The sequence below is a fragment of the Canis lupus genome, chromosome 17 (genome assembly GCF_003254725.2).
Source record: "Canis lupus dingo isolate Sandy chromosome 17, ASM325472v2, whole genome shotgun sequence".
Classification (NCBI taxonomy): domain Eukaryota; kingdom Metazoa; phylum Chordata; class Mammalia; order Carnivora; family Canidae; genus Canis; species Canis lupus.
Window position 1 is genome coordinate 48,531,982 of NC_064259.1, and position 244,417 is coordinate 48,776,398.

Sequence of the window (244,417 nt, forward strand, 5' to 3'; positions counted from 1 at the left end):
GGATGTTTGGAAATTCTCCATTATGAAATGTTTTTTTTTTTTTTGAAGATGTTCTTATTTTAAAGAGAGAGAGAGGGGGAGGGTTAGAGGGAGACAGAAAAAGAGAATCTCCAGCAGACTCCTGCTGAGTAAAGAGCCAGATATGGGGCTTGATTCTATTACCCTGAGATCATTACCAGAGCCAAAATCAAGAGTCAGATGCTGAACTGACTGAGCCCAAAATGCCTTTAAAAAAAAGAGGATTCATCTATGCAACATCCAAAAAGTCATTAAAAATAAATTTATATTTTTGCCTCAATTTCTCCAATAAATAACATAAGAAATCACATTCTTTGAAAGGTGGCAATCATCAGCATACCTCTATGTCTTCTTCAGCTCTCACCAACTCAAGCTATGCCCTCTCTCTCATTCACAAGTTCTCTGCCATACCCAGGCTCTTCTGCCTTCTTCACCATCTGTCATTCAGGCCCCTTCTTGTCCTCTTCCTCATCTTCCCTGATCCTTCACGCACATCACTCCAAGCCCTTTCCAATATCAAGCAACCAAGCCTTTCACATCCCATTCCAGTTCTCAGCACCACCTTTAACTCTGTTCAGCTTGACAAAAGCGGGAATGCCTGGCAGAAAACATAAGAAAACATCCCAGAATATGTTAACATTTTGTTCATTGCCAAATCCTTAAATATTCTTAGAAAGCCTGGTTTTTAATGTCTGCAGAATATTCCACCATATACACATATCAAAATATGCATATCTCATTCTCTAGTGTTAGATCTAGTGACCCCTAGTTGCCAAAGTAATTCAGTCCTCTTCTTCTGTGACTTTCCACGGTGCTTGATGCTGACCATCCTTCTGCCTTGAAAAGTCTCCGCATTGGCTTTCGTAATGTCCTTTCAGTCTCCCTTCTCACTGACCAGTCCCTCTTTTGCCTTGTGTGACTTGTCTTTCTCCAGTTCCTCCCTACGCTTGTCTAGGCTCCCCACCCCCCTTGGCCCTCTCTCTCCCATCCTTGCCTCCCACCCCCCTTGGGCTCTCTCTCTCCTGTCTTCACTATGAAGGATTCCCAAAGCTATACCCTCAGCCCTAACCTCACTCCAGTGTTCCAGACTGGCATCTCCCCCAACCCCCCGTCTGTTGCACATGACCTCCAAAATATAGTCCAGTGTAGTTCCACCAACACCACTGACCAAGCAAAAGGAGCCATCTTTCTTGAACCAGCTCTGCCTACCTCCCGGCACCCATCCATGTTGCTGCCATTTCCTCGGGGTTCAGCTTGATGCTTTAGAGTCACTGTCCAAGTAACTGTCCACTTCCCTTCACCTGACACTTCACCAAGTTACCAAGCCCTATAGAATCTTTTTCTTTTTTTTACTAATTAAATACTTTACTGAATAAATACAATACCGGGGCATCTGGGTGGCTCAGTGGTTGAGTATCTGCCCTTGGCTCAGGCCACTCAGGTAGTGATCCCGAGATTCTGGGATCGAGTCCTGCATCAGGCTCCTCACAGGGAGCCTGCTTTTCCCTCTCCCTCTCCCTCTGCCTATGTCTCTGCCTCTCTCTGTGTGTCTCTCATGAAAAGATAAATAAAATCTTAAAAAAAAAAAAAAAGAAGAAATACAATACCAAACAAAACTCATTCAAATGCTTTCTTTAAAAAATCAATTTTAAAGGCCTTTCTATTTAGGCTAATGACAAATACAATAAAGGCAGATATGCTAACCGAACATATTGGCTGATTTTATATAGTAATTTTATCTTTTAGTCCACAAATATATTATTAAATGATAGAAAACATCTAATACAACCACTTCTACAGAAGGAAATAAATTTCTTAGAAAGATTTTACAGACCCTATCTTTTTTTTTTTAAAGATTTTATTTATTTATTCATGATAGTCACAGAGAGAGAGAGAGAGAGAGAGAGAGAGGCAGAGACACAGGCAGAGGGAGAAGCAGGCTCCACGCACCGGGAGCCCGATGTGGGATTCGATCCCCGGTCTCCAGGATCGCGCCCTGGGCCAAAGGCAGGCGCCAAACCGCTGCGCCACCCAGGGATCCCCCAGACCCTATCTTTTATACCCAGCCCCAACAGTCCACCTCTAAAGAGGATAAAGCCTTTCCTCAAAAGATCTCACAACTAACATTGCTGTGCTATCAAAATCTATATTTCTGATCTGTTATGAGCATTGAGATAAGATTCAAATATTCCCAAATAAAGAAGCACAATGCACATTGTGGTTACCTATTCAGCAACAGTAAGCACTGCATTCAAAACTATCTCATCCTGGGATCCCTGGGTGGCGCAGCAGTTTAGTGCCTGCCTTTGGCCCAGGGCGCGATCCTGGAGACCCGGGATCGAATCCCACATCGGGCTCTCGGTGCATGGAGCCTGCTTCTCCCTCTGCCTGTGTCTCTGCCTCTCTCTCTCTGTGACTATCATAAATAAATAAAAATTTAAAAAATGTTAAAAAAAAAAAACTATCTCATCCTTGGAATTCAATAAGGTCCGCCACATTCACTGGCATTTCCTCCACTGTAGTATATAGAAAGTCTCAATGTCACAAAGAATCCTCTTGTCTTCTTCAGTAACAAAGTTTATAGCCACACCTTTCCTCCCAAAATCACCCCCCTCTGCCAATTCTGTGAATATAGTTTTCACAATTAGTAGGTAGATATAGTATATAACCAATGACACTTGTTGCACATCAATCCCATGAGCTAACAAGCAGAAGTGATCAAAACAGGGCTTGACTCTGATCAGAATTCCCTCATGACACCTCTCATTCCTTCTGGTCCATGTCACCTTGCAGGACATAAACTGTGAAATCCCTGGCATGCATTTTCTCAGTCCATCTTGTGCCTTGTATTGAGAAAAATAACAGCCTAAGTAATCATCAGTGTTTCATAGAAATACAAAGTGTATCCAACTTCCATTCCTCTCTTTCAACATTAATATAAAACTATTTGATTCCTTCAAGGATCAATTCTTTTTTCACCAGAATTCAAAGTGGATCTCTCATGAATTTTTGGGTCACCTTCAACATATCAGTCGGCATTGTGGCAGAAAGCAACACAACCTGAATACTTGTATTTAATTTTTGGAAAATCTCCTAGATTTGATCCTTAAACTCTCGGCTCAACATTTCATCTGCTTCATCCAAAACAAACATTTGATCCATTGTGGAGAAAGATATCTTCTGTTTAACATATCAGTTTCCCTGGCATACTAACAGCAATATGCAGAGCCTCAGCCTGCAGTTTTTGCATTTCATTCCGAACATCAGTTCCACCAATGCAGGCATGACAAGTTTCTCCCATATAGTCTCCAAATGCCAGAATTATCTTTTGGATCTTTAATACAAGGAATAATAGTTCTCTGTTAAATAGCTGAAGGATTCTCAAAAACATGAGCATAGATGCCCCGAAGAAAAGATTCCTTTAAATTCGTATTGTCGAAGTTATCGATAATCTCATGCCAGTTGCTCTCAATGATGTCCCCGGGGTCCATTCCCTCTGGGCCTCCATGTTCTCTCTTACAACCACGGAGCTACCAGACATGATCTGAAGAACAACTCAGCGCCTGACTGGAAAGCCAGAATCTACTTCTAAAACATCTCTACAACAATTGCTTGTGTTCCATCTCATTGCACCACTCACACCTTGAATTTTTATCCCCTGTCTGCATTCACCTCTTCCTTGGTCTTTCCTTCTCTGTTTCTGTCCCCTCTCATCCATCTTACCTCCAGCCCCCATATCAGTCTTCCTAAAGGCTGACTGTCACTGGGTGGCTTATCTGTACAATAATCAGCAGCAGTCCTCCACTACTTACCAAATTGAGTTCTAACATTCAAGGCACAATTTAAAATCATCTGCCAAACAATCTTCTCAATCTTGTTTCTCCCTTCCTTCCACATGCACGTTAGAGGTCAAATAGCGTGACTCCAGAGTCAGATCCCAACCTAGTAGTGCTAAGGCCTTGGGTAAATTACCTGCACCTCTGCTTCTCCATCCATAAAATGGGAGTATTAGCAGCACCTACTTCACGTATTATTGGGAGGATGAGATAAGATAAACTACACAAAGCATAATACCAGGCCTACACGAGTTTCTTAATAAATGTCAGATATTGTAACTTTTACCACATTCCTGCAATCAAACTGAGTTGCTTGGTTTCCCAAGTTTTAGTACTTATTTCCCATTCCCCTACTTTTGCTTATACCATTCCCTCTGCCTGCAGCTCTCACCCATCAATTTCACCTTCTGAAATCCTTCCTATACCCAAAGCCCTGCTCAGAAGCTATTTCTCTAAAATTTCCTCAACCACCAGCCACAAGAGCTCTCTCTATTGCCCCTCTGAACTTTAGGACTCTTGGTTTCTAACACTCCTGAGGCATTTACACTGCCTTATGGTGAGCTGTGTGAATGCATTATCCCTCCACAAATTAGAGTGGGGCTTTGTCTTCCTAATATTTGATATCCTTGACACAGCCCAGCGCAGCCTCTTGGCACAGAGCTGAAACTCGGACGTTCATCAAAAGATGAAGTGGATGAACTTTCCTGTTTCTCAACAATAAACTGTCATCTCGATACCTACCTATTGAACAAATATTTATTAAGCATACTTTTAATCTTATTAATATCTTATTAAACCCAGGATTAATGAATATGGTCCTTGTCCTCTTGGTACTCACAACCTAGTTCAGATTATACTTTCAGAAAGAAAACTGAGAACAAGTCAGGGCAGTATTTAACAATGTGTTTAATCAACTATAATCAAATTTCATAATGTATAATCTAGACTGTTTCCTGGGTGGTCAAGCTAGGGCAGAGTCTAGAGACTTTAGGTGAGTGGGGGAGGGGAAGAGACAGATATCTTCACCGGAAGGTGGAGCTCACTGAAAGATGATTTTAGGTAGGGAAAGTAGAGGGAGAAGTAATTTTTATACGAAAATAATTATACCTGCTTTCATAAGGTGGGGGGGGCACTGACAAACTAATAGGAGTGTGCCACCTACTAAATTAATGATTCTTTGTACTGGAGTACCAGGAGATGACAATGGGTGCCAGCTACGGTGTTCACATGTAATAATTATCATAATTACAAACACCAGGGATTAACATTTACTTGTCAGAAGTCCATGTGTGGAATGGGTGTCTCCCAAACCTGTTGCTGCATAAAGGCAACTGCAATTCCTAGAGAATCAACTTTGATTAAAGAAGTTTCTGAGTTTCATGCTTTTTCTATCTTGAGATTCTAAATTGCTGTTCACATTACTAAGGTCATATCTCCATGCTTCACCTAAGAGAAGGAGGTTTGCCAAAAAGTCAGACTTCCCTTTCAGCCACATATGTTTGGCCTGGCCTATGTAAGGCATGAGCCCACTGTGAATTAGGAGATGTAATTTAAGGAATCGTAGAAAGAACCTACTGCCCCCAAAGATCTCCCCCAACAGCCTGTGTGCATGTCTGAAAGGACACCATGACTTGTCATGCAGTTGTATCCAGTTCTTCCCCTACAGATGTAAGTCCTTCTGTGAAAGGCCACAGTCTCCAATCATTTGGTTTGCATGTCATGAGTATCTATTTGAGGGAAAGAGAAAAGGCATAGAAAGAGATGGCGAACAGGTCCTTGCACAGCAAAAGTGGGACAAAATGACCACCACTCTGTCTGGTCTAAAGGGAAAAACCTCCTGTCCCCAGACTGCAGAGCCAGGACCAATTCCTCTGCTTTCTGCCAGGGCCTGCGCTGAGCGGGAAGTCAGGGTGGTGGGGCCCACAGCAGCCCCCCCCTCCCCCGGACATGCACAGTGGCAGGCTTCTCCTGTCCCCCGGAGGGACAGCATGTGGGAGGCGGCTGACCATGCGCGGATCCTCTGTGGCAGTGGATGCAGGGATATAAGGTCTTGTGAAAGGTGAAGGGCCAGCCTCAGCGCTGCAGTGTGGCCGCCGAGGGACTGATAACCTCGCGGGGTATTGTTCTGGGCCCTGTCCTTTGGGCCCTCGCCAAGCCCCTGGCGCAGCCGGGGAGAGGATGCTGCACGTGCCCTCATCGCCTGCCCGGCACAGCAGCTCTTCTGGGCCCACGAGGCCTGAGCATGGGGAGTTTCAAGTTCAGCTAGCCTGGAGGGGTTGAAATGAATGACATGTTTTTTTCCGAAGTCGGAGTTCATGGGATCTTACTTCTTTATCCAACCCCATTATCTTCGGTCTCTAAGCTACTCTCTCTTGGACTCACAGCGATGACGCTGGTGCTGCCACCTGCAGGTGACAGGGGAAATTGAGCGAACTGCAGTGGGTGGCCCGAGTCTGGAAAGAGTCCCAACAGGCAGAGAGACTTGATCTGGCCTCCACGAATCCTCTGGAGCTTTCCCTCTGGTTTGTTTTGCCATTTTGCAAATTTGGGAGGAGATTGATGGTACATATTTACACAAATGTAATTCAACGTAGATGTTCATCACCAAAGCATGTAATGAATCAAAGTAGGTTGTTAGCACGTCTGTGTTACCAGCGCCCCCTCCATGGTGTCACTGTGATTTCCGTCACAGCTGGCTCCACTCTGCCTGTATTGGTCCGAGTGACCCCTGTGACATCCCCAGAGGTCATCGTCTGGGTCACTCACAGCCCAGTGAGTGCCCTATACTCTGCACCATAGCGACTCTTACTTCAAGCATCCTAATACCATGATTTTTTAAAGTGATTGATTATGAAAATAATTTGGGGGGCACCTGAGTGACTCAGTGGTTGAGTGCATGCCTTTGGCTCGGTTCATGATCCTGAAGAGTCCTGGGATCTCCCCACAGGGAGCCTGCTTCTCCTTTGCCTGTATCTCTGTCTCTGTGTGTGTCTTCATTAATAAATAAATAAAATCTTTTTAAAAATAACAATTTTTGAACAATCACATTAGAGTGATGGTTAAGATTACAGGCCCTGAGGGCTGCCAGAGTTTGAATCCTGAGTCCAACTTCTTAACTTTGTGACCTTGAGAAAGTCACTATTCTCTCAATGCCTTAGCTTCTTCACCGGCTCAGTGGAAATGATAACAGCCCTCTTAGGATTGCTGTGCATTTTAAAGGAGATCATGCACCTGAGCACCCACAGTATAGCCTGCTGAGAAAGAGGACCCAGGGGTGAGTTTAAATTTTGCTACTTGCAAGTTCAGGGGATATGGGATGAGTTACTTCACTTCTCCACGCCTTGGGTTTCTCATCTATAAAATGATAGTTAAGAGTATCTATTGCACCAATTATTTATGAGAACTAAGTGAACTGTGTCAACTATGCTTAGACACAGTAAGTTCTCAAATGTTAGTCTTTTACACTTAAACTGGTTTTTATTATTTTTGGCATTCTTGCTGTCTGGAAAATTCTGGTTTTTTAGACTGCCAGATAAACATAACCATATGTTTGTTTATCATTTCAGTTTGTCTTGAGTACAATTGTATGTAATCCTTCTCCCTGAGAGTTAGATGTCTTCATCCCATTTTACAGATGAAGAAACTCAGAGTGATGTAGTGACCTGATTAATGTCATACAGCATGTGGAACTGATGTCATATAGCATATACCTAGCTTTTCTTTCCCCAAGATCAGAGCTCTTTTTACTATATCACAGGTGTCTTTATAATTCCTCTAAATAGGAGGAGTACACATTTGATTTTACAACTCTTTGCCAGATATCTATGCCATGCATGAAATTTTTCAAGTTATAGCAATTCCCTAAAACCGGCTTAAATTTTCAGGGAAAAATAAAAGAAATACATTTAAAGCCTTTTCTTGGTAATAAACCTTTTCTCAGTGATTTATCAGTGGACTGGCCTGTTCGGTGTTACTTTGGGAAGGTAGGGTCAAGGGAGCAGCAGCTTGGGCCACTGGGGGAACAGCACCATCACCACTATGTATTTTTTTTAATAAAATAATTTTTATTGGTGTTCAATTTACCAACATACAGAATAACACCCAGTGCTCATCCCGTCAAGTGTCCCCCTCAGTGCCCGTCACCCACTCACCCCCACCCCCCGCCCTCCTCCCCTTCCACCACCCCTAGTTCGTTTCCCAGAGTTAGGAGTCTTTATGTTCTGTCTCCCTTTCTGATATTTCCCACACATTTCTTCTCCCTATGTATTAAGCCTGCCCCCTTTTGAACTCCTCCTCCTCGGCAGTTTGTGAAATTACTTATTCCCTCTTCTCTCTTCCCTGACAGACTGTGAGCTCTGTGAAGCTCAAGATGGTGCTAACCTGTCCATTCTCTACCTGCAGAAAGGAAATACAGAGAAGAAACACTTTTCACTGAAAGAAGTCAGGAAATGATGGCATTTCTTTAAATACTTAACAGATTCATCTCAATCTATAGAGAAAGAGGTAAGGGATAGGTTTGATTATTTTTGCCCAAACATCTCATTGATGATCTTCCTCTCCTGAATAGTAATAATAATAATAACAACGACAATAACTAATATTTATCAAATGGCAACCATGAGCACATGAGCTCATTCGAGTCCTGCAGTAACCCTGTGTGCCAGGTACTCTCTCTATCCTCATTTTACTGATAAAGAAGCAGGCTGAAAGAGAGCTTGGGCTTCCCCACAAAATACAACTAGGAAGTAAAGTAGCAGAACTGGGGCTTGAACCCAGGTGTAATGCTGAGAAGGCTCTAACCTCTGCTCAGCCTCTGCCTTCCAGGACTGGGGCTTGTTCAGAAAGATGCCTGATGGGAGTGATGGATGGGGTGAGTGAGTGCATGCTTTCTACCCTAACCACCTTGATTCCTTCTCTTTGATTTATTCTCCACCCTAAGCAGCTGGACTTTTTTTTTCAAATATTTTATTTTTATTTATTCATGATAGACATAAAGAGAAAGAGAGAGAGAGAGGCAGAGACACAGGCAGAGGGAGAAGCAGGCTCCATGCCGGGAGCCCGACGCGGGACTCCATCCTGGGACTCCAGGATCATGCCCTGGACCAAAGGCAGGTGCTAAACCGCTGAGCCACCCAGGCATCCCCGAAGCTGGACTTTATATCAGAGTCATCTTCTTTGGCTCCTTCCCTACCTGTGCCTGCCATCCCTGGCCTTTACTCAGGCCCAGAGTGCTCTCTCCCCTAATTCCTGGCACCAGGGCAAGGGGGAATATCCAGTGTCAAAGATCAGCAAAGCCCTCCACGTGACAGACAGGCACTTGCCTTCCCAGCTCTGCACCCATGCCTCTGAGTGGTTTCGATGACAGTCAGCTGGGCCAAGACCTTGTCTCTACCTCAACAGACCCCAAATGCCCAGTTCACGTGGAGCAGCTGCTCCTTGCATGCTCCTGGCCCTAAAGGCCAAACAATTCCACTGGGTTCATGCAGTGCTGAAGCCTCCTCATTCTCTTCCCATGTCCCTGTTTGTCCTTACCCATCAAGCCTTTCAGGACTAGATTGTTTTATGACTGGTGGCACAGCCAATTTGTTTCTGGAATCAGATTTCCAAATACTCAACACTCCAGAAATTTCAGCAATAACTGTACAGATCATCCCAGACCATTCATGGTTTTTGTTCCCAAGATATAAAAAGAGAGTTTCAGGGCATCTGGGTGGTTCAGTCACTTGAGTGGCTGCCTTTGGTTCAGGTCATGATCTCAGGGTCTGGGGATTGGGCCCACATCAGGCTCCCTGCTCAGTGGGGAGCCTGCTTCTCCTTCTCTCTCTGCTGTTCTCCCTGCCTGTACTCTCCCCCCACCACCCCCATCAAATAAATGAATAAAATATTTTTTAAAAAGGAATTTTTAAAAAGTTTCAAAGGTAGTTTAGAATTCCAAACTCATTTTCCTCTCATATCTGGTTCTAAATAATCATTGGGTATTGTGGCAGACCCTAGAAACCACCTATCCCATATGGACCATTTGCAGTGCAAGATCGAGTATCTCTATGCCAATGAGACATTTGAAGAGAGAAGATTACAACTAGAGAAAGAGGGGAAGAAGTTGGAGATTCAAGAAAGAGGTTCTGAGTAACCTCCGAGGCCACAGAACAAGAGCTTCATGACTTCCAGATGCAGAGGAAGCACCGAGGGAGCTTGTTAAAATGCAGATTCCAGGTTCTGATTCCTCAGGTCTGAAGTGGAGCCCAGAACTCTCAAGACCCACAGAATCTCTTCCAATGCAAGCAGTCCATGGATGACACTCAGAGGAAGGACACTTAAGGGACCAGGAACATCTAGGATCCTAGAATCAGGAGGTTGAGCCCAGCAGGGAGGGGTGCAAGGAAGAGAAGAGAGAAGATGGTTTCCTGAGGCAGGTGTTCAGAAGGGAGGGCAAACAGGAAGGAGGAAATGGGTGAAATGTACTACGAGTAAGAAAGAGGTTCAGAGACCACCAGAATCCCACATCCTGGAGGAACCTAGAGGTTAAGCTTTTTATACAACTCATAAGTCTCACATTTCCAGAGACCAGTCAGGCAACATGCACAGTATGGGAAATGCAAAAGCAGTTCATCCCATTTTAATTCTTCTCCTTAGAATTATTTTTACCTCTTAAATCAAAATCTATCTCCCTTTTTTTTCTAGCTTATCCCCACAGAATAAGAAAGCTTATAAAACTAATTAATGTATGACTGACTTATATCCCTTAATCTTCCTAGAGATTTTTTTTAAAAAAACTCTATTTTCCAATCCAAAATCATGAATTGCATACATTTTTCAAAGACACATTTTTAAATATAACCCAAGTGAATCTCTAGTTGGTCAAATGCCAGATGAGAGAGAGAGAGATGCCCACGTTGCCCTGCTAGACCTGGCCTGGGATTCTGTTCCTATAGTTCAGCCTCATCCCTAGTAGTTCAAGTTTTTTCCCAACCTATTCCTTTGCCCTCTGTTCCTCTCCTTTCCTTCTTCTCTGATGCTTCCAGTGTCTTGGAGGACTCCAGGTAGTAGAGAAGATGGAGTGGCACACCAGGGACCCTGCCAGTCACTGCCGCTGGGAGCCTCTGCTGGTCCCTACAGACAGGATGTCTTCCTCTTCACTTGGCTCTTCAATGAGTGTGAAATGGAAACACTCACAAGTATTCAATGGGGCACAAAGACTAATCAAAATGTAATGAAGAGGTTTCAAACAAATACACAAATCCAAGAGTGAAAATCAATGAGACAAAAGTGGTCCTGCCAGAAAATAAATGAAGTGCAAAGGGATCAGCCATGAAATATGAGTCAGCAAGCCTCATTCAGACAACCCCAGTCCAGTACTGCTTGTGTCAGAAGCCTCTCCATGTTGACTCCAAGACGTCTCATCTGTTCCCACCTGCCCTTCCTTGCCATTGCACCCCACATGCTTTGGCCTTCTGAGAGAGCCCTAACCGTATTTGCTGGCTACAGAAGTCTAACATTGAGTCCACGTCAGATCTCGCTCCCCCGCGGCAGTGGCCAGAGGCTGCATCTCCACATCTCCACAGACCTCTGTTGTACAGTTCCTATTCCACTGGCCGGGGACTGCCTGGGCCAGAAGTCTTTGGGTATGTGGGTGCTAAGCTCCCCTAGATTGCAAGCTCCTATGCTGTCATGGAAAAAATTCAAATCTATTTGAATAATGATAGGTGCTTTGGAATGAGACATGATTCAAAATCCCAATGGATGTATGACCTTGAGCCAGTTCCTAATCTTCTGTGAGCCTCAGTGTCCTTATCTGTAAACTGGGATCATAATATCTCATGCAATTATGGCGAAAGTTAAATGAAATAAGTTAATGCAAAGACCTCAGTCTAGTGTCTGGCACATTAGAAACTTTCAACAAATGTTTGTTCTCTTCCCCCTTATTCATTTGTGAACCCCCAAGCCTAAAATGTGTTGCTGGCAATTTTATGCAGATTATAATGGCTTACAATTACATGACTAATTCACAATCATCATAGAATAATCAGAAAATATGGAGAAGTAAAAAGAAGATAAAAAATCTTATGTAATTTTCAAATCCAAAGATACTAGTATATAAATTGGTATACATCTTTCAAAACTTTAAAAATACATAAATAGGGCAGCCCCAGTGGCTCAGTGGTTTGACTCCGCCTTCTGTCCGGGGTGTGATCCTGGAGACCCGGGATCGAGTCCCGCATCAGGCTCCCTGCATGGAGCCTGCTCCTCCCTATGCCTGCGTCTCTGCCTCTCTCTTTCTGTGTCTCTCATGAATAAATAAATAAAATCTTTTTAAAAATACATAAATATTCATTATAACACACTATACACAGTGCTTTTTTTTTTTTTAAAGATTTTATTTATTTTGGGAGAGAGCATGCATGAGGTTGGGGAGGAGGGAGGGAGAGAGAAAGGGGATGAATCTCAAGCAGACTCTGAGCTGAACATGGAACAAGATATGGAGCTTCATCTCACAACCCAGATAGAGATCATGACCAGAGCCCAAACCAAGAGCCAGACGCTCAACCTAACAAGCCACCCAGTCGCCCCTACACAGTGCTTTGTCACTGAGTTTCTATATGATAATATATGACCACCATCTCTCATGGTCCATAAAGGGATTTACATAACGTTAGCCATAATGGCTACAGAGTGATCTCGTACAGGGATGTGTCTTCACTTACTCAGCCAATCCCCTACTCTTGAACATGTAGGTCATTTGCAATTTTTTTCACTGATTCTAAGCAATTGCTGTGATGAACAAGTTGTAAATCTTCACCGTCATTCTCAAATTCTATGAGTTGAATTGCTAAGTTGAAGGGTATATGAAAATGTTAGGGTATGAACACTTTGATACACATTGCTGAACTGCTCTCTGCAAAGATTATATCAATTTATGTTCCTCACCTACTCAAGGTATATAGTCATCCTTGTCTTTGCCATAGAGAAAATGGTATCTAATTGTTACTTGAATTTCCTCTGTAAAAATACCACTTGTGTTTTGTAACTGTTGAACTGAATGAATGCATTTCTTTCATCCTGACCCTCAGATCACATCCATGTACACAGTTGCAAGCTTTGCTCATCTAGGATGAATGACCCCAAAGAGAAAATGGTCATAATTTGGATGAAGCTCATTGAAGGACAGAGGATAGGAGAGAAGGACATCTGCAATGTTACAAGGATCTGAAGAAGAGCAGGGCGAAACAGACACAGACATCTGTGGAGACACCAAGACACAGCTTCTGGCCACCGTAATCAGGGAGCGAGACCTCCATGTTGGATTTCAGGGAAGATAGGAATGAAGCTCAGGACTGTGGGACTGGGTTTGGAGGAAAGAGGATTGGAAGGGGCAAATCCAGGGACATTCTGAAGGCAATCAGGACCTGCCAATTGGGAGAATTGTTGGGGATGTTTGGTTACAAGGCAGTACAGCTTTTCCTCTATGTCAGCTTGTTGTACATTTGTCCCTTAATAATCATTTTTCCTGGGATCCCTGGGTGGCGCAGCGGTTTGGCGCCTGCCTTTGGCCCAGGGCGCGATCCTGGAGACCCGGGATCGAATCCCACGTCAGGCTCCCAGTGCATGGAGCCTGCTTCTCCCTCTGCCTATGTCTCTGCCTCTCTCTCTCTCTGTGACTATCATAAATAATAAATAAAAATTTATTTAAAAAAATCATTTTTCCTGGGGCACCCTGGTGGCTCAGTGGTTGAGCATCTGCTTTTGGCTCAGGTCTTAATCCCAGGGTCCTGGGATCAAATCCCACATCAGGCTCCCCGCAGGGAGCCTGCTTCTCCCTCTACTTGTGTCTCTGCCTCTCTCTGTGTCTCTCATGAATAGATAAATAAAATTTTTTAAAAATAATCATTCTCCCTCATTCCCAGTTGGCTAAATAACAGTAATAACTAGCACTTGTTGAGCACTTTCCACATGCCAGTTTCTGTGCTCTACTTGTATTTTCCCATTTGACCCCTACCATGACCTCGTGAAGTTTGCACTATCATCATACTCATTTTTCAGATGAGGACACAGGCCCAGAGAGATGGTAATGACTTGGTCAAGGCCACAGAGGTAGTAATGTAGGGAGCCAAGAAAAGAACCTGAGCTCATCTTTCTTCAAAGCCTAAACTTTTGGTTTTTGTTTGTTTGCTTATTTGTCTTAGGTTTTTTGTTTTGTTTGTTTACATTTTTTTATTTGAATTCAATTTTTCAACATATAGTATAACACCCAGTGCTCATCCCATCAATTGCCCTCCTCATTGCCCATCTGTCTTAAGTTTTTAACCACATTTTACAAGGGTCATTGTCTTTACTAAGAACACAAGACATACTAGATACTAGTTCAAGCTGAAGGCCAAACAGCCTTGGAGATAAGACTCCAATAGCCATTCCACATAGAAAATGAGAAGAGATCAAGAAGTCTACTTTCAAAAAAAAAAAAAAAGAAAAGAAAAAAAAGTCTACTTTCCTCCATCCTCAGAGTACTCTAAAGCCCAATTATCTAAGCATTTGCTTTTTCTCCTGTCTACTTTATTAGAGCAACTCAGTGCCTGCTTTACCAAGCAGGGATGAATTTAATGTATTTGATTCCTTAGAGATTTGATTCATTTAGGCCCAAAGAACCAATCTGTTTCCTGGTTCACACATCCTGAGCTCTTTCTCCCCTTGCAATCCAATCTAAAATGGGTACCAGGAACTCACACTTCTCAAGCCCCATTTTGCACCTAGCTACCACCCCCCAGGCTGTATCTGTACTCATTGGGGCTTTTCTAACACAGACGCATAGTGGGACTTAGCCACATCTATAGAGAACAGGTGAAAGCACAAAGACTTAGGAAAGATAAGAAGGACCCTCCTGCTGGCAGCTCCTGGTGGTTAAGCTAGGGTCACCTGTGGCCTGCTCACATTTTCATGCTACAAAGAGTTGGAATCACCCCGAGGTGGAAGTTGTTAGTGAGTCTCCAGGAGTTTGGTTCCTACCGAGTTCAAAATCTGGCCTTGACCTAAAAGCTGTGTGCTCCCTCCAGACCATTCTGATTGGTCACGTGGACTTCCACTGAAGCCACTGAGGCAGTTTTCTGTTCCTGTTATGGTGTCTTCTCATTACAGCATCTTCCTGGAAAATGCCAAGTTTCGTGTTTCTTTTCTACCCGTTGCAACACAAGCTGCTTCCCAGCAGTAAAAGGGAGGGGAACAAGAGCAAGAGAAAAACTTGTTTCACTGTTTTCCAGCTAAATTCCACTCCCTGTATGAAACTTTTTCAGACTATTCCTGTTAACGGGTCCTTGGGCTGCATTCCTCTCCTGCTTTCTAGCTTCTCTGACCTTCTAGAATATTGCTTGTCTCCGCCAGCCATTCACATAATGCCTTGTTTGTTTCATCACTTATTGACATGTGAATGCTGCCTTGTCTCCTTAACCTGATCAAGAATTTCTAGAGGGCTGGGACTGTATTTTAAGATATTTTTATAGCTTCCTCCAGGTTAGATACTTTTATATCTTCCTCCAAGTTAGAACATAGTATTATGTGCCTTCTCTGATCACCCTATTTAACACTCCAAATGAATCACTCTTACCCCCCATCTAAAATATAATTTATTTATTTAGTTTAATATTTGGCCCCCATAGAAGCTTAGTCTAGAAAACAAGGATTTTGCCTGCTTTGATTACTGGTTTTTCCCCCCAGCATTTAGAACAGTGCCCACCATACAGTAAGTATTCAGTAAATGTGTGTTGATTAATGGATTAATTAAGGAATGAATAATATGAAAAATTATGAACTGATACACCAATATTTATGGGAAGATTATCTTTTTCCATTTCAACTCTTCAATGAGTATTTTATGTATTGCTTTTTATGAATTTCAGAAGAATTTCTTTAGGCTCTCAAACCACTTTCATTTCTTCACTCTTAGCTCAGGAAATCCTAAGATAAAGAATAACCACCAGTACTTAATTGAGCTTTCACTATGCGCCAGCATCTATATATTCTCTCATTTAACACTCCTCTCCCTCATTGATACTGTTAAAACCATCATTTTACTGATGAGGATCTAAGTCCTCTAGAAGGTAAATAACTTACCTGGTTCTCACTAGTAAGTGGTGAAGCCAGGACTTGAACCTAGGCCACCCTGGTTGATGATGATCACTCTGTTTCCTGCCCTAACAGAATCCAGGCTTCTAGGATGATCCTTGAGCTTCCTCCCCTAAGATCTTCAGGTCTGGCCAGCCCCATTAAGCCCTCCAGGACTAGGGGCTGCCCAGGAGGGGTTGAAAGTCACGACTACTACCCTACCCAGAGAGCTAACGTAGGGTAAATCTATGGTAGGAAAAGCAACTGTAAAACAACAACAGTTCCTGATCACCCAGGTTCCTTCATTAGATGCTGATGGATAATTTTAGCTGAACCATGAACATTAACCCAAATGGAAATGACTACAGATAAAACAGGTTTCAGGCAGAGAGAGGAATTAAGTTCTGGTCCTCTTCAATTTGAAATATTTGTTCAATATTCAAAGATAGATGTTGTATAAACAGTAGGATACACAAGTTTGAAGTTCAAGCAAAAGGACTAGAGATAGAAATTTGTGAGTCAACAATATCATGGAACCTTGTCTAAAGCAAACACCAGGGCAGCCCCGGTGGTGCAGCGGTTTAGCAGCTGCCAACTGCAGCCTGGGCTTTGATCCTGGGGACCCTGGATCGAGTCCCACATCGGGCTCCCTGCATGGAGCCTGCTTCTCCCTCTGCCTGTGCCTCTGTCTCTCTCTCTGTGTGTGTCTCTATGAATAAATAAATAAAATTTAAAAAAAATAAAACAAACACCACAGGGCTACCAAATGAGCTTTTTAGCTGTCAGAGCCCCAGTCTGAAGATTGTGTCAAATATTTGATGATTGTCGTGTACAGTTTTCATTGTTCCCTGTGTTGCTGCAGCTACTACATTATGAAGCTCAAATTTGCCATATTTTCCTTCTCACTGGGGTCACAGTGGGATCCAATGAGTGTGTGTATGTGTGTGTGTGTGTGATCATTTGCAATTGTTCAGTGACTGAAATGGTTCATCTTAGAGATTGCCTCTAGGACTCCCTTTTCCTTGGACTTTCTTTTTTTTTTTTTTTTTTTTAGATTTTATTTATTTATTCTTGAGAGATACAGAGAGGCAGAGACACAGGCAGAGAGAAAGGCAGAGAGAGAGAGAGAAGCAGGCTCTATGCAGGGAGTCTAACGTGGGACTCGATCCCGGGTCTCCAGGATCACGCCCTGGGCCGAAGGCAGGCCCCAAGCCGCTGAGCCACCCAGGTGTCCCTTCCTTGGACTTTCATGGCTGACCAAGGCACTTGTAAATGGACACATTCTTTTTGGCTATGTTAAAACCATAATTCAGGTCTGGGATCCAACTCATCTCTTTCAGTGGCTTTGTAGATTTCTGATCTGAGGCACAGACACCAATATCATAATGTGGTTTAAGGATCCTCTGGTTTCCTTTCTTTTAATATTCTGGGCATAGCACACACCACCTTCACTAACTACCCATTCAATATGCATCCCATCCCTGCCCCGGCTGTACAGGCAGAAATGACAGAGAGGAAAGGAGAAGGGGGCTCAAGAAGTATGACCAGAGCACAGAGCTGTCAGCATGGGGTATCTGAAAAGTACTGACCAAGAGAGAAATAAAAAGATTTTTCAGCAACATTGAGAACCTGGCTGAGGTTGGAAATCATAAATTTGTTCTGGAACTAGCAGTCTGGCTGTGGGGTTTTTCTCTAGCTGAATTCCCACAGAGAAAATGAATAGTGGGCCACTTCTGGGGTTGGGAAATGGCCTAACAGGTGCATAGGGAGAGCAAGTGGTAGGCCACTGATGAGAATGTAGCCAGTGGGTCCCAGGCTACAGAAGCGAAGGAGGAAGGCAACAAAAAACTGACACCCAGAGTGTCCCAGCTCAGATAGGTGGTGGGTGAACCCTCAAAGATCTCAAGTGGACAGAGCATGGGGAAAACCTAGGGAAGGCAAGACTAGGACAAAGAAGACTAATGCAGCTGGATACTCCCATGACAGGTCTGACTCAGTAACCTCAACTGCCACATCCTCTTCCTCAAGCAAGACAGAGGGAATCCTACACAATCCCTCAGGGTCAATACCATATCCTGCCCCTCAGAGATCCCCAGATATCAGGGCTACATGAAACTTCAGTTTCCTGGAAACAACAGCCTGTCCGGGAGAATCTCTCCAGTTTCACCTTTTATTAAAATGACACTGGAGCACCTCAGAGCATCAAAGACATAGCTGAAGAATTAAGTCTCATGAAAGCAGGAATCACAAAAGTTTGGTCCTTAAGGACTAGAACCAGGGACTCGGACATCATCAGGACCCCCACTCTCTCTTTAGCTTCCTTCTCTTTTTTTGTTCTATATATTAACTTCTTTCTCTCTTAAAGAAACTTAAGAATTTAGACTCTAAAACCAGCTACCTGGCATTCTAATCCTAGCTCTGCTGTCCTGTTTACAGCTAACTGACCTGGAGCAAGTTATTTGTCCTCTCTGTGCCAAGGGAAAACTAGGCATCCTGCCCACTACTCTCTACCCACACTCTCTCCTGGCCCCTTCCCATTAGCTCTGGAATAAACTCAGGTCACTCCTAATCTAGAGACAAGTATATTCTCCTAGACTCTCCATTCCTTAGGTCCTCACTTCCCTTCCCAGCTCACTGACTCCATTTGCCCCCTCTCATTCTCAGCTTTCTGTTCTCTAGCTTCCATTCTCACTTCTCTCCAGCTGCCAAATGCCCAGGCCTCTGCTGCCTTAGACATCATTGTTATTCCCACTTTAAACTCTCTCCTTCCTGGGTTTCCATAGTAACACTCTCCTCAGTAATTCCCCAGCAGCTCCAACCTCTCCTTCTCCATGTCCTTTGAATGTTCCTCCCTCTTCATCCACCCTTCCTTGAACAATCCATCTCCCTCCCCTCCAGGTTCTACTCTCTCTTCACCTCGAAGCCTCCCTAGGTGGTCTTATCTACTGTTATAAGGTTTTGATCACCTCTACACAATCTAATGATTCTCAAATCTATATCCATTAGCTTAGTCTTCTCTTCTGAATGTGAGGTTATCCATCCATCCAACAGCCCATGCAGCATCTTCACTTGGAGCCTCTTGAAACATTGAAAACTCTGCTCTTAAGGAGACAGCTCTTAAGGAGAATAATGGAGAACAGCTGAAGACATTAGGGGGTGTCTGATCCACAGGAACAACTCAGATGGATTATGGTGGTAAACTGGGCCATAGTGGTCAACTGGGAAAGGAACTGGAGATATTCTGTATGGACCCCAAAGGCCAAATGCAGAATAATGATTAGAAGATTGGAGAAGGGGATGCCTGGGTGGTTCAGCAGTTGAGCATTTGTCTTTGGCTCAGGGTGTGATCCAGGAGTCCCAGGATCGAGTCCCACATTGGGGTCCCTGCATGGAGCCTGCTTCTCCCTCTGCCTGTGTCTCTGCCTCTCTCTGTGTGTGTCTCTCATGAATAAATGAATAAAATCTTAAAGAAGAAGAAGAAGATTGGAGAATACAGGTCTCAGCTGAACACTTTGGAAGTCAGAGTGATAGGTGGACTCAGTTGCCTTAGAAGGTTGTGAGACCTTAGTTACTTAGAGCATTCAAACACCAGATTTTAAATTTCTTCCGACTGCAGAATTCTATGAGAAAGCAAAACTGAGCTTATGAAGATTTAACCATGTTCAATAAAACCTGGTAACACTGGTACTCATGCCAACTGGGCGTTGGTTTACTGGCTAGAGTCCCTAATCACGTGAAATGGAAATAACAGCAAAGACAGTTTAGAATAACTGAAGGGACAGAAGAAATTGAATAAACTCTCAAGTGGGAAATGATTGATAGTCAAAGAAAACTCACTGCAATGTGACTTTCTTGGAGGTTTTTGTACTTAGTTATATTTTTATGCAACTAGTCAATAGATGTGGATTTTTGCATTACTCATACTGCATAGGGATATTTGCGTTAAAGTCCTGTTTCAACAAACCTAACCAGGTACTGTTTGAGGCAAGAACCCTGAATCTGGGTGGAACATAATGGCCCAATGACCAGTCTGGGGAGCATTTTTGTGCCTGAGTCTACAGATCTCTCTGTCTTTTGCATAAAGGAATTGAATTATTGTAGAAAAAATAATGGTTCCCACTTACAGGCAACTCCATGTACCTTCCCATGATAAGATAACCCAGCTCTAGGACATCTCCCTCCCGGTCCAACCCTGGGCCACCCCATCCCATGACATTTATTGTACTTGTGCTTTCTTGCTTACTGTGTTCCCACAACCTCTGTCTCCCTAGAGATGCAGGTGGGAGTCAGGTCAAGGAAGAGAAGGAGATGGCTGGAAGCTGGCATCTTCCATTTGCATGCACTCTTGCCCTGGATCCTGCAAATCCTCAAGGTGATAGATATGAAAGAGAAGGAGGTTCAGTCTCTGGCCCTAAGGAACTTCAGGAATGCAGAAAACCAGATTTTAAAGTAGGACTTTGAACTAAAGACTGTTTCTTTTTTCTCTTTTAAGCCTAGAGCCATCCTTCAATATGCTCCTCTACAGTCCCTCTGCATGACCTGCATCTCCCCAGCAGGAGGGAACAAAGTTCTGCTCCCTCAAAATTCTTCCCAGCTCAGCAAGACCTCAATCTTCCATCTGAGTCCCACCCTAAGAGAGGAGGGGGCAGTAAGAGAGTGCTATGTCCCTGCTCTGTGCCTTAGTTTCTATGTCTGTCAAGTGAAAATCATAATAATTACCTCTCCTGTCCCACAGAATCCCTGTGAAGATAAAATTAGAATTGACTACCTGATTGCTCAACATCCAAGGTTATTCTGAGCAATAGCTTCTCAAAGAGAAGTTCAGGGAAGAGCTAATTTGGGGTGAGAGTCACTGATACTCTGGACTATATATCATGCACTGGGTGTGCCAAGTTTTTAAGTCTAAGCTGATTCCCCATGTTACCAGCATGCCTCAGAACTAATGCCCCTCAGTTGATGCCAACTGGTATTTACTCAAAAGATAAAACATAATTTAATATTAGTCCAAGCAGAATATAATCCAGGAAGACAGATTTCCAATAAGGAGTAACTCTAACTATGGGAAAATTGGCACACTTCTAGTCTACTGGTGGGATTGAAAAATGAAAACAGCTCAGTAGAAGGCAATTTAGCAACATCTATCAAAATTCCATGGGCAGTTATCCCTTGACCTCACAAATGTACTTCTGTGAATTTATCCCACAGATACACCTAAATTCCTACAAATAACGTAAGTACAAGGTTAGTTATGGCAGCACAGGTTGTAAAAGTGAAAGACTAGAAATCATCCATAAATAGGCACTAGTTAAACATACCATGGGACATCCTCACATGCAATATCTTAGAATAGAACACAGACATTTTCCAAGCATTGATGTGAAGAGATTTCCTCTATAGACTATGTCAGAAAGGGTAGGAAATAAGAATGTGTTTTAATACTTTTAGATTTGCTTGTATTTTCACAAAGAGACTCTAGAAGGATCATGTAAGAAACTAATAAGGGAACTAGGAAGGAGGCTTTTCTATGTACAACTTTTTATATTGTTATTTGATCCTGGCTGGGCCCCTGGCGGCCCTGAATTTCCTCAGCTGAAAGACAAGAAGGGGTGGCCCTGTCTGCAGTCAGGCGTTCCAGCCCCACTCTTCTATAAACAAGAGCCTTTCCCAGATGATGCCCTGTTTTACATCACTGCTACCTTCTGTGCCCTTTCGCTTGTACGGACAACTGCAAGTTGGGCGTGTTTGGCACCACTTTCCAGAGAATTCCCAGACTCTTACAATCCATATTTACTAACTTCTCATTCTTGCATTATATTTGCCCTCTACCTCTATCTTAGGTTTTATTCAAAGGCTTTTATTTTTTTTAAGATTTTATTTATTCATGAGATACAGAGAGAGAGAGAGTGAGAAAGAGAGAGAGAGAGGCAGAGACACAGGCAGAGGGAGAAGCGGGCTCCATGCAGGGAGCCCAACGTGGGACTCGATCCTGGGACTCCAGGATCACGCCCTGGGCTAAAGGCGGCGCTAAACCACTGAGCCACCCAGGCTGCCCTATTCAAAGGCTTTTAAATTTACACTTTAACCTGGATGAATCCTTTTACAAAGCAATTTGGCCATATAAAAGGTAAATCATAAAAGTTTAATATAGCATCGTGTTTCTGGGTAATTACCTTCTATGTGACAAAGTCCAGTTCTTGTTCATTTATTTGGAGTTACTTCAGTTAAGCATTGTAGGAATGAGGGGGCGGGATAACAGAAGCCCACAGGCCTTGGATATGGAAGCTGAGATGAGCTGGGTTGCTCTGTTGCATCACAAGTCAGAGGACAAGAGGGGCCAGAGAAGGCAGTGGCCATGCCTGGGACTTTTCCATGCTACACTGGACCACTGGATCAAAGCCCTGCTGAGCATTGAGGGTTTTCCAGGGAGATAAACGCTCTGCATGAGAGGATGCAGAGAGGGATGGGCTGAAGGCTAAAAGGGGCTAGAGGAGCTCTATAAGTGTAAGGCACCAGCTAGAGGTTGGGTCTGAGCACAGCTACAGAGGTGGTGGCTCAACTGCCACCTCTGGCCCAGTGCCTGATGCTAGTGTAAAGAGTGTCGCTGACATGCCCAGAGAACCCTCACCCTCTCCCTTCCCCTCTGTCCCTCCTCCCACCGACCCCCATTTGCCCTCCTCTCTCTCTTTCTTTCTCTCAAATAAATACATAGATAGATAGATGATAGATAGATAGATAGATAGATAGATAGATAGATAGATAGATAGATGATAGATAATCTTCAGGAAAAAATTGTTGTCCAAAACCTAAACATTTATGAATTTTAAAAAATCCATACCATCATCCAAGCATGAATCTTTCCATTTCTCAAGTGTTTACTTGTAGGCTCTAATTGTAAGAACTTACTTTTCCAGAAGTGGACTAGTTGTATAGCCAAACTTCTGCAGTTTTTCATTTAACACTATTTTATAAGTCTGTGGTCTCAAAGTCTTCATTAATGGTTGGATAATACTCTATTGCAAAAACACACTGTGGTTTAGTTTTCCATTTCCCTATTATCATGGAGCTCCCTGTACATTTAGCTTCCCTATCCTTAAAATTTTTCCTTGTAATAAATTCTGAAGGGATCCCTGGGTGGTGCAGCGGTTTGGCGCCTGCCTTTGGCCCAGGGCGCGATCCTGGAGACCCGGGATCAAATCCCACGCCGGGCTCCCTGCGTGGAGCCTGCTTCTCCCTCTGCCTGTGTCTCTGCCTCTCTGTGTCTCTCTGTGTGAGTATCATGAATATATAAATAAAATCTTTAAAAAATAATAATAATAATAAATTCTGAACAGAGGTAAGTAGGTTAAAGGATATGAATGCATTGGATATCTTCATTACTTTCTTACTTTTCTTCCTCTCCTGACTTTATCCTGTCTCCTGCCATGGAGTTAACTAGTAGAATCAGGAAGATTATGTCATTGTGTCTGTCCGTGTCTCTTGGTCAGTATTTGGGGTGGAGGTATTGTTTTCTTACATATTTGAAGAAGCTTTTTTAAACTTGAGTTTAAGTTACCATGACTACTGTTTTTGTTTGAGAAGTAATGCTTGCTCATTGTAAAACTTAGAATGTCTTATAAATTTGTGTATAATCTATCACCCTGACACATTTAATCTTATTTTCTTATTTACTTAAATTCTTTTAAAATTTTTTCATTATTATCTATTAATCATTCTCTTTATCATTTTTTCTGTAGCTTCAATTCTTATAAAGTTATTCTCCATAATAGAACTGAATACTCTGCTCGTTTTTCCAGGACTTGATTTAGATGTTTAATACGCTGTTAGATCTGGAGTTTACTTTAGTGTGTGGTGTGAGGGCCCTGGGAAGGAGCAGAAACCAGTCTTGATTGACTGTATTTATTTTATAACTACTTTATAATGTACACAGTCCCATTTCTGGGAAGTCAGTTCAGCAAATTATCTGGTGGGAGTAGTTATTTTTAGATTAACCAATCAGCTTATACATTGCTTTCCAAGACTGGGCTTCGATTTGTCCAGGTTTGAGTTCTGATTTACCCTTCTATATTCCCTACAGCAATTAGCCTCATGCCTTCCATGTGGTAGATTTAATTCAACCTGATTTGACGTCAGAATGAAACTAGCAGCACAAAGTTGTCTAAAAGAATAATCCAGAAACTGAAGGGTACCATTTTAACCATCAGGACCTATCCCCACCAGTCAATCTTTCCCAGGTTATTATTGGGGTAGAATGGAAATGCCAGCAAAGATGGGCAGGGGTGTGGCTAATAGGGAAGGGTTGTGAAGCAGACACACACTCGACCTCGAATTCCGAATTCCACATCTACCACTTCCTAGCTGGGGTCCTTGAGCAAACTGAGGTCTGTACAAAAGAGCTCCTGCTGTGACTAAAATAAGGATTATTTTATTTTAATATTTTAATATTAATTATTTAATATTAATAATAGTAAATATATTATATTCATATAATATATTTATATATTATAAATAATAATAAAATAATATTAAATTTAAATATAAAATAATATTAATTAATTTATTATTATTTATTGTGTCTTATTAAAATAAGACACAGCAGAGGGCATGGTGCTTGGCCTGGGAAGGGGCTCAATTTGTGGAAGATAATCATCTTCCCTGCTTCCAATATGTTCTGGAAGACCTAAATGCAAAACCCTGGAGGCTGAAGGATGTGCCTGGCAATGAGAAAGCCTGGATAACAAGAAGGAAGCATGAAAGGATCCAACCACCACTCCACCCCCATCCCTGCCATGGATATACACAGACATGCAAGAGTCCCAAGCCCAACTAGTTTTGCTACGGATGTTTTACCAGACAGGGTAATAGATCATTGCCAAGTTATCAAAACTCTGGTTATCTGAGTCAGAGTTTATCTACCTAGTTATCTATCTCTAAAAGGCTTCCCAATTCATTCTCACACACACAGCAATCCTGTTTCTGAGAATTCTTTTAAAGCATAACCACATATCTATGAAATCACATAGTCATGAGGTTACACACTGCAGCAGAAGACTAGAAAACCTCCCCGTGGCAGTGATAGGGAACTGGTTGAATAAACTGTGGCTCAGGCGTACCACAGAACACTCCGTACCTATGAAAAACAATGAGGAAATGCCCTGAGAACTATAGGGGAAAATTCCCAGGATGTATTGTTCAGTAAAGGAACAGGTTGAGCACAGGGCATGAAGCATATACTACCTCTTCCACAAGATTTCCAAAAACCTCAATGTCCCCTTCCCAGTTTGCAAAATCACTGACACAGGCAGACCCAGCATTAGAACATTAGCAAGCTAAAGGAGAAAAAATATGCCATCATCTTAATGGATGCTAGAGAGGTATTTGACCAAATTCAATAGCCGTCCTGATTCTCTTAGAAGAAAAATATAAAACCCTGTTAGTGCATAAGATATAGAAGGAGACTCCATTAATACTATGAACAAACCAAGAGGAAGCATGAAAAACAACAGTGAAACCTAAAGACCCCGCTACTAAAAGTAGGTTCAAGTCAAGAATGAGCTGTATCTGGGCTTGTTCTGGAAGTTCTAGCCGATGTGCTGAAACAAGAAAAAGAGGGAAGAAACAAATGTATCACTATTCTCAGCTGATATGATGTTAAGCAACAGGAGACTAGATAAAATAAAAAATATCAGTCAAAAGAATCTTCTGTAGCTACCAAAGATGATAGCATAGAACCACATCTATTATTATGGAAGTTCCAAGATACAGTACCAAAGAGAATGAAGCAGGTTAGAAAACAGAATTAGACCATGATTCTATTTAAAAAATAAATATGCATAAGCCTATGTTGGATGTGTACACAGAAAAAAAGCCTGAAAGGAAATTCTCCAAAATACATTAGAGATTGTATCTCTGGCTTATAGAGTTTTAGGTGATTCTTGTATTTCTTATATAAATCACTTTTCAGTGTTTTCAGTATTTTCAGTATTTTCTGAATGTTTTATAATATTTATATGACAAAAAAAAAGCCAGGAATTTTTTTTCCCTACAAACACATGTACATGGGAGTGCATGCAAACTCATTTCAAGATGAGCTGTGTTTCTCCTAAAGTGGTCAGTGTTTGTGACTTAGGGCAATTCCCAACTCACCCTCATTTCTCGGAAAAAACAGACTGATCTGCCCTGCTGGTCCCTTCCTCTCTGAAGGGAAGCCCCAGATCTGTGGGTTTCAGAAAAGCCTGGAATGGCCTGATTCTCCAGATGACCATGGCTGACCTGGCATCACCACCTACAGCCAGTTCTAGTCCTATCTTAGCTGTTGGCAAAGATTCCCAGCCCCCTGCAGGCTACTCATCCTGCCCAAAGAGGGCTCTTCCTTGCAGTCATCCAGTAGAAACTTTTGCCTCCCTGGTGGGTGATTTAGAAATCATTCTGGCAGCCTCAAGCCTCCAAATGCCAGGCTTCTCTGCCCCACTACTGGGCTGAAGGTCATACACTGAGTATGTCAGATCCAGTAATCTCATCCCAGGTCTCCTGGAGACCTTAAATGTCTCTCACTTGTTCTCCTTCCCAGGGGCCCCCATCTTGTTCTTCACACAGCTGTTAGGTCCATTCTGCTACCTCGTTCCTGCTGGCCATAATTTTGTGTCTGAACCCTGCATCTACCATCACTCACCTCCTAGAAAATAAGGCGACACACTGCCTGGCATAGGTTGCTGCTATATGTGGTGCATCTGGTTCTCATATTGCTTCTCCACTCTGTACCCTGGAGGTTCTAAGAAGGCCCTGACTGGTAAGAGGACTAGGTTTACCACCTCCCTGTTTCAACTTGAGTCATAATCTAGCAGGCCCTCCCTGGAGCCTCTTCTGTCTCATACTCAACTCACACCCCACCAACTTCCCTCCTGGCCCAGAACCCATCGCACCTACAGAGGACAGTCAGGCCAGCTCCATAAGGCTGGACATTCTTGCCCTAGCCTGAAGCATTCTCTTCCAATTGCTACAGTATTGGAGTGAGTGACTAAGTCCCGAGGGGACTCAGTAGACTGGGATCAAGGCTGGCTTTAATTATATTGGGACTTTAAAAGAGATTGGCATAGTCCTTCCCCATCTCTCCAGAGCCAGCTCCCTATCAGTATCACCTTTCATAATCCAGGTACAAACCAGGAAGTAAATATACAAATACAAATGCCTTCAAATAGATTGGCTTTGAACTTGATCAGCTTTCCCTTATATTCATTTCTGCCTAACTTGGTTATTTGATTTCAACTCTACAACATATGAAGAAAAGCAGACTAGAAAAGGGAAAAGTGGCAGGAATCAGGAAGTGACAGCCTGAGAAAGATCACATGCTATGATTGGGAAAGTGTGAGACCTCAGAAGAAGCAGCACACGGCCCTATGCCCCTGACACCACCAGAGAGGACAATGGTGATATTTACAATGGTAACCCCAAGTCATGCCCAAGCCTGGTTTATATTCAGCATGCTCCCCAAGGATGCCTAGATGTTTGCAAAGAGCCCCCAGGCTTCTGCAGGCTGCCTGCCTTGCCCAAAGTTAAGAGAGCTCCCCTTTGTACAACCACACTGCACAAGCAGCATGGGTTGATTCTCATCATTTGAGTGGCAGTTCTTAGAAAGTGGATCCAAATGTATTTTTACGGTTGATACATTCATATACAAATATAAAGCACAAATAGTGTTGTCTTGTTACATATGGGCCAATTTCTAGAACTAGCCAATGAAGGGGAGAGAGAGCTGAACCAATGAACAGTTAATGACTTAATTTCCTGGTTAACTTCACTTTCCTCATCTGTAAAATGCAGTAATATAATAGCTGCCTGAGTATTTCAAATTACTGTGGAGATAGGCTGGCTACATGAAAGGAACAAGGAGTGTGCTTTATTGTAGTAATTCCTCTTATCTAGACTGAGTCATGGATTAAAATTACAAGAGGAAGAAAAATTACAGGTACATAGTACTCAAAGGGTAGAGATTAGGTATATCTCGCAGACATAATTGATCTAGAATTGGGTGCCAGTCAGAGAGGCCTTCCTGCCAACAGTAGCAAGGTGCCATTCTCTGGGAAAGAGCGACACCTACTGCACTCTAACTGTACTGCAACTGACCTGGACGACCAGGAGGCTTCCAAACTTCAGGACGTGCGAACAATTTTAGCCAGGCGTGAGACACCACCGCAAAAATAAAAATTAAACAGTCATACAGTATTGTCCCTTGAAAAAAAATCCCAATTTTCTTTCATTTAAAAATAACTTCTGGGAGGCGGGGCAAGATGGCAGAAGAGTAGGGTCCCCAGGTCACCTGTCTCCACCAACTTACCTAGATAACCTTCAAATCATCCTGAAAATCTACGAATTCGGCCTGAGATTTAAAGAGAGAACAGCTGGAATGTTACAGTGAGAAGAGTTCGCGCTTCTATCAAGGTAGGAAGACGGGGAAAAAGAAATAAAGAAACAAAAGGCCTCCAAGGGGGAGGGGCCCCGCGAGGAGCCGGGCTGAGGCCGGGGCGAGAGTCCCCAGGACAGGAGAGCCCCGTCCCGGAGGAGCAGGAGCTGCACCGACCTTCCCGGGCGGAAAGGGGCTCGCGGGGAGTTGGAGCAGGACCCAGGAGGGCAGGGATGCCCTCGGGCTCCCGGGGACACTAACAGACACCTGCGCCCCGGGACTGTGCGCCGAGCTCCCTAAGGGCTGCAGCGCGCACGGCGGGACCCGGAGCAGCTCGGAGGGGCTCGGGCGGAGGAAGAGGCTCCGCGGAGGGGGCTGCGGGGCGGGAGCAGCTCGGAGGGGCTCGGGCGGCGGCTCCGCAGAGGGTGTCTGCGCGGCCGGGAGCACGAATCCAACAGCGCAGGCCCCAGAGCACAGGGCGCCGGGACACAGCCCAGGATCCGGCCTCCCCCCGGGACAGGCAGAGGCCGGGAGGGCCCAGGACAGCAAGGACGCTCCTGCCCCAGCTGAGCAGATCAGCGGCCCCGCCCGGAGCCTCCAGGCCCTGCAGACGGAGAGCTCCCGAGCTACTGCGGGAGCTGACTCCAGGGCTCCAGAGCTGGCCCCGCCACTGCCGTTGTTCCTCCTGGGGCCTCACGGGGTAAACAACCCCCACTGAGCCCTGCACCAGGCAGGGGCACAGCAGCTCCCCCAAGTGCTAACACCTGAAAATCAGCACAACAGGCCCCTCCCCCAGAAGACCAGCAAGACGGACAAGTTCCAGGAGAAGTCAAGGGACTTAAAGTACACAGAATCAGAAGATACTCCCCGGTGGTTTTTTGTTTGTTTGTTTGTTTGTTTGTTTTGCTTCTTGATTTGTTTGCTTCCCCCACCCCCTTTTTTCCTTTCTTTTTCTTTCTCTTTCTCTTCTCTTTTTTTCTTTTTTCTTTTTCTCTTTTCTTTCCTTCTTTCTCTCCTCTCTTTTTCTCCTTTTCCCAATACAACTTGTTTTTGGCCACTCTGCACTGAGCAAAATGACTAGAAGGAAAACCTCACCTCAAAAGAAAGAATCAGAAACGGCCCTCTCTCCCACAGAGTTACAAAATCTGGATTACAATTCAGTGTCAGAAAGCCAATTCAGAAGCACTATTATACAGCTACTGGTGGCTCTAGAAAAAAAAGCATAAAGGACTCAAGAGACTTCATGACTGCAGAATTTAGATCCGATCAGGCAGAAATTAAAAATCAATTGAATGAGATGCAATCCAAACTAGAAGTCGTAACGACTAGGGTTAACGAGGTGGAAGAACAAGTGAGCGACATAGAAGACAAGTTGATGGCAAAGAGGGAAACTGAGGAAAAAAGAGACAAACAATTAAAAGACCATGAAGATAGATTAAGGGAAATAAACGACAGCCTGAGGGAAAAAAACCTACGTTTAATTGGGGTTCCCGAGGGCGCCGAAAGGGACAGAGGGCCAGAATATGTATTTGAACAAATCATAGCTGAAAACTTTCCTAATCTGGGAAGGGAAACAGCCATTCAGATCCAGGAAATAGAGAGATCCCCCCCTAAAATCAATAAAAACCGTTCAATACCTCGACATTTAATAGTTAAGCTTGCAAATTCCAAAGATAAAGAGAAGATCCTTAAAGCAGCAAGAGACAAGAAATCCCTGACTTTTATGGGGAGGAGTATTAGGGTAACAGCAGACCTCTCCACAGAGACCTGGCAGGCCAGAAAGGGCTGGCAGGATATATTCAGGGTCCTAAATGAGAAGAACATGCAACCAAGAATACTTTATCCAGCAAGGCTCTCATTCAGAATGGAAGGAGAGATAAAGAGCTTCCAAGACAGGCAGGAACTGAAAGAATATGTGACCTCCAAACCAGCTCTGCAAGAAATTTTAAGGGGGACTCTTAAAATTCCCCTTTAAGAAGAAGTTCAGTGGAACAATCCACAAAAACAAGGACTGAATAGATATCATGATGACACTAAACTCATACCTTTCAATAGTAACTCTGAACGTGAACGGGCTTAATGACCCCATCAAAAGGCGCAGGGTTTCAGACTGAATAAAAAAGCAAGACCCATCTATTTGCTGTCTACAAGAGACTCATTTTAGACATAAGGACACCTATAGCCTGAAAATAAAAGGTTGGAGAACCATTTACCATTCGAATGGTCCTCAAAAGAAAGCAGGGGTAGCCATCCTTGTATCAGATAAACTAAAATTTACCCCGAAGACTGTAGTGAGAGATGAAGAGGGACACTATCTCATACTTAAAGGATCTATCCAACAAGAGGACTTAACAATCCTCAATATATATGCCCCGAATGTGGGAGCTGCCAAATATATCAATCAATTAATAACCAAAGTGAAGAGATACTTAGATAATAATACACTTATACTTGGTGACTTCAATCTAGCTCTTTCTATACTAGATAGGTCTTCTAAGCACAACATCTCCAAAGAAATGAGAGCTTTAAATGATACACAGGACCAGATGGATTTCACAGATATCTACAGAACTTTACATCCAAACTCAACTGAATACACATTCTTCTCAAGTGCACATGGAACTTTCTCCAGAATAGACCACATACTGGGTCACCAATCGGGTCTGAACTGATACCAAAAGATTGGGATTGTCCCCTGCATATTCTCAGACCATAATGCCTTGAAATTAGAACTAAATCACAACAAGAAGTTTGGAAGGACCTCAAACACGTGGAGGTTAAGGACCATCCTGCTAAAGGATGAAAGGGTCAACCAGGAAATTAAGGAAGAATTAAAAAGATTCATGGAAACTAATGAGAATGAAGACACAACCATTCAAAATCTTTGGGATGCAGCAAAAGCAGTCCTAAGGGGGAAATACATCGCAATACAAGCATCCATTCAAAAACTGGAAAGAACTCAAATACAAAAGCTAACCTTACACATAAAGGAGCTAGAGAAAAAACAGCAAATAGATCCTACACCCAGCAGAAGAAGAGAGTTAATAAAGATTCGAGCAGAACTCAACGAAATCAAGACCAGAAGAACTGTGGAACAGATCAACAGAACCAGGAGTTGGTTCTTTGAAAGAATTAATAAAATAGATAAACCATTAGCCAGCCTTATTAAAAAGAAGAGAGAGAAGACTCAAATTAATAAAATCATGAATGAGAAAGGAGAGATCACTACCAACAACAAGGAAATACAAACGATTTTAAAAACATATTATGAACAGCTATACGCCAATAAATTAGGGAATCTAGAAGAAATGGATGCATTCCTGGAAAGCCACAAACTACCAAAACTGGAACAGGAAGAAATAAAAAACCTGAACAGGCCAATAACCAGGGAGGAAATTGAAGCAGTCATCAAAAACCACCCAAGACACAAAAGTCCAGGGCCAGATGGCTTCCCAGGGGAATTCTATCAAACGTTTAAAGAAGAAACCATACGTATTCTACTAAAGCTGTTTGGAAAGATAGAAAGAGATGGAGTACTTCCAAATTCGTTCTATGAGGCCAGCATCATCTTAATTCCAAAACCAGACAAAGACCTCACCAAAAAGGAGAATTACAGACCAATATCCCTGATGAACATGGATGCAAAAATTCTCAACAAGATACTGGCCAATAGGATCCAACAATACATTAAGAAAATTATTCACCATGACCAAGTAGGATCGATCCCCGGGACACAAGGCTGGTTCAACACCCATAAAACAATCAATGTGATTCATCATATCAGCAAGAGAAAAACCAAGAACCATATGATCCTCTCATTAGATGCAGAGAAAGCATTTGACAAAATACAGCATCCATTCCTGATCAAAACTCTTTAGAGTGTAGGGATAGAGGGAACATTCCTCGACATCTTAAAAGACATCTATGAAAAGCCCACAGCAAATATCATTCTCAATGGGGAAGCACTGGGAGCCTTTCCCCTAAGATCAGGAACAAGACAGGGATGTCCACTCTCACCACTGCTATTCAACATAGTACTGGAAGTCCTAGCCTCAGCAATCAGACAACAAAAAGACATTAAAGGCATTCAAATTGGCAAAGAAGAAGTCAAACTCTCCCTCTTCGCCGATGACATGATACTCTACATAGAAAACCCAAAAGCCTCCACCCCAAGATTGCTAGAACTCATACAGCAATTTGGTAGCGTGGCAGGATACAAAATCAATGCCCAGAAATCAGTGGCATTTCTATACACTAACAATGAGACTGAAGAAAGAGAAATTAAGGAGTCAATCCCATTTACAATTGCACTGAAAAGCATAAGATACCTAGGAATAAACCTAACTAAAGAGGTAAAGGATCTATACCCTAAAAAGTATAGAACACTTCTGAAAGAAATTGAGGAAGACACAAAGAGATGGAAAAATATTCCATGCTCATGGATTGACAGAATTAATATTGTGAAAATGTCAATGTTACCCAGGGCAATTTACACGTTTAATGCAATCCCTATCAAAATACCATGGACTTTCTTCAGAGAGTTAGAACAAATTATTTTAAGATTTGTGTGGAATGAGAAAAGACCCCGAATAGCCAGGGAATTTTAAAAAAGAAAACCATAGCTGGGGGCATCACAATGCCAGATTTCAGGTTGTACTACAAAGCTGTGGTCATCAAGACAGTGTGGTACTGGCACAAAAACAGACACATAGATCAATGGAACAGAAAAGAGAACCCAGAAGTGGACCCTGAACTTTATGGTCAATTAATATTCGATAAAGGAGGAAAGACTATCCACTGGAAGAAAGACGGTCTCTTCAATAAATGGTGCTGGGAAAATTGGACATCCACATGCAGAAGAATGAAACTAGACCACTCTCTTTCACCATACACAAAGATAAACTCAAAATGGATGAAAGATCTAAATGTGAGACAAGATTCCATCAAAATCCTAGAGGAGAACACAGGCAACACCCTTTTTGAACTCAGCCACAGTAACTTCTTGCAAGATACATCCACGAAGGCAAAAGAAACAAAAGCAAAAATGAACTATTGGGACTTCATCAAGATAAGAAGCTTTTGCACAGCAAAGGATACAGTCAACAAAACTAAAAGACAACCTACAGAATGGGAGAAGATATTTGCAAATGACATATCAGATAAAGGGCTAGTTTCCAAGATCTATAAAGAACTTCTTAAACTCAACACCAAAGAAACAAACAATCCAATCATGAAATGGGCAAAAGACATGAAGAGAAATCTCAGAGGAAGACATAGACATGGCCACACACACATGAGAAAATGCTCTGCATCACTTGCCATCAGGGAAATACAAATCAAAACCACAATGAGATACCACCTCACACCAGTGAGAATGGGGAAAATTAACAAGGCAGGAAACCACAAATGTTGGAGAGAATGCGGAGAAAAGGGAACCCTCTTACACTGCTGGTGGGAATGTGAACTGGTGCAGCCACTCTGGAAAACTGTGTGGAGGTTCCTCAAAGAGTTAGACCTGCCCTATGACCCAGCAATTGCACTGTTGGGGGTTTACCCCAAAGATACAGATGCAATGAAATGCCGGGACACCTGCACCCCGATGTTTATAGCAGCAATGTCCACAATAGCCAAACTGTGGAAGGAGCCTCGGTGTCCATCGAAAGATGAGTGGATAAAGAAGATGTGGTTTATGTATACAATGGAATATTACTCAGCCATTAGAAACGACAAATACCCACCATTTGCTTCAACATGGATGGAACTGGAGGGTATTATGCTGAGTGAAGTAAGTCAATCGGAGAAAGACAAACATTATATGTTCTCATTCATTTGGGGAATATAAATAATAGTGAAAGGGAATAGAAGGGAAGGGAGAAGAAATGTGTGGGAAATATCAGAAAGGGAGACAGAACATAAAGACTCCTAACTCTGGGAAACGAACTAGGGGTGGTGGAAGGGGAGGAGGGTGGGGGGTGGGTGTGAATGGGTGACGGGCACTGAGGGGGGCACTTGACAGGATGAGCACTGGGTGTTCTGTATGTTGGTAAATTGAACACCAATAAAAAAATTAATTTATTAAAAAATAAATAAAAAAAATAACTTCTATTTTTCATAGTCAAATATAATGCATATTCAGTGTAGAAAATGCAAAGAAAATGAAGATCCTCCAATAGCACCACTCTCAACACCTAATCAACACTTAGTTCAGAACCACTGCCACTGCAATCAATATTGTTTTCTCTTCAGTCTTCTCTTTTTTCTTCTTCCTGTTCTCTCTCCATCCATGCATATTGTAAAAATGAAAACGAAGAACAAAATCACCCCTCTCAGGGATAACCAGTTGCTAACAGTTTAGTGTGTATTATTGCATATATTTTTATGACAATGGAAATTATCTATTACAAACCACAGGGGCTATCCCGGTTGTCATTCCAACCAAAGACCACCAAGAACACACCTGCACTTGAGCTTCTCAGTCTGTAGTACAAGAGAACACACACCATGGGAACTATGGGTGTTTCAGTTCAGTAAGAGGCTGTTAGAATTTATAGGACTTCGGTTTGAGCTAGGTAATTTGCAGGAAGGTTTAAGGATGATGGGCTCTGCTCTGGATAGGATGTTGTCAGGAAGCAGGGTAATTCTATGATGGGCTACCTTAATAAATGTCACCCAGAAGAAGAGACAACCAGTGCGAGGCTAAACCTGGTGAAGAATTGATAAAGGAGCAGCAGTCCCTACTATGAACCAGCACAGGTGGATGCTTGGTTTGGACAATGTTCCTGTTTTGTCTGTGTGCAGACGTGATTACAGAGGGGCCTTGTTTTTATCTGCTCCAGCACATCACAAAATGGCCTTATCCACTGTTGCTGTGCTGTGACACAGAACTTTATAGCCTCATGGTGATGCCAGGCCAGCTCCCAGATGTCGGGGGCTGCTCTTCCCTCTCTTAGGGTTTCCTTTTTTCACCTAACAACATTGTAGACATTTCTTCCAAGTCAATATTGAGTCTTATTTAACCAAATTTCTCTCGTTAAATAGATTTTTCTAATATTCTAGGCTTACAATACTAAAATGAAATCCTTTAGAAATACATCCTTGAACACTTACACTATTATTTCCTTAAAATAAATTTCTAGATGTGTAATTACTGGGTCAAACAATATATACATTTTAAAGTTTTTAATAGATATCACTAGAACACCTTCCATAGAGCACGTACAACTTTCACTTCCAACAGTGGGCTAGGAGAATACCCAATCCCCTGCCCTCAAATCCTCATCAGTACAAAGCAACGAAGTATTATCATTTTTTTTTAATCTTGTCAGTTTCAAAGACGAAGAACATTTTGTTTTTAAAAGTTCTATTGTGTAAAATTGGATATATGACAAAGACCAAATGAGGCTTATGCGTCTCACTAGACTCTGCTACATCAGACTGTCAGTAGCTTCAGGGCAGTCCAGTTAGGGGGCACAAAAACCTTTTGTTGGTGTCTCGTCTGTTTCTCAAGCTGCCACTTAAGAGATATATACAGAAAGGAGTGTCCTTGGGTTCCTCCAGATTTGGGACACACTTTGACAGCCATGTTTTTCAAAGTGTGCTGCTCTCTGCTCGCTTGTCTGCCTTTCCACTGAATTAGGAGCTTTGAGAGGGCAGGGACTATGTAATCTTTGCTTTCTTTTCCAATTTTTTTATTGTCGTAAAATACACATAAAACTTACCATCTTAACCATCTTTAAATGATATAAAGTACGTTCATATTGTTGTGCAACCATTAGCATCATCCATCTCCAGAAATCTTTTCACCTTGTAAAACTGAAACTCTGTCCCCATTAAACAATCATGAACCCCCATCCTCCCCACCCCAAGCCCCCAGTCTACTCTAGGTAACTCATAAAACTACTCATGTAACTACTCTAGGTAACTCATAGAAGTGGAATCAAACAGTATTTGTCTTCTTATCACTGGCTTCTTTCACTTCTCATCATTTTCCTCAAAATCCATGCATGTTGTAGCATGTGTCAGAATTCCTTAAAGTACTATAAGAAATAAACATGCTGGTTTAAGTCTAAGAGTACCTGGTTGTTTGCTATTACATCATAACAAAGCCTGTCCTGACTAGTACAGCTGTAAATGCCCAAAAGAATAAGAACTTATCTAGCAAAGCTCCTAATGGCAGTTTGTCATAAACCTTTGTAGAAGTAGCATGTGGACATCCTGGTTTCTTAGGATGGAACCCCATAGGTTCATGTTCCCTTCTTTCGAGAACATTTACCCAGGAATTACAAGGTGATCACAATTTGTGATGAGGCTATAGTATTGCAACGAAACCACAAATTACCCAAATCCATTATATCTAAGAGGTGATGGGTTTTGAGTCTGATAAAAGATTAATTGGAAATCTTTAAAAAAAAAAAAAAAACACAACCAGGGATCCCTGGGTGGCGCAGCGGTTTGGCGCCTGCCTTTGGCCCCGGGCGCGATCCTGGAGACCCAGGATCGAATCCCACGTCAGGCTCCCTGCATGGAGCCTGCTTCTCCCTCTACCTGTGTCTCTGCCTCTCTGTCTCTCTCTGTGTGACTATCATGAATAAATAAATAAAATCTTTAAAAAAAAAAAAAGATTAATTGGGTGGCTATCTATGAGGAGAAGCTACAAGAGGGAGAATGGTTCCTGCAAACAGTTGGAGGAGGGTCCACCGTCTTCACTTCCAGGCCCCTAGAGCTCACTCTTTCCACCCCGTCCACAGGCCCTTCTGCTTTCTCATTCTATAGGCCAGTTCATAATGCCAGCTCTCTGCCCTCAGCCAATTTTAGAAATGCTATTAGTTAGAGTGGGCATGAATTCTTCTCCACAGACCTACAGGTACAAAAGAAAATTTTTTACTTTATTTCTATAAATCAAATTAACTGCTTCTTGGCTCCCAGTCACTTCTGGGGAGAAATATTCTATTTCAGCCATCTTGGGGTGGTGATCCTTCTCTCTAGAACTGAACATGAATTCAGGGAACTTAGTGTGGCTCCAAGCAAAGGGCAGTAGAGTCTCTGGTTCCCATGATCAGTGATGAGAAGTTCATCATTTGAGCTGACAGACATAAAAGGTAGGCAGCTCCATCCTTCTACACTAAACATGGGGACACTTCCCCATAACCTCAAGGTCATGACTGTCTCCAACATCCACACATTTGTTTCCAGAGCTTGTGGAGAAGCTGCATGGAAGCAGAGGGCAGATCTGTGTCACTAAAGGAATAAAACAGTCACCCCCATCCTCACCTCAGGGAAGGGCCATTCCTGCCTCCTCGCTTCTTCAGGGGGAAAGAATAGGAGCTTACCTTTCACACACAATGACATGTCTTAAAAGGAGAATGCTGAGAATGGGTGCCAAGTCTTGACATTCTTGGGCTTGCCGGGAAGAGAATTCCAGCAAATCCATCTGAGGCTGATTAGAACCCCTTAGCTGACAGCTATGAAGTATGCCTCCCAGGGCCTCAGGACTGGACTTTCCACAAAAGTTCTCTGCCTAAGCCTCTACCAGAGACGTCTAATCAGCCTCCTCAATTCTTAACTGTTGGAGTGTGCCTGGTGTGAACCCAGTCCCAGGAGGATTTTATTCCAAGCCTCCTCAACTCAAAGTCCTTGCTTGAACTTGACAGTGAGATGTGGGTCTTTGGGTCCAGTATCAGTTGCTGACTCCTCCTGCTCCAACCATGGCTCCAGTTGCAGGTAATGAAAACCCTTCGCTGGTGGTCGGCCAAGCCTGAGTTTACAAGAGGGATGCCAACTCTGACATAAATGAGGATTACCACACCCACCAGGGGGCAGGTCCAGGATTCACCTGTAGTTCTAAACCCCAGGCCCACTATGTCTAGGGAAAACCTTAGTCCCCTGGCTGGGAGTCCTTGAAAAAGAGGCAGAGAGTTCCTGGCTTACACTCATTTCTTCTCAGAGGCTAGAACAGCCCCCTGAAAACTGATCTCTTATCTGCACCCTTCCAAACATCCTTGGCCTCACTCGGGGAACTAGATCATTCTGTCATTTGCCCTTCCCTACCTCAGCCAGGACCTGGTGTTTTACATCAATCCAGCTGGGCCACTCTGGAACCGCTCGTGTTATCTACTGGCTACACAAATTGCCATGTCACAGAGAGGTCTGTCCCCAGACCCCACCAAGGGTCTACATTTTAAAATTGCAGAACTATTTTTTGTTATTCTTATTGCTAGCTTCTCCTTCAGTTGGTGAGGGTGATTTAAAAAAAAATTCCAGCCTTGCCTCTGCTACAGTTGAAAAGGCCACTCTTATCCCCAGACCCTTGAGACACGACCTGTGTGCAGTGAACCAAGAACCTTCAGTTGTCGCCATGACTGCCCTCCTCTGACAGGGACACAGTAGCCAGGAGGGTCGGGACCCAGCAGCAGATACTGAAAGAATCCCTTTCCTGCCATTGCTGAGCCATCAGTGAACTTGTGGGACTGCTGGAGAAAGGGAGGGTGCCTGAGAAAGGAAGTGAGTCAGCCTCCTGCTGGGTTAGGGCCAGTGGTACACTGGAGCTCCTTTGGCTTGTAAGAGTCAACAGTGAGCATCCCTCAGTAAGGCCATGTGGGTAGCCACAGAGCACTGGTTAGGGGCAAGCCGAGAGTCACAATTTATGGACCAGGGACCACAGCCAAAAGCAGAGGAGGATTTAAGAGTGAGGGCCAGAAAGCGTGCAGTCTTTGGAGCCAGAGGATAAACACAAACACAAGGTCCAAACCCTCCCCCTCCCCATGGCTGCTTTAATGTGTGAACCCAGGGAGATCTCTGGCCGCCAGAATCCTCACAATTCTTGCTGCATGGACCCTGCACCTTTCTTTAGCTCCCTTAGCCACAAACAGATCCTCTCCCTTCCCACATACCCCCACAGGTAAAAGATCATGCAATCAGTTATTCCCACCATTTCTTTGGGAGTTGGCTTCCCATTCCTGTACTATCACTCATTCTTGGGGCTTGAACATTACACTAACTAATGGGTGGATCTGTTATCTTTGTGGCTATCTCCCTCTTCATTTTTTTCCTACATATCTCATCTCATTTTCCTCCAACCAGAGTCACTGTCCAAGGACCAAATGCTGCAAAGCCACTGTGATCTGGTCCCTCTCCTCCTCAAAGAGACCCCAGGCCCTTCTGACATCTCCTTACCTCTCTTCCTCCCCCCAAATGGAACCCATAACCTCAAGAGAATAAAGTGAGGATAAACACAAGCACACAAAGACTTCCTCCATTCTCCTATAGAACTAGTATGATCACTAAGCTCAGGAACACTTGAGGATTGTAAAACCCACAGGTCCTGCCTCCTAAAACTGGACACTGGCAGCCAAGATCTGGCCAGAGATGACGCAGGACAGGATCTCTGTGTGAGGCAATGATCCTCCTCCCACAGAACGGGGCTTACACTGATTGCATGTGTCATGGTTACCATGGCTAAGCTATAGGATGATGGCCTCCTAGGTCAATTTTTACAATAACAACATCTACTGGTATAGATAGTGCTTTATTGTTTACATGTTTCCCCATTTCATCCTTGCAGCAACCCTGAGGTAGGTATTATTATCCCCCACTTTACAGATGAGTAAACCGATGTTCCTCCATTAGATTACTTGCTAAAAATCATAACACTCATTAATGGCAAAACCACTGATAATCCTAAACCCAAGGGGACTCTTTTGAATAGTTCACAGGTTGCTGCCAAGGAAAGTAGAGCTGAAAACTTCAACTGGGAAGGGCTGGATCATTCACTGGAGCTCAAGGGGGTCCCCCAGCAGGGATGAATGAGGCACATACTCGGGCCAAGACCAGAACAGAGCAGGAGAAGCCTAGAGCATCTGGGAGCTGTAAAGCAGGAAGAGGTCTCTATGTTTGGTAGAAGTCGACAATATCTTCAGATACACGCAGAGTCCAGCTTCCAGAGACCGGAGAAACAAGGGGGCTTCCAGCAGCTGCAAGTCCAGGGACTGACCCCAGGGAAGGGACAGCGGGGTTGGAAGAACTCCCACTGAGTGGCTCCCCCTCAGCTTAGCCACTGTGGTGACCTGGAGGCAGGGTCCTTCTACTTTGTTAAGGCCTTGAGAATCTGATGAAAGCCATACCCACCCACCCCCACACCCCATAAAAATAGATTCACGTGTACAGACAATATTTTGCATACGATTTCAGGGAGTCCATGGACCCCAGCTGGAGAACTTCTGACTTAGGGCAAGGGTGTCAACCTGAGTAAAGTCACTGATACAAACCTATTTTTATGCAATTTCTATTTCCTAGGACCGTTCCCTTTTTGTTGTCCCTTAATACTTAAGAATGTTACAAAGTTTTTTTAATGGGAGCCAAAGAAGGGAGTCCAGCCTTTAACTCCAGTCAGAGAAAGGAACAGCTGTGTGTGGCAGTGGTGGCAGCCAGGAGACAAAAACAAAGAGAATGATGGGATCACATGTATCGCTGTCCTTGCCACCCAAAAGGTCACTTTGAGAGTTATTCCTCTACTCAAGAGAAGGGTTGTGGAAGGTGATAGGGATGGGGTGGTGGTTTGTTTCCTTTTAGAAAGGAAAGGCATTCTTTCACTGGCTACAGGGTCTGAAATTCTGCAGGCAAGGCCTCCATTCCAACCTTCTCCCACCTGGTCCCACCTTGAGTACACCTGAGCAATGCCCCAGTGGTTCATGCACATGGCCAGGCCTCCTATGAACACCTGTGTATTTACACACACTTTCAAGGAAGAAGGAAAACTGGGGTCGGGGACATCTCAGGGCAGAGATTTTATGTTGCAACATGGGGATCATGCACTCCCCACAGAGAATCAGGTAAACTAAGAGAATGAATGAAAGGACTTAATGCACACTAGCCCCCCACCACCTTTAGCGCTCTTCCTTCCAGCCAGGCCCCACCAGAAGGCAAAGTCAGAGCTATGTCCTGTTCCCCAACCCCAAACTAATGGGCCCAAGATAGGGGGCCAAGGCTGAATGGGTCACACCGGTTCAGAGGGCAGAGGTGGGGAAAGTCCTGATTCACTGCAGCTAGCAGCTCTGATCTCTCATGGGAATCAGGCAATCAAGCACAGGCTTGGCCCCGAACCCAGCCAGGTCCAGAGAGGGCAGACTGAAGTGTAAGTGATTATGCAAAGACCAAAGAGAGCTCAGAGACCATGACCATCTTCCAGGCCCAGTACCCCCAGCACCTCAATGGTCATTCCCCTCCAGTAGTTACTAGCAGTCATTTGCCCTAGATGGATGTTTCATCACATGTGGCTAGAGGAGCCCCAGTAAGCCTAATGTGGGCTGGGCTCGGGCAAGGATCAAGTAGGAAGGGTGGAGGGAAGCCCCCAAAGCCACTGCCCCTCTTGGCCAGGGCCAGGGGCAGCCGCTCATCTTCAGGAGAAGGAGAGGGAGGGTCCTGGCTATAGCTCGTGGTCCCAGATGGTGGGGCCCCAAGGTCCAAGCCCACCTTATCTCTAGCCAGAAGTTCTCTCTGTCGCCGTCTCTGCTGACGCCGACCAATCAGAAGGAGAGTCAGGGATGCTGCAAGAACCCCCAGGACAAAGCCAGCCAGTCCAGCCCCCACTGTGTGGGCCTGACTTGCGGGGCCCCGCTGGCTGCCCCACACCAAGCTGTAAGCAGCCACCACACGGGCTGCCCCACCCTCCTGACATTCGCAGGCATAAGCACCCATGGCTCCTGGGGTCACCACCACCTCTAGCCCATCCCGCCGGGGGGTAAGTGCAGTCACTCCACCGGGCTGGTGCCACACACAGGATGCCCATGCTGAACTTGGGGAACATGGTAAGACCACATGTGCAGCTGTAGCCACAGGAACTTCAAACACTACTGGGTGTTCTGCAGAAAGAGAGCAGAGGCATGAAAAGTGGTAATGCTACCAGCTGGAATATAATGCAGTGAAATATGGCATGGTATCAGATACAAGAAGGGGCCATGGGGACAAAGAAAAAAGGGGATTCCCAAAGACAGTAAGACCATGGGTCACCCGCTGCCATATCTTCCAATTTTTAAAGTGGGTACAAAATGGACAACATTCTAGCCCCCTTTCACCCACTTCACCCACATTCCCCTAAACCATACAGACCTCCAGGCTCTCTGGGACACAAAGAAGAGACATCTGCTGATTCTATGTCTTGGACCAGCCTGTAGAGAAGAGAACACGTGGTAAATCCAGTGTCAACAGCCCCTTCTGCCTTCTTCAGTACCAATGAACACTCAGTACTGTAATGGAATTACATCTCCCACTGTCTCATAAATCATTCCTGAAACTATCAATCAACATTCTCTTTACCAATAAAATTTCCCCCAATATCCCTTTTACTCCTCATGACACTTGCCATGTCAAATTCTACACATATTTCCAGCAAACTACAGAGAATTAAATTTGCAGTAGGTCTGCTGGAAAGGTGGTTGGGGCGTACTTTTAAAAAAATGTATACAGGGATGCCTTGATGGCTCAGTCTGCCTTCAGGGCATGATCATGGGGTCCTGGGATGGAGTCCTGAGTCGGGCTCCCTGCAGGAAGCCTGCTTCTCCCTCTTCCTCTGCCTATGTGTCTGCCTCTCTCTGTGTGTCTCTCATGAATAAATAAATAAAAACTTTTAAAAAATAAAAAAAATAAAATTTAAAAATAAAATTTAAAAACGCATACACATGTTCCAAGAAATGCATCTGGGTATCCACAACCACAGGATTTATCTTGGGGGGGGGGAGGGAGGACACAAAAACTACAGTTAACCTTTTTTGCTGTTAAGAGGAAAAACTTCTTTTCTATAAAAGTTTATCAAAATTCTGTGAGGGTCAGGAGAGGACTTTTTGCTTCATAAAAGCTGCTCATCTCTACATAGGAACTTTCTCCAACAACAGTCAATGCCTATTAGCCTCTAACGGATCTGTTTCAAACACCACAATCCTGGTACTTCCAAGGATGTGCATGAACTATGTCTGACACAGGAACAGCAGGATGGAACCACTCACTCTAAACTCCCAGAGGGAGACCTCTACCGAGCTATGGATGGAAACCAAGTTCTATCTGCACACACAAAAGCCTCAATCAAAGACAGACTCCATTTGAGTGTGAACTCCTTCAGCATGAATTAAGGCTCCTAAAATGAGTTCCAAGATTGGTATGAATACATTACAGTCTTCTGGGTAAAACCAAGGTCGCTTAGTCTAGCTGAGAGTGGAGAACTTAGGAAGGCCATATGTGCAGACATAGCCACAGGAACTCCATAGTCTGTCTTTCTCACTTGTATGAGTCGAGATGTGGAGGAGAGAGTACAGAGAAGTAACAACTTGGTGGGGTACATGGGTGGCTCAATCAGTTGGGTATCTGACTCTTAATATTGGCTCCGGGCATGATCTCAGGGTCTTGGGATGGAGCCTCACCTCGCCTCAGGCTCTACACTCAGTGGGGAGTCTGCTTCTCTCCTTTTTCCTCTCCCTTTGCCCCTCCCCCTGCTTGCATGGGAGCACTCTTGCTCTCTCTCCTTCAAATTAATTAATTAATTTTAAAAAATACTAACTTGGTAATTTCTTGTATTACCAGGAAATATACTAGCATATACATATACCCCATACCCCGAGATACATATATATATATATATATATATATATATATATATATATATATATGGATCCTGAGGTTCAAGTACACAGTATACAATGAAATCCTTATTTTAATGGATATCAAAACAATAAAGCACTTGCTTAGTCCTAGACATCTAAAAGTTATACTTGTCTTGGACATCTAAAAGTTATACCCAAGAGAAACTACTAGATCAAAGTTCTTAATGAAAAGCTAATTCCCAAAACAAGTACTTTTACTTCTAAAATATTATGGTAGCCTTATGGTTCAGTAATATATACAAATATACTGTAAATTAACAGGGCTTCAACATAGGAAATCTCAAAGTCAGTTTGAAAAAAGTACTTTCCAAGCCATCAATTTAAAATGGTTCATTAAAGGGAATCTCACATAAAACTGAAAAGACTTAAAAAACACATCAATCAACTTCAATTGATGGACATTATTTGGAGCCTAACTTAAGCAACCACCTTATAGTATACTTAATTGAGAAAACTGGAACACTGACAGGATGTTTCAGGACATTAAGTTTATGGTAAGATAATGATACTATGGTTTTGTTTTATTTTTAATTCCTTCTGTGTTAAAAATATATACTGCCAGATTTATAGATAAAGTGATGTTTGAGATTTACTATAAAATAATTGGGAGTGAGAGAGGGTATTGGTGCAGCAAGATTGGCCAGGAGTTGATAGCTGGTGAAGGTGAGCAACAGATGACAGGAATTCATTGTATTATTCTACTTTTGAATGTTTGAAATTCCTTATAATAAACTGCTTTTTAAGAGAATCCTTATCTGGGGGGGGGCGGTGGGGGGCATCTGGGTGGCTCAGTCAGTTAAGTGTCTGCCTTTGGCTCAGTCTTGATCTCAGGGTCCTGGGATCGAGTCCTGTGGCAGGCTCTATGCTCTGTGGGGAGTCTGCTTGTCCTTCTGCCCCTCCCTCCTCTCATGCTCCCCCCTCTTAAATAAAAAATAAAATCTTTTTAAAAATTTAAGAAGAAAAAAAGTCCTTACCTGATAGAAATACATATCAAAATATTTCAGATGAGTATGATGTCAAGGATTTGCTTCAATGTGACATACAATTTTAAGCTAGCTGCTGAGGGGAAAAGAAATGGCAAGATCCCCCAATGGTCAAAAGGAAACCAATTAAGACATTGCCAGAGTAATCCAGGCAAGAAGTGACAATGGCGTGGACTAGGGTGACAGTGGCAGGGATGGGAAGAAGTGGCTATAGACTGGCATGGGACAAATGGACCTGGAGTCCGTACACATTGCAATATAGCACGGGCAATTCTCACTTGGATGGAGGGCCCATTTTTGTTTTTTTGTTGTTCTGTTTAAATTCAATTTGCCAACATATAGTATAATCCAAAGCTCATCTCATCATGTGAGGGCCCTTTTTTTGTGATGAGAAAAACCATAGGAAGAGCACATGAAGGAAAGAAGAAATGACAGTGCATGCTAAGACTGGCTAGAGCAGCTGGAGCTGCTTGTGAAGACTCCCAAGGGAATGTCAGGTGGGCGGTGAAATACAGAAGTCCACAGCTCAAAGACACATGGGTGGTGGTGACTGGCACTCAGCTGGTTCACTAAAGTAATGGGAACAAGATCTAGACAGTGCGTGGAAGTGTTAAGAGAGGGACTGAACCCTGAGGACTACCCACATTTAGAAGCAGGATGGGAAATGAATTCTAAAGGAGACAGACCGTGGGGGAGGCTGGAAATCCAGGAGGACACAGAGTCACAGACAGCAAGAGGCTAGAATACTGCAAAGAAGCTAAGAGGAAGCAGTCAACTGTGCAAATGCTTCCAAGAGCTCTTGTAAAATAAAAACCGAGAAGTGTATAGCAACCTAAAGGTGAGACATACGGTCAGAGCAGGTCCCACAGAGAGGCAAAGAGCATCAGTGAGGCAGCACCACATGGACAGACACATAAGTCAGTATGAACTGACAGATGGACACCGAAGTGACACAAGCAGAATACACACAAACACACACAGAGGCAGGGCATCGTTAACAGATGAGAAACATTTTTTTAAGTAGCTCCACACAGGGCCGCCTGGGTGGCTCTAAGCATCCGACTCTTGATTTGGGCTCAGGTCAGGATCTCAGGGTGGTGAGATGGAGCCCTGCATCAGCTCTGCTCTGAGTGTGGAGCCTGCTTGAGATTCTCTCTCTCCCTCTGCCCCTTCCTCCCACCCCACTTCCCACTCACATGCATGCTCTTTCAAAAAATAAGATAAGATAAAAAATATAAGATAAAAATAAAGTAGGCTCCATGTCCAACATGGGGCTTGAACTCATGACCCTGAGATCAAGGGCCTCATGCTCTATTGAATGGGCCAGCCAGGGACCTCAACAGATGACATACAGACACAAACATGTGGATGGGTCAATGCCCTGGAACAGCAGGCAAGAGACCAATGCAACACTTACCTGCCATGCTCCCCAGCATGGGCCACACATGCATCCAGCTGGAAGCTCCAGGCACAGACAGGGTCTTGGGCCAGAATGCACTCTGAGCAGCTCTGGAGACGGCCACAGTTGGTTGTGTTCACTTGTGTCACCTCTGTACGGGAGCCCACCAGGAGCCAGTTCTATAGAAAGAGTGAGGAAGAATGTGCTGCATCTCCCAGATCTCAGGGTAACAAACTGGCTCTGGACTCAGATGTACCCCCAGCAAACTCCCCCAAATCTATAACTCACTTGATACAATTTCATACTCTCAACTGGCTGTGGCTCTGGAAATAAGGCCAGATCCTCCAGGACGCTGAGCTGGGCTCCAATGCGCACTGCTCGGTGGAGGTGTCCATCCTCTAGGAAGCAGACAAGTGGCAAGACATAACAATTTAACTGTTCCTGGGACTTTGACACCTGTATATATGGGAGCCTCTCTGTGACAGGAGCATGCGTACACTGAATGGGCAACTTGCTTGACCATTAAACATACCTGTCCCCAGGTACAGCACATCATACTCTTTCCCTGAGAGGCTGGTCACCCTGTGGGCCACAACTCTGAGATAGGCTGTATCCGTAGTGACGAGCAGGGGATGGTCATCAGTTGGAAACACTGGCCTGTCCATGAGGGGGTGGTCCCGGATAAAGGTGAGCACACGATCGGGCAGGGAGAGCGATGAGCCAAACTGCTGGAGCTTCATGTTGTTGGTGATACACTAGAGGAAGCACAGGATGGGTGAGTTTCCCAGGGGCCAGCAAGTGTCCGTGATGCTTAGCTGGGCCCTTTCATTCATGCAGCAATTCAGGTGTGAAGTGAAGAGGTCCCTCACTCCCTCACCTCTCCAGGTCTGGGCTGGGGTACATCATTATCCATGACAGGCAGTCCCCTGTTGCAGTCATGTTTCAGCTCTCTGAAGGGACCATTCAGCACGGTCCGAATGTCTTGTGGTCGGAAGGCACAGACAGCAGAGATAGCTGCTCCCTCCCTGTAAGAGCCACAGGTTGGAGCCAGGTACTTGGGAGGGAACTATGGAGAAGCAACTCATCCCCATCAGATGAGATGACCCATGAGAAATACAAAGGGAGCCACATTGCCTGCTCCAGGAAGAGCCCACCCCTTCTGGAGCAGACAGCACATACACTGCATCCGTCCCCATGTATGCCCCACCCTGTAACTCCCCTCCACACCAGGGCCCCCTCACCACTGGGAGGAAAAGATGCCGTAAAAGATGGGGGTCTCCGATCTGTGCTCAGGCCGAAGAATGGCCACATCCTGCAGGATACTGGAGGCCCGGCCATGCTCAGGCCCTGGACATAGCAGGTCAGCCTTCAGAAATGTCGTCCATCTGTGCTGGAGGGTCTTCCGGCCCCCGAGGTCCCCCTGGGGTGACAAGCGCATGGCAAGTTCTCTTTAGAAGACCAACATTGTGGGAGGCATGTGGACACCAATATAGGTTTCCTCCTGTCTTCAGGGCAGACACAGACAGATGGGAAAACAGATGCACAGAAAGGCAAGGATGGAGATACAGAGCACTACAAGGGGTAATGAGAGACGGGGCTGGATGGGGTCACAGTAACAATGATGGGGACCAAGGTCATTGAGCACTTATAAAATATTCCCCTACGTGCTTCCCATAAGTCACCTCATTTAGTCCTCAAAACAACCCTTCTAGCTAGAGGTCATTTAATAACCTCATCTTACAGAGGAGGTTCAAAGATGCTAAAGAACCCACCCAGAGTCACAGAGGCAGAACAGGTGGAGCAGGGCTTGAACCCAGAACTAGCTCTCAACAGCTCTTGCCGTTAACCCCCACACTAGTCCACCTCCTGGGGACAGTGTGTTATAAGGGTATCTGTGGGAGTGCAAGGCCAGAGCCCTTCCCCCACACTCCCCAAGCTCCCAGAAAATAATCCAAGGCAGAGGGAAAAAGGAGACAGAGGAGATACAAAGACAGAGGCCCAGAGAGGAAAAGACAGGACAAGGGAGCAGAAGATGACAGGCAGACAGTTGGGACAGTGGTCTCACCGCACACACACGGGCCACCCGTGGGACCTTAATGCGTTCATATGAGTCAAATGCTCGGGAGGTCTCCGTAAAGAAGAAGTAGATCTCATCATCTCCGTCTTCGTCCCCCCACTCAGCTGGGCTCAAGGCCATGGCAGCAGCAAAGGCTGGGGCTGGGGAGACCAGTGGCCTCAGATACCCCAGACACAGTCTGGGGCCACCCGGTCACAGCAGGCTCTATCCCCCAGAGCACCCCTCTCCCTCTCCCCACCGTTAAGCCAGGACGGCAAGGTCTCTGTCCGAATCCAGTCCTCTGTGCGACCCACAGCCCGGGAGATAATCGGCTCCGTCCCCAGGTAGTTTTTCACAGTGGCAGCATAGAGGACCCCCCCTGCAGGGCGACAGGGAGAAGACGGGCTGTTAGAGATGGCTGAGAGAAGCAAAAGGGGCTGCAGGCAGAGCAGGGGATAAAGCAGGGGCAGGAACCCTCAGGAGCTGGGGGCCCACCACATGGCACCCAACAGGCAGGTGGCATCTCACTTAACATCAACATAGACGTAGAGTGCTCCAGAATAGAAAAGGCTACCGGTGTTAAGGGAAAACTGTCAGAATATTAACATGCAGGAAGGAAGGATAAGGTCGGCCCTTGTGAAAATTAGGGGGTTTTTTTGTTTTTGTTTTTTGTTTTGCCTGTTGGCTTGCTTGTTGTTGCTGTCATTGTTTTAGGGCCACCTCTCCCCTATCATGTACTAATTATACTGTGACTCCCTAGGAAGGGGGTTTGCTTTGCAGCAGGCCCCAATCTTAATTCTGCTCTCCCACTCTGGTATTCGTGTGAAGGAACCTGTGTTCTTTCTGATTAGGGGGCAGGCACTGCTCTGGAAGAAGTCACAGTTTAAGGCACACCAGCATCAGTTGGGGGAAATGATCAAAACACAAGATTCCTGGGCCTGGGGCCCAGTGATTCTCACTTAGTAGAGTTAGGGGATGGCCCAAGGATGAAGTTTCAAACCAGCAGTGAGAGTTACCCTTACGTGGGTGATTCTCGGGACCTCACTTTGAGGAACAATAGCCTGGGGAAGTAAAGAATGCTTCACACCAGCCAGAGGAAGCAATGAGGAGTCGGATCCTCCCTGTTGGGACAGTGCAAGGGACAGAGGTGCTCCAGGGATGGTAGGGACTGGAGAAGAGAGGATCACAGGCACGCAGAAGGGGAGAAATGTAAGACAACTAGAGCCACCCTGTGACACAGCCAAGGGGTCAGACACGACTAGGAGAAAATTACTCAGGGAGCAGTAAAAAGGTCCTGTGCACCCTGGAGGAGTTTTGAGTGTCATAGGAACCCTGGGGAGAACAGAGTGGCATTCCTTCACCACATACTAGGTCCAAGCCACTGTGCCATGTGCACATCATTGCCTCCAAGAGCTCCCACCTGAGTCTGGAAGACAAAAGTATATTCAGACACCAGGAGGCATGGATGAAGAGATGTGTAGGGGAGCACAGAGGAGAACCCAGCCACATCTAACCAGGGAACAGCATCCAAGAGGTAACATCTGAGCTGGATCTGAGGAATGAGCAATTTGCCAGATGGATGTACTTCAGGGAGGACGACAAGCAGGTGGGGAAGAGGGGAGCCGTGTTCAAAGATGTGGGGTGCTCCCCATGGCTGCAGCTCTCAGGGGGCAGCGGGGGTTGCTAGGCTAGTGAGCAGAGGTGAAGCTGGAGGTGAAGAGATGGGCACCCAGTCATGAAGGGTCTGCTCTGCCATGCCAGGGAATGTGGACTTTCTCTTACAGATATGAGTAAAACTGCAGATTTTCTTGAGGAAGAGAGTGACATCACCAGTTTTGAGTTTTCAGGAGCTAATGCTAGTTCAAAGGCCATTCACAGAATCCAGGAAAGATCAGAGGGGCTGGAACTAAGGTAGCAGCAGAGGAAATAAAAGGGAAAGGGAGAGAAGGAAGGAAGGAAGGAAGGAAGGAAGGAAGGAAGGAAGGAAGGAAGGGAGGGAGGGAGGGAGGGAGGGAGGGAGGAAGGAAGATTGGGGGGCTATTTCTGAGGCAGAATTGATTAACAAGATTTGAAAATCAACCGAACATGAGATGTGAAAGAATGGAATGAAAGAGTGTCTTTAAGGTCTCCAGTTTATAAGATCGATGACAGCAGAGGGTGATATTAGGATCAAAGTCAGGAAATGATAGGAGAAAGCCCCTAAAGGAGGTAATTGGGACTCTAGATGTGGAATGTGCTACAGCTGATGTCCCTTCAGGATATCTGGTTGGAGACCCTGGAAGGCAATCAGACAGAAGGGTCCAGGCAACAGGGCCAGTCCAGCAACCTGGGAGTCAGGCTTCAGCCATGCCATGAACATGAGAGCCAGGAAGAAAGAGGAAGTGAGAAAAGATCTCTGGGAATACCATCATTTAAGGGGAGAGGCTACTGAAGACAACTAGTTAAATCAAATCAGAGACACTAGAGGAGCAAGAGACTGGTGTGCTGGAAGCTGGTGCTTGGGAAGCCCAGCCAGAGCCACGGGGACTCACACCCCTTGAAGGAAGCATTGAGAAGTAAGGCCACTCTGGTGGGGAGTACAACCATCCTAGGGTCACAGATGCCTGAGTAAAAGTGCACGTCTCAGGTACTAGAAGAATAATCACTATTTTCATACAAAGCAAAAAAGGGTCAAAAAGCCTCTGAGGGCAGCAGCAGAGGGTTAGGATGGGGAGGGTAGACTCTTCTATCATTGGAAATTGTGAAAAGAATTCAAGTGTTCTGAAACTTGGAAGGCCTGGCTTTGGACCCTAAATACTTACAAGTAGTATGATCTTGGGCAAATTAGCTCCAGGTACCTCAAACAGAATGGAGATAATGCCACCCTCCACTCAGAGTGGTGTTAAGGGTTAAATGTGATACAAACATAGAGCCCACATAAGGCCTAGTGCATGGGTGGCACCCAGCGCATGTGAGTTCAGGCTCCTTATGAAACCTCACAGACCACAGGCTTGAGCTGTTGCCAGAGGTGGAGGAGAGATGGACCATAAAATGGCATCCTATTGCCTCCCAGAGTATTTCAGGAAGGAGAAAACCAGGTTTAGGGCATAGTCTGGCAGCACTTGGAGCAGCACATGCCAACCCCCTGTACTTCCAAGGTGGGGGGAAAAGTTGATACAGAAGCCAGAGTTACAATGAAAAATCTCCCTATAAGCATCATACACAAAACACTCTAAAACCCAAACTCTGGCAGACACTGTTTCTTGGACACCCTGAGAATGAAGAGAGATCTGTGGAGGAGACAGTTATGAATATGTAGGAGCATGATTGGGTGTATGGCGGGGGGGGGGGGGGGGCGGACAACAGACAAATATTTTGCAAGGACCCAGCAGTAGATGGATGTAGAAGGTCCCAGAAGTTTCTAAGGGATCAACAGGGGCAGTCAGCTACTCTGGAGCTTAGAATTGCTTAAGAGCACAGTTATTCAGAGGGAAAGAGCAGAAGGTCGCTGGCACTGAGTGACAGGAGGAGGGGTCAAACACTTTGGGAGGAAGTAGCAGGGTTCCAGTTTTTCCAGGAGTACCAAAGGGCTTGTAACACAGTCTCAGTCTTTCTCTCTCTCTCTCTCTCTCTCTCATACATACACACACACACACAAAGACACACCCCAAGGAGAAGGAACAGCAGCCACTATGCTCATGAGGACAGGAGGACACAGGATCACCACATGTCCTAGATTCTCCAGGACAGTCTCAATTGCAAATTGATGCTGCATTGCTCATATAATAAAATATCCCTGTATGTGAAATCATTGGCAAGGTGGATCCCATAACGGATCGATTCAGTAAACATTAAAACACACATTTGCTTTGACAAAAGATAATGGGCAAAAGAGAGTGAGGCCCACAGTGCTGAATTCAGTGAGCAAGGTGGTGAGAAAAAAAACACCCGGCATAATATAACCCCATTTTTAAAAAATATGTATATGTCTACAGACGTAAGACAGATTGGAAGGAGCTACTATTTTACAATGTTAATATTTATTTCTGATTAATAGAATTACAATGATTTTTATTTCCTCCTTTCTACTTTTTTGTACTCACTGAATGTTTGTTGTAGTTACCATCTTTTTACTTTTATCATCCCCCAAATTAAGATATTTTTCATTTTGGAAATACTGGGGAAGAAAAAAAAAAAGGACTGAAAGCCACAAAAGATGAAGCATCACAACCAAAGAAAAGTCACAATGATGTGTGGAAGTAGATCTCTCTTTGCTCAAGTGCAAGGCCTGTGACATAGGCCTCCCAGACGTGTCAGCAACCCAATACTGACAGCCTAGGACACTGCCATGGCTCTGAGTATATCACTACACCCTGGGGTTTCAATTTTTCACTCTGATACCAAAATGGCCACTTCTAAAGAAGATTTACAATAGGAATAATCATTCATTAGCTTAAAAGAAAAGGAATTTTAAACGTGCCCTGGCCTTCCTTTCTCCACTCCCTTTTCTTCAAAGTCAGAGCTTTGCAGGATAGATAGCTCCTAGCCCAATATTCTTCATCTCCTTATCTAAGGATTAGGCCAGCTGGATACTTGTTTTTTTTATACATAACAGCCTACTATGAAGATATAATTAGGTAGTTGGAGATGTAGTTTTTATTCTACCCTTCCCTCTGTTGGTCACATAGGATTACTAACTGTGTTGTTTCAGTGTGTGAATGCTAGTCTTGGGGCAAACACACTGAATTTAAGAGGTAGGCTTGACCCCAAAATGCTGGCAGCACCCTATCTGGAACATTTGCAGTGCTTCTTGGCAGATGCAGTAATCGCAAGATGCAATGAGATCAGAGATGATAAAACATAGTACAGATTCCCAAAGAGAAAAAGCAAATACTCCCTCCTTCTGCTCTTCTCCATAAAAGTCCTATTCATTATAGGATGTGATAAGCAGAGCCAAAGGATGACCGACTGCTGTCTCCAGCTGTGGTACTTGGGAGGGTAACAGTACTCAGAGGAGGGGACATAGGTGGTGGAACAGGTTTTGGGGGAGGTGAGTGAGGATGAATTCAATTTGGGACATGCTTATTTTGAGATCTCTTTGGGACATCTATGTGGAGATGTCTGGAAGGCAGTTGCATATGTGGTCTGTAGCTCCAGATAATGTCTGGGAGGTATCAGGATGCAGTGGAAACAGAATCAGGGAGGCTGGTTGAAATCACAACCACATAGGATGAGAAGAGAACAGGACCTTGAGAGGGGGCCCAGGGAACCCCAATGTTGAAAGGACGAGTAGAAGACTAAGACCTTCTGGGATCCCTGAGTGGCTCAGCGGTTTAGCGCCTTCCAGGGCGTGATCCTGGAGTCCCGGGATTGAGTCCCACATCGAGCTCCCTGTGTGGAGCCTGCTTCTCCCTCTGCCTGTGTCTCTGCCTCTCTCTCTCTGTGTCTCTCATGAATGAATAAATAAAATCTTAAAAAAAAAAAAAAAAGACAACTAAGACCTTCCAAAGGAGACAGACAGAACTGCCACTGTTCTTAGGCTATTGTGAACATTACTGTCAAAATATTTGCATTTTTCCAGGTTAGAATAGTATAAAAACAGACACTGAGAAAAATTTAATTTTATCTATGTGCAACATAAATAAATGTCATATTTGAAGACAAGATTTCTGAGGCTTTTTCCTAAATAAATGCAAGTACCAATAAACACATGGAAAGCTGTTTGACCTCATTAATTGAGATGCAAGCAAAAATATATAATATTGGGCTCTGGAGGTGGTCACTGTGTATTTATTAAGTATATTACTTGGGACTGACAAAGGGTGCAATGAAAGAGAGCCTCTGGTCAATACTGGCAAGACTAACTGGAGGGCAATTTGGCCAAATCCACCAAGTACCATAAAAACCTTAACACCCTTTGGCCCAGCGATTCTACTTTCTGGATTGACTCATACGCAATTAATTAGATTTGTGTAAAGGATTTGCATAAACATTTATGTGAAAGGATTTCCTCTGTGGCAATATTTATGAAAGCAATAATTTATTTTACATTTTGAATGTATAATTATATGGAAATAGGACTGTGCTACATTCAAGTGATGGAAGAGTATGGAATCACTAAAAATCATGTTTTGAATAATTAATTCTGAGAAAATTTCAGTATATAATATTAAGTAAAATATTCATGATAATTCCAATATGCATGATAATATCACACAGACACAGTAGAAGACAAGACTCAAAAATAAAAACACTGATTACTGAATTACAATAAACTTTTCACTTCCTTCATTATATATTTCTATATTTTCTCAATTATCCACAATGCACACTAATTTTTATAATTTAAAACTAGAAATGCTCCTGCTATTACATTCTAATATTATTTTCATTACTAAAAGTTCTTCTTTTTATTTCAACATACCTCTATTATCCTTACGGACATTTTTACAGATCCTAACTGGGAATTTAGGTCCTAGTTCTTACATAATGTTGTCACTCTTTTCTATGCTGCTATTTTCAAAACAAAGGGGCAGCAGAGTAATCAACATTGAAAATGCCAGTGAATACTGGCACTTATGTCAAGTGTAAAGAAATTTAAATTATAGCCCTTTAAAGTACGAACTTCAGAGGAAAACATGTAATATTGGTATTGACTATGATTTGGATCGAAGAAACATGGAGAAGCTAGCCATTCTAATCTGTTAGAAAGTGACTTATCATTTCCATCAATTATCAGCTGAAAGGCAACTTGAATTTTATTATCCGAAAAAAAAAGACTTGAAACCCTTTTTCCTTTTTGAAAATGTTCTTTGTTATACGATGATCTTATTTGTGAAATTTGTGTTCTTAAACCACATGCTAATGTGAATTCACTTGCTGACTGGACCACAGAGAGATTACATACAGAAGGTTGAATGTAAAGATTACTGCTTGAAACAAAGAAAGTGTGTTAATCAATTACCTTAGACTGATATAATTGAGAAGTCATTTTGTTGATAAAAAATTATATAGACTCAAGAGACAACTGCTAAAACTGATAAATCTTTCTTAATGACCCAACAACTGGCTCAGAGTTTTGCCAAAGACCTTTGATAAAAAGCCAAGAAAACTATTGACTAAACTGTTTTTATGCAAACATATATGACTATAAACAAGGTCTTGTCAATTTCAATTGCCGATGGATGATAAAAGGACAAATTATGTATTTACTAGATTTAGACTTATGTTCATTTTCAAAAACTTTTGTCATTTTATTACTTTTCAGAAAAGGGGTGTCATTCACTCTATGACTAAGAATGATTTAATTTGTATAGCTAGCTTTTAAGACATTTCCTATAAAGCCATGCATAAGAAAAAAAAAATTTCACTGTTAGAGCTTGTGTCCCAAATTCTGTTTTTCCTAAAATGTAGTCCAAAAGAATGGGTAAAAATTAATTTTATGATAAAGCTCACAACAAATATCAGTGAAGAAAGGGAAAGCAATACAATGAATGCTACTAAGTCAACTGATTAGTTAATTGGGAAAATTAATTTAGATCTCCATCTCATGCCATGCATCAAAGTAAGTTCCAAACAGATCAAAGAGTTAAACATTTGGGGGGAAATTTTATAAGAAGAAAAATTTTTATCTGCTTTATAACTAAAAAAGGATTTAGTTTAAAAACAAATGTAACCACAAAGGAAAAGATATAGATTGAAACACATAGCCTACCTGATAATTGGCCCAAGAATATGAGCAGAAGATTTACCAAAAAAGAAATAAAAATAAGTACTAAAAATATGAAGAATGTTTAATTCCACTAATATTCACAGAAATGCAAATTAGGGGTGCCTGGGTGGCTCGGTTGGTTAAGTGTCTGCCTTTGGCTCAGGTCATGATCCCAGGGTCCTGGGCTCCCTGCTCAGCGGGGAGTCTGCTTCTCCCTCTTCCTCTGCCCTTGCCCCCAGCTTGTTCTTTCTCTCTCTCTTGCTCTTAAATAAATAAATAAGATCTTTAAAAAAAAAAATACAAATACAAATTAAAACAAGGTGCCATTTTTTTTTTAATTTTTATTTATTTATAATAGTCACAGAGAGAGAGAGGCAGAGACACAGGCAGAGGGAGAAGCAGGCTCCATGCACCGGGAGCCCGACGTGGGACTCGATCCCGGGTCTCCAGGATCGCGCCCCGGGCCAAAGGCAGGCGCCAAACCGCTGCGCCACCCAGGGATCCCACAAGGTGCCATTTTTAGCCTCAAGTTAGCAAAGATCTTTCAAAATGACAATATCATTCTAGTAAAATTTATTTGAGAAGAAAACAAAACACTCTCATTCCAGCTGATTTAGAGTGTAAACTGGAACACTCTTTCTAAAAACTCAATTAGCGACAAATAATGAGCCATAAAATGTTCACACCCTTTGAAATAGTAATCTATTTCCAGGAATCTTGACACAATCTAAAATGAGAATAAAAATTAATGCACAAAAACATTCATTACAGTGTGATGGGGACTATCAAAAACTTTGAGGTAAATTAAATTTGGAAATCAAACTTATATCAGTGATTTGGGATTGCTTAATTAAATTATAGTATGCTCACAGGATGGGTAGCAACAGGTTGTTAAAATTTTTCTTCACAAAAAAATTTTAAATCATACAGAAAATGCCTATGATATAAAGTTACATGACAAAATTCAAAACTAAATCCATGTGGCATGACATTTAAAAGCCCACAATCTATGCACACATAAAATTTCTATTAACCTGTTTTTGTACACTATTGTAAGAAAATGGCTGGATTCTCACTGAATTTGAAGGGTGTGCATGAGGTGGTCTGACCTAGAATATAGGCTACATAGCATACAAACAATTCACTTTGTGGCCACTAAAGAATTACATAGTCATTCTCCAAAAAACGATGTAGGCATCAACAGTGACTGAACCCCTGCACACTTGAACTGTATACAGCTTGGTCAAAGGAAGTAACAGCAGGAATTTATTTAAGTCATTACTGATGATGGATTTCTCTGAGCAACAAAGAGCTGCCCAGCAAAATTTAAGTGCCCGAATATAAATGCAAATGCACACACACATATAATTAAAAAGCTAGAAAGAAATATCCTGCAATATTGGCAGTTGTCGTCTGATACTTTAGAGGTGTGGCAGACATCAGACACTAAAATTCCTCCCTTCAGTCAAACTAGTCACATTATTCAAGGGCTCAAGAGCCACATGCAGCTAGCAGCTATCGTTTTAGACAGCACAGACATAGCACATTTCTACTGTCCTGCAAAGTACTTTGGACAATGCTATTCTACAAGGCTTCTTAGGTTCTTCTTTATACTTCTCCTAAATCTATTACAATATGCACTGTAGTAGATTCCTCTTATAAACAGGGGTGGGGGGGAGCACCATGAGAAAAGAAAACAAGGTTAACAGAGCAAACACTCACATTCACAGTGCAGAGGATACGTACTCGAGAGAAAACCCAGGGGCAGAATCTGGGAAAAAGCAAGAGGACACAGGCACAGTGGGGAGAAAAGAAAAGGCTAGAAAGAGACATGGGAATGATAGACATTGCAAGGAAAGGAAAGAAAGGACACAGAAATTCTAACAGCAGTGGGGGGGAGGAGGCAATTACAGCAAGGAGCCAGAGGGCTGGGCTCTCCCCACTCACCAGCCATTACAGCTGCTGACCGCTGAGCTGGCTCAAAAGGACATTTCCCCCGGCCATTCTCAAGTCTTTCAACCTGCTGGAAACTGGACACATCCTATAGACCAGAAGGGGGCAATTGGTTTAGGGTCACAGAAAGGCTCATGGTGAGAATTACAAAGATGGTCAGATGAAGGAAAAGCCCAATTTCCATTCATCTCCCACTCACCCGCTACCAACCCGAGCTCCCAGTCTGCTATTCCTGATTCCCCCACCCATTCCAGCATTTACCCTCTCTGCCATCCCCCTTTACATCAGTTTATTCCTCCATTCCCCTGGTACCAATACCCACATGCCCTGGTGACAAAACACCGCAGATGGCCCTAGAAGACACTAAGAGGCCAAGAGGCAGATCCTTCCTCTGAAATGCTAGGGTTTGCAACTGACTGGGGACCATGTGACAGGACAAGGACAATGAAGGGAAGAAAGCAGGTCTGCTGAGGACTAGAGCTCTTAGGAAGGATAAAGAAGAGTGCAGGACGATATGAGACCATCTCAAGTCCTGGGGCTGAGAGAGAAGGGCCATCCTCCCCCTACTCCTACCCCAAGGACAAAAGACAGGACCAGAGTCAAGGATACATAGAAAGGAAGAAGGGAATCTGCAAAGTCAATGAAGACCTGAAACTCAAGACAGAATTCACTGATTTGGCAAGTAACTGCCTTCTTCATTCAGGGACTATAGCAGACCCAATCTGGACACGAGGCAAGAGATGTAGGAGTCCACCAGGGCCAGCCAGGAGTTATCTTACCTGAGCATCCAGCATGAAGACAGCCTTCAAGATAACATTTAAAAACGAAAACCAGGGATGACTTCAACCGGAAACTGGCAGGGAAGTTAAGTCTGGCTGGTCAGGAATCAAAGTTATGGCTTAGAAGAGCCAGACACAATACCTCTAGTTCACTAGGGAAGGTATGTAGTGTTGCTGGAGCCTGATTACATCAATGGTAGTTGGAATAGCAAAATAGTTCTATATCCCCTGAGTATAAAAATACTACAGGCCCATTCTGATGGCTCATCTATTGGCTATAGTTAGTAAGTAAGGTTTTGTTTTACCAAAAGAGCCTTGAATAAGTCCCATTAAAATTAGATGTGATCTGAGGTTCCCAAAAAGGGAACACTGGGTCAAGACAGTCTTCTGGAATGAAGGGCCCCACAAAGGCACAAGCATCTCATCTGTGTGGCAGTGGGAGCAATCTAGCTTGAGAAAAGAGATGGATGACAGCTCAGCAAGAGGGTGCCAAGATGTCTGGGCACTGTGGACAAAGGTTAATAATACATTCTACGGTGGCTCTTCTTACCTCTCATCTCAACTACAGCAGCAACCGCCTTCTCTCCATACTACCTAGCTTTGCTCCTAGTTTACTCTCATATCCACCGCAGATTAATATTCCTACAATATCAGTCACTGCCTTGATAAATTTTTAAGCAAGAGAATGACAAAATGACTCACCATTGCCTAGAATATAAACCCATTAGCCCAAATTACTTCCTAATACTGCTCAAAATGAATACTTTCCTCTGACCAAACCCAGATGGCCTATTATTTCCAAAAAACAAATCACACTTTCCCATCCCCGTGCCTAAGACTACTCCCTTACATTTCAGCTAGGACTCTTTTCTCAGTGCTCATCCTCCTAACCTTTATGCAGCATCTGATATTTTTTACTTACTCCCTCCTTCAAATATCCTGTCTTGATTCTCTTAGAAGTCTACCCTCCTCCCCCTAACAGTTGCTTCTCTATCTCCTTTGGTTGCTTCTATTTTCCTTTCTAGCCCCTAACTGTGTAAGGATCAATCCTTAGTCCTTGTCACATATACTTAAATGACCTCATTCATTCTTATACTTCCAGCTAGACTTTCTATGCAAATTATTCCCCAAATTCTCTGAAAGTCTGATGCCTTCCAATCTCTGGTCCATGTCTGCCCTTGGCTGCTGGGCTTCCTCACAGAGATGGCCTATCAGCCCCTTAAAACTCAGTATGTCAAAATGAGTCCTCATCTAGTTTCCTCAAACAGCACCATTGTATTATCTAGGTTTATAATATTTAAGCAAGTTAGGCATTAACTAGACAGGTTATGATTACTGTCTTGTCAAAGTGACATTTAATTAGGGTCTGAAGGGGGACAAGGCCACTCCACTACAGTCTCAGTCTGAATGTTGAGAGTCTTCATTGTATCATCAGTTGTAGCAAAGGCAAGTCCCTCCAGCTGAAAGACAGAGTTAGGCAGGAAGGTTCTCACTGAGTTGTAGGGGTGGAATCTCCACATCCTTTGGTTTTGGCCAAATAGGGTACAAGACAGATAAAGGACCACCTGGGGAAGGTCCTTTATCTGTCTTGTACTCTTCTTGGCCAAAGAGGGGGAAAAAAATAAAAGTAAAGATAGTTCCTGTTACATGAAACAGGACAAATGTCACAGGACATTGAAGCCACATAAGGTCTTTCTGTGGTGCATGCTGGACTAGAGGGACAGGGTAGTGGAGCAGAATCAGACATAGCTGGATTTAAATCTTGGCTCTGCCTCTGCCAGCTATCTAATATTAGACATGGTACCTAATTTTTTGGAGCTTCCATTTCCTTGCTTATAAAATGGATATAAATAATACTTAATATCACGGTATGGTGCTTAGAACTAAATTCAATCTTGAATGTCAAGTATTTAGTACCACACCTGGGACAGAGTATACCTTCAACTGGGAAGTCTTGTCATTGCTATTGTTAAGTCTAGCATTTTTCTCTGTTAACTGCTAGAATTCCCTCAACAAAGCAAACTAAAATATTCTCCTCCAATGTCCAATGAGCTATCACTGAATGGTAGCACTCCACATTGTCAGAGCTGGTAGGTCCAGTGCTTGAATTTTGTTTTGTAAAAACCTCCATTTCTCTGAGCAATCAACTCTGAGTGGGTTGTTGTGTCTGGATCAGCTAGTCAAAGCTCTTACATAATAGTTACACATGGTCTCAAAGTCAGCAGTCTGAGACATGAGAGGTTTGACACTAAAGCTAAAGCAAGAACTTGCTTAAGCATACAGGAGTTGCCAGGCAGCAGGATAAAACAGTAAAGGTAAAAGAGAGCATTCAGGAAGTCTAGAGGGGAGTCTTAATATAACGGCTTGAAGAGTTAACACAGCTAATTTTGGGGTAAGGGGGCTGTGCCCTATAGTCTCCTACAAACAAGCCTTGACCAAAGGACGGTTCTTTGCACAGAAGTAGACCCCTGGCTTCATTCTGGTTGCTGATTTCTCTCAGAAGTGGATGACGACCCAAGTCACACCAATCCTGACAGGATATACAGAATATTTTATGCCTAGATATTTAGAATCTAGCAGCCATTAGGGTCCCCTTAGATAGCCAAGGAAGAACAGAAGGCCCTAGGAGACTAACTTGAAGTGATCATGTTGTCTACAAGCCGTGGCACTGGAATTCACACCCATGGGTTCCCCATGGAACCATTTTCCCTATAGGAAAAAGACCTACAGGGCAATGGCAGTTCCACCACTACTTTCCAAGCTTTGTGAGAACTGTAAGGAAACTATACCCTCAATATCACTTGATAGGATATAGAGGTTTTCAATACCACCGCAAACTGGAAACCTTCCGAAGATGAGGAAGCTATCCACACCCTGGTGGAGAGTCTTCTATCCACATCGTGAAAAGGACTCGACTAAATCCCAACCAACCCCAGGGGCAGCTGGAGGGACTGACCAGGGCGATTAAGCATATACAATTATAGCATTCAAAACCAGATATATGAGGATGGTCTTCAACAAGGAGAACTTTGGACATAGACACACTGATGAGATCCAGGTGGCAAGGACTACTACAGTTTGCAGAAGGATCAAGTCAAAATCTACAGTTAAGGATCTGAGCCAGGACAGGGAGTCATTGCAGTCCTCCTATTGTTCCTTGGAGCAGAAAGGGAAGCCACTGAATACAAAGAACATGGGAGGCTTTTAACTCATCCTAGGTTTTTGTCACAAGCATGTGCTGGCAGAGGACCAGTGACTGGCTATTGGATTGCTGATGGGAAAAGCTGAGGGTTCAAAATCATTAAGACCTTCCTGAGATGCTACCAGCCCCATTAACTCTAGACACCATGACAAACCTAAACATAACTAGGAACATATATGTCCCAAGCCTGCCTGAGTGTGACGGTGGAGATGCCCAGGGCTCCAGCAGCAATGAACAGGACCTAGAAGAAAAGGTGACTGACAGAGTGCCCACTTCGAAGGCCAAATCCAGAGTATGGGGCTGGCAAGTACTATACTGGTGGGCAGTGACCTCAGAAGCCATGACAGCAGAACGTAGCAGCCCACACAGAATGAAGTTGGCAGGAGAGGTGGGAGAAGGGGGTAAGAGACAGTCACACACCATGGGAAGAAGAAGCAGGCATGGATTGTGCTGATTAAGAAATGGACCTCAGCTCCCTGGACAAAACATACACAGAGCAAAGGAAACATGAGTTACCTCTAAAGTCTCTCCTGGATTTATCCTCTCTTATCCCTAATTCCCTTCACCATCCCTCTTCTCTCTTTACTCCGTATACCTCACCTTCTACAGACAACCTCCCTCCCCTCCTCCCTTTCCTACCCCCCTTCCATGGCAGACAAAGGCTCCACCCTGTGAGGACATCCCTCACCCCCAATGTTTATCATGCACAAGTGTTGCCTTAAGCATGCCTCCCATCAGGGTCACTCACAGAAAACCCTTCCCATCCTCCCACCCCTGTCACTCACAATAACCCCGCACTTCGGATCAAAAGCGAAGGTGCCACAAGTGAGGAGGTGAGAGGCATTGGCAATGGCGAGAATCTGGACAAAATTGTGACATTCGTCCTGGGGGTCAGAGATGATTAGAGAGAATCAGAAGCAGCAGGTACGAGGAAAGGTAGGGTAGTGTCAGGACAGTTAGATGCAGCTCTGGATCAGAGATGACAGGTGATGCCATGGTGTTAGAGTCCCTGCCTGGGCCCACTGGGATGGAAGCACTGCAGGGGACAGACACAGACTTAGGGCTGGAACTAGGTTTCAACTGACACTCAGGACAGGGACAAGATTCACACCTACCTCCTTCTTGCCTTTCTTCCTACAGTTCTGTCTGTGGGCCTCAGGCACCATCCAGTCAATCTGAGAAAGGAGGAGTAACTGTTTCCCCCAGATTCTTCCCAAATTCCTTCCAAGTCAGGGTAGGTAAAACAGTCCCATAACCTCCATCAATTTGAGAACTTCAGAGCTCCTCCCACCCCCACCCGACCATCACCACCGATCAGAGCACTATTTTTTGAACAGAGCACTATTTTTCGAACCGGAGGTCTCCACCCATTAACCAGTAATGAAATAAATTGCTTTTATTTTTAATGAAATAGAATATATCAGAATATATCACATATAGGAGAACAGATACTGTTTCAAGAAAGGGTTCTTTCAATATATACTTCTACTAGGTCAAAATGTATATTTCTAACTAAGGGGTGGTCAAAAAAGTTTAAAAGCTACTGCCCTAAAGAAATGACCTCCTCCCCAACATGAGCCTCCCTCATGGCCTCCCCAGTCACCATGACCACCCCTTCAATCACCCTTAGGAAATATAATGAAGTTAATATTCTTCATCTGTTCATCTTCACCAACACTCCCCCTCCTACCACCACCACTGGTACATATTTGGTTATTATGAACACCCCCACCACCATCAATCCCATAAAACCATGTATCTAATCCCATGCTGTGGGGTCTGCGGTCCTCCCCACTTTCATCTCTCACCCTGCGAGGTCTCTCCCCTGAGAAGGGCAGGGATAAAGCGAAGACTGTGTCCCGAGTGCCGACATAGAGTGTATGGGAAGCAGGATCCACAAGGAGGACAGAGTAATTGTACGTCTGAGGGACGCTGAACCGGGTGAGATAGGAGTCAGCCTCTGGCAGGAAGAGAAGGTGAGAGAGGAGAGTGATACCAGCCATTGCTTCATAAGGGTTGGGTCCATAAGGGCAAAGCCAAAGGGCTCAATTTCTGTTTTCTCCCAAGTGCCATTTATTTAGCAGCCATGAGGGGGAAAAACAGAGCTTTGACAGGCCAACCACCTAACCTCCACAAAGTGAGAGAACTGATGAGGCCAGAATACTTAGCACACAGGGCAGTCAAATATGCTTTTTCTGTAAAAATAGAACACTTTATTAAAATATCAGCATAAATATTAAGTCTGTAATCTCTATTCATGGCAACATGATACATAACTTGAAAATACTGTAGAAGGTACAAGTACTTTCTAAATTTCCTTTTTTTAAATCCCTACTTACTAGTAACTTCTTTTCACTTAGAAGGGAAACGATTCACTCTTTTCACCAACACTTTAGGAGACTATCTCCTATCTCTCCCACTGCTCTTGTCCTTCCCAATCCCACCCTATTTCCACCCAGAGAGGTAAAGAGTAGGCAACAGTATGTGCTTTGTAAATGGATCAGCCCAAGCTCAAATGTGGCTCTTTCACTTACCAGCTGTATGATCTTGAATAAGTTACTTGCCCTGAGCATCACTTTCCTCATCTTGTAAACACCACCAACCAGGCTTGTTGACAGAATAAAATGCGGTAACATAGGAGGAAGCAACTGACATGGACTATGTGTTCCACAAACGGTTCCTTTCTTCCCTACTTAGACTTGTGCTTCATTTGGGCCAAATCTAAACCTCATAGCATCATTCAGAACTCTATTTAAAGATTATAACAAATAAGTTAGCATGTATTTACCTTCTTAGCTCACTCTGGGGCCCCTACCCCTGCACCAACACAGCTCTACTCTACCTACTTTATCTGCTCAGCTACCATCAAGTCAGACAGAATGGCTATGAGCCATTCATTCCTAGATGTGCTGATGTACAGAGCCCCTCCCACCCCATCCTCCCACACCCATGTTCATGTCTATGCTGTGCCTGCCTATTCTCTCATGCTCATCATAAGCCCTAAACACCCAACCTCTCTTTATATCCCCAACTCTGTTTCACCTTGCTATCTGGACTTCTCTGCATTTCTGGTTATCAACCCAGCCAGGCAACCTCAGTTCTCTTTTGTGGCTATTGCTTCAGCACAAACAAACCCCAGTCTCTGACCACAACTTTGTCTTCTTAATTCATAGCAACCCAATATGTCACTAGTCTGAAGTTTAGCCTCTACATTACTATTACCCACTTGTGAGGTTTTGCCAACAGGCTGTCCTCTCAGCTTCACTAGTTTTCTCTGCACAAGGCACTAACACTGTCCAGTAAGAAGAAAACAAGGTCTGTGGCCATGCCCGTGTCCACCTCAGCTGAGAGCCTATTAAGTGTGAATCACTCCAATAACCATTTTTAACCTTGTGGCATCCCCTGGCTTCTTCCACATCTTTTAAAAGGACCAAATCTCCTTTTTCCAACCCCCTCCCCCTTCGGAATACTTTAAAAATCATTTAAACAGAATTTTAAGTCAATTCACTGAACAGTTTCCCAACATCCAATGCAGGGAACGGGTAGAGAGAGCAGGGAATGCCAAGGGTTACGATGGATCATGGATCAAGAGAATGGGAGTTGCTGTCAGCTGTGAGAGGCCTGAGAAGTGTGTTAGAGACAGGAGGGCTGCCAGCAGGGCAAAAGGCTTGCAGGGAGGTATAAATGAGGATAAGGAGGGACCGGATTTGAGAAGTGGGCAGATGCAAATGCTGAGATGGAGAAGGATGGATGGCTGGACTAGAATGAAAGACCAATGAGTTTGGAAGAAGAATGGGCGTCAAGCTGGCATGAGGGACACAGGTGTATGTTCGGGAAGAGGGAACTCCGAAATGGACGACCTCAGAAAGCCCCTACCCCATCATAGGCCTCAGTGGCCGCGTCTGCACGGTGAGGGGCTTGACCCTTCCGCGGTCAAGGGGCAGCCGGAGCCGCCCGGGCGTGTCTCGGGAGCCGAAGCGCGACGCGGGGGAGCCGCACCGCGTAGGGGGTCCTGCCCCGGCCCGGCGGGGCGGAGGCGAGACTCGGTGCGCTGCGCCGAGGGGCCCCAGAGCGCCTGCCGGGGTCCGTAGGAAGGCAGCTGGGTACCGGCACCTGCAGGCGGGGCCTGGGAGCCGCGCGAAGGGCTGAGGGCGAGGGCGCCCACGCCTTACCGGAGATAGGAAGCGAGGTCCTGGGCACCGAGCGGGGGACGCGGCCGGATGCCGGGCCGCTCAGCACCGCAAGCAGCAGCAGCGGGAAGGGCGAGGCCGGAGGCAGCTGGGAGCCCGGGAGGGGCGGTGTGGCAGAAGCCAGCATCTTTGGCTCCGCCGGGCCGCTGGGTGGGGCGCGCCCTGCCACCTCCGCTCCGGGCCGTGGCGCTGCCCGCCTCGGTCCCACTCGGATCTCCTCGGCCCGGTTCGGCCTGCGTCGGCCAGACCAGAACGCAGCCCGGCTCCGCCCCTTCAAGAAGGGACTACTGGTCGGGCCGATTTCCTCCTCCAGCCAATCGGGGTTGGGTGGAGGCGGAGCTAAGGAGCGGGTAAGCCCAACCCAGGTACGGGCGGAGCTAGACCTAGGTGTAGGTGGGAGTTCCACTTCGGAACCGGGCTGACGGTGTGGCTCCAGGTCTTCCAGTGGCGGGTTCGGTCCCCTCCAAAAGCTCGAACGGCCGTACTAAGGGAAAATATGTCATGGATACACACACCAAATTTCTCAAAAGTATTATTTTAGCAAGCATCTAACAAACTGCAAATAGATAATTGCAATGCAAAGTGATTTATGTTTGCTTTCACAATAACGTGAAATAAATGCTCAGATTTAGGTTTTGCCTGAGCAAAACAGGAAGTTTTCAAAGAAGTGACGTGTGAACTGAATATCCAAGGATGAGTACGCCTTCCAGAGCGAGGGGCAAAGACTACCTATGGATATATCCTTTTGGAAATCCTACAGACAAGACGAACACAGGGCCTGAAAATAACTCACAATGTTCCCCCATCCCAATCCTTACCTGCTCCTTCTTCAAGTACTTCATACTCCAATTTATAGCCTTGCTGGTAGTCTTTGCATTCTCCTCTTTCATCCCCCATGTTTGGTTATCTAGGCTGCATAACAAATGTAGCAAATTAACATCAAAATTTAGTAGTTTTTAAAAAACAATAGACATTCATTATCTCACAGTTTCCTTGTGTCAGGAATTCTGCTTAGCTGAGTTGTCTAGTTCCCAGTGTCTCAGGAGCTTTTGGTCCTGATATTGAATAGGGCTGCCGTCATCTGAATGTTTGACGAGGGCCGGACAATCCATTTCCAGGACGGCTTAATTCCATGCCTGGCAAGTTGATAGTGGCTATTGGCAGTAAATCTCAGTTCCTTTCTACATGGACTTCTCCACGGGGTTGTTGGAATGTCCTCAGAATATAGAATTACTTCTTCAGAGCAAGTGATCCAAAAAAGCAAGGTGAAAGTCACAATACCTTTTATAATCTAGCCTCAGAAGTAAACTATAATAATTTCTGCCAATTTCTGTCCCTCTCACAGGCCAACCCTCATGCACTGTGGGTAGGGACTACACAAGAGTGGAATACAAAGATTACAGGGGGCCATCCTGGAGGCTGGCTATAACGTTCACATGTAAGCAGTCATCATGACCTGTTAATTCTGCCTCCTAAATAACTTAAATTTGTCCTTTTCTTTCCATAAAGTTCATGACTTTATTATTGTTCACTTAGACTATGCAATAGTCTCATTAAAAAAAAAAAAAACCTGCCTCTAACCTCTCCCTTTCCAGATTTCCATCAGAGTAATCCATCTAAAGTGCACACTGTGGTTTATTCATTCAACAGCTATTGAGGACCTACTATGTGGTAGGCATTTTTTTAAGTACCAGAGATAAGAAAATAATTTAATACATAGTTTCTGGGCTTTGGCAGCACATATACTAAAATAGTAACAATACAGAGAAGATTAGCATGGCCCCTGTGCAGAGACACACAAAACATGGTTCCTGAATTCAAATTGCTTAAGTCTAGAAGGGAAAATAGACATTTGAGATTGATACATCAAGTCTCTCTGAAACATTTTTCCTAACACACCAGCCTCAACACAATAGGTCCTCCTCTGAGCTAATTCCTCTGGCACCCATACATGCCTCTCCCTAACTGCTTGTCAGCAATCTAACTTAGACCTTAGTCCCTTCTCTGAACATAGTTTAGATATTGATTTTTTTGTCTCTTGATTTTTTTCAAAAATCTTTTTCAAATTTTTTGACAGCAGCATGCAAGTTCTTTTTTATATTGCCACCTAGTCATACTTAAATACATTTGTAATATATTAGTGAAGTAAACTTTCACAAAGTCATACACTATATTTCTTTAATTCAGGAGCTAAACCCCGATATTTTCTATGGCATTGCATTTTATTCTATTTCATTTTTAAAATGTTTGTTGCGACCACTAAATTGATTTTACTATTAATGGGTTGAGATCCCTACTTTGAAAAAAATCATTGCTCTAAGCTGTCTCACTCATACTAATTTAATTAATATCTATTTCTTAAATCTACATATCCAGTTCATATTTTTCTCTTCAGGTACTGACACATACATCTAACTGCCTATGGAACATCTCCACTCAGTATCCTACAGGCACTTTGCTTTCAACATGTCCAAAATCAAACTGTCATCCTTACTCCTACACTAGCCTGGGTAACTGGTAGAACCAACGTTTCTTATATCTGTATATAGCACCATTATCTTTCCAGCTATCCAAGCCAGAATATTTGTATTCATTCTTCAATAAATATTCATCGAATGCCTACTATGTTCTAGGCTCTGTTGTTCTGGCTTCCTCCTAATCAATCTAATTATTTACCAATACCTATTCATTTTAACTACTAAATGTCTCCATTACATCTCTGCAACCCCCTACTAACACCTAATTCAAGCCACCATCATCTCTTGCCTGGGCTACTTCTTACTCCAGTCTTGCTTCCATCACTAGCCACCACCACCCCAACTCCAATCCCTAATCCATTCCTCTCAGGGCAATAGACTGTTCTCTCCAGTACACAAATCAGATCACTTCTCTGCTTCAAATACTTCAGTCCAGCTCGCCACCATACCTTCATTATGGGATGAAATCCAAAATCCTTAATATAGTCCGCAAGACCTTACATATTCTGGCCCCTTATCTACCTCTTCCATGCACTATGCTCTGGACTAGCTGAGCTTCTTCATTTCCTCAGAATTCCCTCTGCATAGAATGTTCTCCATTTCCTTTGCTTGGCTAACTCCTATTCACTCTATTGATTAAGCTCAGAATGATAATCTCTTTCTCTAGGAAGCATGCCCATATATATATGCAGGTTGCTTTCTTGGCAGTTTGTGATCCTCAGAGTTTAGAAGGGTCTTGAGGAAATTATGTCATAGTTCCCCACATCTAGCCCAATCTTTGGCACATTATCCAATAAATGCTACTCCAGATGGATAAAACAATTTATAGAGGAAAAGAGAAACTTATTGTAGCTGGGAGCAATAGGGATGTGCAAATGGGATATAATTTGCAATTAGAGTGAGGATAGTGTTGGTGTTGAGCCTGCTAAGATAGTTATAGTTATAACAGACCTTGTAACCAAACCAAAACAAGAAAGAGAAACAAAAACAAAACAATGTGTAAGCAAAGAATGACATGATCAAATATATTTTTACAAGAATAATTCTAACATGAGTGTATGGGATAAACTGGAGATTAGAGGCAGGGAGACAAATTTGGAGTATGTAAGAAAGAAGATATGTTGAGAAGCTACACTTTATATTAAAATACAAGAAGTCTCTTGACCAGATTACACCCAGGAGCCTGGGCTACTTCTTCTTCTTCTTCTTTTTTTTAAGATTTATTTATTTATTTATTCATGAGAAACAGAGAGAGAGAGAGAGGCAGAGGAAGAAGCCGACTTCATACAGGAAGCCCGACGTGGGGACTCGATTCCGGGTCTCCAGGATCAATCCCTGGGCTGAAGGTGGCGCTAAACCGCTGAGCCACCCAGGCTGCTTCTGATTTTACTCTGAGGAGCAGTTGAAGGGAGCAAAATTGGTTTAGTAGGACTAAAACATCGGCAGGTGGCTCTTTTCCTATTGGTTCTAATTTGTCCTGAATCACTTACTGGTAAACTGATTTCCTCTCCCCCTACCTGCACAGCAGCCAATGAACTGGGTGGGGGATGGGGACAGATGACAATAATAAAGAGGGAGAGGGCAGCCCTGGTGGCTCGGCGGTTTAGCGCCGCCTTCCCCCCAGGGCCTGATCCTGGAGACCCTGGATCGAGTCCCACGTCGGGCTCCCTGTGTGGAGCCTGCTTCTCCCTCTGCCTGTGTCTCTGCCTCTCTCTCTCCGTGTCTCTCACGAATAAATCAAATAAATAAATAAATCAAATAAATAAATAAATAAATAGAGGGAGAGAGGAGAAAGTGCTTGTCCACTTCTGGTTTGGTATTAGCATTATCTTTTCCTCTCTTTTGGGCTAATTCAGATAATTCCCCTTCAGCCAGAGTTGGAGACCTGACCAGCCGACTGGTAAGGCCCAGGACATGCCTATGTCAACTGGATTTTGTCAAAGGGACTATAGGAATCAACAGCTAACAAGTGGGAATGAGCGTGAGTAGAGCGGGGCAAACCCTCTTGGAAGGTAGAGGTTGGAAAACTTGGGTTTCTTGAAAAGTCGACTAAACTCTAACTTCCATGAGGGCATGTGTGTCCACTGTACCCCAACCATAGCACAGTGCCTGGCACATAGTGTGCCCTCAACAAATATTTATTGAATAAAAGAGTGACCCGACTCAACAAGTGAATGAATGATGTGGAAGAGAAAGGTTAAAGCTAAGGACACAGTGGAGGTGCCACTGGAAAGTCGGGGGGAGGGGCGTTACAGGAATGTGTGACTGGGGACGGGAGTAGGCTAACGAGGAAGTGTCAAGGTTAGCCCAACAGCCTCCACAGAGATCCAAAACCCTACCTCGGGGCCAAAGTGGGGCCATTTTCCCCCGCGGCCTGGGGTCTCGGAGACTGCGGTGCTGAGGTAGACGCCGAGGCGGCCCCGGAGGCTGCGCGCGCAGTGAGCAGCCCTGCGCAGACGACCTCCGTCTGACCCGCGCTTTCCTCGGCGCAGGCGCACTCCGATAGCCAGGAGGCCCAGGTAATGGGGGCTTTGCCTTCCCGAGGAAGGAGTGACAACCTCACTTTTCCCTGCGTGGGGGCAGAAGGAGGGCTGATGGCCTTAGCGGGAGGACAGCCCGGAGCGGGTGGAGAGCGCCGCGAAGGGTGGGCTTGAGCCGAGCCGGGGCGGCCCTCAGGTAGGTGTTGGTGGTCCGGGCCGAGGCAGCGCCGACGCACACCAGTCCTCAGCCACCGCCGGCCGAGCGGCTTCTCCTTGCGAGTGTCTGAAGGGCCGCGACGCCGCGTCCCCTCAGTGGGCGCAACCAGGCCTCGCGGCTGGGCCGCCAACCTGCAGGCTCGGGAGGCGGAGGCGCCGTGCCTAGGCCCCTCGACCACGCTTTGGGGCCAAGTGGGCGGAAACCAAGACCATGTTCGAACTTCTTGTAAAGTCAAGAAAACAGTGACTCTTTAAGGGCAAAGAACATGTTTGTTTGTTTGTTTGTTTTAACTTAGAAAAGTGAACGTTTTACGGCCCACGAGAACCTATTAGTTAATTTTTATTATTATTATTATTTTTTAGTGAAGTGCCTCACGAAGGCAGAAGTGCTTAGGATCCAAGGAAAAAAAATTTAAGATTTTATTTATTTATTCATAAGAGAGACGCAGAGAGAGAGAGAGGCAGAGACACAGGCAGAGGGAGAAGCAGGCTCCATGCACGGGGCCCGATGTGGGACTCGATCCAGAGTCTCCAGGATCCCGCCCTGGGCCAAAGGTGGAGCTAAACCGCTGAGCCATCCAGGGATCCATCCCCAGGATCCAAGATATTTTTAGTGTGACCCTGCAAGAGGGAGAACCCATTGAATCGTTTATCACATACAGTATCCTAGGAGCTTTATATAAAGGCTATAGGAAAGCTTTTGTGAGGGCCTATAAAGGGCCCTAACCTATTAAGACCTAAAGTCTGAGACCTAAAGGACAAGTCCGGTTAAGAAGAGTAATGATGTAAAAGAACTTCCAGCAGCTGCAAGGAGCCACAGTGAGAGGCCCATGCGCTTATGGACCTGAAAGGTGCCTCAGGACCAGGATAGGGTGGAAGGGGGGCAGGGGATGGCATGGCATGAGGTTGGAGACTTGGGAAGGAGGTACATGCAGCACTTCGGTGCCAGAATAAGTATTTTGTTCTAAATGTAATTGGAAGCCATTGAAGGGCTTTTGGTAAGGGAGTAACTTGATGGCTTTTGGTGGGTCAAGGCATAGTTCCAGGTTTAACCAATTTGCAGGGAGACACCAATAAGTGGGTGCTTGAGTAAAAATGAAAAGTTATAGGTTGAAAAATAGCCAGATTCTGCTTAGTATTATGCCCAGATACATCAGCTGCATTAATTGATCATGTTTGAAAGTAGAGGGAAGAGAGCTGCCTCTTACCTCATTTGAGGTACGGTCTTGAAATTGGGCTCAAGTGTGGAATCTAAAAATGACTTGTGCAAGCTGAAACCGTTCAAAGTGATCTTAACCATCAATGGGGAAAAGTTACATTTGTCTCAGAACCTTTCAAAACTGTCAAAATGTTTAAATCTGTCATATTATCAGCTATAAGTGGGAAATAAAAAATAGTAAACTCGTACCTGTTGAGCATACTATAATGTAAAATGTTAGAAACATTGGATATCAGAATATTCTATTTCTTTGTAAAAAAATTATCAAAAATAGTTTGAACACTGCTTGTGCTTGTGTTCTTCTCATGGGATAACTTATGATGGAGCAAGCATCCTTTCTATGCCTTAACTGTCATACTGCTTTCTAATTTTGGATCAGCTTCCAACAGAAGCTGGAGAGGGGGACTAAAAGCACTTTCTACATTAAATAAGACCTCTGTCTGGGGGCCTGTCTGTGTGAATCCATGTGTTGATCTCAAATTCAGCATTACATTGATCTCATCCACTTAATTTAAAAGTAGAGTTAAAAGATATGATATGTGCTTTCTTGCTGAATACATTAGTCATTGATTTGGATTTCTAGTTCAAGAGTACTTTTAATAGGTTAGCATATTCATTTACTTATTTGTTCAGCTGTACCCAACACATAATTGGAACTCAATAAAATATTGTTGAATGAACAAATGCTGAGTTCCACTAACCAAAAAGGAAAGTTTGAAGGGAAATAACTTCACAGATTAATTTTGATGAACACATTTATCTGTGCACTCAGATCACTTTCCAAGATCCCAAATTCCAAAGGGTTTCTGAAAATTATCGTAAATAATATAATATTTCTCTTGGACTTGGGGAAATGAAATAAGTTTTTCTTTTCCCTGCATTATTTAGCTAACAGACAATTATATAGAGTTATTTTAGTTCCCAGAGATGATTTTTTAATCTAAAAAATATTTTCCTTGGGGTGGCTCATTTGGTTAAGTATCTGCCTTTGGCTCAGGTCATGATCCCAGGGTCCTGGGATAGAGCCTTGAATAGAGCTCCCTGCTCAGCAGGGAGTCTGCTTCTTCCTCTCCCTCTGCCCCTCTCTCCTCTCCCTCTGTCCCTCTCCCTGATTGTGCTTTCTGTCTCTCAAGTAAATAAAACCTTTAAAAGTAAATAAATAAAAAATATTTCCTTTTATGCTTATCCTAATGTTCTTTTTTAAAGTATTTTTATTATTAAATATAACATATATAGAGAACATTTCATAAAATATGAACATACAGCTTGATAATTATAAAGTGAGCACCCAGGTAACCACAATAAAGGTCAAGAAATAGAACATTGCCAATACCCAAAACCTCCTCTTCTGTCCCTTCTCATCATGATGCTCCCCTTCTTTTTAGAGAAAATCACTACCCTAATTTTATGATAGTCATTTTCTTGATTTTTAAAAATAGTTTAATCATTATGTACATAATATAACTATTTGTGCTTATTTTTAAAATCTTGTGTAGGTGAAATTGTACTATATGTATCCTTTGTGTCTTGCTTATGTTTCTTAGAATCATCCATGTTGTTGTATATAACTATTTCATTTTTATTGCTAAGTGTATAAATATACCAGAATTTATCTACTCTAATGTTGATTGACATTTGTGTTGTTTGCAATTTACAGTGATTGTGAACAAGATTGGTATGAATAGTCTTTTGCTGGTATGATCTGACTTTGTTCATGTATCCTGGTGTATGTCATTATTCACAGCTTATATGATTATGGACAAAAATTCCAAAAGGATTTACATATAAATTATTATAATTAGTAAGAGAGTACAGTAAGCTTGTTAAATACAAAATCAGTATACAAAAATCAGTTTTATTTCTATGTATTAGCAACAACTAAAAATGAAATTTAAAAAGATTTAATGTAAATTAACATTAAAAAATAAGATTTCTAAGTATAAAGTTTAACAAAAGATGAGACCTTTTGGGGAAAATTATAAAACTGTAAATTCTTTTAGATTTTCCATATATACAATCATATCATTTACAAACAATAACAGTTTTCTTTCTTCCACTGCAATGCATTATATTTATTTATCTTGCCTTAATGTTGCCTTCACCTCAGTGTTGAATAGAAGTGATGAGAACAGTCTTCTTGTCTTGGATGGAAAGTCTTGAACATCACTGTTAAGAATGATATTTGCTCTTAGGATGCCTGGGTGGCTCAGTCAGTTAAGCACATGACTCCTGACTTCTGCCCAGGTCACGATATCAGGGTTGTGAGATCAAGCCTTGACCTTGGACTCTGCACTGGGTGTGGAGCCTGCTTAAGATTCTCAGGACGCCCGGGTGGCTCAGCAGTTTAGAGCCTGCTTTCAGCCCAGGGTGTGATCCTGGACTCCCCGGATCAGGTCCCACATTGGGCTCCGTACATGGAGCCTGCTTCTTCCTCTGCCTATGTCCCTGCCTCTCTCTCTCTCTCTGTGTGTGTGTGTGTGTGTGTCTCATGAATAAATAAATTAAATCTTAAAAAAAAAATTATCTCTCCTTGTGCCCCTCCTCCCCTCTAAAAAAAAAGATATTTGTTCTAGATTTTTGTAAACATTTTTTATGAGATTATTTCTTTAAAATTTTTTTTAATTTACTTGAGAGAGAGCAAGAGCTAGAGAGAGTACAGAGGGAGATGGAAAAGCAGATTCCCCGCTGAGCCAAGAGCCTGATGCAAGGCTTGATCCCAGGACCCTGAGATTATGACCTGAGCCGAAAGCAGACACTTAATCACCTGAGCCACCCAGGTCCCCCAAGATTGTTTCTATTATCTATTCCTAGTTTAAGAGTCTATCATGCCTGAATGTTGAATTTTAGCAAAAGCTTCTGAATCTAATGAGATGATCATATCATTTTTCTCATTTAATCTTTTAATGCGATGAATTACAGTGACTGTCTAACTTTATATCACTGTTTTATTCTTGTGATAAACCCAACTTGGTCATGTTGTATTACTTGTTTCATATATTGCTCTTTCCTACTCATATTTTGTTCAGGATTTTTACATCTAGATTTGTGGGTGAGATTGCCCCATAATTTTCTCTTATAATAAATATTCTTATCTGATTTTGGTATCATAGGTTATGTTAACCTAGTAAAACTAATAGAGCAGTAATTCCTTTTCTATTTTCTGGAAGACTTTATTTAGGATTGAAATTCTTGGTCTTTGAGAATTTGATGGAACTCATCAGTGGAATCATCCAGCCTTGTAGTTTACTTTGTGGGAAGATATTTACTACTAATTAAATTTATTTAATAGCTACAGACTATTTTGGTTTTTTAATTTTCTTTTTTATCTAGTATTGGTTAGATATATTCTAGCGATTTGTCCACCTTATCAAATTTATTGGCATAAAGTTGTTAGTTATAGCCTTCCACAATCCTTCCCATGTTTGAGCACTTATAAGGATCTACAGATGTTCTCATTCCTAATATCGGTTCTGTGTACTCATTTTTCTCATTTCTGAATCTGAGCCCTGAAATAAGTGTGAATAGCCAGAAAGAAAGAAAATATGGTATTAAAGACAGAGAAAACAGTACAGCAAACACACTGAAGTGAATGGTATATTTGGTTTTATTTCAGTGAAAAACTTGAGGTGGAGAATAGCCTCCAATAAGACTGAAGATCAAGTCATAAAGGGTCTTGAATAGGTCTTGTGGGAGAAAACTTGGTCATATTTTTATTTTTAAGAATTACTGCGTACCAAATAAATACTGTGCTAAACACTCGTAGATAAAATTGACAAGACAAGTTCTCCAGCCTTGGGAAGCTCACAGTGTAGTGAGAGAGACAGTCATAGAAACAAATTATAAGGGATCCCTGGGTGGCGCAGCGGTTTGGCGCCTGCCATTGGCCCAGGGCACGATCCTGGAGACTCAGGATGGAATCCCATGTCGGGCTCCCGGTGCATGGAGCCTGCTTCTCCCTCTGCCTATGTCTCTGCCTCTCTCTCTGTGTGTGTGTGACTATCATAAATAAATAAAAATTTTAAAAAAAGAAATTATAAAATGTAGTAAAATAAATGCTGATAAATAAAGTTTATGAGGGCAGATAGCTTACTTTGAGACTGAAATTTGGCCTTTGTGTCTCTTTTTTAGTTCCACTCAGCATCTGTAAGCAGTCTCAGCCTTGCATTACAGATAAACATCTAGATTCCTTGGGAGCTGTTAAGATGGGATAGCCTAGGAATTTGAGTTAGTACCCAGTCTGACTCCTTTCTGGACTTAGTGCTCTAGTCCTGTGTTCATCATTTAAACCAAGCATAATTTCGTGTTTTTTTGTTTGTTTGTTTTGTTTTTAGTTTTATGAAACCCAGTGATTTCTCTTTCCTTCCCTGTAGGTATAGAGAATATCCAGGTAGTGGTTTCAGTTCCACTTCTGGTCTGTAACCATGTATCATGGACGAAGTAGTGGTAAAGGACCCTCTAATCCCGCGCAGCTTTACCAGCAACCTCCAAGGCTTCTCATTGTGCAAATTGCTCTACATTCCTGGGCTGACATACGCTCCAACCTCTGTGAGGCTCTGCAGAACTTTTTCTCTCTAGCCTGCAGCTTGATGGGCCCCAGCCGCATGTCCCTCTTCAGCTTATATGTGGTGCAAAATCAGCACGAGTGTATCCTTCCCTTTGTGGTGAGTGTATCTATATTTGATCATTTTATCCTGAAAGCAAATAATGAGGTTTCTGGAGCAGTGATCTCAATTATTATTAACTGTGTCCATTCCTACACCCAGTACTCCACAGGCAACACAAAGAAAGCCAGATGTCATCCTGCACGTGAGGGGTTTATGTAGAGGCCGCTTATAGGCAACAGGCTTGAGCAATGGAGGGTTGATGAGGGCAGAAGGGCCCACAGCCTCCCCCTGGCAGAATACTGACAGGCCCATCAGACAACCCACCTCAGAATATCCATAAGCCCTAACTGACCAATGCGCTACTTAGAACCAGGCACAGTTACCAAAAAGGAAAATTCCATACGTCCCAATAACTCCTCACCTTCCTGCACTAAGTACAGCTCCACTCACTGCCTCCTTGCAAATAGTCTCTCCTTTGCTGTCTTACCCACTGTTCCTTGCAGATGGATTCAGTAAACTTCTGTCTCCTTTGTTCTGCGTCACACCAGTTTCTCCTGGACCATTGCCCCACATTTGGGGTCCCCGATCCCATCAAGAGAGACACAACAGTTTATACTGCGGAAGAGGAACTCTCAAATTATTAATCTGAGAGTATAAATAGGTCACATCTTGCCCCACTCCACCCCTGAGCTGGAGAGAAACCTTGGCTTTTACAGTCCTTTGGAATGTAAGCAACTGACCCTTTTCATCCCTCTTTGAAATGCAAATACAGGGAAACAATCTAAATGCCTTTAGAGGTCTCTGGCTAGTAAATTACCCTTTAATTTCCAAGGTTAATGTCCTTTAAGGGAGGTTCCAGCTTTCTTTGCTCAGAAAGCCAAACTGTTAAGACAAATGAAAATATTTTCATTACAGTTCCCCATATGACTCAAGTGAAAGAACCCCTGAGATTTCAGAAGGCAAATACTGGGCCAGGGGCAGTGCTTCTATAAAGCCTTCTCACACATAGACAACTGTCTCTCCTCCTCCTCAAAGAAATGCAAATCTTCACTTTCTCCTCTATATAAAGTTCAGAATTACAGGGATGGGAAAGATTTCAGAGGTTCTAGTGTATTCCTTTCTTTCCAGAAATGGCCTAGTGGAAAATCAGGACTTTTATCCCTACCTGGTGGGAATAAGACCTTCCTCCTAGACTCTATGGGAACAACAGAGCCTGAACTCCCACCCACCTACCCAACATTAACAGGGTATCTCTGTCCCTCCCTACAGAGATGGTGTCTGAGGAGACAGAGTAGAGGCCATGTGGGAGCTACAGTGAGGTGTGTGTCTCTCTCAATCAGATGGGAGTCCCCAAATGTGGAGCAAACTGATGGGGTGGAAGTGGGCATGGGGGGCGGTGGTGGTGAAAGGTTTATCAGAGGCAGAACAAAGGAGATAGAAATTTATTGAATGCATCCATAAGAGAGGGCAGGGCAGGACAGCAAAGGAGAAACTGTCTGTAAGGAGGCAGTGAGTGGAACTGTATTTAAAGCAGGGAGGTGAGGTATGGGGATGGACCTATGAAATTTTCCCTAGGTATCTGTACCGAGTTGTAAGTAGCCTGTTGGCTAGTTAGGGCCTATAGATGTTTTGAGGTGGATCTCTTGATAGAGCTGTCTGTATTCAGCCAGGGGCTTGGGGTCACTCTGGGCCCTTTTGCCTTGCTGTACATTCCATTGTTCAAACCTGTTGCCCAAAAGTGACCTCTACCTGAGGTACCTTTTTACCTCCAAGGCAGGGTGACATCAGTGAAGGCCTAGTGGAAAGCCAGGACTTCTTTTTTTTTGTTGTTTTTTTAGTATTTATTTATTTATTTATTTATGATAGACAGAGAGAGAGAGAGAGAGAGAGAGGCAGAGACACGGGAGGAGGGAGAAGCAGGCTCCATGCTGGGAGCCCGACACGGGACTCGATCCCGGGACTCCAGGATCTTGCCCTGGGCCAAAGGCAGGTGCTAAACCGCTGAGCCACCCAGGGATCCCCAAAAGCCAGGACTTCTATGCCCGTCTGACAGTAATGAACCTTCCCTATCCTAGGGTGTCATGTAGAAAGCCTGAACTTCCACTCCCACTCAAAAGTAACAAGACACTCTCTCTTCTGGGCTAATCAGAAGCCAGAGTCACACCTAACCTGCCAATAATTACATGGAAACCTCACTTTCCCTATTAACACAGTACCAGGGGAAGCCTGCTAAGGCAGAAGATTTAAACAAGATCCAGAGTCTTATAATACCCAAAATGTCCAGAATACAATAAAAAGTCACTTGTTATATCAAGAACCAGGAAAATCTGAACTTGAATGAGAAGACAAGGGACACCAACACTGAGATGATACAGATAATCAAATTATCTGAAAAAGACTTTGAAGCAACCATTATAAAAATGCTTCAGCAAGCAATTATGAACATGCTTGGAACAAATGGAAAAACAGAAAGTCTCACCAAAGAAAAAGAACTGTAAAGAAGAACCAAATAGATGTTTTAGAACTAAAAAATACAATAACCGAAATTTTAAAAACAAAAATCTTCAAAGGATAGGCTCACCAGCAGAATGGAGAGAACAGAGAAAAGAATCAGTGAACATGAAGATACAATAGAAATTACCCAATCTGAGTAACAGAAAGAAAATAGACTTTAAAAAATGAACAAAGCCACAGGGACTTGTGAGACTATAACAGAAGATCTAACCTTTGTGTCATCAAAGTTCAAGAGAAAAGGGGAAGAAGGATAGGGCTGAAAAAAATATTCAAAGAAATAACCACTGAAAATTTCCCAATTTTGGCAAAAGTTATAAACTCAAAGATTCAAGTGGCTAGTGAGCCCCAAACAGGATAAATGCTAAGAAATCTGCTCTGTGATACATCATATTCAGACTTCTAAAAACTAAAGACAGACACGTGGGTGACTCAGTGATTGAGCTTCTGCCTTCGGCTCAGGGCCTGATCTTGGGCATTCTGGTTGGACTCCTGAGTACCACACTGGGCTCCCTGCAGGGAGCCTGCTTCTCCCTCTGCCTGTGTCTCTGCCTCTCCCTGTCTCTCATAAATAAATGAAATCTTTAAAAAAAAAAATCTACAGCCTTACTGATATTAAATAAAAACAAATGAAAAAACAAACAAATAAAAACAAATAAAAACAAATAAATAAAAACAAAACAAAACAAATAAAACAAATAAAAACAAATAAAACAAATAAAAACAAAACAAAAAAACTAAAGGCAAACTCTTGAAAGCAGAGTACTGCCATCTTATCTATAAGGAAAAAGCAATCAAGCAACAATAGCTTTTTTTCACCAGAAATCATGGAAGCCAGAGGAAGTGTCACATGTTTTGCATTCTTCAAATGCTATGAGAAGGGCAGCCTGGGTGGCTCAGCGGTTTAGTGCTGCCTTCAGCCCAGGGTGTGATCCTGGAGACGTGGGATTGAGTCCCACATCGGGCTCCTTACATGGAGCCTGCTTCTCCCTCTGCCTGTATCTGTGCCTCTCTCTCTGTATGTATCTCTCATGAATAAATAAATAAAATATTTTTTAAAAAAATACTAGGAGAAAAGAACTGTTAACCCAGATCTCTTATCTAGTGAAAATATCCTTTAGGAATGAATCAGAAATAAAGATATTGTTAGATAAAGAAAAAGTAAGAGAATTTGTCATCCGCAAACCTTAACAGAATAGCTAAAGGAAGTTCTTGAAACAGAAAGGAAATTATAAAAGAAAGAATCTTGGAATATCCAGAAGGAAGAAAGAACAATAGAAAGAATAAAATATAAATAAATATAATAGACTTTCTATTCAGAGCAAAACTTGTAACATTATCTGATGTGGCTGTTAATGTATATAGAGGAAATATTTAAAATAATTGCATTAAAAACAGGGAGGGCAGCCCGTGTGGCTCAGCGGTTTAGCACTGCCGTCGGCCCAGGGTGTGATCCTGGAGACCCAAGATGGAGTCCCACGTCAGGATCCCTGCAGGGAACCTGCTTCTCCCTCTGCCTGTGTCTCTGCCTCCCTCTCTCTCTCTCTCTCTCTCTCTCTGTGTGTGTGTTTCTCATGAACGAATAAATAAAATCTTTAAAAAAATAAATAAATACAGAGAAAAGTAAACATTCTACATAAAATATATATATAATGTAACACTTAAAGCAACCACTTAAAAATACCTCAACCACTATAGATAAAACATAATTCTAAAAAATTCTTCAAAAAATGTAAGTAACCGTCAGTAAGATAGGTAAAAGAAAACAGAAACAAAAACTGAGAGAGTAACAGAAAACAATAAGTAAATTGGGAGGCTAACATACCAATAATTAAATGAAAATTGTCTAAATACATCAGTTTAAAGAAATAGGATGGCAGGGTGAGGGAAAGCAACCCAGCTGTATCCTATGTATAAAAAAACTAACTTCAAACACAATAGAAGTAGGTTGGAAAGTATAAGAATGGAAAAAGATGTACCCTGATACATTAACCAAAACAAAGCGGAAGTGGCTGTATTAATATACCAGATAAAGTAGACTTCAGAGAAAAGAATATCAGATACAGAAAGGAATATTAAACAATGATAAAAGAGTCAAACCAAGAAGAAGACCTACCAATCTTACATGTGTACACACTAAACAAAAGAGCTACAAAGTATGTGAAGCAAAAACTGATAGAACTGAAAATAAAAATAGACAAATCCATAATTATAGTTGGAGACTTCACATGTCCTCTTGACAACTGGTAAAACAACCGGAAAAAAAATCTACAAGGGTATAGAAAAATATTAGCCAATAGGATCTAGTCAACATTTATAGTATGTTCCATTCAGCAAGAGCAAAACACACAGTCTTTTCAAGCACTCACAGAATACTTATCAAAATAAACCATATCCTGGGCCATAAAAGAAACTTTAACCAATTTGAAAGAATTGAAGTCATGCACAGTTTGTTCTCTGACCACAATAGATTCAAACTAGAAATCAGTAACAGAAATATAATCGTAAAATCTCCAAACATTTGGAAACTGAACAACACATTTCTAGATAACTTACGGATCAAAGAAGAAATGGCAAGAGAAATTTTCAAAATATATTTAATTACATGAACATTTAATACTTCACGTTCAAAATTTTTGGAATCCTGCTAAAGCAGTGCTGAGAGGGACATATTTCGCGGTAAATGCTTACATTAGAAATGGAAAAGTTTCAAATCAGTAATATAAGATCCCACCTCAGGAAACTAGAAAAGGAGGAACAAAATAAACCCAGAGCAAGCTGAAGGTAGGAAATAATAAAGAGCGTAAATGAATGAAACTGAAAACAAAAAAAGAAAATTGGTGAAACAAAAAGCTGATTCTTTAATATGATCAATAACATGGACAAACCGCTAGCAAGATGTGAATCTTCAGGTGTGATAATATGGTATGAAACTCAATGCAAACATTGTAGGAAGGTCAGCTTCTTGGTTTTAAAATTGTGCTATAATTATATAAGATGTAACCACTGGAAGAAACTGACTGAAGGGTATACAGGACCTCTCTGTACAATTTTGCAACTTTCTGTGGATCTATATTTATTTCAAAATAAAAAGCTAAAGAAAAACAAAAGTGATTTTACACACTCACTAGAATGGCTACAATGAAAAAGGCATTACTGACAGGCAGTACCAAGTGTTGGTGACAATGAGAAGAAACTATAACCCCTATTCATTGCTAACAGGAAGGTAAAATGATACAACCACTGTGGAAAATAGTTTTGTCAGATTCTTAAGAAGTTAAACACACACCTTCCATGTAACCCAACAATTCAACTCCCAGGAATATAACCAAAAGAAATGAAAACGCGTCCATACAAACACATTTACATGAATGTTCATGGGAGCATTATTCATAATAATTGCAAACTGGAAACAGTTAAAATTAACTGGTTTTGGTTTGTCTATTAACTGGTGAATAGATAAACAAAATGTTAATTCTCACTGTATATAATCCAGTGATTATATATACCCTACTAGTACACCGAGAACACAATGAAAATGATAGTGATGTTTACAGCCATGTGGCATGTATGTTCCTCTGTTGTGCCATTTTCCTTGTGAATGTCTGTCCCATAATCACATTTGGCTTTTTCTATCTTCTTTCAGGCAGTAGGGCTAGAGAAAAGTAGAGAATGATCTAGAAAGGCAAATGGAAGATATCTGGCATAGGAGGCTTTTTGAAAGATGAGCTCATGTACCAAAAGGTTAAATGATTTTTTTTTTCCTCTTTCTCATGTGACTGTGTTATATGCCTCAGGCACTCAGTACATTTAGTGCTAGGCAAATCCCATGATCCTTTAATCATTCCATTAGAGAAGGCAGACATTTCTAGACTAAAAACCACTAACTCAGGAAAATTTGCAAGCCAAAAATCCTTCCAAAAAAATAGTAAGTTCAACCTTGGTTAAAAGCTCAAGAAAATTACTTGGAACAATGTCATTACCTTATGTATAGAACAGCCTGATCATTGCCTAAAGAAAGTGTTATCTTAAATCCACTGCCTCTAACCTAAGTAAGTATTTAACATTTTCCATCTGCAAAGTTACCTCAAAATACAACGGTGAAAGATAGCAGGTGGGAAATCTTGCCCAAGATGAATACCTCAATATAGCTCTTCATATTTAATTTCTGAGTATTTAATTTCTGAGTGTAATCCTGAGCTTTTCATAAGGAATAATGACAGAGGAATCATAATTAAAATATTAGAATTCCTTTTATATCCATTGTGGCCTTAATATAAATAAAGCTGAGCAAAATGATTAATCTCCTCTCAAAGCAAAATTTCAGAAGAATTCCCGTACAGTGAATATCTTACCAATTATTTTTCCTTTTCATGAGAACAAAGAAATTATTTAAATCATATATGACCTACAATGGAATTTTAGGACTAATAATAGTCTAATTTGGCTATGACATTTACTTCCTCATCTTTAATAGCTGACATTCAAATGAAATTATTTAAAAGTGACAAATAATAGAGATATGTCACATTAAACAGTATAAAAGTAAACTCCAATAAAAATAATATAATAAACTATAATTGAGTGCTAAAGGAGAGGGAAGGGAAGAGTAAGAAAAGGAAATTTATAAATTTTGTCATTGTTTATAATGAAGATTTTTGTTATTCATTAAAGGGTAGTACTAAAGTAACTTAAGGTAATTATATAAACATGTAGTTATAAATACTAAAAAAAATACAAACTTTTCTGATTATGACAGTAAAAGGTTGTATAGCGCAAAAAGTTATGCAGTATAGTGATTTTTCAAAAGCTATGAAAATAGTTGTACCTTCTGCTCAGGCTGTGATTCTGGGTTCTGGGATGAGCCCCCTGTCAGGCTCCCTGCTCAGCAGGGAGTCTGCTTCTTCCTCTCCCTCTGCCCCTCCCCCTGCTCCTGTGCTCACTTGCTCCCTCTCTCAAGTAAATAAATAAAATCTTAAAAAAAAAAAAACAACAACTATGAGGGGCACCTGGATAGTTCAGTCGGTTAAGCATTTGCCTTCAGCTCAGGCATCATCCTGGGACCCTGGGATTGAGCCCTGCATCAGGTTCCCTGCTTGGCGGGGGGCCTCCTTCTCCCTCTCTCTCCTCCTGCCACTCCCCCTACTTGTACTCTATCAAATAAATAAAATATTTTTTTTTAAAGCATGAAAATAGGGCAGCCTGGGTGGCTTGGCGGTTTGGCGCTGCCTTCGGCCTGGGATCTGGAGACCCGGGATCGAGACCCATGTTGGGCTTCCTGCATGGAGCCTGCTTCTCCCTCCGCCTGTGTCTCTGCCTCTCTCTCTCTCCCTCTCTGTGTCTCTCATGAATAAGTAAATAAAATCTTAAAAAAAAAAACCATGATAATAGAATATATGTTAATATAAATATATATGTCATATCAATAAACATAAGTGTGCTAAATTCACCTATTAAAAACTCTGCTGTATTCAAAAGATACAGCTGCAAAAAAGTTATTCAGAAAGGTTGACAATAAAAGAAAGGGCAAAAGCATACTAGGCAAATGAACACTCCACCCAGAAGAGCATGATCTTAATATCAGATAAGTCTGAATTTGGAGCAAAAAGCACTAAATGTTACTAAGAATGTCACTTTAATGCTAGGCACAAAGCAGAGAAGAGTAGAGAATATGGACGCATATGGATGATATTCAGCACAGAAGGTTTACTGGAGGGGGAGCCTATAGAAAATATGTCACTTTTGAGTGCCTGTGTACCAAATAACATACATCAACATTTTTTTAAAGATTTTTATTTATTGATTCATGAGAGACACAGAGAGAGGCAGAGACATAGGCAATGGAAGGAGAAGCAGGCTCCATGCATGAGCTCGATGCGGGACTCAATCCCAGAACTCCAGGATCACATACTGAGCCGAAGTTAGATGCTCAACCACTGAGCCACCCAGGTGTCCCAGCATCAACATTTTTAAGACAAATGTGGTCGTATATGTATGTGTGAAATCTCTACCCTCCTTAAGTATTCATGGAATATTCACAAAAGTCAGCCATCTATTAAGCCACAGATAAACCCAAAACTTTAATGAATTCTAAAAGTAGAGGTAGTTTATTATGTATTTTCTGAACACACTGCAATAAAACTAGAAATAAATGACAAAACCAGAGAACAAAAAGTATCTACCTAATGGAAATTTTTAACTGTTAAATAAATTTGCAGTCCAAGAGGAAATCCAAGCTAAAATTGCAATATGTGTAGAAAATAATAATAAAATACTACATATCAGAACCTATGGGTTATAAAAAAGACAATGCTATTGCTTCTTGGTCTTTTGGCTAAGATCAAGTGTAAAAAAAGACAATACTAAAAGGAAAATTCATATCTTTATATTAATGTATTTTATATTAGTAAACAAGAAAAACTAAAAATAAATGAAGCATGCAACTTAAAAGACAAACCTAAGGTAAGCTGAAGGAAGGAAATAATAAAGATAAAAACAAAAAGTAATATGAAAATTAAAAATGGTGGAACAAATTAATAAATGCAAGTTTCTTCCTTGCAGGGAAAGTAGGAGATAAATAAACTGCTAGTAAACTTAGTTTGAGGAAAAGGGCAGAGGGAGAAAGTGCCTATACACAAATAAGAGAAGGGGAAAATAACCACAGATACACTTGGGTGAAATGCATAATTATTCATGAAAATTTAATTACCAAAATTAAATCCAGAAGTGATAGAAAAATCTAAACTCACCATTTCCCACAAAACAAAGTTGTCAAAGAGCTACCTTCCCCCCAAATAAATTACTGAGACCAAGTGATTTTACAGGAGAATAATACTAAATTTATAAAGAATAGATCATTACTATGTTTTTTAACAGTTTCATACCAAAGGAAAAAAAACTCCTTTTTATGAAGATAACACAATATTGATACTAAAACCCAGCAAATATTACACAAAAAAAGAAAAACTACAGCAACCTCACTTATGAATATCTATTCAAAATCCCAAATAAAATACTGGCAATACAATCCAGCTTATATATTTTTTTTAAAGATTATTTATTTGAGAGGGAGAGCAGGGGCAAGGAAGTGGATGGAGAAGAGAATCTCAAGCAGACTCGCTGCTGAGTGCAGAGCCCAACAGAAGGATCCATCCCACTACCCTGAGATCATGACCTTAGCTGAAATCAAGAGTCTTAAATCAGAGGCTTAACTGAGCCACCAAGGTGCCCCAAGCTTATATTTAAAAAGATCATATGCCAGGAATTTTTTAAATGGTGCAATAATAAAGTTTACTGTATTAATACATCTAAGAAAAATACATGATCATGTTTCATCTCCATAAATACTGAAAAAAAAAGCATTTAATAAAATGCAACATCTAGTCTTATTTTTAAAAAACAGTAAAATAGGTATGGGTAACTATGCCTAAACACAATATATGTTTATGACAGCTCAAGAATCAAAACATACTTCATGAAAAGACACTAAATATGTTCCTGTGTTATCACTATTATTTAAAAATATTCTGGAGATTTTCACTGCTGCATTTACACAAGGGAAATACATTAGAATATAAAACTAGGAAAGGAGGAGATAAAATGATTATTATCTGCAGCTTAATGATGTCCAAGAGAATAAAACTAGAAAATTATTTCAAACAGTGAAAGAACTCATTCTGGTACAAGAACTAATACAGATACTAATACCCTTCATATATCCCAAACAAGAAGTTAGAAGTTAAAGTGGCAGAAAAGATCACATACAATAACCAAAATTATCAGATAAATACTTAGGATTGAAATTAGTAATATATGTGTAAGAGTTACATGAATTAAAATCCTATTGAGAAACATTAAAGAAGATTTGCACAAATTAAAAGTCATTAGTTTTAGGGAAGATTCAGGCCAGAAAGATATCCATTATCTCTAAATTAATCTATAAATATAATGGGATTCCCAATAAAATTTCCAACAGGAAAACTGGATATCCAGATAACAAAGTTCAAATTAGAAGCAAAACCCAAAACAAAACAAGCAAAAAAATAGCTAGGAACTATTCTTCTCAAATACTAAACATATTCAAAGTGTGATACTGGAGATTGAAAAAATAGGGCAATAGAGGGCAGCCCGGGTAGCTTAGCGGTTCAGTGCCCCTTTCAGCCCAGGGTGTGATCTTGAAGACCTGGGATCAAGTCCCACGTCAGGCTCCCTGCATGGAGCTGCTTCTCCCTCTGCCTGTGCCTCTGCCCCTGTGTGTGTGTGTGTGTGTGTGTGTGTGTGTGTTTCTCATAAGTAAATAAATAAAATCTTTAAAAAATAAACAAGGAAAGTTTACACAGAGAGTTTTAACATATTTTAACATGTTAAACTATGATAATAAAGCAACTATAATATATGAGAGCTTTTTATGGTACCTTAGGGCTGAGGGAGTAATCTCAAGGAAAAACAAACTTGAAAAGTAGACTCCTTTCCCAAGGTTGGAGTTCAGGACCAGTTGGAGAAAGTATAGTTACAGCTCACTGGATGCAGAGAAGTTCACTGGTTTTCCCAAGCCAGAAATGGAAAGCAGGATGCACTCTTCCAGGTGAAAGTGAGCTATAATCAGTGACTGGTGCATAAATGTGTAGAGTAGAGATACCAATGTGGACAGGATGCTTGGAGCAGACAGGGTCCATGTGGAAAGAGCAGCATCATTGGGAGGGCCACAAGAGACAAACCTCTGAGGTGAGCAGAGGAAGTGAGGCATTAGTGCAGGAAGGAGGCCTGAAGTTTGCAGTGTCTGTGCCAAGATGATTGCTGAAAGGTGATCACCAAGTCAGGGCTCAGAGGTTGCTAGGGTCTTAGCTTAGACTGCTGTAATAAAATACTATAGACTAGATGGCTTAAACAGTACACATTTATCTTCTCAAAGTCTGGGAGACTATAAGTTCAAAATCAAGGTGTGAGCATGGCCAGGTTCTGGTGAGAGCCCTCTTCTGGCTTACAGACAGTAGATTCTTGCTATGTGCTGAGATGGCCTTTCTCGGTACAAGCATGTGAAAAGAGAGAGCAAGCTCTGGTGTCCTTCCTCTTCTTAGAAGGTCACTAATCCCATCATGGAGACTATCCTCATGACCTCATCTAAATCTAATTACCTCTCAAAGGCCTCACATAAATGCTACCACATTAGGAGATAGGGCTTAAGTATATGAATTTTAAGGGAACATAAACATTCAGTCTGTAACATCAAGGGCCTGCTAGTTTGGGGTACTCTCTGTTAGTGTGGAGCACTATCAGATGTTCTCACACCTCATTGCTTTCAGCAGAAAAGCACGTTCCTCCTGCAGTGTTCCTCCAGTGCTCTCTACTCAAATACTTAACATCATGGTCCATGTAAAGGAGAAATGTTTAAAGGGATTTTGTCCATTATTGCAGAGATATATTGAAGGGTGACTTGGATCTAAGAGGCAATAAATTGATAATTTGGTCACAGAACATGGGGGAAAATATCAGAGTAAGAAAGGCTTTTCTAACTATAATACAAGACCCAAAATTCAAAAAATAAAAGATTAATAAATTCAGTTGTATAAAAATAGAAAATATGTGCTTGGCAAAAGAAAAATACTATATAATCAATAAGGTAAAGACCAATAATCCAATAGGAAGTGAGAAATTATATACATAGATCTCAGAAAAAGTATAAATGAACCTTTAACATACCAAAATATGTTCAATTTCATTTATAAAAGAAATGAAAAAAAAAACTTAAAACTACATTGAGATGCTATTATTTTTCACCTGTATGATTGCCAAAGATTTTTTTTTTATGATAGTCACACAGAGAGAGAGGCAGAGACACAGGCAGAGGGAGAAGCAGGCTCCATGCACCGGCAGCCCGACGTGGGATTCGATCCCGGGTCTCCAGGATCGCGCCCTGGGCCAAAGGCAGGCGCCAAACCGCTGCGCCACCCAGGGATCCCCAAAGATTTTTTTTAAGTCTAATACAGTTCATGAGGTTTTAAAGAAACAGGCACACTTACATGCCATCTATGAGTATATAAATTAACATAATTTCTATTGGGTGACAGTATCACAATTATATACCCTTTGATCCAGCAAGTCTGCTTTTAGGAACTTATCCTACAGCTATATTTTCATTGTGGAAAGATGACTTATATATTATCATTTCAGCACTGTTTGCAGTAGAAAACATTGGAAGCAATCTAATGTCAATCAATAGGGAATTGGTAAATAAAATTATGTTCTGTCCATTAATGGAATACTCTGTCACTATAAAAATTAAGACACTTTTTATTTATTAAATGAAAGGATTGCCCAAGTACACTATGCAATAAAATCAACAGACAAAAGAGTATCATAGTATCTTTTATTTGGGTAAGATGAAAAAAATTATATTTTATATTTTTTTTCATGTAAAGAAAAAAATCTCTGGGAAGTTACCCAACAAGCTACCAATATTGATTGCTTCCAGGAAACCACTAGTTAGTTGCAGGATGAATGGAAATGTGATTTGTTTTCTTTTTCTTTTTTAAGACTTTATTTATTTATTCATTAGAGACACAGAGACAGGCAGAGACATAGGCAGAGGGAGAATCAGGATCCCTGCAGGGAGCCTGATGTGGGATTCGGTCCCAGGACACCAAGATCACAACTTGAGCCAAAGGTGGATGCTCAACCACTATGCCATCCAGGTGCCCCTGATTTTTTTTCCACATATAGTTTTATAACCTTTAAATTTTGAATCATGTGCATGTATTATATATTGAAAATAATAAAAATAAATACTGAAAAAAGTTTGTGGTGATAAAATGCGATCTGTATATGGAGATTCTATGTAGATTTTTAATTTTTGTTCTTACTGATAAAAATATTTTTGAAAAGCAGTGACCTAAACTATGTTCTAATTTTTTCATCTGGTTTCCAATAAGATATCAATCTGAGTTGTCCTACTAAACTGCCTAGAGCAAGGAGAACACACTGGTACTAGATCTAGGTAGAGAACATCCTCAAGGCGTATTTGTACTAGGAGTCTACACAAAAAGCTGAAAGAAATGCAGTGAGAGTCCATCAGTCCTTACTTATTCATCCAAACTTTCACCTCTCTGTGCAAAGTCCATCTAACTGAATCAGGGTCTCCACTCTACACCTTGAAACCCATCCCAAGATATCTAAGACAGAGAACTTGAGTTTGTGGTGTAATGGATAGGAACTCCAAACAATGTTGTAGGCAACTTCAGTATCTGATTCACTGGGCAGTATTTCAACTCAGCAACTTCGTAAAGCACATTTGAATCTTCCACATTGGAAATCCCAAACTTTCCATCCAGGGAAGGAGGAGGAAAAGTTACGACATTTGACTGCTCAGATTGCACATTACAGATAATGGCACAACTCCAGCTGAGAGACACCAAGCTTCATATTCCTACCACCCATTTTCTCCCTCTTTATCTAACAGCTACCTATAGGTTCCTGACCCCATCTTTTGGATTTGGAACTCAAGTCTGAACTACTTACACTATTACTGTATGAAATGTTGCCTAGGCAATTCATGAGGGAAAAAGCTAGGAATATAAGATTTTCTGTAGCATTCATCAGTCATCAACCTTTAATATATGGAAATTGTTTTCCGGCCAAGCTATATGAGCTCTTCACATTCTAGGCAATTAATGTTTCTGCAAAGTCTGCATTTTAACATCACTTCCAGAATCAAAGTGAATACCTGACAGATCAGATTCCATTTTCAAGGAATATAACACATAGTTCTGTTTTAGCGTACTTTCTGTTTAACTTGTTTCTGCATGATGTAATCTTGTAGTTCAATTGGGCACATGGCCTCTTGCTATAAGAGGTTATCAACCAGAAGTGTTCTCAAGCAATAAGTCACCTTATTATTTGATAAATGTAAGAAAGAACCAGCTTAATTTCTAATATTTCCAAAACTATTGAATTTGGCAGAATTTTCCAGTACTCAAATAGGCAGTATTTTCAAACTTTGTTAGATCATTTCCTAAAGGTTATTGTAACCTCCTGGCAGAGACATCAGCAGGTCATCCTTTTTTTTTTTTTATTTTAATTAGAGGAGATAAGCTTTTTGTTTCAGTTTTCATAATAGAAATGCATTTTCTGATTTTAAAAATTATGGTTTCATTTTAGAAAACTTAAATGCAGAATAGTCTTTTGGGGCACCTGGATGACTCAGTCAGTTAGGCATCTGCCTTTGCCTCTGGTCATGGTCTCAGGGTTCTGGGATTGAGCCCCATGTCTAGCTCACTGCTCAGCAGGAAGTCTGTTTCTCCTTTTCCCTCTGCCCCTCCCCCTGCTCGCTCTCTCGCGCTCTCTCTCTCTCTCAAATAAATAAAATCTTAAAAAAAAAAAAGAACAAAAAAGAAAGAAAAGTCTTTAGGTTATTGCAAAGTTGACTCTTGGAAACACACTTTTACTGTTGGTTCCTCCCAAAACAGTACCAAAAAGAAAGTTGAGGAATTTTTTTTAATAACATTGAATCAGTTAAGATTAGTTTCAGCTATGAGTAATAGAAACCCCAAAATAAAAGTAGCTTAAATAAGATATAAGTTTATTTCTCTCTCAAGTAATTTTAGGCAATCAAGGCCTAGTGTGACAACTCCATAATTAATAAGGAACCATGCTTCTCCTGGCTTGTTCTCTACCATCTTACTACCATCTGCAACACAGCTACTATCTTGTAGGCCAAGTTGACCATTCTTATACTTGTGTTCCAGGAAGCAAGAAAGAGGAAAAGGAAAGCAAAGGAAAGAGGAATAGTAAAGATTAGAGCAGAAATAAATGATATAGAAACTAGGAAAACAATAGAACAGATCCAGGAGCTAGTTCCCTGAGAAAATAAAATTGAGAAAACCCTAGCCAGACTTAATCAAAAGGAAAAGAAAAAGGAGGGATCCCTGGGTGGTGCAGCGGTTTGACTCCTGCCTTTGGCCCAGGGCACAATCCTGGAGACCTCGGATCGAATCCCACGTCGGGCTCCCAGTGCATGGAGCCTGCTTCTCCCTCTGCCTATGTCTCTGCCTCTCTGTGTGTGTGTGTGACTATCATAAATAAATAAAAATTTTTTAAAAATTAAAAGAAAAAGGACCCAAATAAAATCATAAATGAGAGAGGAAAAATAACCAATACCAAAGAAATATAAACAATTATAAGAGAATATTATGAAAAATTGTATGCCAGAAAATCGGATAACCTGGCAGAAATGGATAAATTCCCAGACACATATCAACTACCAAAACTGAAACAGGAAGAAATAGAAAACTTGAACAGATCAATAATCAGCAAATAAATGGAAACAGTAACCAAAAATCTCCAAACAAACAAAAGTCCAGGGCCAGATGGCTTCCCAGGGGAATTCTACCAAACATTTAAAGATGAGTTAATAACTATTCTTCTCAAACTATTCCAAAAAATAAAAATGGAAGGAAAACTTCCAAATTCATCCTATGAGGCCAGCATTATTCTGATACCAAAACCAGGCAAAGACTCAAAAATATAACTGCAGATCAATATATCTGATGAACATGGATGCAAAAATTTTTGATAAAATACTAGCAAATAGAATCCAACTATTCTTTGAAAGAATCATTCACCACAATCAAGTGAGATTTATTCCTGGCCTGCAGGGGTGGTTCAATATTCACAAATCAATCTGTGTGCCACACTATGTTGAAAAAGGAAAGGCTAAGAACCATATGATCCTTTCAGTAGATGCAGAAAAGGCATTTGACAAAGTACAACATCCATTCATGATTAAAAAAGAAAAAAGGGTTAGAGGGAACAAACCTCAATATAATAAAGGCCATATATGAAAAACCTACAGCTAGTATGTTCAATGGAGAAAAACAGATCTGTTCCCTTATGGTCAGGAACAAGACAGGGATGTTCACTCTTACTGCTGGTATTTAACATGGTACTGGAAGTCCTAGCCTCAGCAATCAGATAACAGAAAGAAAAGGCATCCAAATTGACAAGAAAGAAGTCAAGCTCTCATTATTTGCAGATAACAGGATACTCTTTGCAGAAAATCCAAGATTCCACCAAAAAACTGCTGGAACTGATACACAAATTCAGTAAAGTCTCAGGATACAAAATCAACATACAGATTGCATTTCTATACACCAATAATGGAACAACAAAAAGAGAAATCAAGGAATCGATCCCATTTACAATTGCACCAAAACCTGTAAGATACCTAAGAATAACCTAACCAAAGAGGTAAAAAATCTGTACTCTGAAAACTTTAGAACACTGAAGAAAGTAATTGAAGATGACACAAAGAAATGGAATGATATTCCATGCTCATGGATTGGAAGAACAAAAAAAAATTTTTTTAAGATTTTACTTATTAGAGAGAGCATAAGTGAAGTGAAGGGCAGAGGAAGAAGCAGACTTCGCTGAGCAGAGTCCAATGTGGGGCCCAATCCCAGAACTCCAGAATCATGACCTGAGCCAAAATCAGATGCTTAACAGACTGAACCACTCAGGCACCCTAAGAGAACAAATATTGTTAAAATTATATTGGGATGCCTGGGTGACTCAGTGATTGAGCGTCTGCCTTTGGTTCAGGGTGTGATCATGGGGTCCAGGATCGAGTCCCACATTGGGCTCCTTGCAGGGAGCCTAATTCTCCCTCTATGTCTCTCTCTCTCTCTCATGAATAAATAAAATATTTTTTAAAATAATAAAAATTTAAAAAATATCTATATTACCCAAAGCAATCTACACATTTAATGCAATCCCTTACCAAATACCACCAGCATTTTTCACAGAGCTAGAACAAACCATCTTAAAATTTGTATGGAACCACAAAAGACCCTAAATAGCCAAAGCAATCTTGAAAAGCAAATTTGGAGGTATCACAATTCTGGACTTCAAGTTATATTAGAAAGCTATAGTAATTAAGACAGTATGGTACTGGCACAGAAACAGACACATAGATCAATGGAACAGAATGGAAAACCCAGAAATGAACTCAGAAATATATGGGCAATTAATCTTCAACAAAGCAGGAAAGAATATCCAATGGAAAAAATCTCTTCAACAAATAGTTTTGGGAAAACTAGACAGCAACATGCAAAAGAATGAAACCGGACCACTTTCTTATACCATACACAATAATAAATTCAAAATGAATGAAAGACCTAAATGTGAGACAAGAATCCATCAAAATCCTAGAGGAGGTGGGATGCCTGGGTGGCTCAGTAGTTGAGCAACTGCCTTTGGCTCCGGGCGTGTGGTCCTGAGATTGAGTCCAGTGTCAGGCTCCCTACAGGGAGCCTGCTTCTCCTCTGCTTATATCTCTGCCTCTCTCTGTATGTGAATAAATAAATAAAATCCTTTTTTTAAAAAATGGGCAGGGGGATCCTTGGGTGGCTCAGCGGTTTAGCGCCTGCCTTTGGCCCAGGGCACGATCATGGAGTCCTAGGATCGAGTCCCGCGTCGGGCTCCTGGCATGGAGCCTGCTTCTCCCTCTGCCTCTCTCTCTGTCTCTCCCTCTCTCTCTCTCTCTCATGAATAAATAAATAAATCTTTAAAAAAATATTTAAAAATAAAATAAAATAAAAAATAAATTAAAAATGGGCAGAAGATATGAATAGACATTTTTCCAAAGAAGACATACAGATAATAACAGACACATGAACATCATTCATCATCAGAGAAATACAAATCAAAATTACAATGAGATATCACCTCACACCAGTCAGAATGGGTAAAATTAACACAAGAAATGACTGGTTTTGGGGATCCCTGGGTGGCGCAGCGGTTTAGCGCCTGCCTTTGGCCCAGGGCGCGATCCTGGAGACCTGGCATCGAGTCCCACGTCGGGCTGCCGGTGCATGGAGCCTGCTTCTCCCTCTGCCTGTGTCTCTGCCTCTCTCTCTCTCTCTCACTGTGTGCCTATCATAAATAAATTTTTAAAAATTAAAAAAAATAAAAATAAAATAAAATAAAAAAAGAAATGACAGGTTTTGGTGAGGACGTGGAGAAAGGTAAACCCTATTGCACTGTTAGTCAGAATGCAAACTTGTGTAGCCACTCTGGAAAACAGTATGGAGGTTCCTCAAAAAGTTAAAAATAAGTTAAAATAATTTTAAAAAGTTAAAATAATAAAAAAGTTAAAATAATAAGTAACCAAAGATCCAGCAATTGCACTACTAGGTATTTACCCAAAGGATACAAAAATACAGATTCAAAGGGATACATGTACCCTGATGTTTATTGCATCATTATCAATAGCCAAATTATGAAAAGAGCCCAAATGTCCATCAACTGATGAATGAATAAAGAAGATGTAGTATATATATCAATGGAATTAGTAGCCATAAAAAAAGAACAGAATCTTGCCACTTGCAACAATATGGATGGAGCTAGGGAGTTATGCTAAGCAAAATAAGTCAGAAAAAGAAGAATACCATATGATTTCACTCATGTGGAATTTAAGAAACAAAACATCTGAACATGGGGGAGGGGAGAAGCAAACCAAAAAACTGACTCTTAACTATAGGGAACAAACTGAGGGTTGCTGGAGGGTAGGTCAGTGGGGTGGAGGGTTGAAAGAGTGATGGGAATTAAGGAAGGCACTTGTGCTGAGCACTGGGTATTGTATATAAATGATAAATCACTAAATTCTAATCTTGAAACTAATATTACACTGTACATTAACTAACTGGAATTTAAGTAAAAACTTGAAATAAATGAGTAAATGAATGTATGAATGAATATATCATTCTTCAGATTCTTTTAGGGAGTACGTGAAAAGAAATTTTTGAAGGCCTTTGGTCTCATTTTTTCTCATTTCTTTTTTGAATAGGTTTCTTATCTTCCTATCTAAATTATAAATTCTCTTTGCATAAGAATTACATTCTATTTTTTGTGTTTTTTTCCAGAAACTCAGGGAGAGGAGCATGTTAGTAAAGTAAGCAGCTATAGAGTTGAGTGAGGCAGGGGTTGACTTAAGCAGTCTTTGTACCCTGGCAGTATTGTCACTCATGCTCATGAATTTTATGTGCATTTTGTAAATATTGCTCAGTTCTACTCTTTGTCATCCCAAATATAATTCTTCCCCACCCAACCCCCATCTGCTATTGATGCTTGGAATTCAAATAGTGTCACATATTTTCATTCCATAATTATTCAAAATGTATACATCCTCAGGAGAGGTAACATTGATCTAAGAATCAGGTTATATTAGATTACTTCCTGATAGCAACTTTTATAAAGGGAGGTGAGGTAGAACTAGGGGTTTATGTATTGGCTCCCTGAGCTGACTGCAGACTAAGTCAAGTACCTCTTCTTTACTGAAGTGATCCTGAGGAGCAGACTGGGTAAGACCTTAGTTCTGAAATGATCACCACATAAAAATCCTCATTTCTGGGAAGTAAAGAGGTTCCCAGTGCCTAGACTGACTACGAAATTAAAGACAATATTTAAGAGTGACCCTTCTAAGCCTCCAATTTGCAGACCACCCCATAGTAAAACTCAGCAATCACAACTGGACTTTCCTTTAGGTGAGTGATGAGCTCAAACACTTCTTTCCTATTTCTGGTAACTCCATATAATCAAAGTCCTTTGGCTGCGAATTTTCTTTCCTCTGGTATAGGGAAATTTTTAGTGCAGTGCCAAGAGCATAATAGATGTGAATCAAATAGATTTTTGGGAAGGGAAGGGACCCCTGAGGAGTAATTGATAATGAAGTTAGGCTGCCAATTAATATGGAACCTCGGTCACTAAAGATCTTTGGTTCATTTTTCTCTGCAGCAAGTGAAAGGGAATTTTGCAAGGCTGCAGGCCTGCATCTCAGAACTCCGCATGTTGCAGAGAGAAGGCTGTTTCAGACCACATGGCACTTCTCTGCAGCTGGCAGTACAGGATGGGCTCCAGCAGTTCAAACAGTACAGCAGACACGTGACCACAGGTACATCTCTGAGCTATACTTCCCTGGAGGTAAGAGATACTGGCCTTAGGACTCTAAGCCCATCTCAGCCCATCTAGATGCTTCATTATTTATCATCCTTATATTGTTCTTTATTTCATACACTTTGATGGTAATTTTCAAGGCTAGATTGCCATCTCCCTGCAGGCAAGATATATGTTCCCTTTTTTCTATAGCCTGTGCAATTCTTAATACAGAGCTAGACATTGAGAGGAATGCTAAAAATATGGGCTGAAATGAATTATAATGAAAAGCTGAAATCAAAATAAAATCTGAATATGCCATCTGCTTCTGGATTTTTGGAACTTGTAAAGCAGTTAAACAGCAGTTAAACTGCCTGGATTAGTGTCTATATTTATATTTCCTGGGCAACATTAAGAATTTACAGTTGTTCTTAATCAAATTGAGTAGCTCTTCTTGGACTTAGCAAATGTGCAAATTTAAAGATTGCTATCTGGTACAGACTAAGACAATCTTTAAAAATACAAGTAATCATGCCTGGGGGGTACCACAGGTGGCTCAACGGTTTAGCGCCACCTTCAGCGGGATCAAGACCCACATGGGGCTCCCTGCATGGAGCCTGCTTCTCCCTCTGCCTCTCTTTGTGTGTCTCTCGTGAATAAATAAATAAAATCTTTAGAAAAAAAAAGGTCATGCCTGGGTACTTCACTAGGTGCATGAGTGACTGTGAGTTAAAACACATTCAGTCTCTGGAAACCTCAGGCATCAAACAGATGCATTTTAAAAAATAATTGTGCTTTTATCTGTGTCCCTCTTTATTAATCAAAAATGTTCAAGGACAGGGGTGCTTGGGTGGCTCAGTGGGTTAAGCATGTGATTTTTTATTTCAGCTCGGGTCATGATCTCAGGATTATAAAATTGAGCCCTGGGTTGGGTGTCGCACTGGTGGTAGAGCCTGCTTAAGATTCTCTCTTTCTCCCTCTGTACCCGCCACCCCACCATAAAGACATGAACATGCACACATACACACACACTCTCTCTCTTTCTAAAAAAAAAAAAAAAAAAAAAAAAAACAAGCACCAAAAAGAAATGTCCAAGTACATAAGAGAATTGCATAAATTTAATATTTGCTTTCCAGATTTTCAAATTTGAGACAAAACTGTTAATAAAAACATATAATGTATTTATTCAGGTGAAATAAAATATTCAGATTATACACAAACACCTTAATATTCTTTTAGGTTAGGTATATTGGTCAAAGGGGAATACATTTTAGAGTTAAGAGAGCAAAAGAAACAGCTCACTTGTATACAGGTTGAATAAGGAGAGAAAGAAGCAAAGAGGCTCTTTGATATTTAGTACACACTTAGTGGAATTTAAAGATTTTATTTCCTTTGTCACCTTGTAAAATAAAAGCATTCTGAGCATGAGAGATGCTACCAGTGCTTCAAACAATCTTAAAAAACTAAAACACAGGGTCACTTTCTGGGGTAGGCCTCACCTGTTTGGTAGGGTCCTGTGATGATTTGTCCCATCAGACCTCTCCCACCAGAATCTGTCAAATGAAATTTGGTTGTAAGTTACCGTGACGTCTTCTTTTTTGCCTTAAAGACAGGAGTCACTGCCACAGACTTCTGCTATATCTATCCTCCAGATGTAGACTGTTATGTTTTTCACTCTGTACATTTCACACATTGATTCTTGGATTTATTTCCAGATTACTGTTCTGACTTCTCAGCCTGGAAAAAAGGTGGTGAGACAATTGGAGGAAGGACTGAAAGATACAGACCTAATCAGGGTCAGGAGACTTCAGGTGGTTGAGATCACAAAGGGAGTCCTAGAGTATATGGACTCAGGATCCCCTGTTGAAGAGCCTAGCAGCGACGGTAAGAATTAAAGGAAGTGATAAAAAGAATTCTCATGACTAGTCAGAAAGACTATTTTCCATGGTCTTTTTTTGTTCTTCAATCAAATGAAACCAACAGATTTCACAACAGTTCAGACAGGTGTTTCTAGGTGTATATATAGGCCTAACATATATTAAGTATATATTTACTATTTTAATGGTATCATGATATACATAATATTCTATAACCTTTGTGTGTTGGACAGCTGTGTTAATATCTATAGATCAGTCTTATTTTTGGCTACATGATTTTGTTTACTGTGTAGTTGAACCATAGTTTGTTTAATCATTTATTAATGAACAATTTGGTGTATTACACTTTGCTATTATAACCAATGCTGAATAAATAGACATATGTAGGGCTGGTTTCATGGACTTATGACAGTATAGTCACATGGGGCCCTGCATTCAGAAACACCCTATGCTTGGGATCTAATGCTCTTTGATTGTTCTCTTGAGATTCTTAATAATTTTATCTTTGAATTTATGTTTTATAAGTGAAGTGTGATGGAACGATAGAGTGTGTGCCAAGGGATTAGAGTCTCAACTCACACATGCCCTGCCTCTTGCATCCTTCCCACCTCCCCATAACGTTGCCAGCCTCCCAGCTATGGTGTCCCCAACCCTACCCCAACCCAGCAACCACTGGTACCCAGGTCCCTGCCAATAAATCCTACATAAATCACTAAAAATTCTAAATTTCCTAGAACAAAAAATAATAATAATAATAAAATAAAATAAAATAATAAATTTCCTAGAACAGAAAATATCCAAACTGAGTCTTAAGGGACATGTAGAAATTAGTCATCTAGAGGAAGAAGAAAAGGACACTCAAAAGGCATGAGAAAGCAAGATAATCAACTTTCAGGGAAGTGCCCATAGTTCCCTATGACTAGAGTCAGTCAGGCAGAAGCAGGGAGTAAGTCTGTAAGGGTAGGCAAAGATTAGATCAAGAAAGACCATGTATGCCATTCTAAGACATTTAGATTTCATTCTAAGGCAATGGAAATTTATGAAAAGATTTTGATCAGAAGTCAAGGAGAAATGCCCAAATTTTGGAGTTTAAGAAACTTTTAACCAGTTTTAATTTATCCAGCATTCAAGTGTTATTCACCCTTCAGCAGCCCTTTCCGGATGTATTGGCCTCCTCCAAGGTTGTGCACATGGGAAGAGCCACTCTTCTGATACCATTATCTCTTCCTGGTCACATTTGAATAACCCGCTAATTAGGTCAGAGAGTTGAAAGCTAAGGGTGTGTTTCCCCTCAAATCCTGACACATGTGGATCTTTCTAGCATCATGAGGCCACTGATATTGTTCTGGTCCAGGAGGGAGGGTAACCAGCCTTAGTTGTGTGTTTATGATCTCTCACCCACTTGGCACACTCTGCTTTTCTCAAGCCAGTCTCCTCACTGAATGTCTTTCTCTCTCCATCTTCACGTACGGAATTCACTGAATTCCCTCTTCTTTCCTCTGTGTTCCTTCCCTTATCCTCTTCCAGCCAAATCCTCCCCATCCCTTAACGTCTAATTCATGTTCATAATTACTGTTTTGATTTTCCTCTTCTTAGAACAATGATATCACCTGTGGTCTATACCAAATAATTTAGCACTTCATTACATGCCGTGGAAAATTGTTCACCATTGTTCTATTGTGTGACAATTTTGTCTTCTCATCTAATCTGTAAACTACTTGATATCTTTTCTCTCTGCATTAAATTCTACATGCCTTGGGATTAGGAATTTGTCTTACTCATTTCTGTGTCTCAGTATGTAGCATATCCTAGATTACAGGAGATATTTGTTGAATGAATTGATGACAGTGATAGCTGTGGAGGCAGTTCTTGGTCTTCCCAGCATCTCCTGAATCCCCATTCCCTAGTAACACCCCTATATTCCTGGTCACAGACTGGGCCATGACCCAGTGAGGCCATCATAGTTCCTCGGGCCTCCAGAGTCCTCCCAAGTAGGTTTTCAAACCAAATCTCTGAGAGAGAAGCTCTTTTTCTTTCTCTTTGACCATGGGTATATCAGGCATGGACTATGTCCTTTTCTCCCTTCAGTGACTATATCCACTAAGAACTTAATGTATCTCTAGTAGCACAGAGCTCAGAGTACTCTGAGGCCACCTGATGCCTTTATTTAGAATAGTTAGTGGCTAGAGCTGTATAGAAGAGCTTTTACATTCAGGAAGGCAGCTTTCTACCTTGTGTCACTGCTAATGATTCTTCCAGTAACTTCCTATTTCCTTATAAATAATACATCATCCCATATATTGCTTGTGATTCCTCTTTGTGGGTTAAGTAAATGTATGGCTCATAGCTTGAAATCTTCCCAGTTTGCTGGTACTTTCCTCATAATTATTTTATTCCATGATGTTTGCCTCATCTTGGTGTCTTTATGAAGAGATTAGTAAAAGCAACTTCTCTCATTCTCAAAAAGATGAGTGCTCCAGAATCAGGTTGTCTGAGTCTAAACCCCACTTCTATCACTTACTAGCCGTGCAACTTTGGGCAAGGTACTTATTCTGGTCTAAGCCTTAATTCCTGCCATGTGCAGTAGTTGTGGGGATTAAATGAGATTGTGTGTGTTAATTAGTACGTAATAAATGTTTAGTAAAAGTCAGCTAATCATGGGGAACCTGAGTGGCTCAATCAGTTACGTGTCTGCCTTTGGCTCAGGGTATGATCCTGGAGTCCTGGGATTGAGCCCCAGGTTGGGCGAGAGGAGAGTCTGCTTCTCCGTCTCCCTCTGCCTGTCTCCTGGCTTGTTTCTCTCTCTCTCCCCCCCCCCCCAAATAAATAAAATATTTTTTAAGTCAGCTAATCCTGTTAATATTTCTGAAAATTTTTGTATATGGGTGGTCTAATATTGATGAGATTTGTTTTTTAATGGCCAGGTCCCAAGTGGACTCTAAGTTACCTGAGGCTGTCTAATGAATCTTTGTATCACTCACATATATCATTCAGCATGACACATAGTAGATTTTCAATAAATATTTCTTGAAAAAATAACTGAATGTTTGGGAAAAACCAAATTATTTGGGAGAGGTAATGGTCACCTTGTCTTACATCAACTCAGATAGTTAGGTTCATATGTCAGACACTCATAGCTTCCCTTTGTAGCCCAAGAATACCATGAATTAATTCAAGCACTTCTTAGGCTATCTATAATTTTAACTCTGGTAACCATGATCATCAATTAAATAAAAAGAGTCTTTACTTCTAGGCCAGTTACAGGGAATGTTGATGCAGATTATTTTTTTTTAAGAGCAAAAACTCTTTATCTGCATCTTATTTTAAATAAAGTGCAGGAGTCAGTAGTGCTTATAAACAGTAGAGAGTTCTCTTCTATGGAATCAGAAAAATAGCAAAATAAGGCACAATCTGTTATTGTTACAGATTTGCGTTAGGCAGTAGTGTTCTTTCTGGAAGGCACAAACTGGAAATCTGATTACCTAAATTTAAGAATGTGGTTCTGAAGATGTCCTATGACAGGGATAGCTAACTTGGAACAAATTCCCTTAACTGGAATTAATGGCAATTAATGAGACAACATCACTTCTAGGTTAACAACACTCGGGAACTTAAGAGATCCTCATCACCAGCCACACAGCAGTCTCGGAAGGCACTGGGCTGGGTATGGGCTGGGCAGCTGCACTTCAAGTTTGGAGTGCTTACAAAAACAAAGGCACGTTTCCTAGAAATTGAACTTTACAGTAACAAACAGAAAATAATCAGTTTAGATAGAACAGTAGGCGAGCTCAAGAATATAGCAGGTTCTAAGTCAAATGTCTTGAAGAGATTTCTTGAACAGCAGGCTGGGGCCACACTGGTTGTTCACGGGGAAACATTCCACACGATGATGATGATGATGATGATGATGATGACCACAACGACAATCCCTATCACCCACTTCTTGCAATTCTTCCACCAATATTTTCTCTTCAACTTGGCAGCACTTGTTTCAAATTGGGATGCTCCTGCCTGTAGCGCATCTGCTCAATCATCTAACTCTGAGAGCTTCTGATCTCTTTCCAACACCTTATCCACATTGACTCTCATGATGTCCACCACCTCATCTACTTGATTTTGTGTCTGCTGAAGTCTTCGGTTGCTGCCAAAGGCAGCACTTGACCCTAGGGGTGCACCTGCAGACATTTTGGCGGCGGTGGGCGACAGTCAGCCAAGCAGCGCAGCGGGACCGAAGGCCGGGCGATGCAGATTATTTTTAAAAAGTAACTATGAGAGAATGTCCTTCAGTCAGTCTAAATTCTGCCTCCTTTAGTGCAGTCCTGTGCAGTGAGAAATAATTATAAAGATGATGGGAGACTGCAAGATCCAGAATCATAAAATAAAAACAAACTTAGAAATGAAGAAGGTAGACTTACATTTTAGGAAGTTTTTAAACAAAATCTAAAATGAAAAGATTATGAGTTCTAAGACTCCACCCCAAGATTCCTAGAACTCATACAGCAATTCAGCAGTGTGGCAGGATACAAAATCAATGCCCAGAAATCAGTGGCATTTCTATATACTAACAATGAGACTGAAGAAAGAGAAATTAAAGAGTCAATCCCATTTACAATTGCACCCAAAAGCATAAGATACCTAGGAATAAACCTAACCAAAGAGGTAAAGGATCTATACCCTAAAAACTACAGAACACTTCTGAAAGAAATTGAGGAAGACACAAAGAGATTGGAAAAGTATTCCATGCTCATGGATTGGAAGAATTAATATTGTGAAAATGTCCATGCTACCCAGGGCAATTTACACATTTAATGCAATCCCTATCAAAATACCATGGACTTTCTTCAGAGAGTTGGAACAAATCATCTTAAGATTTGTGTGGAATCAGGGGATCCCTGGGTGGCGCAGCGGTTTGGCGCCTGCCTTTGGCCCAGGGCGCGATCCTGGAGACCCGGGATCGAATCCCACGTCGGGCTCCCGGTGCATGGAGCCTGCTTCTCCCTCTGCCTGTGTCTCTGCCTCTCTCTCTCTCTCTCTCTCTCTCTCTGACTATCATAAATAAATAAAAATTAAAAAAAATAAAAAATAAGATTTGTGTGGAATCAGAAAAGACCCTGAATAGCCAGGGGAATATTAAAAAAGAAAACCATAGCTGGGGGCATCACAATGCCAGATTTCAGGTTGGAGTACAAAGCTGTGGTCATCAAGACAGTGTGGTACTGGCACAAAAACAGACACATAGATCCGTGGAACAGAATCAAGAATCCAGAAGTGGACCCTCAACTTTATGGTCAACTAATATTCAACAAAGCAGGAAAGACTATCCACTGGAAAAAAAACAGTCTCTTCAATAAATGGTGCTGGGAAAATTGGACATCCACATGCAGAAGAATGAAACTGGACCATTCTCTTACACCATACACAAAGATGAACTCAAAATGGATGAAAGATCTAAATGTGAGATCAGATTCCATCAAAATCCTAGAGGAGAACAAAGGCAACACTCTTTTTGAACTTGGCCACAGCAACTTCTTGCAAGATACATCCACCAAGGCAAGAGAAATAAAATGACAAATTAACTTTAAATCACATTCATATCAGTTAAGTTTTTCTATAAATATTCAGACTGTATTGCCTATTATATATTTTCTTTTCTTTCTAAAGATATTATTTATTTATTCATGAGAGACACAGAGAGAGAGAGAGGCAGAGGGAGAAGCAGGCTCCATGCAGGGAGCCCGATGCGGAACTTGATCCCAGGACTCGATCCCGGGACTCCAGGACCACTCCCCGAGCCAAACGCGGCACTAAACCACTGAGCCACCCAGGGATCCCCTGTATTTTCTTTCAACTGCATGAATGGTACTTCCTTTCATATGTTCCCGCTTGTTCTAACTGGTGCGTTTTTCTTTATTTTAAAATTTAGCTGAAAGATCCAGTCTAGCTCTCTTTGTAGTAGCTTTTGTCTGGTCATTTTAACATTTTTTTTTATTATAAGTTGTACAAATTGAAACATTGCAGAAGTATAATATAGACAGTTCAAAATGACCCAAAATTCTGCCCTCCAGAGATAACCACCATCAGCAGCTAGGGCACTTTCTGCTGAATCATTTTCCTTAACTATACATGGACGTGGACACACATGTAACATTATTATTGTTATCAGTACTTTCACAAAAGTGTAACTATAAAGTACTCACTGTTATGTCTACATTTTTATTTTTTTATTTAGCTAATTATCCTACTTAGCATATTCACACATAGAGATCTAATCTACTCCTTTTAACAGCTGTGAGGCATTTTACTGTATAAATTCATCACTATTTATTCAACCATCCAGTTGGATTTTTACATTTTACTGAAGAACTATGTGACCTTGAACAGCTTATTTAAACTTTTTATTCCATAATTTTTTCATTTACAAAATAGGAGTAATAAGAGGGTCATGGGGTTTTTATGAGAATTAAATACACCTTGCATGTAAAGCGCTTAGAACAGTGCCTAGCACGTGTGAGCAGTAAATAAATGTTACTTGTTGATAGTGATAGTAATAGAACCGTTTTATATATACCTTTTTACTGAGAACATTTCAAGTTCTAATAATTTTGTTATTGAAAAAGAAGATACGACCATAAAATAATTTTTTAATTTAAAACCATTCATAATCTTACCACCCAATTATACTGAGTTTTGCACATTGTTTCTCATTGTTTTGCACATTATGTTTAGGTTACATAGTTATAATTCATGTATGTGGTATTTTGTTTTCATGTAACATAATATTATAAAACTTTTCCCACAGTTTTTGTAGCCTTACTTTTCCATTATTTATCCATTTTGTTCCTCTTTTGCTCTTAAAAGAGGACTAGGGAGTTAGTCTATGAAATAGAGATATAAGGAGGTATAACTCCCACAGAGGAAGCTGGGAGCCTTCTTTACCTTTATATGCCCTCTTACATATATTATGCCAACTCTGCTCATTAGAGCAGATCACTAATGCTGAATCTTGATCATAAATTTAGGGTCTAGGCGAGCCTGCCAATTCTAGCAGCCAAAGTTAACCCCATAAAAGAGCCATTGATGGAGGGAATAATGCTAATAATGCTGTTGGCTTTACTCATTTGTAAGTAAGTTTTGAGCCTCAAGGAAAAGATATATGAAATAAAAGCCACAGTCTCTTAACCCACTCTAACTTTTGTTTATGGATCATAATAATAGCAACATTTATTAAACACTATCCAAATTCTTTCTTTCTGTTCTAGTTTCCACAGGGGCGCCTGGGTGGCTCAGTAGGTTAAGCATCTGACTCAATATCAATCAGCTCAGATCATGATCTCAGGTTTGTGAGATCAAGCCTGGGCTCAAGCACTGGACCTGGAGCCTGCTTGAGATTTTCTCTCTCCCTCCTGCCTCTCCCCCTTATCTAAAATAAACAAATAAATAAATAGATTTTTAAAAAGTAAGTGGTTTTCACATATTACCTTATTAATCTTCATGTATCTAGATGAAGAAACTAAGGCATAGTTCTTCATGCAAATTAACTTTCCCAAGGTTTCTCAGAGATAGAACAAGGATTCAAGTCTAAGCAGTTTGATTCCAGATTTCACATACTGAAATGCCCATTCTCTTTACTGCCTTTGTTGAAAAGGGCAATAGAAATAATCCACAATTCAAACATTGGTTCTTTGAAAAAACTGATAAATGGAGAATCCTCTGGTGAAACTACTGAAGGAAAAAGACACAAGAAACTATGTTAGGGTTGGGTAAAGGGATAACTGCAGACAGAACTATGAATTCAAACATTTAGAAAAAATGGACACATTCCTTAAAAGATACCAAATTTGACTCAAATAAAAAATCTAAATGTTTCCCATAATGTACCAATCTTAGGTGGCTTTTCAGCTGCGTTCTATCAAGCTTCCAAGGAAGAAATCAGTCCAATCTTATACAAACTCTTCCAGAAGTGGAAGGAGGGAGGGAGGGAGGGAGGGAGGGAGGGAGGGAAGGAAGGAAGGAAGGAAGGAAGGAAGGAAGGAAGGAAGGAAGGAAGGAAGGAAGGAAGGAAGGGAGGAAGGAAAAAACAAATGAATACTCCCCTCCAGAGTCTCAGAAGACACCATAGGAAAGTGATAAGACCAATCATAATTATATATCTAATTCAAATGACCAATAAAGAGCTGGTATCCAGAATAAACAAATTCTTTAAAAAATCCAATTTTGAAACGAGCAAAAGATCTGAATGGTTATTTCACAGAAGAGGAAATTTAGGGACAAATTAATATAAGAAAATTTATCACCCTCATTAGTAAGCAGGGAAATACAAATTGAAATAATGGTATACCATTTTATGCCCACTAGTTAGCAAAAAATTAAGACGTCTCACTGTAGTGTTGATAATAGCAGAGCATTAGAAACTCTTATACACTGATAGCATGTAAATTGATACACAACTTGTCATTTTGTTGTAAAGTAACATTCACAATATCCTATAATCCAGCAATTCCATTCCTAGGAGAATATCCCTGGAAAAACTTCTACAAATATGTACCTAGAAACACATTTTGAATGTGAATATTGACATTATTCAAAAAGCCAAAAAATTAGAAACCACTTAAATGTCCATTAAATGAAGCATGAATAAATAAGGTATATTCACAAAGTGGAATGTCATACAACTGTGAAAATGAATGAACCACAGCTACATACAATGTGGATGAATCTTCTCAATATTGAGAAAAAAGCAGATAACCAAAGATATAAAATATACCTCTTTATAAAGTTCAATCAAAATTAATAAGACATTTGTTTAAAATAATAAAACTACTTTTATGGGGCACCTGGGTGCGTGGTGGTTGAACGTCTGCCCTTGGCTTGGGTCATGGTCCTGGGGTCCTGGGATGAAGTTCCGTATCAGACTCCTGCTGTTAACCTGCTTCTCCCTCTCCCCATGTCTCTGCCTCTCTCTGTGTGTCTCTCATGAATAAATGAATAAAATCTTTAAAAAATAAAATAATAAAACTACTTTTAAAAGGAAAGGAATGATAAAAAAAATTCAATGTGGCAGGGTTTCCCTGGAGATTAGGAAAAAGCATACAAATATCTTAGTAGTATTGTTAATGTTCTACATCTTAAGTTGAATAAAAGATTCATAAGTGTTTCTTTTGCTGTTATGCTTGTAGCTTACATATATGTTTACATGTGTTTGCATATAATAAAACTTTTATAATAGCTGTCTAAAGAATGGCTAAGTAATAAATATGCCAAAATTAAAATAGCTGGTATGATCAATGCACTTTGGCATCCAGAGGGCATCTGTCCAGATTGACAGCAGTGCACTCCTTGAGTATATAAGTCTTTCAGCCAATTACAAATCAACCTAATGATGCTGTCAGCCAGCCTGCACTTCTCAACCTTGCACACAAGGATATCACGTTCCCTTTCTAAGTGCTCACAAACCATCTGCTTAGTATTTCCTCTAGACTTTCTAGGGATCAATGTCAGCTCTTTTGGAAAGGTATTTTATCTATATGTGTTCTCAGGAAACACCAAATGTTAACAACCCAAACATAGAAGGTACAGATTCATTGCTTCCTAAAGGAGTCCAGGAAAAAAGTAAAAACAAAAACAAAAAACCTGTCTAATGCTTCATGCTTTACTGCACTTGTCAAATTCCACATATTGATTGTTTTCTCTTTACAGTGTCTTGGAAAATAGACCAGAAAACACAGCTGTTCGTTGAGTTTATCTTTGATAACCACATTAAAGTCATTTCCCTGTGGTGTTAAGACTGAATTAGAACCACTGTTGTATTTATTACCTAAAGAGTTTCAACACAGAGAGACATCTGCTTATTTCATTAATAGAAGCCATGGTCTCAGAAAATGTTTGTTCTTCCTTATTCTAAACTGAATTAAAGAAATTTTTTAAGCTCTCAACAGAAAATCTAAAGTTATTTGAAAATTGAGATTTTAAAAAATTTCCTCACCAACATTACAAAGGAATAATTTACATGCTGTACATTGCACCCATTCAAAGTATAAATTCAATGAGTTTTGACAGTTGTATATGCCCACAAATCACCACCACAATCAAAATACAGAACATTTCTATTCATCTCTAAAAGATTTCCTTTGCCCCTTTACACTCCTTCCCTCCCTCATTCCCTAGCATATGCCACTGATGTGCCTTTTGATTAATTTACATTTTATATAAATGGAATCATACAGTACATACTTCTTTTGTGTCTGACTTGCTTCTTTTAGATTTTGAGATTAAACCATGTTGTTTACACCTGTAGTTTCTTATTATTGCTGATTGGTAATATATTGTATGAATATGCCACATTTTGTTTAACCATTCTCCTGTTAATGGATGTTTCCATTGTTTCCAGTTTTTGACTGTTGTGATGAAAACTGCTGCAAATATCCATAAACAAATTTTTGTATGACGTTTTTATTTTTCTTCGGTCTTACTGTGTTTATGGTTCATCTTTTTTCATCCGTTTGTTTCAAACTATTTGCGTCTTTATACTAAAGTGTATCTCTTATGACAGCATGTAATTGGGTCTTGCTTTTTATCCATTCTGCTAATCTCTGCCTTTTATTTGGAGTATATAGTCCATTAACATTTACCATAAGTATTGATATGGTTGGATTTAGGTATACCATTTTATTTTTTGTCTTCTCTGGTTTTTGTTTACCTTTTCCCTGCTTTCCCATGTTTTTAGATTATTGAATATTTTTAGCATTCTGTTTTAATTTATATTTTGTCATTTAGCTATATTTCCTTGCATTACTTTCTAGTGGCTTCTCTAGAGATTGTTACAGGTCCTTAATTTTTCACAGTCTACTCAGAGTCAGTATAGTACCACTTCATGTAAAACACAGAAGCCTCAAGATTACAAAATTTTAAGGCACCTAGCTGGCTTAATCAGTGGAACATAAGACTCTTGATCTTAGGATTGTGAGTTTGAGCCCTATGTTGGATGTAGAGGTCACTTAAAAAAATAAAATAAGGGCACCTGGGTGGTTCAGTAAGTTAAACATGTGCCTTTGGCTCGGGTCATGATCCCAGGGCCCTGAGATCGAGTCCTGCATTGGGCTCCCTGCCTAGCTAGGAATCAGCTTCTCCCTCTACCCTCCTCCCTGCTTGTGATCTCTCTCTCTCATGCCCATGCTCTCTCTCTCAAATAAATAAATAAAATCTTTTTTAAAAATTAAAATAAAACAAGATTATAATATTTTACATAAAATGTAGAAACCTTGTAGAGATTAAAAGATATTTTTAAACTTTTCTGCAACCTGATTAGAATATAGTACCATTTCATGTAAAATATAGAAACTTTGCAGCCATGTAGGTCCATTTATCCCCTTCATACACACACACACACACACACACACACACACACACACACACTGTCTTTTATGTTGAGTTTCCATGTGTATTACATCTACAGTATAAATTACACATGACAATATTATAAATTTTGCTTTAAACAATTAAGTGTATTTTAAAGAAACTAAGAGAAAAATAGTCTTTTCATTTCCAGTGCTCTTCATTCATTCCTGAAGATCCAAGTTTCCTTTGGATATTATGTCCTTCAGCTCAAAGAATTTTTGTATTTCTTGTAGCTAGTTCTGATGGTGACAAATTCTCTTAATTGTTATTTATCTGAAAATGCATATTTCACCTTCATTCTTGAAGAGTGTGTTTCTTATATATAAAATTTTAGGTTGACAGAATTTTCTTTTCTTTCAGCATGGTAAAAATGTTTTTCCACTATCTTTTGCACTTCCATGGTTTCTGGTTAAAAATCACAGTTCTTGAATCATTTTCTCCTATATATAAAGGGTCGTTTGGCAACTTTTATGAATTTTGCTTTTATGTTTGTTTTTCAGCAGCTTTACAATGATGTGACTAGGCACAGATTTCTTACTTAGGTTTCACTGAGCTTCTTGGATTTATAACCATTCTGTACCCAATTTCAATGTGTGGGGCATTTTCCCACAACAAGCAATTCTCCTACACCAGCTGGATGTCCTAAAACTTAACTCAATTCTGGCACTATCCAGAGATAGCATCAGATCCACAAATTAAGGGCTCAGTCCCACAGAAAAATCTCACACATGTTCACATGCACCCAAGAACACACCAGATACCAATCACAAGTCCCTATGTCAAATATGCTTCTGACTGATCAGCTATAGATCAGAAGTTCCAATGACCATCTCCTTGGATTTGATAAATTTGTTAGAGAGGCTTACAGAACTCAGAGAAACATTTTATTTACTAGGTTACCATTTTATTATAGAAGGATAGAATTCAGGAACAGCCCAATAAAAGAAATGAATAGGACACAGTGTGTGAACAGAGGATCAGAGCTTTCATGCCCTCTCCCAGCATGCCAATCTCCCCAAATCTTTATGTGTTCATCAACTCAGAAGCTCTCTGAACCACATCTTTTTAGGGGTTTTATGGGGAATTCATTACATAGGCTCAATTTATTAAATCATTGGCCATTAACTATTTTATTTTATTTAAATTCAATTAACATATAATGTATTATTGGTTTCAGGGGTGGAGGCCAGTGATTCATCAGTCGTATATAATAACGCAGTGCTCATTACATCACGTGCCTTCCTTAATGTCCATCACCCAGTTACCCCATCTCCCAACTCCTCCCCTCTAGTGACCCTCAGTTTGTTTCCCATGATTAAGAGTCTCTTATGGTTTGTCTCCCTCTCTGATTTCATCTTGTTTTATTTTTCCTTCCCTTCCCCTATGTTCATCTGTTTTGTTTCTTAAATTACACATATGAGTAAGATCGTATGATAATTCTTTCTCTAATTGATTTATTTCACTTATCATAATATCCTCTAGTTCCATCCACATTATTGCAAATGGCAAGATTTATTTTTTTTGATGGCTAAGTAGTATTCCATTGTACCACATCTTCTCTCATTTGTCATTCATTTGTCATTTGTCACTTCTCATATCTCATTCATTTGGCGATGTACATCTGGTCTCTTTCCATAGTTTGGCTATTGTGGACATTGCTTCTATAAACATTGGGGTACAGATGCCCCTTCAGATCACTACATTTGTATCTTTGGGGTAAATACCCAGTAGTGCAATTGCTGGGTCATAGAGTAACGTCATTTTCAATATTTTTTAGGAATCTCCACAGTTTTCCAGAGTGGCTACACCAGGTTACATTTCCACCAACAATGTAAGAGGGTTCCCCTTTCTCCACATCCCTGATGCCAACTGATATCAGGGGCATTTTTTCATGTGTCTGTTGGCCATTTGTATGTCTTCTTTAGAGAAATGTCTCTTCATGTCTTCTGCCCATTCTTGTTTGGATTATTTGTTCTTTGAGTGTTGAGTTGGTAAGTTCTTTATAGATTTTGGAAACTAGCCCTTTATCTGACAAGACATTTGCAAATATCTTCTCCCATTCTGCTGGTTGTCTTTTGCTTTTGTTGACTGTTTCCTTTGCTGTGCAAAAGCTTTTTACTTGATGAAGTCCTAATAGTTCATTTTTGCCTGTTTCCCTTGCTTTTGGAGATGTGTTTAGCAAGAAGTTGCTGGGGCCAAGGTAGAGGTTGCTGCCTGTGTTCTCTAGGATTTTGATAGATTCCTCCCGTCTCACGTTTAGGTCTTTCATCCATTTTGAGTATTTTTTGTGTGGTGTGAGGAAATGGTCCAGTTTCATTTCTGCATGTGGCTGTCCAATTGCCATTGGCAATTGATTCAACTTCTGGGTGGTTCCTTTCTCCTCCCCAGAGGCCACAGTGTAAACTGAAGGTTGATTGACTCCTCTGGCAACTGACTCTATCCTTAGGTACTTTCCAAAAGTTGCCTCATTAACATGACAAAAGATAACCTTTATTGCTCTTATCACTTAGGAAATTCCAAAGGTTTTATGAGCTCTGCCAGAAACAGGACAAAGACCAAATATTTATTTCTTCTTATAAGCCACAATATCACAATCTATAAATTTATATACTTGCTTCAATTTGGGAAATTTCCTGCCATCATCTCCTCCAATAATTTTTCCATCTCATTCTCTTCTGTCTCTTTTTCTGGGACTCCAAATTATCCTGCATGTTAAACCTTTTAAAATTGTTTTACAGTTTTCTAAGTTTCTGTGGTTGGTTTTATTTTGTTCAAACTTTTTTCTTTCTCTTTTGTAGATTAAATTATCCCCATTGACCTATTTTTAAGTTCATTGCCTCTCATCTCTCATCTCCATTCTATTAAGCCCATGCAGTGAATTTTCTTGTTCAGGTACTGTATTTCTCAGTTCTAAAATTTCCACATTATTCTTTTTTAATATTTTCTATTTCCCTGATATTTCTTTTCATTCATTATGAACCTATTTTCTACTCCTCATTGAGCATAATTATAGTTTATGTATATAATTATATAATTATGCTGCTTTAAAATCTTTGTCTGGTAAGTCTGATGCCTTTACCATCTTGGTGTTTGCATCTGTTGATTGTATTTTCTTTTGAGACTGGATCACATTTTCTGACTGTATGCCAAAAACACTTGGATTGTATTTTGTGAATGTTGTTACAGGGACTCTGGATTCTACTCTATTACCCTGAAAAGTGTTTTGGTAGACAGCTAACTTTTTAGATGCAAACTGCAACATGTCATGGCCTGCAGTAGTCAGGGACTCAGATCTCAGTTGCATTCTTTAAGCCTAAACTATGAGCTACTTTCAATTTGTCTCATACATGACTAGTGCAAGGGTCAGCAAGGTGCCTGCATTGAGTTTTAAACATATAATTTAGGTTTCTCAGTCTCCCTCCTTTCTTGAATTTCTTCCTCACTTTCTGGAGGCTGTCTTTGCCCCTGGCTCCTTCCCCTGGTAAGGCCAGTGAAAGATGAAAGCCTTTCTATTGAATCAAGTTCACACTGTTACAACTGAGGCCACCATCAGGGGAACTCATTCTTTACTGATCACTTACTCCCATGTTTCAGTTCCTCTCTGAAATCTACCTTTGTTCAGTCTCCACAGCCCTGAAGTAGCTGTTTTATTTTTTTTACATATATTATCTCAAGTTTATAGATATTATTTATAAGAAAATTAAAACCCAACCAGACTGGAAGGCCCCCTTCACTGTTGATCAGTTTGATTCTTTCTTTTTACTTCCTTTTCTATATTATATTCACTTCAGTAAGCTCAAGTGCCTTATCATTTCTGTCTTTACGAGACTATGACTTAAAATTCTTTGATTAAATCCCAACTCTTCTTTCTTCCTCCTTTCTCCTTTTCATCCCCTAACACTTACAGATACACATATCCCTGCTTTACTTGGCAAATGATCTGTGTTACTCCCACCAACCTTGGATAATCTGGGTACTTTCCCATCTGAAATCAACCCCATGATATACCTAACCACTGGAACACTAGTTAGCACAATACAGGGACTGATTTGGGACAGAAATAGACACAAGTACAGATATAAATTTAGGATAAAGGTAGCCTCTCAAATTACAAAGGCAAAGATGGACTTGTTCCAAAAGTGGTGCTGGGGCAACTGGTTACCATCTAGAAAGTATTCCAAGTGGACCAGGGACCTAAATGTAAAGAATAATATTTTAAAGAGTAGTAAAAGAAAATGTTGGTGAATTTCTTTATAGTCTTAGGATAGGGAAAGTTCTCTACCTGTGATTCAAAATCCACATGCAGTAATTTATTTAACTACATAAAATAAAAATATAGCAAAATAAAAATATGGCATGACAAAAGACACCATAAATAAAATCAAAAGACAACTAAAAAACTATGAGAAAGTATTTGCAATTTATATCTTAGAGGCAGTGGGGATGTGGAGAGGAAGGGCTAATATCTCTAATATAAAAAGGACACTTAAAAACTTCAGGGAAGGACACCTGGATGGCTCAGTCAGTTAAAGGTCTGCCTTCGGCTCAGGTCATGATCCCAGCGTCCTGGGATTGAGCCCTGCATCAGGCTCCCTGCTCAGTGGAGAGCCTTCTTCTTCCTCTCCTTCTGCCCCTTGCCCTCACACCCCCACCTCGTGCTCACTCTCTCTCTCTCTCCCTCTCTTGCTTTCTCAAGATATCTCAAATAAATAAATAAAATCTCTTAAATAAATAAATAATAATAAAAATTAAAAGGGGAGAAAGACCAAAAACCCTACAGAAAAAATGGACAAAAGACATGAATGGATAATTCAAAAGATATTTGTAATAGCCTTTAAACATATGAAAATAGGCTCAACCTCACTCATAATTAGAAAAATGAAAATTAAGACCACACCAACATACTATTTCTCACCTATTAGATTTGCAAAAGTTAAAAAGTATGAGAACACAATCTGTTGGTGAGGCTACTCATCCATCCATTGCTGGTAGAATGCACAGTGACACAACGCTTTTGGAGGGATATTTGGCAATATTTAACAAAATAACGTGTGCATTTATTTTTTGTTTTGTTTTTGTTGATTTACTTATTGAACATTTATTTTTCTATTTTAGTCTTTTTTTTTTTTTTTTTTAGTTTTTATTTAAATTCCAGGACAGTGGAATATTAGTTTCAGGTGTACAATTTAATGATTCATCACTTCCATACAACACCTGGTGCTCATCACAAGTGCCCTCCTCAATACCCATCACCTATTTAACTCATCCCTCCTCACTTCCCCTCTGTAACTATCAGTTTGTTCTCTATAGTTAAGAGTCTGTTTCTTGGTTTGCCCTCCTCTCTTTTTTTGCCCCATGCTCATTTATTTTGTTTCTTAAATTCCTCATGTGAGTGAAATCATATGGCATTTGTCTTTCTCTGATTTATTTCACTTAGCATAATACTCTCTAGCTCCATCCAATGGCAAATGGCAAGGTTTCATTCTTTTTTATAGCTGAGTGATATTCCATTATATATACATAATCTTCTTTATCCATTCATCAGTTGGACACTTGGGCTATTTCCATAGTTTGGCTATTGTGGACATTGCTGCTATAAATATTGGGGTGAGTGGATCCCTTTGAATTAGTATTTTTGTATTTTTTGGTAATATTTAGTAGTGCAGTTGCTGAATCATAAAGCAGTTCTTTTTGGTTTTTTAAGGAACCTCCATACTGTTTTCCAGAATGGCTGCACCAGTTTGCGTTCCTGCCAACAGTGCACAAGGATTCCCTTTCCCCACATTCTTGCCAATACCTGTTGTTTCCCATGTTGTTGATTTTAGCCATTCTGACAGGTGTGAGGTGATCTCTCATTGTAGTTTTGATTTGCATTTTCCTGATGATCACTGATGTTGAGAATCTTTTCATGTGTCTATTGACCATCTGTATGTCTTCTTTAGAAAAATGTTGATTCATAGCTTCTACTAACTTTTTAATTATTCAATTTGGGGGCTTATGTATTTTCTCACCACTCCCACTTCTAGAAATCCAATACCTTGAAGGTATACCTCCAACAATACAAAAATGCATACACATATACAGGATCACAAAGATGTCATATGGTCTGTCTAGACATATTTTAGGACTTTCTTGGGGTTTTTTTCCCTGGGTTTCCATGTCATTTTAATACTTTTCTTTTGGGAAGCCTGGGTGGTTCAGCGGTTTAGCACTGCCTTTGGCCTGGGGCGTGATCCCGGAGACCCAAGATTGAGTCCTGCATCGGGTTCCCTGCTTGGGGCCTGCTTCTCCCTCTGCCTGTATCTGCCTCTCTTTGTCTCTCTCTCTTTCATGAATAAATAAATAAAAATAAAATATTTTTAAAAATAAAAATAAAATTTTTCTTTCTTTTACCTAGCTCCCCAGATACTCTTTCTTGTTTCCTCCTACTTGCAGTGCCTATGAAAACACTCTATCCCAGTCAGCTTTTCAGATTTGCATTGCAATTTACATTACAAGCTTTTTTGTTTATAGAATATGTAAATATGTTTGTGCAGAAGAGGACTCTTTAAAAACTTCTAAGTCTAGTGTTTTCCAAGTCAAACTATGCTTTAGACTTTGGTATATCTCAATTAGTAGCGACCAACCTCTTTTGCATGTGAGTTGCATTTTTTTCCAGTAAAATTAAAATAGAGCTATTAAGGCCATAGATAAAATATGTTTTCTTACAAGTTGGGTCCTATACTTTCCTGAAGAAAAAAATGTCACACACACACACACACGAAAAATAAAAATAAATGGCACTGAATTTTCATAACTAAAACGTTTACATGTAGAGGCAGCTTTCTTTTTTTTTTTTAATTTATTTATGATAGTCACAGAGAGAGAGGGGCAGAGACACAGGCAGAGGGAGAAGCAGGCTCCATGCACCGGAAGCCCGATGTGGGATTCAATCCCGGGTCTCCAGGATCGCGCCCTGGGCCAAAGGCAGGCGCCAAACCGCTGCGCCACCCAGGGATCCCTAGAGGCAGCTTTCTAATCTTTCATCCCTTATAGTTGCATGATGCTTTAAAGGCTAAAGAGTGCTTTCAGGTGTCATCAATTTTATATTCAAATGAGCCCTATGCCTAGGTATTACTACCATTCCCACTTTATAGATGGGGAAATTGAACTTAGAGTGATGAAGAGATTAGTCTAATTCACAAAGTGAGCAGCAGGCTGGCCAGAATTCGTTTATTCGGTGCAGTGCAGCATTTACTGAGCTCCCGTTGTATGCCAGACACTGTGCTAGTGCTGGGTGTACAGAGCTGGATAAGGTGCTACATCTGGTGCCCTTAGGCATACACACACCCTTCATTAACCAAGACTCCTTTCCTGCATCTCTGGGATCCCTTCTCAGATAGGGCTGGGCAAAGCAGGACAAGTTATGCAACTCAAAACAGGATTGGGGGGCAGCCTGGGTGGCTCAGTGGTTTAGCACCACCTTCAACCCAGGGCCTGATCCTGGAGACCCAGGATCGAGTCCCACATCGGGCTTCCTGCATGGAGCCTACTTCTCCCTTTGGCTGTCTCTCTCTCTCTCTCTCTCTCTCTCTCTCTGTATGTGTGTCTCTATGAATAAATAATAAATAAAATCTTTAAAAAAAAAAAAAAAAACAGGATTGGCTAGCAGGGAATACTGTCAGCTCCTTGTCACTCAGGGTTGTTCCCATGGCTCCAGAAGTGTAGGGATGCATTGCAGCTTCTGCCCATGGAGCAGTCTCTACCAGTAATCACAGACTTCTGCTCCTTTAGAAATACATAGGCTTAAGAAAAAGAGATTCTAAAATCTCCCAAAGTAATTGCTTTGCAAACATTTTCTTTTAATTCATCTGCTTACTTTGAAATTAGGGTGGTATCTGTGTCAGAACTGGGGGAGGGAGCATAGTTCGTGAGTTTGTCACTAACAATGTAAAGCCTTCATTATAAATCATTTTACAGTGATTTTATTCTTTAGTTAACAGTTGAGCCTTTTTTTTTAGCCCACCTCAAGCTGTATCAGCTTGACCATCTACCATAGAACTCTCCGGTAGCCAGCTAGGGGTGGGAAAGAGGCATGTCTTCTCCATACTTCTCCATCCTTTCGTCTTCTTCTACCACCACTCACTACCACCACAGAACGGAAAACATGTGGGGGATGGCTGAGTAGAGACATGTGGGCATTCCATGCAAGCTAATAATTTTGTACCTTAAAATAAATATTTTTAAAATATTCATTTAACAATTGTTTAGGATCCAAAAGCTGCAAAGAGAAAGGAATGCTAGCACTGTTCTGCCCCAGCCTTTCTCACTTCCTAAGCAAAACCTATGCCTTGCAATAATGAAACCCATCCTTCTTAGAAGCAGCTGTAGTCACTACCTGTTGTTACCTGAGCATGCTCCTTTGGGGTTCTCATCCTTCACCCTGTCAGCCAGTCCTTACTTTCTCTCCTATTCTTTTTTACCCTTCTTATTATTCCTCTAGTAGCAGGGATAGCAAGACCCACTCCACTTTCATGATTTGCTCCTTCACTTATTTCTTTTTTAAAAATTTTTTTAAGATTTTATTTGTTTATTCATGAGAGGGGGAGGGGGAGAAGCAGGCTCCATGCAAGGAGCCCAATGTGGAACTCAATCCTGGTCTCCAAGGTCACCCCCTGAGCCAAAGACAGACAGATACCCAAATCCTGAGCTACCCAGGCATCCCACTCCTTCACTTATTTCAATTATCACCTTCTTAGAGAATACTTACCTGACCCCTAAACTAAAAATTCTCTCTTCCTCTCTCTCTGTGTCTCACATACACACACACCATACCCTTATCATGCTTTATTTTTCTTAATAGTCATATGTAATTTTTTTCTGTTTTGATTGTTTGTATATTGTGTGTTTATTGTTTGTTCTCACACTAGAATGTAAGCCACAAAGCAGAGAATTTGTCTTATTCATTGTTGACAAAATCAGTGCCTGGGTCATAGAAGGCACTAAATAAATAATTATTTGAATGACAAATAAAATGAATGAAAGGATGAATGAATGAATGAATGAATGAATGAATGACATCACTACTCTTCCTGAGAAGAGTTCTGGGAAATAAATTCTCTCTATTCTCATTAGAGTTCTAGTGATGTTTTGCCTCTCTTGAAGATTAGAACCCTAGGAAGATGGTCACGACTTGGTCAGTCTTGCACTCACTTCTCTAAGAGAGTCTGCACCACCATAATCATCACTGCCCTGCTACCTCCTTTCAAGGCTCTTCTCCTTTTTCCTAGGGTCCAAGCCTTAGTGAGGCACATGAGCTCAGAAAGACAAGCCAGGCTGCAGGCTGCCCCCAACATTGTGAGCTGTTGGGGATTATCCTCAAGTCATCACTGATTTGAAGACAGTAGTTAGATGACTCTGCACAGTTGTTCCTGAGCAAACTTTGTCCACTCTGATTACTTATCCTAGTTATTAATATCCTGTACTCCTGTATTCAGAAGCTGGACAACACTGATTGCAAACTGGCCCAGGGAGACTAAGATAATTAGCCTCCCTGGGCTAATTATAACTGTGATTCCATAGTTTTTGCAGTGGCTCTTGGCCTTTTTGGAATCACAGCATTCTAGAGATTCTGATAAAAGCTAAGGGCCAGTCCCCCCTCCTCTACTCTATTAGAAAATACACGTACAGATGGAATTGTATACAATTTCAAGAGGTTACCAGGACCCCTAGAGCCCATCTTGCTCGAGGACAGGCCATATGAGGGCCATTTGGAAAGGAACAGGCCTGGCCTATAGGTCAGGGCCTTTGTAGGACTGGGGAGGATCTACAGGACTGAGCTAGAGCATCATTTTCCTAGATCTCTAGTTTAGATAGTCTATGTCTGTGTGTTGAAGTGTTACATTCTCCTATATTAAACACATTTCCATTTTGTAACCTTGTTTTAGGGTTGAATTCTGAGAAGGACTGCTTTAGGCATTACTTTGTTTTCAATCTTTTGGCTCTCTTAGTTTTTCCTATTACTGTGGCTCATCCAGAAGAGCTCAGTAAAACATGTCTCTACTTGTGGCCACAGGAGGGCAGGGCAAGTCTAAACACTGAATGCAAATGCCTGCTTTAGCTTGGCTGCAGAGAACCAGTCCTTCCTTGCCCTCACCACCCAAACACTAAGAGCCACACTCACTCCGGTAACCTTCCTATTTCATATGGTCAGTGGCACCTATCTTATTCTGTGCCCAGTGCCCTGCTTGCCAGTCAAGGTAGGAGCTGCTCTTCAACATCTGAGAAGTGACAAATATCTTCCCCATTCCCCAAGTTTGGCATATTTTGTTATATTTGTGAGGAACTCAGTTCTATACCTTAGTGTTCTTACATATGTTTGTGGTAGGGAGAAAGCAGTTGCCAAGAGAAGTGATGAGGAGGAAATGTTAAGAAAAGGAAAGCACATTCTTATCCTATAAGAGTAAATCATTTTGTTGATGAGAGAAAAGGAAGAAAATGCCATTTGTTGGACCTACACATGCCATTCATAAATAATCATCTCACTTCTTATGCCTCACTACAACTATGAAATAGGTTGTACTATCCCCACTCTGTCCAGAGTCACATAACCAGTAACTTTCAAGTTGTGATTCAAACCCTGCTCTATTACATATCACTGCTTTTCATAAACTCACGGAAAGAGAAGAAAATCCTTCTGAAGAAACAGATTAGCAAGTGTAGTTAGTATTGCCCATATGAAGCCCACAGATACCCAAGAGGTGCTGATTAAACCCAAATAATGGAGGATATAATTAAGCATAACTTCCGGGACAGAGTCAGTTTGGAGTTGAGTTTGGGGGGAGGAGTAAGCCATGGATTGACAGAGTAATAAAAGCACTAAGGAAGGAAGGAAGGAAGTCATGTGGCAAGGAGACTAATTTAGTTGAAGCAGAAGAGTTACAGGAAAAAGTAATGAGAGCTGAGGAGGGGGAGCAATTGTTGAACTCAACAGGCATTTGCTAAGCTTCAACTCTAAGCTAGCTACTGAGCTAGGGGATTTGAATGGGCATATAGGATCTCAACAGGCAGGGTTGTGGAAGAACCGTATGAGCCATTACAGAAGGGAAGAGTGGGGTGTTTAAGGAATAATGACTAGAACCAACTGAACAGGATGATTGAGGGGAATAAAGAAAATGACCAAGGAAGGCAGTATGTGCTCTTTAGTAAAGGAACTGATGAAACCATGTTTTAAAAAAATTAACTGGTAATAGTACCTAAGAAGTACTAGAAGGGGGCGGCTGGGTGGCTCAGTGGTTGAGCATCTGCCTTTGGTTCAGGTCATGATCCTGAGGTCCTGGGATCAAGTCCCATATCAGGCTCCCCACAAGGAGCCTGCTTCTCCCTCTGCCTGTGTCTCTGCCTCTCTCTGTGTGTCTTTCATGAATAAATAAATAAAATCTTAAAAAAAAAAAAAAAGTACTAGAGGAGGAATGGAGTTGATAGGCCAGCATGATCCAAGCATAAGGAAAGGAATGCCTGAACCAGTGACAGAGAAAAATGAATTAAAAAGTTCTCTCTCTAGTGTGTTCTGGTTTCCACTTTAGTCTTCAGTTTGGACAATGTGACTGTCCCTGAGAAGCTGCTGACTTCCTTCTGAGCTTGCAAAACCGTGGACTCAAATCTGAAGCACTGAGTTTCTATGGAAATTACACGAAAATTTTTGCAAAGGAAAAAGCTCTGTGGCTCTCCCAAGAAACTGTAGGTTAAGAAGTTGGAAAAAATTTCAGGAACATTGATGGGGTTTCTACAGGGAAGGCTGGCATTTTCCTTCATAAAGGCATGTTTCAGGCATGGTTCTTCAGCTTTGCAGGATCAGAAAGTTTATTTTCTCAGTAGCATCTCAGAGATAGACTCACCCTACCAAGCTCAAGACCACAGTATAAGCTGGAATGTCTTAGACGAGAACCATAACTACCATAATACCAAGAACAGCAGAGACTTGACAAACACATCCTGCCTTCAGGACATGCCATTAAGCCAGCATGCCCTCCCCTCTGAGCTACACTTGGATGAGTGCAGCCTCCGCATTCTCCTGTTGCTCCCCTTATCTGTGCTCCATTTCTGGCCAACCCACTTCCCTGCTAATGGACACATTCATTTTTTGTATAAAGCCAGTCCCATCCATAGGCTATAGCCAAATCTTGCTCTGGTCAGTAAGCCATTCCCTTTTCTTAAGATAACTGTTTTTCAGTGACCTTACCACTCTGTGTTGATATTGTAGTTTAACTATCTGAGGAAAGTCCTATTTTTCTATTTCCAAGGTTTTGGTAGGAGATCACTTTGCTGTGATCGCCTTATACTGCCATGGTAGGAGTTTCTAATCTACCCTTTCCCTGGGGAAAAGAAAAGAAACACTTAGTTCTCTTCTGCAAAAGTCTGTTGTTTGAACTCTAAACCATATTATCCTCTCCACTTCCAGAGATCCTTCACTCAATTCCATTTCTTTTGTTCTGTATCTGCCTTCTTATGCTTTAAGGATGATTTTGCCTCACTGAAGTTCTCTGGATTCAGTTCTTTCCTTACTTGTTACTCAAACTGAAGTCCAGGCCTCAGTCTCAGAAAAATTAAATTACTTCTTCTTTTGCCTGTGACAAAACAAAATTCACATTATTAAAAAGATACTTTCTCTTTGCTCATGAAGACATTTCTTGGGCAGTGACTTTATATTTATCAGTACTTAAAGCATAATGTGGCAGATGACAGTTTGAGGAGGAATGATTGGGTCAATAGTGTAGCTTTATAAACTCCTTAAAGGAAAAGAATATCATATAATCTTTGTACCTTCTGCAATATTTCATTTTTTATATAGTACATAATAAAATTGCTGCTTGATGGAATGAATGAAATACTTTGCTAACGAATCCTCAGTATGTTCATGGAAGATGTCAGAGTTTTAATCATACTGGCCAAAGAGAAATGCGTTTAGAGCCTCTTTTCATCCACAGAATAAGTCATTAAATATGACATGAAGTCATCTGAGTCTCACCACACCTCTCCTGTGTGGGTACCAACACGCTGGACTGAAGCCCTTTGTTCCCTGTGGAGAGACTGCCACCTCTGCTGCCTTGTCCTCAGGAATGTCGTTCTAGAAATAAACCAGCCTTCTCCCTGGGGTCTATGAGTCATACACAGAAGTTAATTCATCAATTTTCTTAGGCTCTTTGTAAAAGTATTTCAGAGAGTCCCTCATGGTAAGGAAAAAAAAAAAAAATCAGGTTCCTCTTCGGTTTCTTTCCAGCCCTTGGCTCATTTCCTCTCTCTGGGCTTCCTCTACTACCTTATATTTGGCTTTTACTGATAACCTTTACCTGCAGACCCAGACCACAGTTCCTGAGCAAGTGTTGCCTAAAGTAGGAAGTAGACCAGCAAAACCTCATTCCCTCCACATACCCAGTTCCATTCACTCAGATTTGGAAACAAATCACAGACTATTCCTGTCTTCCTGGCTGCTAATCACACTTGTGAGTTATAGCATGCCAATGACAAATTTGTAGACTCTGTGTCCAAGGTAAAGCCCAGGGATGCACCATTTTTTTCTTTTACTTTTTTAAAAAATTTGTTTTTTATAGCAGAAGTAATAATTGAATACACTTTTACTGTGAAACAAGAACTGAAGAAGCAGCGCCTGGATGGCTCAGTCGGTTAAGCATTTGCCTTTGGCTTGGGTCACAGTCTTGGGGTCCTGGGATCAAGCCCGCATTGGGCTCCATGCTCAGCTTCTCCCTCTCCCTCTGCTGTTCCCCTTGCTTGTGCTCTCTCACTCTCTCAAATAAATGAATAAAGTCTTTAAAAATAAATAAGAGCTGAAGAAGCTAAAGCTCCCCCTTGTTAACAAAATATTTAACTTGCATTGCTGTATTATTTTTTGGCTACTTTTGTATTCCAGAGTGTTTTTTAAATACAATAAAATTCAAACAAAAGAAGTATGAATAATAAAAAAGAAACATATTTCAGAACTCTGTCCTGTGTCCACTCCTGCCCACCATTAACAGTTTGATGGTAGCCTTCCAGACCTTTGTAAAAGGCATTTACATACATATATATGTACTTAGTTAGGCCAAGGGTTTCATTTTTATATATTTTATTTTTATGTAAATGGTTCATAATATACATCTGTTCTACAGCTTTCTTTTTTTAAAAAAATATTTTATTTATTTATTCATGAGAGACACAGAGCGAGAGGTAGAGACACAGGCAGAGGGAGGAGAAGCAGGCTCCATGCAGGGAGCCCAATGCGGGACTCAATCCCAGGAATCCAGGATCAGGCCCTGAGCCAAAGGCAGACACTCAACCCCTGAGCCACCCAGGCTTCCCTACAATTTTCTTTATTCATTATTCATTTACTGTCTCTTAACTTTCCCTGCCAGTATGTTTTTTATTTTGTTTGTTAACAGCTTCGTAATTCTCCAAAGGTTGAGTGTGCTATAATTTATTTAAACATTCTCCTATTGATGGATATTTGAATTGCTTCCTGTTTGAGGTTTTGATTATTTGTTATTACAATAATGCTGTACTGAACATCTTTGCATATGTGTCCATGTGTACTATCTAAGAATGCCTCTAAGCGAGTTATCTAAGGATAGAATTGATAGGTCAAAAGATAGATGCATTTAAATGTTTACATTTTTCAAGATGTACAATTAAAGAATTAAAAATTTTACCAACTAATTCCTTTCTTCTGCAGAGAGTTCTATCCTGGGAACTGACATTGACCTTCAGACTATAGACAATGATGTTGTCAGCATGGAGATTTTCTTTAAAGCCTGGCTACATTACAGTGGAACGGACCAAGAACATATCCATCTTCTTCTTCCTTCACGGTGTTTCAGCAACATTTCCAGAGCCAAAGATGATTCAAGTACACACCCTCAAAAGACACATTATATAGGCTATGATTATCCTAGTCTGAGATTAAGACTCTAGATTTGTAAGTCATCAGAATACACTGTAGTTGAGGTTTAGGGACTGGAGGAGGCTGTGCAGTATAAGCACAAGGAGTAAGAAAAGAATTTCTAAAAAGTAACCACAGTAAGGAACTGAACCTAATTAAGCCCAGACTGCAAGGGCCAGTTAGTTTGGGAGCAAAGACTTAGATACCTCAATAATTGGGGAGCACCTAAACTAAAGAAGAGCACAGTGAATCATGTTTTACTCGTTTTTCATTTTGAATTGTAGTGGATATTGTTGACATAATAACTTGAGGAATGCTGGTATTTAAACAATATCAAGAGGGCCTGTGAGAAAGTAAAGAACCAAGATTAAATGAGGACTTCTGGATAGGAAGATACCAAATTGAGGTAAACTAAAGCAACTACAGAGGCAGGCCCCACAGAGGACAACTAGTAGCCCAGCTAGTAGAGGTGGGAGTTCAGTGAGAAAAATAGGGTACAGATTCCCACCCCCAAAGGGGAGGGAGGACACATGGTGGTCCTTTCTGCAGATAGCCATCAGATCCTTACCTTCTGACCCTTCTCCATACCCCTATTTCAACCTAAAGCCTGGGATGCCTTTAATGACTTACCTTGATTTCAACCTTTCACTGGTGTGTAAATCTTCCCTGGACCTTCTTTCCATTCCTTTTGTTCAAGGCTGATGGTGCTGATTCTTCCCTACCCATCTTCTGGAATCCACTCCATATCTATTTTTCCCCATGCAGTATGTTACCTCCTTTCCTGCATTATCCTATTTCATCTCCCCCCACCACCGTGAAACAGGTACTATTACCATATGTCATTGAATCTAAGATGCTATCAGTTATGAGATACACCATTACTTTATGTACCACTAAGGAAGAAAAAGACTACCAATTAAACATGACTCGGTGCTTTCTATCACTAAGAAATATTGTTTTATCCTTACTGAGAAGTTAAAGTGGTAATTGTTAGGAGTGTGTGCCTGGCCAATGACAATTGTAAGACATATGCAGAGATGTTAGTATGTGTGTGTGGCGGGGGGCGGGGGGGAATGTGTCTTAGAATCAATTAAACATATCTCCTTGTTTTACAGATGAGAAAACTGAGACTTAGAGAAATTAAACATTTTCCTAGGACTCCACAGAAAAATTAATAGCAGAATCTGAAGCTAGGCAACTCCAGAGCCCATTAATTCTTAAGATTAGAAATCCATATTTTGGACATTTGATTATAGTAAGCCCAGAAAATGTTCATCAAACCCAGGTCTATCTGCCTCCAGAACCTGGACCCTTACCTACTACACAACCTGCCTCATGCTGGGCATTTATAAACAAAGATGCTGCCTCATGCTGAGCACTTCTCTCATATGGAAGGCTGGGGTTCTCAAAGGCCAGGAACTCCTGCAACCAGCCTTTTTTCAGCTGTTACACAGCACTTGCTCATGGAGTAGTAGAGGACTTCTCTACCTTCCCCCCTTCCTCTTTCCATGGCACCAGGGTCAGCCCAGAATGTTTATCTCCATCTGCAGTTATTTTTTTGGAAATTTGCAGGTCTTCAGGGCTTATGGTGGAACTTAGATCCAGACTCATCAGCTCTTCTACTAGGGAGGCCTACACTGGAGTCCAGATGCTCGGGCGCAATTGGAGTGAGGTCTGGGGAAAGTAGCCCTCCTCCAGGGTGCATGTGACCCATCTGAGAGTTTATACAACACAATAAGGACCATACTGTAGTTGTCCATTGTTTAAAAAAAAAAAAAAACTGATGCATGACTACACTGTATTTCTGGAAATACGGCTCACTATAAAAAAGGAAACAAAACAATAGAGAACCCTGAGCTTTCCTACTCTAGAATCTTTTGAGGACTGCTCCTCAGATGTTCACTCTGACCCCTTACAAGGTTCTCTACCCACTCCACCTGCTTCTGTAACTGCCCAGGGCCCTTCAGCCTGCTCTTCAGTGCTTCCCTCAGAGGCCTCCTGACAGAGAGCACAGTCAGCTTCAGATGAGTGTCTTTTCTTGTTTCATGGGTTTGGAGTCTGCCACCTTGGCATCTGGGTTCAGGGTGGTGAGCTGCGCACCTGATTTTAGATTCTAGTCCTGCTAAGACAGCTTTAGCAGCCTTGGCACACTGTCGAGACTTCAGTTCCAGTAGTTCTCAGCCATGGCTACAGTAAGAATCACACAAGGAACTTTTAAAAAAACACCAGGATCTGGCTTCCATCTCCAGAGATCCCAATTTCACTAGTGTGCGGTAGGGCCCAAACATCAGTATCTTTTAAAATATAAAAAGATAAAATTTCCTTAATAAAGAGGTGATTCTTATTGCAATCAGCATGGAGAATCTCAGCCAGATGAACACAGCTTTCCAGCCCTAAAGCCCAGAGATCTAACAATGGAGAAGTCAGGCACCAAGGAAAGGAGGAGAGTTGAGTCCTAGGCCGAGTCACTCCTACTGACTTCCTGGGCTCTGAGACATGGCAGCTAAGACTGTCTCACCCAAAGTTAATGTCTATGTCTAGTTGCTGGGCCAGCTGGATCTGACATCTATTCTGCCATCATATTTATTCTATATTTTTTCTGCTTTCGTTTTTACTTCATGTTCGTTAACAGTATTCAAACCTGGTATACATTTTTATTGAAAAAAAAATTGTAGTATCAAGGCTTCAAAAGCCTAGTGCAATAGAACATTGCACACTGTGGCATGTGAATGTACCCACCTCCCAGAGCAGAATCTTAATACAGAAAAACATAATACCTTGATGAATAATTCATACCTAGGTGAAGCCCCCTCAGAATGGTTGTCTGTTGCCACAGTGATGCTCTAGAAGATTCTACATTCAGGTTTCTTTGGGGAATTAAAAAATAAACCATTTCAGGAACTTATTCCTCCCCCTCCCCTGAATGTCCCTACAAGAGCCCACAGAGAAACAATAGCTGTCAGCTGACTCCCTGACTTCTGCTTTCCTACTCTTCCTTCATCTGACCTATAGTCTTGCCAAAGCTTAGCCACAGGGAAGCAGCAGAGGCAAGATTTCCATCTGTGATTGCAAAGGGCTCTGCATATTGTAGTGTTAGTTGCCTCCTCCACAGAGGGCCCATATTCCTCTCAGACTGGATCACAAGCCAGATCTCTCACTAAGAGGCTACTGTTCAGCCAGCCCAGATATAAGACAAGTAAAAATCATATCAGACCCAGAAAACAAGTTAGATATAGTATTGAGCAACACTGTAGGTCCAGACCTGCTCTGTCTTTCCAGACCAGTCATACTTTCCCCTTTCCATTCCCTGCCTCCTCCCAAGCCTTACTTGCCTGGTGGATGTGGAATGGGTAGCAGATGTTGTCTCTTACTCACATAGCCTGAGGTAACTTGTGACAAACAATCCCTCCTCCAATGCCATTTTTATTGTAGTGTGCCTGAAATGTGATCTCCAAGAGCGACTCCTCAGCCCGTCCCTACTCCCTGGCACAGCTGATGGCTCCTTGAGAATGGATGACCCCAAAGGAGACTTCAGCACACTCTACCAGATGGCCTCCCAGTCATCAGCCTCTTGTTACAAGCTCCGGGTGATCAAGTATGGGACAAGGGAACTTCCCCAATCTGTGCAAATGCTTGTTCTTACTGGTTCCAGCTAGGAAGTCCAGAGGTAGAGGGCATCTCCAAGTACCAGGCAGTGGGAGTCAGTTCCAAAGCAGAAACTGCAGGTATGGGAATGAAAGAGCAATATTAGGCTACTCCACATGTGGAGACAAATGGGCATATGGTGGAAAATGTGCCTCAGTAGGACATTCTGAAACCTGGATGAAGATTGGAAATCCAGAAAGTCTCTGAACACAAAGAAAAACAAGATCAGCAGTGTTAATGCATTCCACAACTATGTACTGAATACCTTACCATGTTTGGGCATCAGGACAGAGATCTGACCTTCAAGGAACAAGGGGATAGATAGGATCTACTCCTGCCTTGCCATTTTTCTAAATACTAGAATTCTGCTTCCAGAGGGACCAGTTCTTGGATAGAATTAGCAGTGATGGCAAAGACCATCACTTTTACTGCTTCCTAGTTCCTATCACAGTACCTGTGCACAAGTATATGAGTAAGCTTGACTATGGATGCTACTGGGGAACTTTCTTAAATTTTTCCTGTTTTGTTTTTTTTTTTATTTCGGAGAGCAGAGTAAGCGGGTAGTGGGGGACACAGAGGGAGAGGGAGAGAATGGATCTTGAACAGGCTCCATGCCCAGTGTGGAGGGCAGGGCTCAATTTCATGACCGTGAGCTCATGACCAAGCCAAAATCAAGAGTCAGACACCTAACCGACCGAGCCACCCAGGCACCCAATTCACCCTCTTCTTAAATGCATCTCTCTCAGCACCTTGCCACAGGATAGCCAGGACTGGGATGCAGATGGTTAGCATACTGTCATGTTACATGGTTATTGTAGCAGGGGTATTCTGGAAGTGTCCTCAGAGAAGTCACTTAAAATGGAGTGAGCTCAGGAGAAGAAACATCCATCAGAGTCTAGATGGCTCTTCATGGTGATGCTTCATTCATTAACAGATTTTGAGAATCTGCTATGTGCCAGATACCTTGCTAGGTGCTGGCCATGCTAAGGTGAATAATTCAGTCTCTAACCCAAAGGATTTCACAGTAAACTGACATAAACTGAATTTAAGCTGATCTGGTGTCAGGGTTCTAGATATCACTGAGGAGATTTTTGCTGCATTGTCTCTTGCCAGGGCTCTAAATTCCAGTGGGATCTGCGAGTCATTGACATATGGACTGCCCTTCATCCTTAGACCCACAAGCTGTTGGCAGCTGGACTGGGATGAGCTGGAGACAAATCAGCAGCATTTCCATGCTTTGTGTCACAGCCTGCTGGTGAGTATCCATGTCCCCAGGTGAGGAAGAAAAGTGTTAAGGCCTTAACCACAGAAAAGTAGCTAGCTTCATCCTGCTCTGATCCCAAACCTGTCCCAATTCTCAAGAGGACAGAAAAAACTAGAAATATTCTGAAATGTGGATTAAATATGACTTGCCTTTGTTGGTTTCATGCCATAGAGAATACTTCCTGAACTCAGTTATATGACACTAAACTTGAAAATCCCTAATTTTGTACATTTAAACAGAAATAGGGTATTTTCCATAAGTGGCTATATATTAACACTTCTCTTTCTAACACTGGGCTGGGCATTATGGTTTACTTAAATGAAGGACACCTAGACTGTTCCAGACATCTTGCTAAACTGTAGTCAATGGTAACATGATAGATGTTATCCATGACCTCAAGAGACTTATACTATTATTAAAAGAGACAGAATTTTATATATATGTAATATATCATTTATAATTTTATATATATAGATATAAATTACATAATTATGAAATATAATTATATATATATCAATACTTATTGTGGGAAGTTTATGAAGAAGAGGCTGTTGCCAGAAAGCCTCTCTGTGAAAGTGACATTTAGAATGAGACCTGCCAGTTTATGGGAGTGGGAATTAGCCAGGTGAAGGGTGACAGAAAGATCATGCCTAGAAAAGGCATGTGCAAATACCCCAAACAAATCAGGAAAGAGCTGAGAGAAGAATCAAGAACAGAAAGGCCACTGTGACTAAAACAAAGAAAGCAAGGGAGGAGAGCCTAAAGGTGAGCTGGAGAAGTGAGCAGGGGTAAATCATGCGAAACTTTGTAGGCCAAATTAAGGACCTTAGACTTTAAGTACAAGAAATCATGAGAGAAGATTTGAATTTTTAGAAGATTACTTACACCAAACATTGGAAATAACTGGCAGAAGCAAGAATGAGAACAATAAAATGAGGTGGGAGGGTTATTGCTATAGTCTGAGCAAGAGATGTTGATGACTTGGACTAGAATGTTGGAAGTCAAGAAAAGTACACCAATTAAAGAAATATTTTAGGAGTGCCCAGGTGGCTCAGTCAGTTAAGCATCAGATTCTTGGTTTCAGCTCAGATTGTGGTCTCAGGGTCATGAATGGAGCCCCGAGTCGGGCTCCCCGCTCAGCAGGCAGTCTACTTGAGACTCTTTCCCTCTCTCTTCCTTCCTTCTCTGCTCCTTCCTCTGTTTGTATTCTCATTCTCTCTCTCTCTCTCTCTCTCTCTCTCTGTTCCTCTCTCTCAAATAAACAAATAAATAATATTTAATTTAAAAAAGACATACTTTTTTTTAAAGATTTTATTTATTTATTCATGAGAGACACAGAGAGAAAGGCAGAGACATAGGCAGAGAGAAAAGCAGGCTCCATGCAGAAGCCCAACGTGGGACTCGATCCCAGGTCTCCAGGATCAGGCCCTGGGCCCAAGGTAGGCGCTAAGCTGCTGAGCCACCCAGGGATCCCCCCAAAAAAGACATACTTTAAAGAGAGAGTCAGACTTGGTGAAGGATTGGATGTAGGGAGTGAGGAAGATGAAGGTATCAACTGCTTGGTTTCTGTTTCGAGTAACTAAGTGGATGCCCATTTCCTAAAGTGGAAAAAAATAAAAGAACTTAGAAACACTTAGAAAAGAGCAGGAAACACTTACAAAGCAAGATAAAACAACTGCAAATATAATCGAGGACAAGTCTGTGAGTGGAAATAGGAGAACAGTTTAACCTAGTAGCATATGGGTGATCAGACCAGCACAGCAATACATCTCTTTCACTATCAGAAGGCTTCTTTTTTCCTGTTTCAAAACCCACTCCCTTTTAGGCCCACCCACAGAGTTCCTGTTTCCTATCTGAAGAACACCCATCCCCTGTCTTTGCAGAGCAGAGACAACAGATACATCCCACAGCTCAGTTGACTGTTTACTCCACCTCATTCTTCAGGATCGCAGAAATGCTACATCACTCGGGAGGAATTTCCCTTGAGTGGCCTCCCTACATTCTTATAGTACGTGATACTTTAAACAGACATTTGCATCTTAATATGCTGCTAAAAGGAGTGTAAATTTTCTGGAAAGTGAAAGCTATTTCAAAACTTTATTTTGCTGGAAGTGTATGTAGCACAGGAACATAAGCAGCAAAGGGAACAAAAAAATATATATCAGCATGCTTATCTCGGTGTTATTTACAATAGTCAAAAATTCAAATAACCTAAATGTCCTAAATAGAGAAATGGCTAAATCAAATAAAGGAAAGGTTATGGGAACGATAATTCAGCCAAACAATGAAGTATTATGCAGCCATTAAAAATAAAAATGGGAAAGAGTATTCTATTCCCTTCTAGCTTACATATATAAATCAGACTCTTCCTCTGATTTGGTGTTTGAGCATCTAATATTTATTTAATTGTTTAACAAATATTTATTAAAATAGTGAAAGGGAATAAAGGGGGAAGGAGAGAAAATGGGAAATATCAGAGAGGGAGACAGAACATGAGAGACTCCTAACTCTGGGAAACAAATAAGGGGCGGTGAAAAGGGAGGTGGGGGGTGGGGGTGACTGGGTGATGGGCACTGATGGGATGAGCACTGGGTGTTATGCTATATGTTGGCAAATTGAACTCCAATAAAAAATAATAATAATAAAATATATTTATTGAGCACTACATGCCAGGTACCATTCTAAGGGCCAAAGAGGATCTTCTGTATCACTCCTCTATCATGGAAACGTACAAGTATGTGGTTGACCCATCACTAATAGATGCCCATGTTTTGGAGCACCTACTAAGTGCTACTCATTTAAGCAAGGGCTTTGCATACTTTACCTCATTTAATCCTTACAATAATTCTGTGAGATATGGACTGTTGTCACCATTTTTATACATGTAAAAGACTGAAGTCTAAAAAGATCATGTGACTTAGCAAAAGTCACACGACTACCAAAGTGGCCAAGACAGAATATGAACCTAGTTTACTGACTACAAAGCCTATGCTTTTAACTTCCTTGCTAAATTCCGTACTCTGGATTTAGCCAGATAAACATAGCCTGCACCCCTAGGGCTGTTTCTCCCCTTACTTAACACCCCAGCCTTCTGTACATGAATTCACTTAAAGTGAGGGGGTACTTGTAATAGCCTTTCAACCATCTTGTGTTACTGTTGTTCTACATCTCCGAGCAGCAAAAATCCTGAAAGGCAGTGTATTATAGAGGGGAGAATTCCCCACAATCCTCTTCTGATGCATTCAACAAATCTTTTTCCAATGCTCGCTATGTGACAAGAACCTTATTAAAGCTTGAACCTTTCTGATCCTATATTTACAAGTTTTCAACATTCTCTAACCCCTTGGTTTTCTAGTCTTTCTTGAATCTTTTTCATATGTTCTTTTAAAATCTGATGTCCTCAGCTCCCTGTGTATCTCTCATCTTCTGTTTCTTGCTGTGATGTTCCCCGACCCCACAGCTAACTTCTCATTCTGACTTCTGTCTTTCTGTTAATAGCAGCACCGCCACTCTCTGCTCGGTCAGGCTTGAAACCTCAGTGACCTCCAACCTTCTCGCCCTTCACACCCCCTTCATCACTAAGTCATATCAGTTTTCTCCTCATGAGTTGTAACTGTCCTTTCCTTCCTGTTCCTACTGTTTATTGTCCCCAAGACTTCTTCAGTACACTCCTAGCTGGTCTCCCTACCTCCAGTCTCTCCCTCTTCTAACTTACGCTGTTTGTTAGGCCAGATTAATCTTCATGAGGCACTCCCCTGACTGCCACATGTTTTTCGGTCATGCTAGTACCCAGCGACATAAGCTTTGCCTATGCTGTCCCCATAGCATCTGCTGCATGTTTTCTCCTCTCTCTTCTTACCCTCACTGTCCTCCTTCAGAGTCTGTTTCCCTCTTCCCTGTAGTGTTGTAGTCATCCCTTGTCTCCATGCCTTTAGTGCTGCCCTTCCCAGTCCATCTGATACTGCCACCAGATTTATCTTCTGGAAACACAGCACTGATCCTGCCACTCTTCAGCTTAAAGATGGCTTGTGGCTTGCTATTGATTATACTCTAAAGTCCATATTCCTTAGCCAAGTATTCAAACTCCAGTCTACCTCCCCTCATCACCTTTCATGCACCATCGAGTCCAACCAAATTAATATACAAACTTTAAGTTGCCACACCTTTGAGCCCTTGTTCTTATTGCCCCTTCTCCTCTCTCTGTATGTTCAAACCCTGCCCTGTCCTGAAAGACTCAGCTCAAATGGTGCTTCTGCAATGAGGTCTTTCTGGATCCCTTTATTTATCATAAGACCTTTGTGTGCTCTATTTTCTTTTTTAGGGAAAAGCATATTTCTTCTACCTTTTTAAATATATGGTCTTATGACTTGGATTAAAGTCTATAAGTCAAGTCTGACCACCCAGACTCCAGGATAACACAATTGCCTTTTCCTGGCATTTCTACCACTTTCCCATTTTACCAACTAATTTCTCAGCCTTAGTCAAATTTAGGTTCAGTGTAGAAATTCTCCCTTTGTTACCTCTCTTTCTGGGGAGTTAAAGCAAGGCAGCTTTCTATTGTGGTAAAATGTAGTTTGGTGGGTTTTTGTTTTGTTTTGTTATTAGAGATTTCATTTACTTGAGAGAGAATATGAACAGAGGGGAGAGGTAGAAGCAGGCTCCCTACTCAGCTCAGTCCTAGACCCTGGGATCATGATCTGAGCCAAAGGCAGATGCTTAACTGACTCAGCCACCCAGGCATCCCAAAATGTAGTTTGTATTGTCCATGAAGCATGGGCTTTGGAATCAGATGGCCCTAGGTTCCTGACAGCTTCATTATTTGCCAACTGTGTGAATTCATGTGAAATATTTAACCTCTCTATGCAATAGTATATTCATTTACTTGAAACCATAACAAACCTAGTAGCCCCATTTAGCTAATCTCTGCATAAGTGGTATACAAAGAAGCACTATCCAGAGGCCAAAAAGTGATTTTTAAAATTTATTTGTACTTTCAAAGAATACCAAAGAGGAAATAGTTCATTACCCACAACGACATTTCTCAAATATTCTTCCCCTACTCTTCAATTATATCTAACCAGAAGCTATTCCAAGAGCCTTTCACACATACGCACACTTTAAAAAAACTAAAACTCTGCCTACATCACCACCCCCTGTTCCTCTACCTTCTCCCTCCCTCTCTCAGCTAATACATATTCTGTAGATTGGCAGCCCCTACTCTGCCTCCCCCTGAGGTCCTGTCTCTCTCTCTCTTCCTATTTAAAATATCCAGGAATAGGGGCACTTGGGTGGATCAGTGGTTGAACACCTACCTTTGGCTCAGATTGTGATCCCGGGGTCCTGGGATCAAGTCCCACATTGGGCTCCTCACAGGGAGCCTACTTCTCTCTCTACCTGTGTCTCTGCCTCTCTCTGTGTCTCTCATGAATAAGTAAAATATTTTAATTAATTAATTAATTGATTAAATATCTAGGAATAGGGGCGCCTGGTGGCTCAGTCAGTAAAGTGTCTGCCTTCAGCTTGGGTCATGATCCTGGGGTCCTGGGATCCAGCCCTGAGTCAGGCTCCTCCCTGCTCAGCAAGAAATATACTTCTCCCTCTCCTTCTCCCTCTGAGTTCTTTCTCTCTTCCCACCCCCCACCCTGACACAATAAATAAATAAAATCTTTAAAATAAAATATCCAGGAATAGAATTCACAAGACTTGTCCTTTTGTGAGTAGAAATAGAGTGGGGGAGAATGAAAAAAGGGGAGAATGAGCATGACAGACACACATTAGTAACTCTTGTCCCTGTCACATGTTAAATAGACAACAAGATATAACTCATATAGTTTTTAAGATGATTAAATAATCTTGCATGTTTAAACACCCAGCATATGTCTGGCCTATGATTTGCATGTAGGTTAGTAGTTCTCTGATTTACATTTGTTTCTTTTTTTTAATAGACTCTAATTCTCTGAAGATATTCTCCATTTTTTCACCTATTTCCTTGAACATACTAATCATAGCTATTTTAAAGTTCTTGTATGCTGCTTCTAATACCTGCATCACCTGTGGCTTTGTTTTAGCTCTTTTTTTCTTCTGATTTTCAGATATGTGATCCTATCTTTTGGTGCACCTGGTACTATTCTAATGAGAGATGCTCAGTGTGTCTAAATAAATTGCAGAGGCTCCAGTTGGTATTTCTCTAGAGAGGGTCCATTCTGACCTGCACTGGGCAGACAGACTAGTGACAAATCATCCTATCTACTCAGGGGCTATATTAAGTCCAGGCTGGACTATAGTCCTGCTAAGGCTCAATCTACCCCTGGTTTGCTCCTGGCCTTCCAGGATTTTCCACTGAAACCTGGTATATTATGTGCATCCCCTTCCCTTGGACAAGCCCAATTCTAATCATTCTATCCCAAGTCTGTTAAAATACTCTGCTTCTAAAGGCTTTTTCCTTGGGTGTTTTTGCCTCCTGCTCTATGCAGCCCCAGTATTTGGTAAATGTGCTAGTGAAAAATTTGTTTGAGCACCCACCCCACCCCTGCCTGGTCTCCACCAAAAGATCTGCTGGTTTCTTAGTTCCCTTGCAAGTGCTTCAGCATGTGAAAATCCTAGATTGTCACCTCTGACCAGCTCTCCCTCCAACTCAGAATAAACATGTGCCCTCAGGGTAAAAGCAGTTGCAGTAATTTCCCCATCTGCCTTGATTCTCCCCTCTCCAGAAACAGCTACCACTCATTTTCATTGTCTCAGCACCTCCTCCCTGCCTTCAGACAAATGATTTCTGTGTAGTCCAGCTTTTCTAGTTGTTCTAGGCAGGAGAACAAGACTGCCTCTGGCCATTCCATCCCAGAAGGAGATGTTTATTGAATGTTCATTCATCCCTCACTTCACATGTCTTATTCAGCTAGACAGCCTGTATTACACTTTCTGGTTTACTCTTAGCCAGTTGACTGGCTCTACCAAATTCTCATATTTAGATTCCTGGGTTTCCTTATAACTATAAGCACAGCTCAGTTCATACAATGCTGTCTCTTCCTCTGCCTCTTCTTTTAGAGTAGTTTTTTTTTAACTTGTTTTATTTACAATGACAACTTTTAAAAGATCATTAAACTAAAGTTAACCAGACAGTAAACTAGGCAGAAATCACTTTCCAAAGAGAGGGAAAGCCCAAAATGCCACCTTCTACAGAGAACCCACAGTTCAGTTTATTGAGAGCAAAGAAAAAAGAAACTGATCATACTAGAAGAAACTCAGCCATAACTTTGGAATCTATACTCAAACTACACATGCAAGGAATACAATATTCTACTAAAACAACTGATTTGCTGCTGCATTTGTCTACTCTTTGTCTAATATTAACAATTATAAACAGAGCAGTGCAACTAGTATTTGGAACAATCCTTACAGTGTTACAGTGTCGGGCATAACATCTCACTTCTCTTCACACCACTGGTTCTCTTTGCAAACCTCAGCTTCCTCTTCTTCAGTAAAGTCATTTTTGATATTGAAGGTCTTATGGATCTCCTCAGGAGTTTTTCCCTTGATCATATTGGCAACAGTCTTGCATGTAACATCAAGCAAACCTTTGATGTCTAAGTAGTTCACAGCCAAAATAAGTTCAAAAAGTGTTCCTTGGTCAACTTTCAGGAATTCTTGGTCCCAAACAGGGATATCATCTGTACACTTTTCTTTGTTCTCATCATCCTCAGGAGGGGCATCATCCTTATGGTGGGTGCACCACTGAATGACCTTTCTTAATATTGCTGCATTAACATTTGGTAGAGGAACCGGGTCATCATCTCCTTCATAATCCATTCCCAAATCTTCCAACATGGTTTTGATAGTCACAGACTGTTTGGCAATTTCAACATCAACTTCAAATATCTCTCCATCAGAACTCTGCAACATAATTGAAGGCATGGTGCTCACTCTCAAGCAGACTGCGGGCAGGAGGCTGACAAGAGCAGAGCAGCCTCGCCGACCAGAAGAGAAAGGTGGAGAACAAGGCCACTACCTAGAGTAATTCTTTTGAACAAAGTCCATACTGCCATAAATAAATTCTAGTCATTAGTGCCAGGCCACCAGGTCTAATCAATTATAAATGTTGTGTAACTTTTCTAATTACACTCCATGCACACTCTAAACTTTAGTCAACTGCAACCTTAAGTATTGTTCCATCCCCCAATTTTCTTTTTTTTTCATCCCCCAATTTTCTTAAGAGTTGACTCACCATCCTCCTCATAGATTATTTTGTTCCATTTGAGTATTTTATTTCTTTTTCCTCAGAAGAATATCACTTCATCAGATAAGCAAGGTTCTTCATAAACCCATTCCCCAGCCCTTCCTGAAAGATATGTGCCATCCATTCATTCCCATAAATTTCACTCTTAGATCAATTCAGACCACAAGAGAGCAATCTGTCTGTATTTTCTGGAACTTTTATAGATCTATCTCTAAGAATTATAAATTATTTTTAATTTCACAAAATTTAATAAACATCTAGCAATTATTCAATATACTTTAACTTAAAAAAATTAAGACTTCATGGTGCCTATTGTGTGCAGAAGCAGTTCTAAACACTTCACAAATATTAATTTATATAATGTCCATAACTATCCTTTGAGGTAGGACTCACTGTATCTATTTTACAAATGAAGATATTGAGGCCCAGAGAGGTTAAGTAGTTTTCCAAGATCACATAGCTAGTAAATGGTAGAGCCAGGTTGGAATCCAGAAAAGCTAACTCCAAGACCCAAACTCTTAACTACTCTATAGCCATATGAAATTCATTATCATATTGATTGAAGGAGTCCTCTGAAATACATTCACTACTCAATAAGGATCCATAAGATAGTTTCTCAAACACTTTTATCAGGAAAAGCATGCTAGGCTCCCTCCTAGCAAAAGTGGGTGGTTTGCATTTCTCTGAGCTTACCTAATCTTGGCTCTGTTATTGCCCTACCCTTATTTTTCCTTTACCCGATCCCTTGGGTATTTTATCTTTTTTGTATTGTTGCATTTTTCTAAACTGGCATAACTGCTTTGTGGTATGTGGTAGGGAATAACTATATTTATAAATAAATAAAATTATTTTTCTAAGTATTTATGAATCTATCCATCACCAGGAAAACATAATTTCAATTACCAAATCCTACTGTGTAGTCCCAGTTATGTAGCTAATGACTCACTTTCCACATCCTCATTTCTCTTACAAAGTCATGTCTGTATGAACTAGAAAAAGAAACGGGAATACCACCTAGGTCTTTCAATTTCCTACTTAAAATGTCAGAGTCTCTGGAGATGCATTCCAGAGCTTTACAGGCCATGTCTGCCCTAATTGGCCACAGAAGTGACAGAATTCAAGCCAAAATATGTCCAGCAGGAGTCTAACTACACAGGCAATGATCTGGTTGGGCTGGAAATGGGTGGAGAAATGGAAAGTCCTTGGTTACATTAGGCGAAGAGTCAAGAACAAGAATCCAAGCTGAGAGTGGGGTGATAGCAGGTCAGGAGCCATTAAAAAAAAAAAAATCAGAATGAAGTTAGAGTGTTGAGCCTGCAAGGGAAACAGACAGATGCTGGAACAGACAGCAGGCCTAGCATGGGATCAGTGGGCTTCTTGGGACCCAGCTTTGTCTGTTTCTCTTGCTTAATCCTTTACCATGCCCCTTCCATCCTTCACACCAGCCACATTAATAAATTGCTAATTGTCCCCCAAATATGCCAAACTGTTCCACACCTCCATATTTTTTTTCATGCTGCTCCCTTCCTTTTGCCTCTATCTACCTAACAAATATCTACCCATTTTTTCCAGATTCTGCTTAAATACCTTCACTAGGAAGCTATTCTATTCCTGCCCCCACCACAGCCTGCTCCCACTCATCTTTTTTGCCCCTTACCCACCCATGTATCTGATTCTCACATCTATCTTTACTTTCACAGCAGTGATTAAGGGTATGAAGCTGTACCTTACCATTCTAATGTGAGAAATGTCATATTATTTTTTTTTCTAACTCAAATTCAGAAAATAGTAATCCCCAGGAACTAGGATGTTGACACACCCAGTATCTTTATGAGTGCCTCTCCCTGGCTCACACCCAGAATCCTAGGGCCCTAATAGTCCAGAAAATGTGGGAAATGGCCCTCTGGTCTTCAGTATACCTCCAGTACAATGTTGAATAGAAGTGGAAAGAGCAGACATCTTTGTCTTGTTCCTGACCTCAGGGGCAAAGCATCCAGTGTCTTATCACTACTTATGGAGCCTTTGTGAGGTTAAGTTCCACTCTGTTTCTAATTTGTTCATGGAAGGGTTTTGGATTTTATCAGATGCTTTTTCTGTATCCATTGAGATGATTATGTACTTTTTATCCTTTATTCTAGAAACAGGTGTATTACATTGGATTACTAAACCAACCTTGCATTCCTGGGATAAATCCCATGTGGTTGTGATATGTACAATTGGTCCTTGAACAATGTAGGGTGTTAGGGGTACCACCTTCCCATTGCAATAAAAAATCCACATATGACTTTTGACTTCCCGAAAACTTTAATTGCTGAATTTGGTCCTAGGACATCATATTGATGACAGACCAAAGAAGTACTGGTTTGGTGAGATTCAAGCTTTTACCTGCTATAATAAATTCCCATCTGCCCTTCTGGCAAAGCCTACACTAGTGCCATTAAACTTGTCCTTTCTAATTCTGTCTCCGCATTAGCTATATCCTTTTCCTTTCCTTTGCTACCTGTAAAGGATCCCTTTGGCTGCAACTAAGAGAAAACAAATCCAATTCTAACTTGAGTAATTAAAAGTTATTTTTCTGGGAATCCCTGGGTGGCTCAGCGGTTTAGCCCCTGCCTTCAGCCCAGGGCATGATCCTGGAGCCGCAGGATCAAGTCCCACATCGGGCTCCCTGCATGGAGCCTGCTTCTCCTTCTGCCTGTGTCTCTGCTTCTCTCTCTCTCTGTCTCTCTCTCTCTCATGAATAAATAAATAACATCTTTTTTTTAAAAAAGTTTATTTTTCTGATATAACAAGAAGTGTGGGGACAGGGACACCTAGGTGACTCAGTGGTTGAGTCTGCCTTCGGCTCAGGGTATGATCCTGAGGTAACGGGATCTAGTCCCACATCAGGCTCCCTGCATGGAGCCTGCTTCTCCCTCTGCCTGTGTCTCTGCTTCTCTCTCTCTCTCTCTCTCTCTCTCATGAATAAATAAAATCTTTTTTTTTAAAGAGTATGGGATCAGACAGTTCTGAGACTGATACAGTTCATCAGTGATACCATCAAAGACCGTGGATTTTTGCATTTTTCCACTGCAGCATCCATGGCAATGGGCTTCATCCTTATGCCTGTTCCTCATGTGGCTATTGTGCCTTAAGACTAAGTCTTGTCCTAGGGAGAAAGGAGTAAAGAGACAAAAAGCCTGCCAGCATATTACAAAACTTTTCCAGAAGTCTCACACAGCAACTTCTGCTTATGTCTCATTATTTAAATCTAGGTCACGTGTCACCCTAGACCAATCACTGAAAGACTGAAAATGTGTAGAGAGAAGGGAAAAGGGAGAGGGGTAAGAGAGTTGTGGGCAGTCACCCAATAGCAGTTACCACACCTACTTTCACAGCCTTAGAAATTAGAAGTTAGGGCAGAGATGAGGGAGAATGAGTTTGGAGTATGGCATGCCGTTCAGCTCTTGCCCCTGTCCGTATCTGTTCTAAACAGAATGAGTCCCCACCTCCTAAAATCTAAGCTCCCTAGCACCTTTATGGCAAACACAACAAACACAGACACATTTTCACCTGCTTTCTAATAAATTCAGCATCTAACTCATTCTCCTTTCTTTAGAATTAGCAAAGGGGCACCTGGCTGGCTCAGTCAGTAAAGTATGTGACTCTTCATCTCAGGGTTGTGAGTTTAAGCCCCATGCTAGATGTAGAGATTATATAAAAATTATATATAAATTATTTTTAAAATTCTTTTAAAAATAGAATTAGCAAAAGTATTATATTTTGTCATCTGCCATCCTTAAGCATTGTTCAATTTGAGGACCACAATAGCTTCTGGGACATCCCTGTCTTTTCTCAGCCTTGCATACCTGCCCTGGCAGTTAACCATTTCCATCACATGTACAACTGCCTATACCTACAAGTCAACCCATGACCTGGGTAATATGTCCAAGCTTGGGTCCTGGACACCAGGTCTCTAGTGCCATTAACCACTGTCTAGGAAGAGGTTAGAATTTCAGAGTCCAAAATAAGGGCCCTAAAGCTCAACTTCCCTATCTCTCGCTTTTCCCAAATGCTCCTGGGAATTACAGATAAATTAATATTTTTATCAAACTCTAATAAGTGCATTTGCCTGTCTTCCTTCCAGAGCCTTCTGCTAACCTCTCTGTAAATCAGCCCAGCGTTCTAAAGCATTACGTAAAATACTCTCAACTCCATCTCTTGTCAGTCCTCTGATAGTCCACACATCAGGAGTTACTTTTGAGGGGGCTCATTCAATCCTGCATACTATTTCTCTAATAGAATCTTAGCTATTGGCTCAAAATCTAAAGGCTCAAATTCTAGGGATCATAATTTTTCTTTGTGCAACATTCAGAGTTTCTTAGTAGCCCCACAATGTAGCAATCATAAACTTATTCCATAACACTGAGGTGTAAGAAATATGTTGCTTTAAAAAAAAGTCTATGAAATATCCATTGCCGTAGTTTTAACCCTCCAGTTACTTGCCACAGTGGCAAGATATTCTTTTCCCTGTGGAGTTGTAGAAGGGTAACCAACCACCCCCATTTGCCCAGGATTGGAGGGGTAGGACTTTCAGTGCTAAAAATGTGCAAACCAGAACAGTTGGTCATCCTAAATATTGAACTGACATTAATTTGCATACATTCCCTTTACTATATTATAAGCTCTCACAGGGCAAGGAACATGTCTAATGAATTTCTATATTCTCATGCCTAGTGCTTGGGACCTAACAGGCACTCAGAACATTCTTAATAAACTAATTTGCAAACAATACATAAACTAGCATAAAAAATAGAAGAGAAAATGATTGTAGTAATCCAAGCCTGATCCCATCAGAAGTTACTTGAGCCAGTTGAAATGGAATGCCTTACCACTGGCTCCTTATCCCTTCCAGGCTTAAAGAGGCTATGTCTTCAGAGGAGGGGCACCCACACACAAACACACAACATGATTTCTACATCATCTGTTTACAATTTAATGGATTTGAGAAGGGTCAGGTAGACTTTCCATTGCATTTTGGACCTGTTTTTCAAGAAGACAGCACATGACTAGATATAAGCAAAATGTTAAGAAAGCAGAAACCTCAGAAGGTACCTACCAGGTGCTGCCCAGCCAACCAGACCTCCTCAGAGGTCTGTGCTGCATAAAATGATGACACTGCTTGTAAGTGTCAGCACTTCCACACCACCTCCAGCCTAGCACATTCCCCCTGGGGTATTACAGCAAGGTTTTGTGTGCTTCACCATGTCACTTTCCACTTGTCTTCCACAAGACACTGATATTCCTCTATCCCCTAAGATCTTTTTTCCCCTGTTTGCCTTTCCTTTCATTATTTATTCCAAGTTTCCATATAAGTTAGGAGTGGGTAGAGCTAGTGTGCCTTCTTTCATCTTCTGTAGCGGGGAGGCTGTTATATTTATGCCAGGTGTTAAGTGGTGATCACCTCCAGCAACAGGGCACAATTACAGATCTTTGTAACAGTGCTGACTCTGTACTTCTTGGAGTTTTATGGTTTTCCTTGAAAAACCACCACAGCAAATTGCCTTATTCCTATGCCTGATTTAAAGGGCACACCTATGAGATCTGCTGATAGGTCTGCAGTATATCTTCTCCTTACCCATGGCACAATGCAGAGTCGCCCCTCTGTTCTGAGGTAGCTTTCACTCAGAGTAACTACCCCTAGAATCCCGTGACCAGCTGAGTTGATCTCAAGGGCTCTGTTTCCAATGCACCTCCATATACCTAAGATTTTTTTTCTCCCTGTTATCCCCTCCTCCCCTCGCTTGGCAGGTGACTTTAACCACCTTCTTAAACCCTTTCTGGTTAAATTCTCTAACCAGCCCAGTTGTGCAACACAATCAGATTTCTTCACCCTCAAAATAAGACCTGAATTTTCACAACACAAGTCTCTGTTTCAAAACTCTGTTTTTAAGAATTATAATTCATGGGACACCTGGGTGGCTCAGCGGTTTAGCGCCTGCCTTTGGGCGTGATCCTGGAATCCCAGGATCGAGTTGCATATGGGGCAGGTTCCCTGCATAGAGTCTCCTTCTCCCTTTGCCTGTGTCTGTCTCTGTCCCTCTCATGAATAAATAAATCTTTAAAAAAAAAGAATTATAATTCATAAAATTCTACATTTACCACCAAGTAATATGTTAGCCATCTCTGGGATGAACACCTACTCCAGGTTAAAGGGCATCTCATAACCTGTCTCTGCGTTGTTAATTCTTTTGTGTACAATTCCAACTTGGGAGGAAGGGCAGTACCCTGGGGCACTAGCAACTCAGGCAGGAAGTCCCTCTCAGGCCAGAGTGAAATGGTATGGGCCTTCCTGATACTCTTGGAGAAACTTGGGGAAGCTTTGATGGGGGTCGATCTTGAAAACATGCCAAAGACTGAAGGTGAACCACCATTTATATATGTCCTTGTTTCAGAAAAGAGAGTGGCTGCTATTGGCCAAAGGGGAGCCCCTGAGTGGAGGACATAGCCAGAGAGAGCCTACCAGCACCTTCTATGTGATTGTGCCATCGCGCTCACCCACCCTACTGGTGAAGGCAGTGGCCACACGGGAACTGCTACTGCCGAGCCCTTTCCCCCTGCTGCCTGAGGACCCACCGGATGACAGCCTTAAGATTGTGGAGGCAAGTGGAGCTCAGATCATATGGGACAGATAGAGGGAGAGAAGACTTGGGAGTTGGAGAAAGAGCTGAGGAAGAGGAACAGCAAGTCTGTGGAGGAGAGGACTGGGGAGCAGAAGTGGTCATGCCAAGAAGGTGGTAGAGAGTAATGTGATGTGTGTGTGACAGTGTGCAGTGTGTTTCCACGAGTCTCTGCATTGTGTGTGTGCAGATGTGTGTACTTATTTGTGTGCATCTTTTTTTTTTTTTTTTTTTTTAAGAATAGTTAGCTAGTGTCGGTGCCCAGGAAGGGAAGGGCTTCCAAATGACACTCCCAGGCAACAGCGGAACTGCGCTGCCCGGCCAATCCCCCACCCCCACCCCCACCCGGCTCCTCCCCACCCCACTCCCCTTCATCCTCCTCTCTTCCTCTGATCTGAATTCCGAGTTTCCTCTGCCAGCCTTCCCAGGCTGAGGGCAGGAGGAGGGACTCTGGGCAGGGAGAACTGGAACCACATCACTGCTGGATCACTGGGTTACGTGCAAAGAGGACAGAGCCTAGGATTGTGTTCTTGCCTTGGTGGCTGCTGGCATACAAAAAGAGGTGGGCACGAGTGGCCATGGCTCGCTCAGCGTCTCACTTCAGGGCCAGGGGTTCCTGGCACAGGATGTTGTGGCCGGAAAACCTGACTGCTCAGGAATGCTGTGCTTGTGTGTCCTCCGGCTATGCTCACCTCACAAGCCAGGCAGGGAACTCAGTGTACTTGAGGCAGACTGTGAGCACCCCCAGGCCTCAGACACCCCCTCCCTCACAGTTGTGCACACTGGATCTCTTGTAACCTCACGGCACTCCAGCCCCTCTCAGAATCCCATGACACACTTCTCTTGTCCAGATTATTCCTCTTCCTTAACCACTCCGGATTGTACCTACTTGCTGCACTCTGGGCTGGAACTGTATATCCTCACAAACACTCAGACCTGGGGGCCAGGACACCCAAGAGGACCCACAACTATTTCAGTTTTCAGTGAAGTGCTGGGTCTTCACACCTGCTCCAGCCTCTCACACCTCAACATCTCTGCCTGACATCTTGTGTTCTGTGACCTCAAGTTCCCTGGGTAAGGCTCCTCTTCTCTCTTCCTCAGAGCATGCTGGACAGCCTGGAGCTAGAGCCCACCTACAACCCCTTGCAAGCTCGGAGCCACCTGTACTCATACCTGAGCAGCACCTTTACCAAGCCTCAGGGCCGGCTCCACCCAAGCTGGGAGAGCCAGGCCCTGAGAAAGGTACAGCTCCCTCCCTTCTCCCCTCCCTCCCCATTATACGCAGAATCCAGGAGAGGGCCCTGCTCCCAGGCCCCCAACTCTCTCCTGCCCCCATCCACTCCCCCCACCAAGGACCAAGGGAGTAGCCCTCCTCCCTGGAACCATCCCCCACGATTCCCCCACCCCCACCCCTGGGGGGGAAACGAAGCCAACAGGGGAAGAAGAAAAAGAACAGCCATTTGCCCTAGACAAAGCAAATTACAACCCCTGCCAGGTAGGGAAGCTTTTCTGCCTGGGCAGTGGACATTTACATATGGTAATGTTTAGGTATCTTAACTGTAACACTCATGATAACTCATTAGTCATTTAGCCGACCACTGTCCCACTAAGCAAACTGATAGCACGAAGACCACAGCTTCTGTTCAAAGAAAAGGCTAAATGGAAGGTAGAAAAAGAAATGTCCAAAAGGAAGGCAATTAGCATTTACTGAACACCAGCCATTTGCCAGGTTTTGTGACAAGTGCTTTCATTGAATCTTTACAGCATCCCTTCAAGGTAAGTGTTACGCTTATTGTATAGATGAGGAAAGGGTGGCTGAACAAGGCTAGTCAACTGGAGTCAGGGCTTTAGCAACAAGGGTTAAAGAGAGAAAAGGAATTGAGAGTGGAGTTATTTTTATGAAATTCATATTCTGTAGTATTTCCCTTTGTCATTAATCTTTTCCTAATTTCTCAGTAACAGAGCCTCTAGAAACTCCTGCTTTGCCTTAGCTGCAGTTACAAGAGAAAAGATCTTTCCAAACTAATAGTCAACCTAGAGATGGGAGCAGAGCCTAGCTTAAGTTAGCTGGTAAGCAAGCTGACACTCAGCCAGGAGAGTCCAGGAAATCCACTGCCCTGGGCCTTGAGGCTGTCACTCAAGGGATGGGACATGTGAAGGAGTTAGGCCAGGAGGCCCACAGGGAACAGGACAGGAGACCAGGAACTGTGTCTGAGCTTCAGAGAAGTCTGCTCACTTTCTCTGCAGGCCGGGCAGTTGCAGACAAGCCGAGTTCGAGTCACAGTAGCCCCCTTGCCTATGATCCCAACTCCCAGCAGAGCCCCCAAGATGCCAGCAGCCAGCAAGCCTTCCTCAGAAGCCTTCTTCTGGCCTTCCAAGGAGGGAGTGGCAGAGGAGAAGGAGGAGGAGTACCTCTCCGGGCTCTAGGTCCCCAGCACCAGAGCCCCGCTGCCCTGCTCAACCATATCCATACTAAGGCTCACACAACGAATAGTTTTTTTGTGGTCAGACTGGCCTTCTGTCCACTTGAGCCTCTGTGACCTCCAGGTGACTGGGAAACAGAGCCTTCCCCTCCTGTCTTCTGTGCCACTACTGCCCCACTGCTCAGGCCTGGAAGAGACACACCTGAACTTTTTCCTTTTCCAGGCAGGAGCTCATTTTCATTTTCTTTTGGATCATTTGATACCACTAACACAGATGAAGATTAAATACCCAGTAAGTCTCTACCATTGTTAGGAGCATTCCTAACCCCAAATTTCTCCTTGTAGTTCCCTGTAAGCAGGTAGATGAGGTTAGGTCACCTTGGGAAAACCAGACCTCAGGAGACAAGGATCAGATTTTCAGAGCTCATGAAAAATAAGTATGACCAAAATCTAAGCCTCCAAAGCCTGTGCTCCTCCCAGTATACCCACCACATAGCAGTTCCCTTCAACCCTCAAACAGAAAGATGGTTGATGCTTAGTACCTACAGGTAAAGTGTGTGTGTGCTGGGGCAAGTGGTATCATATAGCTGAGAAAAAGACCTATTGCCTTCCTGTTCCCCTCTGTCCATGCCTGTCTACCTTTCTGTTGGCCCTCTCCATCCATGGAATAACTACCATGTATAAAATGCTTAATCTTGTGCTTCAGACTGCATTAAGTACTTGAGAAACTTAACTCCTTTCATACAAATAGCCCTGTGAAGTAGAGTCTGTTGTTGGGTTTTTCCTATTTTACAGAGGGGCACCGAGGGCAAATGAGAGTTGCAGATGTTTTAGAGCTCGCCCAGCATCACAGAGACAGTCTCAAGCCCAAGTGGGCCTCACTGGACCACCGAGGCTCTCAACAATCACACTGCTCAGCTCACCTCCCTGAGACTCCTTCCTCTTTATGTGGCCCCCAGTACATTCTCCTGACCCCTCCACACCAACCCAGCACACCCTGCCACCATGTCCCATCTGTGACTATTCACACACATAGACCTTTTAAACCCAAGCTGACTTTAATGAGAATAAACTTCTTAAAATCTGTCTCTGGCAAAGAACAAAACAGGGGTGACGATCCAGGCACAGTCCAGCATCACCCTGTAGCCTCCATTCAGCCCCCTCAAACTGTACCAACCCAGACAAAGCCCCCATTGTCATAGACCTGGTCCAGCAGCTGTCCATTCCTTTGGGGAGGATGACTTGGGGGTGCTGGTCTCTCTCAGGCCCCATCCTTCACCTCTGCCATCTGTCCCACTTCCAGGACTTCTTGAGATTGATCATCCTTCCCCTGACTCCCCTGATCCCTCTGGTCCCCTGGGCTGGCTTACAGGGGACCCTCCAGCCCTCTGGTTCCTGCAGGCTCTAATACGTTTCTTTGATCCCCAGTACCACCTCCCTGTGGGGGTCCTATCAGCAACCCCCGCCTCACCCTACCTCTCACGTGGAGCCTTCTGCCTGGACTCCAGTCCTGTTAGCCCCTGCTCTAGACAGCTCACAGTCCCAGCTTCCTGAGGCACTGCTCTTCTGGACCTGGCTGTACAAGGCAGTGTCTGCGCTGTGGCCCTTGCTGCCATTGCCCATTGCAGCTCCAGGTTCAGAGAGGGCTAAGCCCCGGGGCTTAGGACCTGGGAGAGGCTTTGTGCTCCGAGGAGGTGGCACCTCGTAGTCATCAGTGGCAGGGTTGTAGGGGAGCTCATAACCCTCCTCCTTCACCCGAGCCTGGCACCACCATGCATCCTTGGGCTCCTGAGGCAGATCATAAAGGCCCCGGAGAGCAGCTGGGGCCAAGCCCTCAGGTTCATCATAGATGGGGTCCTCTTTGGGGTCCGTCAGCTTGGCCTTCAGCAACTGCTGCTGCACGTGCTGGTACAAGTCCCAATAAAGAGGTTTCTTCAACTGTACTCCCTCCCCTGCCTGAGCAGCAGTACTGTCCAAGGGGTCTGAGTACAGGGAATCCTGGGAAGGGCCTGGAGGAATGCGCAGAGAGTCTAAGGGTTCAGCATACAGGGCAGGAGGGCTGCCCAGGAGCTCCTGAGGGCCAGGCGGGGATGCCAGCGTCCCCTCTGCCACTTCTCCTTCGTGGGAGTCGGCTTTCAGACTCTCCTGCCCTTGACCTTCCTTTCCCTGGACCTTCTGCCGATGAATAGCAGTCTCAACTGCCTGAAAGATGTCATTCCCCTGTGCTGTCTGGAAGGTAAAGGTTCCAGGGCCTGAAGGGCAGCGGCGACCAGCCTCAAAAGAGAACATGACCTGAAGAAGGTGTGGAGGAAAACACATTACCAGGAGCCAGGAGAGGAGATGAGTCACAGGGCTTGTCCTAGTTACAGAGGATCTACAAAGAAAAAACTATTTGCGGGGGGGGGGGGGGGGGGGGGGCGCACAGGCAGAGGTCACAGGCTAGGCAAGGAAGGGTTACCGGGAGGACAGAACTCGCCATCTTCTTGTCCTGCCCCACCCCACCCACCCATCCCACAGTTATCCCGACCTGGGATGCCCATTCTCCCCGACAGCCCCCTGCACCTTGTCCCGGCCATAGCGGCGCAACAGAGTGTAAGGCCAGAAAAGGAGTGGCTCCAGTATCTGAGTCTGCGCCCCGACGGTCAGGAGAGTCAGCTTCTCAGCCTCCACTCTCAGCACATAGGAGCCATGCAGGCCACAGCGCTCAGCGGCTTCTGTCCTCTGCACTGTTACCCAGAACTGGGATCCTGTAAAGAATACACAATTAGATGGGCACCCAACAGACTGCTGGGTGAGAGGGCTGGGGAGGTGGGGACGGGTTGTCCAAGCACTCACTTGGAAACCAGCTTCAGGGGCTTCCTATTCCCCATGGGTCCCTGACCCTTTAACCACTCTCTTCTCAAGGCACCCGTCCTTTCCACCCCATCCCTCCGCAGGCTTCTCAGGCATCTACCTTCCCAGGTGGGACTATACAGCGAGTTCTCCAGCATCTCCAGGGCAGAAAGCTTGGGTGGGTTTTCCGCAGGCGCCAGAGCCCAGCTGCCTTTCTGGGGTAAAGAGAGGGAGTATCGAGATCCCTGCAATTCCCTCACCGCTGTTCCCGGGGTCCGAGCCAGCCGCGGCCCTCGGCTCCTGTAACCGCCCCCACCCCCGTCGCCTCTTGGGTCCACGGCGTTTCGCCCCAGCCCCCTCACCGGAAAGGCGTTTCGGCACAGGGTCTGCACCCAGGCGGCGCTGGACGGCGCGTCGGCCGCCAGCAGGTGGGAGCGCTGCGCGGTGTCCAGGCGGAAAGCCGCGGCGCCAGGCTCGGGGGGGCTGTCCACGGCCACAGGGACCACGCTCACACACTCCGCCAGGCGGATCACCTTGCAGTCCAGGCGGCGCGAGCCCCCTCGGCCCCCTCCATTGTTCGACCCCTTGTGGTCAAAAAACTCGAGGCGCGCCACGCCGTGGGGACTGGCAGGATAGAGCACAGCCCAGGTCTTCCTCCACCTCTGGGAAGAGAGAGCGAGAGACGCTGGCGAGGGAGCGGGCGAGCACCGGCGGCCCGGCCCCGACGGGACAGGAGACCCGCGCAGGCCGACTGCAGGTCTGCAGCTTCCCCACCGGGGCGCAGTTTCCCGAGAAGGAAGCCGCTCCGTCCGCCCAGAACCGGGGGGTGGGGGGGTACCCCGAGGCCAGCGGACGCTTCTCCCGGGTGGGAAATCAACTCCGCGGGAACGTCACGGGGTCTACAGCTCCCGCCCCGCGCTCCAACCCGCTGCCGCCCCCGCGGGCTCCACAGCCCCCTCCTAGGTCTGCAGGCGCGCGGCGACCCCTGCCCCGGGCTACCTTGGTACCGAAACGCTGACTTTGCAAAAACAGCGGCCCTTCCATCACGGCCCCGTCCATGGCCCCCGGCGGTTCCTTCCGCGCTTCCTGGCCCCGCGGGCTAGAGGCGGGGCGGGGCGGGGCCGGGCCTCCCGGGGCGTTCCGCCCCTCCCCCGGCCTCCGCGGGCCGCGGAGCGGGAGCGAGCAGAGCAGCCTGAGGGAAGGCGCGGGGGTCCGTAGACGGGGTGGGCCGCGCGCCACCTTCAGACCCCGGCCCACGGCCCGAGGCCCGCACAAGTGCTCCGCCAAGGGAAGCCTCGAGGCTTCGGCCAGGGGGCTCTGGCGCCCGGGCTTACGGGCCGGGTAGGATGTCATATGCTCAACGTGACATCAGAGTGAAGGCCGTGACGTCACCCCGAAAATGCCAGTGGGCACCCTGGGGCACCGAAGGGCTGAGGCGGGCCTTCTTCGCCTCAGTTCGCCTGACCGGATCCGCCCCCAGCCCGGCTGGAGTCCGGCTGTTTACACTCCGCGGAGCCCGGGACGTGGGGGAAGGGCTGGGGACTGGGGACTGGAAGGCTTCCCGGAGCCCCGAGCTGAGCCGCGGCCTCCCGCCGCCCCAGGGGCCGCCGCCCGGGCCGGTCCGCGGCCCCGTGGCCTCTTGCGTGTCCAGCTCCGTGACCGCAGCCGCGCGGCCTCCAGCCCGCGGGAAAAGAAAGCTTCATTGAGCAGGCCGGGAGGAGGGGCGGGGGCGGGGGCGGGGGGAGGTGGGGCGGCCGCGGCCAGCTCCACGGGGGAGGGGAGGACCAAAAGGAGAAGAGGAGGGAACTGGCCGGGGAGGAATCGAGGAGGAAGGCGGAATGTGGGAGGGCTCAAGGAGACGTGGGAGGGACAAAAGGAGAGGGGGGAGGAAGGGGGGGTCCAGTCTCCCCTGGCCGAGCACTTTTTTTGGGAAGTCCTAGGACTGATCTCCAGGACCTGGACTCTTCTCCCAGCACCTAGGGCCCCGCTCAGCCAAAGGTAGGGCGAGTCACGCTGCTGCGGCAGAAAGGGGAGTTTCGGATGGCGAGGATGGTGAAGGGACCACGGAAAAGGGGTGATGCAGGATGGGGTCGAAGGGAAACCAACCAACAGAGGGCTTTTAGCATTGTTAGCGTGAGACACAGTAGAGTGGAGAGAGGAGGCAGATATTTGGCGGGTGGGGGGCTGCAGGGTGTTCCAAATAGGGCTGCTGCCAGGGCCCTAAGGCTAGAGGCTCCTCTGTGAGGACCTACCCCTGGGCCCCCAAGCCAGAATGTCCCCAGAACAAAGCTGTCCTGTTGTGTTGTTTGTTTGAGTTGGGGAAAGCATGTTCCAGGGGCCCCTTGCTGGAGAGGGGCTGTTCTCAGCCCCAGACAGAGGGAAGGCCTTGGCTGAGGAGCTCATTGGCACCCTGGCCTCCGGTTGCCCTGAGACAGCACTGTTGGCAGGAGGTCTGGACAACCCCACCCCGCTCTCCCTCCCAGCCTGAGGCCTGGCCCTCCTGGGCCCCTTGACCCTGCAGGGTATGTGAGAGCCTATGTGCTGGTAGGGTGTGCAGGGGGTTCTCCACGCATCCTGGTCTCTGCCCTCTGCGGTGGAATCTACCCACACAGGACTCTGAGCTTGACTTCCCATCAGGGAACCGAAGATCTGAGGGTCTCCTAAGCCCCCTCGCCTGCTTCTCTCCACAACCAGTAGCTATCTGCCCTCTGTCTGACTGGCTGAATGGGGTCGTCTGGGTCCCTCCCACAACCCCTCCTTGGCTCCAGCCAGTCCCTCTCCTCACCTGTTGCCCGAGTCTGACCATTGCTGTGTGCCGCTGGCCATCTCACGGTCACCTTCTGTCCATCTTCCACACTGTCGCTCTCTGCCATCTCTCTCTGTTCAGTCCTCTTTCGTTCCCACAGTAGTTTCCTTTCCTCTCACATCCTGTCTGGGTCTCCCTCTTGCCCAGTCTTTATCTCTTTCTCTCAACCATTCTCTGCCTCTTGGTCTCTAATCACTGTCTTGATTTCTGGGTCCCTTAGACTAGTGGGTGGGGTAAATGGAGGTGATGGGGAAGGGCCTTGTAAGACCGAACAACTGCTGGTGAGGGAGAGCTGCTCTGTCTCTGTGTCTGTGCCTCTCTCCTCCCTGCCCTGCTTTCCAGTCTGAGCTCTCGGACTCTGTGTTTCTGCTCTTATGTAGTTTGTATTTCTTTCTCACTTAGTTCCTGGGTCCCTGTCTTTCTCTCACACTGTCTCTGTCTCTGTCCTTTGGCGTCCCTCTTCCCCTCTTGATCTCTCTGTGGGACCCACGCCTGGCTTGATCTCGGTTTCTCTTACACACTCTCTCTCTGGGGCACCCAGGCCTTCCCTGCCATGCGACCTGTCAGTATCCGGCAGTGGAGCCCATGGGGGCTGCTACTGTGCCTGCTGTGCAGCTCCTGCCTGGGATCTCCATCCCCAACCACTGCCCCCGAGAAGATGGCTGGGAGCCAGGGGCTGCGGTTCCGGCTGGCCGGCTTCCCCAGGAAGCCCTTTGAGGGCCGCGTGGAGATCCAGCGAGCTGGCGAGTGGGGCACCATCTGTGATGATGACTTCACGCTTCAGGCTGCCCACGTCCTCTGCCGGGAGCTGGGCTTCACAGAGGCCACAGGCTGGACCCACAGTGCCAAGTATGGCCCTGGAACAGGTGAGCAACGTTCCATGCATCGCTTAGGTATGGCCTTAATGCAGGGAGGTACACCAGGATGGTACAGGCGCAGGGACCCAGGGCACCCAAAACAGCCAGTGTCAAGTAAACCCATGGTTGACAGACCAACAAACACCATCCCTTCTCAGACCTGCATGACCTTAGACTTCGGTGCCTTCTCTGAACTTCAGATGCCCTATATGCAAAATGACTAGATGACCTCTAAGTTCCTTTCTTTTGCAAATGTTATGTCTGTGGCAGCACAGACAGGGCGGGCCCATGGGAGAAATCGAGGCACGTAGCCACAAAGACACATGCAAGGACAGCCCTGATGCAGGGGAGCCCTGTACAAGCACAGTTGGCTTGATGTAAAGCTGGGAGCAGATAAATGAGGTCTAGATGTCCCAAAACAGAAGGGATCATGGACACCACAGCTGACAAAATCCGATTATAGGCAAGACCTGAAACAAACAAGCTGGAACTAAGAACAAGTATAAACTCTAAAGATGAGAATGAATGTGGGTAGTAGAGGCTTAGGAGGAATTCTGAGACCTGAAGGTGCCTACATTATATGGGCCCACAGTAGGGCCGATGGACAGAAGCTGGTGCAGTCTGCCGTCATTCCCCCCTTCTCACTGGCTGGACCACTTCTGGAATAGAATGTCACTTGTAGGTGCCACATTTAAAGAGAGACAGTAGAAAACGGAAATACTTTCAGAGGAGAGCTGCCCAGATGTGACAGGCTGGAAGCCAAGTTTCAAGAGGGAATAGCTGAAGAAACCAGGGACATTTGGTATGAAAGAAAAAGGCGTGGGATAGCATTTACCTGAAGGTTGTCTTCAAACATGAGGACAGTCATTTGACTGAGGGATTTTTCTGGATAGCATGAAAGGACAGAATCAGACCTGGTGGGGGATAGTCATAGTCACAAGGACTTTGTGATGATGGACTTTGTGATGGTTCCAGTGGCTTGGTGGGGCAGGGAGTAGGCATCCCAGCAGAAGCTGGGTAAGTCCTGTCAGGACATACATGATGGGTCCCTATAAGTGACTGGGACAGATGAGTTACATTGGATGGAATCCCAGGGCCATTGGATGGAACTGGGTCCATCCAACTCTGAGAAGTCAGTGATACTCATCTCAGTATGGTCCAGGCAGAGAGAAAAACCAAGGGGCAATGTGGTAGTGCAGACAGGCCGGGCCCATGGGAGAAATGGGGGCTGAGGTGAAAAGATCTTAGATTTTGAAGTCTCACAAGTGGCTGAAACCCCTAAGCCCCATGTATTGGCTGTGTGGTCTTAGGCAAGTTTCTTAACTTCTCTGAATGCCAATTTCTTTATGTAAAATAGTGGCAGCTCTAAGAATAATCATATATATATGAATATATGTATATTCATATATATATATACACACACACACATACACATTGCCTAACACACAGCAGGTACTTGATTAATTGTAGCTATCAATGACCAGATCAGGACTGATGAGAAATTCAGTGTTGACTCTTGATTTTTTATTCACTCTCCCCACTTGTTGAGGATCCTCCAGATCACCACTGACCCGCCATCAATCCTGTGCTCCATTTCCTCCCAGGGTGTTCCCTCTCTTTCACAGCCATTATCCTACCAGAAAAATGGAATCGTCGTGGCCAGGTGTGAGGTGTCTAGGCTCACTCTCCCAGCAGCCCCATCACTCGCCCCCCACCTCCGTTGTCCTGCCTCCTCAAGCCTCTCCACCCACCCACCCCCATCTCTCCCTCTACAGGCCGCATCTGGCTGGACAACCTGAGCTGCAGTGGGACGGAGCAGAGTGTGAGTGAATGTGCCTCCCGGGGCTGGGGGAACAGCGACTGTACCCACGATGAGGACGCAGGAGTCATCTGCAAGGACCAGCGCCTCCCTGGCTTCTCAGATTCTAACGTCATTGAGGTCTGCCGTTCACACACACACACACACACACACACACACCCAGGATGGCGAGAGAGGGCTGTAGGATGATTATATGTGGTTTGAGGGGATACTGGAAGGTAGGGCATGGCATATGCCCTGAAGGCTAAATTGGGGTGATGGGAGGCTTTGGGGGTGGGGGCAAACCATAGAGCTCCTGGACATATTAGAGCCCACGTTTGTCTTAGCATGAGCATTCAAGTTACTGAAGCTGGCATGAGTCTCCCCAGCTTCATCCCGGGTGTCCAGGGCATCCCTTGCTTCAGATGTCCCTGCTCCCCTGGAACATCTCCCTTCCCAATCTCTCCCACTGCTCCCAAGCCTCCTCCTCTGTGAACTGCTCCCGCAGGCTCGGGTGGGCCCCGGGTGCGCCTTCCCCAGCTTCCTCAGCACCCTGCACCGCCTGTCCGAGCGCTAGCCGCCCTTCCCCTGCCGGTGGTGAAGGCTCAGCTCCCCGCAGGAGCAGGCACGCCTCTCCGCCCCGCGGCAGCCCCTCCTCGCCGCGGGCTCTACAGCAAGCACACTAGCTGGGCTCCGTGGGGGCGGGAGGACAGGAAAAGGGCGCCCTGACACTCCTTCCTCCGCTTGTGGCCGCATCCCAGGTAGAACAGCACCTGCAGGTGGAAGAGGTGCGACTCCGACCCGCCGTGGGGCGGGGCAGGCGGCCGCTGCCCGTGACCGAGGGACTGGTGGAAGTAAGGCTTCCCGACGGCTGGTCGCAAGTGTGTGACAACGGCTGGAGCGCCCAGAACAGCCACGTGGTCTGCGGGATGCTGGGCTTCCCCGGCGAGAAGAGGGTCAACACGGCCTTCTACAGGTGAAGGGACGTGGGCGCTGCGTGGAGTGGACTGGCCTTGCGGGGTGGCGCCTCGACCTCCGGGGGGGTCCGGGGCTCTGCAATTGTGGGGAATACGGAGGCCCCTTCGAATCCGGAAAGTTGAGAAATCTAGCGGGACCACGGAGGGCTCCCCAGGGCGAGCCTCAACTGGGGCCCGCAAGGCTTCCTGCTCTGTCCCGGCCGCAGCCTGGGCGGGGCGAGCGGCGCCGGACGCGGGTCGGTGCCAGTGACGCCAGCGGTCGGCAGGCAGAGTCTCCGCGCCCCGGGGCGCGCGCCCAGGCCGGCGAGGCCACGCCCAGCGGCCGGCGCCCCGCGGGCGGTTAGGGTTGCGGCGCGGGCGCGGCCCCCGGGGCCCGCCGTCCGAACTCGGGGAGCGCGCGGCCGCGCCCTGCGGAGGCGGTGCCTGGCGCGCGTGTCCTAGCCAGGGGCGACTCCCCGAGGCCCTGCCCTGGACCGGTCCAGGCCGCCGTCGAGCGCGTCGGTGGGCTCGGGAGCCCTTGCCCTGGGCAAGTTTTCCAGAATATCCTTTGGCCCAGGCGCGCCCAGCCCTCCTGGGGGGCACACGGTGTGCGCGCGGCTTCCCGAGTGACCAGTCACGGAGCACACCGGTGAACGGCCCTGTGCTTACAGGGCCTCGCCACCCTGGAGCATCTAATGTGGTCCTTTGGAGGAGTATAGAAATCTTTACAGTCTCTCTGAAATCTATTTTGCAGGCTAAAATGCGTTTGTTTTTTTTGTTTGTTTTGTTTTTTTTTGTTTTTTCCAGCTCTTCCTTAGTTGAGTTTTGCACAGAGACCTCTCTTGACATCTAGGTGACCTTCCATTGGGCACACAACTTCAGATATGGTCTGATCAGGGCAGGGTACAGTAGAAATGCTCAGCTTTAGGTGGAACATGCCGAGACCTTGTATTGACTTTCTGTTGAGGAAACATCTCACTTTTCTTACTGAACTGGTAATCCTCTAAAACCAATTCAGATCTCCCCTTCTCCTTGATACTAACAGAAAAAGCCCATTTGAACCTAAATCTATGTTGACTTTACCCTATTAAATTAGTTTGATACATCATCTAAAAACCATTAAAAGCCACAATGCACCCATGGGATTATCTTGAATCCTAACATTATTTCCCATTTGTCATCGCTCCCAGCTTCTTCTGGAGGATATATACATGACAGCTATGCCTTCCAGCTTCATCATAGTGACTGTTAAAATTGTTGACATGTTCAAAACCAAAGTCTAACTCTTCCTTACTCATCATGTCTTCACTCATTAGTTGTGAAATGTTTTTTCCACTAACTGGGAACAAACTGAACACTACAATGATGTAGCCAACATTTCACTATTTTATCTATAGTAAAATCATGGAAGATTTTGTTAGTCTCCCTTAAAGCCCAGATATATTATATTCATGGCCATTCTCCAACCTTCCAATTAGGAATCTTATCAAAAAAAGAAATCATGGTGGTTTGAGCTAATTTTTTACTGAAATCCTTCCAGATCTCTAAGGAACTCCATATACTTTCCTTACTGTTCACAAACTTTCCATTTAATAACTTATTCTAGAATGTTATTCTTTAAAGAATCCTTTTTCTTTTTGAAAGTCAATACATTACCAACCTCTAGTCTTCTCCATACTTGCTCAAATTTTCCTTGCCTTGGCTCTCAGACACATCTGAAAGTTCTTTCAGCCCAAAGGAGTATACTTTATCTGGTCTAGAGGCTCAAACTGTTTTAAAACAGCTGTGTGCTGTGCTCCTTTACTATTATCTGTCTTGGAGCTGTATTTCTTTCTCTGTGCTATTCTTTACCTTCCCCAGCGCAAACATCAGGTTCTGAAAGACCAGCACAATTTAAAACACAGGGGTTTTAAGTGAAGAGGATAGCATGAACAAAGGTGAAGAGATCCATTCATTCAGCATTTATTTATTGAGTGTCTAGGGTGTGCCAGGGACTTTTGTTAACACTAAGGATTCAACAGTAGACAAAACAGACAAAAATCCCTGATTTCATGGACTAGGGAAGAATTGGAAAATAGTAAATTTTAAAATGCAGGGATGACAAAGAGTGTAATCAATACAAATAAAGCAGAGAAGAAGTTAGGAAGTCGAAGTGGGATTGCAGTTTTAAATAGAGCAGTCAGAGAAGGCCTCTATGAAAAAGCATCATTTCAGATAAGATTTAAAGGAGGTGAGGGCACAAACTGTGTAGAAATTTAGACAAGCATTTACAGGAAGAGGAATCATAAATGAAAAGATCCTATGGAGTGGGGGAGGGTCGGAGGCCACTGGGGCTACAGCTGAGCGAACAAGAGAGAGAGAGAGAGAACAACAGAAAGGTGATATAGGAGGAGTTTGGAAAGAATGGGGAGCCCAACCGCATAGGACCATTTGGGAGACTGGCTTGTTCTCTGTGTGAGATAAGGTTTTGAACAGAGATATGACATCTGACTTCCATTTTTAAAGTATTATTTTGGCTGCTTTAAGAATAGACTGTAAGGGATGCAGAGAAATTAGTTAGGAGGTTATGTCTCCTGAAAGCCAAGTAAAGAAAGTGAGAGGTGAGGGTGACCAATGAGAGTGGTGAAAAGGGATCAAATTCTGCGTATGGTTGAAGGTAGAGCAACAGGATTTGCAGGTGGATTTAATGTGTTAGAGGAGAGGAATTAAGGTTCATTCCAATGTTTTGAGCCTGAGCTAAGCATGGTGTTGGCCTTATCTGATAAGGAAGATAGTGGGGAGCTCATTCTGTGTGGGGACTCGGGGGAGAGGCATTGTATATTAAATTTTGGTTTTGGACCTGTTAATGTGAGATTCTCTAAGACATTGAAATGGTGAAGCTGAGTAGGTAGCTGGGTATGTGACTCTAGAGTTCAGATGAATTAAAAGTCCTGAAACTGGACAACGTCACCAAGGGAATCAGCATAGACAGGAAAAAAAGAGGTCCAAGGACTGAACAGAGAGCTTAAATGTTACGAGGTCAGGAAGATAAAGTGAAGGTACAAATAGTGAAGTGGGGCAGAAAGAAAACCAGCTGAGTGTGGTGGCCTGCAAGCCAAGTTAAGGGCTTCAGGGAGGAGAGGGAGGGAGCAAGTGATCACCTGACTCAGTGCTGCTGGTGGGTGTAAAAGCACAAGGACTGAGAAACGAATGCTAGTTTTAACAAAATGGGAGTCATTGCTGACCTGGACAGAGACAACAGTAACTAGGATATTTCTCAAAAGACAGTTGACTAGAGTAGAAGGTTTTGCTGAAAAATAATGGAAGGAAGATCTGAATACATAAAAGCCAGAAAACAGAATGCTTTTTGTGCCAGATTAGAGAGTTTGATCTTTATCTTATGGCAAAATTAAAAATAAAAGTAATTGTATGGGCCACTGATAAAATAAGGTCAGTGTTGTTAAAGTTTACCTAATAGTAGTGAACTGGAGGGAGGAGGTTCTAGATGCAGTAAGGCTAGTTAGAATTTTGTTATAAAAGTAAGGTTGATTCAGAGGGTGACAACCAAGAGGCAGGGGAATGAGAGCTGTAGGATGACTGGTAAAGGAAAATAAGAGAAGACTTTCAGGAAATGACCCTGAAGCTGCTGGAGAGGAAGATGGTGTGTGCCATCAGGTATCTCTGGGCGTTAAGTTCACATGAACTAGCCTTCCAAGTGAGCTGTCCTTGACAAGTTTGAGACCCAGCAATTTTCCCTAGGTATGTATGGTCTGAAATAATTTTGAAAGATCAGGAGTATTTGTGTAGATATTGGAATCTGCTACTGAGTCTGGGATATGAAGACTGGAGATGTATGAAGAAGAGAGACCATTCGTAGGGAGGAAAGGGGTTACAGGAGTCCTGGGACAATCTGTGTTGGGGATATGATCTAGATTTCCTTTCACAGGTCACATCAGACAGAGGGAGCGTTCTCACAGATAATGCCATCATAAAGGGTAAGCAAGGCCATTATGAAGAACACCTTCCTTAGAGAAAGAATATACATCTGCTAGCTTTTAAAGGCAGCTAGTAAGATTTAGGGAATGAGAAAATCGGAAAATCACGCATTTATCATTTTTCAACTTGGTTTTATAGTTCTGCCCTAGAACATGTGAAAGTGATAGCAGTTTAGAAGAGGAAAAGAATGTAAAGATAATTGAATCATTTACTGTCCTTCTGCAGGCAAAGAAATTGAGGTTCTAAGAGCTTAAGTGCTGAAAGCTATTTATTAAACTGCTATTTGCAAAGCACTGTGCAAAGTGCTGAGAACAAAGAGGTGATTAGAGATCACGGAAGACCTCACAGACTACATTAAGGATTTGGGTCTTTATAATAAAAGCACTGGGAAACAACTGAAGTGTTTTTTGAGAGGAGGGCTGTGAGAGGCCATGATGAGATTTCTGGCTCCAAAAGATCACTCTGACAGCATTTCAGTGAATGGTTTGGGAGAAGAACAAGAGTGAATGGACTAGACAGGTGGTTAGGAAGTACCATTGACATGACTTGGCTACGGACCGACCCTGAGAGCCGAGAAGTATCAAGGTGGACTCCTAGGGTTCTGGAGTGGGTTTTACTGAGTTACGGGTTGACTTTCTTGGACCTACATTACATTTTAGAAAACTTTGAGACATCTAAGTAGAAACATCAAGAAGGCAATGGAATGTACAAGGTTAGATATAAAAGAGAAGATATAAAGAGAGGATATGGAATGAGTAGAATGCCTCAGACTGGGCTCCAAAAATGTAAGTGACGAGCCAGAGGAGGAGCCTGTGAAGACCAAGAGAGAGCAACCAGAATTAGGAATCAAACCAGACTAGTAGTGTTAGGGCCCCCATGCAAGGAGAGCAGAAGAGAACAGCAAGGTCAGATGCTACCAAAAGGTAAATGAGATGAAGGCTGAAATTGTCCATTAGATTTATTATCACAGAGTGATGGGGAAAACCAGAAAAGAGCAGGCTAAGGAATGAATGGGAAGAGAGGAGAGGATGTAGAAGAGGAGTGTTTACAAGTCTTGACAGTGTTTTCTATGAAGTGGGGGTTTATGGGGTGGAAAGTGTGTGGGGAAGGGAGAGATCTGAACATATTTAACATGATTTGGTTGAGGAGAAATTGTATGCGACTTCTCAACTGAGGAGGAAAAAAGATCCTAAGGGATGGAATTCAGAAACATTGGGGGCAGTGGCCTTAGAGAATAGAGATGGCTGGAATGAAAAGAGGACATGCAGATATGGGGAGGTTTCTCTGTTTGATGGTTGAAGAAACAAATGACAGGGGGAAACAGGCACATTTGTGAGTGAAGGAATGTAAGTAAAGTATCAGCAGTGTAAAGCAAGGTATCAATACTGGTCCTAAATGAGTACCAGATCCTTAATATAATCTATATCACACTTTATAATATACATAACTATGTATGCTGTATGATATTTAATATTAAAACCTTATAAATATCTAAGAGAAGTACTTCTAAATCATCTAGAAATTTCTAAATTTAGGGACACCTGGGTGGCTCAGTGGTTGAGCATCTGCCTTTGGCTCAGGTTGCGATCCTGGGGTCCTAGGATCCAGTCCGAGTCCCACACTGGGCTCCCCGCAGGGAGCCTGCTTTTCCCTCTGCCTATATCTCTGCCTCTCTCTGTGTGTCTCTCATGAATAAACAAAATCTTTGGAAAAAAGAAATTTCTAAATTCCTAGATAATACATTTTTTCTGAGTACTAGTTGGAGGGCCAAGATAATCTCAAAAGAAAACACAAAATCTATTTCATTTTAGACAGGTCCATGAAAAAGACATTTGGAGAAAAAGTTTCACATTATTCTTGTATGATGAAAGGTTCTAAATTCTTAGTCCTATCTCAGGAAAAGAACCTGAGAGTTGGTATACACTCTTTCCTAGGAATGTTGGACATACTGGATATTTAGGCAAAAAAGACCAACTAAATACATCCTCAGGAAGAAGCCAGGGCAGGAAATACCAAGCAACTCAAAGCCCTGTTTCAAATCTATATATTAACATCCTAGTACATGTGTCCACAGTATACTGTGTCCAGATAGGACTCCGCAAGAGAAAACAGCAGAGTAAGAGCACGTTTAAGATGATAACAGGGAGTCCCATAAACTTGGAAGGACAGGAAAGACCTGCGTTCATCTGTACATAGTGGGACAGGACAGAGAGGGGGCAAAATTAAAGTCCTTGAAATCAAAGGGAGAATGAGAGGAGAAACAGACCTGGTTTCCAGACACTTGACCTAAGGCAACCTCTTGAAGAATAAAATAGATTAAATATTTAGGCCAATTAAAAAGAAAGTTTTAGTACTTAGTTGTCTGGGAGCTGAGCTCGCTTTGTGAATGACTAAAGCATATGGGATTTAATCAAAGTAGGAAGGATGCTGTCATCCTAACCCGCCTGGCCTCACGCTCCCCTGTCAAACCAAGTTAATGTCCTTGGACATCCAGCCTTGGTCCTTGTCCTGCTCCACAGGCCTCAGACCTGGAAATGCCGGAAGTCAGAGAGTATCTAAGAATAAAAGACAGCCTCCCTATAATCTGGCCAGTTCTCTCTCCTTGCCCTGTCAGTCTGCCAATCCTAACAATCCTAACACCCTCCTACTTATACCCTCCCCGTGGCCCTCCCCTGAGGTTTAGATCAACCCTGATATTGACCCTCATCCTCATTACCCATCTGTCCCAGCCTAATTTCTGTGGGAGCGGGTATAGGGACTCTATCAGCCTGAGTCCATGTGCTTCACTGCTGTTCATCAGCCTGGTCATGTGCATGGGAGGCCAAACAGCTGTGAAGGGTAGAACCTTGAAAGTGTCTCATGTTATAACATCCTGATGATTTTCCAACTTTGCTGTTGGAAAAGAAATTTACCCTTATCCCCAGCTGCCTAGCCTTTCCCTTGGTTCTAGGCTGATCTTGACTCTGCTGTTGTCTTATCCTCGCAGAAAGTTGAGGAAGAGAGCAGCCAAAGCCTCGGCCCGACGCCCCAAGCCCCTTGGAAGGTAATGGGGCAAGAGCCCCGGGACCTCCTGCCTGCCTCTGTGGCCCCAGGAGGTGGATGGATGGAAGGCAACCTATCCATGTCCATCCCAGAACCCAAACTGATGAATTAGGGATGCAACTGCAAAATGGCCATTCCGGGAGGGGAGGCAGGCATGGGGACATGCAAGCTTTGATCTTAGGTTGCACAGGGAGGAAATAATGTAGGAATGGCTGAGGAGAAGCCTCCTCATGCTTCTACTTCCCCCAAATAGCTTGGACTCCAGCCTTAGCCACCTGCATGCTTCCTACCCACCTTCCCTAATTCACCCACATTCCCATTCTTTCTCCTCCCTTTACCTCTTATCCCCTCTCCCCTCACCACTCCCCCACCCTGCCCCACCCCTGGACTGACTAGATTTCTCATCACTGGTTGAACCCAGAGAGCAACATGGGTTCCTAAAATGGAGTTCAGTGGTGTGCAGTAGTCAGTGTACATGGAATATCTGGCCCTCTTCTCTTTACTCCTTCCCACACTCTGCATAAGGGGTCCTTCCCGGAAATAGGAAAAACAAAACAAAACCCTCTACCTTTCCTGGGCCATGTACCTAACCACTACCTCCACTAACTTCTTTCTCCTTTTTTCAGACCAATCACCAAGCTTAAAGTCAAACCCAAACCCCGAGTGGGCAGGGGATCAATCAAGAGGTAAATGAAGCTCAGGCTGGGTGTGAGGAGAGGAAGAGCACAGTGATGACGAGTCAGGGCAGTAGGCTGTGCTCAGGGAGGGGTCAAGGAGGCCCCCACCAAGATGTAGCTCTTACAAACCACCTTCCAGATGATTCACTGAAGCATAAAGTGATGCTGGCCCTTACATTGGTTTCTGAGGAATTATGCTCATCACAGGATTTTTGCAAATCTTGATAGAAGTTCATCCATGTGTTTATTAATCTTCCCCTGGTGAATTCTAGCAGATACTCTGGTACTTTTGTCCTTCTGATGCCACACTTGCCCCTCCCTCAAGAAGTTAAGTTTGCCTAAGGGATCAATGTTCCCAGCTTACCTTTATTTGATTAGTTTTTAAAAAATAGGTGCTACCAGCTTAGAGGTAAGACCTGGGGTCCCCTCTGGAACTTTTGCCAGGGATTGGCTCAGATTATAGTCCCTACGTAACTGGCCCAGTTGACACAATTAGGCTCCCAGTTCCATAATTTTCTCGTGGGTTCTTTCGGAATTCAAGAGAGTATATATAAAGCTTCCAACCCCAGTGATTATCTCTCACTAGGCTTCCAAAGACCATTTGCACATGAGAAGTCTCCCTGATAACTTCTTCAGCAGTAACCGAAGCCACAAAGAATTCATCCCTTTCTTCCATCCCTCCCCACCCACCCCCCCATCTTCTGCACATTCTAAGATCACCCAGTGGTCCCTTACCCAGCTCCTCCTTCTGGTGGCTTCAAAGAAGCTTGGAATCTGGGGGTGTTCTTGTACTGCCTTCTAGCTAACGGTCATCTGTGCCCAACATGGCCATGTTCTGGCCTTCCCTGAACCCCAAATTCAAGTGCACACTGCTGTTTTTACTGTGTTCCTTGTGGGGAAAGGGGAGGCGGAAGTTTAGAAGAGCGCTATCTTTTTCTTGTGATGGCCTCTTTGACTTTTATTTTTAGCCAAACAGGACTTTGGGAGAGTACCTGATCTGTTTGAGCTTCAGAATCCACTCATCCTGAGCCTCCAAAGGTATTCTGTAAAGTCTCCAGGCTTCCTCTGTCTGTTGTGTTTATAAACTTTTCCTCCTCTCTGTGTCTTCTAGCCAATGACTTCAAATCGTCAGATCCCTTCTTTCCTCTGACATTAAGTGATGGGCACATTACTACAATAATTCTTTGCCACGCCAACCTCATAGGCCCACTCCACCAACACCAGCCCTCCTCTCTGGACACTGCTGTCATCATGTGCCTCACTGTCCTCCCTTATCCCACTAGCATCGATAAACAAGTCCCCTCGTTTTCACAAGGCATCTCTCCCAAGTGTCTCCTAGTGTTACCATCTCTAGTCCCATTTTCATGTTCAGATGGCTACAAAACATTCTTTCTGTTATGTTTCAGTCACAGAAGTACAGACTACTTATTAAAGCTCAGCTTGAGTCTGGAGAGCTCTCTACCATTCTACTGTGCCTATTCATTCTCCTTCTCTGGTCATGTGGTCTCTAACTTTTGTCTGTCTCGCATTTATACATCTTCGTTCCCACATGTGCCAGCCCCAGTCCTTTCCTGTGTCCAACCTTCTGGTATATTCTTCACATAACCACCCATCATATTCTGGCCTGGAAAACCCTCCAGCCTCTGAGAAGCCATTTAGACCCCAGACTTACTCACTCCTCTGCATCTTGACCCATTCAGTTATCTCAGCGACAGCACAGTAGAAGGCCGTGCTCACGCTGGCTCTCCAGTCTTTCCACTGGTGGCAGCCGCTCCCTCCTGCCTGTCTCTTCCAGCCGGGCAGTCCTGGCTTCCTGCTGTCTTTGCACAGCAGCCCCAACCTCAGCCTCCATTAGGGCCAGCAGCCTGAATCCATTTGGAGCAAGCTTTCTGTCAGGCAAGTCAAGGCTAGCTGTCCTAAAGCCAGAGGGGTCTTCAGCTGCAGGTCCCCAAGAACCATCCTGTTTGGATAATCTGGGCTTTTTCAGTCTGGAAACTTGCCATTCCCTTCGTCTTTATGGAGGGAAATGCAGCAGAGGGGAAGAAGGGATGAAATGGTCACAAAAGGTTGGGGGATGGCAGAGGCATGGAAGGGAGGAGGGTTGTGGGCAGAGAGGTAGGAGCATTGTTTTACCCTACTGCACCCCACTCCTGTCCCCCCAGGCTGCTGGCCCAGAGGCAGCAACACTCCTTTGGTCTGCATGGGGTGGCGTGTGTGGGCACCGAGGCCCACCTCTCCCTCTGCTCCCTGGAGTTCTATCGTGCCAATGACACCACCAGGTGCCCTGGGGGGGCCCCTGCGGTGGTGAGCTGTGTGCCAGGCCCTCTCTACGCAGTGTCCAGTGACCAGAAGAAGCAACAACAGTCAAAGCCTCAGGGGGAGGTGTGTGAGACAGCGACCATAACCTTCCCCACCCCCAGGTGGAGAACCCCATAGCCTAGTCACTCCCTGACTAAGCACAGCCCTGACCTATGAGGGCAGAGGAACCTCTCTCCAGGGGGTGGGCCACAGACCTGAGACCACCCCCTCCCTCCTTTGTCCCCTAGGTCTGCTTAGCCCTTTCTGTGTTGACATCTCCATTCACTGCTTTTGGGCACATCTCTCTCCTCTATAGACCCGAGTGCGTCTAAAGGGTGGGGCCCACCCTGGAGAGGGCCGGGTGGAAGTCCTGAAGGCCAGCACGTGGGGCACAGTCTGTGACCGCAAGTGGGACCTGCAGGCAGCCAGCGTGGTGTGTCGGGAGCTGGGCTTCGGGAGTGCTCGAGAGGCTCTGAGTGGTGCCCGCATGGGGCAGGGTGAGGGGGATGAAGATGGGAGGAAGAGGGAAGAAGCTATACACTCTCCTGGGGGGGTACATTCCTGGGGAAGGAGATCCCAAGGCAGACAATAAAGGTCCAGTTATAACCTCCTGATCTTTGGCCTCTGACCCTAGGCATGGGTGCCATCCACTTAAGTGAAGTTCAATGCTCTGGACAGGAACCCTCCCTCTGGAAGTGCCCCCACAAGAACATCACAGCCGAGGACTGCTCCCATAGCCAGGATGCTGGAGTCCGATGCAACCTGCCCTACACTGGGGTAGAGACCAAGGTCAGTTACCTTTCCGGTTTAGTTCAGGGATCTTTTTTTTTTTTTTAAGATTTTATTTATTTATTCATGAGTATACACAGAGAGGAGAGAGAGAGAGGCAGAGACACAGGCAGAGGGAGAAGCAGGCTTCACGCAGGGAGCCTGATGTGGGAATCGATCCAGGGTCTCCAGGATCACACCCCGGGCTGCAGGCGGCGCTAAACCGCTGAGCCACTGGGGCTGCCCTAGTTCAGGGATCTTACATCCTCTCCAGTCCTGGCCATGATCTGCAGTCTGACAGCTTCCCAGATCTACTGTCCCAGGCCCCTGCCATCCTGCAGTTCCCACCTGATGTACCTACTTGTCAGCCTCTGAATCATCGTTCAGCCACAAGCCTGCTACAGACTCCCACTGCTCCTTCCCAAAAGCCTACCCAGGACTTCCCTTCTGTGTCACTACAGATCCGACTCAGTGGGGGCCGCAGCCCACACGAGGGGCGAGTGGAGGTGCAAATAGGGGGACTCGGGCCTCTTCGTTGGGGCCTCATTTGTGGGGATGACTGGGGGACACTGGAGGCTATGGTGGTCTGCAGGCAACTTGGACTGGGCTATGCCAACCATGGCCTACAGGTGAGTGAGAGGGGAACCAAGGCCATTGCCTCCAATACCTGTGTTTGGGGCAGAGGACTGTGGAAATGAGTCCATTGGCCCAAAAGGCTAGTGGTGGGGCCTCACAGAAACATCAACATATGTTCCCAGGAGACCTGGTACTGGGACTCAGGGAATACCACAGAAGTGGTGATGAGTGGAGTGCGCTGCACAGGGTCTGAGCTGTCCCTGGACCAATGTGCTCATCATGGCACCCATGTTGCCTGCAAGAGAACAGGAACCCGCTTCACTGCTGGAGTCATCTGTTCTGAGAGTGAGTGAAGCCAGGGAAGGGAGGCTCTGGACCACCGCCTTGGAGGGAAAAAGAGAGCTGTAAGCTGGAGGGGTACTCCTTTCCTGTGACAACCAGCTTCTCCCCCTCTGCAGGGGGAGGAGGAGCACCCCCATCCAGCCCCACCCCTCAGCAGTGACTTTCCACACTCTGCTTCCTTCCTTGGGGCAGCTGCGTCAGACCTACTGCTGCACTCGGCCTTGGTACAGGAGACTGCCTACATCGAGGACCGGCCCCTGCACATGCTGTACTGTGCCGCAGAAGAAAACTGTCTGGCCCGCTCGGCCCGCTCAGCCAACTGGCCTTATGGCCACAGGCGTCTCCTCCGATTCTCCTCTCAGATCCACAACCTGGGACGAGCTGACTTCAGGCCCAAGGCTGGGCGCCACTCCTGGGTGTGGCATGAGTGTCACGGGTGAGAGGGTCAAGTAGAAGGGCAAGATCGCTGGAGATGGGGCAAAGCCTGCTGGGGGTAGGGAAGGAAACAGGGGTTCCCTTGTCCCCACAGGCATTACCACAGTATGGACATCTTCACTCACTATGATATCTTGACTCCCAATGGCACCAAGGTGGCTGAAGGCCACAAAGCTAGTTTCTGTCTGGAAGACACTGAATGTCAGGAGGGTGAGTTGGGCTTCAAAAGGACTCCGGTATCTCCGTCCCACCAGCCTTGCCTCACACTGACATGTGCCATTCCCTCTCAGATGTCTCCAAGAGGTATGAGTGTGCCAACTTTGGAGAGCAAGGCATTACCGTGGGTTGCTGGGACCTCTACCGCCATGACATCGACTGCCAGTGGATTGACATCACAGATGTGAAGCCAGGAAACTACATTCTGCAGGTGCTGGGAGACTGACATCCAGCTGGCAAATGGGAGGAAGGTTTGTTAAGGGCACCTCTGGATCTGAGGAGTACAACTGGTCACATTGCCTTTCTCCCACTCACAGGTGGTCATCAACCCCAATTTTGAAGTAGCAGAAAGTGACTTCACCAACAACGCAATGAAGTGTAACTGCAAATATGACGGGCACCGCATCTGGGTGCACAACTGCCACATCGGTGTGTGGGCGAGGGCAACCCAGAGAGACCAGGGTGGGAGGAAAAGGCCTTCATTCACTCACTCTCTTCCTCCTACATTGGTTCTGTGTCCTCCCACCTGCCTCTGCATCTCCCAGCCCCTCAGCTTCTCACCACCCTTCCCCACAATGGGTCTGCTCCCCCACCTAACCCGCCTATTCACCTCGCAGGTGACGCCTTCAGTGAAGAGGCCAACAGGAAGTTTGAGCGCTACCCTGGCCAGACCAGCAACCAGATCATCTGAGGCACTGCCACCCTCTTCTGCAAACCACCACTGGCCCCTGAGGGCAGGGGTCTGAGGCTGCCATTACCTCAGGAGCTTACCAAGGGACCCCTGACATCGGTGGGCTGGCTACTCATCCAGTGCACACTATGGATGTGGAACTGTCAGGCCGAGGTTATCGCCCTCCTTCTCAGGCCAGCTGCCAAGCATGGGGAATTTTTGCTCCCGGGCCCAGCACCGAGCCAAGCACACTGCAAAGAGCAGCACCCAATGAACTGCCAAGGACAGACAGCAGCAGCTGGTTTTCTTGAATAGGGAGGTCAGAATGGTCAGCTCCAGTATCTCCCCTCAGTTCAGGGGGGATACAGCTTTACCTCTAGCCTTTTTGTGGGGGAAAAGATTGGTACCCCCTCCCCCCTTATTTTTGATTATAACATGATGCTAGGTATAATTTTATTTTATATAAAAAGCATTTTTATGATTCCTCAGAGCCCAGGGATTGGTGCTGGTGGTTGGAGGGACCTGCCCCCCACTGGTTCATTTAATCCTCTGTCCAGGTACCCTCAGAGCCTAGGCCAGGAAAGCAAGGTGGAAATCAGAGCAAGAGCCTCATACTCCTGCTGACCCACTCATTCTGTGACTTCAGGGGTCACATATAAGGTCAATGTTTCTGGTCCTCGCCGGATGCGCACTGCCAGCTGCGATTGGGTCCGAACAGCTTCGTAAATATCTTCAGCGTTTTGTACCAGCTGCTCCCCAATAGCCAAGATCACATCACCTGGCCGTAGACCAGCCCTATGGTGAAAGACAGACAGAAAGAGAAAGGAGGGGATAGACAGCCCGGTTCAAGGGCACATGCATACGTCACCCATCCCCACCTCACAATGCAGTCTCTTCCTCACCGATGTGCAGGGGAGTCCAGGATGACCTTATGGATGAGTACACCATGCTGAACATCAGGAAAGCTTGGTTCTCGAAGCTGTAGTTCAGCAAGGATGCTAAAAGGACACAGATCACTCTGTTAACAGCACCAAGGCACTCTCCCCATCTTGGGTTCACCTCAAATCTCTCATCAACACACCGACAACTGCATGGACAAGGGCATGCACTAGATACTCCGGATACAAAGGCAATTCACTTTCTGCCTTTTCAAAGTTAGGAAGTGGGACATGTGTATAAAAGGTAACTCATTCCAAGTGATACATCATATTAAATCAATAGCACTAATGTCATTCTAGAATTCTAAGAGAAACTTTGAGAGAGTAGAACATAAGCTGAGCATAAAATGGTTCTGGTATTTAACTATATAAAAGAAGAGCAATATAAATAAAACCATAGGAGTAGGAAATCCAGGTCAGCTGGAACAGAATATATTCTTGTAAGAAGCCAGATCTAAAAGGTTAAATTGGAGACAAATGGAAAATGGCCTCTAAGCACCGGGCTAATGGATTGAAGTTTTTAAACCAAAGCAGTAACAGGATGAAATCAATCTGGTAGCAGGTGTACAAGAGGGATTGGAGTGAGAAAGTCAAGATCATGAGAATAGCTCTTCTGATAGCTCCTAGTGTGGGGCAACTTATCTTAGATAAAGATAAAACTGAGAACAAAGCCCAACAGAAGTGCCACTTGCCCACCACTGAATATACTGGTGGTCCTACAGGTCACTACCCCCAAAGCTCGTACCTGGGAGTCAGGGTCAGCATCATCACTCCAATGTAGCGGCGCTGGGACCCACTGATTCCAAACCAGGAATCTGTGATAGAGGGACAAATGAGCCCCACCCAGTTACATCCTTCCTTCCCCTCCCTTTCCTCCCAGTAGACAACCCCTCTCCAGTAAAGCACAATGAATGCCCTTCCCACCACTCAAAGTAATTTCTTCCCCCCTAAGCCAGGCTCACTCTTCTTTTCCCCACGATGCAGAAACTCTCGAAGGCGATCAGAAGGGATGGCAAAGGAGATTCCAGCTGTGACCTTCATGGTATTCACTCCAATCACCTCCCCATCCTGCAGGAACAGAGCCCACTAATCCCTAGCCCAGAAACATAGTAGGAGGAGGGGATACCTGAACAAGAGTAGCAGGGAGAATGAGGGAGCAGGCTGGGGAGACCTGGTTGGATTTTGGGAGATAGCCAACAGGAGGCTGCTTAGAAACTTGACCAAACATCGTTGAATTAGAGGAAGCACACCCATTCTCACACTGACCTGGGGCAGGGATTCTTGGAAAGAAGGATGTCCCACTCACCAGGTTAACCAGAGGACCTCCAGAGTTTCCAAACTGCAGGACAAGGAGAAAATATGGAAGAGATCCAGGAACTCTATGCCTGGAGGCATGACCAGGATGTAGGCACTTTTTCCAAATTCTCTCCTTTCCCAGCCCAACCTAAGTGGCCACATATTTGCAGCCCAACCTCTGTATACAGGCTCATCCGCCATCTATCAACAGTTGGTGCCTGTACCACACAGCCTTTCCCCCAACCCCCAACCTAGTTTGTCATTTCTCTTATATCAGAACGCACATCAATAGCTGCATCAGTCTGGATGTATTCCACATTGGTTTGGGGGAGGCCCAGGTCTCTGGCTGGACGCTGAGCAGAGCTGACAATGCCAGAAGTGATCGTGTTCTGCAGTGCAAAGGGACTTCCCATGGCAACAACAAACTCCCCTTGCCGGACATCAGCTGAGCGTCCCAGGGGTAGTGTGGGGAGAGGCTCCTGAGAGAGAATGGGTATAAGAGACCTGTCATCTGAAGATGTGAGCAAATTCACAGCCCCAACCAGACCCAGCCTGCTCAGCCCCCACCTTAGTCTGAATCCTTAGCGTCGCAATGTCTGCCACAGGATCCACAGCTGTGACCACGGCCTCATATGTGTCGCCGCTGAGCAGCCTCACACGGACCCGGCGCCGATCTGCCACCACATGAGCGTTGGTTACGATGAGCCCGTCGGCAGCCACCACGAATCCTGAGCCATTCGAGATAGGGACTTCGCGGCCGGAGAAAGGGTGCCTGGAGGGGTGGGGGTGAGAAGCAAGGATGCAGGGAGGCTCACACCCCGGCTCCTCCGCCCTCTAGCCCGCGGCTTGGTGCCTCCTGCCTTCCCCACCGTTACCGGCCCAAGATCTCGATATAAACCACGGCAGGTGCTGTCTTCTCCACCACGTCTGCGATGAAGTTGTACTGGCTCCGGGGAGAGCTGGGCGGCGAGCCAAGGACCGAGGCGAGGACCGCTGGGGGACCCCGACCCCCGCCCCACAGTAACAACAGCACTGCCCCCCCAGCGCCCAGCGCCACCGCCAGCCATATACGCGGACGGGTTCCAGGGGTCCCTGAGCCCTCCTGGGTCCTGGGATCTGGGGTCCCTACAGCCAGCCATGCTCGGGAATCCGAAGTCCTCGACGTCAGACACGTCCGTGGTTCAGGGACCCCCACAGACCACCGGGCCCGGAGGCTGGGGGTCCCATAAGTCACTCGGGCCCGGGGGTCAGGAATTCCTGACGTCAGCAAGGCCCGGAGGTCAGGGGTCAGCAGGGGTCCCTTCCCCGAGTGAACCCCCCCCAAAGCCCGCCATCCCCGGAGGTTCCAGGCTGCACCCCGCCCCGCCCTCAGTGCAGCCATCAGCTCCGCCTCGACTGCCTCCTCGCCCGCCCTACACAGAGGCGGCGCCCTGGACGCGAGGTGGCGGACGGAGGGACGCGGGGCACGCCGGGACCTGAAGTCCTCCAGAAGTGCACGCCGGGACCCAGGATTCCGGGAGGCCGACTCCGCCCCCGCCCCAGGAATGCCGGGAATTGTGGTCCCCGCGGGACGCGAGTTCCTAGGTGGCCCAAGGGCCGCGAGGCATGCTGGGACCGCTAGCCCTTCCGGGGCGCCTCAAGATTTCGGGTGCCCGCACCCTGGGCGGATGCCCGAAGACTCCGCCTTCCCAGGAGCCCCTGCGGCCGGGCGCGAAGATGGCGGCGGCGGCCGGAGAGCTCTAAAGCCCCCGCGATGGATCCTTCCCCGGCGCTGGGGCCGGAGCGGCTCTTCGACTCTCACCGGTAAGAGCCCTGGCGGGAAGAGGCCGGCTCCCGCGTGCACTCGGCCTCCGGCGCCCGATCACCCCGCCTTTCGCCCCCAGGCTCCCGGGTGACGGCTTCCTGCTCCTCGCGCTGCTGCTCTATGCTCCCGTCGGGTTCTGCCTCCTTGTCCTGCGCCTCTTTCTTGGGATCCACGTCTTCCTGGTCAGCTGCGCTCTACCGGACAGTGTCCTTCGCAGGTAACGGCCTGGGGGTCCCGGGGAGGGCTGGGCTGGGCCCGGCCGGAGGCCGTGGAGTCACCACTGCCCGCGTCCCCAGGTTCGTGGTGCGGACCATGTGTGCGGTGCTGGGGCTCGTGGCCCGGCAGGAGAACTCCGGACTCCGGGATCACCGCGTCAGGGTCCTCATTTCCAACCACGTGACACCTTTCGACCATAACATAGTCAACTTGCTCACCAGCTGTAGCACCGTGAGTGGGGGGCAAAGCCGAGAGCTCTACGGGGCGGTTCCCTGGGGCCCAGCTGGAGGCTCGCCTTAGCCCGCCCGGGTTTCCCTTGGGGACCACTGGGAAATACTGAGGCTTACCCCCAATCCCGCTTCTGTACCCTAGATGTCAGTTTTTCTCACTTCCCAATATTCTTTTCTTGCTTTCTCTCTTCTCTATTCCCAGCCTCTACTCAATAGTCCCCCAAGTTTTGTGTGCTGGTCTCGGGGCTTCATGGAGATGGATGGGCGGGGGGAGTTGGTGGAGTCACTCAAGAGATTCTGTGCTTCCACGAGGCTTCCCCCCACCCCTCTGCTGCTATTCCCTGAGGAAGAGGCCACCAATGGCCGGGAGGGGCTCCTGCGCTTCAGGTGGGTGAGCACAGGTATCGGTCTCCAGCTGGGTAGGTGGTCAGGCTTGGGGGCCCTTGATTTTTCACAATTTTCAGCCCTACCTTCTCCGTCCTAGTTGATATCTTTTCTGTTTGCTCTTAGTTCTTTCCCCTTATATCTCTTTATTCTTTATTTACCTACTCGTGCAGTTTAACAGTTTTCTGTTCTGAGTCAGGTGCTGACAGGCTGGCTAGAATCCCATCCTACTGTCTCTTCCGTCTTCCAGTTCCTGGCCATTTTCTATTCAGGATGTGGTACAACCTCTTACCCTGCGAGTCCAGAGACCCCTAGTCTCTGTGGTGAGTGTGTGTTGAACAGGGAATCTCTGGGGCTTGGAGGGTAAGTTTCTCACTGCTGGCCTAGGCTTAGACCTCACTTCATGCCCTCCCTCTAGACGGTGTCTGATGCCTCCTGGGTCTCAGAACTGCTGTGGTCACTCTTCGTCCCTTTCACGGTGTATCAAGTAAGGTATTAACTGCCTTTACTTTTTGGTGCCTGGGAGGAACTCACCTCAGGGTCAGGGAAGTTGCCTCTTCCCTGTTCATTTGTAGATCTTTTAGTATCACGGTTCTATCACAGAAGCAATACAAAGTGTTTACTATCTCTCCACTGTGATCACAACTGTTCCATGAATAAGTATCAAAGTGGGGGAGAGGGTGAAAGCCTCTAACCCAGGCACACTCAACATGGTCCTGGAATTTCTTTTTTTTCAGGTGGCTCCCGCCTGTTCATCGCCAGCTTGGAGAGGGGAATGAGGAGTTTGCTCTCCGTGTACAACAGGTGGTAGGGTACACAGGCAGGGTGAGGTGGGTTTTTTCCTTAAGGGTAGGAGGAGGAAGTCTTGAGACCTTGACAGTTCCAACCTTCTAATTCTCCCTAGCTGGTGGCCAAAGAATTAGGCCAGACAGGGACACGACTCACTCCAGCAGACAAAGCAGAGCACATGAAACGACAAAGACACCCCAGATTGCGCCCTCAGTCAGGTATGTGGTCTCTGTACACAAAGTTGTTTGGGTTTTCTCAGCCTGTTGTGATTCCCTTCCTATTCCTGTGCTAGTCAGCTTCTCCTTCCTCCCAGTTCTCCACTCACCATGTTTCGGATTTCTTTTTTGCAGCCCAGTCTTCTTTCCCTCCCTCCCCTGGCCCTTCTCCTGATGTGCAGCTGGCAGCTCTGGCTCAGAGAGTCAAGGAGGTTTTACCCCATGTGCCACTGGGCGTCATCCAGAGAGACCTGGGTATGGGAAAGGGTAGCCTCACACAGGAGACAGGCACAGAGAGGAAAAGTGGGTGGTGAGGGGAGAAGGTGAGCAGGGAAACAGACTCCGTTCTTCTCTCTTCCCTTTTCCCCAGCCAGAACTGGCTGTGTAGACTTGACCATCACTAATCTGCTTGAGGGAGCTGTAGCCTTCATGCCTGAAGATATCACTGAAGGGACCCAGTCCCTTCCCACAGCCTCCGCCCCCAAGGTGAGACAGAGGAAATGGTTAGGTCTAGGACTAGTGCTGGGATGGGCAGTCTGCATACTCCCTATTCTTGATGTCTCTTTTTTGATCCTGAGACCCTAGCACAGTGCCTCTCTTGCAAAGTAGGCATTCGATGCGTGTTTAATGATGATGACTTCGCAAGCCCTCTGACATTGTGATCACCTCAGTTCCCCAGCTCTGGCCCGGTGACCCCTCAGCCCACAGCCCTCACATTTGCCAAGTCCTCTTGGGCCCGGCAGGAGAGCCTACAGGAGCGAAAGCAGGCACTCTATGAATATGCAAGAAGGTGAGGGGCTTAGAGGACAGTGGGTAGGAAGGGGCAGGTTGGAGAAGAGAGCTAATTAAAGGGCTAATAGGGCAAAGCCCATACACTGTCTTCTTCCTATGTCTCGCAGGAGATTCAGAGAGAGACAGGCCCAGGAGGCTGACTGAGCACAGGATGGCACCCAGAGCCGCAGGACGGAGGCTGGGGGCAGCCCTCACCCCACTTACAACTGGCTGGAAGGGTGGGTGGTAAAAAGGGAGGGATGGGGCTCCCCCCAAAATCACATTAAATTCAGGGTTTTCACTCAAGGTCTCTGTTGCCTCTCTGGGTCTCAAAAACCCACTGAGCAGGTTCCTTTTCCCTTGGATGGGGGGAACAGGGTTGGGAGTCTCCTTGTGGGTTTGTGAGAAGTGGTTGAAATCATGCCTTCGTGTCAAGAGATAAGTGATATCATGGAAGTGTAACTGAACCGAAGACCAGCGGCACCAGTGTTCAGCCCAGCTTTGTTGAAGAAACAGCTGCAAAACTACAAGTCCCAAAATGCCTTTCACTAACAAGCGCTATGTACATTGTGTATAGAGTACACATGCTCCTTGGAATGTCTGGAACCTGTTTTCCATAGGCTTCTGGCCGATTAAATAAGGTGGAGCAAATGGCCCCACCCCCAAACCAGTCTTGAGAATTCCTGTTTCAGCCAAGGCCTGTGGTGGAGGGGTGGAGCCGGAATTTACCTTTGTACTTTTCTTGGGTCTGGGTGTGTCTGGGTCCGTGGTGACTGGCTGGATAGGTCTGGACCTGGCTGCCATCCTGACACGTCTCAGAGCTGCAAGCAGGTTTGACTCCAGAATCCTTGTGGCCCTGCTTTCAGGTTCCTCCTCCTTTCCTCTTAGTCTTTATCTCTTTATCAATTTCCCCTCGGGACCTTTCCATGGGTTACCGTAATTCCTGCTGCCCTAGACGCCCCCTGTGTTAGCCATAGGATTTTTACTACCTGACTACAGGTTAATAGTCCACTTTTGATAGTCCCTTACCTTCAGACTCATGTCTCCACTGTTTCCTGCAGCCAAGAAATGCTGGGAAGGATGGACCCCAGCGCATTACCACCTGAGGGTACAAGTTAGGGATTGAGGGTGGGAAGTTGGTGTCAGTCATTTAATACGAGGCCTTAATCACTGCCCTGCCTTCTGTAGGTACTGCCAGTCAGCTACCATGGCCTCTCAGCTTCTTGGGCTGGCAGAGGAGTCTGGCCCAAGCCCCGGGGAGTCTGAATTGGCTGTGAACCCCTTTGATGGGCTCCCCTTCTCTTCCCGCTACTACGAGCTGCTTGAACAGCGCCGAGCCTTACCCATCTGGGCTACTCGCTTTATCTTCTTGGAGCAATTGGAGAGTAGCCCCAGTGGAGTGGTGCTGGTGTCTGGAGAGCCTGGCTCTGGCAAGAGCACCCAGGTGGGGGAGATTCTGGGAGTAGACAAAGGGAGGGACCAGAGAACTGGTCCTTCCAAGGGCAAGGTGGGGATTGGGCTGCATGGGGTTATAGGGGAGTGGTCAAAGGGTGACCGGTTAGACTGATCCCAGGGTGGCTGGTGAAGGACCAGGGGACTCCCCACATGAGAATGGCCACAGCTCCCCCTGCCCTTCTGACTGAAGTCCTGCATCTCGCTGACTGTCCTTTCCTATTCCTATCCCAGATTCCTCAGTGGTGTGCAGAGTTTGCACTGGCCAGGGGGTTCAAGGAAGGCCGAGTAACTGTCACTCAGCCCTACCCTCTGGCAGCCCTGAGCCTGGCCGTGCGGGTTGCTGATGAGATGGACCTAACCCTGGGTCAAGAGGTTGGATATAGCATTCCCCAGGAGGACTGCACTGGGCCAGACACCCTGCTCAGGTGAGGCCTCTTGCAGGCCTGACCCAAGTCTAATTTCCCTTACCCAATAGAAAACAAGCCCAGTCCTCTGACATCTCACCAAACCCTCCCTCAGCCCAGCTTTAGATCACACATGACACAGGCTGAATTAAGCCCTTAAACCCAGCCAGGGACCTTAGATAGTCCACCTCACCCTCATCATGAGTCTCACTTTCCCAGCTGGAGTATAGCTTGTGAAAAAAAGTGTCATCATTAAGGTCGTGGGTCTCAATACGGGTTCACAGTCTTTTTCTGACCTGAAATCAGAAAAATCTAAAACCTAGGCCCTATGAGAAGATGTTCCCCTGGACTTCTAGAGATGTTCAGTGTCCACACTGACTCCTCTACCCACTGCCAATGTCAACAGGTTTTGCTGGGACAGGCTGCTTCTACAGGAGGTGGCCTCAACCCGGGGCACTGGAGCCTGGGGCGTGCTGGTGCTGGATGAGGCTCAAGAGCGGTCAGTGGCCTCAGATTTGCTCCAGGGGCTACTGCGAAATGCCAAGCTGGGAAATCTTCCAGGAGACTCCAGAGTGGTTGTGGTTACTGACCCTGCCCTTGAACCTAAGCTCCAAGCCTTCTGGGGCAATCCAACTATCGTGCATGTACCCAGAGGGCCTGGCGCATGTCCCACTCCTGTATACAGGGACATTGTCCCTACTGATCGAGTGGAAGCTGCCTGCCAAGCTGTGCTTGAATTGTGTGCGAAGGAGGCTCCAGGAGATGTGCTAGTATACCTGCCCAGTGAGGAGGTAAAAATGGGCTGCAGAAGGAGGTTCCCATGTATGCCACCTTCCTTTCCTGGGGGAGTTGGAGCAATGCTTGTTCGGAACATTGGAGTTGTAGTATTTACTATGCTGGAATCCTTAGGAAAAACTCAAAGATTTCAGGGTAAAGAGGTCTACCCTTTTTTGAATCCATCTAATGCAGAGACTGTGGCTCAGTCAATTCCTGAAATTATAATAACTTCATGGGAGTATGCATTTTTTCAGAGTGAAAAGCCCTAGCTCTCATCAGTTTTTCAAAGGGGTTTGTCACCAAAAAAAGGTGAGAATTGCCATAATGCCCCACCCCTCCCTTCAGGAAATTTTGCAGTGCTGTGAATCCTTGTCCAGAGAGGTGGAGCCCTTGGCTCTCAGAGGGCCTCCACCACGAGTGCTGCCCCTTCACCCAGGACATGGTCCAGCTGTTCAGGCTGCATACGAGGACATAGACTTGGGTGCCCGAAAGGTCGTGGTCACTCACTGGCTGGCTGACTTCTCCTTCTCCCTCCCTTCTATCCGACATGTCATTGACTCAGGACTGGAGCTTCGAAGTGTGAGTGAGAGAGATGGGGGGGATAAGTGGGCTAAAGATAGAAGTGGCCCACTCTGATCTGTCTTGGCCTTGGTTGGGGGGCGGTGACAGGTGTACAATCCTCAGATCCGAGCAGAATCCCAAGTGTTGAGACCAATCAGCAGGTGTCAGGCAGAGGCAAGAAGACTACGGGCAAGAGGAATCCCACCAGGTAAGAGCATTTGGCCTTACTGAGATCAAACAGGAAGAGTCACCACACGCAAACCCCAAGAAATCTACAGGATCTTTCCCAGCTCTTTCTCCCCTCAGGGTCCTGCATCTGCCTATATCCTGAGTCCTTCCTAGAACTAGAGGCGCCCCCACTGCCCCCACCCAGGGTATGTGAAGAGAATCTGAGCCCCATGGTGTTACTTTTAAAGAGGAGACAGATTGCAGAGCCAGGGGAGTGTCACTTCTTGGACCGGCCTGGTGAGCCCCTGTCCTGCCCAAGTCCTGCCTCCTGACGACCTCCAGGCTCTGAGACTTCCTGTCCTAGCAGCTATTTCCTCACCAGCTCCAGAAGCACTGATGCAGGCCCTGGAAGACTTAGACTATCTGGCAGCTCTGGATGATGATGGGAACCTGTCAGACCTGGGAGTCATCCTATCAGAGTTCCCCCTGCCCCCTGAGTTGGCCAAAGCCCTGCTGGCCTCCTGCGAATTTGACTGTGTGGATGAGATGCTCACCCTTGCCGCCATGCTCACTGGTATTAATCACTCCTCTCTCTGTATCTACATGTGGCTACTTCAGTCCTTCCCAGCCCTTTCAGGTGTTCTGGCGCTCCAAAGGCTAGCTCTTTCCCTAAAGAGACCTTACAGTTCCCCAAAAAACAGCTTTACACACTTACCCCTCTCCTGTCCTGATAGCCTTTTCCCAACGCCGGTTCTTGCCTCCAACATTCTCAAATCTGTCCTGTTATTACTAAAGCTCTACAGCCCTCTCCCTCCACCCCTCTACTCCCCTACAGCTCGACAGAATCACCTCTATCCCAGTCTGTCCAGTGTGTTCCCACCCACTCCTTACCAGCCTCGGGCCCGCAACAACACTGACAAATCTCCCAGCTCCGTAGTGACCTCCCCCCCACCATTATGCCCACCCTGACCGACTGACCTACCGGACCAACAGACCCAAGGCTGAACCTGCTGAACACTTCTGAGTCCTTATTCTTTATGACCTTCTGACACTTGAAAATGCCAACCACTCCCACCTTGAAACCATCCCCTCCCTAAACCTCTCTGACTCCCTCCTCCAGGTTTTCATTCCACTTCCCTGGCTGTTCTTCTGTTCTCTTCATCTCTCGCCTGGCACTGTGTCCTCCACTCATCCACTGTAAATCAGACCTCTGAGTTCCATCCTTGCCCCTTTTGTCTTCTCATTCCTTGAACTTTCTGAGCAAATTCATGCACACCCACCCATAGCCTCAAGTACCATCTTTACACTTAAAATTTCCAAGCCTTGTATCCCTTGCCAATATCATTCTTCTGAATCTTAGATTTATATATCTGATTCCTGATGGACATTATCAGAATTGTCTTCAGGACCCCAGTCCAGAACAGAACTCAACCACTTGCTTAAACTATTTCCTTACCACCATCACAAAATCATACAATCGTCTCTGCAGCTCCACTACCATCATTCTAGACTGATCTTTCTCCAGGTTCTTTCTTTAATCTCCTAAATGTTTTTTTAATTCATCTGTTTGTTCCATACTTGCTCTCCATGCCAACGTTAGACCCTCACCACCACTCAGCCTGGATTCCTTTAGCCTCCTAACTTGTCAAGTAAGCTTCTTTAAACATTTGGACTCTCTTCCTTCAAAACTCTCCTTCAACAGCTATCCTTTATCTTCTAGACAGAATGTGAACTCATTGGCACAACACATCCAGCCTTACTACATGCTTGCAGTTCTCCAAACAGGCCATGCTACTAATTTTTGTTCCTTGCCATGTCCACAGTTCAGATTCTCTCTGCCCCTTCTCTACTGAGAAGTAATTCCTAATCAAACTTCAAATATTGGCCCACACACCTGTTGTGCTGATCAAGTTTGCTTATGTCTCCCACCAGACTCTAAGCTACTTGAGGGCAGAGACTTTCATTTATTTATCTTCAAAGTCTAATAAAGTGCAAAGCACCTAGAAGTTATCCATGGCTTTTGAATAAATTTCCCAGAGTGACACTTCCTGCCTTTTCACCCTCTCTTCTGTACTGCTATCATTTCTCATTCCCCAAAATGACCTTCCTCTCTTCTGCTTCCAGCTGCTCCTGGATTTACCCATCCTCCACTCTCTGCAGAAGAAGCTGCCTTGCGTCGGGCCCTGGAACACGCGGATGGCGACCACAGTTCTCTGATCCAGGTGTATGAAGCCTTTATACAGAGTGAGTAGCCCACTCTGCATCTTCTTATAAAATCCCAGATTTTCAAAGAGGGGAAGTAGTGTGCAACCAGCTGGCAGATCTCTATGCCCAGGAGGAGTCCCTTTGGCTAAGGACTGAGTTCTCTTGGGGGTCTCTCTGTAGCTGCAGCTGTTCCCTTTCCTCTTTTAGGTGGAGCAGACGAGGCTTGGTGCCAGGCTCGGGGGTTAAACTGGGCAGCACTGTGCCAAGCCCAGAAACTTCGAGGCGAACTCCTAGAACTCATGCAACAAATTGAGCTTCCCTTGTCCCAGCCAGCCTTTGGCTCTGAGCAGAATCGCAGAGACCTTCAGAAAGCACTGGTGTCAGGATACTTCCTTAAGGTTAGGGGAAAGAGTTGGGGTGAAGGTCATAAAAGGAGCAGAAAGCAGAAGGATCAAAAATTGATATGCCACCTCTGAAATTATGGTCCAGGTGATCCTTCAAAGGATTTTTTTAGAACCAGAAGAAACTTTTCCTTTGAGGTGGTGTTGGGGTGCAGGCCAAATGATAGGGGTTCTAACCTAGAGATGATTCTTTACTTTTAATACTCACACCACCCTTCCTAATTCTTTCTCAGATCCCTTTTTCTCTTTTCTACTATCTTTCTCTTGTCCTTTACTTACTCTTTCACTATATTTTTCAATGAGGTGGCCCGAGACACAGATGGAACTGGAAATTACCTGCTCCTGACACATAAGCATGTAGCCCAGCTCTCCCCGTACTGCTGCTACCGAAGCCGCAGGTCTCCGGCCAGATCTCCGCCCTGGGTGCTTTACCACAGTTTCTCCATTTCCAAAGACAACTGCCTTTCCATTGTTTCTGAGATTCAACCACAGATGTGAGTTCCCTGACACCCCCTCTTAGACTGCCCATTCCTCCTCTTGGGGCTATAATTATAGATGGGGAGTTAGAGAGCCTTGAGGAGAAGAGGATTATCTTAGTGCTTTGTAGTGACAAGTGATTTGAGGGGACAGGTTTTGTGGAAGGGATGGGAAGAAGTTTAAAAATCTGCATTATAAGAGAGGATTCCAGAAATCATCTAACTGTGACTCTTTCTGTCAGGCTGGTAGAGTTGGCCCCTCCCTACTTCCTGAGTAACTTGCCTCCCAGTGAGAGCAGAGACCTCTTGAATGAGCTGAGAGAAGAAACGACAGATTCTTCAATAGAGAGTGAATCACCCTCCACCCAAGAGTTTGGAGATGCCTGTGTCCTGCAGTGACCTGCCTAAGGAATGGAACTGAGCTCATCTCAAAGCATTAGATCCTCCCTCAGGCTAGCACCAAGGCAGCCAGCCAGATTTAGAAGGCCAAAGGTTAGGATCCAATGTAAATCCTGGAACCTGACTGAGTCTCAAGAAATGGTGGACTGAAAATAGAGGAAATTGGATAAGCCACAGGATACATAAGGTTGAACCCTTTCCTTAGCCTTGTTCTATTTATTAGAGAATGACTGATATGCCCCCTAAACCCCCAGCTCATACCAAACCCGACTCTGTGTGCTTCGTTTTGATTTATAAAAGGTCTTTCCCTATGGTGCCAAATTTGAGTTTGGTTCTGCAGCAGCATATACAACATCCAGGAATTAGATATGACACAGTATCTACCAGCTCCTCCAGCAAAATGCTCTTGCCTGGTTCCCATCTGTGGTCGAGCCTTTGCGGTATGACTAACCTAGGTGACACTAACCCAGAAAAATGTGTAGTTTGACTATAGTTGGTCTCTGACCTTGCCCAAAGATCACTTCCCTCTATCTTACTCCCGCCAACGGAGGAGGAAGAATGAGAATGCTATAAGAAATCAGACAAAATCTTCCCTTTTTTCCCCCACATACAACTTAGATCCACTCCTGCAATACCTCAAGGCTATTGCAGCCATCCCCAAACTCTCAACTTTCCACCAACAAGCTTCCCAGCAGCCCCTGGCCCACCAGCATGCTGAAGCTTTTCTAATAACCTTGGGGACATCATGCTTTCCTTTCTTTCCAGCTGGGTACTCCTTTCCCTTTTCTTCATTTAAAATACTAATTTTGGGGGCACCTGGGTGGCTCAGCAGCTGAATGTCTGCCTTCAGGTCCTGTGGTGGAGTCCCACATCAGGCTGATCCTGAAGACCCAGGATCCAGTCCCCTACATGGAGCCTGCTTCTTCCTCTGCCTGTGTCTCTGCCCGTGTGTGTGTGTGTGTGTGTGTGTGTGTGTGTGTGTGTGTGTCTCATGAGTAAATAAATAAAATCTTAAAAGAAAAAAAAAAGAAATTGGTGAAAAGAAAGATTTAATCCTTAGAATGCTGCTTTCCTTCTCAGAGTTTCTTTCCTTGGAGAGTCTATCTGTTCTCATCATTCCATCTATCTCCACTTTTTTTTTTTTTTAAGATTTTATCTATTTATTCATAGAGACACAGAGAGAAAGAAAGGCAGAGACACAGGCAGAGGGAAAAGCAGGCTCCACGCCAGGAGCCCCATACGGGACCTGATACGGGACTCCAGGATCACACCCTGGACCAAAGGCAGGCACCAAACCGCTGAGCCACCCAGGGATGCCCTCTATCTCCACTTCTATGCAGATGTCAACCAACCTCCCCCGAAAGCACTTTTCCAGAATGTATTCCCTTTAGATCTAGCATTCAGTTTTGCCTGTAGTGATCTTGCCCCGATCTTTCAATTTTTCCTTCATTATCCACAACACCATTGATCTCCTGATCCTCTACATTTCCAACCTTGGAATTATCGTTGATTCTTCTTAAATATTCCCAGTTATTTGCCATATTCTGCTAGCCCTAACTCCGTTGGGCCCATTAATTTTATCCACTGTTTCCCCCTTTCCCCTCTCTGTCCCCAGGGGAGACCAGAGCCAGATTAGTGTTCCTAGATTTTCTCTTTCATCAGGCGTATAAATACCCGTCTTGCCTGCCGCCCAAGTGCGTTGTGCGGCTCAAGGAGTTAGCAGGTTGAACACACACTGACAACATGAGGTTGAAAGTCAGAAAGGTATCCTTAGCGATTATTTTACAATTGAAGAAAGAGATGCCCAGTGTGGATAACTCTCTGGTTCCTGTCACAGTCAGACTCTTGCCCTCCAGCACCTCTTCCATTATTCCGCCCTCACTGGTGTCTTCCTTCCGTCCCACGTTTGGTACAGACCCCGGCAGTGGGAGCTGCCGCCATCCCATCCCAGCACCACCTTTAGCCGGCTCTGTGGGTCCAGAACCCCGGCTCCAACCCACCCCCGAAGAATCCAGAGTCCTCAGGAGCGCAGCTCCCATTGGCCAGTGCGCCCCCTCCCCTCACCTCATTGGCTACCATACTGCTAGTCCCGCCTCCTCGACTCCGCAGGTTCCAGCCGCCGTGCGACCGCAGTTTAGTGGGAAATGGCGGGAAAGGCCACGTCTAAAGGCGCGGCGCAACCTCGCAACGCCAGCCCAGGGGCCCGCGGTGGCCGAGAAACCCTCGACGACAGCCTCAAAGCCAGCTCCTCCTCACAAGCTGCGCTACCACGGGACCGCGGCGTGGTCGGCCGCGCGCTCCGTGGTCCCGGGCCCGGCGCTCCGCGCGGCGCCTCGGTCCGTTAGAGAGCTCTCGGCCGGTCGGGCAGCAGTCGCTCACACCACCGAGGCGAGCCCGGACACGGAAGCCACCTTGTTGTCCTCGGCCCAGGGCTGCAGGTTCTGCAGCGCGAAGAGCGACGAGTTGTGCAGGCAGAGCGGGTCTGGGGGCAGCGGCGGCCGCAGAGGCCGCGGCAGGGCATCCTGCTGCAGGTGCAGGAGCAGCCGGCCCGCGCGGTGCCGCTCCGCCTCGCGCTCCTCTGCCGTCTGGCGCCTGGGCGAGCGGAGACTCGGGGTCAGCGAGGCCGGCCCTCGCCCGCCCCGCGCCTCGTCGTCCCCCCGCCCCCCCCCCCGCCCGCCGTTCCTCACCCGCCCCGCGCTGGGCCGCGCCGCCACTCGACGCCATCCGCGAACCCTCGCGCGCCCCGAGCCTCACCGCCACTTGGTGCGCCGGTTCTGGAACCAAGTCTTGACTTGAGCGTCGGTCATGCGCAGGGCCTTGGCCAGCGCTGCCCTCTCGGCGGAGGCCAAGTACTTCTGGCGCAGGAAGCGCCGCTCCAGCTCCAGCACCTGCGAGCGGGAGAAGGACGTGCGCGGCTTCTTCCGCTTCGGGGGGGTCCGGTTTTGGTAGGGGTGGCCGATGCGGCGTGTCCCGGAGAAGGGCGAGAGTGCGGCTAAAGGAAGAAAGAACAGGGCAGGGCTTTCAGGGCGGCGCTTTTAGGTGCCCCAAGCTCGGGCCCGGCCCCGGCCCCGCATCAGCAAAGGCCTCCAGACAAGAAAGGGCCTCGGAAGATATGGCCCTCCCCCTTGGGTGAGGAAGAGACGGCCCCCGGAACTTCACCCTGCCCTACCCGCAATGTGGACAGTAGACTGCAAAGGAGGGCGCGGACCTCGACGGCAGCTCTCTCCCCATTGCCTCTCTCAGCATCAGGACCAAGAGATACATGTTGGGGGAGCATCCCCTGGGATGATCCCGGCGGGGAGCGTACGGGGAACTTGAGTTGGAGCAGAAGGATCAAGATGAGGAAAAGGGGTCAATGTGGGGCAGGACGCTGGAGGGTCGGGCAACCTCACCCGTGAGTCGGTCCTTGGCAAAGCGGCGGCCGCTGTCCATCCAAGGGAAGGTGAGTCCCGCTAGGCCCCCGGCTCCGCCCAAGCCCGAGGGTCCAGGCACCGCAGGCGCGCCTCCCGCGGGCGGCGGCACCGGCATCGGGCGATGCGCCGGGACGCGGATCACGCCGCCGGGGCCCATGCCGGAGCTGCCAGGTAGCGGGGCCAGCGAACCCGCGGGACCGTAGCTTGAGGTTCCGTGAAATCCACCCGAGAACGCCGCACTCTCCCCATGGCCCTGGCCTGCGCGACCCGGGCCTAGGCCGCTCCCGGGGGGTTCCGGGCAGCTCAGGATCTGATCGATGCCAAAGCTGATTGGCTCGTGGTGCGGGAGGTTGTGCGAGGCCAGGACCGCCGGCTCCATGGGTCCGGGTCTAAGGAGGACCACTGGAGGTTTGGCGGTTGGGAAGGGCGCCCCAGGCAACTCTGGGAGCCCAGGAGCGGAGCGCTCGGGGCGGCGGCCTCAGGGGCCCGCGGGGCTGGGCGCTGCGGGTCGCCGGGGCCCCCGGGACAGCTTCATCCCTGTGCACGGGGAGTAGCCGCGCCCGTGCCGGCCTCTGCCGGGCGTCGGCGCAGGGACTCGCATCCCGGGGGAGCGCGACCGGCGGGGACCCCAGGAGCGCCCTTGCTGTCGCTGAGGCGCGGATGGACGCTGGGCTGCCGGGGCCTCTGCCCGAGTCCGAGGTGGAGAGGGTTGGCCGGCTGGGGATGGGGCAGTGACTGACAGATCAGCGCTGGGTGGGCAGTGGGGGTTGGGGGTAGGGCAGGGGCGGGGCCGGGCCCGTTAAAGGGAAAGAGACGCCTGTTTGCGCCAAACGCGGGGACGACTGGCGGGCGGGGACGGTGGGGGTAAGGGGGGAGGTGGCAAGGGTGTTGGAAACCGGGCTCCGCACGGGAGGGGCCAGAGCCTGGGCCGCGGCGCGCTGAGTCAGGCGAGATGCGCACAGCAACTCCATCCTCGCCGGCCTCCGCCTTTGGGCTTCCTCGGCCTCGCCGGCTTCCTCACAGGTGCCTCCTCCCAGAGCCCCCACTTTTCGCCTCGCGATGGGTCCTGCCTGCCGACTCCCAGATTCGTTGTGGCCCCTGCCTAAGTGTCCTCGAAGACCAAATCTCGTTGTGGCTTCCTGGCTGCGATGGGAAGCGGTTGGGAGCGGCGCCGGCGAGCTGGAGGCCCGGGAAGAGGACAGGTGTGGGAAGGCGGCAGCAGGGCGCGTCTGGTGGGCTAGGGCGGGGGACAAACGACTCTGGCCGAGTCTGGGCCCGCGGTCCCGGTGCGCCTCCCGGCCTCTCCCGGGGGTCCCTACCTCCTCCTTCCGGGAACGCCAGTACTTGTATTTCTTAGAATTTTGATTTTCTGAAATCGGTGTGAAGCGGAGCACTGGCTCAGCCCAGACTAAGACTAAGGCGGATGAGAGCTCGGGGCTGGCGTTGCGCTCCCCACGGGGGCCACCAGCGCGGGGCTCTGCGCCTCCACTCTACGCCTAGAAAGTCAGTTCTCACACATTTCCCCCCTCAACGGCGGGAGGACAAAATCGCCTCCGGCGACACGTGGGTCCTCAATGAAGCCTCCGGCGGTCTCAGCCGCCTCATTTTCCCGCAGACGCTTCTCCCCACCCAAACTCCAGAAACTGTGCCTGGAGTGTGTCAGGGATGGGAGGTGGGGCAAGACTGGAGGCGCTCAATGACCCTGTGACCTCCGGCCGGGGACCCTGGAGCTGGGAGTGTGTGAACTCCGCGTCCTTCCCGGGATGGGACCCGGACCCGGCGGGCCCCTGCGCCTTAGACCCGCCCCCGCCGCCGCCCGGCCCGGTGCAGGCCGCCATAATCGGGTTAGCTGGGTCGGAATTACATTACCTTCCCCGGCCCGCCCCGGCCCCGGGGGGGCCCTGGCGCCTCGGAGCCGGTGAGACTGGGCGCAGGGAGGGGGGGTTCCTACCATTCTGCGGCGGGTGGGCACGGATGAGCCGCTCAGCCTGTCTTGGACACGTGGTAGCCGAAGGACCCCGCCCTGCTGTGCCAGCCGTCCCCCTAGACCCCAGCCCACTCTGGTGCTCAGCTCCAGTCTGCCTGTTACCCGTGTAAACCGAAATGCCTTCTAAGTAGACGGGTAGACGGGTCTTCCTGGGAGCACCGGGTCTTCCAGTTGAATCTCCAGGATCTCCTGGGAAAGACTCTGCCTCTCCTTTCTCCCCAGCAGATGGGCGGCAGCCCTGCGCCTCGGGCAGGGTGAGGGGTCTTTTCTCTCCAGGGAACTAGGAACGATATTTGGGCATCTGGGCAGGAAGATAAAGAAAAGAAAGAAGGGAATGGACTCTCCCCACTAAAGGCACCAGGCCCTCCCTCAGTATTCTCAGAGGCCTCGATCTGAAGAGGGTGAACCATGGAGGCAGCTGGCATCAATGATATGTGACATCCCCCCCCCCCAATTTCATGTCCATTTTTCCACTATCCAATTTCTCCAGCCCTTTCCCCACCCTGCTGACAGTCCCTCTGAAAGGGGAGCAGGAGGCCTCCCGCCAATTTGGCAGCTGTGTTGTTATCTTTGGAGGGAAAGTCAGACATTATCACCTCCCCTAGCCCTTCCCAGAAGCCTAAGCACCCTTTCTCAGCAGAGAAAGGTGGGGATGCTGGGGACATGAAACTTCTGCCGTTCAGGGAAACCTCCAGAGTCAGTTTGGGCTGGACCCCTGAATGAGAACAGAGAGCCTAGGGAGAGGGCAAAGTAAATAAAGACTCTGAAGGGGACTGGCCTGTGGGTTAGGAATCTGTCGGTTCTTTTCCCCACTCTAGTGAGTGGGCCTCTGAGGAAAGGGTGGGCACCAGTGTGTCTCCAATTGGGCTGAATACGTCCTTCTTAAATGAATCAGTGAGGGAGGAAGAGGCAGCATCGTGCAGACCTATATACCTGCTGACTGTTCATCCTGCCTTTTGAGATCAGCATAGATGGCACTGCCACCCAGAGATTGCCCAGCTGACCCTTGGAGGAGAATGGTCACAAACCCAGTAATGTATACACATCTACTGGGGAATTAAAAAAAAAAAAATAGTGCCCTACTTCAAGAACAGAGGGTATGGAATTCCGTCAGCCACAGCCCTAGGAATTCCTCTGGTCTCTACCTCTCTGATGCCATACACGTTCCTTTGCATCTGTCTCACCATGTCCTGTGTGCATATGGTCCCCAACTCTTCAACATTTCAGACCTTCAAGCTTGCAGCTTCACAGAAAGAGGCATATTCCCAGCCTGTGCTCCTGTGCTGTCCCTTCCTTCCTGCTTTTTTGTGCAGTATCTTTCCCACAAGACAGTCCCCATTCCTCTCATTAGCTTAGTACTTCCTATCTCCAACTGTCTTAGGTCTCTTTTACCTGGATGAAAATCTTTGCCTGACTCTTCAAGAGAGATTATGCTTTTCCTTTCCCTGGTACTCTGCACAACCACTGCCTCTACTTCCTGAATATTTATTCTTTTAATTTTAAAGTAATATCTAGGGACCTCTGGGTGGCTCAGCGATTAAGCGGCTGCATTCAGCCCAGGGAGTAATCCTGGAGTCCCGGGATCAAGTCCCACATTGGGCTCCCTGCATGGATCCTGCTTTTCTCTCTGCCTATGTCTCTGCCTCTCTGTGTGTGTGTCTCTCATGAATAAATAAAATCTTTTTTTAAAAAAAAAAGTAATATCGGGGATCCCTGGGTGGCTCAGCAGTTTAGCGCCTGCCTTTAGCCCAGGGCGTGATTCTGGAGTCCCGGGATTGAGTCCCATGGTCGGGCTCCCTGCATGGAGCCTGCTTCTCCCTCTGCCTGTGTCTCTACCTCTCTCTGTGTCCCTCGTGAATAAATAAATAAAATATTTTTTTAAAGTAATATCTACACCCAGTGTGGGGCTCAAACTCACAACCCCAAGATTAAGAGTAGCAGGCTCTACCAACTGAGCCAGCCAGGCGTCCCTCATCATTTATTCTTTTAACCCACTACAACTTGGCTTCACTATACTCTTTTTCAAAGAGCTCCAGTGTCCATTATTGAAGACTTCTATGACATGTTTTGCTTTGTTAATCACCAACTATTTCTTGAACTATCCCTGTTGGTTTCTTTCATAGTCAATGGTTACATTTTTTCTCTACTGACTTTGCTTTTTCCACTGGAGACTGAGCATTCTCAGTGCCCTGACTTTAGCTTTCCCTCTCTGTTCAAGGTTTTAGCCGTTCTAATAGTCTATTATATCCACTCAGAAAACTCTGAGACCTCCATCCTTGGCTCTGACACTTGTGTTCCAGACTCTCTGTCCTAACCTTCTGGCCAGCTCCACCCACCTTTGCTGCAGTTACCTTAAAGTCCAACAGGTTGGAGGGCATGCTCCTCTCCCAAGCTCCCAAGCTCCTCGTTCATTCCCTCCTTCTTTGAAATGTTTCATATGCAGCCCTTTCTTTCCATTTCCACTGATAACACCCAATCTAGGCCAACACTACCACCTACATTCATTTGTTTGTTCATCCAGAAAATTTTGATTGAACATCTACCATGCACCAGGCACTGGAGATAGAGCTGCAGACACAATAGAAAAAAAAAAATCCTTGCTATAGAAAGCTTATATTCTAGTGGGGGAGACAGGTAAAACACAAGACAATATATATTAAATAATAATAAATGCTATGAAGGAAAAAAAAAAAAAAGGTGACCTCAGAAGGCCTCACAGAGTAAAGACCTGGAGGAAGAAAGGAGCCATTTGGATATCTGAGCATTTCAAGTTGGTGATAATGCAAGTACATCTTGGTGTTCTACCGTAACCAATGGTATGGGGTCCAGCATGGCTGGAAAGACTAAGTGATTTGGAGAACCACACAAAACCTTGAAATATTGTAAGGATTTGGGCTTTTATTCTGAAAAGGGAAGCTACTGGAAGGTTAAGGAAAAGATGCCTGATCTTAAAATTTTATGCTTCTTAGGGTAAAACATACAATAAACTGTACGTAATTGGAGTATATAAAAGTGTATGTGTACACGCATGAAGCCATCACAATCAAGATAATAAACACATCCATCAACTCAAAAAACTTTCCTTATATCCTTTTTTTATTCATATGGAAACGTGGAAGCAAGGAAAGCAGACAAGAAGCCACTGCAATCAATCATCCAGAGGACAGATGATGGTATCTTGGACCAGGATGGTAAGCAGTGGCTGTAGTGAGAAGGGGTTGATTAAAAAAATCACTAACCTCATAACTTCTTGCTGCTTATCCCCTCGACAACTCAAAGATAAATGAGCAAAAAATATTTCTTTCATAGGGTAACTTTCTCCCTTCAAAGAAGTCAGGTAGCTCCCGATTGCCCTCAGGCTAGAGTCCCAGCTCCATTAGGCCCTGCTTTTATCACTACTCTCAAATCCACACCTTGGCCCTTTTCCTGTTCCTCTGTCCGGTCATTCTCCTCCACTCCGCCTTTCTTTTTTCTTTAAGATTTTATTTATTTATTCATGATAGTCACACACACACACACACACACACACACACAGAGGCAGAGACACAGGCAGAGGGAGAAGCAGGCTCCACGCAGGGACCCCGACGTGGGATTCGATCCCGGGTCTCCAGAATCGCGCCCGGGGCCAAAGGCAGGCGCCAAACCACTGCACCACCCAGGGATCCCTGCCTTTCGTTTCTATGTCCACCACTCTTCTTATCCACCCATCCCACCTTCCATTCTCTAAATTGTGCCCACACAAAGTCCCACTTCGTCCAGAAAGCCTTTGGTGGTCTCCGTTGGGATCTGTCCTTCGAGTCTCCAACTGTACTTGATGTTAATACTTGACAGTAAATTTATCCTTGGTTTTTAATCGCACTGGAAGTACCTAGGGATAGCGGTGTACAAGGTCTAGAGCTCCTGAGACCTTCTCCCGTACGGGGAGGGCCTATGCTACTGCAGGCACTGGCTGCTTCGGCGTGGCTCTGTGCGGTAGTGTCTCAGTCCTCCTCCCCTCCTCCTTCGGCATCTGCTCTGCATTAGTCTGTCCCAGGCCTCCGCAGGCGCCGATGATTGAATCATCATCATTAACTAGGGTCTGCCCCCCCCCCCCAAGCCCCGGCGGCAGGGGAGGATGGGAGGGGGGGCCGAATAAGATCACTACCAAGTCCCTGGGGGTCCCTCCCTCCCCGCCACCCTCTCCGAGACTCCGCAAAGCCCCGAGAAACTCCCGCCGCGGAGCCGGGAGGCGGCCTGCCATCTGGATGACGCTCCGTATCGCGAACGCGTCAGCCGACGAGGGCGACATTGCGAGGAAAGGACCCGGGAGGGGCTTCTTCAGCGGGGTCGTGGTCACAGGAGATCGACGACCCAGAGTCGCAGCGGGCGGAGACCGCTGGGCCCTTCGGGGTAGAAGGGGGCCGTCTTTCGCAGGCGCCAAAAGTTAGTCCTGCGGTAGGGTAGGGTCTATTGTGATGATTACTACTAGACGTCAAGGAGATAGGACACTCTCTCCGCAACCCCCCCTCCCTAATTACGGATTGAGGAGGGGGAGGGGCCAGTGGGACTCAGGTGAGCACACGGGGAGAAAGGGACGTGGGCGGGGCCTGACAAAGGGTCAGCGAATCCGAAAAGACCTAAGCCCTCGTTACTGGGCGACAAGTCCCGCCCCGCAGGCGGCACCGGAAGTGGCAGGCCGGGATCAGCCTTTAAGATGGCGTCTCCTCAGGGGGGCCAGATTGCGATCGCGATGAGGCTTCGGAACCAGCTCCAGTCAGTGTACAAGATGGACCCACTACGGAACGAGGTGCAGGGGCGGCAGGGTTACTGCTGTGGTCGGCTAGCGGTGCGAACTGGGGCCGGAGAGAGGACGGGCGGTGGCTGGCCCGCCGCCCAGTGCGCCTGCGCAGAGACAGGGTGCCCAGCGCGCCTGCGCGATTGCGGTCGGGTTGCCAAACTCCGAGCTAGGACGCTTGCGCATTGTGCCGCCCACGTCGTGTAGTCTCCCCTGGGAAAGGAAGGTCTGGGTAGTCCATGAGAAGGGAGCCCCAGCTGTGTGCGGAGCCCCCTGCTGGGCGGAGGGGAAGTTCCAGCTCCCGGGAGCAGATCCCCTGTGGATCGCGCTGGGTGCGAGGCTTGGCCGTGGGGTGTGATGAAAGGCATCTCCCCAGCTGGGAAGGCGTATGATTTGGGATTGGAGGGGGTAATCGGTGACGGAGAGTGGGTCCGCAGGAGGAGGTCCGAGTAAAGATCAAAGACCTGAATGAGCACATCGTCTGCTGCCTGTGCGCTGGCTACTTCGTGGATGCTACCACCATCACAGAGTGTCTTCATACTTGTGAGTGCCCTGGACCCTGGCTGGTTCTTCCAGGCCCTAGTCCTCACCAACCTGGTTGCCAGACTGTTGGCTGCCTGCTCCAACCATCCAGGCACCCCACTCAGCCCATGAACCTGATTCCCAGAGGGCCTGAGAGTCTGCTTTTTTTTTTTTTTTTCCCTGCAGTCTGCAAGAGTTGTATTGTGAAGTACCTCCAAACCAGTAAGTACTGCCCCATGTGCAACATCAAGATCCACGAGACACAGCCACTGCTCAACCTCAAACTAGACCGGGTCATGCAGGATATCGTGTACAAGCTAGTGCCTGGCTTACAAGACAGTGAGTGACCAACCCAACTCTGAGGGGCCTCTAGAGGACTGATGCTGGGTGGCAACCTGAGGTGACAAGGGCTTTGGTGGGAATCGCGTAGGTAAAGAGGTTGACAGTCACCAGGGCCAAGTATGAGGGAGGGCTAATACTTCATTTCCCACTCCGTTCCCTTCTAGGTGAAGAGAAACGGATTCGAGAATTCTACCAGTCCCGAGGCTTGGACCGGGTCACCCAACCCAGTGGGGAAGGTATGTCCCTTGGCAGCAGGAGGGTAAGGTAAAGCCCCTCGAGCATTCCTTTTGCCCACTTTTGCTCTCTGGGGAGAAAGGAATATGGGATCTGTGCCACTTTTCCTCACTACTCTTTCTTAGAGCCAGCCCTGAGCAACCTCGGCCTCCCTTTCAGCAGCTTCGACCACTCTAAAGCCCACTACTACCGCTATGATGAGCAGCTGAGCCTGTGCCTGGAGCGGCTGAGGTAAGAGGCAGGTCATGAGCTGTCTGAAGTGACAGTGTCAGTGACTCAGAGCCAGGGTGGGGCTTGGTGAGAGAGTGAGCAGTGAGGGAGCATCTGTTCCCTTGAAGAGAGTATACCTTAGCTCCGGGTGGGGGATGGGAGAAGATCAGACTCGCTAACCTATGTCTGTTTCCCCCAGTTCTGGCAAAGACAAGAATAAAAGCATCCTGCAGGTGAGAGGGGCTGAGGGGAGGGCCTCTCTAAGGAGACTCACCTCCCTGTGGCCCTTCCATCACACACCCTTGTCCACTTCCCTTCCCTCCCTGTCCCCAGAACAAATATGTCCGATGTTCTGTTAGAGCCGAAGTTCGTCATCTCCGGAGGGTCCTATGTCACCGCTTAATGCTAAATCCCCAGCATGTGAGTATTCCCACGGGAGGTTTTTGGGGGACCAGGGGGGCTCAAAGGGAGGGACAGAGTTTGTAGCAGATCAGGGTAGCTCTTGACCCGCATGAAAGAGGAGTTCCTAAAGCCGTGCCTTCATCTCCCTCCTAGGTACAGCTCCTTTTTGACAATGAAGTTCTCCCAGATCACATGACCATGAAGCAGATATGGCTCTCCCGCTGGTTCGGCAAGGTAAGCCAGGGCCACGGTGGTCCCCAGGGCAGTGATGGGCTGAGGGGGCACCTGAGGTAAGAACACTTCCACTGACTGCTTCTTCTGCTTGTTCTCTCCTTAGCCATCCCCTTTGCTTTTACAATACAGTGTGAAAGAGAAGAGGAGGTAGGGGCCAAGCCCCCACCACATCCCTGTCCCCTTCCCTCCCCAGATATTTATGTGAAATTAACTGCGGCTTTATTTTTTGAAATAAAAACTCTAAAAAAGCATCTGTTTTCTTCCTGCCTGCCTGCCTTCCACATACTCATGCTTTGTTCTGTGTTCTGCTTCCCTCAGAAATCCTCTGAGTTTCATCATGAAGGAGGGCCTCTCTATGTCCGTGGTCCCTCAGTGAATTGCCAAAGGAGAGGGGTAGAGGACCCTACACATGTAAAACTCAGAAGGTGAGCTAAGTGGAACCAGGTTACCCATACCAACTCTTTTTTTTTTTTTTTTTTTTTTTGGTGAAGGGAAGGCTTTTTGCAGGGGAGCTCTCACTGTACTTGAGTGTTGTAGCATAGGACTACAGGCTTGAGTGGAGGTGTCCTAATTTAGGAGTGGTGAGGGTAGGCCTAGGGTTGGATAGTGGCCACTGAGGGACTGAAGGAAAGTGATATTTTAAAGAAAAATTCAAAGAATTGCACTATGGGAGGAATCTAAAACACAAAAACAATTGAGGGGTGGGACACAGGAAGCACAAGGGTGTTGAGTTGGAGACACTGGATTCAGTAGGCTTTCAGGTCCCTGGAAAAGGTGAAGCCAGGGTAAGAAGAGGGAACTAGTGTCCAGGAGAGTAAAAGTAGCTTCAAGTAGCAAGAGGGAAGCAGCAGGACTGTTAATTCCCTTGATTATTAATTCAGCAAACATTCCGTGTCTGTAGGAGCCCAGCCATGAGCCTTGGGCTCTGGAAATAAACTCGCCAGTCTCCCTATTGTATGGCTTCTCAGTAGGATAGTCAGAAGCTTGCCCAACTGGGACAGTGACAGATGGAGGAGGAAGCAGGGAGTTCCTGAAGGAAATTAAGGGGCTGTGGCTGAATCTGGGACAAGAGGGATGGAGAAGGCAGCATAAATGTTGCCAAAATTCAAGTTTGTGATTGATTGATTTATTTACATAAGATCTATTTTATTCACGAGAGAGAGACACAGAGAGAGAGAGAGGCAGAGACAGAGGCAGAGGGAGAAGCAGGCTCCATGCAGGCAGCCCGACGTGGGACTCGATCCCGCGACTCCAGGATCACGCCCTGGGCCAAAGGCAGACATTCAACTGCTGAGCCACCCAGGCGTCCCTACTAGAACTCAGGTTTAAAGCCTACGTCTTATACTATAAGTCTGACTCCATGAATTCCAAGGGGTCATTGTGCCTGGTGAGGGCTGAAAGCATGGAGCTTCCAGGGATACAGATGTGATGGCAGAAGACCTAGGGGAGGAGGACTGTGAAGATGGTGTGAGCTGCCTGAGAGCCTGAGACGGGGCCAGGGGTGTGTGTGTGTGGGGGGGGGTGGTTTGAGGGGCCTGATCATGGTAACCAGTGTGCCCTGGACCTGGCCTTCCCTCCACACAGATGAAGCTTGGAGACAATGAGAAAAGCACAATGTGGGGAGACTGCAGAGAGCAGGGAGCAACCCTCAGGTGTGATGGACAGGCAGTGAGGACCAGGGTGGGGACACTACAGAACAGTCAGCCTGGCCGAATCCAGGATTCCCAGTGTCCCATGTGTGGGCCTCAGAATGAAGTGGGCCTCTCCCCCACCCCGTATTCGGCTGTTCTCTCAAGGCCCAAGTGTCATTTCCTCCAGGAAACCCTCTCTCCAGGAAGCCAGAACCCAAGCTTTTCCCACCTCTTTGTGCCTGCCTCTACACCAGTATATATCTTGATGTTTGGGATTAACTTTATCTATTTTAGGGCTACCCCCCCGCCCCCCACCCCATCTCTTCTGGGACTCCACCACCCACTCAGGCTTGCCATGTGAGGCTGTTCTGAAGGGGTTAGTGCCTGAAAGGGCATTTTTAAGGAATGATGTGTGGGCTGAGGGGGAAGGAGAGTAGAAATGCTCCTGAGGGCCTTTAGGGTCCCCAAGGAGCTGCAGGAGTTAGGGAGTAGTCTGATTGCGGCTTGGGAGCAGCTTGGCATCAAGAGGGCCAAGTCAGAAGATAAGGCTGACCTGGGGACCAGGCCTCAGGATGAGGCTTTTAACGGTGCATGGCTTGAGGCCAAGGACCAGCAGAAGGTGCTCAGGCTTGGATCTGGGGTGTAGCGGTGGCCTCCCTTCACCCCCAGCTCAGCAGAATCTTTTTTTTGTCTGTCAGCAGTGGGGGCAGAGGCAGCTATGGTGCGTCTCCATCTCTGTTTCCTGAGGTGGCTGATGCAAGCCAGCTGCGCTGAGCTGAGCGCTGCTCTTCCTCTGTTTATGGGTTCATTGCCACTCTGCCTGGCCTGCACTGCACCAACCCTGTCCCCCACCGTCACTCAGGTTACGATCTGCTATCTGCACCACGGGGGAGAATCAAGCCCAGGGTTCTCTTTGAGCTGTGTGACTCAGAATGCGCAGGTCGCAGGTCGCATTCAAAGAGGCAGCCATGGGGCAGTCCCAGGGTGCAGCTGGGCTGGCCTTCCCCGGGGTGCCCTGGGGCGCCCTTGACTTCACAGCACTTCCGGGTAGAGGCATCAGTCCTCACCCACTGGGTGAGGCCCTTGCCCCTGCTGTCCTTTCTCATCTAGCCCTTTTCCGCACTCCACCCTCACCTGGGGGGAGGTAGCACTGATAAGATTTGCACTCGCCTTTGGCACAGGGGAGACCAGTTTCTCTCAGCCTTGCCAGTCTCTGCCAACGTCGGGGGTGGGCAAAAGGAAGGAAAAGGGACTTCACTGGCAGTGGGGCAGTAGTGGGTCTTGGTGTGTGTGTGTGTGTGTGTGTGTTTGTGACAAGGATGGGGGTCTGAGTATCCTGCTGCTCCCCCAGCATGGCACACACACAACTGCAGCAGGCGCACAGAGTTCTTTGTTGAGCCGGCAGGGGCTCACAGGGCGGCCCTAGAAGAAAGGAAACTAAAATGTTAAGTGTCTGAGTCGGTTCACTCCACAACAAAGTTTTATGAAAGAGAAAACAACCTCAGAAGTGGCCGAGACGGGCGGCCGCCCCGCCCCGCACCCTGCTGCCTGGAGTTTCCTCCCTAACTCCACTCCCCTCCCCCTGGCTAACGGACCTCCCTGATGGTGGGGAGGGCTGGCTGAGCACCTCTCTGTGACTCTCCACCTGAGGGGGTTCTTTGGAGGATCCCCGGTTGCCCCTCCACACTCACAGAATTCAAAGGAATGCACAGGGAGGGAAACTCGAAACTAAAGGTGGTTTATTGAGCATATCTCCATGCCAGCAGTCTGGTGGGCCTGGGTCAAGGAACCCACCAGATGGAAAGCTGAGGCAGTCAAGGTGGTGGAAAAGTGCGGTATCAGGGAATGACAGAGAAGGTGGGGGCCACAAGAAAGGGGAAATCTGAAAGGGTGAGGAGCAGAAGTGTGAGAAGGCATCCTTAAATTGGAATGGAGGCGGCTTCCTGGGGGAGTGAAAGTTGGAATGTGGGGAGCTCCACAACAGGGAGGAGCAGAAGACCCTGGATGTCTGAAAGGATTGTAAGGGGAATCGAGGAGGTGGGAGATGAGGATGGGTTGCTGGAGAATGCTGAGAGAGAAAAACGCTCACCCGCGGGGAGGGGGTGGAGAGGTGAGTATCTAGGAATCACTCTGTGATTCTCACTCACTCTGTATCTAGGAATCACTCTGTGAAATGCCCAGGACAAGAAGGGTTGGACCCTGGGGTGGGAGGTATGGGTGGGAGAGCCTACAAGGCAGCTGAGCACTGCAAACCACTCCCTCACCTCCCGCACCCCCCCCCCCAAGCCCAGATCCCAGATTTCATCTCTTAATCTCCCTCATTAATCATTCACCTTCCTCCTACCCCCATCGGTGGATCTGGTTTCTTCCCAGCTCAGGTTCCAGAGACTTTGCTGGGAGAAGTCCCCTCCTGTGGCCCCACCATTGTCTGGACACGTCCCTGGCTCCCTGGCCACTGGGCTGATCTTAGTGGGCTCTGCTGTGGCCTCCTCCCTTTACTAGTCTCTCCTTCCCTTTTGTCCCCCAAATGGGGGTCACCCAACCCTTTTGTCCAACCCCATTACCTGAGCCTGGTTACTGGGGGGAGAAGATAGGCGGGAGAGTGAGAAGGGCAGGAAGGCAAAGACCCCTCAGGAGAGAGGGCGCTCCCCACAAACACACTAGGAATCGAAAGCAGAGGAAGAGATGACCTAAAAGCTATTTAGAAGATGCATGAGTGAAGGTCGCCTGAGTAAAGGTCTGAGGTGTCTGACAAGCCTGGGACCTGAGTTCCGCAGTTCCTGCAGCCTTCTGGGACCCTCTTTAAATGGAGATTAAGTGAAATCACCAGGATGGTTCAGAGGACTGAGGCCTCCAGCAGAGAGGATCACTCTTGGCCCCCCTCCACCTCCTGCCATTAATAACCAATTTACAAGATCCTGAGGCAGCTCAGCTTTCTGCTGTGGTGTGGCTCTGCTCTCTGCCCCAGCGGTGGCCTACTGGGCTAGAGTGTGCTGTTCAGGCTGCCAGGAGGGTACTCTGCGAGTGTCTGGGTGTGTCAGGGGGAGGGTAGAGGGCTGACCAACAAGGAGTCCTTGTGTTTCTTCATCTTTGTTTGGTGGGCCAGGCCAGTGCTCAGGCCACATGAGGTTCCCTCACCCTCACTATCAAAGTGCCTTCTTCTCCTTGTTAAGGAGTCTTTGGCCCCGGTGCCTTCCGTCTCCCGGACTCTAGGGTGCCTCTATTGCAGGCTCCACTTGCCCCAGAGAACAGGCACAGAGGCTCACTACATGAATGGTGGGAGGTGCAGAGATCTACCGAGGTGAGTGACATAACACAGTCTAGGAGGGATGGCTTCTTGGCACTATTGGGAAAAAAAAAAAAAAATAGAAGAATCCTGTGGAGGTGAGTTCCTTAGGAATGGTGAGCTCAAGAGTGGTGGGACTTCACTGCCTCGGGGCTGTGAATCCCCTAGCTATTGGGGTGTTTGTGTGAACAGAACTCTTGCCTTGTTGGGCCTCCACTGATGAAGCAGCACTCCCAGAGCTGCCTTCTTCCTACAAAGGAGTGTTGCAGGGTGCTCACCCAGGTGTGAGCACTCAGGACTAGAGTAGGTGTAGAAGAAAAGTGAAAGGACACAGATAAAATAGGAACGACTATCCCAGACCCTACAGTTTGTCGCTGAGTTGGCAGGGGTTTCTGTCTCATGATCTGCCTGGGTCCATGAAGTCTGCGCTTCAAGTCACTTTTCTCTGGGGAGGACCAGTGGCCCTTCCCCTTGCTGCTCCTACATGGTGGTTTCTGGGCTTCTCAGGCTGGAGAACCCTTATTTGAACGACAGGAGCTTAACAAGGAGGCAAAGATGGACTGTGACTGTGGAGGCCGGTCTTCCCTGGCAAAGACGCAGCCCAGGCAGGAGCGCTAATTTGCTGTGTCCTCTCTCCTGAGGTCCAGGTGTCCTCCGTTTCTTCATGTGTTTTGACTTTTTCAGGGCCTCTGAGCCTTGTGGACCTGTCTGGGTCCAGAGAGCAGGAGGAGTCCACTCACCTGCCTTTGCTTCCACATCGCAACCTCATTACCCCGGGGTTGCAGACGCTCTGCCAGGCCAGGTCCTTCCAAGTCTCGAGTTCCCCCAGCCCCCTCGCGCCGCACTAATAACTTCCAGCCGCCGGGACCTCTTTAAGAGCGTTCCGCAGGGGTGGGGGGGGGACGCGGGGGCTAGGTCGGGAGACTGAGGTCCTTCCTAGGAGGGATCGGAGATCCTAGAACAGTCAGCTCCGATTCTCCCTCCTTGGGATTTTGCAAATCCCCATCCGCTGGGGCCAGGGGAAGCAATTTTATTGCCGGCTAGTTATGAGCCAGAGCAGCGGCTTGACGGGGAGTCGGTGGCACACAGAACCTCGGGGGCCGTCCAGGAAGAGTCCAGCCAGGATGTGCACCGGAGCAGGTCGGCAGCCCGCTACAGCAGGTTGTTTCGGGACTCTCCGAGCCTCCCCACCCTGCCCTGACATCTCCCGGCCCCACCGGCCCCGAGCTGGGGGTTGGGGGCTCAGGAGGAGGGGCACCCGGGGCTCGGGCCCAGCGCGGGGGGCGGGTCCGAGGCGGGGGGCCCAGATCGGGAGCCGCGCGCCGGGGCCCAGGCAGCTGCGGAGCCGAGCGCAGCCGGCGGCGGGACCGCCACAGCCCGTCCGGCCATGAGCTCGGGACCCGAGCCCCGGCCACCCCGGACACTCTTCAGCATCGCAGACATCCTGGGCCCGCGCATGGTCGCCCGAGGGCCTTCTGCGTCTCAGCTTCCAGAGTCGAACCCTGGTCCCCCGTCGCCTCTGTGTGCGCTGGAGGAGCTGACTAGTAAAGCGTTCCGCGGACTGGACGGGCACGCACCGGAGTCCTCTGAAGGTATAGCGCCGGCAGGGGCGCGCACTTTGACGTGGCCTTCTCCCCATCTCTCTCCTCCAGGTCCCGGTCTCGAACCTTCGTTCACCCCGGCTGCCACCCTAATCTGCCCCCTGCCCTCGACCCACGTGCTGGGACTTGCGTCTCCCGCTCCTCCCCTCCCCTCCATTAGTTCCCAGGTTCGCGGCCGCTCCTGGAGGCCGCCAGCGCCGAGGGGCAGGGCCGGTCTGTCGAAAGCTGAGGGACCCGGGCGTCCGTTCGCTGTAGGCGGGGCAATCACGGCCGAGGGAGACCTGTGAGAAGGGGACAAAAGGCCTGAGCCGGAGGCTGTAAACGAGTGAGCGGTGCAGAAAGGTCTGGGAGGCGAGGCCCGGGCCTCTCCGCGGGACCTCGCGCCGCTCCACGCCGCTCTCTTCTGGAGAGGGCACAGGGGCACAAGGTCCCTGGGCGGCAAGGGTCGGGGGACTTCAGGCTTCGCCCCTCCTTACCCTTTGATCCCCTATACCTCCGTTTGGGGCTCGAGGAGGAGGTGCCGGGTCATTAAAGAAGTGTAAACCGAGAGTGCCCATCACGACCCATGAGTCTTGAGAACGGTGTGGTCCGGGTCCTATTACACGCATCATGCCCCTCTTTTGACCACGGTCGGCCCCGCCTAGGGTGCCGGCCCCAGCCTACAGGCCCGCTTCGCTGGGGCTCCGGAAGGCCTCAAAGGCCCCGCGCCAGATGGCCTGACCCTGCGCCAGCTCTTCTCCGGCCTGTCTCGCTCTGCTCCCATTCCCCGGCCCCCGCAGGATGCCCTCAAGCCTGCTGCCTTCCATACCCAAGTGGCCCGTTCCACTTCATGTCCCCCGCTCCCACCTCCGCCTGAACCCCGGTTGGGTAAGGGACCAGGGCTCTGGGTCGTGTCCACCTTCTCCCCCCGCCCGGGCTTGAGCACCCCCCTCGGTTGTCCTCCCGGCCGAAGCCTGACTCCCGCCCTATCCCCGCAGGCCGCTCCGCCCCGGGTGCGCTGGGCCCTGGCCGGGCCGGCCGCAGACGGCGAAAGTCACGCACGGCGTTCACGGCGCAGCAGGTGCTGGAGCTGGAGCGACGCTTCCTCTTCCAGAAGTACCTGGCGCCTTCCGAGCGCGACGGGCTGGCGGCGAGGCTCGGTTTGGCCAACGCACAGGTTGTCACGTGGTTCCAGAACCGGCGCGCCAAGCTCAAGCGCGACGTGGAGGAGATGCGCGCAGACGTGGCCTCGCTGAGCGCGCTGTCCCCCGACGTCCAGGGCCGCCTCGCGCTGCCCCGGGGCGCCCCAGCCCCCGGCCGGCCGGACTCCGGGCCCCACCTGGCAGAAGAGGAGATTGAGGCGGACGCCTGAAGGCAGAGCCGCCGCCGGCCGCGGACGCTGGGGCCCCGCCTCCTCACCTCCCGCCCCGCGCCCTGTCCGGGTTCCGGGTGGAGGGAGGGTTGGAGCGTCCGGCCTCCTCTGGCTCACAGTCCAGACGCTCACTTTAACCAATTGTTGAGAATAAAATTGAGACTCAGTCGTCTGAGGCCTCAATCCCCGGTGCCCGGCGCCCGCAGCAGGAAGAGCAAAATCTGCGGAACATCTTGCAGATTCCGCGTTTGGCCGAGCGCTTTAACGCAAGGTCTCCTTTAACCCGCATAGCAACTCTATAAGGTAGGTGATGTGATTAAGCCCATTTCACAAAGGAAGAACCACTAGGTAGGGATTTGGATCTACGCTAGCCTTCAAAGCCGGTGCTTGTCAGCCTGGACAGTGCTCTGCAAACTTTGAGCTGAGGGGTAAGAGATGGGACTCTACTAGCTGTGGGTGATCCACCCCTACTCACTGCTGTAGGCAGCAGGACTCCACCAGGCCTTTGATCTCCCCTCACCTTGGGGACCTGGCTCCTAACCGCTTGGTAGCCCCAGAGTGACAATGATGTGCCTAATTCTACCCTTTCCCCACCCTTCCCGCCCTGATGAGGTTGCTTGTTAGTGAGGTCTCTACCCTCCTCCTGCCTCCTCTGAAAGAACCCTATACTGAGACACAGGCTGAGTGAAACCGGCAGGGAGAAAGGGCACAACCCTACTTCCAGGACCTCTGCCCTGCACTTGGGCAGGAAATGTCCCCACCAGGATGGTGGCCCTGACAGGATGGGGAGGCCCAGCCCAGCCAGCTGAGGTGAAGCTTAGTGCAGCAGAGGCAGTTTTGTAGTGGCATGGGGCCTGCCACCACTGGTGGACATTTCCGAGATTAATTTATTCCACAGGTAATTATTTACCGTTTGGCAGTCTGGTGGGGAGGGAAGAGGCCTACCACTGTGCAGGGCCATCCCTGCTGATCTTCAGAAGACCATGCTTAGGCTCTTTCCTGATTCCTCCCTCTCCGTGTCCGTCCTTCCTTGCTCCCTCAGACCTTTCCATGCTTCTGCCCAGATGCCACAATCTCATTCTCAAGAATGCTCTGAGAGTAGCACTTCCAGGATTCAAAGGGAGTCAGCTAGGGCCTCAGTTCCAGGTGGAGGTCCTAGGAGAGGATTTTTCAGGGAGAGTAAACAAGGCTGGAAGGCAGAAGGGGGAACCTGGCAGTTAGTAGCTACCACTTATTGAGCACAATTCAAGTGTTTTGCATGGATTAACCTTCACAGTTATCCCAGGAGATCATGAGGCTTTCTAAGTGTAAAGAGACTGAATCAGAAACTCAAGAAGACTTGGTCATGTTGTGAAGCTTGTAAATGGTGGGGCTGGCACTAACCTGCTTGCTTGCTTGCCTCAGGGGCTCATTCTTTTGGCCACTACGGTTCTGTCCCTGTAACTCTAACTGGGCTTGAGAGAAGAAAATGGTTTATAAAGAAAGGGGAGAAAGGGCCAAAGGTAGGAATTTAGGCATTGTACTGTACATTGACTGTGGTCCTTGGAGGTTTTAGAGGGCAGAGCCATGCCAGCAGCTTTAGAGCAGGCTAGTCTGGCTGCAAGTGTAAGGTGGACTGGGGACAGCAGGGACCTGAGAAAGGATTGTATCTCTGGGCGCTGCAGAAGGTCAGAGCTGAGAGAATCCAGGGCCAGACTTGGCAGGTGGGGGAGGCTATAACAAAAGAGGAATCTGTGTGATTATCCGGTGACTGAAAATTTCATCAATCAGTGACAACCTCACGAATCTGAGCAACCAGAAGAAAAAATGGCATCATGGACTGAAATAAGGACCACTGGCCTAGGGCTAAGACTTTGTCAGCCATCATACGAAAAGTATTCTTTGCACCTGTGTTGCCCTTTGTATACATGTAGACGGCACACACACACCCTGGTTCTGGTTTAGGGCCCCTTCTCATTTCCTTCATCCCCTTCCTAAGGCTGCCTCTCTGGAACCTTTAGAGTGACAGACTCATTCCTGCTGGCCAAGGACTTTCCCAGGTTCAGCACTGAAAATCTCACACTCCAGGAAATCCCTCAGTCCCAGGAAAACCGGGATGATTGGTCACTGTGCATTTCAACCCTAGGGACTCAGAACTCAGGCTGCTGGGTTGGAACCCTACCAGTCAGCAGTGTGTAGGGGGCAAAATGGGGACAAGATGTCAGGAGTCCTGTGGCTCTCAGAGAAGATTCAAGTCCAGGATAGGTCACAAGCTACTGGGGAGGGGACATTTCTCTGAGTGGCTGGAAGAGCAAGGAGCCAACTTAGTCTGAAAGCAAAGATACCACACAGTAGTGATGGGTGCCCATTCTTTGAGGAACCCTAGTGGAGTTCCCAAAGTAGGGAAGTACCTCCTTGCTGCTTAGAACAAGAAGGCCACATGAACAGGCCTCTAATGGAGTCACCATAATATAATCATCCCTCAAACAAACACAACCACCTCTCCCCAACTAGGCATGAACAAAGAACTCCCAGAGCAAAGAATTCTTGTTAGGAAGGTATATTGAGGCAAGTAAATTGGCTCTAGGCCATAATCCCCCTCTACTTGAGGCCTCCTAAATTCTAGCCCAGGGCTTCCACTTCTCAAAATCAAGCTGGAGGTGAACAAAACTCAAATCTCTCCCACCAAAATAGCCTCCAGATGGTATATCCTCTGTCAGATCCTAATACAAGTGGTTGGGCATTAGGATCACCTGGAGGTATTCACGAAACAAATTGCTGGGCCCCTGATTTAGAAGGTCTAGGGTAGGGCCTGACAATATACGTTTGCAACAATTTCCCAGGTTGCTGCAGATCCAATGCCTATGCTTGGAGAACTGCAGCCCCAGGGAGTCTGTATTTTGTGAAATAAGCAACAACTTAACTCATCTCTTCTCACTGTAGGAATCATAAATATGTAGGACCCTTGCAGACAAAATCCAGTTTATTTAGCATCCATAATGTACAAGGCACTTGGTAGGTATTTCCTCACACTCTTTCAGTAATCACAACAGCCCTGAGAAGTAGAACTGCCCCATTTTACAGTGGAGGGACCTGAGGCACAGATGTTAGGAGACCTGCTCAAGATGACCCAACCAGCAATGGCAGATTTCAGTCTGCTACACAGTATCTAAGGAGCCTGCTCCATAAACAAAAGGAATTTGGGAAAGCCCTATGTAAAGGAGGTGTTTCAACACCTCCTATACAGGTGTGAATGGTGTGGTCAAGACCTTAAGGCAGAAAGGATCATTTTATCCTGATGAACGGTTCCTCTAGGCGAAGCATTCTGGGAGACCTAAAAGTCCCCTGCAGATCCACATCTCAATGAGCTGGGAGAGTCCCAGGCAGGGGTAGAGAGGAAGCTGCCAGGATCTTAGAGAACCCAAAAGACCGTGATTATTACACAGGCAGTAGGGAATGACAGCCTTCTTTGGGGGGGCAGTGACCCTTGGTGGAAATGCTCATTACAATGCCCAGTGCTGGGGGTGGCCCAGGTGGCTCAGCGGTTTAGCACCTGCCTTTGGCCCAGGGTGTGACCCTGGAGACCCAGGATCAAGTCCCACGTCGGGCTCCCTGCATGGAGCCTGCTTCTCCCTCTGCCTGTGTCTCTGCCTCTCTTTCTCTGTGTCTCTTGTGGATAAATAAGTAAAATATTTAAAAAACAAAGCAAAAACAATGCCCAGTGCTGGAGTGAAGAAAGAGCATGGCCACAGTAGCAGCAGCCTGGGTGCCTGCTGAGGTCCCATCAGCAGAAGAGCCAGCAGTGGGGAGGTGGAGATTTGTGAACCCTGCCTATTCCAGGCAGGAGCTGGTAAGGGACTTCCCAAATGCAAACCCCAGTGAATCTTCTAATAGTTGGAGGAAGTGAGGCTACTGGACAAAGGAGAGGTCAGAATATGCACCAAATGACAGGAAATGAGGCATGCAGGGCTCGGGCTATAAGAAACCAGGTGAGAGCTGGGTTCAGGAAAGTGAAGGGGGTGGAGGGACTCAGGTGTCACTCATCCCCTAACCCCATTCCTGAGCACAGAGTTCTGGCTGGTGAATGAATCCCTCAGGGCCAAGACGCAGAGCAAACCCAGAGCAAACCCGTATGCTTCCTGCTGGGTCTGTTGGAGTCTGAAGACCTGAACTTTCGTGCAGTTCCCTCCTGAGCCTTGGTGGATTTTCTTTCTCCTTACTGCCCCCAGAGGAAGCCATCTGCTTCAGAATCAAAGAAAGGTTGTTTCAGTGGACATGGGGCTCCTTTCTTTCATCAGGTCTCCGTGGCAAGAGGAGTGACCACCGGGGGAGTCTTTAATTATGGTTTTAGACTACAAGGTCTCAAGATATGCAGGGAGCTATGGGATACACACATAGCCCTGTCCTATGAGGTACTGATCCTCCATCATCTGGCCTGAGGTAGATGCTGGGGCCACGGTCCTGATACCAGAGCCCTTTGAGGGGCCCTGGAGATGGAGAGTCTGGGGGATGGGCGAGTTGGAGTGGCTCAGGTGACAAGGGAGACGAGGCCAGGGTGCAGACAGGAGGACAGAGGCTCTTGGAGCAGCACTTGGAGGGCGGCTGACAGGGAGGAGGCTTGAGACACTGGGCCCAGCATGGCAGAATGGTTGCGGGAAGCCAGGTGGTTCCCGGATTCCTCCTCTTTGCGGATCCTGCTGTGGAGAGAGAGGGAGCCGCACTTATTTCTCCTTCTCGGCAGCACAGGCAGCACAGCTCACGCCCCTCATCCCACTTGTTCCTGCCCTCGCTACCGGCCTGAGGTGGAAGGGAGCAGAGCTCACTGTGGAAACTGCAGCCGGTTTTCCTGCTGCCCCCGTGGTCTGCCAATGGGCCCAGCTCCCTTACCAGAGCGAGGTGCAGAAGGCAAGAGTGGAGCTCCCGGGCTGCGTCAGGCTGGCAGCCGCCTCTCAGAGTCTCCTGGAACACAGCAGCTGCCTCCTCAAAACGCTTTTGTCCCAGAGGGATTGGAAAGAGGAAAGTGTAGGTATCAAGGGGATGAGGGAAATTAAAACTGCCCCCTCCTCAAACCCACATCAGCTCCTAGTGCTGCTAACACTGTGACACTGTGGTACTAGGAGCTTTACTACAAAATGGCAATATAGACCCAAACCCTATACCACACTACCCAAATTCTGCCCATGCTTCCAGTCTCAGACCCAATACCTGCAGTCCCATCAAGGCCTTGCCCAGGCGGAAGAGGCCCCGGGGCCAGCCAGGTCGCAGGGTAAGGGCCACCTGGGCATCGGCCAGGGCCCATGTTGGCTGACCCAGCCGCTCATGGCAGAAAGAACGGTTTCCAAACAACCTGATAAAGACAAAGTGGCCAAGAGTCTGGATCTTCAACACTTTGCCTTGCCCTGACCTCCCAGCACAGTGGCCAAGCCCCTACTCACCGATGATCCCGGGGGTTGAGCTTCAGAGCCTGGGTGAAGAGAACCACAGCCTTGTGGTAGAAACCATTTTGGGCAAAGCTGGTCCCCAACTCTAGGGAGAGAGAAGGTGGGGGGGCTCAGATGGGCCTATCCCAGGGAGAGTTGGGGGAGGAGGGAGGGTGAGGGAGGGAGGGCGGGGTGGGGGGTGTGTGGAGAGAGTCTCACTTGCCAGCTCCTGGCTCTGCTGTAAGGCAGCTGCCAGCAGTCCTGGACATGCCTAGGGATGGGGAGAAAAGTCAAACAGGACTCAGGCCTCAGCCTCCCCAAATCCTTCTCCTTTGTTCAAACAATGAATATTGCAGTCAGCCTCATCCAACTTATGTAATTCTTATGACAGTTCTGCAAGATGGTACCAGCCCTACCTTCCTGCAGAAGAAACTACCCAGGGTCAGGATGTCCGTGATGGAGCCTGACCCCAGATCTCTTAATCCTAGAGCAGCCAGAAAACTCCTTCTACTGGTCACCTCACCTCTGCCTTAGGACTCTGCCTGGGGCTCTCTTCTATCCGAGAGCTCCCTTCCTCCTGGCGCATCTTCTGATGGGGGCCCCGGGTTTTGCCTCGAGGCTCCGGGTTCAGTCCCTTCTCTCTGCGGGCACCAGGAGGCCAATCCTCCTTGCGCCCAACCTTGCGCAAAGCCAGAGACACGAAAGTGCTAGACAGATCCAGTGAGTCCTGCGAACAAAAAGTAAAGTCAGGAGGGGGTGGGGATAAAGTATGTTCTGCAGGAGGGGGAGGGAAGGTGGACAGAGACCAAGAAGTACAGGAAGCAGGGTGGGGCGCTCTCACCTCTTCCTCATCACACTGTCCCTGAGCAAGGTTCCTGGGGCTGGATGGAGGGCTCCCATCCCCATTTGGGGTGGCCTCAACCTGGAGGGAAGGCAGGTGGGGATCACCTTGAGCTGCCTGCCTTCTCAGCTCCCACCCTCCGGCACTTAGTGTTCTTCATATCTGCCTGTAGACACTCACCTTGGGCTCCCCGCCCTCCTGCTCCAAGCGCTCCTGTCGCTTGCGATCCTTTTGACGCTGCAATGATAACGGCAATGATGCTGATGACATATTTTGAACACCATATGTAAACATACACACAATTTGTATCTTGAAGCCAATTCTTTATGAGTACAATACAGACTATACATCGTGTACCACGTTAAGAGCTTTGCGTACACTATCTCATTTAATCCCTAAAACTCCATGAGGTAGATTTTGTTGTTATCCTTATGCTGCAAGTGAAAAAGCAGACAGGAGAGTTACCAGGGAGAGGTCTCACAGTAAGAAAGAGCCAGATTCCAACCCAGGCAGCATAGTGTGACTCCAGAACCACCATACCATATGGCTTCCACAAGACCCTCTCTGTCCAAGCTCTGAGCCCCTCGGCCCCCTCTGGCAAGAGGGTCCACAATGGGCCACCTTGAGTTCTCTCCTGTGCTCACAAAGCATCCCTCTCCTAGATACCTCTGGGTTCCCATCCTTCTGCCCTCCAGCTACCTTCTTTTTGAGTCGTTTCTTCTCTGCTTTCTGTTTCATGCGCTCCTCTTCAGCCACCAGCTCCTCAGCCAGATGGTTCGCTTCCTGGAGAAGGAAAACCAGATGACAGAGAGACAGAGAATAAGAAAGCCAAAGAGAGGCCAGAAGTATGGAAAGACCCTGAAAGGCTGGGCCCAGGTGAGGGGACAATACAGATGTATTACATGGAATATGGCAGTTGTAAGAGCACTGGGAGAGGTGGAAGCCCCTTGCTGGTAGTCTCACCTCTTCAGTCAGCAGGAGCTTCTGGGGCATGGCCACCTGCAGGAGGCTGTCTGAACTGGCAGAGGAAGAGGGGCTAGGAGCACAGGGCTCAGGCCCTTGGGGAGGATACAGAAAGGACTTCTGGAGACTACAGTAGGTCCCCAGTCCCTTGGCCCCCTTGGTCCTTTCACTCTGTCCAGGCATTTTCCCCTCATCACAGAAATGGTCTAGGAGGTAATCTGTCAGGAGGGATAAGGAGAAGGGAAAGAAAAAGGAACATGAGAGAAAGGAGCATCTGAGGGCTAGCCTTCCCCAGGGCCTGATCTCAGAGCCCAGCCTCAATCCTTGGGCCCAGGCCCCTGCACCCCCCACCATGGTGCCACAGCTGTAGCCGCCCGCTGCTCCTATCCACATGGATCTGGTGCAGGCGCTGGGGATCACTCTCCACAAGCCGTCGAAGAAAATCCACTGTGTCCTGGAAGGGGGAAGGGAAGGGAGGCTGATGTTGGGGGTAGTTCTAGGGGCTTGGCTGGGTTGATCCCTCCACCATGGCAACCACAAACCAGCCACCTAGCCTGGAGAATCTTACAGGTTGATTTCTCTCCACTCAGTGTCCTTAAGACACACTGCTTTGGCTTTCCTGGTATATTACCTCCTTCACTACTCTCCTGCTTCCCAAGGGTTGTGTGTGGCCTTCAGCCCAGCCTTTTCCATCATACAAGATCTTCCTTTGACCTGCCACCAAGTCAGCTACACTGATGTCCCTGAAAGAGCCCTCTTACCTGTTCTTCCAGCTATGTCCCCCACCATATCCTTGATTATGAGCAACCCCATATAACCCACGCTGGAACTACCTCATGCCTAAATGTATACAGCAGTTCCTGGTTGGCCTCTCCCCTGTACTCCATCTGTTTCCCCCCCAAACCAAGCTCTCAACAGATATATCCCTACTCAGGAAAGTCCAGTAATCCCCCACTGCCAGGGCCATAGGCAAAACTGAGTCTAGCTCCTCAGCCTGGGATTTGAAGTCTTCCAAAAAACCCCCTGGCTGACCTTCCCAATCTTCCTTTGTAATTCGCTCCTGCCTGGCTGCCATCATCCCTCTGTTATCAGGTTCCTTCCAGTGTTGGGATCTTCCCCCCAACTGTCCCCAAATCCCTCCTGGCTCCGAGCTTCTCCCCACACTTTGTCTCACCTTCAAAGTCCAATTCCACCTTCCCTCAAACCTCTTTATCTCCGATGATCTCTGCCCTCACTCACAAGCTGTACTCACATAGTCTGTGTCATATAATTTAGAACCTTATTATTCACTGCTTTTTATTGCTCTCTCAATTGGTGAGAAGCATAGAACTGGAAAGAACACTTTGCTATTCACATCTTAGTTCTGGCTTTGCCACTGCCTGGCTGTTTGACTTTGGACAAGTCATTTAACCTCTCTGAACCTTGGCTTCATCATTCACAAAATGAGATGAGACTCTTCAAATCTTTCCCTGTCATTCTGTGATTCTTATAAGAATCATTTCCTCAGTGTCAGCTTTGGAGGAGGACAGGAGTCATCTTGTCCCCGTGTGGCATCTTCCGGCCTGAAGAGGGCACCATACCTGACTAGGTGGTGGCCCACTGACTGAGAAACTTAGAAACTACATGAAATGGCAGAGTGCTAAACTAATACACAGGAAGGACTTCAGATCACTGAGGGATAGTCAACTTTCTAAACAGTTTCAGAGCCAGAATATCCTTCAGTAGACAGTCCTGACTCAACAGCATCTTCATTTACACTGCTGTGTGCTTCCATCAAGTCTTACTCTCAAATTCAATTTCCTGGTGGGTTTAATTCAACTTCCTAACTGGCCCAGTCTAGCCATTTCTAAAAATAAACAAAAAAGGGATTACCTTGACCTTCTACCTCTCCCCAGAGCACATTCTGTGCTATTCTCTTAATTCACCACATGGCCCAACACAATCTGGCTCCTCAATACTCTATGAATCATCTCCTACCCTCTGGTCCTATCTCTAACTACAGTGGTGAGTGGTCTCCTCTGAAGTTCCTACACACATCAAGTGTGCTCCCATCTCAAGGCTTTTGTCTGTGTTACTTCCTCTCCCTGGAATGCTCTTTCCCCCATGAATGACTCATCCCTTCAGATCTCTGCTTAAACCTTCTCCAAGAGGCCATTTCTGACTATTCCCTTTATTTTATTTTTTTATTTTTTATTTTATTTTATTTTTTAATTTATTTATGATAGTCACACACAGAGAGAGAGAGAGAGAGAGAGAGAGGCAGAGACACAGGCAGAGGGAGAAGCAGGCTCCATGCACCGGGAGCCCAACGTGGGATTCGATCCCGGGTCTCCAGGATCTCGCCCTGGGCCAAAGGCAGGCGCCAAACCGCTGCGCCACCCAGGGATCCCTTCCCTTTATTTTATTTTATTTTATTTTTTAAATGTTCTTATTTATTTATGATAGGCACACAGTGAGAGAGACAGGCAGAGACACAGGCAGAGAGAGAAGCAGGCTCCATGCACCGGGAGCCTGACGTGGGATTCGATCCCGGGTCTCCAGGATCGCGCCCTGGGCCAAAGGCAGGCGCTAAACCGCTGCACTACCCAGGGATCCCTCCCTTTATTTTTTATAAACATTTTATTTATTTGAGAGAGAGTGAGCGAGAGAACAAGTGGTGGGAGGGGCAGAGGGAGGTGCAGATTTCCTACTGAACAGGGAGCCGGATGTGGGGCTCTGGGATCATGACCTGAGCTGAAAGCAGATGCTTAACCAACTGAGCCACTGGGGCGCCCTATTCCCTTAAAAAAAAAGAAACTCAATTCCACTCAGCACTGCCCATCCTTGTTATACTTTCCCTTGTACTTTTCATATTTGGTATACTATATTGTTTACTTGCTGACTGGCTGCCTCCACTAGATGCTTCTAATTCATTGACTAAAAGGATTTTTGTGGGATGCCCGGGTGGCTCAGTGGTTTAATGTTTGCCTTTGGCTCAGGGCCTGATCCAGGATTCCTGGGATTGAGTCCCATGTCAGGCTCCTTGCACGGACCCTGCTTCTCCTCCCTCTGCCTGTGTCTCTGCCTCTCTTTCGGTGTCTCTTATGAATAAATAAATAAAAATCTTTAAAAAAATAAATAAAAGGATTTTTGTGTTGATTTACTGCTGTCTTCCAAGTGCCTAAAAACAGTGCCTGGTACATTGTTGGTGCTCAGTAAGAGTGTTGAATGAGCAAAAGCAGAGAGACTGGTGAGGATAGCATTCTATTAGAGATGCAGCTAGGAGCTGGGTCTGAAGAACCCTGTGTGATCCAATGAGTTTGGGCTTTGACTTGTCAGTGATGGGAGTGGGACTGATCTGGGGAGTGAAGCACTCAAGTGAAATAGCACTGGGGAAGGAGATGATTCTAGGGGTGGAGTGTTTAGTTAGCAAGCCACAGTGACTCTTCAGGCCAGAAAGAATGAATTCTTGAACTAAGCCAGTGGCAGCAGGGGCAGTAATAGAAATGACGGGCTTGAGTCAAGAGACATTTCTGAAGTGGATTTTAGTGACTGACTCAATGTGTGAGGTAAGGGAAAGGGAGGATCATATACAATGATTTTTAGATTTCTGCATTAAGCAACTGGATGTCCGTTTGTGTTATCAGCCAAAATTTAGATTAGAGAAAAACATCCAACTTGCAAAGATGATGAATTAACTTCTGGACTTGGTGGGTTTGAGGTTTTGGAGATACCCAGGAAGCAGCTGGAAATACACCTTCTCCGTGCTTCCAAATCTGATCGTCTTCCTCCTTCAATACACTATCGCCTAGTTGAGGACACCCAAGCCCTCGTGCCAGACGAAAAGCATTTCAAGCCACTTGCTGCCTTCTTTCCCACTTCATCCCCCGCCCCCACTTCATTTCTAACACTTCCAACCGAACCACTCAAATCTGACTTCAGTGTTCCCTACACCTTGCCTTGCCTTGGCCACTTTGCTCACACTGTTCCCTCTGTTCATAATGTCTCGCCCTCTGCAACTCCCGCCCACCCCGCAATCCTCGCCTCGGAGACCGCCGTCCGCCCGATCCTGCCCACGTCCACCACCCTCCATTACCAGGCGCCCCTCCGCGGAGCCCTGGGCGTCCAGTGTGGCGCCCAGCCGTGGCGGGGCTCAGCTCAGCTGACTGGAAAGAGGCGTGACCGACATAGACGGGGCTAGGGGGAGCGAGGAGCCCTTTTTACCTCGGCGCCATAGTCCTCAGGGCGGAATTCCTTGCAGAGTTTGGGGACAGCAGCGGCCCCCAGCGGGCAGCCAGGCAGCAGAGGACAGTCTAGAACAGTAAAGGAAGGCGGCGACGCGTCAAGGGACTCGGGAAGCAGGGGCCGGAGCCTTCCGCCCACCGCGTGAAGCACAAGACCCTACTGAAGACAGACCCGAGTGGGGCTGTCCCTACCCTCCTGGACCCCCTCCCGTCTTGCCACACCTGCTTACCTAGCTTTATCCGCCCCACTGTCTTCGGAACCGGCGCCATCGCCTATTAACAGTGACCCGAAAGTGAAAGACGGTCGGGTGCCCGACACCGCCGACGGGCGGCGCAGGACGGAGCAGGCCGCCATCTTTGTTAGGGGCAGAGCCTCCGATTACGGAGCGCGAGAGAGGCCACGTCGGTCCCGGCGGCCGCGGGCGTTGGGCGGGGCGGGCAAGTAGGAATCGTTAGGTCGGTTCGGGCGCCCCATGGCCCAGGCGTCTCGCTCCGGGGGCCTTCTGCCTCCGCTCGCTGCGGTGCCGCCGTCGAGGGCGCAACCCGGGGGCGCTGTGGAGGGGCGGGGGCAGGGAAGGCAGGCGGGGGCTCTTCGCGGGGACTCTCGTGGCTGGCGGGGGCTGCCAGGTGCCGGGAGCTTTCCCTGCCAGGACCCGCGGCCCGGCGGAGCTCCAGGAGGGCAGCCGTGCTGGGCGGCGCCGGCGGACGCGGGAGAGCACCACGAGGCGGGCGCCGCGGGCTGGTGGCGGGAGGCTGCAGACGGCCGCCCAAGCCCTCCCGCGCTGCAGCGTCTCCGGGCCGTGTTGCTGCGGCTGCTCCGCGAGCGGGAGCAGCTCCTCCAAGCCCGCGACTGCGCCCGCCACCTACAGGCGGCTGTGCGCCTCCTGAGGATCCTGAGCCCCAGCGCGCCGGCCCCCGGCCCCCTGCCTCACCTGTGCCGCGACCTGCTCCTGCACCCTTCCCGAGGGGCCGGCCTGCGAATCGGCCTGCCGGAGGCTCGCGTGCCGCTACTCCTGGCGCGGCCCGCCGGACTGGCCGCCCAGTGCCTGGATGCTGCCATCCAGATGCAGCTTCGGGCTCTGGGTCGGGAGCCAGCCAGCCCCGGCTGGTCGTCCCAACTTGCCGACGTGCTGCTGGCGCTTCCCGCCTACCACCAGCTGCAGGGAAAAGCCTTGAGCCCCGTCCCAGGGGCTGCGCGCCCTTTCCCGCCTTCCCGTGTGCTCCGCCTCCTGACGGGGGAGCGGGGTTGCCAGGTGGCAGGGCAGCTAGATGCGGCGCTCAAGGGATCAGGCTTGCGGGATCAGCTCCGCAGTCGGTGCCAAGAGGAGCGGGAGCTGCTGCACGGGCTGCTGAGGCTGCTGGGGGGCGTGACGGATCCAGCCAACAGCAGACTGGGGCTTGGAGGGGCTGGAGCCCTGTGGAGCCAGTACTGGACCCTGCTGTGGGCAGCTTGTGCTCAGAGTCTGGACCTAAGTCTAGGACCCTGGAGGGACCGCAGGACAGTGGTACAACAGCTGAGTCAGGCACTGGGTCAGGGTGAGTGATGGGCCTGGGTGGGCATTTGGGCAGTCTGGGGTCTCTTTCTTCTCCCTAGCCACCTCATTCCCCGGCCAGCCAGACTGCAAAAGCAGGCCCTTTAGAATGAACACTACAACCCCCACCCCTTACGCCCCTCCCCAACTCCCCTGCCCACCTGACAGGCTAAAGTATCTGGGCTTTCTAGGCCAGTCTTGCTTTCTACTCAAGTCTTGAGTCTTGGTGGGAGCCTCTCCTCTTCCGCTGTCATTGAGTGGGCAGTGGTTCTGGAAAAGAGAGGCCTTCTTTTCAGGCTCCAGAGCCATTTCTCCCACTAGCATCCCTGCCTCAGGAGTGTGAGAAGGAGTTGGCTTCTTTGTGTCGCAGCCTATTTCATCAGTCTCTTATCTGGAGCTGGGACCAAGGTGAGAAGGAAGGGGCATTGGGAATGACACAGCCCCAGATTGCCCCTTCCTCATCAAACCGTATCCCTCATCCTCAGGCTTCTGCCAGGCCTTGGGATCTGCTGGTGAAGATCAGAGCAGCCCTGCCTCATCCTCTCATACCGCTGAACTTTTGCAACAGCTCTTTCCTCCTCTCTTGGATGCCCTTCGAGAACCCAGGTCAGGGCTGCTCCTCTGTGAGCCTCCAGGTGAGACAAGGTGCTGGGGATGGAGGAAACAGAACAGTAGAAGATGTCCCCTTTATGCCTTTACTCTGTCCTGAAGCCTGCCTCCTCCCAGAGGGGTTCTGGATCTCTCAGATACTCCATCCTCCTCTCCCCAGGTCCTGCACTGTTTGCTCTGGGGCTCTGTACCCTGCAGACCACCTTGGTCTGGTTTTTGGGCAGAACTCAGCAGCATCTGGCAGCATGGGCCCCAGGTTCCTTCCTGCTTCTGATCCAGAAGAACTTACCTGTGAGTAGTTAGGGAGTGGGAAGGGGAGCAGCCTGGGCTGGGCTCAAATCTCACTTCCTGTTTCTGCCAAAGCCTCTATTGCAGGAGGCAGCAGCTCTGTCTAGACTGGCCTCAGAGGAAAGTTTGGCTCTTGAATTGGAGCAGCAGCTGGCCCTAGAGATCCAGAAGCTAACCGCACAGATCCAGGTGAGAAGTGCAGGAGTCCTGACAGTGGCAGTTTAAGAGTCAGTTCTGTGCCCAGCTTTGGGGTTGAGGTGGTGGTGGTGAAACATCCCAGTGACTTGGAATGTCCTTGGAGTCTGCTGAATTTATCTTTTCTTGCTCTGTTCATTTTTTGTTCTCTCTTTCACTTGTTGTTATGGAAAACTTCAAACATATACAAAAGTAGAAAAGCATAATGGATCTCCATATTTCTACCCTGAGGCTTTAACAATTATCAACTCATGGTCAATTTTGTTTCATGTTTATGTCAGGCTCTCATTTTGTGATGTTAACAGCCACTGATCATTACTGCCTAGATCCATTATTTCTTTTTCTTTCTTTTGTTTTTTTTTAAGATTTTATTTATTTATTCATGAGGGGCACAGAGAGAGAGAGGCAGAGACACAGGCAGAGGGAGAAGCAGGCTCCATGGAGGGATCCCGATGTGGGACTCCATCCTAGGACTCTGGGATCATGCCCTGACCCAAAGGCAGATGCCCAACCGCTGAGCCACCTAGGCATCCCCAGATCCATTATTTCATTAGGGGGTGCAAAGTGGCGATATTCCAATTCTATCATTTCTTCTTCATTTATTAGTTGACTTACTCCTATAAAGTGAAATTTGTCCTCATTAATTTTTTAATTTTTTAAATTTTTTTATTGCAGTTCAATTTGCCAACATATAGCATAACACCCAGTGCTCATCCTGCCAAGTGCCCCGCTCAGTGCCCATCACCCAGTAACCCCAACCCCCTGCCCACTTCCCCTTCCACTACCCCTTGTTCATTTCCCAGAGTTAGGTGTCTCTCATGTTTTCTCACCCTCACTGATATTTTCACTCACTTTCTCTCCTTTCCCTTTATTCCCTTTCACTAATTTTTATATTCCCCAAATGAATGAATATAATGTTTGTCCTTTTCCAATTGACTTATTTCACTCAGCACAATACCCTCCAGGTCCCTCCACGTCGAAGCAAATAGTGGGTATTTGTCGTTTCTAATGGCTGAGTAATATTCCATTGTATACATAGACCACATTTTCTTTATCCATTCATCTTTCGATGGACACCGAGGCTCCTTCCACAGTTTGGCTATTGTTTGTCCTCATTAGTTACTTGGTTACTCTGAAGTATATTTTGTAGAGAAAAGGTAAGATAAATGATTGAATCTTTCCTTTTACTTACTAGCTTTTTTAAAGCTTTTATTTATTTATTTGGGAGAGAGGGTGGGAGAGCACTTAGAAGCAGGTGGAGGGGCAGAGGGAGAGCACTTACACACAGGGGGAGGAGCAGAGGGAGGTGCCAGGCAGACTCCCTGCTGAGCACACAGGGGTAGGGGTGGGGTGGCTGGATCCCAGGACCTAAGATCATAACTTAGCTGAAGTCAGCCATTTAACTACTGAGCTACCCAGACACTCCTTTTATTTACTAGTTTTGAGATGATGTCCCTTCTCTTTTCTAAATATATCACTTATATTTTTATTAAAGTAATACATGTCCATAGTTTAAAAGAGAAATAGGATATTATTTTAGAAGGCTTCTGATGAAAAAAACCCAGCACTTTAATTGCCCCCACCCCACCTCTGGTTCCTGTTCCACAGTGATAACCTTCATCCACTTGTCTGCCTTCTCATATTTTTCTTCTAAACTTATGAATAAAATTATTAAACTTCTGTTTTAATTTTTCCCCATATTGCAGAGTATCTGTTCCTCCTATGGAAGATGTTTCTCTGTCTTTTTGTTTTCTCTTCCTGCCCAAGTTCCCCTCTGCCCTAAATAGGGACAAGACTATGGAGTTCAGACTTTGTCCCCCTGCTCCTTTTCTCTCTGCATTCCTACTTACTCACACTGCCTTGGTGCTATGCACTGAACCATCCCCCCAACAGTTTAGCCCTAACATACCATCTACATCTGCCTGTTCTACCTCAATTTATTGCTACCTTCTTCAACTCAACATACCCCAGAGCAGGCTCCTCATGAGGATGTTGGACAATGATGGCCATGGAAACTCTGAAGAAGGAAGACTGGCAGGCATATTGTTACAGAAGCTCCGTACAGGGTCTATGGCTGGAGCTGGTGGTTAGGCAGCCTCAGAGGAATGGCAAGGGTTACTGGAGGTGGGCAGTTCATAGTTCCTTGAGGGAGTAGTGGGGAGATGACCTGACCAAAGCAGAAGCTCCCTGTGTGTATGTGTGTGCATGTGTGCATGCGTGTGTGCACATACACACACATACTTCTGTTTAGGGTTCGGTGGGGGACTGTGGTGGAGAAGTTAGGTTGGCATAATATTGTGAAGGGCACTGAACACCAGCCCACCGAATCTGGGCTTTGTCTCATGAGTAATAGCCATGGGAAGAGCAGGAGGGGAACAGTGGAGACTATGATAGAGTCTGATACAGCTACAGTGGTCAGGTTGGGAGGTGAGGAGACATAAGAACAGAGATAGGGAAAGTGTGCTTACCATGTGAACTGACCATCGTGCAAAGGACTCTTCATGCCTTGTTTCTCTGCCTGGTAATTGCAGTGTTGGGAGTCTGCTCTGGGCATTCTACTGCATAGGGCACTGGCATGGAAAAGAAGAATCAGATGTTGTGATTTCTTCCCAGCTGGACTGTAACATCCCAGACAGAAAAACCATTTCATAGTGTGACCTTGTGTCTTCTGAGAGTGTTGAGTGCAGGGAGATTCCTAACAACTATCAGTTGACAAAAGGGTAATTTCCTTGGCATAAATAAGGAGTTTTGGTTTTCAGGAGAAGAGAGGTAGAATTTAGATTTAGGATAGGCTGTAGTCAGGATATGTACCAGGAGCTACAGGAGCTCTACTTCTCCCAGTCCAGCCCCCAGGCCCCTTTCTCTATTCAGGCTAATAGGCATCTAATCACGTTTTCTTTACAGAGCTGCCACCACATTACCCATTTCTTAGGGTTTCTTTCCAAGATGGACTGTAGAGACCCCTCTTTTTTGCTCTCTCATTACAAAAAGATAACCTATCAAAGCACAGAAGCCAAACCAGCACCTAGGCCGTTTCTTGCTTTATTATTACTCTGGGTAAATGGAAGTAGGGTATAAAAAAACTTCAGCGCAAGGACATTGCAAAGGTTCCTGAATCTCAGAAAGTTACATTCATCACTCCTGGTCTGCATATAGTTCCTGCTTTCCTTTCATAGATGATGGAAGATCGTACAATTCCCCCTTTCTTTCTTCAGCTTCTGCCTGTCTGTAGATCATGCAGACCCCTCTCTCTAGCATTTGCTTTGGAACATTCGTAATATTGAGGATGTCTCCCTCTTTTTTTCCTATTAATGTTCCTATAGAGTAAAGTTAACCTGGAGGATTTTTAGACAACCAAGTTGAGGAGAACAGGGTAATCCTATGGCAATTGTCTATTTTAGGTTATAGACAATCTTTTATAATCTATAAAAGATTATAGACCTGGGTCCAGGCCTTTAGTAAAACCCAATAAAAGGGCATCTTTTTTCAGAACTGTCCAAGCCCGTGGAATTATGCATACACACTTCTGTTCTGGGGCTTTATGGAAGCAAGGTTAAACACCTCAGATTCATTCATTCATTCATTCATTCGAGACACACAGAGAGAGGCAGAGTCACAGGCAGAGGGAGAAGCAGGCTCCATGCACGGAGCCCGATGTGGGACTCGATCCTGGGGCTCCAGGATCACGCCCTGAGCCAAAGACAGATGCTCAACTGCTGAGCCACTCAGGCATCCCGAACACCTCAGATTTAGAAGAGCATCGTAATTTGGCAAGTCCCTAGCAGATAAGCCCTTTTTACTTTCTCCATATCTCCACAGCTCCTGCCTGAAGAATCACTAAGTCTCTTTTTTCAAACATGTCATAAACAAGCCACACAGGGCTTTGAACTCTACATGCCACGGGGTCGGTACTGGCGGCATCGGCTCTCTCCTGGTAACTCCTCTTCCTAGCATTCCCTTTCACAGTTCCCATGGGTAACAGTCTCCTGACCCTTCCAAATCCTAGCTCCACTCCTCTGTCTCCATCCTTGCCCTCACCTTCTGTGCCCCCACAAAGCCTATCATTTTCCCCCAAACACTCTGTTAGGGCCTCAAAGGATCTCCTATAGCCTCATATCCTGTCCTTTCTCTTCTCTCACTCCAGAACTGCCCAGCATTCCTAGTGAGTATGCTGGGTTGGTGGTTCGTACTGTACTGGAGCCTGTGTTGCAAGGATTGCAGGGATTGCCACCCCAAGCCCAGGCCCCTGCCCTTGGCCAGGCACTGACAGCCATCCTGGGTGCCTGGCTTGACCACATCCTCACGCATGGGATCCGGTTCAGGTGAGGAGAAAAGGAGGCAATGGCAGAGGGCTGAACGAACTGGAAAAAGGGAGGGGATAGGTGGGGGCAGGGCAGTTAGAGGCAAGTGGCCACATTGTACCTTGGCCTTCTTTCAGCCTGCAGGGGGCGCTGCAGCTCAGACAAGACTTCGGAGTGGTCCGGGAGTTGCTGGAGGAGGAGCAGTGGGGCCTGTCCCCTGAACTTCGCCAGACTCTGCTCATGCTCAACATCTTCCAGAGGGTGGATGGGGCCCTGCTGTGTCTATTCCAGCAGCCCTTGCCCAAGCCTGAAGCCCAAAGGAGGCCTCCCTGTTGCTGTGAGTCACTCTTCCCCCAACTCTAGGTTCTCTTTGCTCTGCCCCTTGCTATTTTTGTGCCCTACTTCCCATCCTCATCACTGACCTCCTGTAGTTGTCAATAGTGGTCATACCTCCTCCTCCCCACTGCCTGTCTTCCATTCCTGCCTTACCAGGTACATGCAGTGAGATCCAGACCATGGAATTGCCCAGCAGCAGCCTCAACAGCCTGGAAAGTTTGGAGCCCCCTCTTCGGCTTGGAGCACCCTCAGCCCAGACAGCTCAGCTACTAAGCACACTATGGGGTGGGGGACCTAGCCCAGAGGCTTACCTGGTGGGAAATCAGCAGGCCTGGCTTGCCCTGAGGCAGCACCAGCGCCGCCGTTGGCACTTGCCTTTTCTTTCCTGCCTGGGGACCAGTCCTGAATCCTAAGGATCCTGGGACCAGGAGCCAGAAAGAGCTATCCAAAAGCCCAGACATTTAGAACTGCCTATTAAGCCTACAATTGGGAGCTTGGAGGAAAGGATACCTGAGAAACCACAAGCTACATAGAGCCTGGACCTAGAAGTGAAGAATCCGAGATCCCTCCAGTGCCTGCAATCCAGAGTGAAGGGCCAGACCTAGAGGTCAGCATCCATGGGACGCTCAGGTCTAGTTCTCTGACAGTGAACCTCTCAGGGCTAGGCTCTGGGAGAAGAACCATCAGATTGGAGCCCAGGGGGAAAGGAGAGAAAAAAAGCAATACAAAACAGGGAGCCTGGGATACCACTTCCTTTTAAGTCCCAGGAACCAGGTTGACCATAAAGTTCTTCAGGAACCAGAGGTGGAACAGGCATTTCTGCACCTGGATCAGTCCGGAGAGATGTATTACCCTATACTCCCCGACTCGTAACTCAGTCACTTAAAGATGCTGGGCTAAAGGGACCTTAACGTTTAAGCTTTGGTTACTCAGAGTTCAACGTGTCTAATCTTCAGTTACCTGAGCAGGGTTTACCCGCTGGCAGCTGTATAACCCCTGCCAGGGTAGCGTCCTCGCCGAGGGGGCCCGCGCTGAAGATGGAGCTAACCTAGATCTGGTACAGCAGCGCACGCAAGGGGTAAAGGCCGCCGAGGCGGACGTGTTCCGAACCAGGCGCGACGGCTTCTGCACTATGTATTGTTCTCTCCGTGGTACCACAGGACTATTAATGATAGGTATTTACCGACCGCTTACTTTGGGGCCCTTCATACCCCGTATGGAAACCACCTCCCTCCCTGCCGGCCTTTCTACTCCTCTCCCCGGGCGGCGGAGGGAGGGCGAGCACCACGGAACGCTAGCGCCGGGGTCGGAGGGCGGGAGAACCGGAGTGCCGGAGAGCAGCACGGCGCAGCGGCCCGGTCAGGGAGGAGAGCGCTGCGGGAAGAGACGCTTCCGCCCGAGCGAGGCCTTCCGGGGCGGAGGTCACCATGGCGGCATCCTTGGCTCGGCTTGGCCTCCGGTCTGTGAAGCAGGTTCGGGTTCAATTCTGCCCCTTCGAGAAGAATGTGGAATCCACGAGGTACAAGGCGGAAGGACTGGGGACGGGAAGGGGGCGCGTCTTCCTCCCGCCGGGGATCTAGCCCCCTCGGCCGGGCGCTCAAGCAGTTTTCGCACCGCAGGACCTTCCTCCAGGCGGTGAGCAGCGAGAAGGTCCGTTCTACCAACCTTAACTGCTCGGTGATTGCGGACGTGAGGCACGACGGCTCCGAGCCCTGCGTGGACGTGCTGTTCGGTGGGCTCGGGCAGGGAGGCGGGCGGGAGGGGTGCCAGGAAGCCCGCGCGCCCTCAGCCCCGGCCCCGCCGCCCTCCCGGTGCCTGACTCGTTTGTTTCTTCCCCAGGAGACGGGCATCGCCTGATTATGCGCGGCGCCCACCTCACCGCCCAGGAAATGCTCACAGCCTTTGCCTCCCACATCCAGGCGAGGACTACGGCGGGGAGCGGGGACAAGCCCGGACCTGGTACCGGGCGCTGACAGCGCAGAAGAGCCCAACAAGCAGATTTTAGCTTTGGATTGCTAGGATAACTACCTAAAAAGAGCTCGAGAGACTTCATCACCAAGATCACCATCTGCAGGGGGAAAAGAGCGCCAAAAAAACAAAACAGCGAGAGCGAGCCCTGTGATTACTAATCTAACCCAACGTTTCTGGAACGAGACACGGATCAGATAGGGGTCTGGACAAACCTGAATTTATTTCTATTACTATCACTCCCTGCTTAACCGTTTTGAATTTGGCTTTTCCCATCACTCACTCAAGGTACCTCTTTTATCAGCCAAATCCAGTGCTGTTTTTCTTCGTCCTCATCTTACCATCTCAGTAGCGCCTGCCACTTAATTCACTCCATTATGGAACTTCTCTTCCTCTTGGGTCTTTTTTTTTTTTTTTTTTAAACCATAAAAGTGTACTATTCTTATCCTTAATTTTCTTTTCTATTCCTGGGGAATATTCCATATTCTTTTCTTTTCTATTCTCTGTCATAATTCAAACTACCCTTGGGTTAAATCCTACATCTCTGTTTAGCTCTAATCCCAACTGCTGTTATAGTCAGGTTATGTACTACGTACGGATTTCCTCCAAATCCCACAACACTGTCCAAAATAAAATTGTTAATCTTACATACACATATACTTGCCTCTTCTCCTGACGTTCCCATTTCTTTTAAAGGCACTTCATTCACTCAGCCTTCGAGGTGGGAAACCAGAGCATTATCTCTGGTTCTGCCCTCTCCTTTCCCTGCATATCCAGTCAGTAAGTTCAGAATATTCTGTCTTAAACAAAAGCTTCCAAAATGTTTTCTCTGTTCCCATTCACTTTCCTGCATCATTGTATTTTCCCACCCAGTCTCCTTTTTTGCTGAACATTTTTCCTCTGCTAAATTTTATCTTTTAAAGCACATCACTGTATTTATGTCACACTACTACTTGCTTCACACTGTACCTAATATGTTTTTCGTACCAGGTTACCACCCATTGGTATGGATCATCAAATTAATTTGGGATAAACCAGCCTTTAAAAAACAAAGTAAAATAGAATAAAAAAGTATCAGAGTGCGTGGCACAGGGAATGGGAAGTATTCTTTTTAGAAATTTAAGTTTTCAGCCTATAATCATGAATATATATATAATAGAAAATATGTATATATGTGTGTATCTGTGTATACTTGGTTGCAGTGTAGTATTATTTCTTACCAAGACAGGGTTGTAGAAAAAAGAAGGAGGTCTACTGGTTTAGACAACTTCAGAGTGCTCAGCTAGGCAATCAAGGATCTCTCAACACTGGCTACTGTATCTTTTGTCAGATACATTTTTCATGATTTTGCTGCAGCATTACTATATTGCTGCTCTGCTTAAAAAGGGTGCTATCTTCAAGAGTGGTTTTATTCCCATCCCACCCCCTTTAAAAAAGAAACTACCAAAAAACAACCTACCAGGAGGCAGTATGGTATAGTAAAGAGCCAAGAGCCAGAATTCCTGAGGTTGAAATCCTAACTTTGCCCCTAAGTAGCTCTGTGACTGTGGAACAATGAAGTCTCTCAGTGCCTGTTTCCTCATTAGTAAAATGGGAATAATAGTACCTATCTCTTAAAACTGCTGAGGATTACATGAGTTGGAATCTGTAAGGTGCCTAGGACATTACTAGGAGCATAAGTGTTACCTAAGAGGCCTTATGCTATAGATGAAAGGATACTTACAACCTGGATTTTAGTTTACCATCTCGATGGTTAACTGGCTATTTTTTGTGGCCAGATTTTACCACTCTCTTTATCTGCAAAAATGTTGATGGTTCAAACGTTGCTGTAAATGTAGATTGAATGCTGGCACTGTGAACTTGAGTTTGGGGCCATTTTCTCTGTGTCCTTAGCACTTTGCAGAGTGCCTGATACCTAGCGTGCAATAAACATCTGTTGAGTTTACAAATATTTACTACCTACCTTTTACCTGTAACTGTGATTACTCCTGGCATACAACGATGAATAATGAAACCCAGGTATAAGTGCTACAATAGAGATGTGAACTAGATGCAATGGTAGCAGAAAGATAAAGACAGGATTGACCATTGGGATTGGTCAGGTGATTAGTGAAAGAGCAAAAAGTCTACCAGTGAAGGAGGGGCCAGATATCAGATTATAGCAAAATAGAAAGTGGACAGGCAACATGCAGTATTGGCTTTATACAATGAGTTTGGACGGGAAGTGTGGTAATAGCTAGAGTAGCATAATAGTGTTGAGTAGGGTTTTTTAAAGGAGGATAGGGACTTGTACTTTATAAAAATAACTTTTATGCCAAGCTGTTGGTGAGAAATAATTAACTGAATCTAAGTTGCTTTTCTGAGCCACCATCAAGTGTAATGTAAATTCTTCTAGATCCACCTGAGGTCCAGATGCTGCCTCCTTCCCACAGCTTTCCCTGACCTGGATATAATTGATCCTTCCCCTAAGCTTCTTTGCTTGGGTTGTAGAAAAGGAGAGAAAATGCATTCTTAAAATGCGTGCACCACCTTATGGCCTTTTAGGGTTCATCTAGATAAGGAATCCTAGGCTGAGATCTGACTTGTCTAAAGTCAGAGGGTTGCTTAAAGACACTTGGAACAGATCTCAGGCTTCCTCTTGGGTCCACTCTGGGGCACACCACTTAACTAGGAAAGAAGGCATGGGCGTGGGCAAAATGATCCAGATACACTTGGGCTCCAAGCTAGCCATTTTCTGGCTCTGGCCTGGGCCAAGTTGAATTTTCTAGGCCAGTTTTCAACTACTTGATTGGGGCGATTGACTGTAAAATACTCGGGATGGCGTGTCACGTTCTTAATACATAGTCATTTGAAAAACAGAACAAGCCAATGTGAGATTACTTTACTAGCCTGAGAAATCCGCGAGGGTGCCCAAGAAACGTTAACCCAGGAGACGGCCTTTTGCCACGCAGGTGGCGGCGGTTCCGTACTCGGAGACCTAATCTGACGTGGCGGGGCGGGACTTCCGACAGGAGGCGGAAGCGGAGCGGGAGGCACCGGCCGGCGGGTGAGGCCAGGCAGGACCCTGCAGCACATACCTCGGTGCTAGGATGGCTCGGGGCGAGCGGCGGCGCCGCGGAGCTCCTGTAGACGGAGCGCGGACAGCTGAAAGGGCGGCTCGGGGCGGCCCGGCACGACGGGGCGGTGAGGCCCGTGGCTTTGCCTGGAGAGCGGCTTTGGGCGTCGTGGTCCTGTCTCTGGCCCTGGGCTTGTCAGGATGCTGGCTGCTGGAGTGGCGCCGTGCACGGCGGGCGGTCACACTGCACTCTGCGCCCCCATCACTGCCTCCCGACTCTTCCAGCCCCGCGGTGGCCCCGGACCTCTTCTGGGGCACCTACCGCCCTCACGTCTACTTCGGCATGAAGACCCGCAGCCCGAAGCCCCTTCTCACCGGTAACTGGGCCTCGGGGAGGGCGGGCAGGCAGGCGAACTCTTAATCTGGGCGCCCCAGCTTCACGCCAGGGCAAGCGTGGGGAGGGGCGTGGTTCAGGAGAGTTATGAGGAGGGTTGACCCTGAAGTTCTCGGAGACCCAGAGGGACAGATCCCCTGCCCTCTCATTGACTTACGTGGCCGTTCTACCCCCAGGACTGATGTGGGCACAGCAAGGCGCCACCCCAGGGACCCCTAAGCTCAGGCACACGTGTGAGCAGGGGGACGGCGTGGGTCCCTATGGCTGGGAGTTCCACGACGGTCTCTCCTTCGGGCGGCAACACATCCAGGATGGGGCCTTAAAGCTCACCACTGAGTTCGTCAAGAGGCCTGGGGGTCAGCACGGAGGGGACTGGAGCTGGAGAGTGACTGTAGAGCCTCAGGTCAGGGCCTCAGGACACCCTTCCCCCCCAGCCCAGACTCCCTCCACCCTTTCTTTGCTGCTAGCAAACCGCAGTATGATGAGGCAGTTAACGGCAGGGGCTGAGTCTGGCTGCCTGGTCTGAATCTGGCTGCCTGCCTTAAACACTTGTCTATATGACCATCTCTATTTATTATCATAAGCCATGGTTTCTTAGTCTGCAAGATGGAGATACAAATAGCACTTAAGTCATAGGATTGTAAGAATGAAAGAAAATGATGTGTAGAGTTCTTAGGATAGTACATGACACAAAAGCACTCTGTTAATTCCCAGAGAACCCTACGCGCAAAGCTCCGTACCTCATCTCACTGGGTGCTTACTCTCACTGACCCTCAACACTATAGATGTATGTTTACCATGTTGCTCCTGCATGGTGCCCCTTTCAGTAAGGCTGAACTTTCAGGAGAGACTGCTAATCTAATGCTGTGTTTTTCTGTCCTCCTTGGTCACCCAGGCCTCAGGTACCTCTGCCCTCCCTTTGGTGTCCCTGTTCTTCTATGTGGTGACAGATGGCAAGGAAGTCCTAGTGCCAGAGGTTGGGGCCAAAGGGCAGTTGAAATTCATCAGTGGGCACTCCAGTGAACTTGGTGACTTCCGCTTTACACTTATGGCGCCAACCAATCCAGGGGATCTTGCCCCCAAGTATAGCAGGTAACTGGGGGAAGAGTGTGGGGTGATGGTTGGGGTAGTATGGATGCTGATGTAGCCTGATTTCTATCTCCCCCTCTTTCTACCAGTTATTTCCCTTCTCACTAGGCTCCATGTCCCCTACATTGCCAAACCCTTCCATCCCGACTCCCGGTCTCCTCTTACTTCTCTTTATAATGCTCACCATCCTCTCCTGAGTAATGTTTCCTATTTATCTTCTTCCCTTCAAGCTACAATGTCTTCTGGTCCTCCAACCCAGGACTTCCCTTGCTGACAGAGATGGTGAAGAGTCACCTAAATAGCTGGTTTCAGCACCGGCCCCCAGGGGCTTCCCCTGAACGATACCTCGGCTTGCCAGGATCTCTGAAATGGGAGGACAAAGGCCCAAGTGGGCAAGGACAGGGACAAGGACAATTCTTGATACAACAGGTGACACTGAAAACCCCCTTTTCTGTGGAGTTGGTGTTTGAATCAGGCAGTGCCCGGGCAGGCAGAAGCCAAGCCCTGGAGCAGCTGTCAGGCAGCCTACTGACCCAAGCCCTGGAGAGCCATGCTGAAGCCTTTAGAGAACACTTTGAGAAGACTTTTCAACTGAAGGAGAAGGGCCTGAGCCTTGAGGAGCAGGCTTTGGGTCAGGTTGCCCTCAGTGGCCTCCTTGGTGGGATTGGCTACTTTTACGGACAAGGTCTGGTGTTGGCAGACATGGGGGTTGAGGGGTCTGAGCAGAAGGTGGACCCAGCCCTCTTTCCACCTGTCCCTCTTTTCACAGCAGTGCCCTCCCGGTCATTCTTCCCACGAGGCTTCCTTTGGGATGAGGGCTTTCACCAGTTGGTGGTCCAGAGGTGGGATCCCCGCCTTACCCGGGAGGTCCTAGGCCACTGGCTGGGGTTGCTCAATGCTGATGGCTGGATTGGACGGGAGCAGGTGCTAGGGGATGAGGCTCGAGCCCGGGTGCCCCCAGAATTCCTGGTGCAGAAGGCAGCCCACGCCAACCCCCCAACCCTGCTTTTGCCTGTAGCCCACATGCTAGAGGTTGGTGACCCTGCGGACTTTGCCTTCCTCCGCAGGGCCTTCCCCCGTCTGTGTGCCTGGTTCTCCTGGCTCCATAAGAGCCAGGCAGGCCCAGTGCCACTATCTTACCGCTGGCGGGGCCGGGACCCAGTCTTGCCAACCTTGTTGAACCCTAAGACGCTGCCTTCGGGGCTGGATGACTATCCCCGGGCTTCACACCCTTCAGTCAGTGAGCGGCACTTGGACCTGCGATGCTGGATGGCACTGGGTGCCCGTGTGCTGCTGCGGCTGGCAGAGCAGCTAGGAGAGGCTGAGGCAGCTGCGGAGCTGGGTCCACTGGCTGCATCACTGGAGGCAGAAGAGAACCTGGATGAGCTGCACTGGGCCCCAGAGCTAGGAGTCTTTGCAGACTTTGGGAACCACACAAAAGCGGTGCAGCTGAAGCCTCGGCCCCCTCAGGGGTTGGTGCGGGTAGTGGGCCGGCCCCACCCTCGCTTACAGTATGTGGATGCCTTGGGCTATGTCAGTCTTTTTCCCCTGCTCCTGAGGCTGCTGGACCCCAATTCCCCCCGCCTTGGGCCTCTGCTGGATGTTCTAGCTGACAGCCGCCATCTCTGGAGCCCGTTTGGCTTGCGCTCCCTTGCAGCTTCCAGCCCCTTTTATGGCCAGCGCAATTCAGAGCATGATCCTCCCTACTGGCGGGGTGCTGTGTGGCTCAATGTCAACTACTTGGCCTTAGGGGCCCTCTACCACTATGGTCATCTGGAGGGTCCCCACCAGGCCCAGGCTGCCAAGCTCCACCGTGAGCTCCGTACCAATGTGGTGGGCAATGTCTGGCGGCAGTATCAGGCCACGGGTTTCCTTTGGGAGCAGTATAGTGACCGGGATGGGCGGGGAATGGGGTGCCGCCCTTTCCAAGGCTGGACCAGCCTTGTCCTACTGGCCATGGCTGAAGACTACTAAAGAGGGAGGATGAGAGGGGTGCCAGGCCCCCAGTCTGGATTAGAGGGACAAGGTCTCTAGCTTCTACCCCCCCAGCCCTCAGATACTAGTGCTTCAAATCCTTCTCAGCTCATCTCAGGTGTCTCCTTCCTGTCATCCCACATAGCCCTGGGGTGAATGTGAATTCAGAGTCTATTTTTTCTAAATAAATTGGAAAACCACGCCAGACTCTATTCTTTTGCCAGCTCTGCCTCACCAAGAAGTTCCAGCTCAGTCCAGACCTTAGGGCTGCCTCCTGTTTTTCAGAGGAGGGTAGGAAAAGTGGCATTACATGTTCCCTCCAAATCCAGCTAGGTCAAGTTGAGCAATGCAGCAAGTTGAGCACTAGTCCATTGAGCACCAGTCCACCCAAATTCACAAGCAGCTGGTTCACATCTCTTTAATGAGATCAAAGGCTCCTGTGTGTTTTTTGGGGGTAGAGCTAGCACAGTCCCCCAAACACTGCCACTCTTTTCAAGACTCCACCCCTTTCAGGCAGATTAGAAGTGGCAGGGAGAGGCCAAAGAGAACTTGGGCCCAGGGCAGTTTCTGGTGGGCAAGTAATCCACCCTCCCAAAACTGTTTATGGGATGTCCCCTTCACTGGAAGCTAGCTCCACAGGGGAGGCCTGGGGTACAGGATTGAGGGGCAGCACACAAGGGTCCTCCAGATCTGGTGGGGTGGCACCAGCCCTAGCCTCCTTGACTGGCTTGCCCTCGCTAGAGTCAGGACAAGGGCAGAGCTCAATACCTGAGTCACCAGTCAGGCGGCGATAGCGGCAGGAAGGGGGTGTGGGGGTAGGGCTCATCCCAGCCCCTGGCTCACCCTCCTGATGAGGGGGTGCACTCTGGTGGGAGGAACCACCTTCCACATTTGTTCCCTCGCAGGGGGCAGGGCAGCTAGAAGCAGAGGAGCGGCAGGTGCGTTCACTGGAAGCAGTCAAGGGGCAGCCTGAGGCTGCAGTGTAAGGAGGTGGTGGTGTGCCCGGCCGGTGAACCACATCCTCATAGGCTGGGGGTTTGAAGGTGCTGAGGAGGCCTGCGGGAAAGAATGGCATGGTTGGTGGGGCACCCAGAGGTGGGGTAGTGGTATCTCTAGTATTAGGAAAAGTTTGCTTTGAAATTTCTGAAAAGGGAATGTGTGGATGATTCCAGGTTCTGGGTTGGGAGAGGCTGCTGGCAGTGAGCCCAGAGCCTCCAGCCACTCACGAAGGTCAAGCAGCGAACCGGTGGGGACAGGGCCAACTCCATGGCATGCCCCATGGTAGGCTAACAAGTTGATCTCACGCTGCCGCTGCTGTTGCTGCAGCCGGAGCTTAGCTCGTCGATGACGGAAGGCGCAACAGCAGCTAAAGAGGATGAGGACAGTCCAGAGCAGCCAGAACCCTGCAAGGGGTGAGGAGGGAGGGTCTTAGCTACCTCCCAGGCATGGAAAGGTCCATGAAGGCAGGAATTTTGAGGCCCAAGGGAGGGTGGGCAGAAGGACCCAAGAACAGCCCCCTTGGAGACTCACACCAGAGCTCATAGTAGTAGGTGCAGCAGCCCGTCTCCCCGCAGCAGTGACCACTCTCACAGAGGTAGGGCTGGTTGTTCACTCCTGGGCACAGCTCTCGAAGCTGGGAGCAAGGAGGCACTTAGAACCAAGGGAGATTCCAGCCCCAGCCCCAGGCACTGTCCACCCCCACCCCACTGCATGCAAGGGCACAGTCCCACTCGCTGAGCCAAGTTGAGCTCAGAGAGATTTGTGGGGAGGGAAAGAGTGATGGTGAGAGGAGTGTTGGAACATCTGAAGGGCTGTTGACGTGGAAGAGGATTTGGAACATTAGGAATCTGTCTAGAGAACAAGATGCAAGGTGTGGACATACAAAGAGACAGATTTCAGTTCTGCATATGGAGACTTCTCTCACACTCAGGCTGGTTCCCCAGGGTGTTTTCTGTTAAGGGAGTGTTTGGGCAGAAGCCAGAGGGCAATCTGAGCTATCTCAAAGTCTTAAACAATGGGTAAAGGGTTTAAGGTAATTTCAATGCTAAAATGCTCTCCTTACCCGCCCCCCACCCAATGCCTCCCCACCCCCAAGCCGGATCTTTCCACCCGTGGGTCTCAGGCTTCCTAGGGTAGAGGAAGGGCCATATGAGTCCCAGAGCAGTGCTCCCAACCAGATGGGATTGCTGTGGATGATAAAGGATGGCATCCAGGGCGCGAGTCTGGGTTCCAGCTCTTCTCCAAATTGCTCCCTCAAGAGAAGACGCTGCCGGACTCTGTTGTGACAATAGGCACACAGAAAAACATCACAAATAACTGTTGTAAGACAGAGGGAGCTTCCCTGGGCCTCACTATGTCTTTGGTCACTGGAGAGCCACTGCAAGCTTCCACTGCAGCCATGGGATGGGAGTCTATGGAGTTGCAGGCAAAGTCAACTGCGTCTACGTTACAAAGTTTAGACAAAGAGTAGAAGGGACATATTTAGGAACTTCACAGTATCTTTGGCTACGTGAGTTCCTCCCCAACCCCCCAAAAGGTAGGGACAAGGAGAGGGGATAGAGAAATAAATGGCTGTCGTGATAGGCTTTTGGAGCAGTTGGGATACCTGCTGTTGCGGCACGCGAAGTGCCCCCCAGGCCTCCTCGCTGCCGTTCCCGCTGCTGGCCTGAGCCATGCCTCCACCTACAGCCCCTTGTAGACCACAGCCTCCTCTATCGCCAGGCGCCCCGCCCCTGCCACCTCTGCCGCCACCGCCATGGCCCCTGCCCGGCCCATCTTCGCTGCCGCCACCATCACTCCGCGGCTGGAGCTTCCATCCGGGGCGAGCTCTGCCAACTAGGACCCAGATTGCTCGGCCCTACCAATCGGCAACGCCCGCCGGCGGACGGGCCAATAGGAACGGGCCGGAGGGCTCTCCCGGCGACCAATCCACAGCCGCGCCTCCGCCGCTCGCCCAGACAACAGGAGCTCGCCCAGACAAAGAGTGGGGCAAGGTTCGACCCTGCCCCTGACTGACAGCGGCAACAGCCAATACGGACAACGGAACGGGCTCCGCGTTATCAGCCAATGAACGGCCGTCCAGGAAAGCAAATTTTCCACTGATTGGCTTGAGCGTTATTTCCGAGGATGACGACGGAGGCCCAACCAAGCCAGGTGACCCCACTGGAAGAGGCGAGGCGAGGCGAGGCGAGGCGAGGCGGGGCGGGGCGGGGCGGGGCGGGGCGGTGTCCCCAAAAGTCCGCCCAAGTCTTCTCGCTGCCTGGAGGCCATGTTCCCCGGAGTCGACGCAATCTCCCGAGGGGGCAAAATGTGTGTACGGGGCATTGGCCTGCCCATAGCCCATTTCCCCAGCTCTGTACAAGTCGAGGCACCGGATTAAATTTAATAGGGTGGGGAAAAGAATGAAAACCCGGCAGGGGAGAGGGCGCAGAGTCCGGGTTAGGTAAGGACCTTAAGTAGCCAAAAGGGGGGACCCGGGGCCCTCGGGCCCTCCAAGCCGCATCTGCAGGTTGATGCGGTAGCACTGAAGGCTGCAGAGCGCCTGGCCCGTGCGCGAGCAGGCGTAGCGGCGTGGGTGCGGGCAGCCGGGGACGGAGCACCGAGGAGGAGGGCCAGATGGGGACGGCCGCTGAGACACTGGCGCGGGGGCGGGGATGCCTGGCGGGAAGGAAAGGGTGGAACCCTGGGCCCCGCTGCTGTAGCGCACCATTGGGGCCGGGGCCGCCGTGCGCCCTCCCCGTCGCTCGCCCCGCGCTGCCCCTCGGCCTCCCCGCCCGCTGGGCGCCGCGGTCTTGGTGAGGCGCTCGATAGTCTGGTTCTTGTGCTCCTCCGCCCGCCGAGCCGCCTGCAGCCGTCTCTTTCGCGCCCTCTCCTCCCGCTTCAGCAGCATCTCCTCGGTGAGGGCCGGGGCCGGGCAGCCCCCAGCCACAGGTAGCGGCAACATCGGGGAAGGCTGACTCCGCGCCTTCTGGAGTAGAGCTCGCTGGGGAGAGACAGACCGAGTGGTGTCAGGGAGGCGAGGTCGGCCCAAGCGGGGGAAGGGAAGTGGGGGTCCGGGAAGCAAGGTCTTGTGGAGCGCTGGCCTTGAGAGAAGGGGTGGAATTAGCACCCCTCTCCAGGTGCCTTACTGCTGCCTCCTCCCAGATCTCCAGACTGTCATCTTTAGGTCCCTGACTCTAAAGAAGAAAAGCATTAACGTTTCCTACCTGCCCTAAGTACCAAAACTCTGTTTACCACCTCTCCAGAGGTTTTTTTTTGCTTTTTTGTTTTGTTTTGTTTTAAATCTTTTCATCTCGGTGGATAGCATCAATTAGATAACTGGCCAAGCCCCAAACTCAGGGTTACCCTTGATTCTTCTTTTCTCCCTGCTCCCTCACTCCCAACAAGTATCTATGTCCAAAATATATCAAGAATCCATCCGATTTCCTCCATTTCCACAACTTCACCTTGGTTTGATCCATGACCATCTCACCTGACCCCTTCAACAGCTTCCTGGCAGGTCTTGCTTTTCTACTCCTTATCTCCACTGAGAAGCCAAAGTAATCTACTGAAATATAAATCAAATCTATCATTTCCTGCATATACCCCTTTCATGCTTTAGTCACACTTTTCTCCTTGACCACTACTGGCCATGTTTCACTCTCAAGGTCTTTGCAGCTGCTGGTCTCTGCCTGAAAAGCTCCAGTATTGGCAATGTAATCTCATCAGAGAGGTCTTCCCTGACTTCCCTACCTAATGTTGTCTCTTACCACCACTTTCTATTTCATTACCCTATTTTTGTTATAAACTGTGCTTTTCAAAATTATTTACTTACTCCTCTCCCTCCAACACACACACACACAAGAACAGCAGCTCCATGAGAACAGAAACCTCTTTTTTTTCACCACTGATATTCCCATTGCCCAGCAACATTCTTGGGACATAGGAGGTTCTCAATATATATTCAACTAGTGAATGAAGAATGAACTCACTTACCTGTCGAGCAGTGAGCAACCGTTCATTGATTTCCTTCTTGAGATCTCCATTGTCATCTAGCTCCCCCTTCTCCAAGGCATCCAGCCACCTCTGTTCCTCCTCTTCCTCTTGACCCCCTAAGCCCCCTGACAAGTCCCGAAGTGGGGAGGGGGACAGATTACTGTCTTCATCTGGAAAGTAAAGTTAGAGAGCTAAAAGTAAAATTGTTCAAGTGGAGAACCCTAATTTGGCCAAGTTAATACTGAGACACTCAAAAGTCTCACCCTCCTCAGAACCAACCCTCTTCCTTTAACCAGGTATAATGAGAAACCCAGTTTCCCCACCTCCAGATCCTTCTCACCCAGCCAGGCACGGTACTGCTCAAGGGGGACTCCTTCCATAGGTTCCTCTTCGTTGTCCACAACCATAAGGGGAGAGGGTGAACGAGGACCCTCAGGGATCACAGTGAAAGTAGGAACACTGCAGAGAAGCAAAGCTGTGTAAGTTGAACAGTTCTGTCCTCCTGCTTGGCAGCTACAACTAGCATTACCCTATACCCTCTTGGGTCTGCCCTGAAGTCAGTACCCATACTCTGTCTACCGGAAAGCCCAGCCAGTTCCTCCTACTACCTCTGCCTGCTCCTAAAGTTCCCCAAGTAAAACTTTGGCTTTCTTGGCCTCACCTCTTGGTGCCCAGGATCTGCCCACCCAGTTTGATTTTGAGTTTAAGCTGGGGCTTGGCAGGTGACGGCTGCGTCGGCCCAGCCTCCTCTTCCTGGTGGTGTTTCTTCTTGTGTTTTTTCTTGTGCTTCTTGTGCTTTTTCTTGTGCACTCCATGGCTGTGGGCACCCGCCAGACTCAATTCCAGCGCTTCCCCTGCGTAAGGAGAGCCTGTCAACGGTGTACGACAAGAGCGGGGCAGGGAGAGCCCTGAAGAACCCCATCCGCCCAGGGGCCTCACTTGTCCAGCGGTACACGCAGTTACCATAACAACACCCCGCCTTTCTCCTTCCCACCTGTGGCGAAATACCCAGGAGGCTCGGAAGAGCAAAAAAACGGGGGGCTCCTTTTCTACGAACGTCCACCTTGCTTTATCCACCCGCGCTTACCCGGTTCAGGGGCTTCCATAGCCCCGGAGGTGCTCCCGCGCCGCCACAGCTTACTCATAGGGTCTTGCAAGGAAAAGGGGACTGGAAATGGTAGGGACACAGGCTGACATGCCTTTTCCGCCCCGCGGAAGAACCGACTCCAGCCAAACAACAGGCTACTTCCGGTGCATCGCAACCATGCTTGTGCGGGGCACGCGCTGTGGCTAAAAATCCTCCCTGAGAAACAATGAGGGTTCTGATAAAGGTTCCGGGCCCTCCGAGGCCGGGACTGCTCAAAGGGGCGCTCGGCTTTCCCCTCGCTCCACCTCCGCACGCTCGATTCCAGAACCCAGCGCGGGCGATTCAGTTATGATTGCACTCAAACGTGGTGAGCACATACTCTGGGCCAAATTCAGGGTTTAAGCAACGAGGCTACAAAGATGAATATGAACACTTTCCCCTGCTTTTGAGGAGCTCACAGTGCCCTGGAGGAGTACCGGAGAAACTACACTGCGAGCAGAATGGCAGAAGGGCTTCATAGTGCAAGTGCCCTAGGAGCAAAGCAAACGATATTTAAGTCTAATTTCTCATCAGTAGAGAAATGGATAAATGAATGATGGTGAATTTATACAATCTGGAACTCTCTATTGGTAACAAAAGTTAGCATTGGAAACAATCTAAGTGTCCTTCTAATGAAATACCAAAATAATTTGGTGCGTGGATTTGGTATATTCATACAACTGCAGCTACGCTGCTCTTCAAAGGAATGCTACCCGAACTAGTGACAGCAATTCTGATGGGTGACTGGGGAACAAAGGTGAAGGGAGACTTTCTTTTTCTTTTTTAATATTTTATTTACTTATTCATGAGAAACAGAGAGAGACGGAGATTTTTAAAAATTTATTTATTTATTTATTTATTTATTTATTTATTTGACACAGAGAGAGAGAGAGAGCACAAGCAGGTGCAGTGGCAGAGGGAGAAGAAGCAGGCTCTCTGCTAAGCAGGGAGCCTGACTCAGGCTCTATACCAAGACCCTGGGGTCATGACCTGAGCGGAAGGAGGCAACACTTAACCCACTGAGCCACCCAGGTGCCCCTTCCTCCTGCCTCTTAAAATAATCTTATTCTTAAAAATAATTTTTTTTTGAGAGAGAGAGAAAGCACGCATGTGAGAGAGAGAGAGAGAGAGAGGAAAGGTGAGTTTCAATATGATGTGATCCCATTTAAAAAATGTAATATGCTTCTATATACACAGGAAAAAAATGAGGAATATATACTACACCTTAATGTGGTTATCTTTAGAGCTGGGGTTGGGGAGGGGTCCTTGGCTGGATCAGTCTTTGGAGCATGTGACTTGATCTTGGGGTCCTGAGTTTGAACCCCATGTTGGGTGTGGATCCTACTTTAAGAAAATGAAGAAGTTGGGGTTGGAGAACTTCCATTGTCTAGGTCTATAATGCATTTTCTTAATGCATTATATTATAGAATATAATGCATATTCTTAATGCAGTCAGTATATATCACATTTATAATTAGAAAAATATACCACCTAAATACATATTTAAATATGTACAAGATGTATGTCTGAGTAAGGTAGCATCAGTGAACAAAGAAAGAACTAATTCAAGAGACATTTCAGTGACAAAATTAAAAGGAACCAATGAAATTATATATGGGAATTTCAGGAAGAAGTCAATGTTGTATAATGATTAAGATTAACAGAATGGACTTTGGAATCAGACAAGCCTATTATAATAAACCCAGTTCCACTATTAGCTGTATTATCTTGAACTCAAAAGTTATTTAAGCTCTCTGAACCCTAGATTTCAGCCTTGTAAGATGGAATGAAGGAGGATCTACTTTAGAGGGTTCTTTCAAGGAAAAAAGCAAATCAAGAATGCAAAGCACCTAATATCTGAGAAACAGTGGATGTTCAGTAAGCAAATGACAACAATAATAAATGACTTCTGCATTTCTAGCCCAAGTATTTAGAGGGAGCATGGTGTTTAAGATAAGAAAGAGAACACAGGAAGAGAAGCAAGTAAGAGAATCAGTGTTGCCCATGGTGAATTTGAAGTGCCTGAGGTATTGCCCAGATAGAGATGGAATACTGCCAGGAGAAGCCAGTGCAAAAGGTGTGAGTGGGAATATAACAGCATAGTAACAGAGGTACCCCCAAAGGTATTGGGGAGAGATGAGACATTCCAGAATGAACAAACAGATGAAGAGGAAAGGACCAGGAACAGACTTGAGTGAGCACCTGTCCCGGACAGGTAGGCTGAGCGGCCAGGCAGAGTTGACAATAGAAGTCAGGAGAGGTAAGAAAGGCACCCCAGGGCAGACAGTATATGCAGACCAAGGCTACATCAGTTGTGTATTGTCCTGCAGAGGACTGGCTGAACTCCTAGGAGAGGATGCTTTCTAGTAGGGTGTGAAGGCAATAGTGTTGTATCATCAGGAGTTCAAGTGAGAGATCACCTGCAGTTAGTGTTTGTCAAACACATTATAGTCTGTAACCTGTTTGCATTGCCCTTCTCTCCCTTGATCCCCATGGCAGCTCCATAAGAGAGATACTATTATTCCCTAATAAAGAAACTGAGGCTCAGAGCAGTTAAATGATTTGGCCAAAGTCACATTGTTAGGGAGTGGTAGAGCCAGCCTCCAACAGAGGCTTCCTGACACCAGCCCCAGAGGTGTTTCCTCAACATCCTGATGCCCAGAAGGGAGGAAGTGGCGACAGCCAGTAGCCCCTGGCTGCATTATTTTGTTTTGGTTTGGTTTTGCTTTGTTTAGAGTAGAAGAGATTTGAGCATGTTTGTAGGCTAAAAGGAAAAGCTTTACTCTTCTGAAAAAGTTCTTAGCCTTATTTTTTAAATATAATGTATTTCAAAATAATTGCAAACATACAGAAAAGTTGCAGGAAGAATACAAAGTTTCTTACTTCCTAAAATCAGATTCTCCAATTGTTAACGGTTCCTATTACCCCTCCCCCTCATTATCCTTATTCCTTCTTGGATCAATCCGAGACACAGTTGCAGACATGAAGTCACTTTACCCCTAAATATATCACTATGTATTTCCTCAAAACAAATACTTTCTTCTATAACCTTTGTGCAACCCTCCCAATCTGGAAATTAACATTGACAGAGCATGACCATCCAATCCCCAGGCCCCCTACAGGTCTCTCCAGCAGCCTAATGTCTCCTTTTCCTTTCTAGTCCAGGATCCAGATCCAGAATCATGCAGTTCATTTCCATGGTATGTCTCTCTCTTTTTTTTTCATGGTATGTCTCTTTGATGTGCTTTAATATGGAACATTTACTCACCCTTTCCCTAGCTGTCATGACCATGACAGTTTTAAGAATTACAGGTCTTGGGGGCACCTGGCTGGCTCAGTCGGTGGAGCATGCTACTCTTGATCTCAGGATTGGAAGTACGAGCTCTATGTTGAGTGTAGAGATTACTTAAAAATAAAATCTTAAAAAAAAGAAAAAAAGAGTATAGGTCTTCAATCCTTAGGATGTCCCTCAACCTGGATCCATCTGATGTTTCCTCACGTCTTGACTCATAATTGTTGGCAGGAATACTACACACACACACAAAAACAACAACAACAACAACAACAACAACAACAACGATGCTGTGTTCTCCTTGGTGTATCACACACCAAGAGGCACATGGTGTCAGCCTGTCTCACCACTGATGATGCTAATGTTGATCACCTGGTCAGGGTGGTGTCTGCCAGGTTTCTCCACTCTAAAGTCACCATTTTCACTTTTGTAATTAATTAGCTATTTTCTGGGGAAATACTCTGAAACTACTCTGATATTCTCTGCCCATCAAACTTCCACCCACCAGGCTTAGTATCCATTGATGAATACTGTATGAATCAACAGTGCTGTAATAATTGCCAAATGTAATCCTTCTACTTCCATTATTCCATCTACATGTATTAGATGGCATGCTACTGTGAAAGGAGGTTTCCCTTCTTACATTCCTTTACAGATGTATTTATTGATATCATTATGGTTTCCTATTTCAGTCAATGGGTTATAGTCCATTATTATCATTATTTATGTTGATGCTGAACTATGTCCCAGGTTTGGTCAGTGAGCATTTCTTTAAGATGATTTCTGTTCACATGTCTCCACCATGCTTTGAGCACTTTTTTACTTCGTAGCACTTCAAAATGTTTTGGGCTCATCTTGTACTTTGCTTTGAACAAGAAAAGCCAGGAAGTAGGAACATGTGGCTGCCATTACACAAAGGCTACACCAGTCACACAGGGGCTACACCAGTCACACCACAATAACTTGCTGATGAGGATTTCCCTGTTGGCACAGCTACCTGCCCCTCGTGGACTGCAGGTGCAATGGTTATATCACGAACTCTCCCTAGGTCTTGTTTTCACTTGTTTAAGATTCAAAGTCCAGTTGGGAGCATTCCAGTGGCTTGGCTTACCCCTGGGCTGTGAAGAAGTGGTAGACAGGATGAATGACCTAGAAGGTCATAAAGAGGATATAGCCTCAGCCAACCAATATTACCCACAGTAGTGAAACATACAGAAACAGGAAGATGATTTGAACACTGGGTGGCCAAAAACCCCTTCTCCAAATATCCACTTCATAGTTGGAAAGATAGCAATACAGACATAAGCAAAGGAAAACATTGGAAGGATTTTGCACCAAACCAGCAGTATGCTGGTAAATTTTTAACAAAAGCTCCCCAGGGGAAAAGAAAAAAAAACAGCCCTGATTTAGTGTTCACCTGTTTCTGTTGTCTACTCCCACCATGCCCAATTTCAAATACGACATGATGGAACCCAGGAATTAGGAAGAGACATGCCATAGCTTACCGTTACATAGCCTTTCCACTATACAGACCCTATCGATGCAAATAACCTCAAGAGATAATAGGAAAATGCAGTGAAATGATTGGAAAGTGATGAGTTTGAGTATCACCATTTCTTTAATATAATTTGTGAGTTTTTTTTAAGATTTTATTTATTTATTCATAAAAGACAGAAAGAGAGATGCAGAGATATAGGCAGAGGGAGAAGCAGGCTCCCCATAAGAAGCCTGACACAGGACTTGATACCGTATCCCAGGATCACACCCTGAGCCAAAGGCAGACCCTCAACCGCTGAGCCACCCGGGCATCCCTAATTTGTGAGTTTTTAGATTTAATTTTTAACTAAAGCTGTGTTTATTATTTATTTATTTATTTAAATTAACTTAATTAACTTATAATGTATTATTGGTTTCAGAGGTAGAGATCAGTGATTCATCAGTCTTATATAATAACCCAGTTTAAAGCTGTGCTTAACACCTGGAATGCACAGATCTGGGAAATTCAACAGTAGTCTCTTATGAGCCCATGTGGGGCTTCCGTCTACCACAGTACCAAATGTCTCAGTTTTTCTTTGATGGTGGGGAAGGCATGGGTTTATTCCTATTTTTTACTTCATATTATTTTTAAATGGTACAATTACGAGTGTTTTTTTTAAAAAAACTGTATGTGTGTTTTCAAATAGGAATTGAATTTAAAAAATAAAAAAAATCCATGGAACTATTGACCTTGTTTCTCCACTCTTGTCATGAACAGTGTCAGCTGGCTTCCCTGACCTCAGTCACAACTTTCTCCAAGTGATTTATGCAAAAGGCTGCCAGACTATGATCTCTAAAATACAACTCTACTGTGCCGCTTCTTTTGCAAAATCTTCAGTCACATGGACTCCAAATTCTCAGGCAGGATTTGAACGCTATTTCCTTTCCAAACATCTTCCATTCTTCTGCCTCTTGTCAGGGGCTTTCACACCCTTCACAAGAGCCTGTGGGCCACTGGGTGGGGGTGAGACAGCTGAGGGCCTGGTAAGAGGACAGTGCTTGAGGCTCCAGACCTTCCATCACAGCAGCTGATTCTATTTCACATATTCCAGGTACGATTGCAGTTGGGGAAAACAAAATCCACATTCTGTTGCTAAAAAAAAAAAAAAAAAAGTGTTTGAAATGAACCCTTTTAGTCCAACAGCACAGCTCATCCCGGTCAGGTGCTCTGGAATCTGAATGTTTCCTTGAGGCATTTCCTGTGTTCATTTACTCCAGTGATGGTTGACTGAGTACTTCCTATGTGCTAGACACTGGGCATAAAGCAGTGGACAGGACAGACTGTTCCTCCCTGGGGAACTTACAGTGAAGTGACAATAGATATTTGAAGAATTAAGAAATAATTCCAGGGCGCCTGGCTGGCTCAGTCAGTAGAGCATGTGACTCTTGATCTTGGGGTTGTGAGTTTGAGCCCCATTTTGGTGGTAGAGTTTACTAAAAAAGAGAGAAAGAAAATAAAAGAAACAATGCCTTTCCCCTTTCTCCTCCTCACCCATCCTTTGAGGTTTATCTCAGAGGCCACAGATTTTATAAAATCTTTTGATCTGCCTTTCGTACAGACCAGAACAACTCCTTTCTCCGTATACATTTTGTATGTCAAGGCTGTTTGCCGTTCTTCCTGCCCAGTGTCCATTCCCTTAGTGGTAGTACGCAAACAGTCTCTTGGGGAAAACACCTTTCCCTTCACTCCTCTCCCAGTTCAGTAAGTTCCAGTTGGTCTCCAAGAGTGGGCAAGTGACCCAGGCCTGGTTGACTGGCACACAGAGTCTCCCTCAGCCATAGTGATTGGTCCAGGATAGGCCACCCCTCTGGCTACAAAAGTTGGATAAAAGATCCCAAATGGCCCATAGTGAATCCAATACATGTGTAGGAGGTTCAGGAAAAAAATGCTGATATTAAGCCTGAAAAGATACACACCCAGAATTTTTGGCAATGATGTTGTGCTGTGGAGGGTGAAGCCAACATGGAGCCAAGTGGAACTAGAGGAAGGGAGGAGATGGATCCTGTGACACTGAATGCCAGGGTCTAGCCACATCTAAAGCCCGACTTCTGAACATATTAGTTCCTTAAGACAATAAATTTCCCCTTCTGCTATAGTAATTTAAGACATCTCTAAAGCTAAAAGCTAGTATTTCTCAGGCTGCAGCCATCTGCAATGAAGGAACTTCACTCCCTCTCAAGTTCTCTCCAGTAAGTTCTAGAGTCCCCAGAAGACTCCCCAGTGTGGTCAGCAAGTTGATTCTCTGCCATTTTCTTCTCTCTCATTAGGCTCTGTGTTGGTGAGGAGAGCCCCCTTTCTGCACACACAGAGAGTGGTAATTCCTGTCTTGGCCATCCAGCAAGGCAGCTGAAAAATAGTCAATATTGAGGTCAAGGATCAACTCTCACCCTCTTAAGGCTTGAGTCCAGGGAGCTGAGGTCACCTGTGCCTCATTCAAGGGCACGAGGAGCTGCATCTGCTTCTTTATCTTCATAGCTCTGCGTCTGCTGCTTTATCTTCATAGCTCCACTTATAGGGCCCTT

General features: G+C 45.9%; 17 protein-coding genes, 2 long non-coding RNA genes, 1 other non-coding gene and 2 pseudogenes across 67 annotated transcripts; 10 read left to right on the plus strand and 12 right to left on the minus strand.

The window, feature by feature from the left end:
• Window positions 1-2,484: 2,484 nt before the first annotated feature.
• On the minus strand, window positions 2,485-6,171 carry LOC112664971 (eukaryotic initiation factor 4A-II-like; annotated as a pseudogene).
• Window positions 6,172-39,846: 33,675 nt separating this feature from the next.
• SEMA4F (ssemaphorin 4F) lies at window positions 39,847-71,211 on the minus strand. 6 transcript variants are annotated; one of them, XM_025453679.2, is made up of 17 exons: window positions 71,057-71,211; window positions 67,059-67,152; window positions 66,223-66,724; window positions 63,859-64,010; window positions 63,166-63,225; window positions 62,836-62,934; window positions 58,064-58,157; window positions 48,686-48,805; window positions 48,436-48,587; window positions 47,612-47,790; window positions 47,248-47,395; window positions 46,903-47,125; window positions 46,659-46,768; window positions 46,389-46,549; window positions 42,445-42,503; window positions 41,809-42,197; window positions 39,847-40,203 (listed from the first exon to the last, which is right to left on the minus strand). In XM_025453679.2, exons 2-17 carry the CDS (start codon window positions 67,128-67,130, stop codon window positions 40,117-40,119), a joined length of 2,607 nt encoding a protein of 868 aa, XP_025309464.1. In that variant the 5' UTR covers window positions 67,131-67,152; window positions 71,057-71,211; the 3' UTR covers window positions 39,847-40,116. The 6 variants fall into 6 exon arrangements, with proteins under 6 accessions (XP_025309464.1, XP_025309462.1, XP_025309466.1 ...); XM_025453677.2 differs by having other exon boundaries at window positions 39,847-42,197; XM_025453681.2 differs by lacking the exon at window positions 66,223-66,724 and having other exon boundaries at window positions 39,847-42,197.
• On the plus strand, window positions 67,966-68,068 carry LOC112665187 (U6 spliceosomal RNA). Its single transcript, XR_003140276.1, has one exon. It is a non-coding gene; the product is annotated as a U6 spliceosomal RNA (small nuclear RNA).
• On the plus strand, window positions 71,120-149,081 carry LOC112664258 (meiosis 1 associated protein). 9 transcript variants are annotated; one of them, XR_007402880.1, is made up of 13 exons: window positions 71,245-71,393; window positions 77,003-77,293; window positions 97,532-97,717; window positions 99,385-99,553; window positions 125,645-125,818; window positions 129,284-129,446; window positions 130,610-130,751; window positions 145,428-145,634; window positions 146,754-146,894; window positions 147,417-147,428; window positions 147,900-148,199; window positions 148,299-148,367; window positions 148,871-149,081. XR_007402880.1 is itself a non-coding variant. In XM_025453695.2 (11 exons), exons 2-11 carry the CDS (start codon window positions 77,054-77,056, stop codon window positions 148,077-148,079), a joined length of 1,614 nt encoding a protein of 537 aa, XP_025309480.1. In that variant the 5' UTR covers window positions 71,120-71,236; window positions 77,003-77,053; the 3' UTR covers window positions 148,080-148,776. The 9 variants fall into 9 exon arrangements, 5 of the variants coding, with proteins under 5 accessions (XP_025309480.1, XP_025309481.1, XP_048951352.1 ...); XR_007402878.1 differs by having other exon boundaries at window positions 147,900-148,367; XR_007402879.1 differs by lacking the exon at window positions 148,871-149,081 and having other exon boundaries at window positions 148,299-148,776.
• On the minus strand, window positions 102,812-103,804 carry LOC112664263 (vesicle-associated membrane protein 3-like; annotated as a pseudogene).
• On the minus strand, window positions 132,975-138,957 carry LOC112664262 (S-phase kinase-associated protein 1-like). The gene has a single exon (XM_049095402.1). It carries the CDS (start codon window positions 138,669-138,671, stop codon window positions 138,183-138,185), a length of 489 nt encoding a protein of 162 aa, XP_048951359.1. The 5' UTR covers window positions 138,672-138,957; the 3' UTR covers window positions 132,975-138,182.
• A 33-nt stretch (window positions 149,082-149,114) lies between the features above and the next one.
• Window positions 149,115-154,229, minus strand: DOK1 (docking protein 1). Of its 3 annotated transcripts, none has more exons than XM_025453693.3 (5): window positions 153,693-154,229; window positions 151,270-151,569; window positions 151,029-151,122; window positions 150,638-150,822; window positions 149,115-150,367 (listed from the first exon to the last, which is right to left on the minus strand). In XM_025453693.3, the coding sequence occupies exons 1-5, from the start codon at window positions 153,711-153,713 to the stop codon at window positions 149,555-149,557; spliced, it is 1,413 nt and encodes a 470-aa protein (XP_025309478.1). In that variant the 5' UTR covers window positions 153,714-154,229; the 3' UTR covers window positions 149,115-149,554. The 3 variants fall into 3 exon arrangements, with proteins under 3 accessions (XP_025309478.1, XP_025309477.1, XP_025309479.1); XM_025453692.3 differs by lacking the exon at window positions 153,693-154,229 and adding an exon at window positions 151,907-152,063; XM_025453694.3 differs by lacking the exon at window positions 153,693-154,229 and having other exon boundaries at window positions 151,029-151,118; window positions 151,270-151,401.
• LOXL3 (lysyl oxidase like 3) lies at window positions 151,532-171,555 on the plus strand. 10 transcript variants are annotated; one of them, XM_035701077.2, is made up of 16 exons: window positions 151,532-151,664; window positions 154,255-154,579; window positions 156,346-156,509; window positions 157,130-157,344; window positions 164,250-164,342; window positions 164,968-165,027; window positions 167,181-167,400; window positions 167,633-167,813; window positions 167,951-168,105; window positions 168,546-168,713; window positions 168,843-169,005; window positions 169,195-169,438; window positions 169,532-169,647; window positions 169,728-169,864; window positions 169,971-170,082; window positions 170,271-170,813. In XM_035701077.2, the coding sequence occupies exons 2-16, from the start codon at window positions 154,267-154,269 to the stop codon at window positions 170,342-170,344; spliced, it is 2,415 nt and encodes an 804-aa protein (XP_035556970.1). In that variant the 5' UTR covers window positions 151,532-151,664; window positions 154,255-154,266; the 3' UTR covers window positions 170,345-170,813. The 10 variants fall into 10 exon arrangements, with proteins under 10 accessions (XP_035556970.1, XP_048951342.1, XP_048951343.1 ...); XM_049095385.1 differs by having other exon boundaries at window positions 164,286-164,342; XM_035701076.1 differs by lacking the exon at window positions 151,532-151,664 and adding an exon at window positions 152,749-152,905.
• On the minus strand, window positions 170,763-174,098 carry HTRA2 (HtrA serine peptidase 2). The gene is made up of 8 exons (XM_025453702.3): window positions 173,433-174,098; window positions 173,125-173,329; window positions 172,842-173,036; window positions 172,568-172,600; window positions 172,224-172,329; window positions 172,007-172,076; window positions 171,226-171,321; window positions 170,763-171,118 (listed from the first exon to the last, which is right to left on the minus strand). The coding sequence occupies exons 1-8, from the start codon at window positions 173,936-173,938 to the stop codon at window positions 170,953-170,955; spliced, it is 1,377 nt and encodes a 458-aa protein (XP_025309487.1). The 5' UTR covers window positions 173,939-174,098; the 3' UTR covers window positions 170,763-170,952.
• AUP1 (AUP1 lipid droplet regulating VLDL assembly factor) lies at window positions 174,087-177,636 on the plus strand. Its single transcript, XM_025453703.3, is given in 13 exon segments — window positions 174,087-174,263; window positions 174,266-174,360; window positions 174,441-174,578; window positions 174,658-174,808; window positions 175,010-175,194; window positions 175,442-175,514; window positions 175,610-175,683; window positions 175,929-175,995; window positions 176,096-176,198; window positions 176,331-176,450; window positions 176,566-176,681; window positions 176,867-176,985; window positions 177,095-177,636. Coding segments are annotated over 13 exon segments (1,440 nt in total). The 5' UTR covers window positions 174,087-174,101; the 3' UTR covers window positions 177,132-177,636.
• A 46-nt stretch (window positions 177,637-177,682) lies between these two features.
• DQX1 (DEAQ-box RNA dependent ATPase 1) lies at window positions 177,683-184,133 on the plus strand. 4 transcript variants are annotated; one of them, XM_025453688.3, is made up of 12 exons: window positions 177,683-177,797; window positions 178,155-178,410; window positions 178,653-178,846; window positions 179,232-179,616; window positions 179,948-180,181; window positions 180,272-180,371; window positions 180,470-180,628; window positions 180,714-180,905; window positions 182,456-182,575; window positions 182,744-182,934; window positions 183,241-183,431; window positions 183,656-184,133. In XM_025453688.3, exons 2-12 carry the CDS (start codon window positions 178,174-178,176, stop codon window positions 183,810-183,812), a joined length of 2,160 nt encoding a protein of 719 aa, XP_025309473.1. In that variant the 5' UTR covers window positions 177,683-177,797; window positions 178,155-178,173; the 3' UTR covers window positions 183,813-184,133. The 4 variants fall into 4 exon arrangements, with proteins under 4 accessions (XP_025309473.1, XP_035556976.1, XP_025309474.1 ...); XM_035701083.1 differs by having other exon boundaries at window positions 177,733-177,832; XM_025453689.3 differs by having other exon boundaries at window positions 177,778-178,074.
• A 1,428-nt stretch (window positions 184,134-185,561) lies between these two features.
• On the minus strand, window positions 185,562-187,618 carry TLX2 (T cell leukemia homeobox 2). Its single transcript, XM_025453672.3, has 3 exons — window positions 187,205-187,618; window positions 186,567-186,804; window positions 185,562-186,404 (listed from the first exon to the last, which is right to left on the minus strand). The coding sequence occupies exons 1-3, from the start codon at window positions 187,602-187,604 to the stop codon at window positions 186,188-186,190; spliced, it is 855 nt and encodes a 284-aa protein (XP_025309457.1). The 5' UTR covers window positions 187,605-187,618; the 3' UTR covers window positions 185,562-186,187.
• Window positions 187,619-193,769: 6,151 nt separating this feature from the next.
• On the plus strand, window positions 193,770-202,076 carry PCGF1 (polycomb group ring finger 1). Of its 11 annotated transcripts, none has more exons than XR_003139594.3 (12): window positions 193,770-193,998; window positions 194,424-194,529; window positions 194,695-194,847; window positions 195,015-195,086; window positions 195,210-195,315; window positions 195,494-195,527; window positions 195,628-195,714; window positions 195,850-195,930; window positions 196,034-196,077; window positions 196,249-196,355; window positions 200,791-200,862; window positions 201,937-202,001. XR_003139594.3 is itself a non-coding variant. In XM_025453662.3 (11 exons), the coding sequence occupies exons 1-11, from the start codon at window positions 193,906-193,908 to the stop codon at window positions 202,046-202,048; spliced, it is 1,023 nt and encodes a 340-aa protein (XP_025309447.1). In that variant the 5' UTR covers window positions 193,770-193,905; the 3' UTR covers window positions 202,049-202,076. The 11 variants fall into 11 exon arrangements, 8 of the variants coding, with proteins under 8 accessions (XP_025309447.1, XP_025309445.1, XP_025309446.1 ...); XR_003139596.3 differs by lacking the exon at window positions 201,937-202,001 and adding an exon at window positions 201,532-201,581; XR_003139595.3 differs by lacking the exon at window positions 201,937-202,001 and adding an exon at window positions 201,355-201,419.
• LOC118351270 (uncharacterized) lies at window positions 199,284-203,617 on the minus strand. The gene is made up of 2 exons (XR_004806470.2): window positions 203,490-203,617; window positions 199,284-202,729 (listed from the first exon to the last, which is right to left on the minus strand). It is a non-coding gene; the product is annotated as an uncharacterized LOC118351270 (long non-coding RNA).
• Window positions 202,235-203,967, plus strand: LBX2 (ladybird homeobox 2). Of its 2 annotated transcripts, XR_007402882.1 has the most exons (3): window positions 202,300-202,439; window positions 202,609-203,315; window positions 203,426-203,566. XR_007402882.1 is itself a non-coding variant. In XM_025453673.3 (2 exons), exons 1-2 carry the CDS (start codon window positions 202,235-202,237, stop codon window positions 203,797-203,799), a joined length of 579 nt encoding a protein of 192 aa, XP_025309458.1. In that variant the 3' UTR covers window positions 203,800-203,967. The 2 variants fall into 2 exon arrangements, 1 of the variants encoding a protein (XP_025309458.1); XM_025453673.3 differs by lacking the exon at window positions 202,609-203,315 and having other exon boundaries at window positions 202,235-202,439; window positions 203,426-203,967.
• Window positions 203,968-206,743: 2,776 nt separating this feature from the next.
• Window positions 206,744-215,597, minus strand: TTC31 (tetratricopeptide repeat domain 31). Of its 5 annotated transcripts, XM_025453655.3 has the most exons (13): window positions 215,456-215,597; window positions 215,206-215,294; window positions 211,354-211,456; window positions 211,003-211,220; window positions 210,739-210,822; window positions 210,220-210,276; window positions 210,040-210,120; window positions 209,722-209,925; window positions 209,418-209,469; window positions 209,214-209,304; window positions 208,984-209,125; window positions 208,666-208,767; window positions 206,744-208,475 (listed from the first exon to the last, which is right to left on the minus strand). In XM_025453655.3, exons 1-13 carry the CDS (start codon window positions 215,493-215,495, stop codon window positions 208,158-208,160), a joined length of 1,581 nt encoding a protein of 526 aa, XP_025309440.3. In that variant the 5' UTR covers window positions 215,496-215,597; the 3' UTR covers window positions 206,744-208,157. The 5 variants fall into 5 exon arrangements, with proteins under 5 accessions (XP_025309440.3, XP_025309443.3, XP_025309439.3 ...); XM_025453658.3 differs by lacking the exon at window positions 211,354-211,456 and having other exon boundaries at window positions 215,456-215,508; XM_025453654.3 differs by having other exon boundaries at window positions 206,744-208,472; window positions 211,003-211,456; window positions 215,456-215,508.
• A 101-nt stretch (window positions 215,598-215,698) lies between these two features.
• CCDC142 (coiled-coil domain containing 142) lies at window positions 215,699-222,899 on the plus strand. Of its 3 annotated transcripts, none has more exons than XM_025453650.3 (9): window positions 215,699-216,761; window positions 217,079-217,165; window positions 217,243-217,392; window positions 217,527-217,657; window positions 217,730-217,843; window positions 221,669-221,783; window positions 221,994-222,171; window positions 222,288-222,487; window positions 222,643-222,899. In XM_025453650.3, the coding sequence occupies exons 1-9, from the start codon at window positions 215,699-215,701 to the stop codon at window positions 222,897-222,899; spliced, it is 2,295 nt and encodes a 764-aa protein (XP_025309435.1). The 3 variants fall into 3 exon arrangements, with proteins under 3 accessions (XP_025309435.1, XP_048951347.1, XP_048951346.1); XM_049095390.1 differs by having other exon boundaries at window positions 222,295-222,487; window positions 222,643-222,782; XM_049095389.1 differs by lacking the exon at window positions 217,079-217,165.
• On the minus strand, window positions 218,221-222,412 carry LOC125752734 (uncharacterized). The gene is made up of 2 exons (XR_007402883.1): window positions 222,272-222,412; window positions 218,221-220,419 (listed from the first exon to the last, which is right to left on the minus strand). It is a non-coding gene; the product is annotated as an uncharacterized LOC125752734 (long non-coding RNA).
• Window positions 222,900-223,618: 719 nt separating the features above from the next.
• On the plus strand, window positions 223,619-226,403 carry MRPL53 (mitochondrial ribosomal protein L53). 2 transcript variants are annotated; one of them, XM_049095401.1, is made up of 3 exons: window positions 223,619-224,005; window positions 224,106-224,136; window positions 224,326-226,403. In XM_049095401.1, exons 1-3 carry the CDS (start codon window positions 223,619-223,621, stop codon window positions 224,457-224,459), a joined length of 552 nt encoding a protein of 183 aa, XP_048951358.1. In that variant the 3' UTR covers window positions 224,460-226,403. The 2 variants fall into 2 exon arrangements, with proteins under 2 accessions (XP_048951358.1, XP_025309460.1); XM_025453675.3 differs by having other exon boundaries at window positions 223,893-224,005; window positions 224,106-224,218.
• A 1,015-nt stretch (window positions 226,404-227,418) lies between these two features.
• Window positions 227,419-231,166, plus strand: MOGS (mannosyl-oligosaccharide glucosidase). The gene is made up of 4 exons (XM_025453647.3): window positions 227,419-227,886; window positions 228,080-228,306; window positions 228,799-228,995; window positions 229,223-231,166. Exons 1-4 carry the CDS (start codon window positions 227,544-227,546, stop codon window positions 230,964-230,966), a joined length of 2,511 nt encoding a protein of 836 aa, XP_025309432.3. The 5' UTR covers window positions 227,419-227,543; the 3' UTR covers window positions 230,967-231,166.
• Window positions 231,167-231,370: 204 nt separating this feature from the next.
• Window positions 231,371-234,189, minus strand: WBP1 (WW domain binding protein 1). Of its 2 annotated transcripts, XM_025453669.3 has the most exons (5): window positions 233,572-234,189; window positions 233,141-233,242; window positions 232,497-232,599; window positions 232,193-232,369; window positions 231,371-232,022 (listed from the first exon to the last, which is right to left on the minus strand). In XM_025453669.3, the coding sequence occupies exons 1-5, from the start codon at window positions 233,638-233,640 to the stop codon at window positions 231,568-231,570; spliced, it is 906 nt and encodes a 301-aa protein (XP_025309454.1). In that variant the 5' UTR covers window positions 233,641-234,189; the 3' UTR covers window positions 231,371-231,567. The 2 variants fall into 2 exon arrangements, with proteins under 2 accessions (XP_025309454.1, XP_025309455.1); XM_025453670.3 differs by lacking the exon at window positions 233,141-233,242.
• A 139-nt stretch (window positions 234,190-234,328) lies between these two features.
• Window positions 234,329-237,193, minus strand: INO80B (INO80 complex subunit B). Of its 2 annotated transcripts, XM_049095399.1 has the most exons (6): window positions 237,028-237,191; window positions 236,602-236,794; window positions 236,281-236,399; window positions 235,941-236,110; window positions 234,745-234,948; window positions 234,329-234,611 (listed from the first exon to the last, which is right to left on the minus strand). In XM_049095399.1, the coding sequence occupies exons 1-6, from the start codon at window positions 237,083-237,085 to the stop codon at window positions 234,405-234,407; spliced, it is 951 nt and encodes a 316-aa protein (XP_048951356.1). In that variant the 5' UTR covers window positions 237,086-237,191; the 3' UTR covers window positions 234,329-234,404. The 2 variants fall into 2 exon arrangements, with proteins under 2 accessions (XP_048951356.1, XP_025309452.1); XM_025453667.3 differs by having other exon boundaries at window positions 234,329-234,948; window positions 237,028-237,193.
• Between the last annotated feature and the right edge of the window lie 7,224 nt (window positions 237,194-244,417).

Excerpts from the sequence above, each read along its gene's own strand:
- PCGF1 (XM_025453660.3), top strand. The coding sequence starts at position 193,906 with ATGGCGTCTCCTCAGGGGGGCCAGATTGCGATCGCGATGAGGCTTCGG. Across the intron at positions 195,528-195,627 it reads AGAATAAAAGCATCCTGCAG|AACAAATATGTCCGATGTTC; the intron begins GTGAGAGGGGCT and ends CCCTGTCCCCAG. Across the intron at positions 195,715-195,849 it reads TAATGCTAAATCCCCAGCAT|GTACAGCTCCTTTTTGACAA; the intron begins GTGAGTATTCCC and ends TCTCCCTCCTAG.
- DQX1 (XM_025453688.3), top strand. The coding sequence starts at position 178,174 with ATGGCCTCTCAGCTTCTTGGGCTGGCAGAGGAGTCTGGCCCAAGCCCC. Across the intron at positions 180,372-180,469 it reads GGCAAGAGGAATCCCACCAG|GGTCCTGCATCTGCCTATAT; the intron begins GTAAGAGCATTT and ends TTCTCCCCTCAG. Across the intron at positions 180,629-180,713 it reads TCACTTCTTGGACCGGCCTG|CTCCAGAAGCACTGATGCAG; the intron begins GTGAGCCCCTGT and ends TTTCCTCACCAG.
- MRPL53 (XM_049095401.1), top strand. The coding sequence starts at position 223,619 with ATGTATTGTTCTCTCCGTGGTACCACAGGACTATTAATGATAGGTATT. Across the intron at positions 224,006-224,105 it reads AAGAATGTGGAATCCACGAG|GACCTTCCTCCAGGCGGTGA; the intron begins GTACAAGGCGGA and ends TTCGCACCGCAG. Across the intron at positions 224,137-224,325 it reads AGGCGGTGAGCAGCGAGAAG|GAGACGGGCATCGCCTGATT; the intron begins GTCCGTTCTACC and ends TTTCTTCCCCAG.
- LOC112664258 (XM_025453695.2), top strand. The coding sequence starts at position 77,054 with ATGTATCATGGACGAAGTAGTGGTAAAGGACCCTCTAATCCCGCGCAG. Across the intron at positions 129,447-130,609 it reads TACAAGCTCCGGGTGATCAA|GGCTCTAAATTCCAGTGGGA; the intron begins GTATGGGACAAG and ends GTCTCTTGCCAG. Across the intron at positions 130,752-145,427 it reads CTTTGTGTCACAGCCTGCTG|AAAAGAGAGTGGCTGCTATT; the intron begins GTGAGTATCCAT and ends TCCTTGTTTCAG.
- CCDC142 (XM_025453650.3), top strand. The coding sequence starts at position 215,699 with ATGGCCCAGGCGTCTCGCTCCGGGGGCCTTCTGCCTCCGCTCGCTGCG. Across the intron at positions 216,762-217,078 it reads GAGTCAGGCACTGGGTCAGG|CATCCCTGCCTCAGGAGTGT; the intron begins GTGAGTGATGGG and ends TTCTCCCACTAG. Across the intron at positions 217,393-217,526 it reads GCTCCTCTGTGAGCCTCCAG|GTCCTGCACTGTTTGCTCTG; the intron begins GTGAGACAAGGT and ends TCCTCTCCCCAG.
- LOXL3 (XM_035701077.2), top strand. The coding sequence starts at position 154,267 with ATGCGACCTGTCAGTATCCGGCAGTGGAGCCCATGGGGGCTGCTACTG. Across the intron at positions 169,006-169,194 it reads TGGAGTCATCTGTTCTGAGA|CTGCGTCAGACCTACTGCTG; the intron begins GTGAGTGAAGCC and ends TCCTTGGGGCAG. Across the intron at positions 170,083-170,270 it reads GGTGCACAACTGCCACATCG|GTGACGCCTTCAGTGAAGAG; the intron begins GTGTGTGGGCGA and ends TTCACCTCGCAG.
- LBX2 (XM_025453673.3), top strand. The coding sequence starts at position 202,235 with ATGAGCTCGGGACCCGAGCCCCGGCCACCCCGGACACTCTTCAGCATC. Across the intron at positions 202,440-203,425 it reads CGCACCGGAGTCCTCTGAAG|GCCGCTCCGCCCCGGGTGCG; the intron begins GTATAGCGCCGG and ends CTATCCCCGCAG.
- TTC31 (XM_025453653.3), bottom strand. Across the intron at positions 210,121-210,219 it reads AGGAGGGCGGGGAGCCCAAG|GTTGAGGCCACCCCAAATGG; the intron begins GTGAGTGTCTAC and ends CCTTCCCTCCAG. Across the intron at positions 209,126-209,213 it reads CTCAACCCCCGGGATCATCG|GTTGTTTGGAAACCGTTCTT; the intron begins GTGAGTAGGGGC and ends TGTCTTTATCAG.
- MOGS (XM_025453647.3), top strand. The coding sequence starts at position 227,544 with ATGGCTCGGGGCGAGCGGCGGCGCCGCGGAGCTCCTGTAGACGGAGCG. Across the intron at positions 228,307-228,798 it reads GAGTGACTGTAGAGCCTCAG|GCCTCAGGTACCTCTGCCCT; the intron begins GTCAGGGCCTCA and ends TTGGTCACCCAG. Across the intron at positions 228,996-229,222 it reads CTTGCCCCCAAGTATAGCAG|CTACAATGTCTTCTGGTCCT; the intron begins GTAACTGGGGGA and ends CTTCCCTTCAAG.
- HTRA2 (XM_025453702.3), bottom strand. The coding sequence starts at position 173,938 with ATGGCTGCACTGAGGGCGGGGCGGGGTGCAGCCTGGAACCTCCGGGGA. Across the intron at positions 173,330-173,432 it reads TATATCGAGATCTTGGGCCG|GCACCCTTTCTCCGGCCGCG; the intron begins GTAACGGTGGGG and ends CCACCCCTCCAG. Across the intron at positions 172,077-172,223 it reads GCATCGTGGGGAAAAGAAGA|ATTCCTGGTTTGGAATCAGT; the intron begins GTGAGCCTGGCT and ends CCTCTATCACAG.
- INO80B (XM_025453667.3), bottom strand. The coding sequence starts at position 237,085 with ATGAGTAAGCTGTGGCGGCGCGGGAGCACCTCCGGGGCTATGGAAGCC. Across the intron at positions 236,795-237,027 it reads TATGGAAGCCCCTGAACCGG|GGGAAGCGCTGGAATTGAGT; the intron begins GTAAGCGCGGGT and ends CTCCTTACGCAG. Across the intron at positions 236,400-236,601 it reads CAGATCCTGGGCACCAAGAG|TGTTCCTACTTTCACTGTGA; the intron begins GTGAGGCCAAGA and ends GCTTCTCTGCAG.
- DOK1 (XM_025453692.3), bottom strand. The coding sequence starts at position 151,966 with ATGGACGGGGCCGTGATGGAAGGGCCGCTGTTTTTGCAAAGTCAGCGT. Across the intron at positions 151,570-151,906 it reads GTCAGCGTTTCGGTACCAAG|AGGTGGAGGAAGACCTGGGC; the intron begins GTAGCCCGGGGC and ends CTCTCTTCCCAG. Across the intron at positions 151,123-151,269 it reads TGTGCCGAAACGCCTTTCCG|AAAGGCAGCTGGGCTCTGGC; the intron begins GTGAGGGGGCTG and ends TCTTTACCCCAG.
- SEMA4F (XM_025453677.2), bottom strand. The coding sequence starts at position 67,130 with ATGAAAGAGGAGAATGCAAAGACTACCAGCAAGGCTATAAATTGGAGT. Across the intron at positions 48,588-48,685 it reads CTTGCCGTCCTGGCTTAACG|CCCCAGCCTTTGCTGCTGCC; the intron begins GTGGGGAGAGGG and ends TGGTCTCCCCAG. Across the intron at positions 46,550-46,658 it reads AGAGTATGAAATTGTATCAA|AACTGGCTCCTGGTGGGCTC; the intron begins GTGAGTTATAGA and ends CTCTTTCTATAG.
- WBP1 (XM_025453669.3), bottom strand. The coding sequence starts at position 233,640 with ATGGCTCAGGCCAGCAGCGGGAACGGCAGCGAGGAGGCCTGGGGGGCA. Across the intron at positions 232,370-232,496 it reads CTACTACTATGAGCTCTGGT|GGTTCTGGCTGCTCTGGACT; the intron begins GTGAGTCTCCAA and ends CACCCCTTGCAG. Across the intron at positions 232,023-232,192 it reads CGGTTCGCTGCTTGACCTTC|GCCTCCTCAGCACCTTCAAA; the intron begins GTGAGTGGCTGG and ends TCTTTCCCGCAG.
- TLX2 (XM_025453672.3), bottom strand. The coding sequence starts at position 187,604 with ATGGAGCCGGCGGTCCTGGCCTCGCACAACCTCCCGCACCACGAGCCA. Across the intron at positions 186,805-187,204 it reads TGCCAAGGACCGACTCACGG|CCGCACTCTCGCCCTTCTCC; the intron begins GTGAGGTTGCCC and ends TTCTTCCTTTAG. Across the intron at positions 186,405-186,566 it reads AACCGGCGCACCAAGTGGCG|GCGCCAGACGGCAGAGGAGC; the intron begins GTGAGGCTCGGG and ends CCGCTCGCCCAG.
- LOC112664262 (XM_049095402.1), bottom strand. The coding sequence starts at position 138,671 with ATGCCTTCAATTATGTTGCAGAGTTCTGATGGAGAGATATTTGAAGTT.